At 45.1% G+C, this 288,358-nt stretch overlaps 1 protein-coding gene across 1 annotated transcript; it reads right to left on the reverse strand.

The window, feature by feature from the left end:
* Positions 1 to 82,073: 82,073 nt before the first annotated feature.
* On the reverse strand, positions 82,074 to 226,099 carry LOC126212712 (odorant receptor Or2-like). The gene is made up of 5 exons (XM_049940124.1): positions 225,633 to 226,099; positions 192,237 to 192,336; positions 127,654 to 127,767; positions 103,512 to 103,667; positions 82,074 to 82,133 (listed from the first exon to the last, which is right to left on the reverse strand). Exons 1-5 carry the CDS (start codon positions 226,097 to 226,099, stop codon positions 82,074 to 82,076), a joined length of 897 nt encoding a protein of 298 aa, XP_049796081.1.
* Positions 226,100 to 288,358: the final 62,259 nt, after the last annotated feature.

The raw sequence follows: 288,358 nt of genomic DNA on the forward strand, positions 1-288,358 counted from the left end.
ATCATTTGGTTCTGTAAGACATTGAAATAAAAATACTGCAGACCTAAAAATCGCCTGAAAATGGTAAGGAATGTCAGATATAAGTAAATATTTTTGCTCAGTAGGATTGGATTTTAAAAATGCTGTTGTCTGGTTGTTACCACAAGAGCACTGTTGGCCACAGCAGAGTTATCTGCTGAGACCATCAGCACCTTCTTGCCAACCAATGGTTAATACACAACACAGGGCAGTGCAAGACTTGCTCTCTAGTTCTCATTGGTTGAAGCAACTAAAATTAAATTTCTGAGGTATGCTGGAACTGTGTTATCGGTATATTCCCCAGGATGATTTAAAATGTTTTCAGTGAAATGGCACTGACAGTGCACAATATATTTTGCAACTGAGAATAGATACTTCAAAATGGACATGGGGAATATATTTCAAGAAACACTCTAGAACCAAACCTGACAATTGTATTAACACACAAGTAAACCCATCTGAATGGCACACTGGGTTACGCCACATAAGCTGTACGTATAGAATAGGTAATTTACTCAGAAAACTATCCATATAAATTTTATTGTAAAGCACACTAAAGTTAAGGGAAAGATGCAGTACACAGATGAGATACACTTGGACAGGAAAGAACTGGTATTGCTCAGATATATGGAAAATGAACTGTAGTATAATATTGACATATTGGGTGCAGTTTTCTGTGATCCCAACATGTCTGAGGTGCAAATTTGTGGACAAGAGACATTACGTTAAACCTGTTGTGTACGGTGCACTTGCAGCGCTGCGATGATGTCATCCAGATTTCAAAATTAGGGGCCTCGAAATGAAACTCTCATAAATTTTAATATTTAAAAATAAACGCACCTGAAAAAGAAAGCCGTATCAGAATATTCAAATAAACTGCAAAAATTTTCTTGTTTTGCACATTAACTGCAGCTGACACGTAGAAGCACAGGTTAGTGGCTTGTATTGACATTTATTAATGTCGGCAGCAGTGAACATGTTGAATACTCTAAAGTAACAAAGTAGTTGTTGATATTCTGATATTAATGGATGACAGTAGGAACCACAGCAATGAAATAAAGTAAATCACTTGAACCAGGAATTAAACAAATGTACATAGTTTTGAACACAGTCATAACACACAATTCTTTTCACTGTATATTTGTGTGCTACTTCTAATACAGTAACTTTTTGTTTTCTGATGTTTGTTGTGGGACACATGTCTCATCTCACTTGTTTTGCTAGATCAACTCTAGGTTTACAAGACCCACATTTCAGAATTCTGGTAACTGGTAGTCCTACCTCCTGTGGAAAGTGTGGGCTGATAGGTGTCTCTTCAGATATGGTCTCATCAACTGCTATTTTGGGAGCTTGAAGCAAAAATGCATTTCTTTAATTTTCTGTCAGTGATGACTATATCACCAATGGCATAGTGTAGCGCCTCAAATATTTCAGGGTCAGTTCTGGAGACACTCCTGTTTCCAGCATCTCTAACACATTTTATTTTAAAGATGAGTGTGTGGAAGTGGATCTGTGTCTACTGCGCCACGATCGTATGTGTGTGTGTGTGTGTGTGTGTGTGTGTGTGTGTGTGTGTGTGTGTGTGTGTGCGTGTGTGTGTGTGTGTATAAGACATAAAGAAAAGACACCTATCTTACTTATTCACTCACTTCTTGAGGTCTGGATGGTGGACTAGCTAGAATTTTGAGAGATTTCTAGACCATATTTATGGTAAAAAGTATGTAAGAGTATCTGTCAGACCGGTGATTGTTGGGCTTATGAAAGATGAATCATTTATGTGGTGTCTTGTTTGTGTTTGTGGAAGTGAAAATATAGTGAGATTGATTTAAAAGTATCTTGAATGTACAGAGTTATTTTAAAAGTAGGATAAATTCCTCCAAAACTGCATCATATCTTCAGAGAAGAAATTGGGCAGACCATCGCAGCCGGCTATCCTGAAAAGAAGATCGGCGAAGCAACTCCACGTAAGCTCAGTAATAAAGTGGGAGTGTGAGTCTGACACACCAACACCACACTGCTTCCCCTAGTCACTGGAAACCGCCAGAACGTGGCGACTGAAGTGATCAAGACTCGAAAAGGAGGAATTTTTTGAACAAAATTGAGACAAGAAAAAGTTGAGAGTTGCCATAGCAACCCATAATAAGAAGACAGAGAAATTGGTCCACAGAATTCAAATAAGAACATTTGGGTGTGGGAAGGAAGCAATCCTCACAAACGCAGTAACAAGCCGACGCAGTAACCAGCTGCCGACGCCTACGCAGTAACCAGCTGCCTACGTCGACGCAGTAAACAGCCTCCGATGTCGACGCAGTAACCAGCCGATGCGGACACAATGGCTGCCGGTCACCACTGCTGACTTTGTGTATGCTCACCATTGTCAATGCTGCAACTGACATCCAATGCTGCTGGCATGTGTGTTATTCACTGGTGCGGATTCTACATTTGTGACATTGTTCAAAGACTGTAGTACTGTAGCTGGTACATTTAGAGGTAAAGTAGGTTAGATGATTACTTGGTTGAAACAAATTGAAAAATAGATAATATTCTGAAAGTTGGAGAAATTGCAGAGCCAGCCATGGCCATGACGGTGAATAAAGACACGTCAGATTTGTCTGAAGTAATAAACTTAATCAAAGCTCAGAGTGTTAAATTAAATACTATAAATACTAGATTAGATGAACACATCTGATTCAGCTTCTTTAAGGGAAAAAATAGAGACAAAGTGCAACTGCTCAAATTGCCTCTTCGAGGAATAAACTAAGTGATCAAAATGCTTTGCTAAGACAGGAACTGAGAGATTCTTCAAGAAAGGAGTTAAATGATCAGAATGTTGCTCTGAAAAGTGAAATAAGTGCAACTTTAGGTGCTCAGAGTCTTAAGTTAGATTCAGTAAATACGCAATTGAACATCAAATTAGATTTTAAGAGTGAAGTGTTAACTAGCCACAGTGAACAGCCAAGCAACAAATATAAGTCTGCTAAAGACTGAGTTTGACACTTTGAGCAATAAAGTTGAGAAGCTGAAGGTAGATTTAAAGCGTGAACTATCCAGTTCTTTAAATACTCATGTTAATCAACTATTTACTGAATTTAACCAAAGACAGGAGGTGCAATTTCAAGAATTAACTAAGAAATTAGAATTTGACATTGAAGACAAGTGTAGTACTGCAGAGTCGAAGTTTAAGGAAAAATTACGATCATTTAAAAATGTGTATAATGTTACGTTCGATGCAGTGAGACAAAGACTACACATCTTAAAAGGTAGCATCGAAAGGCAGGACAAGCTGATCCCTATATTCCCTTCGCAAATTGCAGGAGTCAACACTCGGGTAGATGATGTGAAGAGAAATTTTAAGTAAAAGCTAGCAACCTCTGACACCATAATTACAAGCAGTCTGGAGGAACAGGTAGAGAATTAATCGACTGGAAAGTTGCTGAGAGGGTAAACCCAGACAATGTTCAGTCATGTTTGGTTTCAGAACTTAACGATACTAAGAGAGGCATAGAAGATTTGTGGAGAGAGTTTAAACTTATCCAGGATAAGGTAGAGAAAAGGTTGGCTTCACAAAATGTAGTGCTGGCTAGCAAGGTGGTGACAGATTTACAATGGGGAGCAAATTCTGGACTCTCCAGACAATTTCCCAAATTTAAACCAGATGGAGATGTGCACCCAACTCATTTCTTGAAACAATTTAATCAAGCCTTGCCGAAAAACTGGGAAGGTGCAAAAAAGATAGAATTCACTGTAGGTTACTTTCTAGGAGAGGCTTCAGAATGGGGCACAGTGAATACAGAAAATTTCTTGTCTTGGGCAGATTTTCGGAAAATGTTTAAGGAGAAGTATTGGTCAACAAGTGTCCAAGAAAAGTTAATAACCAATTTGTCTGATCCAACGTACTATAATAATACATGGGGTATGATGAGAAAATATTCTGACTGGCATTCAACAAGAGCAAAATATTTAGATAAACCATTAGAGGAAGAGGGATTGGTAAGGATTTTGATAAGGCGCTTACCCACTTACACTAGGAAAGACATATTATGTAGCGGGTGGAAAACAGTAGAAGAATTGTTATCTTTTGTAGACACACTTGATGCAATAAATAAGGATCGAAATAAGAATGTGCTTTAAAATGAGTGTCAAAACTACAGAAGGAATAATAATGATAGTAATGATAGTAATTTCAAAAGACATGAGACGAATGTGGATAGAGAACACTGGAATAATCGGAATAGGGGTAATGAAAGTTATCAAAAAAAGACATCCACCTTCAAATATATGCCCAGTGACTACACAGGAATTTGTACCTGGTAACAATAGAGTACAAAATGTAAATGTCGTACCTAGGTTGGGTAACCAGCCAGTGATTACAAATAACTAGGAACACGTAGTGCAATCTGGATCAAGGGCTGGGGCCAAGGTTGTGGAAATACATTAGGAGACCTAAATCATAATAAATATGTTACCTTTATGCATTACTTACCCACCAGAGAATGGTTGTCACTAGAAGAACATACCGTTAACAGCATTAATCCACAACCAATTATAATTGGAAGGGTAGAAGTTCTTGACGTTAACATATTTACAGATTTGGGTAGTGAAGTGTCACTTATTTCTCGGCGTTTCTTTAACACATTAAGACCTAAGTGTGACTTACCTGTATTACAAGTAACAGGGCTATATATATTCGGTATAACTGGAACTAAAAGTAAAGTTGTCAAATACGAAACCCAAGTAAATTGTAGCATTGGTGATATTATGTTTCATCAAACACTGCTGGTAGTAGAAAATATTAATGGGGATGTGTTATTTGGCTTAGACTGGCTGTAAGAATTTAATGTCATGTTAAATTTTGAGGAAAATTTGCTTTACTGTGGAAGAGGAGACTACAAATGTTGTGTACAGTTTGTAACAGACAATGAGATGGATAAACAAACAACTGACGACCAGCATGTATGATTAACAGCAACAGCACAGTTGTCACCAGAGATGATAAACGTAAGTCATGTAGCACATCAAGCTGACATAAAAAATAAAGTAAATGAATCCCCAGTATTAACCAACGACCAAAAATCAGATCTAGCCAAAATTCTATTGGAGTATGAAATGGTATTTTCTGATAATCCAGGTAATATTATTGACTACCTAAGTAAATTTAAGATCAAAGATAATACTCTGTTCTTCTATAAACTGTATCGAATGCCGGTGAGATTAAAGGAACTGGTTAAGGAGTAGGTAAATAAAATGGTAGATAATAAAATATTAGAACGCAGTACGAGCATTATAAACAATCCCTTGGTAGTGGTGAAAAAGGCTATTTGACGGGAGATCTTATCATTTTAATGTGTTACCATTTGGGCTAAATATCTTGGTAGAAGGCTATAGAACCTCAGTATAAGGTCGATGACCTAGTTCTAGTAAAACAGCATCTTCAGAGCTCTGCCCTGAAGAAAGAAACACATAAATTTTGCCAGAAGTATGTGGGGTCTTGCTGAGTGCGATCAGTAATCCATTCAAAAACCTTGTTTTTAGTGGATCCTACAACAGGAGAACAAAAACGGAAATATAATGTTAAGAATATAAAGTGGTATACTCCCCACAGACGTTAACATTCTCTGTTAATGGGCGGAGCGACGACCACTGGTTCCTGAGTTGGGTTCAGTGTTACTTCCGCATTAGCTTTCCTACACCAAATTCCCTTTAAATTTTAGACTACTCTGTAATCTACTCGTAACCCCTTAAACTATCCTATCATATTAGTATTAAAGTGACTGAACATGACTACATGATTGTGATTAATTTAGGGAGTCACGGGTAAACAGTGACCTCTAAGCATGAAGTAAAACAAATAGAATAATTATCTAGTGGAAAAAGAATATGATGGTACCTTTTAAGCAAAGTGATAACTAGATGACATAAAATGAACACCGTATTTTATGTATGTATAAAATATAGTGTGATGTGATTAACTACATAACTATTGGATTCTTGTTCAAGTACTGTCGAAGTAGCAATCCTGGGGAAGGGGTGTGTGAAGGGTTTCCTGTCTTTGGGGCTACCTTCTTTCACTTCTTCGATCTTAGCAACCATTTCTATTTTTTCCTTTCTTCTCATTTGAGTACCAGTCTATCTTTCACTCTTTCCTTATGCATACACTTCTATCACTGAAGTCCTCCTCAATTTCCATGGTTTCCTATAACCTTCAACTTATTTTACATATGCAGGCCGAAGAATCAAGCTACATGATTACTCATAAGCATACACACAAAGAAATTGTTAGGCTTATGAAAGATGAATCATTTATATGTTGTCTTGTTTGTGTAAGTGAAAATATAGTGAGATGTCTGCTTGTCTCTGTATATGTGTGGATGGATATGTGTGTGTGTTCGAGTGTATACCCGTCCTTTTTTCCCCCTAAGGTAAGTCTTTCCGCTCCCGGGATTGGAATGACTCCTTACCCTCTCCCTTAAAACCCACATCCTTTCGTCTTTCCCTCTCCTTCCCTCTTTCCTGATGAGGCAACAGTTTGTTGCAAAAGCTTGAATTTTGTGTGTGTGTTTGTGTTGTTTGTGTGTCTATTGACCTGCCAGCGCTTTCGTTCGGTAAGTCACATCATCTTTGTTTCTAGACATATTTTTCCCACGTGGAATGTTTCCCTCTATTATATTGAAAATATAGTGAGATTGGTTTAAAAGTATCTTGAGTGTACGGAGTTATTCCTCCAAAACAGTATTATATCTTCAGAGAAGAAGTTGGGCAGACCTTCGCAGCTGGCTATCCTGAAAAGAAGATCGGTGAAGCAACCCCATGTAAGCTCAGTAATAAAGTGGGAGTGGGTCTGGCATGTCAGCACCACACTGCTCCCCTTAGTTACCGGAAACTGCCAGAATAGAACAGTGTGACCAACTTCTAGACACCTGCTGAATTGAGTAAATTGTGCACTTCACATCCAGTGCATCAATTTCTTCTTAGGTAATGTCACAGAACTCTACTATTGTTGTGATGCTCAAAGAAGCAGCATTATGCCTTGAAGACACTAAACTAACAGCCTTCTTACGTTTTTGAGTGAAAGATATAAGTGAGTAATATATCCAAAAACAAATAAGTTTTACATTTAGCTGTCAGGAACTCCTTTTGAATATTCCATTATTATTTTTTACATGCATTGTCTTTTTGGTTTCTCTTCTCAGTTTGACAAGGAAATTTGATTTGTTTAATGATGACATTTATGGCTACAAACAAACAAAAAAGAAAAAATATGTGGTGATAGTGCAACCTGCAAACTTAGTTAATACCCAAGGTGGACTTAAATCTGCAGATATGATCCACCAATTCAAATACAGTTTCAAGATTATTCTCAAAACCCTTACAAACCTAGGAAAGAAGCACAATTATTTGGGCATCATACCATGTATTAATAAACCGTTTCAGTTATTACTGAGCACTGGTATACAAAAAAAAAGAAAGAATCTTATTATGTACCCATTAACAAAGAATCTCTGCTCATCTTTCAGTAGGGAGATTAAGCCTTATGGTGATGTTGCAAAAAGTGGCAATAATTGGTGGCCCAAAAATGTAAGTTCTGTAAGTATTGAAGGTGTCACTGAAGTTTCTGTGATAAACTGTAGATGGGAAAGGACACATATAATTTTAGATATAGACTGACCTCCATCTCCGAGTACAGATATTTTTTAGCTAATCTCTGCCACTTGCTTGCAGAGGGAGGTAGTAAATAATCTGGGAAAATGGCTGGGTAATTATGCTGATAATTGTTCACAGTCTTACGAAATCTTATGAAACAAATAACAGTTTTCACAATTAAGAATGGCTAGTGGCACACACAGATCTGTGTGCAACGACAAGTAATAGAGGGTACCTAAGGCTTTGTACTGGGATGCCTTCTTTCATTGATTTATGTAAATGACAAAATACTACTCCCCAAATTCAAGAATAGTTATGTAAGCTGATGCTACATCCATCGCATGCAAACATAAAGAAAACGAGCAATTACAAATACTATGAAATCGTATTACAAATAAAATAATTCAGTATTTCAATGAAAGTAATCTCATTGTCAGCACAAGATAACAGCAGTAATGGATTTTCATCACACAAGACAGATTTTCAAATTCAGTTGTGCTCAGGAACTTATGTTGCCATCAAAGCAAAATACTTAAAAATCCTGGGAATAACAATACTGAGATATATACGTTCACTCTCTGGCAAGCAAACTGGCTTAAAATATGTTTGTGATAAATATGTAAAGCAAACACTGAAACAATACCCATGTAGTGTGGTCTGCTTATCATATGTCATTGTACTCTGGTCTAAAGTATGGAATAGGAGCATGGGATGCCAAACACAAGCAAATATTCATAAGATATTTAAGTTAAATAAGAAGGGTGTAAGAATAATTTGTGGTGTGGAACTAAGAGACTCATGCTGAGTTCAATTCCCTAAAGTTGGAATATTATCTGTTACAAATTTCTACACTGATGAGCCAGGACATTAAGGCCACCTACCTAATATCCGGTATGTTGAACTATGGCATGGATAACAGCAGTGACGAATCATGGCATGGAAGCAGTAAGGCACTGGCAGGGTGCTGATAGGAACTCGCTACTGTGTTCCTTGAACGACTGCATCACACTCCTTGTGTTGAGGCATCATATTGTATTGAGCATATTATATTGGCATACACACGGAATTTTGGCTGCAGAGTCCCATCATTAGGAGTGTTCTGTGGACTGTGTGTTCAGCCTCACACATTCTTTGCCCAGCATTAAAGTCCGATGTTTGTTCCACCGCAGTTTGCCACCAGTCCATTTTTACCAGTCTGTCCAGCCTACAATGTCAGACATCAGTACTGAGTACTAGGTAGAGGTCATCCACTGCAGTAGTAGCCCTTGGGCGGCCTGAGGGAGGCATGTCGACAGTTCCTGTCTCTCTGTATCTCCTCCATGTCTGAACAACACCGCTTTGGTTCACTCTGAGACACCTGGACACTTCCCTTGTTGAGAGCCCTTCCTGGCACAAATAAAAATGCGACACTATAGAACTAGGCATGGTTCAACTACAAACAACATGAGCCATGTACCTCTTTCCTGGTGAAATGACTGTACCTGTTCAGCTGTCAGACCCCTCCGTCTAATATGCGCTGCTCATGCATGGTTGTTTACATCTTTGTGTGGTTGTAGTGACATCTCTGAACAGTCAAAGGGACTGTGTCTGTGATGCAATCTCCACATTGAAGGTCTATCTTCAGGAGTTCTAGGAACCTGGGCGATGCAAAACTTTTTTTGATGTGCGTATATTGGCACACATCTAGCAATTGTCTTTCGTACTGTGTATCTGTGCATCAAGATGGCATACCTGTTGAATGGCAAATATCATGTCTTCATGTTTTACATGAAAAACGATGTTCTGCTGGGAAATGTCTTATTGGTAATATCCATGGAACGGTGATCCCAATCGTTAAAATTGTAACGTATCTGTATATGAACGGCCGGCTGCTGTGGCCGAGTGTCTCTAAGTGCTTCAGTCTGGAACCGCGCTGCTGCTGCGGTTGCAGGTTCGAATCCTGCCTCGGGCATGGATGTGTGTGATGTCCTTAGGTTAGCTAGGTTTAGGTAGTTCTAAGTCTAGGGGACTGATGACCTCAGATGATAAGTCCCATAGTGCTTAGAGCAACTTTTTTTGTAAATGAACATCATATAAACGAGGGTTGTGCTTCCGATTGGGAATGATGAAGCTATCCTAATCTGGCTGATGTGGGGATTGAGCACATTTTCTCTGTGGTCTCTTCTTTCGATTTGGCCTGCACAACCCAGATTTTGTGGGAGACGATAACTCTACGGACACGGCAGGGCGCTCCTGCGAGGTTTGGGTCACCTCTATATCAATGTGGGTGGGTTTGTTCCACCCACCTTCAGGTATCTGTTGTCCCATCAGTTGCAGTAGCTGGTGATACCGCTGATTCATCATGGGTTAATTGTGGGCTACACCAGGTACTGCACTCTGCGCTCTGGTGGTCTGCTGAGACATTAGCAGAATGGATAGTGGCTGCACCACAGTGGTGTTGTTTACTAGGGCATAAACGGAACACGTGCATGATACAATGGGCTTGTCCCCCTCATACCAGCAGAGATTTCCACCAGTAGCAAAGTGGTGCATTCTAATCCCTGTGTCTGGGGACCACGGTGACAGTGTTTGGTCTCAGCGCCATGTTTCCGCAGCATCTGTAAGACGACCCCACGATCAACTTGTGGTTTCCATCTCCAGTTGGGTGGCAGTAAGGTCTCCTGCTGATAAGCACTTTTTTCTCCTTTCTAGGGAGTCGACACAGCAGTGAATCCGCGACCTGAGTAGAATGTCCATCTCATTGTCTGTTTCAAGATCTGAGTCTGTCTCCGGCTGGGGTGGGGTGACGGCAGGTGGGACCACTGCAAGGAGAATATGCACCAGATGGTGACCTGCCACTCCCTTCCCCTTAGCACCACGAAACACCATGTTCGCCGTCCTGACACGGCAAGGTTCTGAACACAAGAAATTGCTTTGAAAGCGCGAAACAAGTTGCTTTTTCAAAGCACGAAGCTTTGACAAATGAAGTTAGTCACCTAGCAGGTGTGTCTACATTTCCACCATACTGTTGCTGGAGCAAGATGTGCCTGCTGAAAGCTGGTGGTATTTATACCTGCCAGTCCATAGTTCAAGCCTCTGCTCAGTGGTGAGGGGCAGGGGCGTGTGGTTACAGTGGTGGCGGATAGCATGAGAGTCTCAGTTGCCTTCTGCTGACCGTTGCAGTCTCACCGAGCATCCAGAGGTCGTGTTATGGTTTGATGTATACTATGTGATCAAAAGTATCTGGAAACCCACAAAAACACATGGTTTCGATGTTAGGTGCATTGTGCTGCTACCTACTGCCAGGTACTCCATATCAGCAACCTCAGTAGTCATTATACATCGTGAGAGAGCAAAGTGGGGCACTCCACGGAACTCACAGACCTCGAACGTAGTCAGGTGATTGGGTTTCAGTTGTGTCACACGTCTGTATGCAAGATTTCCACACTCCTAAACACTCCTAGGTCCACTGTTTCCGATGTGATAATGAAGTGGATACGTGAAGGGACACATACAGTGCAAAAGCGTACAGGCCGACCTCGTCTGTTGGCTGACAGAAACTGCCATCAGTTGAAGAGGGTTGTGATGTGTAATAGGTAGATATCTATCCACACCATCACACAGGAATTCCAAACTGCACCAGGATCCACTGGAAGAACTATGACAGTTAGGCTGAAGGTGAGAAAACTTGGATTTCATGGTCAAGTGGCTGCTCATAAGCCACCTATCACGCCGGTAAATGGCAAACAATGCCCCGCTTGGTGTAAGGAGCATAAACATTGGACGATCGAAAAGTGGAAAATCGTTGTGTGGAGTGACGAATCACTGTACACAATGTGGCGATCCGATGGCAGGGTATGGGTATGGCGAATACCCGGTGAACGTCATTTGCCAGTGTGTGTAGTGTCAACAGTAAATAATTTTTAACATTTTAATGCAGCAACAGCAACTGATATTGTTGATATAATAATATACAGCCTACAGTTGCAGGTTAACTTTATCGTTTACCTAGGTTTCAACGTTAGTAATAACGTCTTCTTCAGAATGTAAAATATTATTTAAATGTTTGCCTAAAACAAGCCATGTCCTAAGTCAACTTTATAAAACTTGATGCATAACCATAAGGTTTTGTCACTTCTATTAAACAAGCTGTAGCAAATTCACTAAGCCCGTTGTATGGGCCTCGTCGTGTGACTCAAGTTTTATAAAGTTGACTTACAACATGGCTTGTTTTAGGCGAACATTTAAATAATATTTTATGTTCTGAAGAAGACGTTATTACTAATGTTGAAACCTAGGTAAACAATAAAGTTAACCTGCAACTGTAGGCTGTATATTCTTATATGCCAACAGTAAAATTTGGAGGCAGTGGTGTTATGGTGTGGTCGTGTTTTTCATGGAGAGGTTTGCCCCCCTTGTTGTTTTGCGTGTCACTATCACAGTACAGGTCTACATTGATGTTTTAAGTGCCTTCTGGCTTCCCACTGCTGCAGCACAATTCGGGGATGGAATCACATCTTTCAACACTATCGAGCACCTGTTCATAATGCACGACCTGTGGTGGAGTGGTTACACAACAGTAACATTCTTGTTATGGACTGGCCTGCACAAAGGCCTTAGCTGAATCCTATAGAACTCGTTTGGGGTGTTTTGGAACGCCGACTTCGTGCCAGGCCTCACCGACTGACAGCGGTACCTCTCCTCAGTGCAGCACTCCATGAAGAATGCGCTCCCATTCCCCAAGAAAGCTACCAGAACATGATTGAACATATGCTTGCGAGAGTGGAAGCTGTCATCAAGATTAAGGGTGAGCCAACACCATATTGGACTCCAGAATTACCGATTGAGGGCGCCAAGAACTTGTAAGACATTTTCAGCCAGGTGTCCAGATACTTTTGATCACATAGTGTAGCTTAGTACTCACTCCCAAGCCTTGTTTAGTTGCAAGCCAGTGACCTCACATGGGTTTCAATCACTTCACTGAAAAGGGGGAACCAAAAATTATCGCTGGTAGCCAGGACATCCATTTGCTGGTAATTCAGTTTATACCCACTTTCAGTGCAGTGTTCTACTATTGCAGGCTTGTTAGACTGCAATAACCCAGTGTGATGGTCATGTTCTGTACATCGATCTTCAGTCGTGGAGATTGTTCATCCAATATGTTTTTCCCATTCACACGCAGCTTGGTACACCCAATTTTTTGAGACCTAGGTCGTTTTTAAAAGATCGTATTCTGGGCTCGTGGGCAGAAAACTGGCATTGTGTCGTCTTTTTGCTGTAGTCTGACAATTTATGACAATACATTTCCAGATAATGGTGTGAAGGCGGTCATCTTATCGCCTTCATCTGTGTTTTCGGTCTCCGTGTTGCGACGCTCGAATGTGTCGGTTGCTGTATCCATTCTCGTGGAAGATTCCATGTGCCACAACTCTAACGTCGGACTTTGCTCGTCTGAAATGCAGAACGCCCTGTGTACCAGACTGTTGAGCACGCTGTTCTTCATGGCAGTTAGAGGCATGGCAATATAAATATGTATGCGCTGTCTTGCGTTATACACTGTGGGCAAGTGAGCTGTCAGACCTATGAGTACACTGAACTAAGATGCCAAGAAAAGGAAGTTTGCAGCCTTTTCTGTTTCCCTGGTAAACTGGAAGCTTTCGTGGATGGATTTTAAATGTTCCAATAATGTTTTTTCAAATGTTCCAATAGTTTTTTGCTTCCATGTGGCTAGTTGTAAGTGTCATCCACATACAAAGAGAGACAAACTGGTTTTAGTTCAGTGGTTTCCATTTCTTTGTCCTCGAAGAACTTGTAACGTTCTTAAAATTTCTTTAATGAGATACATAAATGAATGCCTGAACTTGGAATGCATCTGAAACTAGAGTCGTCGTGTAGTGTGTCTTAACTGCAAATGGTGCGCTTACTCCGTATTATTGTTAGCAAAACTTTATATGAACTTATTGGGCTATGGAACTCGCAATACCAATACAGAAATACAGTCACTGCTAAATACAGTCGGCCCCTAAGTACTCGATCCTTTGGCCCTGTTCAAAACTGTTAACTTTGGTCCCTGTGAACGTAACAAATTAACAAAATTGTCTTTTGTGTCAAAAAGAACACGTCAGTAGACACTTCTTGTGAGCTTTTCCTCATACTGCTAATAAACTGCACAGTTAGTGTTAGTTTCCCCACATGCACCTTCATAGAAAACCCTCTTCAATTCTAGAAGATGAACAATTTAAATTTTTATTGTTGTAATAAATCAGCATGTGCAATACATCTTGTGCAATGGTAGTGTGAAGAAGGATTTTCACTTTGTTATTTAAGAGCCAGAGAAAATATGATAAGCCTGAATCGTGGACAGCACGTGTACAACATTTTGTTACATGAAACTTCCTGGCAGATTAAAACTGTGTGCCTGACCGAGACTCGAACTCGGGACCTTTGCCTTTTGCGGGCAAGTGGTCTACCGACTGAGCTACCGAAGCACGACTCACGCCCGGTACTCACAGCTTTACTTCTGGCAGAAGTGAAGCTGTGAGTAGTGGGCGTGAGTCATGCTTCGGTAGCTCAGATGGTAGAGCACTTGCCCGCGAAAGGGAAAGGTCCCGAGTTCGAGTCTCGGTTGGGCACACAGTTTTAATCTGCCAGGAAGTTTCATATCAGCGCACACTCCGCTGCAGAGCGAAAATTTCATTCATTTTGTTACATTGTTATTCATCGAAGTTTTGGTTAACGTTGGCACTGTCCAAGCAGGACAGATATGTACTGACATAGCAGTGACAAATGCTAGAAGAGTACAATATTAAAATACGAAACTCCAAGGATGATTTTTACGTAATACTGGAAAGACCGCTAATACAAGTGTGATCGAACAGACCATGGTTGAACTGCCAGTTCAGTGTCTAAAGGGCATGTGACAAAGCAATCTGGTATCTCTTTACTTCCTCTCTTGTTTTGCCATCTGCCTCCTTAAATTCATTTTTGACTAATTGCTATTGACATATATCAGAATAATCTGCATTTTCAGAAAAGAGAAAGGTCGGCCCTTGGTCTTAAGAAATATAGCACCAGATCTAATTTTGTGCTTAGTTTTGAATATGTTATGAATTCCCTAATTTATTTCAACCATTCCTAGTTAATATGTTATAGGGTGAAATCAGTAATTATTCCTTGACTTAATTATGTTGTTGACTTTTAAACAAATATAAATTCTGTACTAATTATAAACATTTGGTCGACAAACCACTGGCATTCCTAAAGTATTTATTTGGCTCCAGTTGAAAACATGTTTTCAAAGCCAGCCCTTATTTATTTCCAAAGTAATTACCAGGTTTTTCAAAAGTATTGTTCGTATAACTTCATCTGCTAATTTCATTATTTAAACAATGAAGTAGTAGAAGAAACTGCTAATAAGAGAGAATTTTGATATACTCAATTAATTGAATGAGTTATGTTTTAATTGTAATATCTCTTACTTAAACATTGAACAATTTGTAGAGTCAGCTCCTATTATTGTGGGGATATATAAAGGCCCAATTTTTAGTCCTGAGACAGTTAGTCCACAGCCGTTCCCACCCCCCTCCCCCCTCCTTTCCCTACACCCCCCCCCCCCCCCAGATGAGATACCTGAATTGGTTAGGTCAACAACAATGCATCATGTAATAGTCTTCACGGGTGTGCTGCTAGATCATGTTGTGCAAATTCCATAATATTTCCTTATAGCAACTGTCCGACATCTTCAGGTGGTTCAACCTTGCTGGTGGCTAGGTACAACTGATGGTATCTGCACGTTTACGCCCCGCTAGTCACAACAATGCATCAACCTAACCATGAAATAAGTGTAACGCAAATAGGCCATGTGTTAAAGTAATGACAGTGTCTATTCAATACTGCCACACGTACTGTATTATTCTGCAAGAACTGTGTGGTTAGATTTTTACTGCTCACAGATATTAAACCGTACACTATTGTAGCAGTATGCTGATGCTTGCCTGCGAACTATTAATGAGGTTTATCAAAAGTTAACCAATAGTGAATCATTTACCTCTAGGTCAGCTGCAAGTAGCAGTGTACAGGGACCGGACAAGGATTCATGAAGTGCCTGTGCAAAAATAAATGCCAGAAATGTTTGTGTGTAAAAGGAGACTATATTTGGAATTCAAAATGTCATCTCAGTTCATAATTTAATTCATAATATTCAATGTTTTGGGAAAGCCTGTAGCTGTCATTCATGATTTAAATTGTGAAAAACACCACCATTTATGGTACTTATTTTTTCATTATTGGCACAATGTGTTTTGAGAATGTGTTCTCATTTTAAAGTTCATTCATTTACATGAATGTTTTTGATGTTTGCGTGTGTGATTTTCTCCCCCTCTCACATTGCAGATGTCTTCAAGGTTATACTACAGTTAGAAAAGTAGACAAAATGACAGAGTATTTTTAGATGCTAATGTTAGAAATGGCATTTTTGTTTGTCTGCCTAGAGGTATTGTGCTGCCTCCATTACACAGACTGTCACTCATGTGCAAATTATCACTTACACTTTTTTAGTGAACAAGACAATCTACAAAGATACTATTGTTCCACAGAGTTGTTAGTGTTTTTGGATTACATTATATAGCCTATACAGAGTTGTCAGTTACAAAATTTTTTTTGGACTACTAACTACAGAATTGTCCATTAAATTTTATACATGTGTGGAAATACATATTTATAAAAATTAGTTGTCATATGAACAAGAAAGAGTGACTCTCCAGTTTGTCATTGAGAATTTTCCTCATTGCTTTCTGTGGTGTAAAAAAATTTTAAGCTGCTCCATTAAATCCATTGTTTTTTTTTTTTTTTTGGCAGCTGTGAAAATATCATCAGATCTATGTTTTCAAATGGGTGTCCAGGGTTTTGCGTGTGTTGCTACATTGCTGATTTTGTAAACTGGTTATGTCTGTTAACAGTTGTGTTCAACATATCTAATTTAAAAAATTCTACCAGTTGGATGTTTTACATGTGCTTTTTTTATATTCCTGAGTCCAAAATTTACCACTTTTATTGTTTAAGGTCCAAACTAATGTCTGTTGTTGTTAATGGAGAAAGCTGCTTTCATTTTCTCTATAACATTCATATTTGGCACTGGAACCATCAGAACAATTCATAAAGGCAAATATAATAAAAAATAATGTAAACGTGAATGGCAGAGCTGACAGGACAATATGTAGCTAGCACAAACAGCAGCTGAAGTACACCACTATTTGGATTTAAGACACACAACAAACCACCCCTTTTTTCCGCTGTAACTGCTAATGCGATGTGCAAGGTAAGCTGATAGGGTTGCTTATCTTTCGTTAATGGACTCATCCTCATTGGTGAGACCTGCAGGATGTAATGAATGAATAAGTTAGTTTTCTTGTGTTCTCTAAATCACACCAAAACTTTTAGGAAAACTGAATGTGTTTTTTACCCATGTGTGGATAACAGCTTTTAGTGCCCTACATGTCAGTGATGTGTGAACTTGCATTTCCATACCAAAAAAAAATCATTAGTTTTCTGGTTGGTTCTCTGAATAGAGGTTGCAGTGTATTCTTAACATATCTCATGTTGGATTTCATGGGGATAAGTGATTCCAGACACTGTAACACTTGTAAGGATTCTCGAATTTATGTGCATATAGACAAAATGGTATTTCATTGTAATTGTTTTCTGAATTTGCTGTATTTTTATCTAAAATTTTAAACCCATGTTTTATAATAGGTAATAAAATAGGTGTTAGCTATCCAGTGTGACAAACAGGTTAGCTGTATGGATGTACCAACAGCAGCAGTGTCAGTTGGACTGATGCTCAGATATGCCAAAGTTATATTGAAATGTGTGATGTAATTATATTGTGTCTACATGACTACCTATAACAGTATGTAATCATGGAACTGAAATTACGTACAATTGAGAGATGGCTTTCATTCAGCGTACTGTTTGGTTCTTGTATCATTCATGTATATATAGCATTGATGTTGCACTGTTAGACAAAATCTAGATCTGCAGTAAAAATGAAGACTGATGCTGACCACCTTTCTGCCCTGTGTCACATGTCAGAAGTAGGTTTAGTTCAGAGCGTTTGGAACACTATTTCCTGTCACACTAATGGCATGTCACATTCGTGTTTCCACATTTCGTAGAGTCTCTCAGTGTAGCTGATGAGAATATTGACAACCCAGATCGACTGTTCTGAGAGTTCAGATAAGCTAATAAATGCAAATGTGCCTCAATGTAGAAAAGGAATGAGCATGTGTGGACCGAAGCATGTGTGAAGAAGCTGCCAGTCAAATAACTGACATCAAGTGACAGTGTGTGAATGGCCAGTTGCTCTGTTATGCTCTATAAGTTTTCAGTGTGAGCTGGTGCAGCCGACCCCAAGCCTGGAACAAATGGCGCTGTGACGTCTTTTCGAGGTCACTCCCAACTCGCATAGTTTGTCGGTTAGAACTGGTACTCATTCCACGGCATACAACCAGTAAGATTGTAATTGGTCTTCAAAAATAAAATACTGTAGTAAAAGATGACTAACTGAAACCCTCAGCTGCCGACAGGTGTTGTTGATATACCTCGATGTGGACAGCTGAAAATGTGTGCCCCGACCGGGACTCAAACCCGGGATCTCCTGCTTACATGGCATACATATGTAGAATTGTGGACAGTTGGGAATGTGAGTCTCACGGGAAGCACACAAGGGATAAGTCCCTGCAGTCGCGCTATTCATCTGTGTCCTCGGTGGCTCAGATGGATAGAGCATCTGCCATGTAAGCAGGAGATCTCGGGTTCGGGTCCCGGTCGGGACACACATTTTTAGCTGTCCACATCGAGGTTTATCAACAACACCTGTCAGCAGCTGAGGGTTTCAGTTAGTCATCATTTATATCAGGGAAAAGCTGCACGGTCATCAACAGTATCTGTTCTTTCGAGAACAGTTACTGTCTTCACATATATTGGAGTAAGTTAATCATTTTAAATGTAAGGTGCTACATCACATAGGAATACTACCACTATGCTTACCAAAAATCTAATTTCTGTATGTGGAACGACTGTAAAAAAATTTCAGAAGAAAACTGGGAAACAGATGCAGCTGCAGATTTACAGAAGGAAACCACTGAATATAGTAAAGTATAGAAAAGGTCAGTAGACTGTCCTTCCTGTTCTAAACCTAAACTGTTTTCAGATCATATCTGTGGTGAAGCTCCTTCCCACATACAAGTGTGTGATTTGAATTACATCCAAGGTGGACACCAGTTTACTTGTAAATAGTTCTCTCCCTAACTCCTATTAAATAAACTTTCATTTCCATTCCTGTTCAACACATTATTATGCTGGCAGTAGTTACCTGTATGATTCTGCTTGACTGGTCCCTATAGTCTTACACATTCACATCAGTGAACACATTTACATCAGTATGTACTAATCCTAAATTCCCATCATAGTGATCTGTGTGCTGGGACTGACATACACAGCAACACTGTTACATTTTGTCAGTCACTTCTTTTCACATTTGAAAACCGTGTTGATCTCAATGATTTCTACTCGTAACTGACAGTTCTGTTTAATCCCTGTTATTGGTGAAACTCTGCTCGTAGTATTCGTTAAAAGTTAATTGGTCAATGAAATGTATGAGTGTGTAATATCACCTAGCCAGTATTAGCAACAGTTCCATAAAGCAATTTTTATTTGCTGTATCAAAATTGTTACAAAACATAATATAATGGTTATATGAAATGCTGTTAATACAGTTTACTGTTGCAAAAATGTTTACACTTGTTCACAACCACCAAAAGAGATAACTGACAAACACTCAGTCTTTTGTGAACAGTCGAATGACACAAAATTGGAAACTTCCAAAATACTGTAATTCATAGATTAATTTAAACTTCACAACATGTTCATTATTTAACAGAGGTGCTCATCAGATCCAACTACACTAATATTAATAGGCTGACCAGAGATCCCGCTGCCCCAAGAAAATCATTTGGGACACAATTGTCATGGTTTTTAACCGAGAAACAAAATGAGTGCAATAATTTGTGTCTCACTTAAGCATTTGTGGAAAGAAATTTCCTAGTTGTAGAACATATAGAAATGTATATTTTCACAATGTATAGGCCTACCACATTTAACTAGTCTTATGCCTGAAGATAGAATAAGGGATGCTCAAAACAAAAGTGGGCACTACCTACCCTGACCTCTAACTTACTGATTGTCCACTTTATGACCTTCAAAACAAGTAAAAGCAAAATCAAAGGAGATCACTTAAACCATTTCTTCTAATGGAACTGCAGCCGTATAGAAGTTAATGTTGAGTGATGCAGTGTGTGTTAGCAGTGCTTTTTGGATATCATTTAGCACGTCCACACACGTGCCTCGACCATCCATAGTTAAATGATATGTTAATCCACACACGTGCCTCGACCATCCACAGTTAAATGATATGTTAAATTTTTGTAAGAAGTATGTAAGGTAAGCATAACTGTAGTAATGAAGTTTTGTATAAACACAACTGTCCCGGTTTTCTCTTAGAAATCTGGTTAGCCTAAGTATTACTGGAGATGGAAAACATACTAAAAGCACCACAACAGTACTGAGCCTTAGTTGTGGAAGTGATCACAAGTGGTGACAACACAGGCGAGACATCATGGGCAGTGCAGGTCCACCTGTATGCAGTCAAGCAACAAATATCCAAAATGAACAAATGAAGCAACATGTGCACCATGTGGGTACACAAAGGTCCCAGTAAATGCTCAAAATTATACATGCACTGTAAGAAGTGTTGGCGGGCCATACCACCCTGAGAACAGTAGAAGGCAATTTGCCTAATACATGAAGCAAACTAGAGCAATCACCACCACCGATACGTCACCTGCCACTGCTGCCCAAGCATCACGCAGCGACCACAGCCAACCTGCGGCGTTGGTGGCTCCCCGCAATCCAAAAGTCAGCACTTGTCATATCAGAAAATACCCCATGCGTAAGCCCATAATGTTTTAACTGAAACCTTTATTCATTAATAAAATAAGTAGTTGATACAATTTGTCTCTCACCAGCTACTTCAGGATTTACTAGACTCCTTCTTCTTAACAATTCATTTCCATTTAATTAACACAACAGAAAGACTATAGCCCAGTTAATAACTCTTCATGACCTATCTCTATTGAGATGATAGAAAACACAAAAACTCCCAGTTCCATACATGGATGTCTCCCAATACTTAATACCAAAGAATAACCAGCACACAGTGTCTGTTATAGTTATGAGTCAATTGTTGCCAACCAGTTGCACACTGCCAATATATATTATTAACCCAGTTAATAGTCTGAAGTAATGGACCTATCAAATCAGGCAAGAAAATGTGTACATACACTGATGTAGGTGTCCAAGATTTTTCTACAATCTACTAGAATCCTACAGGTAACTACTCTGGTCATAGTAATGTGTTGGACAGGGAAATGGAAATAAAACTTTAGTGAAGAGGGGTTACGGAGAGAACTATTTATAAGTTACTGTAGTATACCTTGTAATTCAGAGCATACCCCAAGACCACTCACATGTGGGAATGACACTCTATACAGATAATCTGAAAGCAGCCAAGACTAAAAAGGACAATCCACTGACTATTACTATGATGGAATTTTACTGGTTTCCTTTTCTGCATTGGGTACTAAAAGTGAAAGCAGCCAGAATTTTACCTGATAGTGTTAGTGGAGTACATCGAGAGAGTTCACAGAAGAACAGCACGTTTTGTATTATTACGAAATAGGGGAGTCTCACAGACATTACACAGGATTTGGGATGGACACTGTAAAAACAAGGCTTTTTTTGTTGCAGCAGAATCTTCTCACGAAATTTCAATCACCAGCTTTCTTCTTGCCCAAATGCGAAAATATTTTGTCGTTGACCTACACACGAAGAAACTATCACAATAAAATAAGTGAACTCAGAGCTCACATAGAAAGATAGGTGTTAATCTTTTCTGTGCGCTGTTCGAGAGCGGAGTGATAGAGAATTGCCAGGCAGTTAAGTGTGATTTGTAGAGTATCCACGTAGATACAGATTTGGAGGATACAAGCATTTCATTATTCATGCAGATTAAAGACTCATATTTAACATCCAAATAAATGTTTCTTTTTCAAAACTGAAGTTTGTCATCTTTTAATATTGTACATATATTTCTCCATATGGTGAGGGTTGCAACAGAAATGTAGTGCTCATCAGTTGATAGATGCTCTGCCCATCCAGCACCACCTCATTATCTTGAAAAAAAAAGGTGACTAATTGCTCCAATCAAACAATAATAAAGATATTTAGTGCAGTGCTTCTTGTGCTTAACCTGAAGGCCACTTTCATTTGTAAGACTTATTGTTATGTATGTGCAGCATGTGTTCAACATTCACACCTCTTTCTGAATTGCTACCGAATTAATAAATTTAGAAATTTATGGCTGTAAAGATATCAGACAATTACATTGTTTTGCCATATCTAAATGTGTGGTGCCTATTCTTACCTTGAACATGTTTTATTAGTACTGCTTAGTTTCATGTTTGTTACTGCTCTGTGATAAATCCACAAGGTTTAAACATCAGCAGTTTGTTGTTGGTCTTGTGTCGATATGGCTTATAGAAATAGAACTGTCAGTACTATCTGGCTGTTTAGACTATTCATTCTCATAAAGCCTTTAGTGACAACAGTCTGGAAGCAATAGACATAATGACCCGAGTCAGACAAGTCCCCGCTGCAGTTAGTAAGCAAGTACAGCTTCCAGAAATGAATCTATCCCAATAAATACTCAAGTCCTCAAGGGAAAGAAAATTTTTCCTCCCAAAAGGCTCAGTTGCACAGATTTTCCCATTAGGAAATGAACACACCTGCCCTGCCAGACTGGCAACTGAAGAAACTGCTCCCCTGTGCCATCATATTTCACATCTCAACGGCACGTCGTGCCCGCTCTATCTCTGCTTTGATAACCACCAGCACTGGCTACAAGTATGACACTGCAGTTCATTTTCTAACCTGTACACCGTGCTCTCAGGGCCAGTGTCCTCCTCTTAAACAGAAAGCTGGCTTAACCCTCAAACCGATACGATACATCGATCTCTCATACCCATCACTCATTACGAACACCTATTGTCTTAGCACTGCAAGAAATGAAAATCTTTCAGTGTCTTCATTTTAATGTGTGCCATACGTAAAGTAACATTCAACAATTAGCTTGACTTTGTCATTTTAGTGATAAAGTATATTGTTCGGAAGTCAGTGTGAAATTGGGTGCCTGTTAATGTTTTGCTTTCAGTTCTTTTTTTTTTTCTTATTTTACAGCATTGTATTATGTGCAAGAAACTTATTTTTAGCTATAGCATGGAGTGACTTTCTAAGAGAAATAAGACTTCTTCAGTTTATCCAAATTTTGAAGTTCTGGTGCAAATCAGTTACGATATAGGCGAAATGAAAGACTGGAATTATGACATTTTTTTGATTCCGATTTTGTGGTGGCTGATGGTCACCACAAAACACAGGGATACTAGCAAAGAAAATGTTTTTTTGGTAAAACAGGCTGTTGTAACCTGAAACTTCCTGGCTGATTAACACAGGGTGTCGGTTCAATACTAAACTCGGGACCTTTGCCTTCTGTGGAAAGGGCTCTACTGACTGGACCGCTGCTGCTGCTGGCTGGCTGGCAGGCTGGCTGTCCCTGCAAAAACCCTAACGCTTCGATCAGAGGTGAATGCCGCTATCGAAGGGCGGTACTCATTACGAGGTACTGCCGGAGATCTGTAATATGTAAATCACGTACATATAAATAGCGAATTTCGAAACAAAGTTGCCTTAACAGAGATAATTAATTACAATATTCCAAGTTTATATGATAAAGCCAACAGAACGATGCAGTACCCCACATCGGAACCATAACGAATACATTGCATAAGACATGAAAAACTCACTTAAAAATGGAAATCAAATACCTTAGAGCCTCCTACAGCAGACATGTCAAATTTAGATTTAAATTGGCAGCAAGAAAAAGTTGTTCTGTGAGCTAATACTGTCTCTGCAGTCGCACACTTCCACCAGCCAATTCTGATGGATAAAATACAACCTAAAATTATTATTACCTCCTCTGATGAATTACAGTAGCCTGAAATCTGGCCACCTTCTGAAACTATGAAATGTTTCAGAGTTTCCCGAAAGACGGTTTCACACACTTTGCACGTTTCTGTTTGCTGGCCAACACAACAACAAGCGCAACAAATGGACCATATGGAAGTCAGGTGTGAGGAAGACAGCTCACCTGACCTCCACTTAGCTCCATTCGATCACGAAACACAATACCAGATGACAAGTGTGCTGCGCATTGGTGACACACTCGTATACACCGAGGTGACAAGAAACTCGTGGGACAGTGACGTGCACATGTACATATGGCGGGAGTATCACGTTCACCAACTATAAAAGGGCAGAGCATTGGCAAATGGGTCAAATGGCTCTGAGCATTAGGGGACTTAACTTCTAAGGTCATCAGTCCCCTAGAACTCAGAACTACTTAAACCTAACTAACCTAAAGACATCACACACATCCATGGCCGAGGCAGGATTCGAACCTGCGACCATAGCGGTCGCGCGGTTCCAGACTGTAGCGCCTGTAACCGCTCGTCCACACCGGCCGGCAGAGCATTGGCAGAGGTGTCATTTGTACTCAGGTGATTCGCGTGAAAAAGATTTCCGACGTGATTGCAGTCGCACATTGGGAATTAGCAGACTCTGAATGCAGAATGTTAGTTGGAGCTATGCTCATGGGACATTCCATTTCAGAAATCGGTAGGAATTCAATATTCTGAGATCCACAGTGACAAGAGTGTGCCGAGAATACCAAATTTGAGGCATTACCTCTCAACACGGGCATCACAGCGGCTGAAGGACGTCACTTAACGTCCGAGAGGAGCATTGTTTGTGTAGTGTTGTCAGTGATAACAGACAAGTAACACTGTGAAATAACCGCAGAAGCCTATGTGGGACATACAACCACCCTATCTGTTAGGACAGTGGGGCGGAATTTGGCAGCAGACAAGTGGAGCGAGTGCCTCTGCTAACAGCAAGACAACAGCTGCAGCGCCTCTGCTGGGCTTGTGACCACATAGGTTGGGCCCTAGACAGTTCCAAAGCTGTGACCTGGTCAGTTGGTAAGAGACTGAAACAGCTATATACAACTTTCTAAAACTTGTCCTAAATTCCATTGATAATAATGAAGTACATTGTGGGGTCTTTTTAGATTTATCAAAGGTCTTTGACATTATTGCTCATAAACTACTGTTCGAAAAACTTAGTTGCTATGGAGTCCGTGGTACTGCTCATGCATGGTTTAAGTCATACTTATCTGGCAGATGCCAGAAAGTAGAAATAGTTCATGATGGAAAGTCATACTTTTCTGGTTATAAGGAAGTTAGTTATGGGGTGCCCCAAGGTTCGGTGCTGGGACCCCTGTTGTTCTTGATCTTTATAAATGACTTGCCAAACTATTTAACACAAGCTGATTGTGTACTATTTGCTGATGATATAAGTCTCTTTATTAAAGCTCAGAATGAACTGACCTTAACAGGAAAATTGAAACAACAACAGTTGAAACAAGTAAATGGCTCTGGGACAACCGTTTATTTGTGAATGAGAAAAAAAACATTATGGACGAATTACAGACATGTGTCAAATAATGTGAAGCCCAATATAACTGTGAAGCTAGGCCAACAGAATATACTACAAACGCCAAATACAAAATTCTTAGGAATTTGCTTAGATGGGCATCTAAAGTGGGACAAGCATATAGATGTGCTCAATAAAAAATTAAGTAAGTGTTGCTATGTATTTAGAATGCTCAAAAATTGCTGCAGTGATCAAACAGTATTGTGTACATATTATGCATTTATGCATAGTCTTTTGCGATATGGTGCATATTTTGGGGCAGTTCAAGTCAGGCAAAACGCTCTTTTATTATTCAAAAACGAGCGATAAGGATCATAAAAGGAGTTGCACCTAGAGATCCATGTAGGGAATTTTCCAAGGAATATAAAATAATGACTCTTCCATCCATTTACATCTATGAAAGTATATGCTTTCTGAAGTCTCACCCCCAGTTTTCTCCTTTAAACAGTGAGTTCCATGACTATACAACAAGACAGAGTAATGACTTTCACAGAGCTGTGCATAAGAAAGCCCAGTACAGCAAGAGTGCAATATACCACCCGAAAATTCTTTATAGTGCTCTTCCCTTAAAAATTAAAAGGATTCAGAAGCTGAGCAGTTTTAAAAGTGAACTCAAAATAATGTTAATTAGTAATAGTTTTTACAGCGTTAGTGAATATGTGAACTCTTCAGTAAGATAGCGTGCCTTCGCCTATCTTATAATTCACTCATATACAAACTTGTGTCGTGGGGTAGACTCTTTTATGTACAGACAAAAATTAATTAATTTGTCAATCATTGTTTATTGTTGCTGTCCATTATACACAGAATATATGTAACTTATTTGTGTCCTATATTGTTACAAATTTATATCATGTAAGCTATAATTGTTTTTGCCTATATATTTAATTGAGATTTGTTCACTGATATTTTTTACATAATATGTTGTTATTCATAGTTTTTCTGTATGTAACACATGACAAATCCGATATCATTGTACATGATAAAATGGGTGCTCAATAAATCAAATCAAATCAAATGAAAATGTGGTGCAGACCTCACGAAGCCGTGGATGCAAGTTGTCAAGAAGGCACTGTGCGAGCTGTTGGTGGCTCCATAATGATGTGGTCTGTATATACATTGAAGGGGTTGGGTTCTGGTTACGTTTGGCTACTTGGAGAGCATTTGCAGCCATTCAAGGACTTATTGTTACCAAACAACAATACTGTTGTTATGGGTGAGAATATCTCATGTCACCAAGCCACAAATGTTCGTGATAGGTTTGCAGAATGTTCTGGATAATTCGAGCAAATGAGTTGTCCACCCAGACAATTATGAAAGGTTTTAGGGGGGCACAGCTCAATATTTCTGCAGTGGACCTCCAATGAGTGCATGTCACGTCCATCTGCTGCACCGCACCCTACAAATGGACATGGGACACGATTCTGGGAGGTGTCCCACGACTTTCGTCACACCAGTGTACTGTACATCATTTTGACGTCACTTCCGAGTGGTTCTGGGCCGTGCAGGTGTGGTGTAACACTCGTGCTTGCTCCGCTCAAACGATTTTCGTCGCATTTTCCGTTTGGGATTTTGTGCACACTGGGGCTTCACATGCAGCACTGCAGTGTGTTGTTCAGAAGGGACGTGTTGAGTGACTGTACTTAGTGCAGTTTTTTCATCATATGCAATACGGTTAAGGGATGCAAAGTAAGGAAGCGGTTCTGGGCATAACATTCAATTCAAATCTAAACTCTACATCTACATTTATGTAGATACTCCGAAAGCTACTGTACAGTGTGTTCCAGAGAGTACCCTGTACCACTACTAGCCATGTCGTTTCCTGTTCCACTCACAAATAGATCGAAGGAAAAACGACTGTCTATATGCTTCTGTACGAGCCCTAATGTCTCTAATCTTATCCTTGTGCTCCTTATGCGAAATGTATGTGGGCAGAACTAAAATCTTTCGGCAGTTAGCATCGAGTGCCGGTATTTAAATTTTCTCAATAGTGTTCCTCGAAAGGAACATCGCCTTCCCTCCAGCGATTCTGATTTGATTTCCTGAAGCATCTGCATAACACTTGCAAGTCGTTTGAGCCCACCGGTAACAAATCTAGCAGCCCACCTCTGAGTTGCTTACAAGTCTTCCTTTAATCTGACCTCGGATGGATCCCAAACACTCGAGCAGTACTCGAGAACTGGTCAAACCAGTGTCCTATATGCGGTCTCCTTTACAGGTGAATCACACTTCCCTAAAATTCTCCCAATTAACCAAAGTCGACCATTCGCCTTGCCTACCACAGTTCTCAAATGCTCATCCCATTCCATACCATTTTACGCCCAGACATTTAAGCGACTTGACTGTGTCAAGCACATCACTACTAATTCTGTATCTCAACATTATGGGTTTCTTCTTCCTACCCATTGCATACTCTGCTCAGGGTACGCTAGTGTTTTGCTTTGTGCGGACTTTAACACAGCCCTTTTCTTTAAATTCTTTCTGTGCAGTACTGTTATGTAGTGTAGCAAACTCTCATCAGGTTCAAGTCCATGCAACACTGCAAAAAGCTAGCAAGAAGGAATAGTAAATTCTAGAAAAAATAAAAAAAAATAAAACAGTTGCTCATGTGTACCAGAACTAAGAACAATAAGTTATTACATGACCATTTTAAACTGCATAAAAAATGAACAAGGTTATCTGAGAAGCTGGGAAACTGTAGAACTGACGGTTTGTGTTCTATTCTAGGGATAACAGAGGCCATGTGACAGTTTGGCGGGACGGAAGGGAACTAGACCTTGCCGTATGGAATATTTTTAATATCTTGGAAGATAAATGGTGACTTGCAAGTAGGCATAAAGGTTTCCAGTTACGGTCCTGTTAATAAACCTGCATAATACCGACTTTTAAATCATTTTCTTGGAAGAAGTGCACCTGACTACGCTATTTTTTTATTCTTCCAATGAGAGCTATTGGAGAGGAGAAAGTGGAAGCGGCAAGGTCCTCTCAACGTCTCACCACGAGTATGGATCCCCTTCTGTAGGTATCAATAAAAAGCCAAGTGAGGAGCTACAATGACAAAAAAATGGTATTCTGCCAGTCCGTAATTTGCCAAAGAATAGCATTCTGTAAATTTCGCATCAGCTCTGCGCATGCGCGTGCGGCTGCCGCCAAATGCTTAATTGAACCTAACTGTACAGCGGCAATGCAACTCGCTTTCAGCCAGTCACGAACTGTATACGGCGATAAGAGAGGGGGCTAAAAGCAAAGCCATATCTTCTGAGGTAGCGTCTTAAGCTGACATCTGTTGGCAACACTGCAGTATTCAAGCACTGCTTATTTTACTTCGCATTGACAAGTTTAGCATGAAAATGTTGAAAGTAACATCATCTTTGCAGGTACATCAATTCCTTATTTGTAGTTTGCTAAGAAATTAGCAATAAACGCCCACGTCTTTTTATTATCTGTAAGGATGTAATTCATACCCATAAAGTTTCATGGTAATGTGCTCCTTACATATAGCAACGTCTCACTATTAATCGCATCTCCAGCGGTACCTCGTTACACCTCCCGTAAACTCGATCCTCCTCACCCACTAGTCTCCCCAATCTTCTCCCACCCCCACCCGCTGCCACGCCTGTATTCCCACGTCCCACCCAGTCTCCATCTCTCCACCCTCCTTACCCTCTCCCAAGGTTGCTTCCGTCAGCTCCCCCTCCCTGATGATGTCCTCCTCCCCTCCATCTACCCCTCCTATCAACTTTGACCCTGCCCCCCCCCCAACTTCCGGTGTCCTTTCCTTTAGGCACCCTCCCTCCCTTCTCTTCCCTTCCCTTCTCTTTCCTTTCCCCCGTCCCCTCCCTCCACCCCTCTTCCCCGGGGTCCCCCCTCCTCCCTCCCCCTATCCCCCCTGCTCGTGGCATCTCTGCTCTCCCCTCTCGCTCTCCCACTCCCCTTCCTCCTCCTCCTCTCTTGGCAGGTCCCCAGACTCGCACACGCACAGTGAACATTCGCGCGCCGGAGGTCATCGCCATCAGTGTCTCGTGTGTGTGCCTTCGTTTGTGTTTAGTGTTTGTTCGTCGTCACGCCGCCACTGTTCACGTGTACCGTGGCCATCAACCTTGTTATGTGCGCCGTGTCAACTAATGTCAGTGATGTTTTCTCGTCCAGCGTGAACAGCTCCATGTTTTTTGCTTTTTAGTGTCTACATTGTTTTGCCCACCGTTTTGATTGTATTCTCTGTGCCCCCTCTATGTATTACTTATTGTAAAACTCAAGGCTGAAGAGCGGCGTACTCTGCTGCTGACAGCCCGCCTTGTGTAAGGTGATAAAAATCACAATAAAGAAAAAAAAAAAAAAGTACCTCGCTACGAGTACCGCCCTCCGATTTGTCTTTTCGTGCACTAATCAAAGCGTTAGGGTTGCAGGTGCCAGCCAGCCAGCCAGCCAGCCAGCCAGCCAGCCAGCCAGCCCTCCAGCAGCAGAGGCCCCGGCCCCGTCCGTGGTAGCAGCAGGTGCGGCGTTCCAGCCAGCAGTCGCCAGTGCCAGCAGCGTGGGACTTTGGCGTCCATCTTCGCCCGTCCGTCTTCGTCCGTCCCCGGTTCTCCTCTCTTGTTTTCTGTCCTATAATGTCTTAGTTTCTACCTGTCGTCATGTCAGCCCCCACCACCACTGGCACTACTACCACCACTGCCATAGTTTATACTTCGCCCTCAGCCGCCACCACCACCATTACATGGTGTGCCCAGTCGTCCCCCCCCCCCCTCTTTCCATCCCTCCTCTTCTAATTCTCCCTTCGCCCACACTCTTCGTCGCCCCCTCCCAAGCTTCCTCCTCCCACACCTCTACCTCTGACCCCTTCCCCCCACTCCCCCAGCCTGTCACTGCAGCACCTGCTCAGGTGGTGGCCCGATGGGCCACTGTCCATGCCCAGCTCTCCCCATCGCCTTCGCCATCACCGCCACCGCCATCACCGTCGCCGTCGCCTTCACCATCACCATCTCCAGCGCCGACTGCTGCGTCCACGCCGGGACCTGCCACTTCCCTCCACCTCCCTACAGCTCCCATCCCTCATGTCACCACTCACCCTTCCGCCACCCTTAAACGCCCTAGTGGCGCCACCACCTCCTCCACTCCCAAAAAGGCCCCACACAGTCCTTCTTCGCCCCCCAGGATGCCATGGATGTCTCCCCACCTGGCCCTGCTCCCTCCGCCTCCTCATCCTCCTCCTCCTCGTCCCCTCCCTCTTCCTACAAATACGTCCTCTCTTGTCCCGATCCTTCCCTCCTCGAGGCCCGGAACCAGTCCCTCCTTCTCAGCCAACACTTTCCTGGAGCCCCCATCTCCCTCCTCACTCCCAGACAAGACTCGGTTCTCATCTCCTCCCCCAGCCCCACTCTCCATACTGACATCCTCTCCCGCCTCCCCATCACGTGGTTTAGCCCCAATGCCTCCCTCACCCCTGCTCCTTCCCCGTCTCCTACCCGCCAACTCCAACCCCTGCGTTGCCTGACAACCCTCACCGCCGTGATCACTTGGCTTAGTCCAACGATCACGGAGGAGGAGGTGTTGGCGGAGCTCAAGGTGCATCCCTCGCTGGAGGTGCGGGCGGTCCGCCGCATTTTTAACTCCGCCAGCCCCACCCGCCTTATGTGTGTTTTCTCAGAGGACACCCCCGCCATTGACTGCCTCCTGAAGGAGGGTGCCCTCCTCTTCAACCAGTGCTACAAGGTCGATCCCTCCCGTTCCCCTCCTCAATCCCTCCACTGCCAGAGGTGTCTGTGCTACAACGCACACACGACAGCTGAGTGCCATGAGGCCCCCACCTGCCCGCATTGTAAGCAAGCGCACTTGCTCTGGCAGTGCCCTAACCTTCAGTCCCCTCCCTTCTGTAATACCTGCAATCTCCCGCATCCGACCTACTCCCAAAAATATAAAGCCCGACCCCCTCCGACCACACCTGAACTCACCGTCCCTGTCCGCCCTCTGGACGCCCCCACCCCTCCCGGCAATTCCCTTCGTCCCCCTCCCACCACTGAGGACATCATCAGGTTCCTCACCATTGTTCTGCAAAACGTCCTTCACACCCTCCAACAGATCTCCCTCACCGCCCGTTCTGTCTTCCACCTAAAAATGTATGCCACCTACTCCCACAACCAGGCCCATTTCACCTTCTCCTGTCTCGACATCAACGTCTAAATCCCTGCCATGGCGCGACAGCACCGTATCCTGTTCAACAACATCCATTCCCTTCCCACCAACAAGAACCTCTTCATGCACACCCTCGCCACCCACTGTGTGGATGCCTTCCTTCTTAATGAAATCTTTCTTCAGCCACACCACACCGTTCACACCTCGCCCTACCTCCTTCACTGCTCCGACAATCCCTTCCTGATAGCGTGTGGCGGAGTTGCCATTGGTCACCACCGCCAGATCGCAGTTCGTCTCCAATCTCTCCTTCCCGACCCCACCGAACACCTGATCCTTAGTCTCTTCTTCCCTGGCCTTACTGTCACCTGCTCCACCATCTATGTCCGCCCTAACGCCCCTATTCCTTTCGATTTCCTCTCCCACATTGACCGTACCTTCTCCTCCTACGTGACAGCTGCTGACCTCAACATCCATAGTCGATTCGCCGCGCAGTTACGGCGGTGGCATTGGTTCCTCTCCTCCCTCCAAGGTGAGCTCATCCCCATTCCCCAGCACACCCACCCCGAATCCAACTCTACTCCTGATGTCATCCTCTCCTCCCCTAACCTCCTTGGCTGCATAGCAGTGGATGTCCTGGACCCCATTCGTACCGACCATCTCCCTGTGCTCCTCACCGTTTCAGACAGTCGCCACCCCCGCCCCCGCCCCGACCCCCGTATTGAACCTCCCCCCGAAGTACGTCCATGACTATTCCTGTGCCGACTGGAATGCCTACCGGGATACCCTCTCCACCCAGGTCGATAGCCACCCCTTCACCTACCACCACCCTGACGATGTTACCCATGCCCCCTCCTTTCTCCAGCAGACCTTGTCTGAGGCTGTGGAGGCCCATGTCCCTACTGTTGCCATCCACCCCCACCGTCCTACCTTACCCCCACAGGCCGTTCTCCTCCTCCATGAATCCCGCCATCTCTACCGTGCCTTCCTCCACACGCGTGTCCCGGACACACAACAACGCCACCGGCAACTCCAGCGACCCATCCGAAACTTGCTCATGGCTAAGAAATGCCAGGACTGGCGACAGACATGTACCCGTTTAAATGCTACCCTACCTATAAACTCGTGCAAGTTCTGGTCAGCATTCCGTCGCCTTACTGGAACTAAACCCTCCCCCTACTATCCTCTTCTCCATGATTATAACCCCTTCCCTGACACCCTTAGTAAGGCCAATCACTTTGACTCCTACCTCTCAGATGTCTTTTCCATCCCCGACGATCCCCAGTTCGATTACTCCCTCTTCCCGGATGTCCGCGATCAAACTGACACCTCTGTCCCTCCCCTTGCACCTGGTTTCCAGTACTTGGACAACATTGCACACATGGAACTCAATGCCCCTATCACTATACAGGATATCATTGCTACACTCCGCACGAAACACAACACTCCTGGTCACAATTGTGTCACCTACCGCGACCTTCATAAAGATCCTGTCTCTTTCCTCTCCACCCTCGCCAGGCTCTACAATGTAGTCCTGTCCACCGGCTACTACCCCGACCTGTGGAAAACTTCCTGTATCGTGATGTTCCTTAAACCCGGTAAACCACCACCGTCTCCTCCTACCATCCCATCAGCCTTACCTCGGTCTTCACCAAGGTCCTGGAATCCATCCTCACCCACTGCATCCACCAGCATCTCCACCAGCACCGCCTCCTTCCCGTTACCCAGTGTGGCTTTCGGCCATCCTCTTCCGATGACCTTCTCCTTCACCTCACTCACCTCCTTTCCGAACAGCTTAATTCCCATCGCTCCACAATCTTCCTCTCCCTGGACCTGGAACATGCCTACGACCGCGTATGGCATTCCGGCCTCCTCTTCGGGCTCCAAACCTTCGCCCTTCCCAGTAACTACATCTGCCTTATTGGCTCCTTTCTCTCCCAACGTCCTTCCCACGTCACCATCCATAACATGGATTCCTACACCTTTTTTCCCTCCGCCAGTGTGCCCCAAGGCTCCGCCCTCTCCCCCCTTCTGTACCTTTTGTATACGGCGGACATGCCGCCGCCGTCACCCCCTGTCAACCTTCTCCAGTTTGCCGATGACACTGCCTTCCTTGCCCTTGCCCCCACCCTGCAGTGCTCCCAGCACCAATCCCATCTTGACCGGTTCACCACTTGGTGCAACCAGTGGTTGCTTAAGGTCAATCCCTCCAAACCCCAGACGATCATTGTACGCAAAACCACCCCTTCCTTCCGCCTCCTTGATTTCTATCTAACCATCTATAGCCGTCCTGTCGCCTTCACCCCCACACTTAAGTACTTTGGTGTCACCCTCGACCGTCACCTATCCTGGACCCCCCATCTCCAGACAATCCAAGCCAAGGCACGCTCCCAACTCCATCTCCTCAAGCTTCTTTCTGGCCGTACGTGGGTTCTGGACCCCTCCACCATACTCCACACCTATAAATCCTTCATCCACCCTATCCTCTGTTACGCCCATCCTGCCTGGATATCCGCCCCCCTACCTTTTACAAATCCCTTCAGATCCTTGAACTCCATGCTCTCCACCTCACCTATCGCATCCGTCTCCCCTCCCCCACGCGGATCCTGTATGACCTAATTCCCTTCCCCCACCTCCCCCTTTTCCGAGAACGGATATGGATCCTCTACTCCTCCCTTAAACTTGATCCTTCTCACCCGCTTGTCTCCCCCATCCTCTCCCACCCCCGCCCACTGCCGCGCCTGTATTCCCACGTCCCACCTGCTCTCCATCTCTCCACCCTCCTTACCCTCTCCCAGGGTGGCTTTCGCCAGCTCACCCTCCTTAATGATGTCCTCCTCCCCTCCATCTACCCCTCCTACCAACTTTGATCCTCCCTCCCTCTTCCTGTGTTTGTTCCCTTGGGCACCCTCCCTCCCTTCTCTCCCCCTTCCCTCCCTCCTCCCTTTCTCCCCACTCCTCCCCCAGGCTTCGCCTACCCCCATCCCTCTACTCCTCCTCCCATCTCCTCTGCCATTGGCATCTTTGCTCTCCCCTCTCCCTCCCCCTCTTGGCAGGTCCCCAGACTCGCACACATTACGTGGACATTCATGCGCCGGAGATCATCGCCATCTGTTTCTCGCATGTGCCGTTGTGTTTTGTGCTTAGTGTTCACCGTCACGCTCCATCATTCACATGCGCCATCGCTATCATCAGTGTTTGTGCGTCATGTCAACAGTTTGTTGTGTGGATTATCATCAAGTGTGAATGGCTTCATGTTTTTCTATGTTACTGTGTCTACCGTTTTTTTACTCGCTGATTCCTCAAACTCATGTGTCTTCTCTGTTTTATCATTGTTAACTCTTGGGCTGAAGAGTGGCGTAATGTGCTGCTGCCAGCCTACCTGTTGTTGTATGGGTATGAAAATCACAATAAAGAAAAAAAAACTATTAATCGCATCTCTGGCGGTACCATTCGATGAGTGCATAGGTATCTATCGAAGTGTTAGGTGTTCCAGGATCAGCCAGCCAGCCAGCCAGCAGCAGCAGCAGCAGTAGCTGCCTGGCAGCCCCTGCGGTCGCCCTCCCGTCGGTGACAGCAGAGTGGGTTGGTCTTCAGCCCCAGTCAGCCTAATCATGACTATGCCCACCACCACTGCCACCACCACCACTATCATCCTTACCGCTATCATCCTTACCTCACCGTCTGCCACTGCCACAACGATTACGTGCTGTGACCCGTGGCCCCCCCATTCCATCCCCCAATCCCCCCCCACTTCTCACCTGCCCCTCTCCCGCACTACTCTTGCCCGGTCTCCGGCTCCTTGTCTCCTCCTCTGATCCCTTCCCTCCCCTACCTCACCCTGTTGCCACCATTCCTGTGGCCCACGCCAGGTTGGTGGCCTGGAGGGCCATGGCCCATACACAACTGTCACCATCGCTGTCACCGTTACAGTCGCAGTTGCAGTCGCCATTGGCACGCACACCAGCTCAGGCGCCCACACCGGGACCTGCCACCTCCCACCATCTTCCGGTTACTCCTGTCCCCCATGCCCCTTCTCACCCTTCTGTTGCGGTTAACCGTCCCAGCGGCACTCCTGCCTCCTCTGCTCCCAAAAAATCCCAGCATCTTCCTGCTCCCACACATGTGGATGCCCCATGGATATCTCCCCACCTGTCCCTTCTACCACCTCCTCTTCCTCCTCGCCCTCCTCCTACAAATACCTCCTGTCCTATCCTGATACATCACTCCTCGAGGCCCAGAACCCCACCCTGCTCTTCCGCCAGCACTTTCCTGGAGCTCCCATCTCCCTCCTCACTACCCGCCGCGACTCTGTTCTCATCACCTCCCCTAGCCCCACCCATCACTCCGACATCCTCTCCTGAATCCCCATTACCCGCTTTGGCCCTAATGCCTCCCTCACCCTTGCTCTTACCCCGCCCCACTCCTGTCAACCCCAACCCCACGTCACCCACCGACCCTCATCGCCATGATCACTCGGCTTAGTCCGATGATCACGGAGGAGGAGGTGTTGGCAGAGTTTAAGGCACACCCGTACCTAGAAATATGGGCGGTACGCTGGATTTTCAACCCAGTCAGCACCACCTGCCTTATGCGGGTGTTCTGCGAACATGCCTCTTCTATCGACCTGCTCCTGAAGTCGGGTGCCCTCCTATTCCATCGCCGGTACAAAGTCGACCCCTCCTGCACCCCTCCTCAATCCCTCCACTGCCAGAGGTGCCTGCATTATAATGCACACCCAACATCTGTCTGCCTGTCTGCCCGCACTGCAAACAGGCGCACTTCCTCCATCAGTGTCCCAACCTCCAGTTCCCTCCTTCCTGCAACACCTGCAAACTACTGCACCCTACCTACTCCCAATAGTGCAAGGCCCACCCTCACCCCCCCCCCCCACTCCTGAACTCACAATCCCCGTCCTCCCTCTGGACGCACCCACCCCTCCGGGCAACTCCCTTCATCCACCCCCCCTCACCCCCACTGCCAAGGAAACATCAGTGTTTCCGTGCATCAGTGTTTCTCCATTTTATGCTACATTGGTGTCATCAGTGTCTTCCTACATTCATGTCTCCAACTGGATGTCTTCATCTGTTCTACTGGTGACCACCTTTCTGTATCATGTCTTCTGTCAAATGGCTTCTAATCTATCATGTAATGTTGATCATGTATTACAATGCTTTATATGTTCTCTGTCTTCTCTGTCTGTTTGTTGTATCTATTGGCTGAAGACCAGCATATGTAGGCCACTGCCGGCCCACCTCGTCTGTGGCATGAAATTACAATAAAGGAAAAAAAGGAAGCAGCTTTGTTTGTATGATGTGGGTTGTGTTTGCATGAATTACGAAACCGTCGTTAATTTTGAACGGCTCGGGTTGCCTGATTCAACTTGTATTCCTCCCCTTCCACCAATACTATTTCTGCGACTTAGTGATTTATCACATAAGGTTTTGTACTCTGATTAGTCGCAAGTGAGAAGTGACTTGCGACACAGCAACCAAGAAATGTGTTCTCACCTGTAAAGACGATTAATTGTCAGAACCTGAGGTGAACGCTTCAGTAATCCATCCGACAAAAAGTTATGTGTGATGATATTGTTAATATTTGCAATTCTTCATCACATGTTACATAATATATGAAAGTTACAAAGAGAACATTTCTTTTCAAGAAAAGTCAAAATGTTGGTTTCTTTCTTTGGATTTAATTTTGTGTTAGTAGAACATGTGAAAATATTAATACAGTGCTGTTCAGAATTGTAATGTAAATTGCTGTACAGTACTGTAAGAATTCATGTTTAGAATTCGGATTCTAACCACATTGTTATGCGGACCAGTATCTTGAACCACATTTTCAATAAAACAGTGTGGCGATAATTCTAAATATCACTGACCGCAGAACTGGAGAAGTGATGACAGCGACCTCAGACTGTCTTTGTCAGAAGTGATGTTACTCTCTAAGTTTGTGAATTAACCTAGTGAGATTGTGTATGCCCAGTGTGGAACCTCCCCCACTCAACTGCTTTCAGCTTTCTGCCTTAAGTGAACAGAATTGTCAGCGAGAAAGAGTAAGCATCACACTTGCAAGATAACTTAATATATTTACATTAAAGCACAAATTAGAAACACAGTGAATAAGTGTTAAAACACAGTGAAACAAATCAGTACCGTCTGTGTCCAGTGATTAATGTCACTTGCCGGTACACCAGCCCCAATTTCTGAAGTTCAGTGCGCCAGATATTGGTGGAGCGTCTGTAGGCAGAATGGTGTGTGGTCTGTAACCTGAGGTCTACGTGGTCCCTGGAGGTCGTGGTTTGTAGCAGTCACACTAGAAGTCACGTAACCCTGTGCGTCAAACTGAGCGGGTTTCAGCCGCTCTACATTTTGTGCTTTCCATTCCAATCTATCATGTAGTCTTCTGGAAATTTGCGCAACACTCAGAATGGACCTGTATGTGGTTGATAGAAATCAGACACGTGTTCTTCAGACGATAGTTTCGTTGTTATGTCTGTCAGTAGCTCAGCAGAGTGGGACGGGAAGAGCAGAGAGGAGCTTAAACAGGAGTGTCTAGGCATATGAAGAGAAAGTGGGCCTGGTTGTGAGAGTAAGTGTTGTAGCTATTGAAATGGAAGACGGAGCAGCAGCAAGGGAGATCTGCTGGAGGGTGTGGGGATGTTGCAATGGGTGGATATTCTGCAGAACAATGGACTGGAACCAGATGATGTCTTCAGATGTAGGGGGAGGGTGGAGGGAATTGATGGGGTGAATGGGCTGGTCGATGTGGTGAATGGGAACAGTGAGCTCAGGATTGATGGGAGGGGGTTTCGCTTTGCATTTGGAGGAGCAGGTGGGGTGGAATTCGTTGCAGGTGTTGCGGGAAGGAGGAGATCCGAGGTTATGGCATTGTTTAAATTGGTGGGGGGCTTTACAATAGGGGCAGGTGGGGGGCTCTAGCAGTTTTGAGTGAGGTGGTCATTCTACAAGAGACATCGCTGCAAGCAGTAGGATTGAGGAGGGGAACCGGATGGGTCAACAGGATGGCAGCAGTAAAACTTCAAGGCTCCCTGAGTGAGGAGGTGATCTGTGGTGGATCCAGACTTGGTAAAGACATCCATGATGGAGGTAGGGCCAGAGAAGTTGTAAATACAGCAGGCCAAGAGCATTTCCAGGGTGGGGTGGGCATTCAGTCATGCCAACACTTCTGCTTCTGTGATCACAGGGCTGAGTTTTGTGATCATGGCGGTGCGGGTAGGCAGATGACAAGGGGGTTGGGGCTGATAAGGAGTGGAGAATGTAAGGTAAGGGGTTAGGGATGCATGGGGGCCAAAGATGATGTGAGGAAGTTACTGGAGGAGATCAGTATGGAAAGGGAGAGAGGAGAAAGTCTCTGCAGGGAATAAGTTGGGTAATGGGGGCACTGGAGATGTATCTACAGATGTCAAAGGTGATGGTGCTGTGATCTAGAAATTTAGGAGCAGGGTTGGAGAGGGTCAAGGTATACAGGGTTGAAGCTAGGGAGGTGGGAGGAGGAGTGGTGTCTATTGTGGAATCAGAAGGAAGAGGGCAGGCAGTGGTTCTTCTTGAGGAGGGGGTGGGAGTGAGGTCGCCACTTGGGCATTTGAGAGTTTTTCTTTGCAGGTGTGGTCTGGGAGGAGGGTTAAGGAATGGATTGATTAGGAGGTGGTGGAAAGCAAGCTGCTCTCGTGAGGCAGCAGCACTGGGAATGGAGGTGGGGCACTCTGTGGTGGCAACTCTGGTGTGGCGGGTGGTGACTCTGGTGAGGGAAGCAGTAGTGGCTGTAGCAGGGTGGATGGGGAGGGGGGATGTGTTCTCGTTTGGTGATAGCAGTGGGAGGGGGTAGGGGCAGAGCAGGAACAGAGGCCGGAGCGGGAGCAAGGGGAGGAGACTGTGAGGAGGGGAAGTGGAGTAGAGGGGTTGAGCCCAGACAAGGCACTCGACGAGGTAATGGTGGATGCAAGGGAAGTAGAGGTGTAAATGATGGTGCTAGTGGGGGGTGTCCATGATGGAATGCATTGTCCACTGGCAACAGGAGTCACTGAAATGGGAAAATAGAACAAATACGGAGGGTGACTGTGACAAGGACAGGGCGGCTGGCAGACAGATGGCAAACGCACCTCGAGAGTAGCCCAGGCGGCATAATCCTCTGATATGGAAGTGAGGGGATTCATCCCTCGAGATGTCAATTTTTTCCCCTTGTTGAATGTCAATCCCCCCTGCCGATAGATGAGTTAAGAAAAAAATACATAATAGGAAGATTACAAACGATATAAAAAGGCAATGAAACGGTGACTTTGCTGAAAACAGTAAAGTGGCAGAAAAGTTGCAGAAGTGAAAACAGAGAAAATACGGAGTTGATGACGCTAATGAAGACGTACAGTAAGTACATAGGCAAAATTAAAAAAAAAAAAAAAAACATGATGACAGTATGTTTTCTGTTCGCAACACGGTATTCAGTCTTCCATGATGGTGGAAATATATTTTAAATCACTTGACAGCATCCAGTCACAGAAATCTGTGTCGTTTTTGTTTGACATGAGAGCTGTAAACGAAGAGAAAACAGCAATACCACCAAACACAAACAGGGGTGACGTGGACACCAACCCGGACGACAACTGAGACCACTCCGAGCATGTGCCAACCTGTCTGCACGCTGCCGCTGCTCGCACAGTTGACAGGGGGGAGGCGCTGTTCGTACGCGACCTCAGCTCTGCGCATGCGCGTCAGCCCGCCGGCGACTGTTTCAACAAACCTTATCGTACGTCTCCAATCAACGCTACCTAGGTGGCGTTGCTCCAATGCGACTCGTTTTCGGCCCATGACGAATTGTAGACGGGGCTAAAACGATCGCCATATTTTCTGAGGCGGTCTTTCGCACTGACATCTGTTGGCAGCACCGAGCAACACTGCAGCATTCAAGCGCTGCTTATTTTACTTTACAAGTTTAGCACGGAGATATTAATAGTAACAAACAATTCCATAGTTACATCAACTATTTCCATACTGCTAATAAAATAGCAATAACCACCCACGTCTTTATTTTGTCTGTGAAGAATATATTTCATACCCACAAAATTTCTTGGTAAAGTATTCTTTAGATATTGCAACTTTATTCTTACATCCTGACGAATGAGTAAATTACAGAAAGTAATATTTTTGGAAGGGTTGGATTCTGTATGCCGCCCCCACATCATAAGTCGAAAATCTGTGTCCACATTTTTCCCCTGCTTTCCTTTTCCCCTGCTTTCCTATCGTTAAGTTACAGCGAGAAACTTTCTTCGTCGATTTAACATCCATGTGCTTGGCTACATATATCTGCCACTTCCAACACTCTCCATTCCAGCCAGAATTACGTCTGCTAGGGCGGTCTGGGGCCTGACGCATTTCTATATATCCCCGTCTCCCCCAGTAAGCCCCAACAAGCAACTCCTCAAGCTAAAAGTCAAATCTGGTAGTATTTCCAAACTTCGACTTTCGAAGAAGTCGGAAATTTAGTTTTAAGCCTGTATCGATTTTATAGTAAGGCACGCACCTTACTTTTATTTTCGTGTTTATTTTACTTCTCTGCCCAATCTGTAACTTTTATCGATTTGTTCTTTGCATGATAGTTTAGTTTTTTGTGTGAAATTCCAAGCATACTTGCGCCTTCCCTCGCTCCAGTATTGAAATGACAGTCAGCTTTTCTTTCGTCGCCGGTGCTCAGCTTTGGAAATCCAGACAAGTAAAAGAGGGCATTGGGTGTAATGGCGGGGATCATGTATCCAGCCAGCTGCACGTAGTATGGATGGGTGACGCTAGATAGCAGCAGTTTCCTGCTGTGCCGAGTAGCCGGACTCGTGTAGTACGGACTGCCACCGACAGATGGCAGGCGGGAGCTCTAGAGCACACTGCTTGCCTGGCTCCCACACTGCGCAGCGTGGGTCACAGACGAGTCTGGAGAGAAGCGATGGACCGTGTGTGTGGTTTCCCTTCCCTAGTGCGAGTGTTTCGCTGAAGTTCCTTCTTTTCATTAGCAAACACAACAACCCATGGCAGAGCAGAGCCAACCATAATGGCTTTCGAAAACATCGATCATGCGAAACCGAAGTCGCTCTTTTCTTACATGACATACTGAAAGCTTTGCATCAAAGAAGTCAGGTAGATGCATCATTTCTTTATTTCCTAACAGCATTTCACTCAGTACCATACTGATGCTTATTGTGAAAAGCACGATCATATGAGTTATCAAGTTAAATTTGTGACTAGATTGAGGACTTTTTGGCAGGGGCATGCTGCATGTTATCTTCGATTGATAGTCATCGTCAGAGGTAAATGTAACTTCAGGGGAGTGTGTTGGGGCCATTGCTGTTCGTGTTGTATTTTAATGGCTTTGCAGACAATATTCATAGTAACTACAGGCTTTTTGCGGACGACGCACTTATCGACAATTAAGTACCGTCTGAAAGAAGTTACACAGATATTCAGGCAGATCTTGATAAGATTTCAACGCGGTGCAAAGACTGGCAACTTGCTCCAAATGTAAGCTTCTGCAGTTCAAAAAACGAGAAAGTTAGTCTCCTATGAGTACAATATCAGTGAGTCATTGTTGGAATCGGCCAAGTCATACAAACACGTGGGTGTAACACTCTGTAGCGAAATGAAATGGAATGATCACATAGGGTTAGTCGAGGGTAAAGCAGGTGGTAGAGTTCGGTTTATTGGTAGAATACTGGTGAAACCTGGTAGACAAGGGAAGCCAGGATTCGGTTACGAATGTGGATGGGGCGGTAATCAGTTACTATTGGTTGCCTTTTACAGTTACGCACTATTTATTTTAAACCAGTAATTCCAGATCCAGCAATAAATAAAAATACCACATGTTATTAATGAAGAAATAAACAACTGTGTAGATAATAGTGTTTTCAGTGAGTTAAAATTTAGCAAATCACCATAAAACACAGATACAGCAGATAATGTTTTAAAAGCAAGCCACTGTGATGGAGGCAGAAGGCTTTGCACGCCAGGAACGGCAATAAATTAAGAATTGCTTAAAACTCGCTGCAGCTTACAGATTAATTATTGAAATATTAAAGGCAAGTCGCCACAAACACAGCAGAAGGCATCAAACGCCCGGAATGGCGGTTAATAAGGATTTAAAGGCTTGCTGCGTAAATACAAATACCAAATTATAATTTTAAGGCAAGTGACCACAATCACGGCTGAAGTCCTTATGCGCTAAGAATAATATTAAAAAAATTTAGAAACCTGCTGTAAAACAGCAAATACTGTAGCAAAGGTTAACTAAAGAAACAAGCAACTGGTCACCAAACGGATGAAATAAGATGATGGTGCACTTTGTAACACAACCCTTAACATCCACAGAACACTACACTGCTAAATTTATTCCAGAAGTCGACCAGAATTATTAACTAGACATATATAACTTTTAATGTAGGCATTACAAGGTACTGTAATAAGTAATACAATAATAAAACACAAGGACCAGTACATTAGTTCCTTAAATGGTACTGAGGCAGATTATACCCGCAGAAAGCGTGGACTGAAGGAGCGTTACACTGAACTGCTGGCCATCAGACCTCCTTTTGGGAACACACATGTCTTACGAGAACCAAGGGGCCACAGACAGTGCTCCAGAAATGACCTCTGAGAAGGTCCGGCAATAAACACTTTCGCGGGCGATGAGATGGCAGCCGAGAGTTGCATTTACTTCACAAGGTGGTAACACAGACTAGTGGTCGTCTAACGAAGGACTGATGATATAATCTTGCTGAAGCTACCTGACGTCCGATAAACCAAATGCAACGATGGAACAACACGCCAAAGCCGGAACCGGCGGTCTGCACTACACCCCCACAATACTGTGATTAGAGCGCCCGGAACGAGAAAGGACTCACTACCACCAGCAGCGCCGGCTTTAGGGTGGGGCGACTCGGGCGGTCGCCCAGGGCGCCGGGGCCCAAGGGGCGCCACGTACTAAACGCATGTAAAAAAAAAAATTACAATTTACAATCACCCATTTCGCGAAACTAAAATATTATTCAGTCTCATTCAACATACGTCGCTAATCTCACGAATGCGCGATGAATTCGGGGTAGCAGAAGAGAAATCATGCTGAATGCAATCTTCGTGTTGTCTGCAACCATCCATGTTTGACGCGGGCTAGCACGGGCTCTACCAAAGCTCTACCAGTGACTGTCGCAAGCGGCGAACGCAGTTTTTCCAAACTGAAGTTGATAAAAACGTACTTGCGGTCTACAATGTCTCAAACAAGACTAACAAGTTTGGCCTCACTGTCCATTGAAAATGAAGTTGCAGAAAACCTGGACTTTGCTAATCTGATCAGAGACTTTGCCGACAGAAAAGCGAGAAAAGTAAAATTTTAGTCTTTTATAATTGTTTTTCATTAGGCGTAATATGTTTTGTGTTCAGATGACTGACAGAAAATATAGGTTAATGGCTTACAGTTATATTAAATTCAATAAAAATATGGTACCCAATTCAAAATTAGTGTTTTTTCGTTATACATATTACCTCCTATATGTAAAAATCAATTGTTGTGTGTTAGTCTCACCAAAACAAAGAAATGGCTTGACCAATTTGAATAATTTTTGTTTTGTTTTGTTCGCTTTAGTACAGGGGGTGCTTCAGAAAAGAAAAGAAATATTTGGGATATACGAGCCTGTTTCAACCACATTTTACGCACCTTTTCTTTGTTTGGAACACGCAAAAACAATTTTCTGGAGTTGTTGTAGATGTACAGTGCAGTACTACGCAATATGTTTAGACAATTTCCCAAAACGTGAATGCCCAAACAATATATCACTGCTATACTGACTGTTACGGCAGCGACAGCAGCATGCTGGACTGACGTCACAGGCTACACAAGACTCACATGGAGCGTCTTAGCGGCCTTTCAGATTATTTGGATTTCATTTCCATTTAAAAAAAAATAAAATACTCAAATTTACGATGGAAAAAACCATGTTATGATCATAAGATGACGCCATTAACCACTTAAGACGATTTCTAGAAAACAGTCAAATACCGTGTTGCAAAGCACTGCCAGGTTCGCTATTTATACAATAAAGGGCGCCAACTGGACGACTCGCCCGTGGCACCTGGATGGCTAAGGCCGGCCCTGACCACCAGAGTACAAGAATTACCAACCGGCCTACAATCAAGAAAGCTGTCAAAACTACACGCCTTACCGGACAGCAGCGGCAAGGCGAGGAAACGTACACTGCCGTTACGTACACTTACCCCCAGTGAAATAATACGAAAACACTTAAAAAACAGTATTTATAAAGAAGAGATATTTAAAAATTAAATAATTTACATTTTTCTCATGTACCCGTAAAATAATAATTTCTCTGTGTAAGTTTCGAGGGCAAAGAAATATAACAAAATGATTTAAAGAGACGATAAGATACGCTCTTTTGTTAATTTTTTAGTCATCTTCACTTCTTCTCTTGTCTTGGTTGCGTGTAGAAGGGCATCTTACGAGTGCTGGCAAATGTAAGCATATTTGTACTAATTAAGCAAATAATATATTGATTTAATATTATTGTGCACTTTTAATTTGTAAGAGGTGATCCCGATTTCATGTCCGCCTTTCTTGAATTAACCTGCATTCGAGTAATTTACAGTGCAACAATCGCAGCGGCCGATGCAGCCAACGACGCCATTACGTGGCGATATTAACATATAAAAATTATCGGAAGCGAAAAACTCGCCCGCTATTAACATAATATACATTTTTCTCCACAGCCGCTTTTCTCCACGCTGCTTTTTTTATTTTTTCTTTATTGTTATTTTAACACCTGAACAATCAGGTAGGCTGGCAGCGGCATGCCATAGTGTTGACAATAACAGTACAATAATGGAGAATTAAAATGAACATAGTGACGGGCAAAAAATAGTAGTCACAGATATACAAAAAACACGGAGCCGTTCACACTCGACGATAACGACACTGAAAATATGTTGACATGGCGCAAATAACACTGATGAATCCGACGGCACAAGTGAACGTAGAAGCGTGACGGCGGACACTAAAAACACAAATCGACGTCACACACACGAGACACAGATGGCGATGATCATCGGCGCGCGAAAGTCCACGTAGCGTGTGCGAGTCCGGGGACCTGCCAAGAGGGGAAGAAGGGCGAGGGCGGGTGGAGAGGGTGGAGAGGGGAGAACATAGATGCCAATGGCTGAGGAGATGGGAGGAGGAGTAGAAGGACAGGGGAGGGGAGGCCCAGGGGAGGAGTGGGGAGAAGGGGAGGAGGGATGGAGGGGGCCCAAAGGAACAGATACAGGAAGAGGGAGGGAGGATCAAAGTTGTTAGGAGGGGTAGATGGAGGGGAGGAGGACATCATCAGGGAGGGGGAGCTGGCGGAAGCCACCTTGGGAGAGGGTAAGGAGGGTGGAGAGATGGAGACCGGGTGGGACGTGGGAATACAGGCGCAGCAACAAGTGGGGGTGGGAGAGGACGGGTGAGACAAGCGGATGAGGAGGATCGAGTTTGCGGGAGGTGTACAGGATCCGTATCCTTTCAAGGAAAAGGAGGAGGCGGGGGAACGGAATGAGATCGTACAGGATCCTTGTGGGGGAGGGGAGACGGATGCGATAGGCGAGGCGGACAGCATGGCATTCAAGGATTTGTAGGGATTTATAAAAGGTAGGGGGGGCGGAGATCCAGGCCGGATGGACGTAACAAAGGATAGGGCGGATGAGGGATTTATAGGTGTGGAGGATGGTGGAGCGGTCCAGACCTCACGTACGGCCAGAAAGGAGCTTGAGGAGACGGAGTCGGGAGCATGCCTCGGCTTGGATTGTCCGGAGATGGGCAGTCCAGGAGAGGCGACAGTCGAGGGTGACGGCAAGGTACTTAAGAGTGGGGGTGAGGGCGATAGGACGGCCATAGATGGTGAGATAGAAATCAAGGAGGCGGAAGGAAGGGGTGGTTTTGCCTACAATGATCGCCTGGGTTTTGGAGGGATTGACCTTGAGCAACCACTGGTTGCACCAAGCGGTGAACCAGTCAAGATGGGATTGGAGAAGGTGTTGGGAGCGATGCAGGGTGGGGGCAAGGGCAAGGAAGGCGGTGTCATCGCCAAACTGGAGGAGGTGGACGGGGGTGACGGCAGCGACATGTCCACCGTGTACAAAAGGTACAGAAGGGGGGAGAGGACGGAGCCTTGGGGCACACCGGCGGAGGGGAAAAAGGTGTAGGAATCCGTGTTATGGATGGTGACGTAGGAAGGATGGTGGGAGAGAAAGGAACTGATCAGACGGACGTAGTTAATGGGAAGGGCGAAGGTTTGGAGCTTGAAGAGGAGACCGGAATGCCATACGTTCGAGGTCCAGGGAGAGGAAGATAGCAGAGCTATGGGAATTAAGCTGTTCGGAAAGGAGATGAGTGAGGCGAAGGAGAAGGTCGTCGGAAGAGAAGGACGGCCGAAAGCCACACTGGGTCACGGGAAGGAGGCGGTGCTGGTGGAGATGCTGGTGGATGCGTCGGGTGAGGATAGATTCCAGGACCTTGCTGAAGACCGAGGTAAGGCTGTTGGGACGGAAGGAGGAGATGGCGGACGGCTGTTTGCCAGGTTTAAGGAACATCAGGATATGGGAGGTTTTCCACAGGTCGGGATAGTAACCGGTGGACAGGACTACATTGTAGAGCCTGGCCAGAGTGGAGAGGAAAGCGACAGGAGCTTCACGAAGGTGACGGTAGGTGACACAATCGGGACCAGGAGCGGTGTTGCATTTTGTGCGTAGCAATGAGATCCTGTGTAGTGATAGGGGCATTGAGTTCTGTGTGTGCAATGTTGTCCAAGTACTGGAAACCAGGAGCGAGGGGAGGGACAGAGGTGTCAGTTCGATCGCGGACATCCGGGAAGAGGGAGTAATCGAACTGGGGATCATCGGGTATGGAAAACACATCGGAGGTAGGAGGCAAAGTGATTGACCTTACTAAGGGCGTCAGGGAAGGGGTGATCATCGTGGAGAAGAGGATAGTAGGGGGAGGGTTTAGTTCCGGTAAGGCAACGGAAGGCTGACCAGAACTTGGATGAGTTGATAGGTAGGGTAGCATTTAAACGGGTGCATGTCTGTCGCCAGTCCCGGCGTTTCTTAGCCGTGAGCAAATTACGAATGTGTCGCTGGAGTTGCCGGTGGCCTCGTAGTGTGTCCGGGTCACGTGTGCGGAGGAAGGCATGATAGAGACGGTGGGATTCACGGAGGAGGAGGACGGCCTGTGGGGTTAAGGTAGGACGGTGGGGGTGGATGGCGACAGTAGGGGCGTGTGCCTCCACGGCATCAGACAAGGCCTGCTGGAGAAAGGAGGCGGCATGGGTTACATCGTCAGGGTGGTGGTAGGTGAAGGGGTGGCTATCGACCTGGGTGGAAAGGGTATCCCCGTAGGCATTCCAGTTGCCACGGGAATAGTCATGGACATACTTAGGGGGAGGGTCATTGTGAGGGTCGGGGCGGGGGCGACGACCATCTGAAACAGTGAGGAGGACAGGGAGATGGTCGCTACCAATAGGCTCCAGGACATCCACCGTTATGCGGCCAAGGAGGTTGGGGGAGGAAAGGATAACATTGGGAGTGGAGTTGGATTCGGGACGGGTGTGCTGGGTGATGGGGATGAGGTCGCCTTGAAGGGAGGAGAGGAACCGATGCCACCGCCGTAACTGGGCAGCGGAACGACTATGGATGTTGAGGTCGGCGGCGATCACATAGGAGGAGAAGGTACGGTCAATGTGGGAGAGGAAGTCGAAGGGAATAGGGGCGTTAGGGCGGACATAGATGGTGGTGCAGGTAACGCTAAGGCCGGGGAAGAAGAGACTAAGGATCAGGTGTTCGGTGGGGTCGAGAAGGAGAGGTAGGAGCCGAACGGGGATCTGGCGGTGGTGACCAATGGCAACTCTGCCACGCGTAATTGGTAGGGGATTATCGGAGCGGTGGAGGAGATAGGGCGAAGTGTGGATGGTGTGGTGGGATTGGAGGAAGGTTTCATTGAGGAGGATGGCATCCTTGTGTTGGGTGGCAAGGGTGTGCAGGAAGAGGTTCTTGTTGGTGGGAAGGGAACGGATATTGTTGAAAAGGATACGGTGCTGTTGCACCATGTTAGGGATTTAGACAAGGGTGTCGAGACGGGAGAAGGTGAAATGGGCCTGGTTGTTGGAGTAGGTGGCGTACATTTTGAGTTGGAAAATGGAACGGGCAGTGAGGGATATCTGTTGGAGAGTGTGGGGGCGCTGAAAAGGATGAACATTCTGAAGGACGATGGTGAGGAATCTGATGATGTCCTCAGCGGTAGGGGGTGGGCGAATGGAAGTGCCGGGAGGGGTGGGGGCGTCCAGAGGACGGACAGGGACGGTGAGTTCAGGAGTGTTAGGAGGGGGTCGGGCTTTACACTTTTGGGAGTAGGTGGGATGGGGGAGATTGTAGGTATTGCAGGAGGGAGGGGATTGAAGGTTGGGGCACTGCCGGAGGAAGTGCGCTTGCCTACAATGCTGGCAGATGGGGGCCTCGCGGCACTCGGCTGTTGGGTGTGCGTTACAGCGCAGACACCTCTGGCAGCGCAGGGATTAAGGAGGGGAACGGGAGGGGTCGACCTTGTAGCGCTGGTTGAAGAGGAAGGCACCCTCCTTCAGGAGACGGTCAATGGAGGGGGCGTCCTCGGAGAAAACCCGCATAAGGAGGGTGGGGCCGGCCGAGTTGAAAATGCGGCGGACCGCCCGCACCTCCAGCGTGGGATGCGCCTTGCGCTCCGCCAACACCTCCTCCTCCGTGATGTCGGGCTAAGCCGAGTGATCACAGCGGTGAGGGTCGGCGGACGACGCGTGTGTTGGGGTTGGCGGGTAGGAGATGAAGGAGGAGCAGGGGTGAGGGAGGCGTTGGGGCCAAAACGGGTGATGGGGAGGCGGGAGAGGATGTCAGTATGGAGGGATGGGCTGGGGGAGGAGATGAGAACGGAATCCTGTCTGGGAGTGAGGTATTTGTATAAAGAGGGGGGGAGGAGGAGGAGGAGGTCGGTGGAGGGAGCGGGGCCAGGCGGGGACACATCCATGGCATTCTGGGGGGGGGGAAGGAGGACGAGGCGGGGCCTTTTTGGGAGCGGAGGAGGTGGTGGTGCCACTAGGGCGTTTAACGGCGGCAGAAGGGTGGGTGGTGATATGAGGGACGGGAGCTATAGGGAGGTGGCGGGAAGGGGCAGGTCCTGGTGCGGACGCAGCAGTCGGCGCCGGAGATGGTGAAGGCGACGGCGACGGCGACGGTGGTAGCGGTGACGGCGAAGGTGATGGGGAGAGTTGGGCATGGACAGTGACCCGACGGGCCACCACCCTAGCTGGAGCTGCAGTGACAGGCTGGGGGAGTGGGGGGAACGGATCAGAGGGAGAGGAACGGGAGGAAGAAGTTGGAGAGGGGGCGACAAAGAGCGAGGGCGAAGGGAGAGTGAGAAGAGGCGGGATGGAAAGAGGGGGGTCTGACTGGGCGCACCATGTTATGGTGGTGGTGGCGGCAGAGGGGGAAGTATAAACGATGGCTGTGGTGGTAGTGGTGGTGGGGGCGGACATGACGACAGGGAGAAACAAAAACGCACAGGACGAAAAAGAAAGGACAAAAACTGGGGACAGACGAAAACGAAGACTAAGACGGAGGAAGACGAAGACGGAGGAAGACGAAGACGGAGGAAGACGAAGACGAGGAAGACAAAGACCAGAGTGCCACGCTGCTGGCGCTGACGGCGACGGCGACGGCGGGTGGCAGGAACGCCGCAGCTGCTGCTGCTGCCGCGGACGGGGCCGGGGCTGCTGCTGCTGCTGGCTGGCTGGCTGGCTGGCTGGACCGCCGCCGCCGCTGCAGGAGGACTGGCTGGCTGCTGCCGGCTGGACTGCTGCTGCTGGCTGGGACCGGGACCGCTGCTGCTGCTGCTGCTGCTGCTCGGCTGGACCGCTGCTGCTCTGCTCTGCTCTGCTCGGCTGGCTGGCTGGGTGGCTGGCTGGCTGGCTGGCACCTTGAAAAACCTAGCACTTCGATTAGTGCTGGAATGCACAATCGAAGGGCGGTAACCTTGCAGAGTACCGCCGGAGATGACCGACGTTGCAGAAAAGACGTTGCTTTAAGATTCTTTTTTTTTTCAGTACAACAGCCGAGAGCCACTTCGACTACAATGCAATGGTTAACGGAGGCAAGAGAAAATACTCTCGCGCGTGTGTGGGCCGCAATTGTAATTAATAACTAAAGATTTTTTGCTTTAAAGTGAACTGACTAGCCGAGGAAATTAATATGAAAACTTTATTCCATTGTTCAACTTATATGCTCATGTTTTAAGATTCAGCGAGTCTAACGTTCATTGACGTAACAAATAATTTACACTGAAGATTAATATTGTTAAAAAAGAGAACTTCACAAAAGCATTTAATTGTAAATCAAAATAAAATGAAATATCATTTTTATTAAGGCCCACCACGTAAGTCGGCAACAATCAACATAATAATAATATATTAAATTACGACGGCCGACAGACGCGAGACCTGACGTCCGATAGACCAAATACAACGATGGAACAATACGCCAAAGCCGGAACCGGCGGTCTGCACTACTCCCCAGAATAGTGTGATTAGAGCGCCCGGAACGAGAAAGGACTCACTACCGTCAGAGTACAAGAATTACCAACCGCCCTACAATCAAGAAAGCTGTCAGAACTACACGCTTTACCGGACAGCAGCGGCAAGGCGAGGAAAAGTACACTGCCGTTATGTACACTTACCCCCAGGGAACGTAACTGTGGCGTTAGCGGCCACCAGGCAAGAAAAATTACCGCTGGTTGAACCTAACAAGTTGAACGCAGTAAACAATAATAAGAAGTCGAGGAAAGCTAATCAGAAACGCCTTCCCCAAGCACTCCACTCGCTGCTCTTCACCTTGGCGACACTACGAGCAGCAACACGAACCCAAGTCACCGGAGAATCGCGAGACATCACAATGGTGGAGGTCTCTCTACTTGGATTTAAATGCACTCACCTAAAAGGTTGCTGCATCCGGCTTACGACGAGGTCGTGCACCCTCGTGACCACAGCCGTTCCATCCGGCACTCCACGTGTGCCACCAGCAGTCCCAGCGTGATCTCGCACTGTGCAGACCTGGCTCCTCTTGAGCCCCCAACCGAACTGGCCCACTCACACGACCCGGAAAAACGACGGCGTCGCTCCAAAGATAGGGCAACCGTTAATACCTATCGATAACCGCCGCTGCTGCCACTAGCAGACAGGCAACGCTTGCGAATCCGAGTGGCGCCAGTCAACACGAGGAGAAGACAAACAACCACAACCGTGCCAACTAAACGATACCGTCTGGCCTCCAACAGAGGGCGGAAACTTACAAACAGCGCCAATGCGAGCCCCAGCACGGCTCAGCTGGGGAAGTGCAATCAGTGTACAAAGGAGTGTGCTTACAAATCACTCGAGCGACCAGTTCTAGAATATTGTTCAAGTGTGTGGAAGCTGTAGCAGGCAGGACTAACGGAGGATACTGAACGTATACAGAGAAGGACAGCACGAATGGTCACAGATACTGATTGGTCACGAATGGTCAGAGACACTGACGGAACTGAATTGGAAGACTTTTGAACATAGATGTAAACTATCTGCTAACAAAGTTTCAAGAAACGGCTTTAAATAATGAATCTAGGAATGTATTACAACACCATATGTATCCACCACATATGGCTCCTGAGAATAAGATTAGAATGATTACTGTTCATACAGAGGCATAGAATCATTCTTCCCGCGCTCCATATGTGAAGAAAGCATAATAACTGGTGCAATAGAAAGTACCCTCTGCCGTGCACCTGATCGTGATTTTCAGAGTATAGATCTAGATGTAAATCATACACATATCTTACAAGGGAACCTCCCCATCGCACACCCCTCCGATTTAGTTATAAGTTGGCACAGTGGATAGGGCTTGACAAACTGAACACAGATCAATCGAGAAAATAGGAAGAAGTGTGGAACTATGAAAAAAAATAAGGAAAACATACAAACTGGGTTGTTCATGTAAAAGATAGGCAACATCACCGTGGTCCCGTGGTTAGCGTGAGCTGCTGCGGAACGAGAGGTCCTAGGTTCAAGTCTTCCCTCGAGTGAAAAGTTTAATTTTTTATTTTCAGACAATTATTATCTGTCCGTCCGTCATGTTTTCATCACTTTTTTGGGAGTGTATCACATCCACAAGAAAACCTAAATCGGGCAAGGTAGAAGAATCTGTTTACCCGTTCACCAAGTGTACAAGTTGGGTGGGTCAACAACATATTTCTGTCATGTGACGCACATGCCGTCGCCAGTGTCGATAGAATATATCAGACGTGTTTTCCTGTGGAGGAATCGGTTGACCTATGACCTTGCGATCAAATGTTTTCAGTTCCCATTGGAGTCCTTTCGTCTACTAATCGCACGGTTTTGCGGTGCGGTCGCAAAACACAGACACTAACCTTATTACAGTGAACAGAGACGTCAATGAACGAACGGACAGACCATAACTTTGCGAAAATAAACTTTTCACTTGAGAGAAGACTTGAACCAAGGAACTCTCGTTCCGCAGCTGCTCACGCTAACCACGGGACCACGGCGCTCCTTAGCTCATTTTGTCCTTGATGTTGCTATCTTGCGCATGGACTACTCAGTTTGTATATTTTGCTTATTTTTTTCATAGTTCCACACAACTTCTTCCTGTTTTCTCCATTGATCTGTGTTCCGTTTTTCAAGGCCTATCCACTATGCCAACTAAATCTGAGGGGGGTGCGATGGGGAGGTTCTCTTGTTAGCACCAAGCAACCCACAATTTCTTATTATTAAGTTATTTTAATTTTTCACTGTAAAAAGCTGTTTGTAGATATTTTAGCTGAAGAATGGCAGCCCATCTCCCTGTAACTATGTGTAGAAAAAAAAAAAACAGATGTTCGGTCATGCGGGGTAAGAAACGAGGAGTTCAAGTTAGTAATTTAAGCTCCCGTTACACCGAAACGAACACAAGGGAACGTGCAACAATGAACGAGAATTCTGCCTGGTATATTCGTTTGTCGAATGGTGTTCGGTCGCGTGCGGGTCGCATTGTAACGTAGCAAGTTACGAGGGCTATCCACAAAGTACATTACGTTTTGGATTTAAAAATAAATAAAGTATTGGAAAAATTTTTTATTATATACAGATGAAAGCCACACTTAAATACTACTTTTCTACATAGTTGCCATTTAAATTAAGGCACTTATCGTAGCGATGGACGAGCTTGGAAATTCCTTCGTCGTAAAATTCGGCCGCCTGCGCCTTCAACCACGTGGTTACCTCTTCTTGAAGCTGTGCGACTCATTACGAAACGTGGGTTAAGCAAGTGAACTGAGAGACAAAATTGCAGTCAATGCAGTGGGGGCACACAAATTCCCCCCAAAAACCCAAGAAATGCATGCAGACAATGTCGGCAAGGAAGGTGATGGCGACTGTCTTTTGGGACAGAAAAGGTGTGATTTTTGTGGATTTCCTGGAAAGAGGCACTACAATAAACTCTCAAAGTTATTGCCAAACTCTGCACAACCTCAGAAGAGCAACGCAAAACAAGCGCAGGGGTAAGTTGGGCTCAAAGATCTTGCCGATTCACGACAACGCCCGGGCCCACACGGCAAATGCCACTCGTGAAGTTCTCGAATCTTTTAAGTGGGAGTTGTTTCCTCATCCGCCGTACAGTCCCGACCTGGCACCGAGCGACTTCCACTTATTCTCAGCAATGAAGAAGTGGTTGGCTATGCAGCGTTTTGATGACGACGCACAGCTTCAAGAAGAGGTAACCACGTGGTTGAAGGCGCAGGTGGCCGAATTTTACGACGAAGGAATTTCCAAGCTCGTCCATCGCTACAATAAGTGCCTTAATTTAAATGGCAACTATGTAGAAAAGTAGTATTTAAGTGTGGCTTTCATCTGTATATAATAAAAAAAATTTCCAATACTTTATTTATTTTTAATTCCAAAACGTAATGTACTTTGTGGATAGCCCTCGAACTACGGGATAGTATTTACTGCATTAAGATAAGCAGACGTGGAGCCCGGTCGCTGCGGGGTTGTGTGTTAGCTGTGACTGACGCCGCAGCTGTCGCTAGCTGCCGTGAGGACGATCCCCAGTACCAGCCAGTAGAAGCGTAAACTCATACCTCTTACGAATCTAAATAAACTATAGTAATTATCGTCCGAGTTTGCTCAGACTTGGTATACCATCGTTTGTTAAGCAGAAGAGCCTCTTAAAATTTCAGGTTTTTACCTCTTATAGTTCTGGAGATTGAGAAAATTGCTTAAATATCCCAAAACCGAGACTTGCGTTTCAAAACTCCGTTAGGAACAATAACCAAACGTCTTTTATTATCATCTGAATTCATAACCAGAGTTCTCAGTGTATAAAATTACTTAATTGGAATTTTCATTTCAAAACTTTAATTACTCTACATTACGTAATAGTAAAAATAAAATCCATGGAGAAGAAATAAAAACTTTGAGGTTCGCCGATGACATTGTAATTCTGTCAGAGACAGCAAAGGACTTGGTAGATCAGTTGAACGGAATGGACAGTGTCTTGAAAGGAGGATATAAGATGAACATCAACAAAAGCAAAACGAGGATAATGGGATGTAATCGAATTAAGTCGGGTGATGCTGAGGGAATTAGATTAGGAAATGAGACACTTAAAGAAGTAAAGGAGTTTTGCTATTTGGGGAGCAAAATAATGATGATGGCCGAAGTAGAGAGGATATAAAATGTAGACTGGCAATGGCAAGGAAAGCGTTTCTGAAGAAGAGAAATTTGTTAACATCGAGTATAGATATAAGTGTCAGGACGTCGTTTCTGAAAGTATTTGTATGGAGTGTAGCCATGTATGGATGTGAAACATGGACGATAAGTAGTCTGGACAAGAAGAGAATAGAACCTTTCGAAATGTGGTGCTACAGAAGAATGCTGAAGATTAGATAGGTAGACCACATAACTAATGAGGAGGTATTGAATAGAATTGGGGAGAAGAGGAGTTTGTGGCACAACTTGACAAGAAGAAGTGATCGGTTGGTAGGACATGTTCTGATGCATCAGGGGATCACAAATTAAGCATTGGGGGGCAGCGTGGAGGGTAAAAATCGTAGAGGGAGACACTGAGCAGATTCAGAAGGATGTAGGTTGCAGTAGGTACTGGGAGATGAAGAAGCTAGCACAGCATAGAGTAGCATGGAGAGCTGCATCAAACCAGTCTCAGGACTGAAGACCACAACAACAACAATTAAAATTTATATTTGCCTATTATTTTGTTGTGTGGATACACAGGAATGAATGAGAGAGTGTCTGTGGGGCGTACGTTACAATTTTAAATTATTTTTTGTAAAACCTGATAAATTTGAAGTGTGGGAAAATAGCATTGTTACAACGAAGCTGATGACGTAAGTTGCTGTGTGCTTGCTTTTGTAAGAGAGCAGTCAAAATGGCTCAAATGGCTCTGAGCACTATGCGACTTAACTTCTGAGGTCATCAGTCGCCTAGAACTTAGAACTAATTAAACCTAACTAACCTAAGGACATCACACACATCCATGCCCGAGGCAGGATTCGAACCTGGGACCGTTGCGGTCGCTCGGTTCCAGACTGTAGCGCCCAGAACCGCACGGCCACTCCGGCCGGCAGAGAGCAGTCAGAATAATAGTCTGAAGTGGAATAATTTTCAAAATTAATGTAAAGATTATTTTGCATTTGGGTCTATTTTATTAAACATTATAGTGGAATGAAGTAAGTGATTTTCTGATTAGTACGAGGGCAGTTCAATAAGTAATGCAACACATTTTTTTTCTCGGCCAATTTTGGTTGAAAAAACCGGAATTTTCATGTGGAATATTTTCAAACATTCGCGCTTCGTCTCGTATAGTTTCATTGACTTCCGACAGGTGGCAGCACTGTACGGAGCTGTTAAAATGGCGTCTGTAACGGATGTGCGTTGCAAACAACGGGCAGTGATCGAGTTTCTTTTGGCGGAAAACCAGGGCATCTTAGATATTCATAGGCGCTTGCAGAATGTCTACGGTGATCTGGCAGTGGACAAAAGCACGGTGAGTCGTTGGGCAAAGCGTGTGTCATCATCGCCGCAAGGTCAAGCGAGACTGTCTGATCTCCCGCGTGCGGGCCGGCCGTGCACAGCTGTGACTCCTGCAATGGCGGAGCGTGCGAACACACTCGTTCGAGATGATCGACGGATCACCGTCAAACAACTCAGTGCTCAACTTGACATCTCTGTTGGTAGTGCTGTCACAATTGTTCACCAGTTGGGATATTCAAAGGTTTGTTCCCGCTGGGTCCCTCGTTGTCTAACCGAACACCATAAAGAGCAAAGGAGAACCATCTGTGCGGAATTGCTTGCTCGTCATGTGGCTGAGGGTGACAATTTCTTGTCAAAGATTGTTACAGGCGATGAAACATGGGTTCATCACTTCGAACCTGAAACAAAACGGCAATCAATGGAGTGGCGCCACACCCACTCCCCTACCAAGAAAAAGTTTAAAGCCATACCCTCAGCCGGTAAAGTCACGGTTACAGTCTTCTGGGACGCTGAAGGGGTTATTCTGTTCGATGTCCTTCCCCACGGTCAAACGATCAACTCTGAAGTGTATTGTGCTACTCTTCAGAAATTGAAGAAACGACTTCAGTGTGTTGGTAGGCACAAAAATCAGAACGAACTTCTCCTTCTTCATGACAACGCAAGACCTCACACAAGTTCAAATGGCTCTGAGCACTATGGGACTCAACTGCTGAGGTCATTAGTCCCCTAGAACTTAGAACCAGTTAAACCTAACTAACCTAAGGACATCACAAACATCCATGCCCGAGGCAGGATTCGAACCTGCGACCGTAGCGGTCTTGCGGTTCCAGACTGCAGCGCCTTTAACCGCATGGCCACTTCGGCTGGCCTTCACACAAGTCTTCGCACCCGAGAGGAGCTCACAAAACTTAAGTGGACTGTTCTTCCTCATGCACCCTACAGCCCCGATCTCGCACCGTCGGATTTCCATATGTTTGGCCCAATGAAGGACGCAATCCGTGGGACGCACTACGCGGATGATGAAGAAGTTATTGATGCAGTACGACGTTGGCTCCGACATCGACCAGTGGAATGGTACCGTGCAGGCATACAGGCCCTCATTTCAAGGTGGCGTAAGGCCGTAGCATTGAATGGAGATTACGTTGAAAAATAGTGTTGTGTAGCTAAAAGATTGGGGAATAACCTGGTGTATTTCAATGCTGAATAAAACAACCCCTGTTTCAGAAAATAAATGTGTAGCATTACTTATTGAACTGCCCTCGTATAATCGGGTCGGAAATGTAAATATTCTCGCTACTTTTCCATGTGAAATCTGTGGTATTGACTGTGAACATGGATTGATATAGCAGTTATCTCAGCCAATGTGGACTTGATAGCCATTTCATGAGATTTTTAAGGAATAAAACGTCATTTTATCGAATTTTCGAACACTTAATTAAGTCAACAAGCACTACCCTATCGACCGAAAAATTGTTGTGATGAACTTACAGGAACTGATTTTGCGTCGTGAGCTACGCGGCCTCTGTGTGGTTTCATCAACGCTGCTTTACACTGCCAAGCGTGTACCTACTGCTGCACAGTGAAGGGACGTCGGAAGAAAAAGAAAAATCAGAGGTAGGTGGACATTTAATGAGAGAGAGAACAGAGACGAGAGAAACGCAGACCGACCCCGCCCCGCCGCAGCATTCGCAAGTGTTCACTTGTGATCTGCTGGCTGTCGGGGTTTAGAACGGAGCCCTGTTCGCTTCGTTCATCATAAGAATAAACCTGATATAAACAAACACGAATGCCATGACTGCACGGCAGCTGTATCTCTCGTACATTGGTGTCCGCTGTAGGAAGTAGGTCGAACTTACGTATAAGAAAATGGCTCTGAGCACTATGGGACTCAACTGCTGACGTCATTAGTCCCCTAGAACTTAGAACTAGTTAAACCTAACTAACCTAAGGACATCACAAACATCCATGCCCGAGGCAGGATGCGAACCTGCGACCGTAGCGGTCTTGCGGTTCCAGACTGCAGCGCCTTTAACCGCACGGCCACTTCGGCCGGCAACTTACGTATAAGACATTTTATTACTATGTCACTGTAAATCAGTGGTTCTCAAACTTTTTCTGCTTCAGGCGCATTTAAAAGGTCGCAAATAATTGTGAGCGCAATGTATATACATTTCTGTGGAATATTTTACAACAGTCAATACAGGAAATAAATACTGTGATAAAGTAACAATTAGATCATTTTGTTTTGAATTTCGCGTTCAGACTGCAGAAAATACAACTTATATTAATGAAAATCATACATTATCACAATGTCAACAAATAATTTTTGTATGAAGGATGTGAGAGATTGGTGAAGCACGATTGTCACCCAAATCGACGGCCGAGCGCCGTGTTGCCTCCTACCCTCCAAAGACGAAACCAAAAGAAACTATTAAGTGAAACGTATTGAAATGAAATAATGCAATAAAACTTCGTAATTGTTTATTTCACTTTTTACTAGATATGGGCCGGCCGAAGTGGCCGTGCGGTTAAAGGCGCTGCAGTCTGGAACCGCAAGACCGCTACGGTCGCAGGTTCGAATCCTGCCTCGGGCATGGATGTTTGTGATGTCCTTAGGTTAGTTAGGTTTAACTAGTTCTAAGTTCTAGGGGACTAATAACCTCAGCAGTTGAGTCCCATAGTGCTCAGAGCCATTTGAACCTTTTGAACTAGATATGGTTTACCATACCTACTAAAACATCCGAAATCAAAATCTGTTCAATCCCGTCTCCGGCCATCCTGATTTAGGTTTTCCGTGATTTCCCTAAATCGCTTCAGGCAAATGCCGGGATGTTTCCTTTGAAAGGGCACGGCCGATTTTATTCCCCATCCTTCCCTCACCCGAGCTTGCGCTCCGTCTCTAATGACCTCGTTGTCGACGGGACGTTAAACAATAATATCCTCCTCCTCCTCAAAATCTGTAGAATGCCTGGTTAGATGTAAGAGAGGACCTGATGGCCCCAATCTTGCCAGGTTAAATAAATTAATAAATAAGTAAATAAATTAAATAAAAATATACACTACTGGCCATTAAAATTGCTACACCACGAAGATGACGTGCTACAGACGCGAAATTTAATCGACAGGAAGATGATGCTCTTTTCAGAGCATTCACACAAGGTTGGCGCCGGTGGCGACACCTACAACGTGCTGACACGAGGAAAGTTTCCAACCGATTTCTCATACACAAACAGCAGTTGACTGGTGAAACGTTGTTGCGATGCCTCGTGTAAGGAGGAGAAATGCGTACCATCACGTTTCGGACTTTGATAAAGGTCGGATTGTAGGCTATCGCGATTGCGGTTTATCGTATCGCGACATTGCTGCTCGTGTTGCTCGAGATCCAATGACTGTTGGCAGAATATGGAATCGGTGGGTTCAGGAGGGTAATACGGAACGCCGTCCTGGATCCCAAAGGCCTCGTATCACTAGCAGTCGAGATGACAGGCATCTTATCCGCATGGCTAAAACGGATCGTGCAGCCACGTCTCGATTCCTGAGTCAACAGATGGGGACGTTTGCAAGACAACAACCATCTGCACGAACAGTTCGACGACGTTCGCAGCAGCACGGACTACCAGCTCGGAGACAATCGCTGCGGTTACCCTTGACGCTGCATCACGGAAAGGAGCGCCTGCAATGGTGTACTCGACGACGAACCTGGGTGCACGAATGGCAAAACATCATTTTTTTGGATGACTCCAGGTTCCATTTACAGCATCATGATGGTCGCATCCGTGTTTGGCGACATCATGGTGAACACACATTGGAAGTGTGTAATCGTCATCGCCATACTAGCGTATCACCTGGCGTGGTGGTATGGGGTGCCATTCGTTACACGTCTCGGTCACCTCTTGTTCGTATTGACGGCACTTTGGACAGTGGACGTTACATTTCAGATGTGTTACAACCCGTGGCTCTGCCCTTCATTCGATCCCTGCGAAACCCTACATTTCAGCAGGATAATGCACGACCGCATGTTGCAGGTCCTGTAAGGGCCTTTCTGGATACAGAAAATGTTCTACTGCTGCCCTGGCCAGCACATTCTCCAGATCTCTCACCAACTGAAAACGTCTGGTCAATGGTGGCCGAGTAACTGGCTCGTCAGAATACACCAGTCACTACTGTTGATGAACTGTGGTATCGTGTTGAATCTGCATGGGCAGCTGTACCTGTACACACAATCCAAGCTCTGCTGGACTCAATGCCCAGGCGTATCAAGGCCGTTATTATGGCCAGAGATGGTTGTTCTGGGTACTGGTTTCTCAGGATCTATGCACCCAAATTGCGTGAAAATGTAATCACATCTCAGTTCTAGTATAATATATGTGTCCAATGAATACCCGTTTATCATCTGCATTTCTTTTTGGTGTAGATATTTTAATAGCCAGTAGTGTATATATATACAGGGTAGTCCACTGACAGTGACCAGACCAAATATCTCACGAAATAAGCATGAAACGAAAAAACTACAAAGAACGGAACTCGTCTAGCTTGAAGGGGTAAACCAGATGGCGCTATGGTTGGCCCTCTACATGGCGCTGCCATAGGTCAAACGGAAATCCACTGCGTTTTTCTAAATATGAACCCCCATTTTTATTACATATTCATGTAGTACGTTAAGAAATTTGAATGTTTTAGTTGGACCATTTTTTCGCTGTAATAGTCACACACGTATATGTATGTGATATCACGTAACATGCCGCCAGTGCGGACGGTATTTGCTTCATGATACATTACCCGTGTTAAAATGGACCGTTTACCAACTGCGGAAAAGGTCGATATCGTGTTGATGTATGGCTATTGTGATCAAAATCCCCAACGGGCGTGTGCTATGTATGCTGCTCGGTATCCTGGACGACATCATCCAAGTGTCCGGACCGTTCGCCGGATAGTTACGTTATTTAAGGAAACAGGAAGTGTTCAGCCACATGTGAAACGTCAACCACGACCTGCAACAAATGATGATGCCCAAGTAGGTGTTTTAGCTGCTGTCGCAGCTAATCCGCACATCAGTAGCAGACAAATTGCGCGAGAATCGGGAATCTCAAAAACGTCGGTGTTGAGAACGCTACGTCAACATCGATTGCACCCGTACCATATTTCTATGCACCAGGAATTGCATGGTGACGACTTTGAACGTCGTGTACAGTTTTGTCACTGGGCACAAGAGAAATTACGGGACGATGACAGATTTTTTGCACGCGTTCTATTTAGCGACGAAGCGTCATTCACCAACAGCGTTAACGTAAACCAGCATAATAAACAGTATTGGGCAACGGAAAATCCACGATGGCTGCGACAAGTAGAACATCAGCGACCTTGGCGGGTTAATGTATGGTGCGGTATTATGGGAGGAAGGATAATTGGCCCCCATTTTATCGATGGCAATCTAAATGGTGAAATGTATTCTGATTTCCTACGTAATGTTCTACCGAGGTTACTACAAGATGTTTCATTGCATGAGAGAATGGCGATGTACTTCCATCATGATGGATGTCCGGCACATAGCTCACGTGCGGTTGAAGCGGTATTGAATAGCATGTTTCATGACAGGTGGACTGGTCGTCGAAGCACCATACCGTGGCCCGCACGTTCACCGGATCAGACGTCCCCGGATTTCTTTCTGTGCGGAAAGTTGAAGGACATTTGCTATCGTGATCCACTGACAACGTCTGACAACATGCGTCAGCGCATTGTCAATGGGTGTGCGAACATCACGGAAGGCGAACTACTCGCTGTTGAGAGGAATGTCGTTACACGTATTGCCAAATGCATTGAGGCTGACGGACATCATTTTGAGCATTTATTGCATTAATGTGGTTTTTACAGGTAATCACGCTGTAACAGCATGCGTTCTCAGAAATGATGAGTTTACAAAGGTACATGTAGCCCATTGGAACAACCGAAGTAAAATGTTCAAACGTACCTACATTCTGTATTTTAATTTAAAAAACCTACCTGTTACCAACTGTTCGTCTAAAATTGTGAGCCATATGTTTATGACTATTACAGCGCCATCTATCACAAAGCGAAAAAAGTGGTCCAACTAAAACATTCATATTTATTTATGTACTACACGAATATGTAATAAAAAATGGGGGTTCCTATTTAAAAAAACGCAGTTGATATCCGTTTGACCTATGGCAGCGCCATCTAGCGGTCCAACCGTAGCACCATCTGGTTTCCACCTTCAAGCTAGACAAGTTTCGTTCTTTGAACTTATATATACACTCCTGGAAATGGAAAAAAGAACACATTGACGCTGGTGTGTCAGACCCACCATACTTGCTCCGGACACTGCGAGAGGGCTGTACAAGCAATGATCACACGCACGGCACAGCGGACACACCAGGAACCCACACCAGGAACCGCGGTGTTGGCCGTCGAATGGCGCTAGCTGCGCAGCATTTGTGCACCGCCGCCGTCAGTGTCAGCCAGTTTGCCGTGGCATACGGAGCTCCATCGCAGTCTTTAACACTGGTAGCATGCCGCGACAGCGTGGACGTGAACCGTATGTGCAGTTGGCGGACTTTGAGCGAGGGCGTATAGTGGGCATGCGGGAGGCCGGGTGGACGTACCGCCGAATTGCTCAACACGTGGGGCGTGAGGTCTCCACAGTACATCGATGTTGTCGCCAGTGGTCGGCGGAAGGTGCACGTGCCCGTCGACCTGGGACCGGACCGCAGCGACGCACGGATGCACGCCAAGACCGTAGGATCCTACGCAGTGCCGTAGGGGACCGCACCGCCACTTCCCAGCAAATTAGGGACACTGTTGCTCCTGGGGTATCGGCGAGGACCATTCGCAACCGTCTCCATGAAGCTGGGCTACGGTCCCGCACACTGTTAGGCCGTCTTCCGCTCACGCCCCAACATCGTGCAGCCCGCCTCCAGTGGTGTCGCGACAGGCGTGAATGGAGGGACGAATGGAGACGTGTCGTCTTCAGCGATGAGAGTCGCTTCTGCCTTGGTGCCAGTGATGGTCGTATGCGTGTTTGGCGCCGTGCAGGTGAGCGCCACAATCAGGACTGCATACGACCGAGGCACACAGGGCCAACACCCGGCATCATGGTGTGGGGAGCGATCTCCTACACTGGCCGTACACCACTGGTGATCGTCGAGGGGACACTGAATAGTGCACGGTACATCCAAACCGTCATCGAACCCATCGTTCTACCATTCCTAGACCGGCAAGGGAACTTGCTGTTCCAACAGGACAATGCACGTCCGCATGTATCCCGTGCCACCCAACGTGCTCTAGAAGGTGTAAGTCAACTACCCTGGCCAGCAAGATCTCCGGATCTGTCCCCCATTGAGCATGTTTGGGACTGGATGAAGCGTCGTCTCACGCGGTCTGCACGTCCAGCACGAACGCTGGTCCAACTGAGGCGCCAGGTGGAAATGGCATGGCAAGCCGTTCCACAGGACTACATCCAGCATCTCTACGATCGTCTCCATGGGAGAATAGCAGCCTGCATTGCTGCGAAAGGTGGATATACACTGTACTAGTGCCGACATTGTGCATGCTCTGTTGCCTGTGTCTATGTGCCTGTGGTTCTGTGGATCATGTGATGTATCTGACCCCAGGAATGTGTCAATAAAGTTTCCCCTTCCTGGGACAATGACTTCACGGTGTTCTTATTTCAATTTCCAGGAGTATATATATATATATATATATATATATGATATGTTGTGTGGAAAAAACATATTCTTCTGTTTTCAGGAAGGAAACCATATCAGGAAGCACATGGCTTGGGTGCTGGAGAGCATGAAAGTCTGAGAACGAATGGTTGTGACAGTTTGTTCCAATTGGATATAGTGTCTGAATACAGACGGAATGTAACCTTTTAGCCATCTGTGTACTGTATATGGGTGATATGAGCCTAATAAGATTCCTTACAAATGCAGTACACTCCTTCACCCAGCCCTTGTGCATATCTTACTGTGAACTGTGTGTGGTCTGACTGTGCAGTAACATTGTTGACAGTAGTGCGACATGTTCCAGCACGCAGAAATGACCGTCATGGCGCCTGTGTACTGCAAAATGTATTGCAATGCTGGAAGGCTGTGCAGAACGTTTTTCAAAGAGATGTACCCCACATCATGTTCACGTCCATTGAGAGATATCTCACAGAAGCCAAAAAGTAGCACGTTGGTATTTTCCGCTTGAGGTGTGTCCATTGCACACTAAAGTAGTAGCAGTTTTTGCTTGGTACTTGCGAGTACTATCGCCAGTGTGTTGTTTCTCCTCTGTTTATTTAATCATATGGCTAGGGCCCCCCGTCAGTCAGACCATTTGTCGGGTGCCGGTCTTTTAGTTTGACGCCACTTCGGCGACCTGCAGTCGATGAGGATGACAGGATGATGATGAGAGCAGCACAACACCCAGTCCCTGGGCGGAGAAAATTCCCCGACCCAGCCGGGAATCGAACCCGGGCCCAGAGGATTGCCAATCCGTCACGCTGACCACTCCGCTACTGGGGGCGGACTCTGGTAGGTGTCAATACATCCACACGTGGCTCAAACACTACAGTTGGAGGAAGATGAGCTGACAGTTGTCGGAGAGGACTCAGCCACCAGCATTCGCAGGTGACATAGGTGTTGAAATGGCTAAAAGTGCCATATGACATGTCATCCGTGAACACCGGCTCAATCCTTATCATCTGCAGAAAGTCTAGGAAGTATAGGAGGAGGACTACCCATGATGGGTCCAGTTTCATCAATTGGTATTTACAACAGTGCACACTCCAGCCACAAGTTGGTGCTATTCACGGATCAATGCACGTTTGCAAGAGACAGCATATTAAACTTGCGAAGCAAGCATATTTGGGCAGACAAAAATCCAAGATCGTGGGTGATTCAAAGTCGCGAGGGTTGATATTAACATCTGGGCGAGGATAATTGATTACCATGTTATTGGGCCATATTTACTTCCACATAGACTAACAAGATCCATCTATCTCACATTTATTATAGATGCCTTGCTTGCCCTATTGGACATACTGCCACTAAATCTTCAGATGCACTTATGGCTGCAACACAACAGAGTTCCAGCCCTCTTGATATGTGGAATCACCTCAACATCACATATCCCAGTTGATGGATTGATAGTGGTGGACCAGTTCTATGACCAGCACTGTCACCAGATTTCGATTAATTTCTATGAAGTAGCATGAAGAGTATGGCGTATGTCACACTTGTAAAATCGGCAGAAGGCTTTACTGCTCGAGTCATGGCAGCGATTGAAATACTTCAAGGACAACAGTACATATTGGCTCATGTTCTTCAGGTTCAGTGCTACCCATGTAGGCTCTGCATTACGTAGGAAGTACTCAGTTCAAAGCTCATTTGTTATGTAGACAGCATGATGTGCTGCCCATGTTGGGTTTATTCACATAATGTAGAATGCACACCCATCTCAGATTTCTCTTGCGTTCAAGCTGTGCATTCCCGAGTATGGCTGTTAAAGACTGTAGGTCTGCTCTGTTTTGGAAATTTATATCCTACATCTATTGTATCTGGGTACATGCTATTCCAGTTATTTGCTACTGCCATATGGATCTGTGATGCTTTAATTCGCAGCAGCCAAAGATTCCCTGCTACTACCTCCAGTTGATGCTGTGGCAATTTTTACATCCCGAATATATGTTAATAATGACATGACAAAGACACTCTTTGTGTAATATACCTTCCTATCTACAGTAAATTATGTAACTGTAACAACGGAGCTGATATACGAGATATTCATATTTCTACTTAACGTTGTGATAGAAGGAATATATTCAACCAAAAAGAAGATACTTATATGGAAAGTTTGCTTGTCATCTGAGATCCACGAGAGATCAAGGTTGCAACTCAAATTACGGAACGAAACTTCATTTTTCATGTCATTTACATATACACACGTTCACTGTTTGACAAAACCATCAAAATGTTATATAAAGTGTTGGTGAGCGATGTAAATTTGCCACATTACTGATACAGACTTCATCTCTGTGTAGCTATACACAATCAACAACAATAATATCAATCCATTTTGGCTTACATTGGGGCTTTTATAAATGAATCAAAATTAGCAATAAGTTTTATATTCTTACAATTTTAATTCATCTTGATTTACAAAGTGGAATTAATGATCACAAAGTTTGAAACATGACAACATATAACGCATAAACCAACTTAAAGCTTTATAATATGTCAATTATTTACGTTTATAATGGTTTCCAGAAACTTTTGTTATAAGAATTATATACAAAAAATTAATAGGGAATTGATATGGCTTTCTCTGAAAAGAATGTAAGTTTCTTGTACTGAGATACCATGTTTCCCATTTTATACATGTTATCGTTCACTCAGTGTCCCGAGTGTAGATCTGTTGGAGGTCCCACTTATGTTTTAATTTTTATACTACATTTTTCGAAGTTCTTCCTGAGAAATTACCAAACATTAATTTTCCTTTTGCGTCCCACTTCAATTCTTATACCGTCACATACATTACTGATTGGGATAATAATGTAAGTGATGTTGAAGAACAGTGAAATCGCAAAAGTTAAACTAGACTCCAGAACCTGATCGAATCCTTTCACGTTCTCTATAGAACATGCAGCTAAGGTTTCTTCCATCTTAACTAAATGTACTGCTGATCCCTGTGCCCAATAGCAGGAAGAAAGTGCAGGTTAGACATATGTACAAAAAGTGTAGGAGAATCATCCAAAAAACTACCATCACATTTCATTAACGTCCACTTTTGTAGAATCTTAGAATATGTGGAACATGAAAAGGTATCTCGAGCAGAAGATCTCCTCCATGCCAGTCACCATGGATTCCGAATACATCGATCACACAAAACACAATGTATGCTTTAGTTCTCGACTGTATGGTTTTTTACTGTTTAAATCTTCATTAACATGCTCACCCAGAGACTTTTTTGCTGGAACACTACGTTGCTAGGGAATGGCGCAGTTCTGAAAGCATAAAACTGAGTGAGTTTTGTTTAAAGCTGATCCATTTTGGCAAAAATGCTTAACAAGTTAAACAAAGGCGGCATTTATTATTTTCCATGCCGACAATAAATCACTAACATAAAGCATGGATGGTATTGTGCCAACAACGAAACCTGCTACATACTCATTGGGGCTTCTCCCTATGCAGATGGTGTGGTATTTCTATTTGTATTGCTCGAACATCCTAGGGTAGCATTCTGCAGCCAGGGAACAAATCAGCCACATGTACAGGACTGACAGAAATGTGCTGCACCACAGACACCTTGATCGAACAGTATCTACATGCTTGTCGCATATGTTCATTAAAATATCATCCTTGTGCCTGTTTATTTTCACTACAGAAAAAAATTACATAAATCCTTCCACTGCATGGCCATGGTGCAGCAGCGTAAGTAATACATGAGGGTCAGTCAAATGAAAACCTTTAATTTGTAACAACAAGTCGAAATTTCGCCCTGTTATCCTGTAAGTTTGTAAGCGTGCTACAAACAGCGTGCAGAATGGCCTGTAGGTGGCAGCATAGTGCAGATGCACACATACCGTCGCAGTATCAGTATAAAGATGGCCGCCCCACTTGCAACTTGCACGAGGGAAGAACAGCGTTCTGTTATTCGGTTTTTGCGTAGTGAAGGTGTGAAACCTATTGAAATTCATCGACGAATGAAGGTTCAGTACAGCGATGCATGATGGTCACAGCAGCAAGTCTACGAATGGAGTAGGAAGTTCTCAAATGGTGTGACTTCAGTGGAAGATGCTCCTCGTCCAGATCAGGCACAACGAGTTGTGACTCCACAGAACATTGCAGCAGTTGAAGCCACAGTGAAGGAAAACCGCCGAGTGACACTGAATGACATTGCAGCATGTTTACACATTAGTCATGTGTCAGCACACCACATTGTGCATGATGTGCTCCAGTTTCACAAAGTGTCTGCAAGATGGATGCCACGGCAGCTGACTCCTGAAATGAGAGAACGACGTGTTGATGCTTGTGAAGAACTTGTTCGGCGCTTTGAACGAGAAGGTGATGGCTTTTGCAGGAATCGTTACTGGGTTCACCTTCACCAACTGGAAACGAAGAAAGCGAGCAAGGAATGGCGCCATTCCTCATCACCGAAACCAAAGAAGTTTCGAACAGAACCATCAGCAGGGAAGGTTATGATGGCTCTCTTTTGGAATGAAAAAGGCGTCATTTTGGAGCATTACATGCCTAGAGGGACCACTGTCACCAGTGCATCATACACAGATCTCCTAAAAAATCATCTGCTGCCTACAATCAAATCAAAGCAACGTGGATTGCTGTCAGCAAGTGTCCTTTTGAATCAAGACAATGCAAGGCCCCAAACTGCCCATACAACAGTTGCAACAATCATAGACCTGAATTTTGAGTGTCTTCCTCATCCACCCTATTCACCAGATCTTGCCCCAAGTGATTTCCATATGTTTAGACCACTCAGAGACGCAGTGGGAGGAAAGAAGTTCCGTTCTGATGAAGAGGTACGCCACGCGGTGCATGAGTGGTTGCGCGGACTACCAAAAGAATTTTTTCTAAAGGAATTTATGCACTTTGTAAGCGCTGGAGGACTTGCATTGAGCGTGGTGGAGATTATGTTGAAAAGTGATACAGCTTTGTACCACTTCTGCACGATAAATAATATTTAAAAAAATATTTAAGGTTTTCATTTGACTCACCCTCGTATTTTCAGAAACAAATGCAGCCTCGGTTGGGATGACCCCAGAAGTTTTATTGATGCTTTTCGTCTTTTTCAGGAATTCATAACTAGCCAAAACACACCTTTGGCGAAGGCACACAGCTGCGCTGAGATAGTGCCACACTTATAAACTTGAGAAACATCCAACACTAATATTTCAAGAGTATACAATTTCCCTATTGTAACATAGCTGCTTGCCTTCTCTGAGGTGCATACCTAAGATTTCGGCTTTTTACGACTAATTTGTTACCCACAGTTGCTAGGCAGATTCTGAAGATGCCTGAAAAAGGCAAAACGAGTGAATGAAACTTGTTTGTCCATGACAAAATCCGCTACAGTAACAAAAATTATTTATTTCTTAGAAGGCAAGCACTACCCAGTTTCGGGAAATATGTCCCATCTTCAGGTGCATATTAAAATGTGAGTTCACAAAAGATATATAACTTCTGCTGCCATTGCAACCTAGACCGAAAATCCGTTCACCATAAGAATAAACCTGATGTAAACAAACACAAACGCGATCATTGGTCAGAAGCCGTAACACACTGGTGTTGTTACGCTCTTGGAAGTGGGTCCTACTTACTTATTAGATATCTTATTACTCAGTTACGTTAAATGAAACTTTAAGATATTCAAATGTATTAACAGCCATCAACGTTTTACTAGATCACGCTTTAGCTACGCAGTTTTCATTTCAAAAATCGTGTACAGTCACAGCCTCTGTAGCGTTGTGCTCTGATTGTCGCGCTGTTAATGCGCAGTATCAGAATGACTGAGGCTGGTTTGTGTTCCGTTGTGAAACACGCTCGTGGAACACGGCTAAAAGGAGCCGAGAAATAGGCTGTTCTTAATGGTTTTCATAAATTTACGGAGATAATCGACTTTGAAGTTTTCCCAGCGTTGTATATACTGCAGTTCATGAACTGCAGTATATACAACGCTGGGAAAACTTAAATTGCATGACTGAACTTAAATTGGCCGTGTAGCGCAGTCGATAGTGTACTGGAATGTCGGTCTGATATGATTCTTTGGGTGGCTGTTCATATCACGCCCCCACCATTTTTTCTCGTTCAATTTGAAATACTTACATCTCGAAATTATAAAAGTCATCATCATTTTTTATGAATAATGCACGTCTTCTTGTTTCTAATTACATCATCATCATCAGTTATCTGCTATATTAGCAGGTCCTTTGCCTCTCCATTTTCTGCGGTTCATTGCTTCCTTCTTAAGGCTGCTGTATGTTGTACCGTCCATCATGTCATCCAGTATCTGGAATCTCTTCCTTCCTCGCTTCCTTTTCCCTTCTGCATAACCTTCTAAAACTGTTTTTATCAGTCCGCCAATCTTTCTTAATATATGCCCAATCCAATTTCTTTTTCTTCTCTTTATTACATCTAGTAACTGTCTTTTCTCTCGCACTCTTCTCAGTACTTCTTCATTTCTTACTCTGTCCATCCAACTTATTCTTTCCATCTTCCGCCATGTCCAGATCTCAAAAGCCTCCAGCCTTTCTCTGTCTTTTTTCCTCATAGTCCATGTTTCAGCACCATATAGAAGAACACTCCATACAAGACATTTTATGAGTCTCTTTCTGAGTTCTCTGTCCAGACCGCTGCAGAAGATTCTCCTTTCCTTATAAAACGCCTCTTTTGCCATTGCTATCCTTGTTTTAATTTCTGTGGTGCACTTCCAGTCGGTGTCTATCCTGCTTCCAAGATACTTAAAATTTTGCACCTGTTCTAGTGTTTCTCCATTCAGCACAATTTCTATTTCCTTATTTCCTCCTATTGCCAATACTTTTGTTTTATTTGTGTCAATTTTCATTCCATATTTTTTTCCGTTAGTTGCAATGGTGTCCACCAAATCCTGTAATTCTTTTTCCCCTGTGGCTAGAAGGACCATGTCATCAGCAAATCTCAAGCATCCTACTCTTCTTCCTCCAATTTCTACTCCTTTGTCATCTAATGAGCATTGGTCAATCATATTTTCCAAGCACAGGTTGAAAAGAGTAGGTGATAAACAGCATCCTTGTCTTACTCCTTTCCCTAGTCTGATCCAGTTTGTACTTTCTCCTTTCACTTTAACTGAAACTTTTTGATTAAGGTATAATGAGTTTATAAGTCTTCTGGTTTTCCAGTCCACTCTCTTTTCCCTCATAATAGTCGCCAGCTTGTCCCAAACCACATTGTCAAATGCCTTTTCTAAATCGATGAAGCACATATATAGGTCTCTTCCTTTTTCAATAAACCTTTCTCCCAAGATTCGTAGGAGCCCTATTGCATCTCTGGTGCCCGTATTCCGTCTAAAGCCAAACTGCTCCTCGCCGAGATTCTCCTCCATTACTTTTTCAAGTCTTTTATTAATTATTCTTAACATCACTCTGGCTGCATGTGAAATGAGGCTGATTGTCCTGTGCTCGCTGCATTTCTTGGTTCCTTGTTTTTTCAGTAATGGAATCATTACTGTTGTCAAAAAGTCCTCAGGCCATTCACCACTGTCATATATTTTATTGCGTAACCTGAATATTTCTCTTATTCCATCGTGGTTCAAGCATTTTAGTATTTCTCCCGGTATTGTATCTGTACCTACTGCTTTGCCATTTTTCATTGCAGCAATGGCAGTCTTTACTTCTTCCATTATGATGGTCGGTCCTTTCTCTTCATCACTCACACTGTTGTGTGATTCAAGTTCCAGAGTTTCTGGTTTGCTATTTGTGTCATATAGCTCTTTTATATATTCTTCCCATCTCTGGAGGACATCGTCATGATCTTTGTACACTATCTCTTCGTCTGTACTCAAAATTTCCATAGTAGCACTTCCTGCTCTGTTTTGTTCCCATGTCATAGTCTTCACTCTGTTGTACAGTAAGTCGTATCTTCCCTTCCTGTCCAGTTCTTCAATTTCATCACATTCCTCTTTTAGCCATTTTTTCCTAGCCTGCTCTGTTTCTCTTCGCAGTTCGTTATTTAACCTTCGGTATATCTTTCTCGCATCTTCAGTGTTCTTGTTTTTCAATTTTCTTCTCTCCTCCATCTTGGAAATCATTTCTTGTGTGACCCATGGTTTTTTTGACCTTTTCCCTTTTACATATCCTATATTTTGCTGTCCTGTTTTAATGATTCCTTCTTTCAGCATGTTGAACGCGAAATTCTTGCTTCCATTTCAAACACAAATTCTTAGTCATCGATGTTTTATGAAAGACTGTTCATAAAAGTTGCTTAAATTAAGAAAACATAACAAATTAATTTTTAAGGCAAAAATGAAAAACCAAATCCTCTTTATCTGGACTAAGTCCATCGTTTTATACGACATAGGTAGATATGCATCGTAGAAACATGAAAAACAATCATTTTCACAGCATCGAGCGTATCATACAAATGCTGCATTTTTACATTTGCTACTGCACCATTGCAATATGACCCCAACAGAACTGATGCTGAGCCAAGCTGCGGGATTTGGTCCGAGAAGCAACAAGACTGTTAAGGGGCTCTGGAACGCCCTATACTTGCAATGTTAAAATAACGCTTATAAATTACATCTTTCCCCACAAAGTATTTGAGGTAGGAAGTTGAACTTTTTACAGATTATTTATTGGAATATGGGCTACAACTTAACACAGGGATTTTACAAAATTTTAGTTCAGTTATTAAAGATGATTTTTTTTTCAATTGTAATGAAAATTCACAACATTTTTTTGCAATTTTTTATTTATATATTCAAAAATATACAGTTTTTTGGAAAAAGGCTGTGTTAAATTATGCAGAAGGTACTGTGTAACATTTACTGAAAGTTTGAAACAAATATGTTTGGAAGATCCTTAGAAAACATGTAATTAGTATGAGAAAATAAAAGTTTTGGGAATCGTGCAACAAAGATTGGATTAACTTTTTAGTGCATTCCAGGTCCATAGGATGGATTATCTTCATCCTCTGCAAACTCCTCCTCCAGCTTCCTCTTGTTCCTGCTCCTGTTTACTCTTGCTTGTATTTCTGGACTCTTTACAGCCCTGTCTGCAGCCCGAAGGCGTTCCTTGTCTAAAGCAAGCATCGCTCGTACCATGTTAGAACCTATCTTTATTCCCATATTTCTAAATACCTTGCACCTTACAATGTTGCTATCATTGAAAGTCGCAACAGCATCATACACACGAAAGTGAAGTGTTTCTATTCCAACAAATACAGTCTTGGGGATTCTCGACCATATAACACTATTTACACTTTCATTGGGGTTTTGAGTTTTTCCGTGAATACACTTTTTCAACAGTTCAGGTGCTGCTAAGTCTCTGAAAATAGGTTTTATCACCTCCATTATTGCATGAGGCAGACTATGCTTATGAGTGTACACTTCACCAGTTAGCAAGTATTTTCTTTCCCACTTTGACTGCTATGGGCAGGTGTACTTGAGAGGTTAGGTTCACTCACTTGGTTATCGTCTTTATTGTTTACAGTAATAACACATACCTTTGGCTTTCCAACATTTCTCCTTTTCTTAAAAGCCTTCAGAGGATTTCTAATAACTTTACTTTTACTCATTATTATACTTCAACAAAACAGAGACTCAAGAAACAGAATTAATTGCGAATATTTTCGAGATAACGACAGAGTAAATAAACATGAAACAATCGACAATCACACCAGCGATATATATTGAACCATCACAGGTTAGCCACAACACATACTTTATCTCACATCAATAAAATGTACCTGATGAACACGGACGTTAATAATAGCACCATTTGACAGCAGTTTAACAGCGCCACAGTGGGACACGCCCATGTAGATCACATTTCAAAAAAAAATTAAAAATAGTTGTAGTCTTCGGAATTGAATAAATTATATATCTATTAAAAGGTAATAGTCTGCAGATTCAGAAAACGCAAAAAAGTAAAAATTGAACTTTTCATGATTTTGAGCCTTTCCGGAGCCCCTTAAGGTGCCAGACGTACCGGAACTAAACGCACGCAGCTTTTTCACACGTCACTGCCGAACGCTGGCGGGGTATAGAAAGGCTCGTCATAAAAGAAGAAGAGAAAATGCTGTGCCTGGTTGGTTTCGTGGATTCCTTTGTTGATAGACTCGTTAACAACGTAGCAGGTGACACTTTCAGAACTGAAATGTAGTTCTCGGATTCGGATAAGGAAGGAGCTAAGAGATTACCAGACGACTGATAGTAATTAATACCTCCAGTGGCTTGAATATTTAACTATACGGTGAAATCCTTCAATAGTCTCTCACGTTACACACAGCTTATGCAGAAAAAATTACCCTGTGGTTAAGTCAGGAATTTTCATCACCCTTGTTTATAATTACAATAGTACGTTAGCTAAAACCGGTAACGTGTTGTAGTTTTCGTCTAGTCGTCTAAGGAGCGTATTGTGGGAGATCTTCAGTGTATTATTTGATTCCGCTTAAAAATTAAATGACATTCGAAGCTGTGTTGCTCCTCTGCTCGCCTCTTTCTACGTGTGAGCTGCAGCTGGCCACGCGACTGCAGGCTAGCTGTACCAGCTGACCGCTAAAGCTGTCCAAGTTAAATGCGCCGCTAAAGCTATTGTCCCGTATTGTCGCCAAGTCGATGTGGGTATACCCTTATTATCGTACTTGCCAGTGCTCGAGACGGCTTGGCTGCAGTCCCACGTGAAACGGAAATCCAATGAGGTTCAAAAATTTGTTCAAATGGCTCTGAGCACTATGGGACTTAACATCTGAGGTCATCAGTCCCCTAGAACTTAGAATTACTTAAACCTAATTAACCTAAAGACATCACACACATCTATGCCCGAGGCAGGATTCGAACCTGCGACCGTAGCGGTCGCGCGGTTCCAGACTGTAGCGCCTAGAACCGCTTGGCCACACTGGCCGGCTAATGAGGTTCCAGCGAACACGGAAGAATTCATAGTGCAATGTTTACATCAGGTTTATTCTTACGATGGACGGATTATAGAACTGCTCAACTAGTTTTGACAAATAAGTAACAACAACTGAAATTCCGACAGCCTTTATAGGCAGTGTGTCACCACAAGCTGTTGGGAACAGATTACTGGGAGCTGAGATCTCAAGTTGACATGTATCAGACTACGAGTTGCCTTGTGTTGTTTATCGCTGGTACCACACCACAACAACAGAGACTTGCAGCGTGTAGCTCTAGGGGCAACTGGGACACTGGGTGACATTCTGTGGTGTCCAGTGATGAAAGCCGCTTTTGTCAGTGTGAAACGTCCCCTTAGAAAAATTATAAATGACTGTGCTTAAACTGACACACAATATTCTTTAGTGCAACGCAATCTGACTTTGAAAAATCCCTACAAAAGAATGACCCTGACTAACAATAACCTATACCCTTCATGAATCACTTACCTCACAAAAATCTTCGTTACTCTAACTACTGCAATACAGCGAGCGCCACTACTGCCAGCTAAATAAAAGATTCAAACTACTGAAGGCACTAACTACTGATAGGCATAGTTCGCAAATAAAAGATTTTGATAGAGAACATATATATATATATATATATATATATATATATATATATATATATATATATATATATATATATATATATATGTTCATGTTATCCAGTATTACAAATTTACTCTTTCTGGCGGACACACGTCCAGGTCGTCCTCTCTTAAAATTCTGCCATCTCTCTCCCCACATCCACCACTGCTGGCGGCTCACCTCCAACTGCTCAACACTACAATAGCAACTATTCCAACAATGCCACCCACCCACAGACTGCACACAGCACAGTCAGTGATATTCATACAGAGCGCTGCATGGGGTTACCAACATAAAAACCTAAACAGGCTACTTACAAGTGGTGGACAGATCAGCGCCTGCATGTCTGTAGACGACCTGCGGAAGGTGGGAGGTGGCCATTCTGGAGACCCATGCCTCCGTTATGTTATGTTATGCTATGTTAACCAGGGACCTAGAAACGACGGAGAGGCTCCGTCCCGGCCACAGCCGCAGTGGTCCGCAACCCCACGACGACTACCGCAGTCCACTTCACCCCTCCGCTGCCCCACACTGAACCCAGGGTTACTGTGCGGTTTGACCCCCGGTAGACCCCCCGATGGAACGTCTCACACGAGATGAGTGTAGCCCCTATGTTTGCGTGGTAGAGTAATGGTGGTGTACGCGTATGTGGAGAAATTGTTTGCGCAGCAATCGCCGACATGTTGTAGCTGTGGCGGAATAAGGGGAACCAGCCTGCATTCGCCGAGGCAGATGGAAAACCGCCTAAAAACCATCCACAGACTGGCCAGCTCACCGGACGTCGACACAAATCCGCCGGGCGGATTCGCGCCTGGGACCGGCGCTCCTTCCTGCCCGGAAAGCCGCGCGTTAGACCGCACAGCCAACCGGGTGGGCTCATGCCTCTGTACTCTGTTACTCCTTGAAACCACGGTCTGCCGAGCTGTTGGCTCTGACGGCAGGACTGACTTGGCACTTGATGGAGGAATGCTGAGTGCTGACCAGTATCTGACAGGATTGTCAAACGCTGCTGCCATTCTATTCATGACCGGAGTATCAGATGGGGTATTCAATAAGGATAATGGCGCCACATTGCGGTTCAGACTGCTAATACTTGAGGAATGTAGGGATCCTAGGTTGACAGAGCGTGTGAGGGTTGTGCTGGGATGACATATACTTTCACACCTGAGTGTCAGGCGTGGCTAGAAATCCTCATGATAATATTTAGAAGCTCCTAGCTCCCATGCCACAACGAATGCAAGAGTGCATTCATACCTGTTTACGTCACACCTTATACTAATGTTGATGATTGAAATCAGTTCTGAATCTAATTAAAAATTTAACTACAAAATACCTGTTTTGTTCTGAACCTCCCATCAAAGTTTGATAAAAATCAGACTGTCCCTTTGTAACGAAAAACTTTCTTTTTTTTTTGTCAGTGTATAAAATCTTAATTTCTGTTACAAAGCACGGGATTTTCGATAAGCCGGACAGGAATCCAGCTGATGATACTTTCTCAGATGGTCTGCTCAAAAATGGTTCAAATGGCTGTGAGCACTATGGGACTCAACTGCTGTGGTCATAAGTCCCCTAGAACTTAGAACTACTTAAACCTAACTAACCTAAGGACAGCACACAACACCCAGTCATCACGAGGCAGAGAAAATCCGTGACCCCGCCGGGAATCGAACCCGGGAACCCGGGCGTGGGAAGCGAGAACGCTACCGCACGACCACGAGATGCGGGCTCAGATGGTCTGCCTCATATGCCATGATGTCCATATGGGTTTATAAATGTTAACCCACGTTTCAGATCTGATGATGGCACCTTCAGAGTGCTGAAACCGGTCATCTAGTAAACGACTGAAGCGATCGTGGCTTTTCAATTATTTTAAAAACAGAGTGACCGCCCCACGACACACCATGTGTTCACTGCAATTTGTATTATACAATGAAGAGCCAAAGAAACTGGTACATCTGCCTAATATCGTGTAGGTCCCCCGCGAGCACGCAGGAGTGAAGTGCCGCAACAAGACGTGGCTTGGACTGGACTAATGCGACACTGTGAATCCTGCAGGGCTGTCCATAAATTTGTAAGAGTACAAGGGAGTGGAGCTCTCTTCTGAACAGCACATTGCAAGGCATTCCAGATATGCTCAAATACACTGCTGGCCACCGTAAATGCAACACCTTGAAGGAAGCATCCGAATCGAGTGAAATTTACACCATGAGTTTGCAGCGATGAGATATGCAACTGATTAGAATTTCAGCGCAGACGCACATCACGCGCGCCTGTGGCGCCACCTCATAGCGCCATTTAAGGCTTTGCGATTTCGACGAGTGTACGTTCGGCACGTGTGTTTACCTTGTGGTTGTTTCACAAGACGATCAGTTATGCCTCGTAGACAACAGCGAACATCTTTTGATCAAGTATCCGAGTTCGACAGAGGAAGGATAGTGGCTTACCGAGATTGTGGATTATCATACAGAGAAATCGCTAGTCGTGTTGGACGAAACCGAACAACTGTAATGCGGATATGTGACCGTTGCATGCAGGAGGGCACGACGGACCGACATGGTCGATCGCATTCACCTCGGTGCACCACTGCACGTGCTGGTAGGCAAATTGTGCGCATGGCAGTGACGGATCGCTCAGTGACATCCCGAACCGTAGCACAGCACATTGCGTCTGTAACGCATCATCCAGTGTCTGCGCGTACCATTCGACGCCGTTTACAGCAGAGTGGTCTGTCCGCAAGACGTCCATTGCTTCGTCTACCATTGACGCAGAACCACAGACGTCTCCGTCGCCAATGGTGTGATGACAGACGGATGTGGACGGCAGAATGGAATGACGTTGTCTTTACTGACGAGGCACGCTTCCGTCTGCAGCACCACGATGGTCGGATTCGAGTGTGGAGACACCGTGGAGAGAGGATGCTGGACAGCTGCATTATGCACCGCCACACTGGTCTTGCACCGGGTATTATGGTATGGGGCGGTATTGGATATTACTCTCGCACGCCTCTAGTACGCATTGCCGGTACTTTAAATAGCCGGCGCTACATATCCGAAGTGCTGGAGCCAGTTGTCCTTCCTTACCTTCAGGGCTCGGCCACAGCCATATTTCAACAGGATAATGCGTGACAACACGTGGCACGCATTGTCCAAAGGTTCTTCGTCAATAACCAGATTGAATTGCTTCCCTGGCCGGCTCGCTCTCCGGATCTTTCGCCGATAGAAAACATGTGGTCCACGGTTGCTGAACGAGTGACCCAGATTACATCCCCAGCTGCCACACCAGATGATCTTTGGCAACGTGTGGAAGCTGCTTGGGCTGCTGTACCCCAGGAACACATCCAACGTCTCTTTGACTCAATGCCGAGACGTGTGGCAGCGGTGATCTCCAACAATGGCGGCTACTCTGGCTACTGATTCTGGCAGGAACCACATGTCACAGACGTCTGTAAACGTAATCATTTGATACTTGGTCAACATGTTATCTACAAAATAAATTTTGTTGTGCTACCTCTTGTCTTTCTTGGTGTTTCATTTACGGTGGCCAGCAGTGTATGTTCATGTCTGGAGAGTTTGGTGGCCAGCGGAAGTATTTAAACTCAGAACAGTGTTCCTGCAGCCACTCTGTAGCAATTCTGGACGTATGAGGTGTCGCGTTGTCCTGCTAGAATTGCCCACGACCGTCGGAATGCACAATGGAAACGAATGGATGCAGGTGATCAGACAGGATGCTTACGTATGTGTCGTCTGCCAGAGTCGTACGTAGTCGTGTCAGGCAACCCATATCACTCCAACTGCATAAAAGCCACACCATTACAGAGCCTTGACCAGCTTGAACAGTCCTCTCTGACATGCAGGGTCCACGGTTTCATGAGGTTGTCTCCATACCTGTACACGTCCATCCACTCGATAGAATTTGAAACGAGAGGCGTCCGACCAGGCAACATACTTCCTGTCACCAAAAGTCCAATGGCGGTCATGATGGATCCAGGCGAGACGTAAAGCTTTGCAGTCATCATGGGTACACGAGAGGGCCTTCAGCTCTGGAAGCCCGTTTCGATGATATTTCGTTGAATGGTTGGCATGCTGACACTTGTTGATGGCCCAACAATGAAATCTGTAGCAATTTCCGGAAGGGTCGCACTTCTGTTATATTGAACGATTCTTTTCAGGCGTCGTTGGTTCCATTCATGCAGGACCTTTCTCTGGCCCCAGCGATGTTGGAGATTTGATGTTTTACTAGATTCCTGATATTCGAGGTACACTCGTGAAATGGTCGTACGAGAAAATTCCCACTTAATAGCCACCTCGAATATGCTGTGTCCCATCGCTCGTGCGGCGACTATAACATCACGTTCAAACTCAAATCTTGATAACCTGCCATTGTAGCAGCAGCAACCGATGTACACTACTGGCCATTAAAATTGCTACACCACGAAGATGACGTGCTATAGACGCGAAAGTTAACCGACAGGAAGAAGATGGTGTGATATGCAAATTATTAGCTTTCAGAGCATTCACACAAGGTTGGCGCCGGTGGCGACACCTACAACGTGCTGACATGTGGGAAGTTTCCAACCGATTTCTCATACACAAACAGAAGTTGACCGGTGTTGCCTGGTGAAATGTTGCTGTGATGCCTCGTGTAAGGAGGAGAAATGCGTACCATCACGTTTCCGATAAAAGTCGGATTGTAGCCTATCGCGATTGCGGTTTATCGTATCGCGACACTGCTGCTCGCGTTGGTCGAGATCCAATGACTGTTAGCAGAATATGGAATCGGTGGGTTCAGAAGGGTAATACGGAATGCCGTGCTGGATCCCAACACCCTGGTATCACTAGCAGTCGACATGACGGGCATCTTATTTGCATGGCTGTAACGGATAGTGCAGCCACGTCTCGATTCCTGAGTCAACAGATGGGGACGTTTGCAACACAACAACCATCTGCACGAACAGTTCGACGACGTTCGCAGCAGCACGGACTATCAGCTTGGAGACCATAGCTGCGGTTACCCTTGACGCTGCATCACAGACAGGAGCGCCTGCAATGGTGTACTCGACGACGAACCTGGGTGCACGAATGGCAAAAGGTCATTTTTTCGGATCAATCCAGGTTCTGTTTACGGCATCATGATCGTCGCATCCGTGTTTGGCGACATCGCGGTGAACGCACATTGCAGCCGTGTATTCGTCATCGCCATACTGGCGTATTACCCGGCGTGATGGTACGGGGTGCCATTGGTTACACGTTTCGGTCACCTCTTGTTCGCATTGACGGCACTTTGAACAGTGGACGTTACATTTCAGATGTGTTACGACCCGTGGCTCTACCCTTCATTCGATCCCTGCCAAAGCCTACATTTCAGCAGGATAATGCACGACCGCATGTTGTAGGTCCTGTACGGGCCTTTCTGGATACAGAAAATTTTCGACTGCTGCCCTGGCCAGTACATTCTCCAGATCTCTCAGCAATTGAAAACGTCTGGTCAATGGTGGCCGAGCAACTGGCTCGTCAGAATACGCCAGTCACTACTCTGGATGAACTGTGGTATCGTGTTGAAGCTGCACGGGCAGCTGTACCTGTACACGCAATCCAAGCTCTGTTCAATGCCCAGGCGTATCAAGGCCGTTATTATGGCCAGAGATGGTTGTTCTGGGTACTGATTTCCCAGGATCTATGCACACAAATTGCGTGCAAATGTAATCACATGTCAGTTCCAGTATAATATATTTGTCCAATGAATACCCGTTTATCATCTGCATTTCTTCTTGGTGTTGCAGTTTTAATGGCCAGTAGTGTAACAACTGCACCAGACACTTGTTGTCTTATACAGGCGTTGTCGACCGCAACGCTGTATTCTGCCTATTTACGTATCTCTGTATTTGAATACGCATGCCGATACTAGTTTCTTCGGCGCTTCAGTGTATTCTCAGTGAGAGAAGCTGATGGGTAAAGAAGGTTTTATTTTGTTCATTGCAGCCGCAGCTTTCTTAATTCAGTGAAAACAAACAGGGTGAGGCGAATACGGCGCCATCTGAGCAAGGATGGAACCTGAAACGTGTCTTTTATGAATTAACCTGAAAACCGTGACCGAGCACTATGCTTTTTCAAGCATTCCTGTGTCCTGCATACACTCCGCTCTTCGTGCCATCGTCTCTAGCAGTGCAGCAGCCGTCACCGTCCGGAGCGTGGTGGGCGCGCTGCTCAGTCGGCGCTCTGCAGTTCGAACAGCAGGTTGAACACCGTGTACGACATGTTGAGCAACTGTGAACAAAACATGGAGCTTATTCAGGAAGGTGGAGGAAAGATCAAACGCAATTTTAGATTACACTCCTGGAAATGGAAAAAAGAACACATTGACACCGGTGTGTCAGACCCACCATACTTGCTCCGGACACTGCGAGAGGGCTGTACAAGCAATGATCACACGCACGGCGCAGCGGACACACCAGGAACCGCGGTGTTGGCCGTCGAATGGCGCTAGCTGCGCAGCATTTGTGCACCGCCGCCGTCAGTGTCAGCCAGTTTGCCGTGACATACAGAGCTCCATCGCAGTCTTTAACACTGGTAGCATGCCGCGACAGCGTGGACGTGAACCGTATGTGCAGTTGACGGACTTTGAGCGAGGGCGTATAGTGGGCATGCGGGAGGCCGGGTGGACGCACCGCCGAATTGCTCAACACGTGGGGCGTGAGGTCTCCACAGTACATCGATGTTGTCGCCAGTGGTCGGCGGAAGGTGCACGTGCCCGTCGACCTGGGACCGGACCGCAGCGACGCACGGATGCACGCCAAGACCGTAGGATCCTACGCAGTGCCGTAGGGGACCGCACCGCCACTTCCCAGCAAATTAGGGACACTGTTGCTCCTGGGGTATCGGCGAGGACCATTCGCAACCGTCTCCATGAAGCTGGGCTACGGTCCCGCACACCGTTAGGCCGTCTTCCGCTCACGCCCCAACATCGTGCAGCCCGCCTCCAGTGGTGTCGCGACAGGCGTGAATGGAGGGACGAATGGAGACGTGTCGTCTTCAGCGATGAGAGTCGCTTCTGCCTTGGTGCCAATGATGGTCGTATGCGTGTTTGGCGCCGTGCAGGTGAGCGCCACAATCAGGACTGCATACGACCGAGGCACACAGCGCCAACACCCGGCATCATGGTGTGGGGAGCGATCTCCTACACTGGCCGTACACCACTGGTGATCGTCGAGGGGACACTGAATAGTGCACGGTACATCCAAACCGTCATCGAACCCATCGTTCTACCATTCCTAGACCGGCAAGGGAACTTGCTGTTCCAGCAGGACAATGCACGTCCGCATGTATCCCGTGCCACCCAACGTGCTCTAGAAGGTGTAAGTCAACTACCCTGGCCAGCAAGATCTCCGGATCTGTCTCCCATTGAGCATGTTTGGGACTGGATGAAGCGTCGTCTCACGCGGTCTGCACGTCCAGCACGAACGCTGGTCCAACTGAGGCGCCAGGTGGAAATGGCATGGCAAGCCGTTCCACAGGACTACATCCAGCATCTCTACGATCGTCTCGATGGGAGAATAGCAGCCTGCATTGCTGCGAAAGGTGGATATACACTGTACTAGTGCCGACATTGTGCATGCTCTGTTGCCTGTGTCTATGTGCCTGTGGTTCTGTCAGTGTGATCATGTGATGTATCTGACCCCAGGAATGTGTCAATAAAGTTTCGCCTTCCTGGGACAATGAATTCACGGTGTTCTTATTTCAATTTCCAGGAGTGTAGATTAGTTTTTTGTTCCATTGATCTGTACTGAGGAGATCCTCATTAATATGGAACATGTCGCTTTTTAAGCTGAAATAACAATACCAATAGTATGAGTATATACAATACATCATTTTTTAAAGCTGAAATAACAATACTAATACTATGAGTATATACAATACATCATTTGATAATATTCTTCTCGGGTGTGCAGCCGGATCATAACGTCTTCATGACACAATATTTCCGCGGTCCAACTGGCCGCCATCTTCAGGTGAGAGTGCTGGTGCACGATCTCGCCGGAACTGACTTCCCAGCGGAAGCGGCGGCCCTATATAGGCCGCAGAAGACCCACAACGCGTGCACGAGAAGGTGCCGTAACTGCCCTCTAGCGCAAGTAAACATACCGCGCCGCCAGTGGTGGAAACAGGCGAAATCGAGATATCGCTATCAAAAATCAAAAATTTAAAAAAAAAAAATTTTATTTTATTCCGACGATCTAAACACAGACCGTTGTTTTTTAATGTCAGATAACACCGGGTCCCAAGTCTTACTTAAAAGATAACCCTTGTCTCTATTAATAAGATTGTCAGATAATTGAATCTCTACGGATTCTTGTAAAACACAGTCCCAATAGCGAGATGCAGGGGCAACCATTTGTGTCTCGTCATATAGCATTCTGTGACCCTCGGTGAGACAGTGCTCCGCCACTGCTGATTTCTCAGGCAGAAGCAACGGTGAGTGCCGCTGGTGCTCAACACATCGGTACTGAATGGTCTGGATTGTCTGACCAATATAAGCCTTCCCACAGTGGCAAGGGATCTTGTACACAGTGGGCTTCCTCAAACCCAAGTCATCCTTAACAGAGCCAACAAGCGCTCTAATCTTGGCTGGCGGACGAACAATACTTTTGATATGGTATCGTTTCAGAATTCTTCCTATCTTCGAGGAAATGCTCCCAGCAAAAGGCAGAAAAGCCACCGAATTACAGGTATCTTCTGGTGGTTCACGCGAAGATAGGAAGAATTCTGAAACGATATCATATCAAAAGTATTTTTCGTCCGCCAGCCAAGATTAGAGCGCTTCTTGCCTCTTGGGTTTGAGGAAGCCCGGTGTGTACAAGATCCCTTGCCACTGTGGGAAGGAAACCTTGTAACAAACCATGGCTTACTAAGGGTATAAAAATATCTTGTAACCGGAAAAGGGAAATGTATCTGACAGCAAGAAAGAGTAGTGACCCAGAAACATTATAAAAACTACTGTGTTATATTAAGAAAAGTTATTAAAAATCCAGAAGTATGTGTATCATGTCTGAAATCAGCAACTCTGATAATAAAATTAAAACAATTTGGAATATTATTAAAAGAGAAACAGGTCAACCAAGAGAACAGGAAGACAGTATTACCATCAAATTGAATGAAAACTTTATGAACAAAAAGTCAGAAGTTGAAAATATTTTTAATAATTATTTTCTAAATGTTGTGGTTATAGTAGGATCATATTTTTAATAATTATTTTCTAAATGTTGTGGTTATAGTAGGATCCAGGTGTTCATTAGAAGATGCTAGGCTGTTAATGGAAGAGGCCATACCTATGCAATTTGATACAATTGAAATCTCACCCACTTCTCCCTCCGAAATTAGGAAAATAATAAACTTGCTTAAAAGCAAAAACTCACATGGAATTGATGGCATTTCCAGCAAAATACTAAAAGCTTGTTCTCAACAGATAAGTAAGATTCTCAGCCACCTGTGTAATAGCTCTCTGGAACAGGGCATTTTCACTGATAGACTGAAATATGCTATTGTTATACCTTTGCATAAAAAGGGGGATAGATCTGATGTCAACAATTACCGTCCAATCTCCCTTCTGACAGCTTTATCCAAAATTTTTGAGAAAGTAATGTATTCAAGAGTAGCTTCACATATCTGTAAAAATGAAGTACTAACAAAATGTCAGTTTGGTTTCCAGAAAGGTTTTTCAACAGAAAATGCCATATATGCTTTCACCAATCAAATTTTGAATGATCTGAATAACCGAACACCACCCATTGGGATTTTTTGTGATCTCTCAAAGGCTTTTGATTGTGTAAATCATGAAATTCTGCTAGACAAGCTCAAGTATTGTGGCATGAGTGGGACAGTGCACAAATGGTTTAATTCGTACCTAACTGGAAGAGTGCAGAAAGTTGAAATAAGCAGTTCTCATAATATGCAAAGATCAGCACATTCCTCAAACTGGGGAACTATCAAGAATGGGGTTCCACAAGGGTCAGTCTTGGGTCCTTTGTTGTTCTTAATATATATTAATGACTTGCCATTCTATATTCATGAAGAGGCAAAGTTTGCTGATGATACAAGTATAGTAATCACACCCAACAAACAAGAATTAACTGATGAAATTGTCAATACTGTCTTTCAGAAAATTACTAAGTGGTTCCTTGTAAATGGACTCTCACTGAATTTTGATAAGGCACAGTACATACAGTTCCATACAGTGAATGGTATGACACCATTAATAAATATAGATCTTAATCAGAAGCATATAGCTAAGGTAGAATATTCCAAATTTTTAGGTGTGTCCATTGATGAGAGATTAAATTGGAAGAAACACATTGATGATCTGCTGAAACGTTTGAGTTCAGCTACTTATGCAATAAGGGTCATTGCAAATTTTGGTGATAAACATCTTAGTAAATTAGCTTACTACGCCTATTTTCACTCATTGCTTTCATATGGCATCATTGGGGTAATTCATCACTGAGGAATAAAGTATTTATTGCACAAAAGCGTGTAATCAGAATAATAGCTGGAGTCCACCCAAGATCATCCTGCAGACATTTATTTAAGGATCTAGGGATATTCACAGTAGCTTCTCAGTATATATACTCTCTTATGAACTTTGTTATTAACAACCAAACCCAATTCAAAAGTAATAGCAGTGTGCATAACTACAATACTAGGAGAAAGGATGATCTTCACTATTCAAGATTAAATCTAACTTTGGCACAGAAAGGGGTGAATTATACTGCCACTAAAGTCTTTGGTCACTTACCAAATAGTATCAAAAGTCTGACAGATAACTAACAAGTATTTAAGAAGAAATTAAAAGAATTTCTGAATGACAACTCCTTCTACTCCATAGATTGAATTTTTAGATATAAATTAAGAAAAAAAGAAGAAAAAACAAACAAAAAAATTATAAAAAAATAAAAATTAAAAAATTAAAAAACACAAAAAAATAAAAAGTTGTTATATTAACTTAAGTATGTTGTTAAATTAACTTAATTATGTCATGTATTGGAAAATTTGACTCGTTCCATATCATTACGAAATATCGTATTCATGATCCATGGAACTAGTATTAATCTAATCTAATCTAATCTAATCACACGTATCCATGTCGGAGGCAGGATTCGAACCTGCGACCGTAGCGGTCGCGTGGTTCCAAACTGAAGCGCCTAGAACTGCTCGGCCACACCGGCCGGCGAAGACGAAGTAAATGTTTCATAATTCTAATGAAGAACAGCTCCCAATATGAGTAACTTACATGCAGATATTCTCGGTGTAGCGAATCATCTCAAATCACTTAACACAGGCAAGTCTTCAGCCCAGGTGGTATACCAATCAGATTCCTTTCAGAGTGTGCTGATAAAATGGAACCATATTTAGCACTCATGTACAACCAATCGATCGACAGAAGGTCCATACCAAAAGAAGGAGAAAGTTACACAAGTCATATCATTGATCAAGGAAGGAAATAGGAGTAATCAGCTGAATTACAGACCCATATCACTGACGTCGACTTACAGTGGGATTTTGGAACCTATTCTATGTTCTGACGTCACGAAGTTTCTCGAAGAAAACGATTTACTGACTCATAGTACGGATTCAGAAAATATCGTTGTTGTGAAGCACAAATAGCTCTTTATTCACACAAAGTAATGAGTGCTATCGACATGGACTCTGAAATGGTTCAAATTGCTCTAAGCACTACTGGACTTAACATCTGAGGTCATGAGTCCCTTAGACTTAGAACTACTTAAACATAACCAACCTAAGGACATCACACACAACCATGCTCGAGGCAGTATTCGAACCTGCGACCGTAGCAGCAGCGCAGGTCCGGACTGAAGCGCCTACAACCGCTCGTTCACATCGGCCAGCTAGGGCTCTGAAACTGATTTCCTATTTCTAGATGCCGAGAGGGCTTTTCATGCAGTTCCTTAGGAAAGATTTCCTATTGAACTCCGTGCCTACAGAGTAGCATCTCCGTTGTGCAAATGGATTCATGATTTACTGCCAGTAAAGCCAAAGTCTGTACTAACTGATAGAAAACCATCAAGTAAAACAAAGGCGATAAATGGCATTCTTGTGTACTAAAAGAAATCCGTTAAATTTTGGTACACGATAAATCACACAACTCTTAAAGTGGTCAGGTTCCTAATACCTAGGAGTTACAGTTACAAACAAACTGGAACAATCATATAGCTAATGTTGTGGGGAAAGCTAGCCAAAGACTGCGATTTATTGGTATAACACTTAGAAAATGCCTTCACTACGCTTATTCTTAGTCCCCGGGAGTATTGCGACGTGACATGCGTTCCGCATGAGACAGGATGACGGAGGACGTCGAAAAAGCTGAGTTGGAGTATCAGTAACTGAAATAAAAGCATTTTTCGTTATGGCGAAATTTTCTCACGACATTCCAATCACCAATTTTCTCCTCTGGATGTGAAAACATTTTATCATCACTACCCTGCATTGAGTGAAATTATCATCGTATTACACACATCAAAAAAAAAAGTTTTGCATCACTCCAGTTCCCAGAACTCCTGAAGGTAGACGTTGACTGTGGACATTGCATCACAAACACAGTCCCTTTGGCTGTTCAGAGATGTCACTAAACCCGCCCAAAGGCGTAAACAACCATTCATGAGCAGCGCCTATTAGACAGTGGGGGGGGGGGGGGTTCGACAGCTGATCAGTTCCAATCATTCCACCAGGAAGGAGGTGCACGGCTCGTGTTATTTGTAGTTTAACCATGTCTAGACTGTCAATACTGCAGTTCGATAGCGTCCACAATGTTACTTTGTGCCAGGAAGGGCTCTCAACAATTGAAGTGTTCAGGCGTCTCAGAGTGAACCAAAGCGATGTTTTTTTCAGACATGGAGGATATACAGAGAGACCGTAACTGCCGATGACATTCCTCGCTCAGGCCGCCCAAGAGCTACTACTGCAGTGGATGGCCGCTACCTACTGATTATGGCTCGGAGGAACGCTGACAGAAACGCCACCATGCTGAATGATGCTTTTCGTGCAGCCACAGGACGTTACGTTAAGACTCAAACTGTGCGCAATATGCTGCATGATGCGCAACTTCACTCCCGACGTCTGTGGCAGGGCGCATCTTTGCAACCACGACACCGTGCAGCGCGGTACAGATGGGTCCAACAACATGCCGAATGGACCGCTCAGGATTGGCATCACGTTCTCTTCACTGATGAGTGTTGCATATGCCTTCAACCAGACAATCGTCGGAGACGTGTTAGGAGGCAACCCGGTCAGGCTGAACGCCTTAGCGAGTGCAGCAAGGTTGAGGTTCCCTGCTGTTTTGGGGTGGCTTTATGTGGGGCCGACGTACACTGCTGGTGGTCATCGAAGGCGCCCTAATGGCTGTACGGTGCGTGAATGCCATCCTCCGATCGATAGTGCAACCTTATCGGCAGCATGTTGGCGAGGCATTCGTCTCCACGCCCCCATAGTGCACATCTTGTGAATGACTTCTATCATGATAACGACATCGCTCGACTAGACTGGCCAGCATGTTCTCCGGACATGAATCATATCGAACATGCCTGGGATGGATTCAAAAGGTCTGTTTATGGACGACGTGATCCACCAACCACTCTGAGGGATCTACGCCGAATCGCTGTTGAGGAGTGGGACAATCTGGACCAACAGTGCCGTGATGAACTTGTGGATAGTATGCCATGACGAATACAAGCATGCATCAGTGCAAGGGGATGTGCTATTCGGCGTGTACAGCAATCTGGACCATCACTTCTGAAGGTCTCGCTGTATGGTGGTACAGTATGCAATGTGGAGTTTTCATGAGCCCTAAAAAGGGCGAAAATTGTGTTTATGTTGACCTCTATACCAAATTTCTGTACAGATTCCGAAACTCTCAGAACCGAGGTGATGCAGAACTTTTTTTGATGTGTGTGAAGTAAGAAACATTAGAGCTTGCAAGGAAAGTATAAGTGCTCATTCTCCTCGAGCGCTGTTAGGGAGAGGAACGATAGAGAAATATCGTGTGCGCTAGATGTGGAGGGGGAGAAATGAATCGAAAGGGAAGGAATTATTTATCAGGACTTTATGAGCTAGCCGGCCGAAGTGGCCGTGCGGTTAAAGGCGCTGCAGTCTAGAACCGCAAGACCGCTACGGTCGCAGGTTCGAATCCTGCCTCGGGCATGGATGTTTGTGATGTCCTTAGGTTAGTTAGGTTTAACTAGTTCTAAGTTCTAGGGGACTAATGACCTCAGCAGTTGAGTCCCATAGTGCTCAGAGCCATTTGAACCATTTTGAACTTTATGAGCTGAGTGGAAACGTGTGCCAGAACCGGACTCAAATGTGGGATCTCCTGGTTACTAGGCGACTGTATTAATCACTGCACACTACGGACAGAGTATTTATAGCAACTGCATTGGCTATCTCGGCAAACCTCCCTGTTGACCCACACTGCCACCCATGTCCTCCATGCTCTACTTTGAGATTCCCACAGGGGGTCTAAAGTAACTGTGCATCCACAATTAAGGTGATGGGTGGATTCATGGTCCATTGAGGCGAGTCAGTTATACGAATGTGTGGTGTCTGTTCTTTCAAAAAGATGTATAGCATCTGTGGACTCCACGTGGTGTCTGTGTTTTTGGACATGTCCGAAAGAAGAAGCTCCACACACTGATATGACAGAGAAATAGTCTGAAAATGGTTCAAAAAAGCCTCCGCCAGGCACTTAATTCTGAATTGTAGAGAAGTCGTGTAGATGTAGATGAAGCGCATCATGGCGGAGATACGCCACAAATGTCGATACATGCCTGAGTATGCAAATAATTATCATTTCAACATACACTATGTGATCGAAAGTATCTGGACACCTGGCTGAAGCTGACCTACAAGTTCGAGGCACCCTACATCGGTAATGCTGGAATTCAATATAGTGTTTCCCCACACTTAGTGTAGATGACAGCTTCCACTCTCGCAGACATACACTCCTGGAAATTGAAATAAGAACACCGTGAATTCATTGTCCCAGGAAGGGGAAACTTTATTGACACATTCCTGGGGTCAGATACATCACATGATCACACTGACAGAACCACAGGCACATAGACACAGGCAACAGAGCATGCACAATGTCGGCACTAGTACAGTGTATATCCACCTTTCGCAGCAATGCAGGCTGCTATTCTCCCATGGAGACGATCGTAGAGATGCTGGATGTAGTCCTGTGGAACGGCTTGCCATGCCATTTCCACCTGGCGCCTCAGTTGGACCAGCGTTCGTGCTGGACGTGCAGACCGCGTGAGACGACGCTTCATCAAGTCCCAAACATGCTCAATGGGGGACAGATCCGGAGATCTTGCCAGGGTAGTTGACTTACACCTTCTAGAGCACGTTGGGTGGCACAGGATACATGCGGACGTGCATTGTCCTGTTGGAACAGCAAGTTCCCTTGCCGGTCTAGGAATGGTAGAACGATGGGTTCGATGACGGTTTGGATGTACCGTGCACTATTCAGTGTCCCCTCGACGATCACCAGTGGTGTACGGCCAGTGTAGGAGATCGCTCCCCACACCATGATGCCGGGTGTTGGCCCTGTGTGCCTCGGTCGTATGCAGTCCTGATTGTGGCGCTCACCTGCACGGCGCCAAACACGCATACGACCATCATTGGCACCAAGGCAGAAGCGACTCTCATCGCTGAAGACGACACGTCTCCATTCGTCCCTCCATTCACGCCTGTCGCGACACCACTGGAGGCGGGCTGCACGATGTTGGGGCGTGAGCGGAAGACGGCCTAACGGTGTGCGGGACCGTAGCCCAGCTTCATGGAGACGGTTGCGAATGGTCCTCGCCGATACCCCAGGAGCAACAGTGTCCCTAATTTGCTGGGAAGTGGCGGTGCGGTCCCCTACGGCACTGCGTAGGATCCTACGGTCTTGGCGTGCATCCGTGCGTCGCTGCGGTCCGGTCCCAGGTCGACGGGCACGTGCACCTTCCGCCGACCACTGGCGACAACATCGATGTACTGTGGAGACCTCACGCCCCACGTGTTGAGCAATTCGACGGTACGTCCACCTGGCCTCCCGCATGCCCACTATACGCCCTCGCTCAAAGTCCGTCAACTGCACATACGGTTCACGTCCACGCTGTCGCGGCATGCTACCAGTGTTAAAGACTGCGATGGAGCTCCGTATGCCACGGCAAACTGGCTGACACTGACGGCGGCGGTGCACAAATGCTGCGCAGCTAGCGCCATTCGACGGCCAACACCGCGGGTCCTGGTGTGTCCGCTGTGCCGTGCGTGTGATCATTGCTTGTACAGCCCTCTCGCAGTGTCCGGAGCAAGTATGGTGGGTCTGACACACCGGTGTCAATGTGTTATTTTTTCCATTTTCAGGAGTGTATGTTCAGTCAGGAGCTGGAAGGTTTCTTGGGGAATGGAAGCCCATTCTTCACGGAGTGCTGCACCAATGAGAGGTATCAATGTCGGTTGGTGTGACCTGGCACGAAGTCGGCAATCCAAAAATCCCAAAGGTGTTCTATAGGACTTAGGGCAGGACTCTGTGCAGACCAGTCCATTGCAGGGATGTCATTGTCGTGTAACCACTCCGCCACAGGGCGTGCATTATGAACAGGTGCTCGATCGTGTTGAAAGATAAAATCGCCATCCCCGAAGTATCTTCAGCAGTGGGAGTCAAGAAGGTGATTAAAACATCAATGTAGGACTGTGCTGTGATAGTGGCACGAAAACAACAAGGGATGCAAGGCCCCTCCATGAAAAACACGACCATACCCTGCCTCCGAATTTTACTGTTGGCCCTATACACGCTGTCAGATGACGTTCACTGGGCATTTGCCATACCCACACCCTGCCATCGGATCGCCACACTGTGTACCGTGATTCGTCACTCCACACGACGTTTTCCCACTGTCCAGTCGTCCAATGTTTACGCTCCTTATACCAAGTGAGGTGTCGTTTGGCATTTACCGGCGTGATATTCGATTACAAGCAGCCGCTCGATCATCAAGTTTTCTCCCGTCACCCCTAACTGTCATAGTACTTGCAGTTTGGAATTCCTGTGTGATGTTCTGGATAGATGCCTGCCTATTACACATTACGACCCTCTTCATCTGTCGGCAGGCTCTGTCAGTCATTAGACGAGGTCGGCCTGTACGCTAGAGTGCTGTAGGTGTCCGTTCAGGAACTTCATTATCACATCAGAAACAGTGGACGTAGGAATATTTAGGAGTGTGGAAATCTCGCGTTTAGAGGTATGACACAAGTGACACCCAATCACATTCGAAGTCTGTGAGTTTTGCAGAGCGCCCCATTCTCCTCTCTCAGGAAGTCTAATGACTACTGAAGTCCCTGATATGTAATACCTGGCAGTAGGTGGCAGCACAATACACCTAATATGAAAAACCTATGTTTTTGGGGGTGTCTGGATACTTTTGATCCCATAGTGCAACCGTACAAAGTAAAGTGGGTGTAATGTCATCTAGATTCTGTATCTTAGGAAACATTACACAGGCAGTTTACCTTTCGAAAATCGCCTTTGAATGTTGTTCCTTTGTAAAAAGATTGCATTAAACATCAAGCAAAAACGAGTAATTTCTACCAGCACATATCAAAATTCGATAGTGAAATGATCATCAGCTATCAAGATTGTATTGTTCGATTATACTGCTGTTCATGTCCTTTGGGATCCAACACTGTCGTGCGAATGTAGAACTGATGGATTCAGAAGAGCTTTACTCAACGCCAAGCAAGATGTTGGTGGCCCCACATGACTAGCACCAGAGAGGACAGAGACAACTCTTAGTTCGGCCTCACAGTCTTACACAGTTATGTTACGTGCCTTGAGTCAGCAAAACAAGTATACACTTCGACAGGGCAACGCCTTCTGAAACAACGTGCTTTGCCAGCACAGCGACTATTGTTGTGGCTTCCATTAACGTTGCAACAGAGAGATGTGCACTGACAGTGATGCACATAATCTTACGTGACACAGGAGTGGCATCATGTCGAATTTTATACGTGATTCCTACAGCATTGCAATAAATGTATCTGTGTGTGGAGTCTCCAAGGAGAATGTACATCGCTTTATTGCGTATGTCAGCATCATATGGTAGGATAAAGACCCGCAGGGTTGACAACACCATTGCATCTGGTTCCCAGAGCCGACAATTTGGATAGTAGCTGATACATTTCTGGCATGCTGAGGCTGGTGACTGCCTTACATTTAAGGTCTCTGTGACGTTATGCTTCAACAAGGTAACACAAGACCACATGTTGCACGTGCTGTGCTGACCTACCTCAATGCAGCAGCGGTTAGACTGTCGCCACGGCCAGCATTTTCTCGAGACCACTCACCCTCTGAAAAGATCTGGCCACGGGTTGCTGAGAAACTGGCATGGCAGTGCTGGCCAGCCACTATGACATAAACTCTGGCACAGGGGTAACACAGCACACTGAGCCTGCCACCCACGCTCAGTTTGATTCGATCTCCATCTGAATTAAGACCATAACTTCTGTCAGAGGTTGCAGCTCTGTGTACTAAATTTCACACCATGTGTACCCTGGAACACCTACAAATTTAATCATGTCTTCTTCACAGTTAAAATTTCGTTCTTTGCTATGCTTCCTTCAGTGGCCAGCAGTGTATTAAAAATAGGATGGAAAAGCAATTCTGTTGTGCATTATCTGTATTTGAAACTGATGACGCTAGTAATAACTAAACTGAAGTTCATTTGCTTTAACTGTAGCGTGAGTGAAAGTAATTATTATGAAGTCGCAATGGGGAAGTGGGTGTTTAAAGAACTGCAAACAGAAAACATTCGAGCAATCAGTCACAATTGCAGACAGTGTTGATGAGTATATGTCACAGTGAATTAAAAATCGCACCAACATTATTAGACAAAGGCTAAAGGTCTTGACACAGTGGTAACACAGGTTCCCATCCTATCACCGTACTCAATCAGTGCTGGGCTTGGCTAGCATTTTAATGGGTCACCATCCAGTCTGCCGAGAGGTGTTGGCAAGTGGGCTGCACTCAGCCCTCGTGAGGCAAACTGAGGAGCTACTTGGTTGAGAAGTGGCGGCTCCGGTCATGAAAACTGACAACAGCCGGGAGCGCGGTGTGCTGACCACGTGCCCTCTGTATCTGCACCTGGTGACCCCTAATGGCTGAGGATGACTCGGCGGTCCATCAGTACCATTAGGGCCTTCCGAGACCTGCTCACACTGACATTAGTTCAGCTTTTATTACTAGACAAAAGCCCCAATGAAACTTCCTGGCAGATTAAAACTGTGTGCCAGACCGAGACTCGAACTCGGGACCTTTGCCTTTCGTGGGCAAGTGCTCTACCAACTGAGCTACCGAAGCACGACTCACGCCCGGCACTCACAGCTTTACTTCTGCCAGTACCTCGTCTCCTACCTTCCAACCTTTACAAAAGCTCTCCTGCGAACCTTGCAGAAATAGCACTCCTGAAAGAAAGGATATTGTGGAGACATGGCTTAGCCACAGCCTGGAGGATGTTTCCAGAATGAAATTTTCACTCTGCAGCGGAGTGTGCGCTGATATGAAACTTCCTGGCAGATTAAAACTGTGTGCCGGACCGAGACTCGAACTCGGGACCTTTGCCTTTTGCGGGCAAGTGCTCTACCAACTGAGCTACTCAAGCACGACTCACACGCCCCGTCCTCACAGCTTTACTTCTGCCAGTACCTCGTCTCCTACCTTCCAAACTTTACAGAAGCTCTCCTGCGAACCTTGCAGAAATAGCACTCCTGTAAGAAAGGATATTGTGGAGACATGGCTTAGCCACAGCCTGGAGGATGTTTCCAGAATGAAATTTTCACTCTGCAGTGGAGTGTGCGCTGATATGAAACTTCCTGGCAGATTAAAACTGTGTGCCGGACTGAGACTCGAACTCCGCAATATCCTTTCTGCCAGGAAGTTTCATATCAGCGGAGTGAAAATTTCATTCTAAAATCCCCAATGTGTGCAATTTTGTGTTCTGATTTACACACGTCTCACTGTATCTATCGGTTACAAGTAATACCAGTGAAGCGTGGTCTTTTAATGCGAAAACCAATCAACAGATGGAAGTTGCTCAACGAGTAACGCTAAGTTGCGACATGAACTACCAAAAGGGGCAGCGAGGCAGTGGTCCAAGGGGACAGACTGGTGTGGAGCCATAACTGTGACCTCGGTGGAAATTAAATCGAAGTGGATGAGACTGTAGACAGGTGCGTGGGAGTTCTCGGTTCGACTCTGAGAGATGAGACAGGACTGGGTCAGCGACCCAATGAGGGGTGGATTGGTGATGTCAGAAAATATTCAGGGCGGATACCATGATGTATGGAGAGGGCCTTTTATACAGCATTCGACGTTATACAGCGTGGATGACGATGGCCTGAATAGGAAGGGAGTCAGGACTGGCGTCCCTTCAACAAAGAAGCCTTTGGAGATAGAACACTAGCTAGAATTTGAGGGGGCTGATGAGAGAAAGTAACAATTCATCCAAGGGTGCATTCCAAACTTGTCAATGGCAGTTTAAGGAAATGATGCAAATTCGATACCACTGCCCTACCATACTTAACACTGCCCTACCATACTTAGTTACGATTTGATGGTGAGATAATAAATGTCGTGTGACTAGGGCCTCCCGTCGGGTAGACTGTTCGCCGGACGCAAGTCTTTCGATTTGACGCCACTTCGGCGACTTGCGCGTCGATGGGGATGAAATCATGACGATTAGGACAACATAACACCTAGTCCCTGAGCGGAGAAAATCTCCGACCCAGCCGGGAATCGAACCCGGGCCCTGAGGATTGACATTCTGTCGCACTGACCACTCAGCTACTGGGGGCGGACGATGGTGAGATGAGGATGATGTTAACATGTTGTTTACATTATGATAACGATATGAGATGAAAATATGATGGCAATGGTGAAGTCATGGTGATGATTTGATGTGAGGGTGGTAATGACTTGATGTGGGGGAGATGATGATTTGATAATGACCTCAAGTTGATATCCAGTCTCCTACCACTGCGCAACCTTGCCTGTTGGTGATATTTTGACATGACGATGTAAGTAGATGAGAAGCTGATGAGATTGTGATGATATGCAGAAATGATAAGGATGTGATGATAATGATTTTTACAATGATTTTTTTATAATGAACGATCAAAACTGTTCGGTTTGAGGGCATTGCTACAGCTTATATGCAACATAGTCCAACTCCAGTGCAGGTATATACAGAATGTTCGAAAATTCCTGTTACAAACTTCTAGAGCTTGTAGAGGGGAGTAAGTAGATAATATTTAGAATAGGGACCCATGTCCGCATATGTACCATACCCATGCTGCTGTCGTTTGAAAACATATTTCCTACATAAGCATGCAGCGTGGTAGTCCAATGCATGCTCTTTTCGCCACAATAACGCAACAGTTCGAGAAATGGTGCCTTTAGTGTGGCAAGCTTGAGTATGGTGCCCCAAGGAGATGCTGCCCACTCAGACTGGAAGAGGCCATACTGTATCCTGTTGAAGAGAATTTGTCAACGAGAATACGGGCAATTTCTTTTGATATTAGTGGGTGGGATCGTAAAACAAACTAAGTCACGCCTAATCAGTTATTTGTAAGAGTGGTCACGCTACCAATATGTTTTCAAATGGTTGTAGTGTGGAGATGGTAGGTTTTCGGATATGGGTTCCCATTCAAAATACAGGGTGTACATAAAGTCCAGGAACACTTTCAAATATTTATTGCACAAAAACCAAACACTGTACAGATATCATACATGTGTCATTTTGAACAGAAACGCTGAAAGTTTTTTTTATGTATAACGCCACAGCGTAATTTGATAATCATCCGATAGCGCTAGTCGCAAACATGGCGAGTTCAGGTGTGGAGTGAACTTTCTGTGTGCTACAGCTTTCGACGGCTGTTTAGAACCAAATACAGTAAGAAGCCACCAACAAGGAAGGCCATTTACCACTGGCACAACAGATTCGTTACGGTGGGTTGCTTGTGCCCGGCAAAGAGAAGCGGATGTCCCAGTGCGAGTGAAGTGGATGTGCACCGCGTACGAGAGACATTCGTAAGGAGTCCAAAGAAATCGGTGTGTCATGCATCCCGTGAACTCAAAATGGCTCCAATGACAGTGTGGAAAGTCCTGCGACAGAAGCTGTCTATGAAACCATTCAAATTGGAGCTAGTGCAGAAGCTCAATGACGACGACAGAGACAAGCGTTTTGAGTTTTGTTCGCAGTTGCAACAATTGAATGAGGATGGGGACGGCATTGTTGATTGCTTAATTTTTAGCGATGAAGCCACTTTTCACACTAATGGGGAAGTGAGGAGGCATAATTGTCAAATCTGGGATAGAAAGTAGCCAAACAAATGCATTGAATTTGAGCGTGATTCACCAAAGGTAAATGATTTTTGTGGCTTGTCACATCGAAAACTATACGGGCCATTCTTCTTCGTCAAGAGCTCTGTGACTAGATATTCCTACTTGGAGATGTTGCAGGAATGGCTGATGCCTCAAATGCAGTAGACTCTCCGTTCACCTTTCAGCAGGATGGGGCTCCACCCCATTTTCACCGTGAAGTTCGTGGGTACCTGAACACGGAGCTGCTGCATCGGTGGGTCGGCCATGCTACAGAAGGGGACAGCTGTTTCACGAAATGGCCTCCCCGATCACCAGATCTCACTCCGTGTGACTTTTTTCTGTGGTGACACATTAAAGATCTGGTGTGTGCACCGCCTCTACCACGTGATGTAGCAGAGCTCCGGGAGAGAAAACGGGAGGCAACTGCCACAGTCGATGATGCCGTGCTGGGACGGGTGTGACAAGGATTCGATTACCGTATAGACTTCAGCCACGTCACTCATGGTTCGCATATCAAATGTTTGTAAAAAGACTTTCAGATTTTCTCTTCAAAATGCAGAATGCATGACATCAGTACAATGTTTAGTTCATGTGCAATAAATAACTGAAAGTATTCCCGGATTTTATGTGCACCCAGTACTACCTACTCACTCCCCTCCAAATTTTGTAGAAATCTGTAACGAGAATTTACTAAAACCCTCTATAGGCACCAATACGTAGACAAGTGATTAGTGCAGCATTTGTGTCTCTCCAACATGTGTCCGGTAAATGCGGAAACGTGAACTATGGCGACGTTATTAAGAAATGTGTCGAAACAGGCCTATAATGCTGTTATTCTTTTCATGGCTACCAAAACACAAACAGTGGTAGACATCCATCTCAGAATGCAGAATGTGTATGGGGCAGCATGTCTGTCGGAAACCACCTCTGTGGAATAATACACCAAGTGGTGCTACTGCTTCATGATAACACAGATCCCCATGCTGCAAATGTTCTAACGCAGAAGCTATGCTAACCCAAGTGGGAGACACTCTAGCACCCGCACTATACTCCTTAACCCTCCCCATGTCATTATGAGGCCCTCAATCTCTTAAAAAAAGCTTTGAAGTGTCGACTCTTCCTGTCGGGCGGGGATGTGCACCAGACAGTTACGAACTTCTTCATGCAGCAGGATACGGGTTTTTACCAAATGGGTATCTTCAACCTGGTGCGTCGGTGGGATAATTGCCTCAATGCTCACGGCAATTTTACCTGATTGGCATACCAATTCTGGACTGTACAGTCTTCGAAAGGAAAATTTTTGGTCACCCTTTACATGTCAAGTTGTTTGACTGCTGATAAGATGATGATACGATTATGAATCGTCACTCTCACAAATACGAATACTCTCACAAATCCAGTCTCTTTCCACTGTCACCTTACTTGTTGATGACATGATAATACTGAAATGTCGTGAGATGATAAGATGATGATATGATTATGGTATATTGTTATAATAATGATGGTGATGATATGATGTTGAATTATCACACTTCCAAACGTGTATCCACACTCTTACCAATCTGCTTGGCGACGATATGCGTATAGCGATAAAACAATGATGTGATAACGATGATGTGATCACGATAATATGATGGTGATAATACACACATCAAAAAAAGTTTTGCATCACCTCGGTTCCGAGAGTTCCAGAACCTGCACAGAAAATTTGAATAGAGATGAACATAAACATCATGTCCACCCTTTTTATTGCTCATGAAAACCACATATTGCATGTTGTACCACCATATAGCGAGACCTTCAGAGGTGCTGGTCCAGATTGCTTCACATACCTGTACCCCTAATGCCCAGTAGCGTGTCCTCTTGCATTGATGCGTGCATGTATTCGTCGTGGCATACTGTCCACAAGTTCATCAATGCACTATTGGTCCAGATTGTCCATTCCTCAATGGTGATTCGGTGTAGATCCATCAGAGTCGTTGGTGGGTCACATTGTCCATAAAGAGCCCTTTTCAATCTATCCCAGGAATGTTCGGCAACGGAATTTCACAGTGGATACAGCAGTTCCCGTCAGATCACCGAAGTTACGTGCTGTCAGGCGTGGCCGACACTTGGATGGGTGACCATCCAAGCTGCCATGCACTGTTGCCATTTTTCGGGGTGCAATCAGCCTCGTGATGCCAATTGAGGAGGTACTCGACCGAATAGCAGCAGCTCTAGTCAAAGACAACCATCGTAACAACCGCGAGAGTGGTGTGCTGACCATATGCCCCTCCTATCCGCATCCACAATGACACGGCGGTCGGATGTTTCCGATAGGCCACTTGTGGCCTAACGACGGAGTGCAGTGCCAGGCATGTTCGATAGGGTTCATGTCTGGAGAACATGCTGGCCACTATAGTCGAGCGATGTTGTTATCCTGAAGGAAGTCATTCACAAGATGTGCACAATGGGACGCGAATTGTTGTCTCTGAAGACGAATGCCTCGCCAATATGCTGCCGATATGGTTGCACTATCGGTCGAAGGATGGCATTCACATATTGTACAGCCATTATGGCACCTTCCATGACCACCAGCGGCGTATATCACCTCCATATAATGCCTAAGGCGTTCAGCCTGACCGGGTTGCCTCCAAACACGTCTCTGATGATTGTCTGGTTGAATGCATATGTGACACTCATTGGTGAAGAGAACGTGATGGCAATCCTCAGCAGTTGATGCTGCATGTTGTTGGGCCCATCGGTATCGCGCTGCATGGTGTCGTGGTTGCAAAGATGGACCTCGTCATGGACTCTGGGAGTGAAGTTGCGCAACATGCAGCCTACTGCACACAGTTTGAGTCGTAACACGACATCCTGTGGTTGCACGAAAAGCGCCATTCAGCTTGGTGGCGTTGCTGTCAGGATTCCTCTGAGCTACACTCCTGGAAATTGAAATAAGAACACCGTGAATTCATTGTCCCAGGAAGGGGAAACTTTATTGACACATTCCTGGGGTCACATACATCACATGATCACACTGACAGAACCACAGGCACATAGACACAGGTAACAGAGCATGCACAATGTCGGCACTAGTACAGTGTATATCCACCTTTCGCAGCAATGCAGGCTGCTATTCTCCCATGGAGACGATCGTAGAGATGCTGGATGTAGTCCTGTGGAACGGCTTGCCATGCCATTTCCACCTGGCGCCTCAGTTGGACCAGCGTTCGTGCTGGACGTGCAGACCGCGTGAGACGACGCTTCATCCAGTCCCAAACATGCTCAATGGGGGACAGATCCGGATATCTTGCTGGCCAGGGTAGTTGACTTACACCTTCTAGAGCACGTTGGGTGGCACGGGATACATGCGGACGAGCATTGTCCTGTTGGAACAGCAAGTTCCCTTGCCGGTCTAGGAATGGTAGAACGATGGGTTCGATGACGGTTTGGATGTACCGTGCACTATTCAGTGTCCCCTCGACGATCACCAGTGGTGTACGGCCAGTGTAGGAGATCGCTCCCCACACCATGATGCCGGGTGTTGGCCCTGTGTGCTTCGGTCGTATGCAGTCCTGATTGTGGCGCTCACCTGCACGGCGCCAAATACGCATACGACCATCATTGGCACCAAGGCAGAAGCGACTCTCATCGCTGAAGACGACACGTCTCCATTCGTCCCTCCATTCACGCCTGTCGCGACACCACTGGAGGCGGGCTGCACGATGTTGGGGCGTGAGCGGAAGACGGCCTAACGGTGTGCGGGACCGTAGCCCAGCTTCATGGAGACGGTTGCGAATGGTCCTCGCCGATACCCCAGGAGCAACAGTGTCCCTAATTTGCTGGGAAGTGGCGGTGCGGTCCCCTACGGCACTGCGTAGGATCCTACGGTCTTGGCGCGCATCCGTGCGTCGCTGCGGTCCGGTCCCAGGTCGACGGGCACGTGCACTTTCCGCCGACCACTGGCGACAACATCGATGTACTGTGGAGACCTCACGCTCCACGTGTTGAGCAATTCGGCGGTACGTCCACCCGGCCTCCTGCATGCCCACGATACGCCCTCGCTCAAAGTCCGTCAACTGCACATACGGTTCACGTCCACGCTGTCGCGGCATGCTACCAGTGTTAAAGACTGCGATGGAGCTCCGAATGCCACGGCAAACTGGCTGACACTGACGGCGGCGGTGCACAAATGCTGCGCAGCTAGCGCCATTCGACGGCCAACACCGCGGTTCCTGGTGTGTCTGCTGTGCCGTGCGTGTGATCATTGCTTGTACAGCCCTCTCGCAGTGTCCGGAGCACGTATGGTGGGTCTGACACACCGGTGTCAATGTGTTCTTTTTTCCATTTCCAGGAGTGTATAATCCTTAGGTAGCGTTCGTCCAGTGCGGTAGTAGCCCTTGGGTGGCTTGGGCAAAGCATGTCATCCAGAGTTCCTGTCTCTCTGTATCTTCTCCATGACTGAACAACATCACTTTGGTGCACTCCGAGACTCCTGGACACTTTCGTTGTTGAGATCCCTTCCTAGCACAACGTAACAATGCAGATGCGATCGAACCGAGGTATTGACTGTCTAGGCATGGTTGATCTACAGTCAACACGAGGTGTGTACGTCCTTCCTGGAGGAATGACTGGAACTGATCGGCTGTTGGGTCCCCTCTGTCTAATAGGCACTGCTCATGCATGGTTGTTCACATCTTTGGGCGGGTATAGTGACATCCCTCAATAGTTAAAGATACTGTGATACAGTATCCACAGTCAACATCAATCTTCAGGAGTTCTGGCAAGTGGGGTGATGCAATACTTTTTTGATGTGTATATTATCATGACAATAGGAAGTAATATGAAAATGACATGATAATCTCAGAATAGCGATAAGATGGTAAAGATGTGATTATGAAGTAAGCTACTCCCTAATGTGAATCCAGACCCCTTCCACAGCGTGATGATCTTGCTGATGTTATGTTGCTAATGATTATGATGTGATGAGGATATGTCGGGATTACGAGATGATGATTGTGTGAGATAGGTATAATGGTAAGATGGTGATAATACAGTTACAAATTGCCATCCTCTCAAATATGTGTAGACTCGTATGACAGTGTGACCCAGATTACTGATGATATGAGAATGATTGTAAGACTGACAGTATTATAATGGCGACCACAAGAGGAGGGCGCGATATGGGGATGATAGCACGATGCTGACTTGGTGTACTGGTGGAGCGGAGCTGTCACCTGCAGGAAGGAGCTCCTGGAGAGTGCGGCCACTTTGCCCACGTGGACGGTGAGCGGCCTGGAGGCCTGCGTCAGCATCACGAGCAGCGCGCGCCGCACCCCAGCCTCGGCCTCCAGCCAGCCGCATCCTCCGACAGACTCCACGAGGCGCTCGCTCTGCAACATTTTCAACTTCGTCAGTCTTATTACTCAAGTACTGAGTGATCAAAAAGTCAGTATAAATTGAAAACTTAATAAACCACGGAATAATCTACACTCCTGGAAATGGAAAAAAGAACACATTGACACCGGTGTGTCAGACCCACCATACTTGCTCCGGACACTGCGAGAGGGCTGTACAAGCAATGATCACACGCACGGCACAGCGGACACACCAGGAACCGCGGTGTTGGCCGTCGAATGGCGCTAGCTGCGCAGCATTTGTGCACCGCCGCCGTCTGTGTCAGCCAGTTTGCCGTGGCATACGGAGCTCCATCGCAGTCTTTAACACTGGTAGCATGCCGCGACAGCGTGGACGTGAACCGTATGTGCAGTTGACGGACTTTGAGCGAGGGCGTATAGTGGGCATGCGGGAGGCCGGGTGGACGTACCGCCGAATTGCTCAACACGTGGGGCGTGAGGTCTCCACAGTACATCGATGTTGTCGCCAGTGGTCGGCGGAAGGTGCACGTGCCCGTCGACCTGGGACCGGACCGCAGCGACGCACGGATGCACGCCAAGACCGTAGGATCCTACGCAGTGCCGTAGGGGACCGCAGCGCCACTTCCCAGCAAATTAGGGACACCGTTGCTCCTGGGGTATCGGCGGGGACCATTCGCAACCGTCTCCGTGAAGCTGGGCTACGGTCCCGCACACCGTTAGGCCGTCTTCCGCTCACGCCCCAACATCGTGCAGCCCGCCTCCAGTGGTGTCGCGACAGGCGTGAATGGAGGGACGAATGGAGACGTGTCGTCTTCAGCGATGAGAGTCGCTTCTGCCTTGGTGCCAATGATGGTCGTATGCGTGTTTGGCGCCGTGCAGGTGAGCGCCACAATCAGGACTGCATACGACCGAGGCACACAGGGCCAACACCCGGCATCATGGTGTGGGGAGCGATCTCCTACACTGGCCGTACACCACTGGTGATCGTCGAGGGGACACTGAATAGTGCACGGTACATCCAAACCGTCATCGAACCCATCGTTCTACCATTCCTAGACCGGCAAGGGAACTTGCTGTTCCAACAGGACAATGCACGTCCGCATGTATCCCGTGCCACCCAACGTGCTCTAGAAGGTGTAAGTCAACTACCCTGGCCAGCAAGATCTCCGGATCTGTCCCCCATTGAGCATGTTTGGGACCGGATGAAGCGTCGTCTCACGCGGTCTGCACGTCCGGCACGAACGCTGGTCCAACTGAGGCGCCAGGTGGAAATGGCATGGCAAGCCGTTCCACAGGACTACATCCAGCATCTCTACGATCGTCTCCATGGGAGAATAGCAGCCTGCATTGCTGCGAAAGGTGGATATACACTGTACTAGTGCCGACATTGTGCATGCTCTGTTGCCTGTGTCTATGTGCCTGTGGTTCTGTCAGTGTGATCATGTGATGTATCTGACCCCAGGAATGTGTCAATAAAGTTTCCCCTTCCTGGGACAATGAATTCACGGTGTTCTTATTTCAATTTCCAGGAGTGTAGAGACAGAGTTAAAAATTGACACACATTGTAAGAGGTCCGAGCAGATGTAATTTCGATGTATTGCTCATGCGCTGCCTGCGATATGTAAGGTATAAGAGAATCTTTGACCAGAGAGCAGTGTTGACTGCAGTAGGAACTGTGGAGCTGTAGCAGTAAGTTAGTGTAACCTACCCACAAATTTTTCATTCACATTTAGTGTAACCTCAACAGAAAATATTTGACCGTAACCACCCAACAGTAAAAATTATAATTATGTCGTTCACATTCAGTGTAACGTCCCAACAAAAAAATAAATTCACTAACCTGGTAATAATACAATGTAACTAACCTCTCAATTAAATTGTCGCTCACTTATAACTTTTCAATAATTGACTGTGAATTGAACCTGATAAATTTTGGACGTCAGCAGTGCTGCGTCATGGCCCTGAAAGATCATTCTGCATAAAAGAGAAAAATTCTTACCTCAATGAAGTCGCCGGATAACGCATATATATCTGCTCTTACAATAAATTTTCCTGGCACAGCCCTGTGCAATGCTGGCCGATAGATTAGTCATTTATGAAAGGAAGCAACTGATTTTTCTTTTGCAATAATCGGGATGATCATGGATTGGAGAAACTAGTAAATTCTTTAAATTGACATGAATGGTTGTTAAAAATTACTTTTTATGAGAAAGATTATTATTACGAGAGTTTTAAAACATTTACATGGGACTTGAAATAACATTACTACATATGCGCGAGGCTGCTTTTTACCTTGTACAATAATACTCAGGCTCCGGCATCGCTGCACCGCGACCGGCCCAGCCAACACAATACACTATTCCAGACCAGAGCAGACTCCAGACTAGCAACAACTTACTGCTACAGCTACACAGTTCCTACTGCAGTCAACACTGCTCTCTGGTCAGAGATTCTCTTATACCTTACATATCGCAGGCAGCGCATGAGCAATACATCGAAATTACATCTGCTCGGACCTCTTACAAGCTGTGGCGAGAATGATTTGGAAGTTCGAAGCCACGGGTTGTTTAGACGATAGACCCCGTAGTGGCCGACCGAGCACGAGGCGTAATGCTGCTGAGACAGTTCAGGAAGAAATGGAGACTAGCGGATTCGTCTATGCACGGGGAAGTCAGCGTTCGTGCAGTCGCACGTCGCACCGGCATTCCATACATTACCGTTTGGTTGGCACTGAGGCGTACCCTCCGATGCTATCCGTACAAAATCCATCATGAACTGTTACCTGGCGATTTAGTGGAGCGGAGGGCATTTGCAGTGTGAGCGTTTCAAAAGATGGCGGAAGATGACGATTGGTTGAGTTACGTGTTATGGACCGATGAAGCTCATTTCACGCTCCAAGGGTCTGTCAACGCCCACAACTGCAGAATCTGGGCTATCGAAAATCCTAGAACTGTCGTGGAAACTACAGTGCACGACGAGAAAGTCACGGTATGGGTTGGATTTACCACATCTACCGTTATCGGGCCTTTTTTCTTCGAGGAAATGCGTGATTCTGGTTTTGTAACTGCTACCGTGACGGGTGAGAGATACGCCGAAATGTTACAGAATCGCATCATCCCCAGCCTGGCTAATAACCACCTGCTGGAACGTACGATGTTTATGCAGGATGGCTCTTCACCGCATATTGATAGACGCGTGAAAGATCTCTTGCGCGCGTCGTTTGGTGATGATCGTGTGCTTAGCCGCCACTTTCGGCATGCTTGGCCTCCCAGACCCCCAGACCTCAGTCCATGCGATTATTGGCTTTGGGGTTACCTGAAGTCGCAAGTGTATCGTGATCGACCGACATCTCTAGGGATGCTGAAACACAATATCCGACGCCAATACCTCACCATAACTCTGGACATGCTTTACAGGGCTGTTCACAACATTATTCCTCGACTACAGCTATTGTTGAGGAATGATGGTGGACATATTGAGCATTTCCTGTAAAGAACATCATCTTTGCTTTGTCTTACTTTATTATGCTAATTATTGCTATTCTGATCATATGAAGCGTCATCTGTCGGACATTTTTTGAACGTTTGTATTTTTTTGGTTCTAATAAAACCCCATGTCATTCCAAGCATGTGTGTCAATTTGTACCTCTCTATCTACGTTATTCCGTGATTTATTCAGTTATCAAATTTATACCGACTTTTTGATCACCCGCTACATCTACATCTACATCTAAATGGATACTCTGCAAATTACATTTAAGTGCCTGGCAGAGGGTTCATCGAACCACCTTCACAATTCTCTGTTATTCCAATCTCGTACAGCGCGCGGAAAGAATGAACACCTATATCTTTCCGTACGAACTCTGATTTCCCTTATTTTATCGTGGTGATCGTTCCTCCCTATCTAGATCGGTGTCAACAAAATATTTTCGCATTCGTAGGAGAAAGTTGGTGTTTGGAATTTCGTGATAAGATTCCGTCGCAACGAAGAGCGCCTTTGTTTTAATGATGCCCACCGCAAATCCTGTATCATTTCAGTGACACTCTCTCCCATATTTCGCGATAATACAAAACGTGCTGCCTTTCTTTGAACTTTTTCGATGTTCTCCATCAGTCCTATCTGATAAAGATCCCACACCGCGCTGCAGTGTTCTAAAAGAGGACGGACAAGCGTAGTGTACGCAGTCTCCTTAGTAGGTCTGTTACATTTTCTAAGTGTCCTGCCAATGAAACGCAGCCTTTGGTTAGCCTTCCCCACAACATTTTCTATGGGTTCTTTCCCATTTAAGTTGTTAGTAATTGTTATACCTAAATATTTAGTTGAATTTGCGGCTTTTAGATCAGACTGATTTATCGTGTAACCGAAGTTTAACGAGTTCCTTTTAGCACTCATGTGGATGACCTCATACTATTCATTATTCAGGGTCAACTGCCACTTTTCGCACCAGATATTTTTTCTACATTGTTCTGCAGTTTGTTTTGATCTTCTGATGATTTTGTAAGTCGATAAACGACAGCGTCATCTGCAAACAACCGAAGACGGCTGCTCAGATTTTCTCCCAAATCGTTTACATAGATAAGGAACGCCTGAAATCACTTCTGTTTCACTCGATGACTTTCCGTCCATTACTACGAACTGTGACCTCTCTGACAGCAAATCACAAATTCAGTCACAGAAGTGAGGCGATATTCCACAAGCACGAAGTTTCACGACGAGCCGCTTGTATGGGACAGTGTCAAAAGCCTTCCGGAAATCCAGAAATAAGGAATCGATCTGAAATCCCTTGTCAATAGCACTCAACACTTCATGTGAATAAAGAGCTAGTTGTGTTCCAAATGAACGATGTTTTATAAACCCATATTGACTGTGTGTCAGTAGACCGTTTTCTTCGAGGTAATTCATGATGTTCGAACACAATATATGTTCTAAAATCCTTCTGCATATCGACGTTAACGATATGGGCCTATAATTTAGTAAATTACTACTTCTCTTGAATATTGGTGTGACCTGTGCAACTTTCCAGTCTTTGGGTACGGATCTTTCGTCGAGCGAACGGTTGTATATGATTGTTAAGTATGGAGATAATGCATCAGCATACACCGAAAGGAACCTAATTGTTATACAGTCTGGACCAGAAGACTTGCTTTTATTAAGTGGTTTAAGTTGCTTCACTACTCCGAGGATATTTACTTCTACGTTACTCATATTCGCAGCTGTTCTCGATTCGAATTCTGGAATATTTACTTCGTCTTCTTTTGTGAAGGCATTTCGGAAGGCTGTGTTTAGTAACTCAGATTTGGCAGCACTGTCTTCGATAGTATCTCCATTGTTATCACGCAGAGAAGGCATTGATTCTTTCTTGCCGCTAACATACTTCACATACGACCAGAATCGTTTTGGATTTTGTGCCAGATTTCGAGACAAAGTTTCGTTGTGGAAACTGTTATAAGCATCTCGCATTGAAGTCCGCGCTAATTTCGAACTCCTGTGAAAGATCGCCAGTCTTGGGGATTTTGCGTCTGTTTAAATTTGGCATGTTTGTTTCGTTGTTTCTGCAACAGTGTTCTAACCCGTTTCGTGTACCAAGGAGGATCAGCTGCGTCTTTTGTTAATTTATTTGGTATAAGTCTCTCAATTGGTGCCGATACTATTTCTTTGAATTTAAGCCACATCTGGTCTACACTTATATTATTAATTTGGAATAAGTGGAAATTGTCTCTGAGGAAGGAGTCAAGTGAATTTTTATCTGCTTTTTTGAATAGGTATATTTTTCGCTTATTTTTCGAGGATTTGGGGATTACGATATTCATTCTCGCTAAGACAGACCTGTATTCACTAATCCCTGTATCGGTTTTGATGCTCGTTATTAAGTCAGGATTATTTGTTGCTAAGAGGTTTTTTCTTTCGTAATTTCCTATCACTGGCTCAGAATTGTTACAGCAATGAAAGTGAAAGACCCAGATCATGCTCAAACTCCTAGCAAACTCCTATTAACCGATTTCCTCCTTTAGTGAAGTTGTGCAACAAATTCCGTTTTTCCGCTGTTGGATTCAGTGTCTGACAGGTAGAAAAACATGTTTAAACCTAACCTAAAATGATTTCTCCTTTTTTTAAGTGTAATTGTACCTAGTGTAGAATACAAAACGATCATTAATGTTAACATTAATCACATATACACATCCTCTAAACTGATATCATTTTGACAAAAGAATCGTTCAGAAGGTCTATGGAACATTAAACTAAGTAACTAACCAACTAACTCATCATCAGTTACTCGATCTACCCATCTAATCTTCAGGTCACTTCTGTAAAACAACTTTTCAAGAGCTTATATTTTCTTGTCCTATCTGCTTATGGTTAACATTTAATTTCTGTACAAGGTCACATTTTGGACGAATAGCTTCAGAAAATTCCTAGCACTTGAATATACAGAGTGTTTCAAAATGAATATACGGGTTTTATGGCATTTTAGCATTTATTACATTCACCTTCCAATTATAAATAATGCATCAAATGAAAGGGCAACTCAAACGGTTTTGTTTGTACCTGTACGCAGAGGGAAGAGAATGGAACGAGCTAAGAGTGACTGAACAACGTGTTGAACGAGTGAGAGACTTTCACGCGTAGCCTCAAGAAATCAGTTCGGAAGGCTAGTCGTGAATTAGGAGTTCCAGTGACACCTGTGTGGAGACTTAAGTAGACGACTACAACTACGTCCTTATCGTTTGCAGTTGTTACAAGCTCTGAAGCCTACAGAGTACGGTTTACGTGCCAACTTTGCAACCGAAACGTTGCAGCATGGCGATGAAGATTTTCTGGATCGTGCCGTCTTCAGTGATGAACCGACATTTCACTTAAGGGGCTCCGGAACGCCCTATACTTGCAATGTTAAAATAACGCTTATAAATTACATCTTTCCTCACAAAGTATTTGAGGTAGGAAGTTGAACTTTTTACAGATTATTTATTGGAATATGGGCTACAACTTAACACAGGGATTTTACAAAATTTTTGTTCAGTTATTAAAGATGATTTTTTTTCAATTGTAATGAAAATTCACAACATTTTTTTGCAATTTTTTATTTATATATTCAAAAATATACAGTTTTTTGGAAAAAGGCTGTGTTAAATTATGCAGAAGGTACTGTGTAACATTTACTGAAAGTTTCAAACAAATATGTTTGGAAGATCCTTAGAAAACATGTAATTAGTATGAGAAAATAAAAGTTTTGGGAATCGAGCGACAAAGATTGGATTAACTTTTTAGTGCATTCCAGGTCCATAGGATGGATTATCTTCATCCTCTGCAAACTCCTCCTCCAGCTTCCTCTTGTTCCTCCTCCTGTTTACTCTTGCTTGTATTTCTAGACTCTTTACAGCCCTGTCTGCAGCGCGAAGGCGTTCCTTGTCTAAAGCAAGCATCGCTCGTACCGTGTTAGAACCTATCTTCACTCCCATATTTCTAAATACCTTGCACCTTACAATGTTGCCATCATTGAAAGTCGCAACAGCATCATACACACCAAAGTGAAGTGTTTCTATTCCAACAAATACAGTCTTGGGGATTCTCGACCATATAACAACACTGTTTACACTTTCATTGGGGTTTTGAGTTTTTCCGTGAATACACTTTTTCAACAGTTCAGGTGCTGCTAAGTCTCTGAAAACAAGGTTAGCCACAACACATACTTTATCTCACATCACTAAAATGTAGCCGGCCGGTGTGGCCGTGCGGTTAAAGGCGCTTCAGTCTGGAACCGCGTGACCGCTACGGTCGCAGGTTCGAATCCTGCCTCGGGCATGGATGTGTGTGATGTCCTTAGGTTAGTTAGGTTTAATTAGTTCTAAGTTCTAGGCGACTAATGACCTCAGAAGTTAAGTCGCATAGTGCTCAGAGCCATTTTTGAACCTAAAATGTACTTGATGAACACGGACGTTAATAATAACACCATTTGACAGCAGTTTAACAGCGCCACAGTGGGTCACGCCCATGTGGAACACATTTCAAATTAATTTAAAAATAGTTGTAGTCTTCGGAATTGAATAAATTATATATCTATTAAAAGGTAATAGTCTGCAGATTCAGAAAACGCAAAAAAGTAAAAATTGAACTTTTCATGATTTCGAGCCTTTCTGGAAGTGGAAATCTGAACACAAGTAATACGCACATCTGGGGGTCAACAAATCCCCATGAGACAGTATAGTTGGAAAGAGGGTAAGCTGAGTTTCTCTCTGCCATATCCCGTCAGAAAGTTTATGAACCACTGATGGGATGGCAATTCCATAGTCTGGCTGGTGCTAATCCCTCATCGACGTTGAGGGATTACACACATTGTTCGAGGAAGTCTATTACTTGTTCTCAGATTTAAAGAGATTTAGTCCGCTTGTTCCAGAACATGGCAGTCCTGCCTTGTGGTGATCAGAACTGGCCAACTGGAACGTTGACGATGAGTATGCCTGCCCTTTTCTTCCTATGTCTGTTCCGACACTGACAATGATGAGTGTTTCTGGAAGTTCAAGGCAATCGTAAAATGCGTTTTAGACAGGTACGTGCCGAGTAAAACTACGAGGGACGGGAAAAAGCCCACCGTGGTTCAACAACAAAGTTAGGAAACTACTGCGAAAGCAAAGAGAGCTTCGCTGCAAATTTAAACGCAGCCAAAACCTCTCAGACAGAAGCTAAACGATGTAAAGAGGGCTATGCGTGAAGCGTTCAGTGAATTCGAAAGTAAAGTTCTATGTACCGATTTGACAGAAAATACTAGGAAGTTCTGGTCTTATGTTAAATCAGTAATTGGGCCGAAACAGCATATCCAGATACTCTAGGATGATAACGGCATTGAAACAGAGGATGACACGCGTAAAGCTGAAATACTAAACACCTTTTTCCAAAGCTGTTTCACAGAGGAAGACCGCACTGCAGTTCCTTCTCTAAATCCTCGCACGAATGAAAAAATGGCTCACATCGAAATAAGTGTCCAAGGAATAGAAAAGCAACTGGAATCACTCAACAGAGGAAAGTCCACTGGACCTGACGGGATACCAATTCGATTCTACACAGAGTACGCGAAAGAACTTGCCCCTCTTCTAGCAGCCGTGTACCGCAAGTCTCTAGAGGAACGGAAGGTTCCAAATGATTGGAAAAGAGCACAGGTAGTCCCAGTCTTCAAGAAGGGTCGTCGAGCAGATGTGCAAAAATATAGGTCTATATCTCTGACATCGATCTGTTGTAGAATTTTAGAACATGTATTTTGCTCGAGTATCATGTCATTTCCGGAAACCCAGAATCTACTCTGTAGGAATCAACATGGATTCCGGAAACAGCGATCGTGTGAGACCCAACTCGCTTTATTTGTTCATGAGACCCAGAAAATATTAGATACAGGCTCCCAGGTAGATGCCATTTTCCTTGACTTCCGCCCGCATCTCGTGGTCGTGCGGTAGCGTTCTCGCTTCCCACGCCCGGGTTCCCGAGTTCGATTCCCGGCGGGGTCAGGGATTTTCTCTGCCTCGTGATGGCTGGGTGTTGTGTGCTGTCCTTAGGTTAGTTAGGTTTAAGTAGTTCTAAGTTCTAGGGGACTTATGACCACAGCAGTTGAGTCCCATAGTGCTCAGAGCCATTTGAACCTTGACTTCCGGAAGGCGGTCGATACAGTTCCGCACTGTCGCCTGATAAACAAAGTAAGAGCCTACGGAATATCAGACCAGCTGTGTGGCTGGATTGAAGAGTTTTTAGCAAACAGAACACAGCATGTTGTTCTCAATGGAGAGACGTCTACAGACGTTAGAGTAACCTCTGGTGTGCCACATGGGAGTGTTATGGGACCATTGCTTTTCACAATATATGTAAATGACCTAGTAGATAGTGACGCAAGTTCCACGCGGCCTTTCGTGGATGATGCTGTAGTATACAGAGAAGTTGCAGTATTATAAAATTGCAGCGAAATGCAGGAAGATCTGCAGCGGATAGGCACTTGGTGCAGGGACTGGCAACTGACCTTTAACATAGAAAAACGTAATGTATTGCGAATACATAGAAAGATGGATCCTTTATTGTATGATTATATGATAGCGGAACAAACATTGGTAGCAGTTACTTCTGTAAAATATCTGGGAGTATGCGTGCGGAACGATTTGAAGTGGAATGATCATATAAAATTATTTGTTGGTAAGGCGGGTGCCAGGTTGAGATTCATTGGGAGAGTCCTTAGAAAATGTAGTCCATCAACAAAGGAGGTGGCTTACAAAACACTCGTTCGACCTACACTCTAGTATTGCTCATCACTGTGGGATCCGTACCAGATAGGGTTGACGGAGGAGATAGAGAAGATCCAAAGAAGAGCGGCGCGTTTCGTCACAGGGTTATCTGGTAACCGTGATAGCGTTACGGAGATGTTTAGCAAACTCAAGTGGCAGACTCTGCAAGAGAGGCGCTCTGCATCGCGGTGTAGCTTGCTGTCCAGGTTTCGAGAGGGTGCGTTTCTGGATGAGGTATCGAATATATTGCTTCCCCCTACTTATACCTCCCGAGGAGATCACGAATGTAAAATCAGAGAGATTCGAGCGCGCACGGAGGCTTTCCGGCAGTCGTTCTTCCCGCGAACCATACGCGACAGGAACAGGAAAGGGAGGTAATGGCAGTGGCACGTAAAGTGCCCTCCGCCACACACCGTTGGGTGGCTTGCGGAGTGTAAATGTAGATGTAGAAACATCCGGTCACTGTCACATGTGGATGCCCCACAAATGTGGATATTGCACGATTCGTCCAGTCAGCCAAATGGGGACCCAAAATGAGATACATTTCGAATTCTGTCAGATGCTTATAACGCCATCTCAGACAAGTACGCAGTATCCCATGTCCTTCACAGTGAGCAGTCATTTACTGCTCCTTATACAAGGTGTTACAAAAAGGTACGGCCAAACTTTCAGGAAAAATTCATCACACACAAAGAAAGAAAATAAATGGAATGGGAACACACAGCAACAGAACGTACCAGCGTGACTTCAAACACTTTGTTACAGGAAATGTTCAAAATGTCCTCCGTTAGCGAGGATACATGCATCCACCCTCCATCGCATGAAATCCCTGATGCACTGATGCATCCCTGGAGAATGGCGTATTGTATCACAGCCGTCCACAATACGAGCATGAAGAGTCTCTACATTTGGTACCGGGGATGCGTAGACAAGAGCTTTCAAATGCCCCCATAAATGAAAGTCAAGAGGGTTGAGGTCAGGAGAGCGTGGAGGCCATGGAATTTGTCCGCCTCTACCAATCCACCGGTCACCGAATCTGTGTTGAGAAGCGTACAAACACTTCGAGTGAAATGTGCAGGAGCTCCATCGTGCATGAACCACATGTTGTGTCGTACTTGTAAAGGCACATGTTCTAGCAGCACAGATAGAGTATCCTGTATGAAATCATGATAACGTGTTCCATTGAGCGTAGGTGGAAGAACATGGGGCCCAATCAAGACATCACCAACAATGCCTGCCAAAACATTCACAGAAAATCTGTGTTGATGACGTGATTGAACAATTGCGTGCGGATTCTCGTCAGCCCACACATGTTGATTGTGAAAATTTACAGTTTGATCACGTTGGAATGAAGCCTCATCGGTAAAGAGAACATTTGCACTGAAATGAGGATTGACACATTTTCGGATGAACCATTCGCAGAAGTGTACCCGTGGAGGCCAATCAGCTGCTGATAGTGCCCGCACACGCTGTACACTGTACGGAAACAACTGGTTCTCCCGTATCACTCTCCATACAGTGACGTGGTCAACGTTACCTTGTACAGCAGCAACTTCTCTGACGCTGACAGTAGGGTTATCGTCAACTGCACGAAGAATTGCGTCATCCATTGCAGGTGTCCTCGTCGTTCTAGGTCTTCCCCAGTCGAGAGTCACAGGCTGGAATGTTCCGTGCTCCCTAAGACGCCGATCAATTGCTTCGAACGTCTTCCTGTCGGGACACCTTCGTTCTGGAAATCTGTCTCGATACAAACGTACCGCGCCACGGCTATTGCCCCGTGCTAATCCATACATCAAATGGGCATCTGCCAACTCCGCATTTGTAAACATTGCACTGACTGCAAAACCAGGTTCGTGATGAACACTAACCTGTTGATGCTACGTACTGATGTGCTTGATGCTAGTACTGTAGAGCAATGAGTCGCATGTCAACACAAGCACCGAAGTCAACATTACCTTCCTTCAATTGGGCCAACTGGCGGTGAATCGAGAAAGTACAGTACATACTGACGAACCTAAAATGAGCTGAACACGGAAATTAAGCGTTTCCTAACGCATGTCCACAAAACATCTTTTCTTTATTTGTGTGTGAGGAATGTTTCCTGAAAGTTTGGCCGTACCTTTTTGTAACACCCTGTATACCATACCAGACCTGGTAACAACATTAAATATTAACAACAATATACTCTGGTGCGTGTTCTATGTGTCATAGAGAACTTTATCTTCTGAGTGCTTTACTTTCTTTTGTCAGGCAGTGCATTTATTTATTTATTTATTTATTTATTATAAATTGCTAATATCCTACATGCCATAAGTCCAAGTTCTGTATGTTTCAGGACACTTTCATTTTGGCGTTTAGGAAGCCTTTTTCAATGTCGGTGCAGCCCAGTTCAGTAAAACAACAGGCTTCGCAATACGATCAAGTGTAGTAAAAAGCCTAAAATATATCAGTGGCTGTCCCTTCCTTTGTTGAAGCGAAATAATTTGCGTCATTTGAGGCCTTTTTACTTCTAGAAAACAAGGAAGATGCCTTTGAGACGCGTGAACTAAATCCAGTGGCGTAGCGTGAGGGGAGACTAAGTCTCAGTCCCCCCTGTATTCGTGCTTAAAAAAGATGCTATAGTAATTCATAACAAAAATATAAACAACTTTCTAGTAAGAGCACTAAATGTGCGAAGACATCAGCTTTGTAGCCCGTGCCGCCGCACCCTGAGTATTGGTGTATCTGCCTGCTTGAGACTCGACTGCTCCGTCTCTGCCTCCCGTCCCTTACCTGGCTGTGTTAGTGCCATTCTCGGCTCCCCTCCACATCCCCTCTTCCACGAAGGCCGGTGCGCTGCCCTTGCTAGTAGAGATGGGCAAAACTGTTCTTTTCAGAGATTGGATCAGAACTGTTCGCTCCCTGAAATGAATTAGCTCTTTTTCATGACTCACCACTCACTTACAATAGAAAATAAATGGAAGGCACATTGCCCTTTACACTTGGTTTATTCCAGTACTATACCTGTATTTTGATCTTATTTGATCCTATTTTGAAGTAACACAGATAATGAGTAAGAATTTTGTATTGTTTCTTGAAATTTCCACGATATAACAAAGTTTTTGATTATTGATTTATTTTGCACTATCGTGGTTTTTTGGGTGATCGGAAAATGTTGTAACTTGAGATTTACATTAACAATATATTTGGCTATAATGTATTAAAATTTCATTAACCTCATACAAATACATCGCAAGCCATATATTTTTAAAGTGAACGTTTCCTTCCGAAGACGCCTAAAATCGCAAAATCCGTACCAGAATAAGAAAAAAAAATATAAATTTGACTGTAAAACGAAAGTGCTGCATATAGCAGAATAAAACAAGGAAAATATTGGTGTATCACATTTCGCGATACGTTTATCGGTTCGCTCGTAATTAAGGCGTAAATTCGAGTATCCATAATAAAAATCCTATGGTAAGAGGAGTCATCAGGAACCTAATCTAATCAGTTTAAACAAATAAAAATAAAATAAAAACGATTGATGTATCCATAACATAATAATGTAATATACATAGCGGTATTACTACGAAGAACAATATCCAGTAGAGAGGAACTCCGATGCAGAGGCGCTGAGTCGAGCAGGTCGAGCCGCGAGCTGTATTACTGCATGAGCTGAGACCGCAGAGACCAGAGTGACACCTGAGTCGCTTTGCTCAACGCTCTGGCTAGAGTCGAGACGGTGGGGTGAGCGTTGAGCGGGCGAGTTCCGAGGGTGGGGGGAGCTCACCCGCTCCGAGCCAAATCGTCGGTTCCCTTGCGAGCAGGTTTTTGCAAGTAGTTCCTATGTTATCCGCTAGGTGGCTCTCTGTCCTGTTGCTCGCATCAACTGCCCAGAGGGCAGGACGTGCGACTGAAACGATCGCCGACAGAGTGCGATGCGAAGTTAAGCTGCGCCAGACACTGCACACGGCAGACGACGCACAGAGACGGCACGGCATATGTGAAACACAAAATCCAATGGGGCACTGCACAATGCAGGCAGCCAAGGTAGAAGCAGGGCAGAGGCCGGCGCTGGCTGTGTTGTGTGGCGTGCACTGTGCTCTGACCAGCAGAGGCGCTGCTGATATGCTCCGTCTCTCTCTCTCTCTCTCTCTCTCTCTCTCTCTCTCTCTCTCTCACTGCCGTGGGAAACGTTTGGAGCTACCGTTCTTTTTTTCTGAATCACTGATTGTTCACTCCTTTGACCGAGCGAGGTGGCGCAGTGGTTAGCACACTGGACTCGCATTCGGGAGGACGACGGTTCAATCCCGTCTCCGGCCATCCTGATTTAGGTTTTCCGTGATTTCCCTAAATCGTTTCAGGCAAATGCCGGGATGGTTCCTTTGAAAGGGCACGGCCGATTTCCTTCCCAATCCTTCCCTAACCCGAGCTTGCGCTCCGTCTCTAATGACCTCGTTGTCGACGGGACGTTAAACATTAACCACCACCACCATCACTCCTTTGAAAGATTCAACTCTATGAATTAGTTCAAGAGCGGATCCCCCATCTCTACTTGCTAGCAGGTATCGAGGCTAGTCTCTGCCGCTTCTATGCTGGCTTTTAACACGGAAGTAATCAGTCACACGGTTTGTGTTCATAGTCATTCTTGTGTGATTTTAGTGCACATTTTCGTTGTGTCGCCAACATGAGTGAGCCAGCAACTGAACACCTCATAGAATCTTTATTAAAAACGCCTTAACGCCTTTTTATACATTAACTTACGAAAAAAGTGCGAATTGAAGGACAAACGACCTACTCCTCAGTGTAGTTTTAAGTGAAGCCAAACAAAAACGCACTTTCCAGACAGCCTGGTACGAAAAGTGTGCTTGGCTGACTGCGAGTGCAGTTAATAAGAGATTATATTGTTATATATGTCTTCTGTTTGGTGGTGAAAAGGAATCATGCAATGAGGGCATTTGTACAATAAAGGACTTTGACAGGAAAGCACAAAAGCATCAGATATCAAAACGTCACCTGGAGAGCAAAGAATCATTTCAGTTATTGGACAAAAGTAGAAATGAGTACGCCCTTTCTGAAGCCACTCGTCTGACAGCAATAAAATACAAAAACAAGTTGCATCCAGCAGGAGAGTATTGGCCCGTCTTATTCAGGCAGTTGTATTTCTTTGTTAAACAAGAACTAGCCTTTCGCGGCCATAAAGAACACGAATCCTGCAGCAAGAAAGGTATCTGGAACTGTTGGCTTTACTAGCTCAAGGAGATCAGTTAATCCGAGACCATCTGTCATCATCTTCAACCTTTAAAGGAACTTCTCCAGATATACAGAATGATGTAATAGAAAAGATAACTCTGGCAGTTAATGAGAAAATAAAATCAGAAATTCAGAACTGCAATTTCATTTCGATCCAGGCTGATGAAACATTAGGCGTCTCATGCAAGAGTCAAATGAGTATTATATTCAGGTAGTGTATTGCAGACAAAATTGGGGAAAGATTCGTTGGATTTTACGATGTTTCTGGAGATAAAACTGCTGAAGATTTGTCAAACATTGTTCATGCAGTATTGAAAGAATGGACTGTGGAAGAAAAAGTGGTTAATCAAACATATGATGGCGCTTCAGTAATGGCGGGCAGAGAACGAGGACTACAACAATTGGTGAAGCAGTTCTGTCCCTATACGCTGTTTATTCATTGTTACGCACACCAACTGAGTTTGGTACAGTTACATGCCTCCAAAATCATACGACAAGTACGCGTGTTTGTAAGTGATCTCACTGCATTCCATTCGTTTTTCAGCAAATCATCAAAATGAACTGTATTGCTGAGAAAGGATTTAAACTGCCACATGTAAGCAACACTCGCTGGAACTTTCGTTCCAGGGCAGTTTCAAGAACATCCAGTCATATCTCACGGCAGTGGGACCCAGAATCTTTGAGCTGTGCTGTGGAAATTAAACGACGGATGGATGATCCTAAGTTTGTCTACTTGCTTTGCTTCTACCGAGGGTGCTTTGTTTATGTTGATCATCTCTTTAATGTTCTTCAGTCAAAATCTGTCAGCATAACTGCTTGCCACGACGAAACAAGAAATGTTTTGAGAAACTTACAACAATTAAGAACGGAAACATTCGTTGATGAATGCATTAAATGCAGCTAGTGTTTGAATGGCAACTTATTATTCTGTGACAGTCAAAAGACATCTCTCTGGGCACTAACTTATGAGATACTGGATTTGCAAATTGTTCAGATGGAAAGAAGGTTTCAAGACTTTCCCCAAATTTAGTTTGTTGGACTTTTGAACGAAAAGTGTTTCCTGAACTATCAAAAAGAATTCCCAAAGTTGAAACTGTTTCAATTATTAGAACAGTACCTTTTTTTCAAACAAGAACAAATTGAAAATGAACTCTGTAACATAAGCGCTGATGAGAAAAAACACATCTCCAAGAATCCTCTTAAAGTACATAGACACCAGTCTGTACTGGCGATGCAGCGACACTCAAACACAGCAGGGCACTTATGGACAGCCTCACGTTAACCATTGTCACCTGAATGTTAGATTCAAGTTTACATTCGTGACAAAAAAATTCCGTCGGTATTCCCACTTTATGGTTTACGATGGAAAGTCGCGAGTTTTGTATATGTCTGCAACAGAATGGCCGAGTTCAGTTGACGCTCTTTTCCTAGTGTGTGACCGTACGGCCCAGTTAGTAACAGGAAGAACTGTTAAATCTCTTTCACGATAAAAAGGGACGTGATAATACACTAAATATATGGCCTGACAGAAAAAGTGAAGCACACAGATAAAGTGGTGCAGTAGTGGATCAACGTTTAACGTCCCGTCGACATCGAGGTCATCAGAGTCGGGGCACTAGCGCGGAAATCAGCCGTGCCCTTTCAAAGAGGCATCCTGGAATTTGCCTTAAGCCATTTAGAGAAATCACGGAAGACCTAAATCAGCATGGCTGGACGCGGGTTTGAACTATCGTCCTCCCGAATGCGAAACCAGTGTGCTAACCACTTCACTACCTCCGTCGGTAAAGATATGGTCATATGTCAATATGAATCCATGCAAAAACACAATTTCACTTCAGCAGGTATGTAAATAATTGGACATGCAATGCTCTGAGACAGACGGAATGGCGTCCTGAGTGCATTTGTGTTGTTCGCGTGTAGTGCTGTCGCCAGGCCGTGTAGATGTGGCCGAGCGGTTCTATGAGCTTCAATCCGGAACCGCGCTGCTGCTGCGGTCGCAGGTTCGAATCCTGCCTTGCGCATGGATGTGTGTGATGTCCTTAGGTTAGTTAGATGTAAGTAGTTTTAAGTCTAGGGAACTGATGACCACAGATGTTAAAACCAATAGTGCTCAGAGCCAAACACAGCAGGTCGTAGCACGGGCCCTCGATGTGCCACAAAGTGTGATCTCAAGATAATGGCAACGACGTCAGACCAGAATCGTGTCCAGCCGCTACAATACGGGACGTCCACAGTGTACAACACCACAAGAAGACCGATATCTCACCATCAGTGTCCGCAGACGGCCACGGAGTAGCCTCGCTCAGGAACTTACCGCAGCCACTGGAACAGTTGTCTCCAGACGCACAGTCTACAGACGACTGAACAGACACGGTTTATTCGCCCGAAGACCTGCAAGGTGCATTCCACTGACCCCTGTTCACAGGAGAGCCCGTAAAGCCTGGTGTCAAGAACACAGTGCATGGATATTGGAACGGTGGTCCCAGGCTATGTTCACAGACGAGTCCAGGTGTAGTCTGAACAGTGATTCTCGCCGGGTTTGCCGGTCAAAGTGGCCGTGCGGTTAAAGGCGCTGCAGTCTGGAACCGCAAGACCGCTACGGTCGCAGGTTCGAAACCTGCCTCGGGCATGGATGTTTGTGATGTCCTTGGGTTAGTTAGGTTTAACTAGTTCTAAGTTCCAGGGGACTAATGACCTCAGCAGTTGAGTCCCATAGTGCTCAGAGCCATTTGAACCATTTTCTCGCCGGGTTTTCATCTGGCGTGAACCAGGAACCAGATATGAACGCCTTAATGTCCTTGAAAGGGACCTGTATGGAGTCCTTGTTTGATGGTGTGGGGTAGGATTATGATTGCTGCACATACACCCCTGGCATGTCTTTGACAGACGAATTGTAACAATTTTCACTCTGCAGCGGAGTGTGCGCTGATATGAAACTTCCTGGCAGATTAAAACTGTGTGCCCGACCGAGACTCGAACTCGGGACCTTTGCCTCTCGCGGGCAAGTGCTCTACCATCTGAACTACCGAAGCACGACTCACGCCCGGTACTCACAGCTTTACTTCTGCCAGTATCTCGTCTCCTACCTTCCAAACTTTACAGAATCTCTCCTGCGAACCTTGCAGAACTAGCACTCCTGAAACAAAGGATACTGCGGAGACATGGCTTAGCCACAGCCTGGGGGATGTTTCCAGAATGAGATTTTCACTCTGCAGCGGAGTGTGCGCTGATATGAAACTTCCTGGCGGATCAAAACTGTGTGCCCGACCGAGACTCGAACTCGGGACCTTTGCCTCTCGCGGGCAAGTGCTCTACCATCTGAACTACCGAAGCACGACTCACGCCCGGTACTCACAGCTTTACTTCTGCCAGTATCTCGTCTCCTACCTTCAAAACTTGACAGAAGCTCTCCTGCGAACCTTGCAGAACTAGCACTCCTGAAACAAAGGATACTGCGGAGACATGGCTTAGCCACAGCCTGGGGGATGTTTCCAGAATGAGATTTTCACTCTGCAGCGGAGTGTGCGCTGATATGAAACTTCCTGGCGGATCAAAACTGTGTGCCCGACCGAGACTCGAACTCGGGACCTTTGCCTCTCGCGGGCAAGTGCTCTACCATCTGAACTACCGAAGCACGACTCACGCCCGGTACTCACAGCTTTACTTCTGCCAGTATCTCGACTCCTACCTTCCAAACTTTACAGAAGCTCTCCTGCAAACCTTGCAGAACTAGCACTCCTGAAAGAAAGTTCGAGTCTCGGTCGGGCACACAGTTTTAATCTGCCAGGAAGTTTCAAACTGTAACAGGTCAGGTGTATAGGGACGTCATTTTGCACCAGTATGTCCGTCTTTTCAGGGGTGCGGTGCGTCCGACCTTCCTCCTGATGGATGATAACGCATGGCCCCACTGAGCTTTCATCGTGGAGTTCCTCGAAACATATCAGGCGAATGGAGTGGCCTGCCTGTTCTCCAGACCTAAACCCCATCGAGCACGTCTGGGATGCTCTCGGTCGACGTATCGCTGCACGTCTTCAAACCCCTACGACACTTCAGGAGCTCTGACAGGCACTGATGCAAGAATGGTTCTTCAGTTCTTCATGGCACAATAGGTCGAATTATAGAACATGGTAGTACATGCACGTGGACCATCGAGCCACTATTAACAACACTAACAAGGTGAAACCACGACTTTGCGATCACAGATTTACTGCAAACTGTAACAGCTTTAGTAGGTCATTAAAACAACATAGTCGCAGGTTCGAATCCTGCCTTGGACATGGATGTGTGTGATGTCCTTAGGTTAGTTAGGTTTAAGTAGTTTTAAGTCAAAGGAACTGATGACCTAAGATGTCCCATAGTGCTCACAGCCATTTGAACCAGGCCGTGCAGGGCACATGAGGGACGTTCACAGTATCAGATGTTGGGTGATCACTGTGAAGAACACAGGGGTGTCACGTACTCCTGCGAGACAGCGTTATCAGCACCTGACTGAGTTTGAAAGGAGCCTCATTGTGTGTCTCCACATGGCCAGCTGGTCAAATCGTGCGATATCCAGATTTGTGGGGTATTCAAGTGTGACAGTGGGCCAATGTTGCACTACACTGGACGCGACAACAGCCATACTGATCGTCAAGATTCCTGTCGATCACGCCTGACCGACGACAGCATACGCCCTTCACATCTGTACTTGTCACCTGAGAACAAGTAATTTACTCCCTGTGACATTACACTATGTGATCACCAAGTATCCGGACACCTGACTGAAAATGACTTACAAGTTCGTCGCAGCCTCCATCGGTAATGCTGGAATTCAGTATGGTGTTGGCCCATCCTTAGCCTTGATGACAGCTTCCACTCTCGTAGGCATACGTTCAGTGAGCTGCTGGAAGGTTTCTTGGGGAATGGCAGCCCATTCCTCACGGAGTGCTGCACTGAGGAGGCCTGGCACGAAGTCGGCGTTCCAAAACATCCCAAAGGTGTTCTATAGGATCAGGTCAGGACTCTGTGCAGGCCAGTCCATTACAGGGATGTTATTGTCGTGTAACCACTCCACCGCACCCGTGCATTATGAACAGGTGCTCGATCGTGTTGAAAGACGCAATCGCCATCCCCGAATTGCTCTTCAACAGTGGAAAGCAAGAATGTGCTTAAAACATCAATGTAGGCCTGTGCTGTGATAGCGCCACGCAAAACAACAAGGGGTGCAAGACCCCTCCATGAAAAACACGACCACACCATAACAGCACCGTCTCCGAATTTTACTGTTGGCACTACACACGCTGGCAGATGACGTTCACTAGGCATTCGCCATACCCACACCCTTACTTCGGATCGCCGCATTGTGTGCCGTGATTCGTCACTCCAAACAACGTTTTTCCTCCAATCGTACAATGTTTAAGCTCCTTACACCAAGCGTGGATTCGTTTGGCTTTTACGGCATGATGTGTCGATTATGAACATCTGCTCGACCATGGAATCCAAGTTTTCTCGTCTCCTGCCTAACTGTCATAGTACTTGCAGTGGACCCTGATGCCGTTTGGAATTCCCATGTGAAGGTCTAGATAGATGTCTGCCTATTACACATTACGACCCTGTTCAACTATTGGCAGGCACCGTCAGTCAGCAGATGAGGTTCCTGTATGTTTTAGTGCTGTACGTGCCCCTTCACGTTTCCACTTCACTATCATATCGGAAACAGTGGACCTAGGGATGATTGGAAGTGTGGAAATATCGCGTACAGACTTATGACTTAAGTCATACCCAATCACCTGACCACGTTTGGGGCGCCCCATTGTGCTCTTTCAAGATGTCTAATGACTACTGCGTTCGCTGAGATGGAGTATCTGGCAGAAGGTGGCAGCACAATGCGCCTAATGTCACAAAAGATATGTTTTTAGGGATGTCCGGATACTTTTGATCACATAGTGTATTGTCATCCTGGTCCATTCGTTGGAAACTATCTGCATCCACACTACAGAATTATCATGTGATGTGTAGGGTTCTGTTAGGGCCACAGCACAAAAGGGAGTGTTTGGAGTGATGCCATAACCAGGAACCATGAAATGTTCATCAATGGCGTCATATTGTGTGCAGCAATGAATCGCATTTGTGCACTACCTTGGATGACTATAGCCAACGAGTATGGCGGAACATGGAAAGATGTCCCATCCTCCCAATGTTTTCGAGCCGCACAGTGGTGTTACCCCTTTGGTCGTGGTGTGGGGAACCATCAGATACGACTTCAGGTCTTGACCAATAGCGACTGAGACGACTGACAGCACAATGGTACTTCAAGATCATCGTGCGTCCTTATATGCTACCTCAGATGTAACAGTATCGTGGTGCTACTTTCCAACATGGCAATGCTCAACTACACTTGGCACATCATTCTACGAACTGTCTTTGTGATGTTGAGGTACTCTCGTGGCTAGCAAGACACCCTGACAGAACGTGAATGGGACTGGCTAGGATTTCAACTCTGTCCCAGTGGAAGTATCCAGGGTATCAAAGGCCAATCACAACTGTTCAAATGGTTCAAATGGCTCTGAGCACTATGGGACTCAACTGCTGAGGTCATTAGTCCCCTAGAACTTAGAACTAGTTAAACCTAACTAACCTAAGGACATCACAAACATCCATGCCCGAGGCAGGATTCGAACCTGCGACCGTAGCGGTCCTGCGGTTCCAGACTGCAGCGCCTTTAACCGCACAGCCACTTCAGCCGGCAATCACAACTGTCTCTGTTGGTCCATCATGTACAGGCGACGTCGGCTGCGTAAGTAATTGTCAGTATCAATCAAATTCACCAGCAGCCGTGTACTGTAAGGTATTACTTTTTTTTATTGTGGAGGAAACAGTTTCCGCATTTCATTATGTCATCTTCAGGCCCCATTCGCATCTGTCCAAATAAACGTACTTGTCATATAGCACCATAAACTACTGGATATCGTCAATTCAATCTATAAACATGCACCACACATGGATTCCATGTTCGTTTTAAACTTTAGGCTTGACTGCTTTGTGTTTTTCGATTGAATTCACGATATCTAGTGATTTGTGGCGCTATGCGACAGGTTCGTTTATTTGGATTGATGTGCATGGGGCCTGAAGATGGGATAATGAAATGACAAAACTGGTTGCCTTCACAACAAAATAAAGTAATATCTTAAAATACATGGCTGTTGGTTTTGGGCCAGCTTGGCTCAGGAGAGGATACAATGGCTTTGTGAAACCCTTCTCAGCCAAATCAGTGCGTTCATTCAGGCCAAAGAGGGGCAAAGTGAGTGTTCATCGGAGGTGAGGGTATCATCTGGAATGCCCCAGGGAAGTGTGATAGGTCCACTGTTGTTTTCTATATAAATGATCTTTTGGATAGGGTGGATAGCAATGTGCGGCTGTTTGCTGATGATGCTGTGGTGTACGGGAAGGTGTCGTCGTTGAGTGACTGTAGGAGGATACAAGATGACTTGGACAGGATTTGTGATTGGTGTAAAGAATGGCAGCTAACTCTATAGATAAATGTAAATTAATGCAGATGAGTAGGAAAAAGAATCCTGTAATGTTTGAATACTCTCTTAGCAGGGTAGCGCTTGACACAGAGCGATAAGAAGTGGGACAAGCATGTAATGGCAGTTGTGGGGAAGGCGGATAGTCGTCTTCGGTTCATTGGTAGAATTTTGGGAAGATGTGGTTCATCTGTAAAGGAGACCGCTTATAAAACACTAATACGACCTATTCTTGAGTACTGCTCGAGCGTTTGGGATCCCTATCAGGTCGGATTGAGGGAGGACATAGAAGCAATTCAGAGGCGGGCTGCTACATTTGTTACTGGTAGGTTTGATCATCACGCGAGTGTTACAGAAATGCTTCAGGAACTCGGGTGGGAGTCTCTGGAGGAAAGGAGGCGTTATTTTCGTGAATCGCTACTGAGGAAATTTAGAGAACCAGCATTTGAGGCTGACTGCAGTACAATTTTACTGCCGCCAACTTATATTTCGCGGAAATACGACAAAGATAAGAGAGATCAAGGCTCGTACAGAGGCATATAGGCAGTCATTTTTCCCTCGTTCTGTTTGGGAGTGGAACAGGGAGAGAAGATGCTAGTTGTGGTACGAGGTACCCTCCGCCACGCACCGTATGGTGGATTGCGGAGTATGTATGTAGATGTAGATGAAAGTTATTCTGATAAGTGGACTCATATGCCAAGTTGTTTATGAATCTGACTTAATTTTCTAATACATCACATACTCTATAAAGTAGCGGAGATTCGTTTCGTTCCCTCGTCTCCTTCTGTGTGCTCAATTTTTTTTTTTTTTTTTTTTTTTTTTTTTTTTTTTTTTTTTTTTTTTGCCAGATAGTGATGCACCAGTATCCAAGCGCCTTTCTGTACCTCAGATGTCCTACGTAAGCCCTTCCCCACATGTGACATGTTACTTTACTTTCTAAGCCACCCTCCTACGTCTCCAGCATGGGGCTGACAAACTGCTCACCGTGAAGGCATGACGCGCACTCACCTGGTCCGTGATGGCCTGCCCGAACATGCAGAACATGCCCGTCTCGAACATGTAGGCGACGAACGTGAAGAGCATCTTGGTCACCAGGCCCCAGTCGATGCCACTGCGGAAGAGCTGACACACACAAGACAACATTACAGGGGAGTTAGGGGCTCCGGAACGCCCTATACTTGCAGTGTTAAAATAACGCTTATAAATTACATCTTTCCTCACAAAGTATTTGAGGTAGGAAGTTGAACTTTTTACAGAGTATTTATTGGAATATGGGCTACAACTTAACACAGGGATTTTACAAAATTTTAGTTCAGTTATTAAAGATGATTTTTTTTCAATTGTAATGAAAATTCACAACATTTTTTAGCAATTTTTTATTTATATATTCAAAAATATACAGTTTTTTGGAAAAAGGCTGTGTTAAATTATGCAGAAGGTACTGTGTAACATTTACTGAAAGTTTGAAACAAATATGTTTGGAAGATCCTTAGAAAACATGTAATTAGTATGAGAAAATAAAAGTTTTGGGAATCGAGCGACAAAGATTGGATTAACTTTTTAGTGCATTCCAGGTCCATAGGATGGATTATCTTCATCCTCCGCAAACTCCTCCTCCAGCTTCCTCTTGTTCCTCCTCCTGTTTACTCTTGCTTGTATTTCTAGACTCTTTACAGCCCTGTCTGCAGCCTGAAGGCGTTCCTTGTCTAAAGCAAGCATCGCTCGTACCATGTTAGAACCTATCTTCATTCCCATATTTCTAAATACCTTGCACCTTACAATGTTGCCATCATTGAAAGTCGCAACAGCATCATACACACCAAAGTGAAGTGTTTCTTTCCAACAAATACAGTCTTGGGGATTCTCGACCATATAACACTATTTACACTTTCATTGGGGTTTTGAGTTTTTCCGTGAATACACTTTTTCAACAGTTCAGGTGCTGCTAAGTCTCTGAAAATAGGTTTTATCACCTCCATTATTGCATGAGGCAGACTATGCTTATGAGTGTACACTTCACCAGTTAGCAATCCTTTGTTATATTTACACCAACTGTCTTCTTCTTTGGGACACAAGCTATGTTGGGGATTTTCATCGTCTTTATTGTTTACAGTAATAACACATACCTTTGGCTTTCCAACATTTCTCCTTTTCTTAAAAGCCTTCAGAGGATTTCTAATAATTTTACTTTCACTCATTATTATACTTCAACAAAACAGAGACTCAAGAAACAGAATTAATTACGAATATGTTCGAGATAACGACAGAGTAAATAAACATGAAACAATCGACAATCACACCAGCGATATATATTAAACCATCACAGGTTAGCCACAACACATACTTTACCTCACATCACTAAAATGTACCTGATGAACACGGACGTTAATAATAACACCATTTGACAGCAGTTTAACAGCGCCACAGTGGGTCACGCCCATGTAGAACACATTTCAAAAAAAATTTAAAAATAGTTGTAGTCTTCGGAATTGAATAAATTATATATCTATTAAAAGGTAATAGTCTGCAGATTCAGAAAACGCAAAAAAGTAAAAATTGAACTTTTCATGATTTTGAGCCTTTCCGGAGCCCCTTAACTGCACGCGAGGTGCATCCAAAAACGAGAATCTTCCTCTTATGTTTACATATGGGACAATAGCATTGAATCTGAGCTCATTTGTCACATAAAACAAAATTCGCGCGATTTCTCATAACACCATCAAAACCTATGGATCAAAGCAGTCAGATAGACACAGTATGAGTCCTCAAAACCGTTTAACTCGATACGACATCAATGTTTACTATCCTATAGGGTATCAAGTGCAGATTGTTACAGGATTGAGGATTTCATGGTAGACAGGACACAGCACGTTATCTGGAATGGAGGACGGTCGACTGGTGTAGAAGTAACTTCAAAATGGTTCAAATGGCTCTGAGCACTATGGGACTCAACCGCTGAGGTCATTAGTCCCCTAGAACTTAGAACTAGTTAAACCTAACTAACCTAAGGACATCACAAACAGCCATGCCCGAGGCAGCATTCGAACCTGCGACCGTAGCGGTCTTGTGGTTACAGACTGCAGCGCCTTTAACCGCACGGCCACTTCGGCCGGCAAGTAACTTCAGTTGTGCCCCAGGCAAGTATGTTGCGTTATTTGCGGTTCATGTTGTGTGTTAACGGCCTTGATAGTAACCTCATACTCCTCACAGAAGATGCACTTACCTATAATGAAGTACGAGGTGCATTCAAGTTCTAAGGCCTCCAATTTTTTTTCCAATTAACTACTCACCCGAAATCGATGAAACTGGCGTTACTTCTCGACGTAATCGCCCTGCAGACGTACACATTTTTCACAACGCTGACGCCACGATTCCATGGCAGCGGCGAAGGCTTCCTTAGGAGTCTGTTTCGACCACTGGAAAATCGCTGAGGCAATAGCAGCACGGCTGGTGAATGTGCGGCCACGGAGAGTGTCTTTCATTGTTGGAAAAAGCCAAAAGTGACTAGGAGCCAGGTCAGGTGCACGAGGAATCACTTCAAAGTTGTTATCACGAAGAAACTGTTGCGTAACGTTAGCTCGATGTGCGGATGCGTTGTCTCGGTGAAACAGCACACGCGCAGCCCTTCCCGGACGTTTTTGTTGCAGTGCAGGAAGGAATTTGTTCTTCAAAACATTTTCGTAGGATGCACCTGTTACCGTAGTGCCCTTTGGAACGCAATGGGTAAGGATTACGCCCTCGCTGTCCCAGAACATGGACACCATCATTTTTTCAGCACTGGCGGTTACCTGAAATTTTTTTTTGGTGGCGGTGAATCTGTGTGCTTTCATTGAGCTGACTGGCGCTTTGTTTCTGGATTGAAAAATGGCATCCACGTCTCATCCATTGTCATAACCGACGAAAAGAAGTCCCATTCGTGCTGTCGTTACGCGTCAACATTGCTCGGCAACGTGCCACACGGGCAGCCGTTTGGTCGTCCGTCAGCATTCGTGGCACCCACCTGGATGACACTTTTCGCATTTTCAGGCCGTCATGCAGGATTGTGTGCACAGAACCCACAGAAATGCCAACTCTGGAGGCGATCTGTTCGACAGTCATTCGGCGATCCCCCAAAACAATTCTCTCCACTTTCTCGATCGTGTCGTCAGACCGGCTTGTGCGAGCCCGAGGTTGTTTCGGTTTGTTGTCACACGATGTTCTGCCTTCATTAAACTGTTGCACCCACGGACGCACTTTCGACACATCCATAACTCCATCACCACATGTCTCCTTCAACTGTTGATGAATTTCAATTGGTTTCACACCACGCAAATTCAGAAAACGAATGATTGCACGCTGTTCAAGTAAGGAAAACGTCGCCATTTTAAGTATTTAAAACAGTTCTCGTTCTCGCCGCTGGCGGTAAAATTCCATCTGCCGTACGGTGCTGCCATCTCTGGGACGTATTGACAATGAATGCGGCCTCATTTTAAAACAATGCGCATGTTTCTACCTCTTTTCAGTCCGGAGAAAAACAGTCGGAGGCCTTAGAACTTGAATGCACCTCGTACTGTCCTAAAAAAACCGCACAAATTTTCAGTCAGGTCTTGATAAGATTGTCAAGTGGTACAAAGATTGCAAACATGTTTTACAAGGCAGCGATGAAAAGCAATGCCTCCGAATTTTTTCGTGAGAACACTCTTAAAGCTTTTGAAATAAAATAAACTTCATTAACATTCCGCGTCATTGTTCTTCATGTCAACACACACTGAAGCGCCAAAGAATCTGGTATAGGCACGCGTATTCAAATACAGATATGTAAACAGGCAGAATACGGCGCTGTGGTAGACAACCCCTATATAAGACAACAAGTGTCTGCCGCAGTTGTTAGATCGGTTACTGCTGCTGCAACAGCAGGTTACGAAGATTTAAGTGACTTTGAACGTGGTGTTATAGTCGCCGCACAGACGATGGGACAAAGCACTTCCGAGACAGTGATGAAGTCGGGATTTTCCCGTACGACCATTTCACGAGTGTACAGTGAATATCAAGAATCTGTAAAACATTCATCTCTGACATCGCTGCAGCCGGAAAAAGATCCTGCAAGAAAGGGACCAATGACGACTGAAGAGAATCGTTCAGCGTGACAGAAGTGCAACGCTTCCACAAATTGCTACAGATTTCAGTGCTGGGCCACCAACAAGTGTCAGTGTGCGAACCATTCAAAATGGTTCAAATGGCTCTGGGCACTATGGGACTTAACTTCTGAACTTAGGACTACTTAAACCTAACTAACCTTATGACATCACACACATCCATGCCCGAGGCAGGATTCGAACTTGCGACCGTAGAAGCAGCGTGGTTTCGGACTGAAGCGCCTAGAACCGCTAGGCCACTGCGAACTATTCAACCGAACATCATTGATATGGGCTTTTGGAGCCAAAGACCACTCATTTACCCTTGATGACTGCACGACACAAAGCTTTACACGTTGCCTGGGCACGTCAACACCTACACTGGACTGTTGATGACTGGAAACATGTTGCCTGGTCGGACGAGTCTCATTTTAAATTATATTGGGTGGATGGACATGCACGGGTATGGAGACAACCTCATGAATCCGTGGACCCTGCATCTCAGCAGAGGACTGTTCAAGCTGGTGGAGGCTCTGTAATGGTGTGGGGCGTGTGCAGTTGGAGTGATATGGGACCCCTGATAGTCTAGATATGACTCTGTCACGTGACACATACATAAGCATCCTGTCTGATCACCGGCATCCATTCATATCCATTGTGCATTCCGACGGATTTGGGCAATTCCAGCTGGACAATTCGACACTCCACACGTCCAGTATTGCTACAGTGCTCCGGGAACACTCTCCTGAGCTTAAACTCCCCAGACACGAACATCGTTGAGCATATCTGGGATACCTTGCAATGTGCTGTTCGGAAGAAATCTCCACCCCCCGCCCCTCCCGTACTCTTACAGATTAATGGACAGCCCTGCTGTATTCATTCATTAATTCAATTCCGTTCAACACTACTTCAGACATCAGTCCAATACATGTCACGTCGTATTGCGGCATTTCTGCTCGTAGAGGCCCTACACAATATTTGGCAAGTATAACAGTTTCTTTGGCTCTTCAGCGTCTTTATTTCTCAACATGTTCACCCTGGCGACGAACATATTTCTCCCAGCAAGAGACCAGTTTGTTGATTCACTGTAGCATGTTTGACTTTGTTAAAGGAACCACAATCTCACCTCTGCTTGCACCGCTTTATCAATATCAAAGTGAAGTCCTTGGAGAGCGTCCTTGAATTTTAGAACCAGATGAAAATCGGTTGCAGCCAAGTCGGAAGGGTGATCGATGACAGTGAACCCAAGCTGTCAGATTGTAACAGATGTGTCAGCACTCGTGCAGGATCTGGCACTATCATGCTTCCCACCCTTTAGAAGACACCCAGTGCTATTGTAATGTGGGAAATACCTCTGATTCATTTCTGCCCCAGAATGACCCTCAACACAGAACTGCCCATCGCCGGCCGCGGTGGTCTAGCGGTTCTGGCGCTGCAGTCCGGAGCCGCGGGACTGCTACGGTCGCAGGTTCGAATCCTGCCTCGGGCATGGGTGTGTGTGATGTCCTTAGGTTAGTTAGGTTTAAGTCTAAGTTCTAGGGGACTTATGACCTAAGATGTTGAGTCCCATAGTGCTCAGAGCCATTTGAACCATTTTTGAGAACTGCCCATCAGAAAAGCTACTGAATTCTCTGCACAGTGGAGTACCTGAATGATCATCAATATTGTCTAGTGCTAATAGTCAACCCTGCCAATGGCCTTGCCACAGTGGTAACACCGGTTCCCAAGGACTGTCGGGTTGGGCTAGCACTTGGATGGGTGACCATCCAGTCTGCCGAGTGCTTTTGGCTCTTGTGAGGCAAACTGAGGAGCTACTCGATTGAGAAGTAGCGGCTCCGGTCTCGTAGAATGACATACAGCCAGGAGAGTGCTGTGCTGACCACATGCCCCTCCATATCAGCGTCCAGTGACACCGTTGGGTCTTCATGGTCTGTTCAGGTGGGGCTAAGTTTAATTTTTTAAAGTCAGTCCTAAGTTGGCAACTTGTAATAATACAGGAAAGGCTATACACTGAAACGATTGGTTTACTGAACAGAAATGTGTGTGGAATATGATGTTCAAGATAACAATACAGGAAAACAAACCCAATGAAACACGTATAAATCACAAGTATGTCAGTAATAACGGTCGGCTGGCAAAGTTGCCTGAAGGGATGGGATTTTCTATGTTATGCCTCGCTCTTTATGGGTCACCAGTAACGCTATCTGACTGACTCTATCTTACAGGGTGACAATTATCAAACTACAGAGTCCGCCAGAAAAAATGTATGCTCTCTTTGCCAGGCTCTATCTAGATATTGATATTGTCGTTCGATTTGAGTTATGAGTGTGGTGTAGTATGATCTTTGGCTCAGTGGATGTTAGTACTTTCTGTTATATCGTAGCCAGTAATGCCAACCGAGCCCGCTGCCAAAAAGGTTGGCAGCATCAAGTCCAGACGCCGTCCGCATAAGCAGCGCCAGCGATACAGGAAATCGCCGCAAGTCTGCGCGCGCCACCGCTGGCTTCTGGCTTCTTAAGCGCTGGAGTCGCGAGCGCTAGGACAGTTCTGGATTCGCCGCTCAGTTGTAGACTCGCCACCGAATTGTGTACCTGCTAGTCAGTTGTGTGTTCATCGCAGCAGAGTTGTTGTTTGTCGTCAGCCGACGCTGACCTAGCCGCACCGACTCGAACTAGACAGTTTCTGTAGACCATGTTCACCACTGTGTTCTGTATCGTCGTTAATAAAGATAAGTACCGACTTTCATTTAATCCGAGTGTTTGGGTTTTCATCTTTCTGTTCACTGTTCCAGCGGACCGGTCGGCCCGCTATTAAAAGTGTGGCGGTGACTTCGTAAGCCGTTTCTACAGCGAAGTGTTGTCGCTACGAATGCCGTCACAAAACTTTCACCTTCGTATTGAGAAAACAAGATGGCTGGAGCACGCTTGACGCTCGAGCAACGAAACTGTATCATGCCGTTGTTTTTCATATGTGATAATGCCGTTGAAGTGCAACGTCAGTGAAGGCGTGAATCTGAAACAGAACTGCCAACCCGCCTAGCAATCAAACGCATCACTGACAAGTTTGAATCGCATGGGACGATTTGTGATGTCCACAAACGAAGATCACGAAGACAGCGCACAGCTACAATTCCTGCTTCGTCAGCTCTCGTGTTGGAAACGTTTGTTAATTCTCCACAGAAGTCCGCTACGCAATGTGCACGTGAAGTGGGGGTTAGCAGCACAAGTGAACGAAGAATTCTGAAAGCTGCAAAGTGGAAATTTTACATTGCTCGATTACTGCAGGCGATTAATGATGACGATCCTGATCGCCGGATGCAATTTTGCGAATGGTATCAGCAAATGGTAGCTGGTGACGAACAATTTGTGACGAAGGTAATGTGGAGTGATGAGCACAATTTGAACTTAATGGAACTGTCAATTGGCATAACAGTGTGTGTTCGGCACCGGAAAATCCGCATGTTTATGTGGATAAAGCGGTCAATCTACCAGGGGTTCATGTGTGGTGTGGACTATCATCTAGGGGCTTAGTAGGACACTTTTTCTTTCATGCTACTGTCACTGGAGAAGTGTACCTGGAAATGTTACACGCATCAGTTTTGTCAGGTATACGTGCGCTTCATGAAGCTGACGAAGAGCTCTTCTACCAATAGGACGGGGCGCCACCATACTACCACCTAGCCGTACGAGCTTTCCTGGACGACAGTCTTCCAGGGCATTGGACGGGACGAAGAGGGCTCATAGAGTTCCCTCCACGGCCGCCAGATCTAACACCTATGGACTTTTAGTTATGGGGAAATGTGGAAGATAACGTCTATCGACGTAAGCCACGCACGCTGGAGGAACTTCGCCAGGAGATTACAGCGACATGTGCAGCGATCTCCACTGTGACTGACGTAGTTGCGGCGACCTCTCGGCGTTCCGTTATGTGTATAGCCGCCAACGGTGAACATTTTGAACATATAAAGTAACAATGCGCTAAACGGAAGGTTGTACAACATCTGTGATCAATTATCAAATGTCAAATAAACACATAAGTAATACACTCCTGGAAATGGAAAAAAGAACACATTGACACCAGTGTGTCAGACCCACCATACTTGCTCCGGACACTGCGAGAGGGCTGTACAAGCAATGATCACACGCACGGCACAGCGGACACACCAGGAACCGCGGTGTTGGCCGTCGAATGGCGCTAGCTGCGCAGCATTTGTGCACCGCCGCCGTCAGTGTCAGCCAGTTTGCCGTGGCATACGGAGCTCCATCGCAGTCTTTAACACTGGTAGCATGCCGCGACAGCGTGGACGTGAACCGTATGTGCAGTTGACGGACTTTGAGCGAGGGCGTATAGTGGGCATGTGGGAGGCCGGGTGGACGTACCGCCGAATTGCTCAACACGTGGGGCGTGAGGTCTCCACAGTACATCGATGTTGTCGCCAGTGGTCGGCGGAAGGTGCACGTGCCCGTCGACCTGGGACCGGACCGCAGCGACGCACGGATGCACGCCAAGACCGTTGGATCCTACGCAGTGCCGTAGGGGACCGCACCGCCACTTCCCAGCAAATTAGGGACACTGTTGCTCCTGGGGTAACGGCGAGGACCATTCGCAACCGTCTCCATGAAGCTGGGCTACGGTCCCGCACACCGTTAGGCCGTCTTCCGCTCACGCCCCAACATCGTGCAGCCCGCCTCCAGTGGTGTCGCGACAGGCGTGAATGGAGGGACGAATGGAGACGTGTCGTCTTCAGCGATGAGAGTCGCTTCTGCCTTGGTGCCAATGATGGTCGTATGCGTGTTTGGCGCCGTGCAGGTGAGCGCCACAATCAGGACTGCATACGACTGAGGCACACAGGGCCAACACCCGGCATCATGGTGTGGGGAGCGATCTGCTACACTGGCCGTACACCACTGGTGATCGCCGAGGGGACACTGAATAGTGCACGGTACATCCAAACCGTCATCGAACCCATCGTTCTACCATACCTAGACCGGCAAGGGAACTTGCTGTTCCAACAGGACAATGCACGTCCGCATGTATCCCGTGCCACCCAACGTGCTCTAGAAGGTGTAAGTCAACTACCCTGGCCAGCAAGATCTCCGGATCTGTCCCCGATTGAGCATGTTTGGGACTGGATGAAGCGTCGTCTCACGCGGTCTGCACGTCCAGCACGAACGCTGGTCCAACTGAGGCGCCAGGTGGAAATGGCATGGCAAGCCGTTCCACAGGACTACATCCAGCATCTCTACGATCGTCTCCATGGGAGAATAGCAGCCTGCATTGCTGCGAAAGGTGGATATACACTGTACTAGTGCCGACATTGTGCATGCTCTGTTGCCTGTGTCTATGTGCCTGTGGTTCTGTCAGTGTGATCATGTGATGTATCTGACCCCAGGAATGTGTCAATAAAGTTTCCCCTTCCTGGGACAATGAATTCACGGTGTTCTTATTTCAATTTCCAGGAGTGTACTTTTCGTTCCTTAAAGTGTGTATGCATTTTTCTGGCGGACTCTGTGTATGAAAAAAAAAACTTAGATTAGTTACAAACTACAGCGTGCAAATACTTTATTCAACATGTAAACTTCAGTACTGATACTCGGATTTAGGTTATGACATGTTAGATTTGCCTGTCGTCATTGGCGATGATGTGGCATAGACGACTAGCGAAATTCTGCATGACCCGCTGAAGTTTCAGTACATTGATGCTGTCCATAACCTCCTGATTGGCTGTTTTCATCTGTGCAACGATTTTGGCGTTATTGCTATACCCCTTGTCTTTAATATAGCCTCACAAACAGGAGTCGAATGCGTTCAGATCCGGAGAAAATGGCGGCCAATCGAGGCCCATGCCGGTAGCCCCTGGGTACCCCAGAGCCAGAATGCGGTTACCAGAGTGGTCCTCCAGGACATCAAACACTCTCCTGCTTCGATGGGGTCCAGCTCCGTCTTGCATGAATCACACCTTGTCGTAATCGTGGTCACTTGTTGTTGTTCTTGTGGTCTTCAGTCCTGAGACTGGTTGGATGCACCTCTCTATGCTGCTCTATCCTGTGCAAGTTTCTTCATCTCCCAGTACCTACTGCAACCTACATCCTTCTGAACCTGCATAGTGTATTCATCTCTTGGTCTCACTCTACGATTTTTACCCTCCACGCTGCCCTCCAGTACTAAATTGGTGATCCCTTGATGTCTCAGAACATGTCCTACCAACCGATCCCTTCTTCTAATCAAGTTGTGCCAAAACTCCTCTTCTCCCCAATACTATTCAATACCTCCTCATTAGCTATGTGATCTACCCATCTAATCTTCAGCATTCTTCTGTAGCACCACATTTCGAAAGCTTCTATTCTCTTCTTGTCCAAACTGGTTATCGTCCATGTTTCACTTCCATACATGGCTACTCCATACAAATACTTTCAGAAACGACTTCCTGACACCTAAATCTATACTCGATGTTAACAAATTTCTCTTCTTCAGAAACACTTTCCTTGCCATTGCCAATCTTCATTTTATATCCTCTGTACTTCGACCATCATCCGTTATTTTGCTCCCCAAATACCAAAACTCCTTTACTACTTTAAGTGTCTCATTTCCTAATCTAATACCCTCAGCATCACCCGATTTAATTTGACTACATTCCATTATCATCGTTTTGCTTTTGTTGATGTTCATCTTATATCCTTCTTTCAAGACACTATCCATTCCGTTCAACTGCTCTTCCAAGTCCTTTGCTGTCTCTGACAGAATTACAATGTCATCGGCGAACCTCAGCGTTTTTATTTCTTCTCCATGGATTTTAATACCTACTCCGAATTTTTCTTTTGTATCCTTCACTGCTTGGTCAATATACAGATTGAATAGCATCGGGGAGTGGCTACAACCCAGTTTCACTCCATTCCCAACCACTGCATCCCTTTCGTGCTCCTCGACTCTTAGAACTGCCATCTGGTTTCTGTACAAATTGTAAATAGCCTTTCGCTCCCTGTATTTTACCCCTGCCACCTTCAGAATTTGAAAGACAGTATTCCAATCAACATTGTCAAAAGCTTTCTCTAAGTCTACAAATGTTACAAACGTAGGTTTGCCTTTCCTTAATGTCTCTTATAAGTCGTAGGGCCAGTATTGCCTCACGTGTTGCAATATTTCTACGGAATCGAAATTGATCTTCCCCGAGGTCGGCTTCTATCAGTTTTTCCATTCGTCTGTAAAGAATTCGCGTTAGTATTTTGCAGCTGTGACTTATTAAACTGATAGTTCGGTAATTTTCACATATGTCAACACCTGCTTTCTTTGGTATTGGAATTATTATATTCTTCTTGAATTCTGAGGGTATTTCGCCTGTCTCATACATCTTGCTCACCAGATGGTGAGGACTGGCTCTTCCAAGGCCATCAGTAGTTCTAATGGAATGTTGTCTACTCCTGGGGCCTTGTTTCGACTCAGGTCTTTCATTGCTCTGTCAAACTCTTCACGCAGTATCGTATCTCCACTTTGGATAAAGGGGATGAAATCATCTTCACATTTTCACATATGTCAACACCTGGTTTCTTTGGGATTGGAATTATTATATTCTTCTTGAAGTCTGAGGGTATTTCGCCTGTCTCATACATCTTGCTCACCAGATGGTAAGGACTGGCTCTTCCAAGGCCATCAGTAGTTCTAATGGAATGTTGTCTACTCCTGGGGCCTTGTTTCGAGTCAGGTCTTGCATTGCTCTGTCAAACTCTTCACGCAGTATCGTATCTCCACTTTGGATAAAGGGGATGAAATCATCTTCACATTTTCACATATGTCAACACCTGGTTTCTTTGGTATTGGAATTATTATATTCTTCTTGAAGTCTGAGGGTATTTCGCCTGTCTCATACATCTTGCTCACCAGATGGTGAGGACTGGCTCTTCCAAGGCCATCAGTAGTTCTAATGGAATGTTGTCTACTCCGGGGGCTTGTTTCGACTCAGGTCTTTCATTTCTCTGTCAAACTCTTCACGCAGTATCGTATCTCCACTTTGGATAAAGGGGATGAAATCATCTTCCAAAACCTACATGTACCACTCGGTAACAACCGTGCCATCTAGGAATATCGCACCGATTATTCCGTGACTGGACACTGCACACCGCACAGTCCCTCGTTCAGGATGAAGAGAATTCTCGATCGCGAAATGTGGATCCTCAGTCCCCCAAATGTGCCAATTTTGCTTACTGACGAACCCATCCAAATGGAACCGGCCTGCGTCGCTAAACCAGACCATACTAACCAACCGCGGCCAACCGTGCAGTGTGAACGTCCTAAAGCAAACCGTTCAGAAGTTACGACGATTTTATTTCATATTGCTCAATAATTGTCTACCTGTATGTCAAAAACTATTTTATATTCCTGGCAAACGTAGCTGTTGACAGGCATGATGTTAGTGAGAACTCCGCTTACAGCGACATAACTGGTTATTAAACTGTAAGCGGTTTCGTGGTCCGTGGCTCGTGGTCTGGCGGTAGCGTTCTCGCTTCCCGCGCACGGGGTCCCCGGATCGATTCTAGACGCGGTCAGGGATTTTCACCGCCTCGAGATGACTGGGTGTTGTGTGTCTTTCATCATCATTCTATCCTCATTCACTCGCAAGTCGCCGTAGTGGCGTTAAAGAACCTGTGGAGCGGCGGCCGAACCGTCCCGCGTGGGGTCTCCCGGCCGCCAATGCCATACGCTCATTATTATTATCATTAATACCGGTTTCGTGGCTTAAAGCCGCATCATCAGATACAATCTACATACACTCCTGGAAATTGAAATAAGAACACCGTGAATTCATTGTCCCAGGAAGGGGAAACTTTATTGACACATTCCTGGGGTCAGATACATCACATGATCACACTGACAGAACCACAGGCACATAGACACAGGCAACAGAGCATGCACAATGTCGGCACTAGTACAGTGTATATCCACCTTTCGCAGCAATGCAGGCTGCTATTCTCCCATGGAGACGATCGTAGAGATGCTGGATGTAGTCCTGTGGAACGGCTTGCCATGCCATTTCCACCTGGCGCCTCAGTTGGACCAGCGTTCGTGCTGGACGTGCAGACCGCGTGAGACGACGCTTCATCCAGTCCCAAACATGCTCAATGGGGGACAGATCCGGAGATCTTGCTGGCCAGGGTAGTTGACTTACACTTTCTAGAGCACGTTGGGTGGCACGGGATACATGCAGACGTGCATTGTCCTGTTGGAACAGCAAGTTCCCTTGCCGGTCTAGGAATGGTAGAACGATGGGTTCGATGACGGTTTGGATGTACCGTGCACTATTCAGTGTCCCCTCGACGATCACCAATGGTGTACGGCCAGTGTAGGAGATCGCTCCCCACACCATGATGCCGGGTGTTGGCCCTGTGTGCCTCAGTCGTATGCAATCCTGATTGTGGCGCTCACCTGCACGGCGCCAAACACGCATACGACCATCATTGGCACCGAGGCAGAAGCGACTCTCATCGCTGAAGACGACACGTCTCCATTCGTCCCTCCATTCACGCCTGTCGCGACACCACTGGAGGCGGGCTGCACGATGTTGGGGCGTGAGCGGAAGACGGCCTAACGGTGTGCGGGACCGTAGCCCAGCTTCATGGAGACGGTTGCGAATGGTCCTCGCCGATACCCCAGGAGCAACAGTGTCCCTAATTTGCTGGGAAGTGGCGGTGCGGTCCCCTACGGCACTGCGTAGGATCCTACGGTCTTGGCGTGCATCAGTGCGTCGCTGCGGTCCGGTCCCAGGTCGACGGGCACGTGCACCTTCCGCCGACCACTGGCGACAACATCGATGTACTGTGGAGACCTCACGCCCCACGTGTTGAGCAATTTGGCGGTACGTCCACCCGGCCTCCCGCATGCCCACTATACGCCCTCGCTCAAAGTCCGTCAACTACACATACGGTTCACGTCCACGCTGTCGCGGCATGCTACCAGTGTTAAAGACTGCGATGGAGCTCCGTATGCCACGGCAAACTGGCTGACACTGACGGCGGCGGTGCACAAATGCTGCGCAGCTAGCGCCATTCGACGGCCAACACCGCGGTTCCTGGTGTGTCCGCTGTGCCGTGCGTGTGATCATTGCTTGTACAGCCCTCTCGCAGTGTCCGGAGCAAGTATGGTGGGTCTGACACACCGGTGTCAATGTGTTCTTTTTCCATTTCCAGGAGTGTAGTAAAAAGGAAAGTACAGTGTCACGACGTTTTTTGGATATTAAAACCAATAAAGGAGTATCTAAAATATACTGACGACGTTAAAAGATCATCGGCATACACGTCGATTCTAGTCAAAATATACTGTTCGTAGAATATTATCGATACTATGGCGAGCGAAAGGTAAACAAGACTTGCTCCGTTCTTTAAAATTTGCCTGCATATAAAATGAACCCCCCCCCATGAACCATGGACCTTGCCGTTGGTGGGGAGGCTTGCGTGCCTCAGCGATACAGATAGCCGTCCGTAGGTGCAACCACAACGGAGGGGTATCTGTTCAGAGGCCAGACAAACGTGTGGTTCCTGAAGAGGGGCAGCAGCCCTTTCAGTAGTTGCAGGGGCAATAGTCTCGATGATTGACTGATCTAGCCTTGTAACACTAACCAAACCAGCGTCGTTGTGCTGGTACTGCGAACGGTTGAAAGCAAGGGGAAACTACAGCCGTTATTTTTCCCGAGGGCATGCAGCTTTACTGTATGGTTAATGATGATGGCGTCTTCTTGGGTAAAATATTCTGGAGGTAAAATAGTCCCCCATTCGGATCTCCGGGCGGGGACTACTCAAGAGGACGTCGTTATCAGGAGAAAGAAAACTGGCGTTCTATGGATCGGACGTTAGATAATTTAACAAGGGAAATGGATAGATTAATGTTAGATATAGTGGGAATTAGTCAAGTTCGGTGGCATGAGGAACAGGACTTTTGGTCAGGTGAATACAGGCTATAAATACAAATTAAAATGGGGGTAATGCAGGAGTAGGTGTAATAATGAATAAAAAAATAGGAGTACGGGTAAGCTACTACAAACAGCATAGTGAACGCATTATTGTGTCCAAGATAGACACGAAGCCCACACCTACTACAGTAGTAGAAGTTTATATGCCAACTAGCTCTGCAGATGATGAAGAAATTAATGAAATGTATGATGAGATAAAAGAAATTATTCAGGTAGTGAAGGGAGACGAAAATTTAATCGTCATGGGTGACAGGAATTCGAGAGTAGGAAAAGGGAGAGAAGGAAACATAGTGGGTGAATATGGATTGGGGGAGATAAATGAAGGAGGAAGCCATCTGGTTGAAATTTGCACAGAGCATAACTTAATCATAGCTAACACATGGTTCAAGAATCATAAAAGAAGGTTGTATACATGGAAGAATCCTGAAGATACTAGAAGGTATCAGATAGATTATATAATGGTAAGACAGAGGTTTAGGAACCAGGTTTTAAATTGTAAGACATTTCCAGGGGCAGATGTGGACTATGACCACAATCTATTGGTTATGAACTGTAGATTAAAACTGAAGAAACTGCAAAAAGGTGGGAATTTAAGGAGATGGGACCTGGATAAACTGAAAGTACCAGAGGTTGTGCAGGATTTTAGGGAGAGCATAAGGGAACAATTGATAGGAATGGGGGAAAGAAATACAGTAGAAGAAGAATGGGTAGCTTTGAGGGATGAAATAGTGAAGGCAGCAGAGGACCAAATAAGTAAAAAGATGAGGGCTAGTAGAAACCCTTGGGTAACAGAAGAAATATTGAATTTAATTGATGAAAGGAGATAATATAAAAATGCAGTAAATGAAGCAGGCAAAAAGGAATATAAACGTATCAAAAATGAGATCGACAGGAAGTGCAAAATGGCTAAGCAGGGATGGCTAGAGGACAAATATAAGGATGTAGAGGCTTACTAGGGGTAAGATAGATACTGCCTACAGGAAAATTAAAGAGACCTTTGGAGAAAGGAGAACCACTTGCATGAATATCAAGGGCCAGATGGAAACCCAGTTCTAAGCAAAGAAGGGAAAGCAGAAAGGTGGAAGGAGTATATAGTCTATACAAGGGCGATGTACTTGAAGACAGTATTATGGAAATGGAAGATGATGTAGATGAAGATGAAATGGGAGATATGATATTGCGTGAAGAGTTTGACAGTGTTGTGGATTGGCAGGAGAGCCAACCCGTATGAATAGAGGAAGCCGAAAGGCATGCGTTTTAGCTCACGCAGGCAGGCGTGAGGTCTGGAACAGGACAAGGAAATTAGAACTTATAAAAACGGACGCAGGTGGTGGAATACTTAACTTTAATCCATTAATGTTGAACGTAGCTCTTGTCTGTACATTATTTACAATATCAATAGCAACTGATAATGGCGCCTTGCTAGGTCGTAGCGAAAGACGTAGCTGAAGGCTATGCTATCGTCTCGGCAAATGAGAGCGTATTTTGTCAGGGAACCATCGCTAGCAAAGTCGGCTGTACAACTGGGGCGAGTGCTAGGAAGTCTCTCTAGACCTGCCGTGTGGCGGCGCTCGGTCTGCAATCACTGACAGTGGCGACACGCGGGTCCGACGTATACTAACGGACTGCGGCCGATTTAAAGGCTACCACCTAGCAAGTGTGGTGTCTGGCGGCGACACCACAGACAGAGCACTGAAAGACCTGAGTCGAAACAAGGCCCCATTAGAACTACTGACAGCCTTGGGAGAGCCAATCCAGACAAAACTCTACCGTCTGGTGAGCAAGATGTATGAGACAGGCGAAATACCCACAGACTTCAAGAAGAATATAATAATTCCAATCCCAAAGAAACCAGGTGTTGACATATGTGAAAATTACCGAACTATCATTTTAATAACTCACAGCTGCAAAATACTAACGCGAATTCTTTACAGACGAATGGAAAAACTGATAGAAGCCGACCTCGGGGAAGATCAGTTTGGATTCTGTAGAAATGTTGGAACACGTGAGGGAATACTGACCCTACGACTTATCTTAGAAGAAAGATAAAGGAAAGGCAAACTTACGTTTCTAACATTTGTAGGCTTAGAGAAATCTTTTTACAATGATGATTGGAATACTCTCTTTCAAATTCTGAAGGTAGCAGGGGTAAAATACAGGGAGCGAAAGGCTATTTACAATTTGTACAGAAACCAGATGGCAGTTATAGGAGTCGAGGGGCATGAAAGGGAAGCAGTGGTTGGGAAGGGAGTGAGACAGGGTTGTAGCCTCTCCCCGATGTTATTCAATCTGTATATTGTGCAAGCAGTGAAGGAAACAAAAGAAAAGTTCAGAGTAGGAATTAAAAACCATAGAGAAGAAATAAAAACGTTGAGGTTCGCCGATGACATTGTAATTCTGTCAGAGACAGCAAAGGACTTGGAAGAGCAGTTGAACGGAATGGACAGTGTCTTGAAAGGAGGATATAAGATGAACATCAAGAAAAGCAAAACGAGGATAATGGAATGTAGTCGAATTAAGTCGGGTGATGCTGAGGGAATTAGGAAGTGAGACACTTAAAGTAGTATAGGCGTTTTGCTATTTGGGGAGCAAAATAACTGACGATGGTCGAAATAGAGAGGATATTAAATGGCAATGGCAAGGAAAGCGTTTCTGAAGAAGAAAAATTTGTTAACATCGAGTATAGATTTAAATGTCAGGAAGTCGTTTCTGAAAGTATTTGTATGGAGTGTAGCCATGTATGGATGTGAAATGTGGACGATAAATAGCTTAGACAAGAAGCTTTCGAAATGTGGTGCTACAGAAGAATGCTGAAGATTAAATGGGTAGATCATATAACGAATGAGGAAGTATTGAATAGTATTGGGGAGAAGAGAAGTTTGTGGCAGAACTTGACTAAAAGAAGGGATCGGTTGGTAGGACATGTTCTGAGACATCGAGGGATCGCCAATTTAGTGTTGGAGGGCAGCGTGGAGGGTAAAAATCGTAGAGGGAGACCAAGGGATGAATACACTAAGCAGATTCAGAAGGGTGTAGGCTGCAGTTGGTACTGGGAGATGAAGAAGCTTGCACAGGATAGAGTAGCATGGAGAGCTGCATCAAATCAGTCTCAGGACTGAAGACCACCACAACAACAACAACATGGAATATTGTCTCAGTTATGTGGCTGGAATTGTGATTCCCTGTCAGAAAGGCCACAGTTATGCATCAGGCGGCAGTGTCTTACCAGTGTGACCGTAGGGCAGCTCTGCGCAGGGTGAGACAAAAGCGGGCCGCACGAACGACAAAGAGACTGGCTGGCTGGCGGAACGGAAGCTATCCGTGTGGACAGCGTGACGTCATATACCCATGACTAGGAGCGTTGGGTCGCTAACATTGCGAGCGAGAATAATACAGAATTTTATTTTGTACTATAGTTCAATTCTTTTATCTTGGCGGTTCGCGCATACCCGCCCAGACGCGGGAAATTGCTGCGTTGCCAGTTGCAAACGACGCGCGCGCCAAGAGAAGCAGCGCCACAGTATAGTATAGTTCGCAAACTTACGTTTAGGGGAGAGCGCGCAGTTTGTGAAGTAAAGCCACCACGGCCGCATTAACCCTTTCGCTGCTACAGAGACGTGCTCCCCGCATTTTGTCATCACTGCACTGCTCGCCTGCGCAGACACATACATGGTGTTTCGACTGCTTTGACACACTTTATCATTCGATTTCACAAAACCTATTTGGCCCAAAAATTTCATTTTTACACTTCTTCTTGACTGATACCTTCCCCCCATAAATGACTTAATTTTGTTTCGATGTTCAACGCAGTTATTGTGCAGCATTAGATGCAGTAAACCACTGCACGAAATTTTGAAGAGTTTGCAGAGGTAAAAGTTCATAGCGTATACTTTCTATATGGTCGATTTTAGTTGCCACTAGAAATTTCAGAAAATTACATTCAAACGAGTAAAATTCATGAAGTAAGACACTTTGATATTGTTTTTAAATAAATAAAACATTCAGCACCGAACAATGTTTTTCTTTCACTTCACTACCAAACACTTTAACCTCACGCTAATGCAGCTCGTCACTGGTTAGAACTCACGAAGCACTTTAAAATATCACGCACAATACCATCAAACACTGTTGGTATGACTATGAATTACTCACGTTTCATCGAAGTACAATAGGAAATAAACAATTACCGCTGTTCTTTATTCCAAAAAAAGCAGTTCGTGAGAGTAATGAGTATGATGGGCAAACATCTATTAGGCGCACTACGAATGTAGTGGTGTGGACATGTTGGGAATGTGGATCTCACGGGGAGCGTGCAAGGGATAAGTCCCTGCAGACGCACTATCCTCTGTGCCCGCAGTGGCTCAGATTGGATAGAGCGTCTGCCATGTAAGCAGGAGATCCCGGGTTCGAGTCCTGGTCGGGGCACACATTTTCAACATGTCCCCAATGAAGTACATCAACGCCTGTTTGCAGCTAGGGTGTCCATTTAATTATCATTTCGTTTCTAGCAAAGCTGCATGGTCATCCACGGTAACTGTTCTTTCGGGAACAGATACTACCGTCATGTATAGAACGATAAAAACTCCTTTCCTTGCTATCGCCTGAATTAGGAGGCTTATTGCTTGTTTGGTTTAATTAAATACTAGAATATGAAGCAATTGGTATAAAGAATGCTTTTTCCACACTTTCTATCGAAGCAAGTCTGCTATCAAAACATTGCTTTCGTTCAGTAACTTTATTTATGACTGAACGTTTCTAAAACTGAAGACACTCGTCCGTGCTCTGCACTGCAGTCGAGCTCTGGCAACATCATTCTCTGTTCATTGGCTGACTGTGTTTTGTGACGTCAGATGCGCAGAACGAACCTAAACTCGGCCGCCGTCATAAATGACGCGCACTTTAACACCTAATCATACAAAAAATCAAAATTAGTCAGAATGCTTTGGTGGTTTCAATCCAAATGGATGCGCGTTTCCCTTTTTATGTCTAAAAATTTCCAAATCCCCTACTACATTCAATATATGGCTTCTTTCTTTTTATGAAGTATTTTTAAATTTTCTGAACGGAGAGCCATGTTGTGCCCCTCCACATGTAAGTGCCCTGATAATGCAGATTGCGGGCTATTGAAGTAAAGGTGTTCCTGAAATCTTATTGCAAATGACCAACCAGTAGTTTGTCCTATGTACTTGTTTAAGCAATCATTGCGTGTGGTGCAGTATGCACCCGCTTCATTATACACTACTGGCCATTAAAACTGCTACACCAAGAAGAAATACAGATGATAAACGGGTATTCATTGGACAAACATATTGTAATAGAACTGACATGTGATTACATTTTCACGCAATTTCGGTGCATACATCCTGAGAAATCAGTACCCAGAACAACCACCTCTGGCCGTAATAACGGCCTTGATACGCCTGGGCACTGAGTCAAACAGACCTTGGATGGCGTGTACAGGTACAGCTGCCCATGCAGCTTCAACACGATACCACAGTTCTTCAAGAGTAGTGACTGGCATATTGTGACGAGCCAGTTGCTCGGCCACCGTTGGCCAGACGTTTCCAGTTGGTGAGAGATCTGGAGAATGTGTTGGCCAGGGCAGCAGTCGAAGATTTTCCGTATCCAGAAAGGCCCGTACAGGATCTGCAACATGCGGTCGTGCATTATCCTGCTGAAATGTAGGGTTTCGCAGGGATCGAATGGAGGGTAGAGCCAAGGGTCGTTACACATCTGAAATGTAACGTCCACTGTTCAAAATGCCGTCAAAGCGAAGAAGAGGTGATCGAGACGTGTAACCAATGGCACCCCATACCATCACGCGGGGTGATACGCCAGTTCGCCGCGATGTTGCAAACACGGATGCGACCATCGTGATGCTGTAAACAGAACCTGGATTCATCCGAAAAAATGACGTTTTGCCATTCGTGCACCCAGGTTCGTCGTTGAATGGACCAACGCAGGCGCTCGTGTCTGTGATGCAGCGTCGAGGGTAACCGCAGCGACTGACTCCGAGCTGATAGTCCATGCTGCTGCGAACGTCGTCGAACTGTTCATGCAGATGGTTGTTGTTTTGCAAACGTCCCCAACTGTTGACTCAGGGATCGAGACGTGGCTGCACAATCCGTTAAGCCGTGCGGATAAGATGCCTGTCTTCTTGTCTGCCAGTGATACGAGGCCGTTGGGATCCAGCACTGCGTTCCGTATTACACTCCTGAACCGACCGGTTCCATATTCTGCTAACAGTCATCGGATCTCGACGAACGCGAGAAACAATGTCGCGATACGATAAACCTCAATCGCGATAGGCTACAATCCGACCTTTATCGAAGTCGGAAACGTGATGGTACGCATTTCTCCTCCTTACACGAGGCATCACAACGTTTCACCAGGTAACGCCGGTCAACTGCTGTTCGTGTATGAGAAATCGGTTGGAAACTTTCCTCATGTCAGCCAGCGGCGCCAACCTTGTGTGAATGCTCTGAAAAGCTAATCATTTGCATATCACAGCATCTTCTTCCTGTCGGTTAAATTTCGCGTCTGTAGCACGTCATCTTCGTGGTGTAGCAATTTTAATGGCCAGTAGTGTATTTATTTGCCAAAGCATTTTCTTTCTGCGTGAGGTTTCTGCCTAGATCTGAAAACACAAAATATGCTGGAATAATGTATTAGGTCTCATACGTCTGCCAGTTTTTTCGAATATTGCGCGAAAAAAAAGAAGTCCCTTCGTCTGCTCGGCTGGTCTAAGGTTTACAAAATCTTCCTCTTAACCGCTATGGAAAGGAAAATTTTTATTTTTCAACGTACTTCTGTTAATTGCGTTAAAAATTCTGGATGGAAACCATCTTGATACGCTATATATTGTATAACCTCATATTCAGCCACTTGAGCTTCGTTTATGAGGGACAGTTCACACAGACGGTTTAACATAGCTCAGGATGCTGCAGCTTTATACACTCCTGGAAATTGAAATAAGAACACCGTGAATTCATTGTCCCAGGAAGGGGAAACTTTATTGACACATTCCTGGGGTCAGATACATCACATGATCACACTGACAGAACCACAGGCACATAGACACAGGCAACAGAGCATGCACAATGTCGGCACTAGTACAGTGTATATCCACCTTTCGCAGCAATGCAGGCTGCTATTCTCCCATGGAGACGATCGTAGAGATGCTGGATGTAGTCCTGTGGAACGGCTTGCCATGCCATTTCCACCTGGCGCCTCAGTTGGACCAGCGTTCGTGCTGGACGTGCAGACCGCGTGAGACGACGCTTCATCCAGTCCCAAACATGCTCAATGGGGGACAGATCCGGAGATCTTGCTGGCCAGGGTAGTTGACTTACACCTTCTAGAGCACGTTGGGTGGCACGGGATACATGCGGACGTGCATTGTCCTGTTGGAACAGCAAGTTCCCTTGCCGGTCTAGGAATGGTAGAACGATGGGTTCGATGACGGTTTGGATGGACCGTGCACTATTCAGTGTCCCCTCGACGATCACCAGTGGTGTACGGCCAGTGTAGGAGATCGCTCCCCACACCATGATGCCGGGTGTTGGCCCTGTGTGCCTCGGTCGTATGCAGTCCTGATTGTGGCGCTCACCTGCACGGCGCCAAACACGCATACGACCATCATTGGCACCAAGGCAGAAGCGACTCTCATCGCTGAAGACGACACGTCTCCATTCGTCCCTCCATTCACGCCTGTCGCGACACCACTGGAGGCGGGCTGCACGATGTTGGGGCGTGAGCGGAAGACGGCCTAAAGGTGTGCGGGACCGTAGCCCAGCTTCATGGAGACGGTTGCGAATGGTCCTCGCCGATACCCCAGGAGCAACAGTGTCCCTAATTTGCTGGGAAGTGGCGGTGCGGTCCCCTACGGCACTGCGTAGGATCCTACGGTCTTGGCGTGCATCCGTGCGTCGCTGCGGTCCGGTCCCAGGTCGACGGGCACGTGCACCTTCCGCCGACCACTGGCGACAACATCGATGTACTGTGGAGGCCTCACGCCCCACGTGTTGAGCAATTCGGCGGTACGTCCACCCGGCCTCCCGCATGCCCACTATACGCCCTCGCTCAAAGTCCGTCAACTGCACATACGGTTCACGTCCACGCTGTCGCGGCATGCTACCAGTGTTAAAGACTGCGATGGAGCTCCGTATGCCACGGCAAACTGGCTGACACTGACGGCGGCGGTGCACAAATGCTGCGCAGCTAGCGCCACTCGACGGCCAACACCGCGGTTCCTGGTGTGTCCGCTGTGCCGTGCGTGTGATCATTGCTTGTACAGCCCTCTCGCAGTGTCCGGAGCAAGTATGGTGGGTCTGACACACCGGTGTCAATGTGTTCTTTTTTCCATTTCCAGGAGTGTATTTCACTGGGCGACATGACTGCCTGTGTGCAAAAAGATCCGTCGTGGTTTGCTTTCGATAAATATCGAAGCTTGTATTTCCATTTTTTTAAGGTCACATGGAGGCCCAAAATCGGTAAAGTATCATTCTAAGCGTACAGCGGAGTGAACTGTATCTTTTGGTTAAAACTATTTACATCCCAAAGGAACTGGTCGCTTTCAGCATTATTACGATCATATAATGTGAAAACATTGTCAACATATCTATTCCATAAAATTAATGTTCTAGTATGTTCAGGAAATTCTGTGGTAAATTCTTGCACAAAGTTGGTCATAAAAATATTTGCAATGCAATAGGCAAGTGGAGAGCCCTTGGCTAAGCCTCCTTGTCGTGCATAAAAATCATTCCCACATTTAAAATAATTAAATGGTAAATGTTTTTAATGAAGCCAGCACTTCCTCCACCTCCTTACGAGGTTAATACTTTGCATCTGAGCAGTAAGTATATTAGCGAACATCTTACTGACGTCACATGTCACCATACGTGTGGTTGCCGGTATGAATACACCCTGAAAATTGTTTATAAGCTGTTTCCTATTTTTGTACCGAAATAGTAGGATATCGGAAATGTTTATTCAGATACTCAGCAAGCAGCTTTTCTGCTTCATGCTTAATAACCTGCCCCCCCCCTCCCCCCCACACTTCTAGCATTCACAATCGGGTTTACCTGTTTTGTGAAGCTTTAAAGTTCCATGAAATTTTGATGCAGTTGGATGCATAGGTAAAAGTCATTTCTTTTGATTCTTATTAGGAAACATTTCCGATTTACTAAAAAACTTTTTTAGGTTCGCTACATATTTTGCAGTTAAATCAAATCTAATTTTCATTATATTATTACGCTCAAAAAATTTGGAAATTTACTATGTCACCTTGTGCTATGGGTGCTTGATGTGCTGATAACTTACTATTAATTGACATTAAATAATACTGTCCGAATTTTCAATCTCTGCTTTTCTTTGTTCTTCCTTTTCCTGCGTAGATATAAGCTTGGTAACTTTGACCGAAACTCCATTACGCTCTGCAGTAGATAGTCGAGCAGAATCCAAAGCGACAGCTTTTATGCTGTCCATTTGCCCCCGAGAGTACACTTTTTTGTAACAACACCTCCTCTTTCTCATCGAATATAATGTTACTCAGATTACGTAATCTAGGTGTAAAATGAAAGTGACATTTTTGGGTTCCCGCTTCTACATCTACATCCATACTCTGCCAGCCACCTGACGGTGTGTGGCGGAGGGTACCTTCTGTACCTCTATCGGTTCTCCCTTCTATTCCAGCCCGCATCTCGTGGTCGTGCGGTAGCGTTCTCGCTTCCCACGCCCGGGTTCCCGGGTTCGATTCCCGGCGGGGTCAGGGATTTTCTCTGCCTCGTGATGGCTGGGTGTTGTGTGATGTCCTTAGGTTAGTTAGGTTTAAGTAGTTCTAGGTTCTAGGGGACTGATGACCACAGCAGTTGAGTCCCATAGTGCTCAGAGCCATTCTATTCCAGTCTCGTATTGTTCGTGGAAAGAAAGATTGTCGGTATGCCTCTGTGTGGGCTCTAATCTCTCTGATTTTATCATCACGGTCTCTTCGCGAGATATACGTAGGAGGGAGCAATATACTGCTCGACTCTTCGGTGAAGGTATGTTCTCGAAACTTCAACAAAAGCTCGTACCGAACTACTGAGCGTCTCTCCTGCAGAGTCTTCCACTGGAGTTTATCTATCATCTCCGTAATGCTCTCGCGATTACTAAATGATCCTGTAACGAAGTGCGCTGCTCTCTGTTGGATCTTCTCTATCTCTTCTATCAACCGTATCTGGTACGGATCAGTGGGCGAACAAGTGTATTGTAACCTACTTCCTTTGTTTTCGGATTGCATTTCCTTAGGATTCTTCCAATGAATCTCAGTCTGGCATCTGCTTTACCGACGATCAACTTTATATGATCATTCCATTTTAAATCACTCCTAATGCGTACTCCCAGATAATTTATGGAATTCACTGCTTCCAGTTACCTGCTATATTGTAGCTAAATGTTAAAGGATCTTTCTTTCTATGTCTTCGCAGCACATTGCACTTGTCTACATTGAGATTCATTTGTCATGCCCTGCACCATGCGTCAATTCGTTGCAGATCCTCCTGCATTTCAGTACAATTTTCCATTGTTTCAATCTCTTCATACTACAGCATCATCCGCAAATAGCCTCAGTGAACTTCCGATGTTATCCACAAGGTCATTTATATATATTGTGAATAGCAACGGTCCTACGACATTCCCCTGTGGCACACCTGAAATCACTCTTATTTCGGAAGAATTCCCTCCATTGAGAATGACTTGCTGCGTTCCCTTATCTAGGAACTCTTCGATCCAATCACACAATTGGTCTGATAGTCCATATGCTCTTACTTTGTTCATTAAACGACTGTGGAAAACTGTATCGAACGCCTTGCGGAAGTGAAGAAACACAGCATCTACCTGGGAACCCGTGTCTATGGCCCTCTGAGTCTCGTGTACGAATAGCACGAGCTGGGTTTCACACGATCGTCTTTTTCGAAACCCGTGCTGATTCCTACAGAGTAGATTTCTAGTCTCCAGAAAAGTCACTATACTCGAACATAATACATGTTCCAAAATTCTACAGCTAACCTATCTTACGTGACAGTAATTGTGAACCACTAAACTGAAAGGCTGTGCAGCATACATTAACTGAATTGATTAATGCTGCACATCGTGGTTGAACCTCGCACTAGCTGCTGTGAGGAATCTGTGGCCAGGATGCCCAAGCTGAGGCTTGAACTTTGTATGTCGCCCCTCCCATGGACGAAACTCTTCTGCCGGCCAGTGTGGGCGAGCGGTTCTAGGCGCTACAGTCTGGAACCGTGTGACCGCTACGGTCGCAGGTTCGATTCCTGCCTCGGGCATGGATGTGTGTGCTGTGCTTAGGTTAGTTAGGTTTAAGCAGTTCTAAGTTCTAGGGGACTGATGACCTCAGATGTTAAGTCCTATAGTGCCCAGAGTTATTTGGTCCATTTTTTAAACTCTTTTGCTCAGCGCCGCCAAATGTACTCTTCACATTGCTGTCCCAGAGTCAACTGTACAATATGTATGCCACGCATCCCTGAACGAAATCTTTTTCAAAATCCCCTCTTCCAAAAAACAAAAAAAGAAGAAAAGAAATACTCCATACTCCTCATGGAGCACTTCTAAAAACTCAACCAGCCAACTGCACACAGTAAGATTACTCCACCACAATCATGTAACTAAATTTGTCACACAGTCTCCCTCCAGGAGACGGGGAAAAGTCACTCCTCAAATAGAATGATTTGCCGCCGAAAGTCACTGAAGCCACCAGTACATCTCTGACGTCATCGTCGCATTCACATCGTGATGTTCATTTTTAGCACATGCAGGGAATCACTCGGGGTGGGGACAAGGCTTTCCAAAAATGCACAAGCTGTATCAGTGACAAACTCTTGGGCATTCAGCAGTGTGTACCTGTCTTAGATTCAGACATGAAACGTTTTACAATGTTAGCTGATACACTTTCCTCAAAAGAAGGTCCTCGGCCATCCAGCCCCCAGATACCAACAGATTCCGGAAAAGTTACTCTCCCAACCAGAAATAATTTCGAGGGCGCCAGCCAATCACGTGAGAGGGCCTGAAAGTCACAAGAAGCACTGCAGCCATCATTGGGAAGAGTACGCCAAGTTGAGTTAGCAGCAGGCCATTGCTTGGCGAGACCCCCCACCCCCGTGGCATGCCCTGGCTCTCGTGATGTGAAAGCAGCCACTAGCCCCCATGCTCTCTGGCATTCCACCTGCTGCTGACTGCTTCCGCCTTCCCAGAATTTGGCTCATTAAAGCAACCCTCGGGTAGCACTCCGAGCAGGACGTCTGTCCCCACGAAACGGCAGCACACACAGATCACAAAATCTCAGTCAACGGAAGGAAAGACCGTTCCCCTCTAATCACCCAGAAAAACTACAGTGAAGAGCCAAAGAAACCGGCACACTTGTCTAATATCGTGTAGGGCCTCCACAAGCACGCAGAAGTGCCGCAACACGACATGGCATGGACTCAACTAATGACTGAAGTAGTGTTGGAGGTAACTGACCCCATAAATCCGTAAGATTACGAGAGGGTGGAGGTCTCTTCTGAGCAGCACGTTGCAAGGCATCCCAGATATGCTCAATAATGTTCACGTCTGGGGAGTTTGGTGGCCAGTGGAAGTGCTTAAACTCAGAAGAGTGTTCCTGGAGACTCTGTAGCAATTCTGGACGTGTTGGGATGTCGCATTGTCCTCCTGGAATTGCCCAAGTCCGTCGGAATGCACAATTGACATGAATGGATTCATGTGATCAGAGAGGATGCTTACGTACGTATCTAGACATATCAGGGTTCCTATATCACTCCAACTACACACGCCCCACACCATTACAGAGCCTAAACCAGCTTGAACAGTCTCCTGCTGACATGCACGATCCACGGATTCATGGTGCTGTCTCCATACCCGTACACGTCCATCTGCTCGATACAATTTGAAACTGGACTCGTCTCACAAGGCGACATGTTTCTCGTCATCAACAGCCCAATGTCAGAGTCATCCAGCCCAGGTGAGACCTAAAGCTTTGTGCTGTGCAGTCATCAAGGGTACACGAGTGGTCCTTTGGCTCCGGAAGCCCATATCGATAATGTTTCATTGAATGGTTTCCACATTGACACTAGTTGATGGCCGGCCGGAGTGGCCGTGCGGTTCTAGGCGCTACAGTCTGGAACCGACCGACCGCTACGGTCGCAGGTTCGAATCCTGCCTCAGGCATGGATGTGTGTGATGTCCTTAGGTTAGTTAGGTTTAATTAGTTCTAAGTTCTAGGCGACTGATGACCTCAGAAGTTAAGTCGCATACTGGTCAGAGCCATTTGAACCAACTAGTTGATGGCCCAGCATTGAAATCTGCACCATTTGCGGAATGTCTGCCCTTCTGTCAATTGAAAACATTCTCCTCAGTCGTCATTGCTCCCGTTCCTGCAGGATCTTTTTCCGGCCGCAGCAATGTCGGAAATTTGATGTTTTACCAGATTCCTTATATTTGTGAAATGATCGTACGGGAAAATCCCCACTACATCGCTACCTCGGAGATGATGTGACCCATCACTACGTTCAAACTCACCTAAATCTTGATAACCTGCCATGGTAGCAGCAGTAACCGATCTAACGAATGCGCCAGACACTTATATAGGGGTTGCCGACTGCAGCGCCGTATTCTGCCAGTTTACGTATCTCTGTATTTGAATACGCATGCCTATACCAGTTTAATTGGCGCTTCAGTGTATATTGTGAGAAACTTATTGCCCCTGAGTAAATTAAAAATAGTCCTAACCCCTGGTTCTGACCAAGGTTTTTGGGAGGTAGCTTGGTTGAAAGGCAAATGGCAGAACTAGTAATGCCCTTAAGGGGCTCCGGAACGCCCTATACTTGCAATGTTAAAATAACGCTTATAAATTACATCTTTCCTCACAAAGTATTTGAGGTAGGAAGTTGAACTTTTTACAGATTATTTATTGGAATATGGGCTACAACTTAACACAGGGATTTTACAAAATTTTAGTTCAGATATTAAAGATGATTTTTTTTTCAATTGTAATGAAAATTCACAACATTTTTTTGCAATTTTTTATTTATATATTCAAAAATATACAGTTTTTTGGAAAAAGGCTGTGTTAAATTATGCATAAGGTACTGTGTAACATTTACTGAAAGTTTGAAACAAATATGTTTGGAAGATCCTTAGAAAACATGTAATAAGTATGAGAAAATAAAAGTTTTGGGAATCGAGCGACAAAGATTGGATTAACTTTTTAGTGCATTCCAGTTCCATAGGATGGATTATCTTCATCCTCTGCAAACTCCTCCTCCAGCTTCCTCTTTTTCCTCCTCCTGTTTACTCTTGCTTGTATTTCTAGACTCTTTACAGCCCTGTCTGCAGCCCGAAGGCGTTCCTTGTCTAAAGCAAGCATCGCTCGTACCATGTTAGAACCTATCTTCATTCCCATATTTCTAAATACCTTGCACCTTACAATGTTGCCATCATTGAAAGTCGCAACAGCATCATACACACCAAAGTGAAGTGTTTCTTTCCAACAAATACAGTCTTGGGGATTCTCGACCATATAACACTATTTACACTTTCATTGGGGTTTTGAGTTTTTCCGTGAATACACTTTTTCAACAGTTCAGGTGCTGCTAAGTCTCTGAAAATAGGTTTTATACTTTATCTCACATCACTAAAATGTACCTGATGAACACGGACGTTAATAAAAACACCATTTGACAGCAGTTTAACAGCGCCACAGTGGGTCACGCCCATGTAGAACACATTTCAAAAAAAATTTAAAAATAGTTGTAGTCTTCGGAATTGAATAAATTATATATCTATTAAAAGGTAATAGTCTGCAGATTCAGAAAACGCAAAAAAGTAAAAATTGAACTTTTCATGATTTTGAGCCTTTCTGGAGCCCCTTAAAAAATATTCGCAACTGGGATTGTACCTACCTTATCGTACCTTGTTTTCGGTTAATATGACCCTGACACTTCAGCAGGTCATTACCTGGACAGGCAGCCCTATCTTTATTTGCAGGGAATGATAAATATAACTTCGATTGGTCGCTACTCGAAAAGCCTGCCATAAAAAGAGGTCCCAAGTGTAGGATTGACTTTTTAAAGTCATATATACGGTGGTGTACGTTAGGGCTCCAGGAGGTATCAAATCCTGCACCATTTTCGTCTTGTGGGAACTTGTTTGCAAAGAATCTGTGAAAAAATATTTTGGAATTTCGCCTGATATTGTAAAGCCTTGCAGAAAGTTTTGGGCTCGAAACATGTCAGGTGTTGCAATGTTTTTCATTTTTTAATCTTTGTCTAAATGAGTTTCATGATTATTTTTATTCAGTTAATTGGTTTAAATGTAATTCTTTTAAATTTATAATCCTTTGTCACGTCATTTTAATTATCGTATTAACTATTTCATTTTCTATTTTTTTAAGTGAAAACTTTTAATGCCTAGACCAAAATTTTCCTATCAAAATTAATGTTCAATAACTAGTTTCGGTTGCTGTTTCCAACCACCTTCACGTCGTTGAAAGTAAGAAAAGGCAGTGAAAAAGTATTGGAAGGTATCGTTTGATGTAGTCATGCAACAACATGCACCTGTGTTCCAGTCATTCTTTTTTCATATGGTATCTTGGTCGATAATGATTTGAAGATGCGATAGTACAAAGTGTGGGCATTATGAGTTTAAAATGCTGCTATTGTGACAGGCTTGCGCTTGTGGGTTCCGCAACACGTGGAATCCAACAGAACGATATCTACTTTGTACTGTTCACTCATAACTGGTGCTGAAAATATCTTCACTTCGTTACTCTTTCGTGAATTGGATACACCCAATATACTGCATACAACATGTGCAACAACATCAGCAGGTACTAATAAAAAGACCAAAGCCTCCATTGCGTTCCCAACCCAAAATAAACAGATGTACACTACCTGAAGCTATACAGATATCCGTACTGTGGGTGTAAGCACAACGGAGGGGTATCTGTTGAGAGGCCAGACAAACGTGTGGTTCCTGATGAGGGGCAGCAGCCTTTTCAGTAGTTTCAGGGGCAACAGTCTGGATGATTGACTGATCTGGCCTTGTAACACTAATCTAAACGGCCTTGCTCTGCTGGTACAGTGAACGGCTGAAAGCAAGGGGAAACTACAGCCGTAATTTTCCCGAGGGCATGCAGCTTTACTGTATGATTAAATGATGATGGCGTCCTCTTCGGTAAAATATTCTGGAGGTAAAATAGTCCCCCATTTGGATCTCCGGGAGGGGACTACTCAAGAGGACGTTGTTATCAGGAGAAAGAAAACTGCCGTTCTACGAATCGGAGTGTGGAATGTCAGATCCCTTAATCGGGCAGGTAGGTTAGAAAATTTAAAAAAAGGAAATGGATAGATTAAAGTTAGATATAGCGAAAATTAGTGAAGTTCAGAGGCAGGAGGCACAAGACTTCTGATCAAGTGAATAAAGAGTTATAAATACAAAATCAAATAGGGGTAATGCTGGAGTAGGTTTAATAATGAATAAAATAATAGAAGTGCGGGTAAGCTACTACAAATAGCATAGTGAACGCATTACTGTAGCCAAGATAGATATGAAGACCGCGCCTACCGCAGTAGTACGAGTTTATATGGCAACTAGCTCTGCAGATGACGAAAAGATTGATGACATGTATGATGAGATAAAAGAAATTATTCAGATAGTGAAGGGAGTCGAAAATTTAATAGTCATGGGTGACTGGAATTCGACAGTAGGAAAAGGAAGAGAAGGAAATGTAGTAGGTGAATATGGAATGGGAGTAAGAAATGAAAGAGGAAGCCGCCTGGAAGAATTTTCCACAAAGAGAATAACTTAACCATAGCTAACACTTGGTTAAAGAATCTTGAAAGAAGGTTGTATACATGGAAGAACCTGGAGATACTGACAGGTTTCAGATAGATTATATAATGGTAAGACAGAGATTTAGAAACCAGGTTTTAAATTGTAAGACATTTCCGGGGGCAGATGTGGACTCTGACCACAATCTATTGGTTAAGAACTGTAGATTAAAACTGAAGAAACTGCAAAAAGGTGAGAATTTAAGAAGATGGGACCTGGATAAAATGACAGAACCAGAGGTTGTAGAGAGTTTCAGGCAGAGCATAAGGGAACAATTGACAAGAATGAGCGAAAGAAATACAGTAAAAGAAGAATGGGTAGCTTTGAGGGATGAAATAGTGAAGGCAACAAAGGACCAAGTAGGTAAAAAGACGAGGGCTAGTAACAAAAGAAATATTGAATTTAATTAATGAAAGGAGAAAATATAAAAATGCAGTAAATGAAGCAGGCAAAAAGGAATTCAATAGTCTTAAAAATGAGATCGACAGGAAGTGCAAAATGGCTAAGCAGGGATGGCTAGAGGACAAATGTACGTATGTAGAGGTATATCTCACTTGGGGTAAGCTAGATACTGCCTACAGGAATATTAAAGAGACAGTTGGAAAAAAGAGAATCACTTGTTTGAATATCAAGAGCTCAGAGGGAAACCCAGTTCTAAGCAAAGAAAGGAAAGCAGAAAGGTGGAAGGAGTATATAGAGGGTCTATACAAGGGCGATGTACTTGAGGACAATATTATGGAAATGGAAGAGGATGCAGATGAAGATGAAATGGGAGATACGATACTACGTGAAGAGTTTGACAGAGCACTGAAAGACCTGAGTCGAAACAAGGCCCTGAGAGTAGACAACATTCCATTAGAACTACTGACAGCCTTGGGAGAGCCAGTCCTGACAAAACTCTATCATCTGGTGAGTAATATGTATGAGACAGGCGAAACACCCTCAGACTTCAAGAAGAATATAATAATTCCAATCCCAAAGAAAGCAGCTGTTGACAGATGTGAAGATTACCTAACTATCAGTTTAGTAAGTCACGGCAACAAAATACTAACGCAAATTCTTTACAGACGAATGGAAAAACTGGTAGCAGCTGATCTCAGGGAAAATCAGTTTGGATTTCGTAGAAATACTGGAACACATAAGGCAATACAGACCCTATGACGTACCTTAGACGATAGATTAAGGAAGGGAAAACCTACGATTCTATCATTTGTAGAGAAAGCTTTTGACAATTCTGAAGGTGGCAGGGGTAAAATACAGGGAGCGAAAGGCTATTTACAATTTGTACAGAAACCAAATAGCAGTTATAAGAGTGGAGGGGCATGAAAGGGAAGCAGTGTTTGGGAAGGGAGTGCGACAGGGTTGTAGCCTCTCCCCGATGTTATTCAATCTGTATATTGAGCAAGCAGTAAAGGAAACATAAGAAAAATTCGGAGTAGGTATTAAAATCCATGGAGAAGAAATAAAAACTTTGAGGTTCTCCGATGACATTGTAATTTTGTCAGAGACAGCAAAGGACTTGGAAGAGCAGTTGAACGGAATGGACAGTGTCTTGAAAGGAGGATATAAGATCAACATCAACAAAAGCAAAACGAGGATAATGGAATGTGGTCGAATTAAGTCGAGTGATGCTGAGGGAATTAGATTATGAAATGAGACACTTAAAGTAGTAAATGAGTTTTGCTATTTGCGGAGAAAAGTAACTGATGATGGTCGAAGTAGAGAGGATATAAAATGTAGACTGGCAATGGCAAGGAAATCTTTTCTGAAGAAGAGAAATTTGTTAACATCGAGTATAGATTTAAGTGTCAGGAAGTCGTTTCTGAAAGTATTTGTATGGAGTGTAGCCATGTACAGAAGTGAAACCTGGACGATAAATAGTTTGGACAAGAAGAGAATAGAAGCTTTCGAAATGTGGTGCGACAAAATAATGCTGAAGATTAGATGGGTAGATCACATAACTAATGAGGAGGTTATTGAATGGAATTGGGGAGAAGAGAAATTTGCGGCACAACTTGACTAGAAGAAGGGTTTGGTTGGTAGGACACATTTTGAGGCTTCAAGGGACCACCAATTTAGTATTGGGGGTAGCGTGAAGGGTAAAAATCGTAGAGGGAGACCAAGAGGTGAATACACTAAGCAGATTCAGAAGGATGTAGGTTGCAGAAAGTACTGGGAGATGAAGAAGCTTGCACAGGATAGAGTAGCATGGAGAGCTGCATCAAAGCAGTCTCTGGACTGAAGCCCATAACAACAACATACTACCCGATTCAAATATTCAGAGAACCCTGTGTAATGCGAAATTGACCACTAGATGTCACAAGAGGTGTACCTGATAGTATAAAAGGAGTCAGTAAATATGACTGTGTGTAGGGATTATAGAGAATGGGGTCAGTAATCGAGCAGCTCCTAAAAAGAACCACATATTTCTGCAGTGCACGCCAAGGGACGCCATCTGACAATAGATGACATAAAAAAGTGATTTGGAGTGATGAATGGCGCTATACCCCATGGCAATTCGATGGAAGGTTTGGATTGGTTAATGCCTGGAAAACGTCACGTGCCATTAAGTGTAGTGCCAATAGTGAAGAAGTATGCTGGAACTAGTCTTACAGCATGCAGGATGTTTTTCATGGCGACCGCGTGGTCCCTTTATTGCACTTATGAAAATGCTAAAGGTAGAGGAATATGAATGCACTTTACGACATTGTGTATTGCAGTCAGTAGAGGAAAGCAGCCTCTGTGAGGCAGTTGTTTGCCTCAAAAACGTTTCTGAACTGGTCTGGTCAACCTGTATCCCGACCTGATCCCAGTGGAACACCTTTGGGATGAGATTGTTTGTATCTGCATAACAATGCACCTCGTCATAAAGCAGCATCCATGGGGCAGTCGTTTGTGCCAATAACATTACTGAAATAGAGTGCTCTCAACTGAGTCCCAACCTAATGGAATTTGAATTTTATCCATAGTGGATGCTGCTGAACACTGTGACTGTTCCTGTATAGGGTATAGAAAAACTTCCGCTACCAGTCACAATACTGTGTCCAGTAGCGGAAGTTTTTCTACACCCAATGGAACGTCTTTAGGATGAGACCACAGCATCCAACATCATTACCTTCCCTGGTTTCGACAATTGAGGAAGAACCGGCTGCCATTCCGCTACTGACATTCAGGCACGTCGTTCAAAGTATCCCCAGCAGATTTCAAGCCGTCATAAAGGCAAAGGATGGACATACTCCATATTAATGTCCACTAACAGGTCTCCCAGCCCCCATGAACCATGGACCTTGTCGTTGGTGGGGAGGCTTGAGTGCCTCAGTGATACAGTTCGCCGTACCGTAGGTGCAACCACAACGGAGGGGTTTCTGTTGAGAGGCCGGACAAATGTGTGGTTCCTGAAGAGGGGCAGCAGCCTTTTCAGTAGTTGCAGGGGCAACAGTCTGGATGATTGACTGATCTGGCCTTGTAACACTAACCAAAACGGCCTTGCTGTGCTGGTACTGCGAATGGCTGAAAGCAAGGGGAAACTACAGCCATAATTTTTCCCGAGGACATGCAGCTTTACTGTATGATTAAATGATGATGGCGTCCTCTTGGGTACAATATTCCGGAGGTAAAATAGTCCCCCATTCGGATCTCCGGGCGGGGACTACTCAAGAGGACGTCGTTATCAGGAGAAAGAAAACTGGCGTTCTACGGATCGGAGCGTGGAATGTCAGATCCCTTAATCGGGCAGGTAGGTTAGAAAATATAAAAAGGGAAATGGATAGGTTAAAGTTAGATATAGTGGGAATTAGTGAAGTTCGGTGGCAGGAGGCACCAGACTTCTGATCAAGTGAATACACAGTTATACATACAAAATCAAATAGGGGTAATGCAGGAGTAGGTTTAATAATGAATAAAAAAAATAGGAGTGCGGGTAAGCTACTACAAACAGCATAGTGAACGCATTATTGTGGCCAAGATAGACACAAAGCCCACGCCTACTACAGTAGTACAAGTTTATATGCCAACTAGCTCTGCAGATGATGAAGAAATTGATGAAATGTATGATGAGATAAAAGAAATTATTCAGATATTGAAGGTAGATCAAAATTTAATAGTCATGGGTGACTGGAATTCGAGTGTAGGAAAAGAGAGAGAAGAAAACAGTAGGTGAATATGGATTGCGGCTAAGAAATGAAAGAGGAAGCCGCCTGGTGGAATTTTGCACAGAGCATAACTTAATCATAGCTAGCACTTGGTTCAAGAATCATAAAAGAAGGTTGTATACATGGAAGTATCCCGGAGATACTAAAAGGTATCAGACAGATTATATAACGGTAAGACAGAGATTTAGGAACCAGGTTTTAAATTGTAAGACTTTTCCAGGGGCAGATGTGGCTCTGACCACAATCTATTGGTTATGAACTGTAGATTAAAACTTAAGAAACTGCAAAAGGGTGGGAATTTAAGGAGATGGGACCTGGATAAGCTGACTAAACCAGAGGTTGTACAGAGTTTCAGGGAGAGCATAAGGGAACAATTGACAGGAATGGGGGAAAGAAATACAGTATATGAAGAATGGGTAGCTCTGAGGGATGAAGTAGTGAAGGCAGCAGAGGATCAAGTAGGTAAAAAGACGAGGGCTAGTAGAAATCCTTGGGTAACAGAAGAAATATTGAATTTAATTGATGAAAGGAGAAAATATAAAAAGGCAGTAAATGAAGCAGGCAAAAAGGAATACAAACGTCTCAAAAATGAGATCGACAGGAAGTGCAAAATGGCTAAGCAGGGATGGCTAGAGGACAAATGTAAGGATGTAGAGGCTTATCTCACTAGGGGTAAGATAGATACTGCCTACAGGAAAATTAAAGAGACCTTTGGAGAAAAGAGAGCCACATGTATGAATATCAAGAGCTCAGATGGAAACCCAGTTCTAAGCAAAGAAGGGAAAGGAGAAAGATGGACGGAGTATATAGAGGGTCTATACAAGGGCGATGTACTTGAGGACAATATTATTGAAATGGAAGATGATGTAGATGATGAAATGTGAGACACGATACTGCGTGAAGAGTTTGACAGAGCACTGAAAGACCTAAGTCGAAACAAGGCCCTGGGAGTAGACAACATTCCATTGAAACTACTGACGGCCTTGGGAGAGCCAGTCTTGACAAAACTCTACCATCTGGTGAGCAAGATGTATGAGACAGGCGAAATACCCTCAGACTTCAAGAAGAATATAATAAGAATATAATATAGTAGCCGACCTCGGTGAAGATCAGTTTGGATTCCGCAGAAATGTTGGAACACGTGAGGCAACACTGACCCTACGACTTATCTTAAAAAATAGAGTAAGGAAAGGCAAACCTACGTTTCTAGCATTTGTAGACTTAGAGAAAGCTTTTGACAATGTTGATTGGAATACTCTCTTTCAAATTCTAAAGGTGGCAGGGGTAAAATACCGGGAGCGAAAGGCTGTTTACAATTTGTACAGAAACCAGATGGCAGTTATAAGAGTCGAGGGACATGAAAGGGAAGCAGCGGTTGGGAAGGGAGTGAGACAGGGTTGTAGCCTGTCCCTGATGTTATTTAATCTGTATATTGAGCAAGCAGTAAAGGAAATAAAAGAAAAATTCGGCGTAGGTATTAAAGTCCATGGAAAAGAAACAAAAACGTTGAGGTTCGCCGATGACATTGTAATTCTGTCAGACAGCAAAGGACTTGGAAGAGCAGTTGAACGGAATGGACAGTGTCTTGAGGGTATAAGATGTACATCAACAAAAGGAAAACAAGGATAATGGAATGTTCTCGAATTAAGTCGGGTGATGCTGCGGGAATTAGATTAGGAAATGAGACACCTAAAGTAGTAAAGGAGTTTTGCTATTTGGGGAGCAAAATAACAGCTGATGGTCGAAGTAGAGAGGATATAAAATGTAGAATGGCAATGGCAAGGAAAGTGTGTCTGAAGAAGAGAAATTTGTTAACATCGAGTATTGATTTAAGTGTCAGGAAGTCGTTTCTGAAAATATTTTTATGGAGTGTAGCCATGTATGGAAGTGAAACATGGACGATAAACAGTTTGGACAAGAAGAGAATAAAAGTTTTCGAAATGTGGTGCTACAGAAGAATGCCGAAGATTAGATGGGTAGATCACTTAACTAATGAGGAGGTATTGAATAGAATTGGGGAGAAGAGGAGTTTGTGGCACAACTTGACAAGAAGAAGGGACCGTTTGGTAGGACATGTTCTGAGGCATCAAGGGATCACCAATTTGGTACTGGAGGGCAGCGTGGAGGGTAAAAATCGTAGAGGGTGACCAAGAGATGAATACACTAAGCAGATTCAGAAGGATGTAGGTTGCAGGAAGTACTGGGAGATGCAGACGCTTGCACAGGATAGAGTAGCATGGAGAGCTGCATCAAACCAGTCTCAGGACTGAAGACCACAACAACAACAAGAACAGGTCCCTAGATACTTTTGCTCAGATAAGCCATATTTTGAATTTAGAAATCAGCTTCTATGTTAAGTAGGACACATACAATTTAAATTCATGGCTGTAATTTGTCAGCTCACTTTTTTAGTGGATTTTGGTCTTTTTTTTTAGGCAGACGAGCCCTTGGCTGGCTTGTCAGCTTCCTCCCTATGGCGATCAATGGTTTTACTCGGTGTCAGCTCGTCCTCGGCCTTCCACTGGGCAATATTCCTCTGGGCCAGCCACGAACAAGGAGCCATTCTGGCTGTCCAGACCTTTTTGTCGGCACGTATCTGCCTGCCTGCTGCTCTCCATTCCTGCACCAACTCACGCACCACTTTCTGAGCGTAACCACATTACCAATCACCCTACATGTTGCCTGCATAGATGTGTGTTCTGTTCCACTATAAATGCAATGAGGAACTCGAGTCCACCAGTATCAACTTCAGTGTCCAGGACACAACTTCCATCCAGAGACGCTGAAGAAGCTAGTCAAATATTACGAAAAGTGCTCAGAGCTGAACGGCTATCAGGTGGGACCGAGAAGCAGGTGTATAGAGAAGAAAAGCCAACAATAAAACCTTTTCAAAAAAATGGCTCTGAGCACTATAGGACTTAACTGCTGTGGTCATCAGTCCCCTAGAACTTAGAACTACTTAAACCTAACTAACCTAAGGACATCACACACATCCATGCCCGAGGCAGGATTCGAACCTGCGACCGTAGCGGTCGCGCGGTTCCAGACTGTAGCGCCTAGAAACGCTCGCCCACTCCGGCCGGCATAAAACCTTTTCCTTACTGTTTCTTTTTATGACTATCTAGCCCTTACTTCTCGAATGCCTCTCATATTTTTGTGCTGCACCTGCAGCCTCATAACAGTCGAGTAACAAAACAAAATGGCGCAGCTCACTAGTAAAGTGACATGGGGGTTTGTTATTTTTTTCTGCTCCTCCAGGAGGAGGAGGAGATGTGGAGAAAGTGGGGGGGGGGGCAGAGGGATATGGTCAGAGAGAGATGGGAGTAGGAAAGGAAGGAAACAGAGGGGGAGGGTGCGATGCAGCCGGCCAGTGGAAGGTGTAGATGGTTAGTGCACAGTTGGGGATTGAAGAAGGAGGAGGAGAAAAGGGAGAGAGGGAGGTGGAAGCGGATATGTACATCTACATCTACATCTACATTTATACTCCGCAAGCCACCCAACGGTGTGTGACGGAGGGCACTTTACGTGCCACTGTCATTACCTCCCTTTCCTCTTCCAGTCGCGTAAGATTTGCGGGAAGAACGACTGCCGGAAAGCCTCCGTGCGCGCTCGAATCTCTCTGATTTTACATTCGTGATCTCCTCGTGAGGTATAAGTAGGCGGAAGCAATATATTCGATACCTCATCCAGAAACGCACCCTCTCGAAACCTGGACAGCAAGCTACACCGCGATGCAGAGCGCCTCTCTTGCAGAGTCTGCCACTCGAGTTTGCTAAACATCTCCGTAACGCTATCACGCTTACCAAATAACCCTGTGACGAAACGCGCCGCTCTTCTTTGGATCTTCTCTACCTTCTCTGTCCACCCGACCTGGTATGGATCCCACACTGATGAGCAATACTCAAGTATAGGTCGAACGAATGTTTTGTAAGCCACCTCCTTTGTTGATGGACTACATTTTCTAAGGACTCTCCCAATGAATCTCAACCTGGCACCCGCCTTACCAACAATTAATTTTATATAGTCACTAGCTGACCCGGTGAACTTCGTACCGCCTAACAGTCAATGAATGTCGTGTTACCTTTTAGCTGAACTAATTTAGGCTTTGATGAACGTAATACAATGATACAAAATAATATTAATATACCTGTAGATAGAAATATAAAAGTATTTTATTTTGATGAATGATGATGAATACATACAGAATGAGAATAAAAATTAAAAAAATAATAATAATTAAGTATTTCAAACACATGTCAGAAAAAAATTATTGAAAGCTATGTTGTGCAGGTTGGGATACACTCTGTTTAATTCATTAATCGGATTTTCATTCAAGCACCTTGTGGTAAACGACATTCTTTGTTTTTTGGTCAGGCGCAAGAACAAATAATGCGGATGGTTTGCCGACACATGAGCATGCCACGTACAATTGACCATGAGAAAAACACGCATTTTCTAGATTGAGGCCACAAATAGTCAAGGATTGGCCCTGTGATTTGTTGATCGTCATGGCGAAGGCAAGACGAATCGGGAATTGAATTCGTTTAAACTCAAAGGGCATATCTGTTGGGATCATCGGAATCCTTGGAATAAGAACTTCCTCATCTTTAAATTTTCCTTTAAGTATCGACGCGTGAATCACATTGCTCTTCAGTTTTCTTATCACCAAACGCGTTCCATTGCACAGTTTTGGTTGGTTTAAATTTCTAAGCATGATGACTACCGAGCCAACCTTCAGTTGTAAATTGTGCGGTGCTAAACCAGGCACATCCAAGGAGTTCAAAAATTCAGTTGGGTAATTACTGGCTTCTTCTTCGTTTGTTACACAGTCGATAGATTTGAATGAATACAGAGTACCTACGATTTGATTTTGAATTATAAAATTGAGGTCATCTACATCTTTATTTTTAGCCGCCAAAATTGCTCGCTCACTTAACCATTTAGTATTTTTGTGGTTAGCAATGATATCCGGAAATACTTTGTTGATAAGCTCGTCTTTTGATGAGACGAAATTGCAAAAATTTGGAGGAAATGAAATCAAACCGCTCGATTCGTCAACAGGAACACGGCCATTACCGATAGTCAGCAATTGCTTCGAGAAATCATCAGCAGATAGATCGTTCAACAATGCAACTCTCATATTTACAGACAGTTGAAGTTTGTTTACATATCGCCACAGATTTGATGCTTTGAGGCAAGCGTTTATTTCGTCGGCAGCAGTAGATCTTGGAATTACTGGTAGTGTTTGTCGGAAATCGCCAGATAATAAAATCATTGAACCACCAAAACATCTCGAGTCGGGAATGAGAATATACGCCAAATTGCTTCATTGCAGTTCACATATCTACCAACTTGATAGCGCGTGATTTGATCGTTGATATTGGATGTTTGGATACCAAAAACCGCCATGTCGCTCCCTTTCGTGACATATTTGCAAATGTATTTAATAGATTTGACCGAATTGCAATACTCAACATTACAATGTACCTTGAATGTTTTGGAAAGATACAATGGATAACCATCGTTGCCTGTAATGGTCTCTGCCGTGAATTTTCGCGGATACCGTTTGGAACACTTGCCGTCGACCATGCACGGTGATTGGCGGTTGATAGTGCCACATGGTCCATGAATAATATTCGTGATTACAACATCATGTAGGTCTGGATCGGTTTCAGGAGCAGGAATCTCCGCACATATGATGTCATCTATTTGATCTGGCCGAATTCTGTCTACTAATCAAATTAGAATGTGAGCATGCGGAAGGCCTCGTTTTTGCCATTCGACTGAATACATCCAGCATCGAGTAATCCCAAAGACGTGTTGCTTAACAATGTAATTTATTAGTGACCGAATTTTTTGCTTGAAAACCCGTGCGGTGATGTCGTGTCGATCACTTGATGTTTGTCCGGGAAGCAGCAAATGAATAATTTCCATCTATTTCGGATTACATGTAAATATAATGAATAGATCTGGCCGACCATAATGACGAACATATGTCATTGCATCTTGCGCATATTCATGCATATGACGCGGGCTACCTGTGTATGTCGCTGGTAAAATAGTCAATCGACCAACATTTTCTGAATCTCCTTCTGTGCTTATTGCATCGCGTAAATGAATATACTCTTCCGAATGCAATTTAGCTTGATTCAACCGGATGAAAGTCAGGCGCTCCGTTTCGATTTTAACGTACATGTCAACGCAGTATTGTTGAAGCAGTCGACGAAATCGCAACAAATAATTGTCAGAATTTTCACGAATCATCAAACGAAATGCGTAATAATTCATCGAACTAACCTTCTTGGTAGTTTCCTCACCTGAAACAAATACAGTAAAAATTGTATTTTAGAACCCCTAATAGGTTAACGACTCTTACAGCTACTCTCTACTAAATTAGGAGTGACAACTTTTTTTGTGTACCAAAAGCAAACAGAATAAAATGTATATCAAGTTAAAATGAAAACAATGATATTGGTCTTATCATTCAATGGATTAATCATTTTGATATTAAAGTGATATCCATCGTCTCCTTGCCAAAACATCAGCGGGTATTGTAACGCGTCATATGAACGGTGTGTTTCATATATTCTTTGTAGTTGCCCAGTATTGCGTCGTGTAAGCACAATATCACGTGTTTCCAAGTTTTCACCAACAATCAGGATTGCCACTTCATCGATTGTTGGAGCATTAAATGTGCGTTCATGTGTTCCAGCTGGTCTTTTATCTTCTCTGATTACAACTTTATAGTCATCACTTGGCATGCGCTCTAAAGCAGTCTTGAACAGCCTGACCAATGCATGATGTTCATGAAGCATTTGCTGCAAATCTTGGAGAATTGCTCTTTTCGTAGCTGTGTTGATCCCTTGACGCCGGTCAAGTTGTTCTTCCATATTGCCCATGAAGTATATTTGCAAGAATTTGTGCTGTGCACCTTCAATAGGTTGCAATGATCCAATGCGATGGCAAATCTGGCCTTGAATCTGTAAATTCAAAGCCATAGTTATAGTTAGATTTACAAACACTTTTTTTTTTCAAATAATAACATACCATTTTTATTTTAGAGACAAATACAGAAATCTAACAAACTACATTCCAAATTTTTTTTACAATCATAGAAAATAAAGTTTTTAACGTAAATTACCTTAAATGTCGGATTATATCCGTGTTCTTCGATAATTTCCGCCCCAAATGAAGTCATTTGGAAACAGACATTGTATTTTTGAGTGTTCGCTAGAAAATGTCGTGATTCTAGTGTTTCGCCATAAAGCAGGGAACGCAATGGCTCTGGTGGCGGGACCACTAATGGCAATGTCACTTTACCACTAAGGCAGCACAAACCAGGCGTTTCACCAGCAAACTTCAATGCGCCACAATGCTGGCAAACAACGTCCATTGGACCAATGCAAACTAAACGATGCAAGCCGTAGTCGATGGTGCAATCATATCGAAACGCTGCTCGATTCAAATCAATACTTGAACCATTTCTTCTTGCACTTCGAAGATTATTCCTCTGTTCATCTGTACGATAAGCTCGACGATTTCTCGTTTCTAATCTAGCCGTTTCACGGGCTGCCTCTCTTTGCTCTTGTGTTTGAGAAGCACGAATTAAGGCCCTTCTTTGCTCCATCCTAACGCGGCGCTCTCCTCGGGCAATTTCTCGTTCTTCGTCAGATAATTGACTCGCGATATTCCGTTGCCTAATTGCATTACGGCTCCGCTGGGAAAGATTAGATCTTCTAGGACGCGGCATTTTTATTAATAGTAATACTGAATATGCACTCGTACAAAACCACATAAAACAATCGAGACATAGACAATAGCTTATCAAGAAAAATCATAGACAACCTATGAAAAGACATTTACACTTTTGTTAACCTGTAGAATAAATCTTTAATTAATTTAATAAATAATTTACACAAATTAATGTCTAAAACAAACAAACATAACAGTACCTACCTGAACTTTCGAGACATTTTACACAAAATAAATTTCTGAACGCACACATAAATAGTTGTTACAGTATTTTACAGGATTGGACAACAAATGTTTGACATGTAATAAACAAATGAGCATTGATTGAAATGATTAAGTATTCATTACACATTTCTGAACGCACGCGTAATATTTTTCAATCTTTTTTTTTTAAAAAAATACGCATAATAGTTTATTCATCCATTTTAAATAGTTTATGAACGCATGCATAAATGTCAATCATTACCTACAGATTTTGACAAAAAAATTTGACAGCTCCGAAACTAAAGAACTTTTAGGGAAAATAACGCATTTTTCAAGTATTCGTCAATTTTTCATTATTTTTAAGATGTATTCTGCTATTCGGGGCGGAGACAAATCCAACAAATCAAAAACCATGAAAATTTTTATTCTTCAATTTTTCATTATTTTTAAGATGTATTCTGCTATTCGGGGCGGAGACAAATCCAACAAATCAAAAACCATGAAAATTGGTCCAGCAGATCTCGAGTTATAAGTGTTGTAACAAACACGACTTTGTTTTATATATATAGATTCCACTTCAAATTGTTCCGTACGCATACTCCCAGATATTTTACAGAAGTAACTGCTACCAGTGTTTGTTCCGCTATCATATAATCATACAATAAAGGATCTTTCTTTCTATGTATTCGCAATACACAACATTTGTCTATGTTAAGGGTCAGTTGCCACACCCTGCACCAAGTGCCTATCCGCTGCAGATCTTCCTGCATTTCGCTGCAATTTTCTAATGCTGCAACTTCTCTGTATACTACAGCATCATCCTCGAAAAGCCGCATGGAACTTCCGACACTATCTACTAGGTCATTTATATATATTGTGAAAAGCAATGGTCCCATAACACTCCCCTGTGGCACGCCAGAGGTTACTTTAACGTCTGTAGACGTCTCTCCATTGAGAACAACATGCTGTGTTCTGTTTGCTAAAAACTCTTCAATCCAGCCACACAGCTAGTCTGATATTTCGTAGGCTCTTACTTTGTTTATCAGGCGACAGTGCGGAACTGTATCGACCGCCTTCCGGAAGTCGAGGAAAATGGCATCTACCTGGGAGTCTGTATCTAATATTTTCTGGGTCTCATGAACAAATAAAGCGAGTTGGGTCTCATGCCATCGCTGTTTCCGGAATCCATGTTGATCTCTACAGAGTAGATTCTGGGTTTTCCAGAAATGACATGATACACGAGCAAAAAACATGTTCTAAAATTCTACAACAGATCGACGTCAGAGATATAGGCCTATAGTTTTGCGCATCTGCTCGACGACCCTTCTTGAAGACTGGGACTACCTGAGGTCTTTTCCAATCATTTGGGACCTTCCGTTCCTCTAGAGGCTTGCGGTACACGGCTGTTAGAAGGGGGGGGGGGGGGCAAGTTCTTTCTCGTACTCTGCGTACAGAGGGAGGGGGAGCAGACGAAAATATGGTCGGAGGGAAGGGGTGGAGGAGTTGGACAAACGGCGGAGGGAAGAGGAGAGGGAGAGGCAGAGAGAGAAGGGACGAGGAGATAGACAGAGGTGGAAAGATGAAGTGGACAGAGATATGGGAGGAGGAAGAGATGGATATTGAGGGATGGGGGAGGTGGAGATGTGTAGAGAATAGGTTTTAAACGAATATATGAGCAAACCCATGGGGAAAATACCAGTTAAATAAATAAAATTAGCCTAAATTTTATTTGCAGAAACAATTGTGTGCCATAAACTGACTGAGATTAGAGGAAAATTTTAGGAAAATATCACTGTACTAATTATCATTTAAACAAACAATCCGTCATAAGATGTAAAATAAATCTGCAGTAGCTTCTGGTGATCTGCTAAGACCTCTAAAGCTGCCAAAATGGTAATACGCTGGCAAAGTTCAGCAGAATATACAGAGTGCATTATAAATACTTTTCGGGGATGAATGCCACGAACTAAGGGAAAAAGTCTTCTGTAAATATATGTTAGAAAGTCTATCAGTTCTTGAATTATTAACACCAGCAGATTTTCAAGGATCTCCCGTCAGGAACCCATGTCAAACATACAAAAAATTTTCCATTTGTTTCTAGATACCACATGCTATTGTCGACTCATGGACACATTGAAGTGAAATTTCCTTCGTAAACAGCCTTAGCCACGATTTTTTTGCCATCGCTATTCATTTAACTGGTTCCATGCTGCCAGACAAAAAAAGTGAAGCAGTTGGAAGACTTGGATGAATGTGTATGTAGCTTTGTATACACACACACCATCAGCAGGTATGTAGAAGGTTTAAGTTCTCTGTGACAGGCACAACAGCCGACAGAGTGCTGACTGTTGCGAAAGAAACCATGTTTCTGTGTTGCATTGAAATGTCTCGAACGCAGCAGTGTTCTAGGCATGGGTGTGTTGTCATTTGGAAGGAGATCGACACAGAAGCGGGTGAACAGTGAAGGATTGCAGCACTGGCTGGTTGCTAGCTGTGGCTGCTGGTGCAGCAATAGCCTGGTTATAGTTCTGGAATGGACTGTATTACGTGGCTACAGTGTGTACGTGTAAGTCGGCTGTATAAAGTCGGTCAACATGCATACACGACAGAATGTCAGAAAGGAACTGTGCACCACCGGCAATGGAGGGTGAAGCGTTGACAATGCCAGCCACTCGTGCTGGTGAAAGGTAAGAACCCGAGACAGAAGCCAATAGGCAGTCAACAAGTGGCCACGAAAGCCTTAACAATTTTGTGCTACAAAGACTCTTCAAGAGATTTTCTATGTCCATCCTTCTAGCAGGAGGTCTCTGGGACGACGGCCGTTCACTATCGTGACAAAAAATAAAAACATCTACAGCCGTCCTTATGATTTTATTTTATTTTGACGCTACCAGTTTCGACGCTTCATTGTGTCATCTTCAGGCTGTTTTGATGTTGTACAGGTTGATACGATCCCCATGCATAATCCATCAGTTGCCACATTACTGGATTCGCAGATAATCTGAAACGTGGTTGCACGATCCTTTACAGCCATGCGGATAAGATGCCTGTCATCTCGACTGCTAGTGATACGAGGCCGTTGGGATCCAGCATGGCGTTCCGTATTACCATCCTGAAGCCACCGATTCCATATTCTGCTAACAGTCATTGGATCTCGACCAACGCGAGCAGCAATGTCGCGATACGTTCAACCGCAATCGTCATAGTCTACAATCCGACTTTTATCGACGTCGGAAACGTGATGGTACGCATTTCTCCTCCCTACACGAGGCGTGTGGTGCTACAGAAGAATGCTGAAGATAAGGTGGGTAGATCACGTAACTAATGAGGAGGTATTGAATAGGATTGGGGAGAAGAGAAGTTTGTGGCACAACTTGACTAGAAGAAGGGATCAGTTGGTAGGACATGTTTTGAGGCATCAAGGGATCACAAATTTAGCATTGGAGGGCAGCGTGGAGGGTAAAAATCGTAGAGGGAGACCAAGAAATCAATACACTAAGCAGATTCATAAGGATGTAGGTTGCAGTAGGTACTGGGAGATGAAGAAGCTTGCACAGGATTAGAGTAGCATGGAGAGCTGCATCAAACCAGTCTCAGGACTGAAGACCACAACAACAACAACAACACGAGGCATCACAACAACGTTTCACCAGGCACCGCCGGTCAACTGCTGTTTGTGTATGAGAAATCGGTTGGAAACTTTCCTCATGTCAACACGTTGTTGGTGTCGCCACCGGCGCCAACCTTGTGTGATGCTCTGAAAAGCTAATTATTTGCATATCACAGCATCTTCTTGCTGTCGGTTAAATTTCGCGTCTGTAGCAGGTCATCATAGTGGTGTAGCAATTTTAATGGCCAGTAGTGTATTATCATTAGGAATATTATTATGTGCGTGTGAACTTTTACTAACTATACAGGGTTATTCTAAATGATGGACCCATTTTCAAAAATTCGTATGTATTTAAGTACAAATCCAACATGAACAAGCTTTATACCAGTGAAAAGAGGAAGTTTCAAAGTTTCTGGCGGGCTGCGGCGGGCGGGCGGCGATGGTTTCAGAAGCGGCCGGTAGAGTTCGCTCAGCAATAGGACAGCCATTCGGTTTCACTGTCAGTTGTCAGCGAGACGGTGACTGTGGAGCATAACGTATTTTGCGTTCTTCAGTTCGCGAAAAGTGAGTCGCAAACTGCAGTGGAGCGGGCATTTCGTACCAAAGTTGGTATTCAACCACCAACTCCCAAAAGCATTAGCCGTTGATTTAAGCAATTTAAACAGGCTGGGAGTGTATGCAAAGGAAAAAGCACAGGCCGACCGCGTGTGCCAGGGGATGATGTCCGACGGATTCGAGAAAGTTTTGTGCCTAGTCGCAGTAACTCTACGAATAAAGCCAGTTGAGAACTTGGAATACCCCAACCACCTGTATGGAAAGTTATGAGACGGCGTTTGGCCTACCAATTACAACTTGTGCAGACCATCAACCCCGATGACAAAGAGAAGCTTCTCGCGTTTTGTGGTTATGTCCTAGCAAAGGTGGAAGATGACGCATTTCTGCAGCGTGTAAGTTTTAGCGATGAAGCGACGTTCCAACTTAGAGGAAAACTCAACAGACAGAATGTTCGTATATGGCGTTTGGAAAATCCACATTCACCATTGCAAGACACGAAAGAGACACACAAAAGATCATCGTCTTCTGTGCCGTATTCCGTACAAAGGTTTACGGACCATTTTCCTTAGCGGAAAGAACTGTAATGGGTATCAGGTACCTAGACATGTTCCAACAACGGCTGTTACCTGAAGTTACCGAAGATCCCCAGGAATTCATTTTCCAACCAGATGGAGGTCCACCCCATTGGCACCGTGATATACGAGACTTTTTGAGTGACTCCGCCTGCCGCTGTGGCAAAGCGGTTCTAGGCGCTTGCCGGCCGGAGTGGCCGAGCGGTTCTAGCCGCTTCAGTCCGGAATCGCGCGATTGCTATGGTCGCAGGTTCGAATCCTGCCTCAGGCATGGATGTGCGTGATGTTCTTAGGTTAGTTAGGTTTAAGTAGTTCTAAGTTCTAGGGGACTGATGACCTCAGAAGTTAAGTCCCATAGTGCTCAGAGTCATTTGAACCATTTTTTCCAGGCGCTTCAGTCCGGAATCGCGCGACTGCTACGGTCGTAGATTCGAATCCTGCCTCAGGCATGGATGTGCGTGATGTTCTTAGCTTAGTTAGGTTTAAGTAGTTCCAAGTTCTAGGGGACTGATAACCTCAGAAGTTAAGTCCCATAGTGCTCAGAGCCATTTGAACCATTTTTTCTAGGCGCTTCAGTCCGGAATCGCGCGACTGCTACGGTCGCAGATTCGAATCCTGCCTCGGGCATGGATGTGCGTGATGTTCTTAGGTTAGTTAGGTTTAAGTAGTTCTAAGTTCTAGGGGACTGATAACCTCAGAAGTTAAGTCCCATAGTGCTCAGAGCCATTTGAACCATTTTTTCCAGGCGCTTCAGTCCGGAATCGCGCGACTGCTACGGTCGCAGATTCGAATCCTGCCTCGGGCATGGATGTGCGTGATGTTCTTAGGTTAGTTAGGTTTAAGTAGTGCTAAGTTCTAGGGGACTGATGACCTCAGAAGTTAAGTCCCATAGTGCTCAGAGTCATTTGAACCATTTTTTCTAGGCGCTTCAGTCCGGAATCGCGCGACTGCTACGGTCGCAGATTCGAATCCTGCCTCGGGCATGGATGTGCGTGATGTTCTTAGGTTAGTTAGGTTTAAGTAGTTCTATGTTCTAGGGGACTGATGACCTCAGAAGTTAAGTCCCATAGTGTTCAGAGCCATTTGAACCATTTTTTCTATGCGCTTCAGTCCGGAATCGTGCGACTGCTACGGACGCAGATTCAAATCCTGCCTCAGGCATGGATGTGTGTGTTGTTCTTAGGTTAGTTAGGTTTAAGTAGTTCTAAGTTCTAGGGGACTGATGACCTCAGAAGTTAAGTCCCATAGTGCTCAGAGCCATTTGAACCATTTTTTCCAGGCGCTTCAGTCCGGAATCGCGCGACTGCTACGGTCGCAGATTCGAATCCTGCCTCGGGCATGGATGTGCGTTATGTTCTTAGGTTAGTTAGGTTTAAGTAGTTCTAAGTTCTAGGGGACTGATAACCTCAGAAGTTAAGTCCCATAGTGCTCAGAGCCATTTGAACCATTTTTTCTAGGCGCTTCAGTCCGGAATCGCGCGACTGCTACGGTCGCAGATTCGGATCCTGCCTCGGGCATGGATGTGCGTGATGTTCTTAGGTTAGTTAGGTTTAAGTAGTTCTAAGTTCTAGGGGACTGATAACCTCAGAAGTTAAGTCCCATAGTGCTCAGAGCCACTTGAACCATTTTTTCCAGGCGCTTCAGTCCGGAATCGCGCGACTGCTACGGTCGCAGATTCAAATCCTGCCTCAGGCATGGATGTGTGTGATGTTCTTAGGTTAGTTAGGTTTAAGTAGTTCTAAGTTCTAGGGGACTGATGACCTCAGAAGTTAAGTCCCATATTGCTCAGAGTCATTTGAACCATTTTTTCTAGGCGCTTCAGTCCGGAATCGCGCACCTGCTACGGTCGCAGATTCGAATCCTGCCTCGGGCATGGATGTGCGTGATGTTGTTAGGTTAGTTAGGTTTAAGTAGTTCTAAGTTCTAGGGGACTGATGACGTCAGAAGTTAAGTGCCATAGTGTTCAGAGCCATTTGAACCATTTTTTCTAGGCGCTTCAGTCCGGAATCGCGCGACTGCTATGGCCGCAGATTCGAATCCTGCCTCAGGCATGGATGTGCGTGATGTCCTTAGGTTAGTTAGGTTTAAGTAGTTCTAAGTTCTAGGGGACTGATGACCTCAGAAGTTAAGTCCCATAGTGCTCAGACCGATTTGAACCATTTTTTCTAGGCGCTTCAGTCCGGAAGCGCGCGACTGCTACGGTCGCAGGTTCGAATCCTGCCTCGGGCATGGATGTGCGTGATGTCCATAGGTTAGTTAGGTTTAAGTAGTTCTAAGTTCTAGGGGACTGATGACCTCAGAAGTTAAGTCCCATAGTGCTCAGACCCATTTGAACCATTTTTTCTAGGCGCTTCAGTCCGGAATCGCGAGACTGCTACGGCCGCTGGTTCGAATCCTGCCTCGGGCATGGAAGTGCGTGATGTTCTTAGGTTAGTTAGGTTTAAGTAGTTCTAAGTTCTAGGGGACTGATGACCTCAGAAGTTCCATAGTGCTCAGAGCCATTTGAACCATTTTTTCTAGGCGCTTCAGTCCGGAATAGCGCGACTGCTACGGTCGCAGATTCGAATCCTGCCTCGGGCATGGATGTGCGTGATGTTCTTAGGTTAGTTAGGTTTAAGTAGTTCTAAGTTCTAGGGGACTGATAACCTCAGAAGTTAAGTCCCATAGTGCTCAGAGCCATTTGAACCATTTTTTCCAGGCGCTTCAGTCCGGAATCGCGCGACTGCTACGGTCGCAGATTCAAATCCTGCCTCAGGCATGGATGTGTGTGATGTTCTTAGGTTAGTTAGGTTTAAGTAGTTCTAAGTTCTAGGGGACTGATGACCTCAGAAGTTAAGTCCCATACTGCTTAGAGTCATTTGAACCATTTTTTCTAGGCGCTTCAGTCCGGAATCGCGCGCCTGCTACGGTCGCAGATTCGAATCCTGCCTCGGGCATGGATGTGCGTGATGTTGTTAGGTTAGTTAGGTTTAAGTAGTTCTAAGTTCTAGGGGACTGATGACGTCAGAAGTTAAGTGCCATAGTGTTCAGAGCCATTTGAACCATTTTTTCTAGGCGCTTCAGTCCGGAATCGCGCGACTGCTACGGCCGCAGATTCGAATCCTGCCTCAGGCATGGATGTGCGTGATGTCCTTAGGTTAGTTAGGTTTAAGTAGTTCTACGTTCTAGGGGACTGATGACCTCAGAAGTTAAGTCCCATAGTGCTCAGACCGATTTGAACCATTTTTTCTAGGCGCTTCAGTCCGGAAGCGCGCGACTGCTACGGTCGCAGGTTCGAATCCTGCCTCGGGCATGGATGTGCGTGATGTCCATAGGTTAGTTAGGTTTAAGTAGTTCTAAGTTCTAGGGGACTGATGACCTCAGAAGTTAAGTCCCATAGTGCTCAGACCCATTTGAACCATTTTTTCTAGGCGCTTCAGTCCGGAATCGCGAGACTGCTACGGCCGCTGTCTCGAATCCTGCCTCGGGCATGGAAGTGCGTGATGTTCTTAGGTTAGTTAGGTTTAAGTAGTTCTAAGTTCTAGGGGACTGATGACCTCAGAAGTTAAGTCCCATAGTGCTCAGAGCCATTTGAACCATTTTTTCTAGGCGCTTCAGTCCGGAATAGCGCGACTGCTACGATAGCAGATTCGAATCCTGCCTCAGGCATGGATGTGCGTGAAGTCCTTAGGTTAGTTAGGTTTAAGTAGTTCTAAGTTTTAGGGTTCTGATGACCTCAGAAGTTAAGTCCCATAGTGCTCAGAGCCATTTGAACCATTTTTTCTAGGCGCTTCAGTCCGGAATCGCGCGACTGCTACGGTCGCACATTCGGATCCTGCCTCAGGCATGGATGTGCGTGATGTCCTTAGGTTAGTTAGGTTTAAGTAGTTCTAAGTTCTAGGGGACTGATGACCTCAGAAGTTAAATCCCATAGTGCTCAGACCGATTTGAACCATTTTTTCTAGGCGCTTCAGTCCGGAATCGCGCGACTGCTACGGTCGCAGGTTCGAATCCTGCCTCAGGCATGGATGTGCGTGATGTTCTTAGGTTAGTTAGGTTTAAGTAGTTCTAAGTTCTAGGGGACTGATGACCTCAGAAGTTAAGTCCCATAGTGCTCAGAGCCATTTGAACCATTTTTTCTAGCCGTTTCAGTCCGGAATCGCGCGACTGCTACGGCAGCAGATTCGAATCCTGCCTCCGGCATGGATGCGTGTGATGTCCTTAGGTTAGTTAGGTTTAAGTAGTTCTAAGTTCTAGGGGACTGATGACCTCAGAAGTTAAGTCCCATAGTGCTCAGAGCCATTTGAACCATTTTTTCTAGGCGCTTCGGTCCGGAATCGCGCGACTGCTACGGTCGCAGATTCGAATCCTGCCTCAGGCATGGATGTGCGTGATGTTCTTAGGTTAGTTAGGTTTAAGTAGTTCTAAGTTCTAGGGGACTGAAGACCTCAGAAGTTAAGTCCCATAGTGCTCAGAGCCATTTGAACCATTTTTTCTAGGCGCTTCAGTCCGGAATCGCGCGACTGCTACGGTCGCAGATTCGAAACCTGCCTCAGGCATGGATGTGCGTGATGTCCATAGGTTAGTTAGGTTTAAGTAGTTCTAAGTTCTAGGGGACTGATGACCCCAGAAGTTAAGTCCCATATTGCTCAGAGCCATTTGAACCATTTTTTCTAGGCGCTTCAGTCCGGAATAGCGCGACTGCTACGGTAGCAGATTCGAATCCTGCCTCAGGCATGGATGTGTGTGATGTTCTTAGGTTAGTTAGGTTTAAGTAGTTCTAAGTTTTAGGGAACTGATGACCTCAGAAGTTATGTCCCATAGTGCTCAGAGCCATTTGAACCATTTTTTCTAGGCGCTTCAGTCCGGAATCGCGCGACTGCTACGGTCGCAGATTCGAATCCTGCCTCGGGCATGGATGTGCGTGATGTCCTTAGGTTAGTTAGGTTTAAGTAGTTCTAAGTTCTAGGGGACTGATGACCTCAGAAGTTAAGTCCCATAGTGCTCAGACCGATTTGAACCATTTTTTCTAGGCGCTTCAGTCCGGAATCGCGCGACTGCTACGGTCGCAGATTCGAATCCTGCCTCAGGCATGGATGTGCGTGATGTCCATAGGTTAGTTAGGTTTAAGTAGTTCTAAGTTCTAGGGGACTGATGACCTCAGAAGTTCCATAGTGCTCAGAGCCATTTGAACCATTTTTTCTAGGCGCTTCAGTCCGGAACCGCGCGACTGCTACGGTCGCAGATTCGAATCCTGCCTCAGGCATGGATGTGCGTGATGTTCTTAGGTTAGTTAGGTTTAAGTAGTTCTAAGTTCTAGGGGACTGATGACCTCAGAAGTTAAGTCCCATAGTGCTCAGAGCCATTTGAACCATTTTTTCTAGGCGCTTCAGTCCGGAATCGCGCGACTGCTACGGTCGCAGGTTCGAATCCTGCCTCGGGCATGGATGTGCGTGATGTTCTTAGGTTAGTTAGGTTTAAGTAGTTCTATGTCTAGGGGACTGATGACCTCAGAAGTTAAGTCACATAGTGCTTAGAGCCATTTGAACCATTTGGACATTTGAATGACTCCCTTCCCCAGTGCTGGATCGGCCGCAGTGGACTTGAGGATGTGGCTCTGCACTTCTGGCCACCGAGATCTCCTCACGCCCTGCGACTATTTCTTATGGGGTTATGTGAAGGAAGCTGTTTCCGTCCCGCCTCTGTCGACCATCCTGGATGGTCTGCAGAATCGGATCGCTGCTCCCGTGCACTCAGTAACAGCTGATTCGCTTTCGCATGTGTGCAATGAGTTTTGCTTCCGCACCTATGTTTGCTGTGCAGCAATTGGTGCCCACATTGAACATTTATAACATTTATCACAAGTCTAAGTATTAAATAATTATTAAAAACTAAAATAATTACAAATTATTAAAGTTATAAATTGATGTCAAACATTATTATTTAATTTAATCGTAAGTCTAGGGCCCCCCGTCGGGCACGCCATTCGCAGGGTGCCGGTCTTTCAATTCGACGCCACATCTGCGACCTGCAGTCGATGAGGATGATAGGATGATGATGATGAGGAGGACAGGACAACACCCAGCCGCTGGGCGGAGAAAATTCCACGACCCAGCCGGGAATCGAACCCGGGCGCAGAGGATTGACAATCTGTCACACTGACCATATTTTTCTTTCTTTTCTTTTTAAATCTCATTTTCTTCTTTATAGTTCGTTTTCATTTGTTCGTGGCGGACGTCCCCTGACGCCCTTTGAAGTTCGTTATTGATCCATCAACTCAGGTGTTTTTTTTTTTTTTTTTTTTTTTTTTTTACAGAGGGCAGCTAACCCTCTGACCGAACACGCTGAGCTACCGTGCCGGCTGTGAGAACTAAGTATTGGACGTCAGCATTCCGTGGAGACTGCCGCTCTTTTCATTGGTCATTGGTATAAAACTTGTTCATTTTTTATTTGTGTTTGAAAAAATACGAAGTTCTGAAATTGGGTCCATCATTTAGAATAACCCTGTATTAATCAGTTAGAACTAAAAACTGTTATTTTTAGTCATAGTCCCCGATTCCGCTAAGTAAGTTGTAAGAAGGAACACCTTCTTTCAGTAAGCACAAGAAGAATGTGGACTTGCAGACTGGAAATTATGGTGAGTATGTTCTCCATCGCTTTCTGGCAGACCGCAAAAGTAGTTTTCAGGCTCTTGTGAATACAGCGACGAATATTTAAAATCCACCTGCCGCCCTACATGATGTGTTAAACTGAAGTAAAACAACAAGCTACTTCGTTTTATGGAAATCCCTAGATGCAGCTTGTCATTCACAACGTTTACAAGGTATCCTTTTGTCTGAGAAACCTGCCCCCAGATAATGACAAAGTACTTCTGGTGGAATCTGTACATTCGCCTGAACTTCGTTAAGACCTCTGTAAACAATAAAGCTTGTCTGTCAAATTCACAGTATTTTATCCACGGGTGTGTCAAACAAAAACGGAGACATTCTAACCCAGTATTTCAAATTTAACCTCACTTCTAAAGAAACTCTCACACTTTGGGTACGGTTTCACGAAGTATTTTAACACTATTGTGAGTAGTGAACACCGCAGACAACATGTTTCTCGCATTGACGTTACCTGTCTGTATAAAGATGATGAGAACAAGACGCAGCTCCAGTGAATGGTTGAAACTGTGAGAGATAACTGGAACCAAGAAAACCTGCTAAATGAAATTACCACCTTCGAATCGATAGTCCAACTTTTAATGATTTGTTCAAATTATTTCCCACTCACAATGAAAACAATGCACCGTTCTGCGAAAATTTAGTTCAGTTTCTCAAAGGTTCTCTACAGCTGTCATAAATCTGGCAGCTGGTGCAGATTTCGAACTTTGAGCTACATTACTATCGGAACACGTGAAGCAATAAATGAAAAATTAAAAGGCAAATGTGATTTTGGTCCAAGTAGTTATTTGATTTTAGTTTCAAATGGTTCAAATGGCTCTGAGCACTATGGGACTCAACTGCTGAGGTCATAAGTCCCCTAGAACTTAGAACTACTTAAACCTAACTAACCTAAGGACAACACACAGATCCATGCCCGAGGCAGGATTCGAACCTGCGACCGTAGCGGTCGCGCGGTTCCAGACTGTAGCGCCAGAACCGCTAGACCACCATCGGCCGGCTTTTAGTTTCACCAGGCGAGTTGTCGCAGTGGTTAGCTCACTGGTCTCACATTCGGGAGGATGACGTTTCAAATACACGTCCGGCCATCCAGATTTAGTTTTTCTGCGAATTCCCTAAATCGCGCCAGGCAAATGCCGGGATGGTTCCCTTGACAGGACACGGCCGATTTTCTTCCTCGTCCTTGACCCAAGCCAGGCTCGTGCTCCGTCTCTAATGACCTCGATGTCGACCGGACGTTGTGACATCCCCTTCTCTCTTTGCTCCGTTTCCTTCGCTGATCTTTCCTCTTCTTTCTTCCTTCTTCGTACCGCGGCTACATCTCAGGTTTTTCAATGCAGAAATGTAGTGAGTAGGGGGCACGTGTGTTTGTTAGTTCACGATATTGTAGTGCTGTGAGGGAGCATCACTCGTGCCTCTGATTTCAGAAGACTGACTACTGAAGTACGAACATTTCTCAAAAGAAAAAAAAAAAAACAGGTATGTGCTCTCTTTTCTCTTAAAACTGTAAATAGTAGCGTAGCTAGTACACTCCTGGAAATTGAAATAAGAACACCGTGAATTCATTGTCCCAGGAAGGGGAAACTTTATTGACACATTCCTGGGGTCAGATACATCACATGATCACACTGACAGAACCACAGGCACATAGACACAGGCAACAGAGCATGCACAATGTCGGCACTAGTACAGTGTATATCCACCTTTCACAGCAATGCAGGCTGCTATTCTCCCATGGAGACGATCGTAGAGATGCTGGATGTAGTCCTGTGGAACGGCTTGCCATGCCATTTCCACCTGGCGCCTCAGTTGGACCAGCGTTCGTGCTGGACGTGCAGACCGCGTGAGACGACGCTTCATCCAGTCCCAAACATGCTCAATGGGGGACAGATCCGGAGATCGTGCTGGCCAGGGTAGTTGACTTACACCTTCTAGAGCACGTTGGGTGGCACGGGATACATGCGGACGTGCATTGTCCTGTCGGAACAGCAAGTTCCCTTGCCGGTCTAAGAATGGTAGAACGATGGGTTCGATGACGGTTTGGATGTACCGTGCACTATTCAGTGTCCCCTCGACGATCACCAGTGGTGTACGGCCAGTGTAGGAGATCGCTCCCCACACCATGATGCCGGGTGTTGGCCCTGTGTGCCTCGGTCGTATGCAGTCCTGATTGTGGCGCTCACCTGCACGGCGCCAAACACGCATACGACCATCATTGGCACCAAGGCAGAAGCGACTCTCATCGCTGAAGACGACACGTCTCCATTCGTCCCTCCATTCACGCCTGCCGCGACACCACTGGAGGCGGGCTGCACGATGTTGGGGCGTGAGCGGAAGACGGCCTAACGGTGTGCGGGACCGTAGCCCAGCTTCATGGAGACGGTTGCGAATGGTCCTCGCCGATACTCCAGGAGCAACAGTGTCCCTAATTTGCTGGGAAGTGGCGGTGCGGTCTCCTACGGCACTGCGTAGGATCCTACGGTCTTGGCGTGCATCCGTGCGTCGCTGCGGTCCGGTCCCAGGTCGACGGGCACGTGCACCTTCCGCCGACCACTGGCGACAACATCGATGTACTGTGGAGACCTCACGCCCCACGTGTTGAGCAATTAGGCGGTACGTCCACCCGGCCTCCCGCATGCCCACTATACGACCTCGCTCAAAGTCCGTCAACTGCACATACGGTTCACGTCCACGCTGTCGCGGCATGCTACCAGTGTTAAAGACTGCGACGGAGCTCCGTATGCCACGGCAAACTGGCTGACACTGACGGCGGCGGTGCACAAATGCTGCGCAGCTAGCGCCATTCGACGGCCAACACCGCGGTTCCTGGTGTGTCCGCTGTGCCGTGCGTGTGATCATTACTTGTCAGCCCTCTCGCAGTGTTCGGAGCAAGTATGGTGGGTCTGACACACCGGTGTCAATGTGTTCTTTTTTCCATTTCCAGGAGTGTATTATCTATCGTTCTACTAAACTGAATGAGCGTGACACCATTGATGAAGTTTCAACCTCGAAAGACGTTTATTAATACCAATTAGCTGAAAAACACTCATCCAATCCAGAAGTCACTCACAGTTAGAGTAATTATTTTCTGATGTGTGTGTAGTGGTCGCTAATACTTAAAAGATCGTTTCAATAATTCTATCACTGTCCGTTTATGAGTTGCTAAGCAACGTATCAACATGCTGACTATGCAATGATTAATATTTGTCGTATCCCGACAGTAAATCGCTTCTCGCTTGCTTTAAGCATCAAGACGATTACTATGCCGCTCATATAAGTCTTTGATAGTTATTATCAAGCTAATTTCCGTAAACGCCCAATATCCAGCCGCGTATCTTAAATTCCGCGCCGATATTTGAGAATTCGCGCGTGATTTGTTTGCGCCAAAGTCGGGCCGTGGTTCGCTAGAATATTTTTAAAGCAACTGTGGGTTGTAAATTAATAAATCTATGCCCATTCATGAAAGTTACAGCAGATCCACACTCGACGACCACTTGATCGCGAACACGAGCAACACGGAAGTTTTTTTTTTTTTTCCTTACAAAGAGAAAACATATCATGCGTAATGCAACAAGGTTATTTGCTATTTCAAAATATATTTATATCTATCTGATTAAAACTCATTACCTATTAAATGTTGCACATATTTAAATTCTTTACTCTGTAAATAATCAATAAAATTTAGAAATGAATGATATGTATAAAATACTCATGTTGATATGACGTCGTGGGTCACTACGGGTTTCGTCTGCCCTACTCTCACGTGACGCAAAGTAGATCCGACTATATAGGGCATATTCATGTAATGTTACAACGTTAAACACTAATCTTCCTTATTTACTTCGATTTTCCGCAACTGTGGAAACTAACGATACGAAAAGTAGACATCGTCAAAAGTCATTGTCGCTCAAAATATGGGACGAAACTTCTACATTATGCTGCCTGTCATATCGAAGTATGGCATGATAACGACCTTTGTTTGTCAAACGCAAGGGCACCACGACAAATTTGTTTGCCAAATCGGTCGTCAATCAAAGTTTCGTCCAGACATCAAACAAGATGTATGTTTGAAAAAGACGTATATAAAGCAGCTCTGCCAAAGAATTTGGCAAACATGTGAAGTTTGACAAATGGGGATCTTAATTGTGTCAGTTTTTGGCGGCTTTGTAGTGTTTAGATGGCCGAAAATTACTGCAGAGTTATATTACACCCTATGACGGTTGGCTTCATTAACTTAGGTGTAATACAGTCAAAACATCATGACATTTTGGTTCAGTCTAAATTAGCTTACGATGTGCGACTGAGCTCTGGAAAAAATTTAGATCTGTCACATATCAAGATAAACATCTCACAAAATAGAGATAAGGTTGAAATGAGGTAGGTTGCCAAAGTTTGATGCCGTCAGCAGAGCATCTGGCTGAGCTACTTACCACGGCAGAGGTATAAAACTTGTTCATTTTTTATTTGTGTTTGAAAAAATACGAAGTTCTGAAATTGGGTCCATCATTTAGAATAACCCTGTATTAATCAGTTAGAACTCAAAACTGTTATTTTTAGTCATAGTCCCCGATCCCGCTAAGTAAGTTTTATGTAGGAACATCTTCTTTCAGTAAGCACAAGCAGAATGTGGACTTGCAGACTGGAAATTATGGTCAGTATGTTCTCCATCGCTTTCTGGCAGACCGCAAAAGTAGTTTCCAGGCTCTTGTGAATACAGCGACGAATATTTAAAATCCACTTGCCACCCTACATGATGTGTTAAACTGAAGTAAAACAACAAGTTACTTCGTTTTATGGAAATCCCTAGATGTAGCTTGTCATTGACAACGTTTACAAGGTTTCCTTTTGTCTGAGAAACCTGCCCCCAGATAATGACAAAGTACTTCTGGTGGAATCTGTACATTCGCCTGAACTTCGTTAAGACCTCTGTAAACAATAAAGCTTGTCTGTCAAATTCACAGTATTTTATCCACGGGTTTGTCAAACAAAAACGGAGACATTCTAACCCAGTATTTCAAATTTAACCTCACTTCTAAAGAAACTCTCACACTTTGGGTATGGTTTCACGAAGTATTTTAACACTATTGTGAGTAGTGAACACCGCAGACAACATGTTTCTCGCATTGACGTAACCAGTCTGTATAAAGATGATGAGAACTAGACGCAGCTCCAGTGAATGGTTGAAACTGTGAGAGATAACTGGAACCAAGAAAACCTGCTAAATGAAATTACTACCTTCGAATCGATAGTCCAACTTTTAATGATTTGTTCAAATTATTTCCCACTCACAATGAAAACAATGCACCGTTCTGCGAAAATTTAGTTCAGTTTCTCAAAGGTTCTCTACAGCTGTCATAAATCTGGCAGCTGGTGCAGATTTCGAACTTTGAGCTACATTACTATCGAAACACGTGAAGCAATAAATGAAAAATTAAAAGGCAAATGTGGTTTTGGTCCAAGTAGTTATTTGATTTTAGTTTCAAATGGTTCAAATGGCTCTGAGCACTATGGGACTCAACTGCTGAGGTCATAAGTCCCCTAGAACTTAGAACTACTTAAACCTAACTAACCTAAGGACAACACACAGATCCATGCCCGAGGCAGGATTCGAACCTGCGACCGTAGCGGTCGCGCGGTTCCAGACTGTAGCGCCAGAACCGCTAGACCACCATCGGCCGGCTTTTAGTTTCACCAGGCGAGTTGTCGCAGTGGTTAGCTCACTGGTCTCACATTCGGGAGGATGACGTTTCAAATACACGTCCGGCCATCCAGATTTAGTTTTTCTGCGAATTCCCTAAATCGCGCCAGGCAAATGCCGGGATGGTTCCCTTGACAGGACACGGCCGATTTTCTTCCTCATCCTTGACCCAAGCCAAGCTCGTGCTCCGTCTCTAATGACCTCGATATCGACCGGACGTTGTGACATCCCCTTCTCTCTTTGCTCCGTTTCCTTCGCTGATCTTTCCTCTTCTTTCTTCCTTCTTCGTACCGCGGCTACATCTCAGGTTTTTCAATGCAGAAATGTAGTGAGTAGGGGGCACGTGTGTTTGTTAGTTCACGATATTGTAGTGCTGTGAGGGAGCATCACTCGTGCCTCTGATTTCAGAAGACTGACTACTGAAGTACGAACATTTCTCAAAAGAAAAAAAAAAAAACAGGTATGTGCTCTCTTTTCTCTTAAAACTGTAAATAGTAGCGTAGCTAGTACACTCCTGGAAATTGAAATAAGAACACCGTGAATTCATTGTCCCAGGAAGGGGAAACTTTATTGACACATTCCTGGGGTCAGATACATCACATGATCACACTGACAGAACCACAGGCACATAGACACAGGCAACAGAGCATGCACAATGTCGGCACTAGTACAGTGTATATCCACCTTTCACAGCAATGCAGGCTGCTATTCTCCCATGGAGACGATCGTAGAGATGCTGGATGTAGTCCTGTGGAACGGCTTGCCATGCCATTTCCACCTGGCGCCTCAGTTGGACCAGCGTTCGTGCTGGACGTGCAGACCGCGTGAGACGACGCTTCATCCAGTCCCAAACATGCTCAATGGGGGACAGATCCGGAGATCGTGCTGGCGAGGGTAGTTGACTTACACCTTCTAGAGCACGTTGGGTGGCACGGGATACATGCGGACGTGCATTGTCCTGTTGGAACAGCAAGTTCCCTTGCCGGTCTAAGAATGGTAGAACGATGGGTTCGATGACGGTTTGGATGTACCGTGCACTATTCAGTGTCCCCTCGACGATCACCAGTGGTGTACGGCCAGTGTAGGAGATCGCTCCCCACACCATGATGCCGGGTGTTGGCCCTGTGTGCCTCGGTCGTATGCAGTCCTGATTGTGGCGCTCACCTGCACGGCGCCAAACACGCATACGACCATCATTGGCACCGAGGCAGAAGCGACTCTCATCGCTGAAGACGACACGTCTCCATTCGTCCCTCCATTCACGCCTGCCGCGACACCACTGGAGGCGGGCTGCACGATGTTGGGGCGTGAGCGGAAGACGGCCTAACGGTGTGCGGGACCGTAGCCCAGCTGCATGGAGACGGTTGCGAATGGTCCTCGCCGATACTCCAGGAGCAACAGTGTCCCTAATTTGCTGGGAAGTGGCGGTGCGGTCTCCTACGGCACTGCGTAGGATCCTACGGTCTTGGCGTGCATCCGTGCGTCGCTGCGGTCCGGTCCCAGGTCGACGGGCACGTGCACCTTCCGCCGACCACTGGCGACAACATAGATGTACTGTGGAGACCTCACGCCCCACGTGTTGAGCAATTAGGCGGTACGTCCACCCGGCCTCCCGCATGCCCACTATACGACCTCGCTCAAAGTCCGTCAACTGCACATACGGTTCACGTCCACGCTGTCGCGGCATGCTACCAGTGTTAAAGACTGCGATGGAGCTCCGTATGCCACGGCAAACTGGCTGACACTGACGGCGGCGGTGCACAAATGCTGCGCAGCTAGCGCCATTCGACGGCCAACACCGCGGTTCCTGGTGTGTCCGCTGTGCCGTGCGTGTGATCATTGCTTGTACAGCCCTCTCGCAGTGTCCGGAGCAAGTATGGTGGGTCTGACACACCGGTGTCAATGTGTTCTTTTTTCCATTTCCAGGAGTGTATTATCTATCGTTCTACTAAACTGAATGAGCGCGACACCATTGATGAAGTTTCAACCTCGAAAGACGTTTATTAATACCAATTAGCTGAAAAACACTCATCCAATCCAGAAGTCACTCACAGTTAGAGTAATTATTTTCTGATGTGTGTGTAGTGGTCGTTAATACTTAAAAGATCGTTTCAATAATTCTATCACTGTCCGTTTATGAGTTGCTAAGCAACGTATCAACATGCTGACTATGCAATGATTAATATTTGTCGTATCCCGACAGTAAATCGCTTCTCGCTTGCTTTAAGTATCAAGACGATTACTATGCCGGTCATATAAGTCTTTGATAGTTATTATCAAGCTAATGTCCGTAAATTGCGGTTAATGCTACTGAATCACACACACGACGATAACGCCCCATATCCTGCCGCGTATCTTAAATTCCGCGCCGATATTTGAGAATTCGCGCGCGATTTGTTTGCACCAAGTCGGGCCGTGGTTCGCTAGGATAATTTTTAAATCAACTGTGGGTTGTAGATTAACAATTGCCGATTCATGAAAGTTACAGCAGATCCACACTCGACGACTACTTGATCGCGCACACGACCAACACGAAAGTTTTTTTTTTTTTCTTACAAAGAGAAAACATATCATGTGTAATGCAACAAGGTTATTTGCTATGTCGAAACATATTTATATCTATCTCATTAAAACTCATTACCTATTAGATGTTGCACATAATGAAATTCTTTACTCTGTAAATAATCAATAAAATTTAGAAATGAATAACATGTATAAAAAAACTCATGTTGATATGACGTCATGGGACACTACGGGTTTCGACTCCCCTACACTCACGTGACGCAAAGTAGATCCGACTATATACCGCATATTCATGTAATGTTACAACGTTAAACACTAATCTTCCTTCCTTCCTTCGACTTTAGTTTCCGCAACTGTGGAAACTAACGATACGAAAAGTAGACATCATCAAAAGTCATTGTCGCTCAAAATATTGGACGAAACTTCTACATTATGCTGCCTGTCATATCGAAGTATGGCATGATAATGACCTTAGTTTGTCAAACGCAAGTGCACCAAGTCAAATTTGTTTGTCAAATCCGTCGTCAATCAATGTTTCGTCCAGACATCAAACAAGATGTATGTTTGAAAAAGACGTATATAAAGCAGCTCTGCCAGAGAATTTGACAAACATGTGAAGTTTGACAAATTTATCATCTATGCGGATCTTAAATGTGTCACTTTTTGGCGGCTTTGGAGTGTTAGCAGATGACCGAAAATTACTTCAGACTTATATTACACGCTATGACGGATGGCTTCATTAATAAAGTCAAAACATCATGACATTTTCGTTCAGTCTAAATTAGCTTAGGATGTGCGCCTGAGCTCCGGAAAAAAATTTAGATCTGTCACGTATCAAGATAAACATCTCACAAAACAAAGACAAGGTTGAAATGAGGTAGGTTGCGAAAGTTTGATGCCGTCAGCAGAGCATCTGGCTGAGCTACTTACAACGGCAGAGGCGAAGGCCTGCGAGCAGATGTTGATGACGTTGGTGAGCAGGATGACGAAGATGGACTGGCCCATCACCCTCTCCAGGTCGTCCACACACCTGCAACGACACTGAACAGAATAATACCCAAAACACTTCCGGCTATGGGCTTAATTAAACGCCATTGGGTTCAAATGGTTCAAATGGCTCTGAGCACTATGGGACTCAACATCGGAGGTCATCAGTCGCCTAGAACTTAGAACTACTTAAACCTAACTAACCTAAAGACATCACCCGCATCCATGCCCGAGGAAGGATTCGGACCTGCTACCGTAGCGGTCACGCGTTTCCGGACTGAAGTGCCTAGAACCGCTCGGCCACTGCTAACCGCCATTGGGAAATTGAAGAAATTATCGCGACAGTTCCCCAGTTAGTTCCAAAATAAACAAATTGCGCTGCACAAATGTAGCAGGGTTACCAGATTTTCCGTTCTTTTCCGGATTTATATGTTTTATTCGTCTAATTTTCGTTCTCCCTTTTTTTTCTTTCCCCAGGGCCCCCAATAATCCGTTTTCTTTTTTTTAAGTTCGTTTTCACACAGGTATTTTCCTAAATTTCACAATCACTTTAAACGCTATGGAACGATAACGTGATTGTTTGCTTGGATAGACATACACTGAAGAGCCAAAGAAACTGGCACACCTGGCTAATATCGTGTAGGGCCCCCATGAGCACGCAGAAGTGCCGCAACACGACGTGGCATGGACTCGACTAATGTCTGAAGTAGTGCTGGAGGGAACTGACACCACGAATACTGCAGGGCTGTCTGTAAATCCGTAAGAGTACGATGGGGTGGAGATCTCTTCTGAACGGTATGTTGCAAGGCATCCCAGGTATGCTCAATAATGTTCTTGTCTGGGGAGTTTGGTGGCCAGCGACAGCGTTTAAACTCAGAAGAGTGTTCCTGGAACAATTATGTAGCTATTCCGGACGTGTGGGGTGTCGCATTGTCCTGCTGTAATTGCCTAAGTCCGCCGGAATGCACAATGGACATGAATGGATGCAAATGATCACAACAGGATGCTTACGTGCGTGTCACCTGTCAGAGTCGTATCTAGACGTATCAGGGGTCCCATATCACTCCAACGGCCCCACACCATTACACAACCTCCATTAGCTTCAGCAGTCCCTTGTTGATAAGCAGTGTCCATGAATTCGTGAGGTTGTCTCCATACCTGTACCACGTCCATCTGCTCGATACAATTTGAAACGAGACTGGTCCGACCAGGCAAATGGTTCAAATGGCTCTGACCACTATGGGACTTAACATCTGAGGTCATCAGTCCCCTAGAACATACAACTACTTAAACCTAACTAACCTAAGGACATCACACACATGCCCAAGGCAGGATTCGAACCCGCGACCTTAGCGGTCGCGCGGTTCCAGACTGGTGCCCCTAGAACCACTCGTCCACCCCGGCCGACCCGACCAGGCAACATGTTTCCAGTCATCAACAGTCCAATGTAGGTGTTGATGGGTTCAGGCGAGGTGTAAAGCTTTGTGTCATGTAGTCATCATGGGTACACGAATGGACCTTCGGCTCCAAAAGCCTATGTCGGTGATGTTTCGTTCAATGGTTCGCACGCTGACACTTGTTGATGGCCCAGCATTGAAATCGGCAGCAGTTTGCGGAAGGGTTGCACTTCTGTCAGGTTGAACGATTCTCTTCATTCGTCGTTGGTCCCGTTCTTGCAGTGTCTTCTTCCGGCCGCAGCAATGTCGGAGATTCGATGGTTTACCGCATTCCCGAAATTCACGATACACTCGTGAAATGGTCGCACGGGAAAATCCCCACTTCACCGCTACATCAGAGATGCTGAGTCCCATCGCTCGTCCCCCGACTATAACACCGCGTTCAAACTCACTTAAATCTTGATAACTTGCCATTGTAGCAGCAGTAACTGATCTAACAACTGCGCCAGACGCTTGTCTTATACAGGCGTTGCCTATCGCAGACCCCCATTCTGCCTGTTTACATATCTCTGTATTTGACTAGGCATGACTATACCAGTTTCTTTGGCGTTTCAGTGTATAAGAAATGTTCATGATTGTTACAGAGATGAGTTGGTAACACTTACAGCCACTCACTTCTTGAGAATAAATGCATTGACACTAGCATCAGACTTCAGTCTGTGCGCTCAGAGCAGGCGTTTCGCCCTTATTCTGCTTGAGACTTATCGGCACAATTTGGTAGAGAGCGTATTGTTTTCCACTGCTGATAGCCACAGTGATCTAAGTTATTGTATTGCAACAGGTTTTATTTAATCATATTCCTTACTAACCATACGAAGATAAATGCCCCTTTAATGCACTTTCGGAAACCGTTCTTACGTCTGTGTGTGATTTCTACCGAAAAAGGTGATCGGTTGTGCGGGTAAGAGTTGGGAGCAGTGTAGAAGAGAGAGAAATAGCGGGTGATCAAAAAAGCCAGTATAAATTTGAAAACTTAATAAAACACTGAATACTGTAGATAGAGAGGTAAAAATTGACACACATGCTTGGAATGACATGGGGTTTTATTAGAACCAAAAAAAGCAACAAAGTATTGCTAGACGCGTGAAAGATCTCTTACGCGCTTCGTTTGGTGATGATCGTGTGCTCAGCCGCCACTTTCGTCATGCTTGGCCTCCCAGGTCCCCAGACCTCAGTCCGTGCGATTATTGGCTTTGGGGTTACCTGAAGTCGCAAGTCTATCGTGATCGACCGACGTCTCTAGGGATGCTGAAAGACAACCTCCGACGCCAATGACTCAACGTAACTCCGGACATACTTTACAGTGCTGTTCACAACATTATTCCTCGACTACAGCTATTGTTCAGGAATGATGGTGGACATATTGAGCATTTCATGTAAAGAACATCATCTTTGCTTTGTCGTACTTTGTTATGCTAATTATTGCTATTCTGATCAGATGAAGCGCCATCTGTCGGACATTATTTGAACGTTTGTATTTTTTTTTTGTTCTAATAAAACCCCATGTCATTACAAGCATGTGTGTCAGTTTGTACCTCTCTATCTACATTATTCCGTGATTTATTCAGTTTTCATATTTATACTGACTTTTTGATCACCTGGTACTTCCTTCTTTCTGTTCTCGTCGCCTCGCAGCAACAATCACTACCCCTTGCTTTCCTCACTTTATGGGTATAGGCTGCATCAGCGGCAAACCATTGTTGCGTTGCCTATTATGATTATTAAGCGTTATTGTCATCGTTACCAGTTTCTGTTCAGCTGTAGACAGAGTGGGACGCATTTCCGATTCACTGATTTTTCTTGCGAGACCAGGAGGGAAGTAGGGGAAGTCCGGCTAAAATGAGATGCCATTTTGTTTTAGGGCGTTTTTACTTCATAAACCATTATGTTAAAGAAAATTTGTATCAGGACCAAGGCCGTATAGGGGGAGAGGAAATAGAGCATGTGAATAACTTCAATTACTTGGGAAGTGTAATAATGGATGATATGTATTGTTCAACAGAAATTAGGAAAAGAATTGCAGAGGCAAAAGAAGGATTCAAGAGGAAACAGAAATTACTTTGCGGACCACTAAACAAACACCTGAGGAAAAGACTTGCCAAGTGTTGCATCTGGAGTGTTGCAGTGAACGGTGCGGAGACCTGGACATTGAGGAAGGAAGATGAAAGAAAATTGTGGAGGCACTAGAGATGTGGATATGGAGAAGAATGGAAAAAGTGGAATCGGAAGACCGAGTAAGGAATGAAGAAGTTTTAAGATGAGTGGGAGAAGAAAGAAACATGCTGAAACTCATCAGTAAGAGAAAACGGAACTGGGTTGGACATTGTTTGAGGAGGGACTGTTTATTGAAGGAAGGAATAGAAGGAGTGGTGGAGGGGAAAAAGGGGAAAAGGAAAAAGACAATATCAAGTGCTGGACAATATAAAAGGAGACAGATTTTCAGAAATGAGAAGGCTGGCGATGGACAGACAAAAGTGGAAGAGGCTTTCGTAGAGAACGTATTGTTTTCAACTGCTGATACCATACTGCAGGATACCATACTAGGCCGGCCGCGGTGGTCTCGTGGTTCTAGGCGCGCAGTCAGGATCCGTGCGACTGCTACGGTCGCAGATTCGAATCCTGCCTCGGGCATGGTTGTGTGTGATGTCCTTAGGTTCGTTAGGTTTAGGTAGTTCTAAGTTCTAGGGGACTGATGACCAAAGCAGTTGAGTCCCATAGTGCTCAGAGCCATTTGAAGCCATACCATACTACTACCACTACTACTACTCATTGACTTCCAGGTTTCGCTATCTTCGTGCCACGTTTTTAAATTAATATAAAGCATAGGTGTTTACATTCTTGTAAAAAGTTCATAACATGCTACACTCCTGGAAATGGAAAATAAACACATTGACACCGGTGTGTCAGTCCCACCATACTTGCTCCGGACACTGCGAGAGGGCTGTACAAGCAATGATCACACGCACGGCACAGCGGACACACCAGGAACCGCGGTGTTGGCCGTCGAATGGCGCTAGCTGCGCAGCATTTGTGCACCGCCGCCGTCAGTGTCAGCCAGTTTGCCGTGGCATACGGAGCTCCATCGCAGTCTTTAACACTGGTAGCATGCCGCGACAGCGTGGACGTGAACCGTATGTGCAGTTGACGGACTTTGAGCGAGGGCGTATAGTGGGCATGCGGGAGGCCGGGTGGACGTACCGCCGAATTGCTCAACACGTGGGGCGTGAGGTCTCCACAGTACATCGATGTTGTCGCCAGTGGTCGGCGGAAGGTGCACGTGCCCGTCGACCTGGGACCGGACCGCAGCGACGCACGGATGCACGCCAAGACCGTAGGATCCTACGCAGTGCCGTAGGGGACCGCACCGCCACTTCCCAGCAAATTAGGGACACTGTTGCTCCTGGGGTATCGGCGAGGACCATTCGCAACCGTCTCCATGAAGCTGGGCTACGGTCCCGCACACCGTTAGGCCGTCTTCCGCTCACGCCCCAACATCGTGCAGCCCGCCTCCAGTGGTGTCGCGACAGGCGTGAATGGAGGGACGAATGGAGACGTGTCGTCTTCAGCGATGAGAGTCGCTTCTGCCTTGGTGCCAGTGATGGTCGTATGCGTGTTTGGCGCCGTACAGGTGAGCGCCACAATCAGGACTGCATACGACCGAGGCACACAGGGCCAACACCCGGCATCATGGTGTGGGGAGCGATCTCCTACACTGGCCGTACACCACTGGTGATCGACGAGGGGACACTGAATAGTGCACGGTACATCCAAACCGTCATCGAACCCATCGTTCTACCATTCCTAGACCGGCAAGGGAACTTGCTGTTCCAACAGGACAATGCACGTCCGCATGTATCCCGTGCCACCCAACGTGCTCTAGAAGGTGTAAGTCAACCACCCTGGCCAGCAAGATCTCCGGATCTGTCCCCCATTGAGCATGTTTGGGACTGGATGAAGCGTCGTCTCACGCGGTCTGCGCGTCCAGCACGAACGCTGGTCCAACTGAGGCGCCAGGTGGAAATGGCATGGCAAGCCGTTCCACAGGACTACATCCAGCATCTCTACGATCGTCTCCATGGGAGAATAGCAGCCTGCATTGCTGCGAAAGGTGGATATACACTGTACTAGTGCCGACATTGTGCATGCTCTGTTGCCTGTGTCTATGTGCCTGTGGTTCTGTCAGTGTGATCATGTGATGTATCTGACCCCAGGAATGTGTCAATAAAGTTTCCCCTTCCTGGGACAATGAATTCACGGTGTTCTTATTACAATTTCCAGGAGTGTATTTCAGACCGATGTCAGGGTAAAATGACACAGAAGTAAGAAAAAGCAAGAAATTCAGATAAGCATTAGATATCTGATATATTTAACAGATTTGTACTTAAGAACAAATAAAAACTATTCCTGAAACAGTTCTTCGATAATATCAATAAAGGTTTCTCAGGCCAGTCGCAAAAAAACGTGGAGAATCACTAATCACGATGAAACAATAAAAATAGTTCCTTTCTGAAAAATTGTTTCTCACCAATCCTGTCTATTTTCAGACATAACGGATAAAGTTTTTTTTTTTGTTCTGTGGCTTACTTCAGCCCATTCAGTTTGTGCCCAAAAATTACTCTATTGACACCTTAACCAGTGCTCTCCAGGTTTTCAATGCGAGTAAAGTTCCAAGCAGTACAGACAAGTGACAGCATCACTGCTGTGGCCAAAAAGGTCTTTCTTCGTAAAATACGTCTTTTATAAAAATAAGTTTCCTCTTTGATTTTCTCGGCTATTTGGAATGCAAGTTGTCTCGCCTTCTTCATAATCGTACAAAATATGCGCGACTCCAATTGCTCCAGGCTGTAACGGGACATTTTTCTCTAGCATTGCTTTTCCTCAACATTAGTTGTCGATACCAGTATTATTTTTCGAATTGTAGGCAGGTCAATACAAACAGCTGTTTTGTGAAATCTTTCATATAATTTCATACACAATATGTTATATTTCAAGCTAAAATTTATGAAAAGGAATTACTTTATTTTCGGTGTTACATTCGATGAGTACAGTTAAGGGGGCCACACCCTGCCTATCTAACCCATGTTAATTTAGGCAAGTATTTGACCCATTTTTGAAAAAACTATTTGATGCACGACCTTAATATTTTTACCGTATGTTACATGATGCTAATAGAGTCAACTGTACTAAAATCTACTTTATCCATATCATAGTTTTTAAGAAATACATTTTTAAAATAGTTAACAAAAATATTAAGTTTTTTCTGCAGAAAATTTCTTTTGTGGACTTCCTAATGGAGGAATATAAATAATGTAGTGCCAGAGGTGGCTTTTTATGTTATGCAGTGTCTCTGAAAATTTCATTCCTTTATCTATGATAGTTTCTCATATAATGGGACATATGTACTGAAAATTTTAGTTTGTGGGTTATTGATTAAAAGGAAAAGCTTTTGAAATTTGTTACTTACAGTTAATTAAAACTGTCCTGCTGCATATGATGGCTCTTCTTTGGCCTCTAGCAGGTCTTCCAGCTTCTTTTTCACCTTGCTGGATGTTTGCCTTGCTTTCTTGGCCATATTAGATGCAGACCGTCTGCATCGGCTATCCTCATTTTATCGCAATGTTGCAGCCCAGTGATCACATTTTCACCTGGATTAACTCCCAGCTTTTTCAGTACCCAACACTTTCCGATATTGCCACAATCGAATGTAATAACAGCATCATGAACTCCTAGTTTCATTGTATGTGTGCCTACAAATACCATTTTAGGCAGGCGGTTCCAAATTATGCTGTTGAAACATTCATTTGTGTTCTGTGTCTACCCTTGAAGACATTTCCTTAGAAGGTCAGGATGAGCCAAGTCTCTGAAAATAGGTTTACTTGCTGTAATAACAGCACCAGGAAGAGAATGCTGGTGAGAATAAGATTCTCCAGTTGCCTGCGCCCTATTGTATTTGCACCACGAATTTTCTCCTGATGGACACAATCCATGACATGGCTTATCATCAACAGAGGACTTATGGAAGAATATGGCCCAAACATCTCTCTTCATTGCCTCCAGACTTTCTTTATTTCTCCTAATTGCCTGCCCATAGTATACCTGCAAGTTTTCTATAACAACTACTCGCAATCACACTTGAACAAAACAAACCACATGTTTGAAAGCGTGTTGTTTACAAATAACAGAAACAAAAGAGTACCGACTGTTGCATTCCAAGGATAGTCAACACACTCGGGAGTAAAAAAAAATCCCTAACGTACAATTTAGGGGACATAAAGATCTAAAATATATGCAGAAAAGTGGGTGACAGAAAAGTGGGAGTGGCACATAAACACACGGGGTAGGAAAATGCTCTTTAAATGCTCGAAAAAAAAATTTTTCAGCAAAATCCTATTCACAGTACTTAAATAAAACCTTAATCTATCGAATTATGATGAAAACCGAAAATCGATTTTTTTCCACCTTAACCACGGTGTGGTCCCCTTAAAACTATTTTTAGAAACAATGGAAATTATGAATTATCTGGCACATTTAAAATTTCCATTACGCAATCTAGAACTGTTTATTATGTTTATTTCTGGATTCATTTATGAAATAATAATCGAAATTAATATAAATTCATTTGTCAAGGAAAATTGTAAACCTTTTGAAATATTGTTATTACCGCAGAGTTAAGTAGCAGTAAGCATGCCTCTGATGTGATGTGATGTGTCTTCGTATTTTGGGCGAACAATGTAATTTCGGCTTTGTTAACGTGAAAATTCAAAAGACTGTATGACATGCTGAAATGCGACAAAATATATTAATGTAACAACAAAAATTCTGCAGCAACGATCAGCAAATTTTTTTTAGATCAATTCAGCCACGTGGACCTACAATGTGACAATTTCAGGTTCAAGAATCAGACCCCTAGACAAGAGTAAGTGGAGCCAACTCTACACCAAAAGACTTTGCTTATTGTGGACGATAACTGGAATTAGGAAACGGGAGGGGGGGGGGGGGCGAGACTGCAAGGTGTTGTACCAGTTCATGCTCCACTGCCGTGTTGAAAGTTACCTGGAATGTACCCAATCACTTCTGAACACCACTGAAGATTTTGTTCGTATTTCTAGTTCGTCTTCTAAATCATAGCCTGGGGAACTTCGAATGCTTTCAACGCCCGAAGCTGTTACATCCCATCTCGCCTCTGGTAACAGCATCTATAGCCTGCTGCATCTGCACCGCATCCCAAGACTTTGACGATTTACTTACGTTATTGTCTACCATATGAAAGGGGAACTTCACGCAAAATCACAAAGATTGCCACAGTTTTACCGAAGTTCGAAATACAGTGAGTACTTCAATGAGATATGCTTTTAATAATTTCCACAACGAAATTCTGTCTCGAAATCTGGCAGAAAACCCAAAGAGGGATACATAAAGCACGCCAGTGGCAAGACGCAATCAATACCTTCACTACGCAATAACAACGGTGAAGTCACTGATGGCAGTGCCACTTAAGCAGAGTTATTAAACACGGTTTTCCGAAACTCCTTCACCGAAGAAGACGAAATAATATTCCTGAATGCCAATCGGGAACAACTGCCAAGATGAGAAACATAGAAGTAGATATCCTCCGTGTAACAAAGCAGCTTAATAAAGGCAAAACCTCCGGTCCAGATTGTATACCAGTCGGGTTCCTCTCAGAGTATGCTGATACAATAGCTCCATATTTAGCAGTTATATACAACCACTCGCTCACCGAAAGATCCGTACCTAAAGACTGGAAAATTGATCAAGTTACACCAATATCCAAAAAGGGAAGTTGGAGTAATCCGCTGAATTGCAGATCTATATCACTAACGTCGATTTGAAGTAGGGTTTTAGAACATATACTGTATTCGAACATTATGAAGTACCTCGAAGAAAACAATTTATTGACATATAGTCAGCATAGAAAAAATATCGTTCTTGTGGAACACATCTACCTCTTTATACTCACGAAGTAATAAGTGCTATCGATAGGGCATGTCAAATTGATTCCATATTTTTAGACTTCCAGAAGGCTTTCGATATCGTTCCTCACAAGCGTCTTCTAACCAAACTGCGTGCCTACGAAGTATCGCCTCAGTTGTGCGACTGGATTCGTGATTTCCTGTCAGAAAGGTCACAGTTCGTAGTAATAGACGGAAAGCCATCGAGTAAAACAGAAGTAATATCCGGCGTTCCCCAAGGAGGTGTTATAGGCCCTCTGTTGTTCCTGATCTATCGGATGATCAAAAAGTCAGTATAAATTTGAAAACTGAATAGCTCACGGAGTAATGTAGATAGAGAGGTAAAAATTGACACACATGCTTGGAATGACATGGGGTTTTACTAGAACCAAAAAAATACAAACGTTCAAAAAATGTCCGACAGATGGCGCTTCATCTGATCAGAATAGCAATAATTAGCATAACAAAGTAAGACATAGCAAAGATGATGTTCTTTACAGGAAATGCTCAATATGTCTACCATCATTCTTCAACAACAGCTGTAGTCGAGGAATAATGTTGTGAACAGCACTGTAAAGCATGTCCGGAGTTATGTTGAGGCATGTTGTGTTTCAGCATCCCTAGAGATGTCGGTCGATCACGATACACTTGCGACTTCAGGTAACCCCAAAGCCAATAATCGCACGGACTGAGGTCTGGGGACCTGGGAGGCCGAGCATGACGAAAGTGGCGGCTGAGCACACGATCGTCACCAAACGACGCGCGCAAGAGATCTGTCGGACATTTTGTGAACTTTGTTTTTTTTTCGGTTCTAAGCATGTGTGTCATTCTAAGCATGTGTGTCAATTTTTACCTCTCTATCTACATTATTCCGTGGTTTATTAAGTTTTCAAATTTATACTGACTTTTTGATCGCCCGGTAAATTAACGACATAGGAGACAATCTGAGTAGGCCTATTCGATTGTTTGCAGATGACGCTGTCATTTACCGTATTGTAAAGTCATCAGATGATTAGAACGACTTGCAAAATGATTTAGATGAGATATCTGTATAGTGCAAAAAGTGGCAATTGACCCTGAATAAAGAAAAGTGTGAAGTTATTTACATGAGTACTAAAAGAAATCAGCTAAATTTCGATTATGCGGTAAGTCTCACAAATCTGAAGACTGTTAATTCAGCTAAATACTTAGGCGTTACAATTACAAATAACCTGAACTGAACGATCACATGTGAGTCTGCGATTCAGTGGCAGAACACTTAGAAGGTGCAACAGGTCTACCAAAGAGACTGCTTACACCACGCTTTACCGCTCTATTCTGGAGTATTGCTGTGCGGTTTGGGATCCGCATCAGGTGGGTCTGACGGATGACATAGAAAAAGTATAAAGAAGGACAGCTCGTTTTGTATTATCGCAAGGGAAATAGTGTCAGAGACACGATACGTGGATTGGAGTGGCAATCATTAAAACAAAGGCATTTTTCGTTGCGACGGGATCTGCTCATGAAATTTCAATCACCAGTTTTCTTCTCTGATTGCGAAATCATTCTGTTGGCACGCACCTACATAGGGAAAAATGATTATCACGATAAAATAAGAGAAATCAGGGCTATCACAGAAAACTTTAAGTGCTCGTTTTTCCCGCGTTCGAGAGTGGAACGGTAGAGAGACGGGTTGAAGGTGGTTCACTGAACCCTCTGCCAGGCACTTTATTGTGAATAGCAGAGTAATCACGTAGATGTAGATGCATAGATGTACTTATATTGGACCTATGTAAATTCATTCCATTTGTGTATCGTCGCACCTTTGTCAAGTCGTCTTTAGTGTTTCGATTAATTAACTTTATTACAGAGTAATCTACTGTTATTGTTGTTAAATTTGAACAGATATGTGAGATAAATAGCTTAATTAATATCAAAGATCACAGAGAATAGAACTAGAGTCCACATACTGTGTCATTTGACCCTGACAGATAATGCGTCATCGTAGCCTGAAAGGCCTTGTTTGATTTATTCGAGAAACGTTCAACTACTGGGAGCTCTAGCACAAATTTCTACCTCTCGAAACGTAGCTAAAAGTATGCTTTGTAAAGTAACATACATTTCTCAAACATGTAATTACCTACTACACTAATCAATGAATATACACTCCTGGAAATGGAAAAAAGAACACATTGACACCGGTGTGTCAGACCCACCATACTTGCTCCGGACACTGCGAGAGGGCTGTACAAGCAATGATCACACGCACGGCACAGCGGACACACCAGGAACCGCGGTGTTGGCCGTCGAATGGCGCTAGCTGCGCAGCATTTGTGCACCGCCGCCGTCAGTGTCAGCCAGTTTGCCGTGGCATACGGAGCTCCATCGCAGTCTTTAACACTGGTAGCATGCCGCGACAGCGTGGACGTGAACCGTATGTGCAGTTGACGGACTTTGAGCGAGGGCGTATAGTGGGCATGCGGGAGGCCGGGTGGACGTACCGCCGAATTGCTCAACACGTGGGGCGTGAGGTCTCCACAGTACATCGATGTTGTCGCCAGTGGTCGGCGGAAGGTGCACGTGCCCGTCGACCTGGGACCGGACCGCAGCGACGCACGGATGCACGCCAAGACCGTAGGTTCCTACGCAGTGCCGTAGGGGACCGCACCGCCACTTCCCAGCAAATTAGGGACACTGTTGCTCCTGGGGTATCGGCGAGGACCATTCGCAACCGTCTCCATGAAGCTGGGCTACGGTCCCGCACACCGTTAGGCCGTCTTCCGCTCACGCCCCAACATCGTGCAGCCCGCCTCCAGTGGTGTCGCGACAGGCGTGAATGGGGGGACGAATAGAGACGTGTCGTCTTCAGCGATGAGAGTCGCTTCTGCCTTGGTGCCAATGATGGTCGTATGCGTGTTTGGCGCCGTGCAGGTGAGCGCCACAATCAGGACTGCATACGACCGAGGCACACAGGGCCAACACCCGGCATCATGGTGTGGGGAGCGATCTCCTACACTGGCCGTACACCACTGGTGATCGTCGAGGGGACACTGAATAGTGCACGGTACATCCAAACCGTCATCGAACCCATCGTTCTACCATTCCTAGACCGGCAAGGGAACTTGCTGTTCCAACAGGACAATGCACGTCCGCATGTATCCCGTGCCACCCAACGTGCTCTAGAAGGTGTAAGTCAACTACCCTGGCCAGCAAGATCTCCGGATCTGTCCCCCATTGAGCATGTTTGGGACTGGATGAAGCGTCGTCTCACGCGGTCTGCACGTCCAGCACGAACGCTGGTCCAACTGAGGCGCCAGGTGGAAATGGCATGGGAAGCCGTTCCACAGGACTACATCCAGCATCTCTACGATCGTCTCCACGGGAGAATAGCAGCCTGCATTGCTGCGAAAGGTGGATATACACTGTACTAGTGCCGACATTGTGCATGCTCTGTTGCCTGTGTCCATGTGCCTGTGGTTCTGTCAGTGTGACCATGTGATGTATCTGACCCCAGGAATGTGTCAATAAAGTTTCCCCTTTCTGGGACAATGAATTCACGGTGTTCTTATTTCAATTTCCAGGAGTGTATGTGAATAAAAGTAAAAGTGTTGTGTTCGTGGCACCTCTCTTCTACAGTGCAGACTTTCTCCCCAATGTATGATTTTCCGCACTGATAGTGCCGAATTACGCCAGGCCACTAAATCAGCCGTAGCTGACCACTGTATATAGACTGGCCATACTATGGACTATAAAAAACAAAAATACTCTGTGAATCCTCCTACTTCTGGGACTGTGTTACTAAAGAGTCCATCGCAATCCGGCTACAGGACGATCTAATTAATAAAGACAGCGGGCTTCAACTTAGTCGGGCTTGGAACTCTGCACTCAGCCTGGAGAGAAAGATGCGGTCCCAGAGATCGAGGACCGCACCCGACGACGGCAGCAGGCAGACTGGAGACCCCAGTTCAGACCCAGGCGCCGCTTCCCCCACCACCTCGAATAGCCGCCGCGCCGAAGACACCAGGAGAGGAACGGTGGAGAGGGTAACGGCCAGTATATATAGGGCGCCGAGAGGAACGGCACGGCATCGGCCCATCACCCTTCTGAGCTCGCTCAGAAAGATTGTTGAGAAGGTGATTCTTAAACGCATCACTAGGCACTGCATAACAAATGACATCCTGAGACCGGAGCAATTCGGCTTCAGGAATCACCTCTCCACAACACAACTCTTATAGGTTGTTGAACATATAACATATGGCTTCAACATAAAAAAAAAGCTACAGGGGCGGTGTTCCTGGACATCGAAAAGGCTTTCGACCGTCTATGGCACAATGGCCTTATTCGCAAACTCAGGGACGTGGAATTCCCCGACGGGCTGGTGCGTCTCATACACTCATACCTCACAGAAAGGAGTTTCAACACTGACGTGCAGGGAAAACAATCAACACGACACGGTATACAGGTGGGAGTACCCCAGGGAAGCATCCTAGGGTCCCTACTGTTTAACCTCTACATAAACGATCTCCCAACCATACACAACGATGGCAATCTACGCGCATGACACAGCCATCCTCGCGCAAGACTGGAAAACATCAAACATTACGTCACGCTTACAGACTGCACACAGAACGGCGGAGCGTTGGCTGGTGAAATGGCGTGTTAGAGTAAACGTCGACAAGTGCGAAGCCGTTCTGTTCACTAGAAGACCGAAGCAACTGCGCAAACACCGATACTGCCGACCAATAACTCTACATGCACGCCCAATACGTTTCCGCAACAAAGTCAAATACCTCGGTGTCTGGCTGGACCGGAAATTACTCTGGGGGAACCACATACAACACATGACCAACCGAGCAAGCGCGAGCCTCAAAAAGCTCTACCCTATGCTCAACAGGCGTAGCACACTGAACAGAAGGGTGTCGAGGTCCATGTTGTTGTTGTTGTGGTCTTCAGTCCTGAGACTGGTTTGATGCAGCTCTCCATGCTACCCTATCCTGTGCAAGCTTCTTCATCTCCCAGTACTTACTGCAACCTACATCCTTCTATGCATCCCGGACCTTCACCGAGAATATCGACGAGACTCTCACGGAGGTAATCCATAAACTCACCACAAGACTATGCAGAAACTGCAGACATTCGCAGAACCCGTTTATTCTGAATCTGGGGAACTACGACCACAATCATGGATGGAAACATACCAGACCAAAAGACATACTTGCAAGGACCTAACATCTATGGCGAAGTATACGCAAACACAACGGTACAGGTGAGCCCCTGTTAATCAGACGCCATTACTGGATATCCAGCTGGAATACACTGTCAAATAACTGGCACCACGCAGGGAAGCCGTACCGTACACTGCATGCAAACAAGCTCCACACACCCCCCACACAGTCAGATGATCTATGGCCGATCTCCCACTACTGTATAACAATCTTGATTGTTCCAGGAATGTAGCAACTGCAGCAACTGGGACACATCGCCGTCGCTTGTCATGGTAATGATGCATGATACCTATACTAACAAATCCAACCTTGCATGAGCTATCGCAACTAGTACGCCACTACTGCTCTTACTACCCTTCCCACTGTCGCAGAGGTTTTTTTCCCACGGCACGAGCCATGGCACTTTTTTCCCTCTGCTCTTCAAATCGCTACACTCACTCGCGTTTCGTCCACTATCTATCACCTGATGGACCGTGTTAATGCGTAGCCTTACCCAGACACACGGACAACATCACAGCCCAGCATCCTGTGATCCACTTACTAGATAACTAACATGTTTACGGAGGTGACAGTAGAACGTTTGGCTTGGTCCCCACGTTGGTGCGGGCGTGGAGGGGCCCCATCCCTTTTTTTTTATTTTTTAAAAAAAAGCACAGCATTCGTCAGGAATCACCTGAAGATGGCAGCGTGTACGTCTGCCGAAATATTGTGGAGAAATTACGACGCTACCCGGTCGGATACACGAGAACTGTTCAAAAAAGCATGGTAGTGATGTATCGAACTGGTTCCGTTTCTTTTCAGCTATACCAGAAACTTAAACTACCAAACATTTATAAGATAGTGGGATTCTTCTTCAGTACACCAGGAGCTAATGCTTTTGTGGAAAGAATGTTGCCAGCTGGTGTGGCCGAGCGGTTCTAGGCGCTACAGTCTGGAACCGCGCAACCGCTACGGTCGCAGGTTCGAATCCTGCCTCGGGCATGGATGTGTGTGATGTCTTTAGGTTAGTTAGGTTTAAGTAATTCTTCTAGGGGACTGATGACCTCAGAAGTTAAGTCCCATAGTCCTCAGAGCCATTTGAACCATTTTTGAAAGAGTGTTCCCATTAATGAATAACAAATGGAATGTAGCAAGAGACGCAGCACAGAATTGATTTAGGCAAGACTCCAAATTATGGTGAACTGTTATCAGTCATATAAAGAATTATTTTACTGTGTAAAGCAAGATCTTATATTATCGAAAGATGCGAAAACATCTACAAAATATCAGCAAACGTCAGGTGAATTGTATAAATGTTTTTCGTATTTTTAAATAAATCTCATTATTATATTGTAATACAGGTTACAATTATTGAACTATATGAAATAAAACAGTTATAAGTTCTGAACGATTTGCGTTAGAACGTTCAAGTTGCACAGTTGGCCGCGTGGCTTGATGGGAATTAGCATGTGCATGCGCACGCGCCTTTTTGCTGTCGGCCATTTGCACGTGAAAATGTCACGGTACAGCGTGCTTGAGCGTACTATGCGAGCAAGAACAGCCCAACTGCGACTCGGAGGAAGTCTGCGACCGAGTTCAAGCTGAAGACAACTGGTCCAAGCGTGCTAACAACCAAGAATTTTATTTGCAATTTTGAGAGAACGGGTAATGTTCGTGATGACAGTGTTGGCAATGACAGTCTTCCAAAAAGGGTGAAAACGCCTGAAAACCAACCCCAGTTTATCGATCAGACGAGCTGCACAACAAGTGGGAATCATCCGGGAGATACTGCGACAAATTGTGGTTGAAGACCTGCTTGTCTTCCCGTACGCTGCCTTGCCGCAGTGCTAACACCGGTTCCCGTCAGATCACCGCAGTTAAGCGCTGTCGGGCTGGGCTAGCGCTCGGATGGGTGACCATCCGGTCTGCCGAGTGCTGTTGGCAAGTGGGGTGCACTCAGCCCTTGTGAGCCAAACTGAGGAGCTACTCGATTGAGAAGTAGCAGCTCTGGTCTCGAAAGCTGACATACGGCTGTGAGTGCGGTGTGCAGACCACATGCTCCTCCATCTCCGCATCCAGTGATGCCTGTGGGTTTGAGAGGTTCCATGCATGTCTCCTCTCATTTTCATCAATTTTATTAGTGTTCTATGTCATTGCACGGTAGTAACAGACCGAAGAAGATTATTGTAATGAGAGCATTTGTACTGAGAGCTCAAAAACGACTTTTCACTTGATTCCCATGCATGTTGGTTTAGTTCAGGGCTTAACAGCTGGCCGGTTTTGAGCGCGAGTACTAGAGTCTGCTTAGGCACGTGCTCGCGAGCAGGTGCAAGGTCGAGGAGTAGGGAGGGAGGGGAGGGAGGGGAAATGCGCGTGCACGTTTGGATAGGGCCGCAACATGCCTATTGAATTCGCGCCGACTGTGTAACGTTTAAAATAGTACGATCAGCTCTAACTGTCACTTCGCTGGTTAAGAATCGTGTCAAGTCGCCATTGTGTAACCCCAACCGTGCTTTCGCAGTTCAACCCCCATTGGGAGGAATTGTATCTGTTTACAGAAAAAGTTGGTGTTGCAAAATGTTTAGTATGTCACTAAACGCTGAATTCTTTTAGGAAATTTAATTTGCAGCGACATTATATGTCGTACCACGCGAAAGACTACGGAAGTGGAAAATGTGATGGACCAGATCGTGCACAGGAAGTTATTAAACCTAAAAGGAAGCTATTCGTAGAAGATCTGGACGACGAAGAAAAATCAACTGAGGCAGCTCTCAGAGTGAGTTACAAAATTGCTTTCCTTTTAGCAAAATCCCTGCGGCCCTTCACTGATGGCGATTTAATAAAAGAATGTTTGGTAGTTGCAGAGGAACATTTGTGTCCATCTCAAGTCGAACAGTTTCGGACTGTGCCATTATCTGACATGACCATTATGCGTCGCATACAGCACATGGCAGACAACGTCCAGAGCCAGCTTGCAAACATCTGTAAAGATTTTATGGCGTATTCTCTAGCTCTGGACGAAAGTGTTGATATCACTGGAACAGCGCAGCTTGCCATATTTATTAGAGGTGTTAATAGAGATCTTCAGGTGAGGGAGGAGCTCCTCGATGTAGTAGCCATGAAGAACGCTACAACCGGAGATGATATTTTAAGTAGTGTTGAAGAAAGTGTTGAAAATATAGGATTGTCGTGGAATTCTTTAGTTTCAGTGTCTACAGACGGTGCACTAGCGATGACGGAAAAAAATCGGGTTTAGTTGCGCTGTTGAAGGAGAAAATGCAAAAACTGACCGTGCCGAATGAAATAAGGGGCGTTCACTGTGTGATCCACCAGGAAAACTTATGAGCAAAGAGTATCACTCTAAAAAATTTGATGAGTGTTGTTGTTCATACAACCAATTATATAACGAAGCATGGTCTACAACACAGGCAATTTAAAAGCTTTCTTGAGGATGTAGAAAGCCAGTACGGTAGCCTGCCTTATTACAGCGAGGTCCGCTGGCTTAGTCGTGGCGAATTATTAAATCGATTTTTTTGCCTATTAGATGAGATAAATATATTCATGGAAATAAATAACATGTGTGTTCCTGAATTGAAAGAGCCTTCATGGAAATGTGATCTGGCGTTCTTAGCAGATTTAATTAGCTATCTGAATGCTTTGAACATTTCACTACAAGGTAAAGATCTGCTAATTACTCATTTCATAGATCGAGTACGAGCTTTTAAAATGAAATTGACACTTTGGGTGAGTCAGCTGGAAACAGGAAATCTAGCTCATTTTCCTAAATTATCATGATTTTCACAAAGACTGTGAACGTTATTCAAATAGTTTAGTTGCCCTTAAGGAAGAATTTGATCAACGCTTTCAAGATCTGACAGCACTAGACAGTGATTTTGATCTGTTCTCCTCTCCATATTCAGCGAATATTGAAGAGATTCGTCCTGAGCTGCAACTAGAAATTATTGACCTGCAGTGTGACAGAGAATACAGAGACAAATTTCAGAACAAGAAAAACATTTTGGAATTCTACAGACACTTCCCTCAGGATAGATTTCCTCGTTTGCACAAACTGGCGGCTACAATAATATCAATATTCGGTTCTACGTATGTTTGTGAACAACTGTTCTCTGCAATGAAATGTAACAAGACGCGCCTGAGAAACGCATTGTCTGATCGAAATTTAAACTGCACGCTGCGTCTAAAATGCACAAGAACAATTACTCCGAACATAGACACAATTGTAAAGTGCAAAGAGTACAAGATAACCGAGAATCCCACACTTCAGTGACACCTTTTATTGTGTAACAGTTCACAAATTAATGCGAATGTAGAGGCATACACTAAGCTAATAAAACTATGTGGCATGTGTACATTCTCCTTTATTTGTTTCATTTGTCGCAGTAATAATTCGTGAGTGATATCCCTGCAGGTGGCCGTGGATTTACATTGACTGGCGGCAGCTGTTGTGTGCCGCACGTCACTCTCCCCACTCCCCGCTCTGGTCCGGTAGTGGGGGTAGCGTGCTCGCGCTGCTCCGTGCTCGCGCCTTGCTGCTCACAGCTTGCTCCGCGAGCACGTATGCTGTGAAGCCCTGGTTTAGTTCCATGGGCAGCCTGTGCGAGGCAACTATCGGAGGACGCGGCACACGGCATTTCTGGTTGGGGGCTGCACAATTCTGAGGGGTTCACACAATAGGCTTAAGGGCCTGGCGGAACGACTGACATCGTCGAGTTTCGCCTATTGTATGCAGGGGCGAAATGACCTGCGAGACGTCCGAGTGTCGCCGCAGTTTATGTGTTTACCATTCTGGCGCGTCCGGAACGAAGATTCCTGGCACCGACTGACTGCATTGTCCTCTTGATTCTGAGAATACTTGTCGACTGTTCCCTGCTGGGAGCGACTGGCGCCGGATGGCCGGTGGTCTAGGCAGGTTGATTTTGTAGCCGGTCAAACGGCAAGTACAGTGCCGTCAGCTGAATAGTACAGGCATGATAAGTCAGCTTAAACTGAGGATAGTTGATGTCATAAAACCCTGCTCGAAACTGGAGGGAAAGGCCACTATTGGCGTGAATGATGTTCCGAGACCGTGTGGGGGAATTTTGGAATTAGCACTGAATGCTGATTCGCGGTTTTCGAGGAGAGTAGCGAGTTGAGAAATGCTGGCTTCGTTGCTTGCATCGCATCACAGAGGGGGATTCGAGATCTGATCTTCCCCAGAGTCGGTCGGTCTTGCGACTCGGTCGCTCGTTTTCGGAAGAACTTAGAATTCTCGGACAGCCTTCGAGGTCAGGGGTTGACACAGAGTTGCTGCACTGCAGAAGTCGGCCCCTACATCACCAAGACGCCGCATACCGACGGCGTGCTGCAGATTTCAGTACTGGTACAGTATTTTGCGGCTCCGGCATTGTAGGACCTTATCAATTTTATACTGAATCCCTCAGCAGCACGCGCGCTCGCTTTGCTACAAGTCCACCTTGCTTGTTTCTCAATGTGATCCCATTTAAGCTCTCACTACTAATTGCGATACTGCTATATAGTCTGAAGATTAATATTTCATTCATTAGGACCTCCAGTCATTATCGTCAATCGTTTGCATCACAGAGAGTAGGATCCTCTTGCTCTTGTGCCTACCCTTATTCTCATAATATTTGAGTATACCCTGTCCTTTAACCCACTGTTTGTGTCGATAATCATATACATTTTTATGTTCTGATGTATAGTAAATCTCATTGTAATATTTAATCTGCATATCATTTCGTAGGTATATGCAGAATCCCATTTCCTGTTGTTTATTATGATAAAGTTCTCTTTTTTTCTGAGTAGATTACGATTTTTATTAAATTATTGTGAGTGTGGACTCCTTATTTTACCAACTAGCAGGGTCCACCATCATTTTCTTCCGTAATCAATTAGGTGGTATGTAAGGAGGGAGTCGAGAGCATGTCCAGTTCTCATGCAAAATTCGTCCGAATTAAAGAGGTACAAACTCTTCTCCACCCCGGCACCTTTCAGGCTAAGGATGACACGGCGGCCGGTCGATACCATGGGGGCCAGCAAGGCCTGTTCGGAAGCAGTTTAGTTTTAGTTTATGTATTCCCATATAAAATTCACACTTATCAGCCACTAAGCTCCAGGGCCATGGAACAGCGATCGTGTTTCGCCAGCACTATTGTCCACAGGATTTTTGTTGGCTCTGAGCACTATGGGACTTAACGTCTGAGGTCATCAGTCCCCCACCCCCCAGAACTACTTAAACCTAACTAACCTAAGGACATCAGACACATCCATGCCCGAGGCAGGATTCGAACCTGCGACCGTAGCGGTCGCGCGGCTCCAGAGTGTAGCGCCTAGAACTGCTCAGCCACTCCGGCCGGCTCCACAGAATTGACAAATATGACTTTAATGTGAATATGGTTTGTTTTAGCGATGAAGATCACTTTTGTTCGGTTGTGTTCGTCAATAAGCAAAATAGGCGCATTTGGAGGTCTGAGAACCCGCATTTCGCGATCTAGAAGTCTCTTCACCCTTAACATAGATAAATGTAATGTATTGCGAATACATAGAAAGAAGGATCCTTTATTGTATGATTATATGATAGCGGAACAAACACTGGTAGCAGTTACTTCTGTAAAATATCTGGGAGTATGCGTGCGCAACGATTTGAAGTGGAATGATCACATAAAATTAATTGTCGGTAAGGCGGGTACCAGGTTGAGATTCATTGGGAGAGTCCATAGAAAATGTAGTCCATCAACAAAGGAGGTGGCTTACAAAACACTCGTTCGACCTATACTTGAGTATTGCTCATCAGTGTGGGATCCGTACCAGATCGGGTTGACGGAGGAGATAGAGAAGATCCAAAGAAGAGCGGCGCGTTTCGTCACAGAGTTATTTGGTAAGCGTGAGCGTTACGGAGATGTTTAGCAAACTCGAGTGGCAGACTGTGCAAGAGAGGCGCTCTGCATCGCGGTGTAACTTGCTGTCCAGGTTTCGAGAGGGTGCGTTTCTGGATGAGGTATCGAATATATTGCTTCCCCCTACTTATACCTCCCGAGGAGATCACGAATGTAAAATCAGAGAGATTAGAGCGCGCACGGAGGCTTTCAGACAGTCGTTCTTCCCGCGAACCGTACGCGACTGGAACAGAAAAGGGAGGTAATGACAGTGGCACGTAAAGTGCCCTCCGCCACACACCGTTGGGTGGCTTGCGGAGTATAAATGTAGATGTAGATGTAGATAGGTTACTGTGTGGTGTGCAGTGTCCAGTCACAGAATAATCGGTGCGATTTTCGTCGATGGCACAGTGACTACCGAACGGTACATGAAGGTTTTGGAAGATGATTTAATCCAGATTATCCAGAGTGACCCCGATTTCGACACGATGCAAGACGGAGCTCGACCCCCATCGAAGCAGGAGAGTGTTTGATGTCCTGGAGGAGCACTTTGGGGACCGCATTCTGGCTCTGGGGTACCCAGAGGCCACTGGCATGGGCCTCGATTGGTCGCCATATTCTCTAGATCCGAACACATGCGACTCATTTTCGTGGGGCTATATTAAAGACAAGGTGCACAGAAATTACACAAAACTATTGCTGAGCAGAAGACAGTCAGGAGGTTAACAACTCCATCGAGGTTCGGACACTACTTCGGCTCATGCAGAATTTCACTATTCGTTTGCGCCACACCATCGCCAATGATGGCAGGCATATCGAACGTGTCATAACCTAAATCCGAATATCTATAGTGACGTTTACATGTTCCATAAAGTGAGTGCACGCCGTCTTTTTAACTAATTTACGCCGTCCGGTGTGGGCGACCGGTTCTAGGCGCTACAGTCTGGAACCGCGTGACCGCTACCGTCGCAGGTTCGAATCCTGCCTCGGGCATGGATGTGTGTGACGTCCTTAGGTTAGTTAGGTTTAAGTAGTTCTAAGTTCTAGGCGACTGATGACCACAGAAGTTAAGTCGCATAGTGCTCAGAGCCATTTAACTAATTTACGTTTTTTCCATATAGTGCAATAACTGTTACCCTTTATGTGGAAACTTTTACTATGTACTCACTGTTATCTCTCAAAAAATCTAGAAAATGCGGAAATACTCTGGCACTCTTCCTGAAGCATTCCACGACGAAAAATCTGGCAGCCCTAACATATAGTAACTCTTTGACTCTACTCTGTGTACGCTCAGACGTATCCAACGACACGTCCATTAAGCTGTCATATGCAGACACGAGACATAAATTATGCGCCCGTGGGAGACATCTTTCTAACAGAGAGTAATACTGCCTCTAGCTTTGACCAACCCACATACCTGCAAGTGAAAACGAGACCACTTTTTGCAGGGGGAGTATGCCGGCCTCAGATTGAACCACCTGAAGCAAAGGAGACGAATTCGCTTCCAAATCTGGGCGTAACAGAAAAATGAATATAAAATCCTGCAAAACTGTGTTTTTTTACATTCCTTGGGTCACCGATTACGAATCGGAATGACAAAATTCAAAATAGCGGATCCAATTTGGCGGGCAAAAAATTATACATTTAGAGGATGCGAGTAAAACTTCCGGGTATAAAGTACTGATAACGAATTAGAACTCCGAAATTGCTCTACTGAAATGTTTTAGTCGATATTTTACATTTTTCAATCGAAATCGTAAGTCACATTCGCTAGAGTCATTATTGCTTTCAGAAAGGTGGCTGTCGGGTTCTACACTGGGAGATGGTTCGAAAAGCAGGTGGCACCTGTCTACGTTCTTCAATTGCTATTTTCTCGACTCTCGAGATGAATTGACCCGAAGATGCTAGAAGCCGATGGCTTACGACATGCATCGTTTTCTCGAGTGAATGTTTGCGTAGTGAGCCGCTAGTCATCTCGGCAACAAGATCGACCAAACCCGTCGAATGTGCCGGCCTCCCGCCTACAACTGTGACTCCTCAATGTTGGAACGTGCGGACACTCTCACTAGAGGTGATCAACGGATCACCACCAAACACCTCACCGCTCAAATGGACGTCTGTGTTGGTAGTGCTGCCACACCCGTCCACCAGCTGCAGTCCTCACAGGCGTGTCTTTGCTGGCTTCCTCGCCGCCTAACAGAGGACCATAATGATCAACAACGGACTATCTGTGCGGAATTGCTCGCACATTGCTGATAGTGAAAATTTTTGGTCGTACATCATCAGAGGTGATAAAACATGGTTTCATCACTTCGAACCAGAAACAAGATGGCAATCCTTGGAGTGGTGCCACACAGTCTCTTCCCCAACGAAAAAGTTCAAAGCTGCACCATGAGCTGGTAAATTCATTGCTACAGCCATCTGGGCGATTCTGTTTGATGTCCTCTTTTTTTTTTCCATCAGTCTGCTGACTGGTTTGATGCGGCCCGCCACGAATTCCTTTCCTGCGCTAACCTCTTCATCTCAGAGTAGCACTTGCAACCTACGTCCTCAATTATTTGCTTGACGTATTCCAATCTTTGTCTTCCTCTACAGTTTTTGCCCTCTACAGCTCCCTCTAGTACCATGGAAGTCAGTCCCTCATGTCTTAGCAGATGTCCTATCATCCTGTCCCTTCTCCTTATCAGTGTTTTCCACATATTCCTTTCCTCTCCGATTCTGCGTAGAACCTCCTCATTCCTTACCTTATCAGTCCACCTAATTTTCAACATTCGTCTATAGCACCACATCTCAAATGCTTCGATTCTCTTCTGTTGCGGTTTTCCCACAGTCCATGTTTCACTAGCATACAATGCTGTACTCCAGACGTACATCCTCAGAAATTTCTTCCTCAAATTACGGCCGGTATTTATATTAGTAGACTTCTCTTGGCCAGAAATGCCTTTTTTGCCATAGCGAGTCTGCTTTTGATGTCCTCCTTGCTCCGTCCGTCATTGGTTATTTTACTGCCTAGGTAGCAGAATTCCTTAACTTCATTGACTTCGTGACCATCAATCCATATGTCAAGTTTCTCGCAGTTCTCATTTCTACTACTTCTCATTACCTTCGTCTTTCTCCGATTTACTCTCAAACCATACTGTGTACTCATTAGACTGTTCATTCCGTTCAGCAGATCATTTAATTCTTCTTCACTTTTACTCAGGATACCAACCCTTATGGTGCAAGATCAACACTGAAGTGTATTGCACTACACTAAGGAAATACAAGAAACGATGCCCCAATAATGCAAACGAACTTTTCATTCACCATGCCAACGCAAAGCCTCATACAAGTCTGCATACTCTGGTGGAGCTCACATAACTTCATTGGACTGTTTTTCCCCATAGCCTGGATCCCGCACCTTCCAACTTCCAACTGTTTGGCGCAGTGAAGGATTCAAAAAAATGGTTCAGATGGCTCTGAGCACTATGCGACTTAACTTCTGAGGTCATCAGTCCCCTAGACTTAGAACTACTTAAACGTAACTAAGGATATCACACACGTCCATGCCCGAGACAGGATTCCAACCTGCAACCGTAGCAGCAACACGGTTCTGGACTGAAGCGCCTAGAACTGCTTGGCCACAACAGCCGGCTAGTGAAGGATTCACTCTACAGGAAGTGGTATGTGGATGATAGGGAGGTTACTGATGCAGCAAGACGTTGCCCCTGACGTCGACCGGTGGGGTGGTACCAAGTGGTCATACAGGAGATCCCAGTAAGCTGGTGAAGGGCCGTCACTTTGGACGGAGATTAGGTTGAAAAATAGGTTCCGTATCCGAAAGAGTCGGGAATGATACGGTTTATTGAAATCCTGAATAAATCCAAACTTTCAGGAAAAAAGTCTTCCAATACTCACTGAAGGCCCCTTGTACATCCTCTACAATACTTCAAAGTGACCAGTGTGAGCTTCTTATAGCCAGGTTTCCACCGTCGCGAATGGAAGTCACTGAGAATGACAGGCAATTCTCCAGTGTTCACTACCGCTCACCTCTGTTTGTGAGTAAGCGTTTACACTGGACAGAACGGAAGATAACAGGGCATAACGAGTGTGGCCTATGAATGCTGAATTATTGTTTTTTGGCGCTAATAATCCGCATAATGTTGGCTAGGAAATCGGTTGAGGTGAACCAGCATTTACCCACATCGGTAATTCCTGTTGGGTTCGAAACTGATCGCCATTGACAAAACATGACACTCGTCTCTGTTGGCTTAGATCTTTTTTCGACCACTGTTCTTACGCTCCTGATCTTTCTTTTTTTTTTTTTTTTTTTTTTTTTTCTTCCAGAGTTTTCTGGCTGGTTTGATGCGGGCCGCCACAAATTCCTCTCCTCTGCCAACACCATCATCTCAGAGTAACACTTGCAATGTACATCCTCAATTATATACTGGATGTATCCCAGTTTATGCCATCCTCTATAGTTTTTGCCCTCTATAGCTCCCTCTAGTACCATGGAAGTCATTCCATGATGTCTTAACAGATTCCCTATCATACTTCCCTTTGTCTATGTTTTCCACTCCGATCCTGCGCAGTACCTTCTCATTCCTTAGCTTATCAGTCAACCTAATTTTCAACATTCGTCTGTAGCTCCACATCTCAAATGCTTCAATTCTATTCCGGTTTTCCCGGAATCCACATTCCACTACCATACAAAGCTGTGCTCCAAACGTACAATCTCACAAATTACTTTCTCAAATTTACGCACATCTTTGATACAAATAGATTTCTCTTGGCCAGGAATGGCCTCTTTGCCCGTGTTAGTCTGTTTTTGATGTCCTACTTTCTCCGTCTATCGGTTATCTTACTGGCTAGGTAGCAGAATTCTGTAACTACATCTACTTTGTGACTATCAATCCTGATGTTAAGTTCCCCAGCTGTTCTCATTTCTGCTACTTCTCATTACTTTCGCCTTTCTTCGATTTTCTATCAATCCAAATTCTGTACTCATCACACTGTTCATTTCATTCAATAGGTCATGTAATTCTTCTTCACTTTCACTCAGGATAGCAATGTCATCAGCGAATCGTATCATTGATATCCTTTCACCTTGTATTTTGATTCCGCTCCTGAACCTTTCTTCTATTTTCGTCATTCCTTCTTGGATGCACAAATTGAGCAGTAGTGGCGAAGGACTGCATCCCTGTCTTACACCCTTTTTAATCCGAGCACATCGTTCTTGGTTGTCCACTCTTATTATTCTCTCTTGGCTCTTGCACATATTGTGTATTACCCCTCTCTCCCTATAGCTTACACCTATTTTTCTCAAAATTTCGAACATCTTGCACCATTTTACATTTACATTACAGGTCGATAAATCCTATGAACGTGTCTTCGCTTTTCTTTAGTCGTGCGTCCACTATCAACTGCAACTGAAAATGGCCTCTTTGGTGTCGTGTTACAGAGCAGCAAACAGTACATAATTTCCTTTAGACCAGTTGGTCAGTTCGCGTTGATCAGGCAACAACGTCACGATGTAACAGGCACGTCCTGACACAATAGCCCCTGAAACTTCCTGGCAGATTAAAACTGTGTGCCCGACCGAGACTCGAAATCGGGACCTTTGCCTTTCGCGGGCAAGTGCTCCACCAACTGAGCTACCCAAGCACACCCCGTCCTCACAGCTTTACTTCTGCCAGTACCTCGTCTCCTACCTCCCGAGTTCGAGTCTTGGTCGGGCACACAGTTTTAATCTGCCAGGAAGTTTCGTATCAGCGCACACTCCGGTGCAGAGTGAAAATCTCATTCTGGACGATAGCTCCTTTCTACCACTGTGCGCATGTCCATGTCGATCTACCGTATTGTAGTAATTCCACACAACTCACTGGTGCGTACCCGTCACTTGACTTCAGTAACTTCACATCAGTGATGGAGTGTGACATGGCTTTCCGGTAGTGGTCCTAGACCATCTGCAGGGCCCCAAAACAACCAGTGTGCTCTGTTAAGGGCGTGGCTGATACAGGCAGATCCTGTTATACGCGGATTCGGTACCCCCTTTTTCGCGTTTACGCGGTGGTGCCATCTGTTAACAGTACACGGGAGCAGTAATGCATCAGCGCATCTTAACGAGCATCTTCTTCGGTGTAATTTTTCAAGCTTTCCCGGCGAGGCGTTCTCATGTTGATTAATCGGGTTTCTGCCGGTTATTCGCGTCATTCAAAATGGTTCAAATGTCTCTGAGCACTATGGGACTTAACATCTATGGTCATCAGTCCCCTAGAACTTAGAACTACTTAAACCTAACCAACCTATCACACAATATCCAGTCATCACGAGGCTATTCGCGTCATTCCTGCACGATATTTCAACTGCGTGACTCGCAGTCTTCTTTAGGTGCTGTCTGATACTACAGACAGCAGTGTGTACTACAGATACTGATACTACAGACAGCAGTGCGTACTACAGATACTGATACTACAGACAGCAGTGTGTACTACAGATACTGATACTACAGACAGCAGTGTGTACTACAGTTACTGATACTACAGACAGCAGTGTGTACTACAGATACTGATACTACAGACAGCAGTGTGTACTAAAGATACTGATACTACAGACAGCAGTGTGTACTACAGATACTGATACTACAGACAGCAGTGTGTACTACAGTTACTGATACTACAGACAGCAGTGTGTACTAGATACTGATACTACAGACAGCAGTGTGTACTAAAGATACTGATACTACAGACAGCAGTGTGTACTACAGATACTGATACTACAGACAGCAGTGTGTACTACAGATACTGATGCTACAGACAGCAGTGTGTACTACAGATACTGATACTACAGACAGCAGTGTGTACTACATACTGATACTACAGACAGCAGTGTGTACTACAGATACTGATACTACAGACAGCAGTGTGTACTACAGATACTGATACTACAGACAGCAGTGTGTACTACAGATACTGATACTACAGACAGCAGTGTGTACTACAGATACTGATACTACAGACAGCAGTGTGTACTACAGATACTGATACTACAGACGCACCTGAAGAAGACTGAGAGTCACTTTTGTGTCCGTCAAGACGAGAATCGTATGTTGAGGTCAGTACAGCTGTGAAGTTGCGCTTGACACGGTCAGCATTCTAAATGTCTGGTAAAAGGAAAGGGAGTATGGCTGTTGAGGGAAAGAAGTGTAGCCGGTCTGATGGCCGAGCGGTTCTAGGCGCTTCAGTCTGGAACCGCGCGACTGCTACGGTCGCAGGTTCGAATCCTGCCTAGGGCATGGATGTGTGTTATATCCTTAGGTAAGTTAGGTTTAACTAGTTCTAAGTTCTAGGGGTCTGATGACCTCAGATGTTGAGTCCCATAGTGCTCCGAGCCGTTTGAAAGAAGTGTGTACGAAGGTCGTGTGCAATAGAAACAAAATTAGAAGTTTTGGATCGCCATGAGAAGGGTGAGGGTATTGTTGACATTCAGTCTGCCTAGGGACTTAGTAAATCCACTGAGAGAGCAGTTCGTGACAACGCGAAATCAGTCCGAAAAACTTCTCACTGTTCAACTGACTTAAGCGTGAGCAGAGTGACCAAATGTTGCCTGAGGGCGATAGAAAGAATAGAAAAAATGCTAAGCCACTGAACAGCACCTTAATTTACAGCTGCCAAGGACCGATTCACCCTTATTTTCCGAGGAAATACTGCAAGGAATTGAATTAAAATTCGTTTCAGGTACACAATAACGGTTATTAGTGGTAAAAATACTATGAAACTCTGCTACTTTAAACTTAATACACTCCTGGAAATGGAAAAAAGAACACATTGACACCGGTGTGTCAGACCCACCATACTTGCTCCGGACACTGCGAGAGGGCTGTACAAGAAATGATCACACGCACGGCACAGCGGACACACCAGGAACCGCGGTGTTGGCCGTCGAATGGCGCTAGCTGCGCAGCATTTGTGCACCGCCGCCGTCAGTGTCAGTTTGCCGTGGCATACGGAGCTCCATCGCAGTCTTTAACACTGGTAGCATGCCGCAACAGCGTGGACGTGAACCGTATGTGCAGTTGACGGACTTTGAGCGAGGGCGTATAGTGGGCATGCGGGAGGCCGGGTGGACGTACCGCCGAATTGCTCAACACGTGGGGCGTGAGGTCTCCACAGTACATCGATGTTGTCGCCAGTGGTCGGCGGAAGGTGCACGTGCCCGTCGACCTGGGACCGGACCGCAGCGACGCACGGATGCACGCCAAGACCGTAGGATCCTACGCAGTGCCGTAGGGGACCGCACCGCCACTTCCCAGCAAATTAGGGACACTGTTGCTCCTGGGGTATCGGCGAGGACCATTCGCAACCGTCTCCATGAAGCTGGGTTACGGTCCCGCACACCGTTAGGCCGTCTTCCGCTCACGCCCCAACATCGTGCAGCCCGCCTCCAGTGGTGTCGCGACAGGCGTGAATGGAGGGACGAATGGAGACGTGTCGTCTTCAGCGATGAGAGTCGCTTCTGCCTTGGTGCTAATGATGGTCGTATGCGTGTTTGGCGCCGTGCAGGTGACCGAGGCACACAGGGCCAACACCCGGCATCATGGTGTGGGGAGCGATCTCCTACACTGGCCGTACACCACTGGTGATCGTCGAGGGGACACTGAATAGTGCACGGTACATCCAAACCGTCATCGAACCCATCGTTCTACCATTCCTAGACCGGCAAGGGAACTTGCTGTTCCAACAGGACAATGCACGTCCGCATGTATCCCGTGCCACCCAACGTGCTCCAGAAGGTGTAAGTCAACTACCCTGGCCAGCAATATCTCCGGATCTGTCCCCCATTGAGCATGTTTGGGACTGGATGAAGCGTCGTCTCACGCGGTCTGCACGTCCAGCACGAACGCTGGTCCAACTGAGGCGCCAGGTGGAAATGGCAAGCCGTTCCACAGGACTACATCCAGCATCTCTACGATCGTCTCCATGGGAGAATAGCAGCCTGCATTGCTGCGAAAGGTGTATATCCACTGTACTAGTGCCGACATTGTGCATGCTCTGTTGCCTGTGTCTATGTGCCTGTGGTTCTGTCAGTGTGATCATGTGATGTATCTGACCCCAGGAATGTGTCAATAAAGTTTCCCCTTCCTGGGACAATGAATTCACGGTGTTCTTATTTCAATTTCCAGGAGTGTATGTGGGTAAAGGTGAGCCGAACCCCATATTTTACAGACAAAATGACTCTCGATTTACGGTAATCCAGCATGCGTGGTTATTACGCGGAACGTAACTATCGCATGAAACGAGATTTACCTGCACGAAATTGGGTGAACTTATTCGTCTACGAAATACAGTTCGAAAATTAAATCAAAAATAGCTCTCGTCCCTGCTGGGCACGTTTCCCTTATTTGTAAGCGGAAACCGCTGCCAGATATTCGCAGTTTGGGTGTCCTCTGCGCCGTTGTCAGCTCACATGGTATTTGGCTGGAAAGTCCCTGACTGTACAGTAAGTCAGAACTTGAACATTTCTCTCTGTCTTTAAGGGTTGAGGATGGAAAAAAATGTATATTCAATGTATTTTGCCTGCTACATCTTAATTTTGGATCAGATGGGATCAATTAATGTATTTCCACTTAGTTATAATTTTGGTTGAGATGGGACAATTTAATGTTTTTCCTTAATAATTATAATTTTGATGCACATGCGATAAATTAATGTTTTTCCATGCTAGTTACAGAAGTGCCAGTTATTTCTGCTGGTTTTTATTAACTGACAACTGCGTGTGTTGTAATAAGTTGATGGAGGACAGAGTCAACAGACGCTGAACCTAATTTCACCTCCCTAAAGGTAACGTACTGTATTTGGTTTATTTTTTGTTAGAACTTGCATGCAACAAAAAGTTGTTGTTTATAGTGTCTGGTGCATTCAGTATCGATCACCATTCCCCCTTATCAAGGCTATAGGCAGTGTTGCAGAGTATTGCGTGATGTCACCTGGGGGTCACTAATTTTTTGTCTGGTGTGCTTAAGTGAATTAGGCATTATCATTGCAGCTCTCATAAGAAAATAATAACTCTAATAAAGAATTTAATACTCAAAAGAAAGGAATTAACTCGCAAATTGCTGTTTTGATTCCGCATCAACCTCTAGAACGTTTCAGAAGAAATGAAGATTTGTGCCAGACCAGGACTCGCATCCAGATTTCCCACTTGCCCCGACCGCTCATCTTAACCACTTTGGCTATTTGAGCACGTGTCCAGGAGCAGCTCTAGTCTCCAGTAGTCCTGGTGCCTGCTCTGCCTTGTGCTCTCACCCACGCAGGGTGACAAAACTTTTCTCCTGTCACCGCCTTGCTATGGGATGGAGAGTGTAATGGAGCATCTGAGACGAACGACAGGTGCATTGAATCAAACAGAGCTTGGATGGCATGTACAGGTACAGCTGCCCATGCAGCTTCAACACGATACCACAGTTCATCAAGAGTAGTGACGGCCGTATTCTGACGAGCAAGTTGCTCGGCCACTATTGACCAGACGTTTTCAATTGGTGACAGATCTGGAGAATGTGCTGGCCAGGTCAGGAGTCAAACATTTTCTGTATCCAAAAGGGCCCATACAGGACCTGCAGCATGCGGTCGTGCATTATCCTGTTGAAATGTAGGGTTTCACAGGAATCGAATGAAGGGTAGAGCCACGGGTCATAACACATCTGAAATGTAACGTCCACTGTTCAAAGTGCCGTCAATGCGAACAAGAGGTGACCGAGACGTGTAACCAATGGCACCCCATACCACCACGCCGGGTGGTACGGCAGTATGGCGATGACGAATACACGCTTCCAATGTGCGTTCACCGCGATGTCGGCAAACACGGATGCGACCATCGTGATGCTGTAAACAGAACCTGGATTCATCCGAAAAAATGACGTTTTGCCATTTTGCCAGGTTAGTCGTCGAGTACACCATCGCAGGCGCTCCTGTCTGTGATGCAGCGTCAAGGGTAACCGCAGCCACGGTCTCCGAGCTGATAGTCCGTGATGGTACAAACGTCGTCGAACTGTTGGTGCAGATGGTTGTTGTCTTGCAAACGTTCCCATCTGTTGACTCAGGGATCGAAAGGTGGCTGCACGATCCGTTACAGCCGTGCGGATAAGATGCCTGTCATCTCGACTGCTAGTGATACGAGGCCGTTGGGATCCAGCACGGCGTTCCGTATTACCCTCCTGAACCCACCGATTCCCATATTCTGCTAACAGTCATTGGATCTCGACCAACGCGAGCAGCAATGTCGCGATACGATAAACCGCAATCGCGATAGGGTGCAATAAGACCTTTATGAAAGTCGGAAAAGTGATGGTACGCATTTCTCCTCCTTACACGAGGCATCACAACAACATTTCACCAGGCAACGCCGGTCAACTGCTGTTTGTGTATGAGAAATCGGTTGGAAACTTTCGTCATGTCAGCACGTTGTAGGTGTCGCCACCGGCGCCAAGCTTGTGTGAATGCTCTGAAATGCTAATCATTTGCATATCTCAGCATCTTCTTCCTGTCAGTTAAATTTCGCGTCTGTAGCAAGTCATCTTCGTGGTGTAGCAATTTTATTGGCCAGTAGTGTAGAGATTTGAGCCCCTCTTGGAAGTATGCTCGGATTACCGAAATGGTTAGAGCGACTGCTCACGAGGAGCGCGACATTCGGGTTCGAGTCCTGGTCTGGCATTTGTTCTGAAATATCCAATAACTGACATGGAACCATAATTGCAGTTTGCGAGTTAATTCTTAATTGAATGTGGCTGTTGAAAGTCAACACAATGTTTGAGATATTCCATTACAGTACAATGTTAAAGCAAAGGGTTTAGTGAGCTTACATGATTATCATCTGATGATGCTGGATATTCTTCACGAGGAGTCGGTACATGTGAGATCTGGACGTGCTTGTGCGGACACGGAACGAGTCTCCCCGTGCAGTGTAGACGGCGTCTGTGGAGGTCTGTTCGGCGAGAGAGTCACCGTCCCGGCTTTCTAGACTGGCGGCAGGAGCTACGGGAGACGGTTGCAGGGAGGCCACGTTGAGGTTGAGGACGTCGAGTTCGGCGGTGAGGTGCAGCATGAGCGTGACGAAGAAGATGTCGAGGAAGAGGCCCGTCAGGTTCATGACCACGTTGGTGACGGCCTGCACCGCGTAGACCAGCTCGTAGTTGGGGGAGCGCTGCAGGTCGAAGGGCGCCCACACGGGTAGGGGGGTTCCCCTGGTCGCTGCCGTGCAATTGGCTGCCGGGGCAGACATGGCGTCCACGAGTGCCGGCGTCAGCACCCACAGCAGCGCCGGCACCATCACCGACACCTGGACAGCACAGGCGTTGCTCTGTGGGAACCAGCTAGGCAAGTAGCACGTTATATACAGGGTGTCCACAATGAGACTCCAACATTTGAACTCATAAAATCTGACAGGAAACACAATTTATTGACGAACAAATACAGGGAAATCACACAGCAGCTCATCAAGTTTTCATACACAGGTGGACGGTTCAGTACACTTGAACATTGGGGCCACGGGTAGCGTGAAGAATGTTGTTGTTGTGGTCTTCAGTCCTGAGACTGGTTAGATGCAGCTCTCCATGCTACTCTATCCTGTGCAAGCTTCTTCATCTCCCAGTACCTACTGCAACCTACATCCTTCTGAATCTGCTTAGTGTATTCATCTCTTGGTCTCCCTCTACGATTTTTACCCTCCACGCTGCCCTCCAATACTAAATTGGTGATCCCTTGATGCCTCAGAACATGACCTACCAACCGATCCCTTCTTTTAGTCAAGTTGTGCCACAAACTCCTCTTCTCCCCAATCCTATTCAGTACCTCCTCATTAGTTATGTGATCTACCCATCTAATCTTCAGCATTCTTCTGTAGCACCACATTTCGAAAGCTTCTATTCTCTTCTTGTCCAAACTATTTACCGTCCATGTTTCACTTCCATACATGGCTACACTCCATACAAATACTTTCAGAAATGACTTCCTGACACTTAAATCTATACTCGATGTTAACAAATTTCTCTTCTTCAGAAACGCTTTCCTTGCCATTGCCAGTCTACATTTTATATCCTCTCTACTTCGACCATCATCAGTTATTTTGCTCCACAAATAGCAAAACTCCTTTACTACTTTAAGTGTCTCATTTCCTAGTCTAATACCCTCAGAATCACCCGACTTAATTAGACTACGTTCCATTATCCTCGTTTTGCTTTTGTTGATGTTCATCTTATATCCTCCCTTCAAGACACCATCCATTCCGTTCAACTGCTCTTCCAAGTCCTTTGCTGTCTCTGACAGAATTACAATGTCATCGGCGAACCTCAAAGTTTTTATTTCTTCTCCATGGATTTTAATACCGACTCCGAATTTTTCTTTTGTTTCCTTTACTGCTTGCTCAATATACAGATTGAATAACATCGGGGAGAGGCTACAACCCTGTCTTACTCCCTTCTCAACCACTGATTCCCTTTCATGTCCCTCGACTCTTATAACTGCCATCTGGTTTCTGTACAAATTGTAAATAGCCTTTCGCTCCCTGTATTTTACCCCTGCCACCTTTAGAATTTGAAAGAGAGTATTCCAGTCAACATTGTCAAAAGCTTTCTCTAAGTCTACAAATGATAGAAACGTAGCTTTGCCTTTCCTTAATCTTTCTTCTAAGATAAGTCGTAAGGTCAGTATTGCCTCATGTGTTCCAGTATTTCTACGGAATCCAAACTGATCTTCCCCGAGGTCGGCTTCTACTAGTTTTTCCATTCGTCTGTAAAGAATTCGTGTTAGTATTTTGCAGCTGTGGCTTATTAAACTGATTGTTCGGTAATTCTCACAGCTGTCAACACCTGCTTTCTTTGGGATTGGAATTATCAAGTCTATAATCGATTTCGTGCTGTGTGTTGCGGAGCATCTGTTGTGTGACAGAGTTGATGACCATTCTTATGCGCTGTTTCAAGTCTTGCAGGTCCTTTACTGGTGCAGCGTATACCCGATCTTTCACATAACCCCACAAGAAAAAATTGAGGGGGGTTATGTCGGGCGAACGTGGCGGCCAAGGAATTGGCCTCCACGCTCAATCCATTGTTGCGGGAATGTGTCATTTAAAAATTTTCGGACATGAAGGCCCCAATGGGGTGGTGCACCGTCCTGTTGAAACATCACATTTGACTGCAGGTCTGTTATCTGTGGCACGGCAAATTGTTCCGACATGTCCAGGTAGATAGCTCCATCCACAGTCGGCTCCTGAAAGAAAAACAGCCCAACAATGCGATTTATCATTAAACCACACCACACATTAACTTTCTGACTGTCGCGCATGTGTTCCCTAGGTGCATGTGGGTTTTCGGACCCCCAGATGTGCACATTATGACGATTGACAGCCGCTGATGAGTGAAAGGTTGCCTCGTCAGTAAACATCACGTGTGATAAAAATGTCTCGTCCGTGGTAATGCGATCTAACATGACACGTGCAAATTCTTCTCGCTATGGTCGATCATCAGGCTTGATTTCAGGCACAACCTGCACTTTACATGCGTACAAACGTAATCGCTGATGAAGCACTTTGTGCACTGTTGAAAGTTTCATACGAAGTTCTCGTGCTGCCTGTCGCACTGACTTCTGTGGACTTGTTCCACATGATGTTCGCTGATCCCAGGCTTACCACCACCGTGCCCTCTCGCAACACTCCCAGTATCCAAAAACTCTTCACACCACTTCTTTATAGTCTTGAACGACAGAGGCGCTTTGTTGTAAACTCGAAGAAAGTTGAAACTTCCTGGCAGATTAAAACTGTGTGCCCGACCGAGACTCGAACTCGGGACCTTTGCCTTTTGCGAACAAGTGCTCTACCAACTGAGCTACCGAAGCACGACTCACGCCCGGTACTCACAGCTTTACTTCTGCCAGTACCTCGTCTCCTACCTTCCAAACTTTACAGAAGCTCTCCTGCGAACTTTGCAGAACTAGCACTCCTGAAAGAAAGGATATTGCGGAGACATGGCTTAGCCACAGCCTGGGGGATGTTTCCAGAATGAGATTTTCACTCTGCAGCGGAGTGTGCGCTGATATGAAACTTCCTGGCAGATTAAAACTGTGTGCCCGACCGAGACTCGAACTCGGGACCCTTGCCTTTCGCGGGCAAGTGCTCTACCACTGAGCTACCGAAGCACGACTCACGCCCGGTACCCACAGCATTACTTCTGCCAGTACCTCGTCTCCTACCTTCCAAACTTTACAGAAGCTCTCCTGCGAACCTTGCACTGAGGGGTCGCCGATTTTGTCTCTGCATACCACTAGACCACTTGTGCACGCTCCTTCATATCCTCCATTTTGCTAAAACAATTGATTGCAGCTCCGCTACCGCCACCTGGAGTATCAAATTTGCACACTACAAACTTGTTGAGTTGCTCTGTCTGCCCCTTCAGGATTCACAGGTCCACCATCTCAAATGAGAAAGATATAGCATATTAAAATGTTGGAGTCTCATTGTGGACACCCTGTATTTAAACTGACAGACTCTGGGAGGTTGTAGGGGACATAAAAAAAAATATTTTTCCCCAATGTCATTTTTTCCTATGGCGAGTATTTAAACCAGTAGAGGAAGATTTCTCTGGCGGCAAACTAATTAAACCTACAAACACTTTTCCATTTTTTATGACCAAGAGACAACACATTGACACAACCCAATTTCAATTACAGTAGATTTTCAAAAATGCCTCCATTGACACTTAAACAAAGGTTACACCGTTGGATCATGTTCTGTCTGACACAGGCAAAAACCTCAGGAGTATCCTGAATTGTTCCTGCTGCTGCTACTATCCGGGCAACTAGATCCTCTTCTGATGCAACAGGGGCTGCGTAAACAAGGTTGCGCATCTCTCCCCACACAAAAAAGTCCAGAGGGGACATATCTGGGGATCGAGCATGCCATGGTACAGGATACTAAAATGTAGACTTTCACGGCCGGAAATGTCATGTCCATTATGATTATCCGGGCTGTTGTGCCGTGGTAGGTTGATAAATTTCGTCTCAATTCCCAACGTTTCGTTCCCGTCTTCGGGAGATATCTTCAAGGGGGTCTGTAGCTCGATGGAAGGTCCAACACAGCCACTGGCTCGCTACGTTTGGAAGAGCACAAGGGCAATTGTAGAAGAGGAGAAACGGAACGATCAGCTGTTGTGTAGCATGCTTTCCAGCCAAGGAACCACCATATTCCTTTCGAGGAGACGCAAGTACTAGCGGCCACAAGCGGATATTACGAAAGGCTCTACAGGGAGGCAATCGAAATCGCTAAACTAATAATTTCAGTCGAGAGAGGAGGCCGTGTCATTTGACGGTATATGGATGCCGGTGTTGAAGAAGATGTGTACCACCCGCCCACTACTGGGTGATGGCAACGGCGATGGGCGGCAGCGGACAGCGGCCAATTGCACTGACGTGTTCAAAACACGTGACGTCACGCCGCGGCGCGGGAGCGCGCGGACACGGAATTTAGCGGCAGTCAGTAGCGAACCAGCGGGTGTGTTGGACTTACATCGAGCTACAGACGCCCTTGAAGATGTCTCCCGCAGACGGGGACGAAACGTTGGGAATTGAGACAAAACGCATCAACAGACCACGGCATAACAGCCCGGATAATCATAATGGACAGGACCAACTCTGCCAATCCACGTTTCTGGGAACCGTCGGTCCAGGAATCGACGCACACGACGACTGAAACGTGCCGGTGTCCCGTCATGTTGGAACCACATACGTTGTCTTGTAGGAAGCGGGACGTCTTCCAGCAATTCCGGCAATGCTGTGGCTAGAAAATTGCAATATTGCCTGCCATTTGATGGCCTAGGTAGCAGATACGGCCCAATTAAACAGTCCCCAACAACACCGACCCACACATTAACGAAGAACCTCACTTGATGAGCGCTAGTAACTGTGCAATTTGGGTTATCCTCACTCCAAACATGCGAATTGTGCATGTTGAAGACTCCATCACGCCCGAACGTTGCCTCATCGGTAAACAACACAGAGGATGGAAATGTAGGATGCATTTCACACTGTTCCAGGTACCACTGCGAAAACTGTGCTCTGGGTTGGATAATCAACTCGTTCCAGTTTGTGGACACGCTGTAAGTGAAATGGACGTAACAACTGCTCTCCAAGGACTGATTCGTCCCCATGTTACGTACAATCGCAAGAGTGCAGATTGCATGATCCCGTTCCACATGCTGCAAGACAGCTTCCTCAAATTGCAGCGTTCTTACCTTGCGACGGCGTCCCTGTCCAAGTAATCTGCTAAATGACCCGGTCTCACGCAGACGTTGGAACACAGCAGCAAAGGTCGCATGATGCGGGATACGGCGATTAGGATATTGTTGTTGACAAACCCACTGTGCAGCCCGTCCATTGTGGTGCACTACATAGTACGCACCAACCAAATCACTATACTCACTCCAGGTCTATCGATCCATTACCAAACAGAGAAAATGCACTACTACACTGGGGGACAGCAATTGCCTACAACTGAAGAGCGTAATACGGCCTTTAACAACCGAAGAGCGTAATCCGGCCTCCACCGGTTTAAATAGTCCTCATAGGAAAAAATGACATTAGAGAAAAATATTTGGTTTGATGTCCCCTACGACCTCCCAGTGATTGTCGGTTTAAATACTCTTTATCATAAAAAAAATGGAAAAGTGTTTGTTGGTTTAATAAAGTTGACGACATAGAAATCTTCCTCTACCGGTTTAAATACTCCTCATAGCAAAAAAAGACATTAGGGAAAAATGTTTGTTTTGATGTCCCTTACAACCTCCTAGAGTTTGTCGGTTTAAGTACTTTTCACCCTGCATATATGCACTCAAAACAGTGGTGATGCAGTGGTTAACACGTCAGGCGACAGACTTTTATGAGGAGGGTATTCAAAATCTGGTACAACGTTATGACAAGTGCCTCAATATTGACGGAAATTATGTAGAAAGTAGATTAAGGTACAGGCTTTCATGTAAAACTAAAATTATTGAGATATCTTAGAAGGTCTTTTCTAAATTTCAAAACGGTACTTAAAAAACACGCCTCGTATCTTGATTTATATCTACAGAAATGGGGTCATGGAGGTTTGTGCTCATCAAATCAGTCGTATATTAACACCATCATACAGGGTGACAATTACTGAACTACACTCATGCTCATAAATTAAGGATAATGCTGATACATTGTGAAACAACGCCCTGGTGGGCGGTTTGCGGGTTTAAATCACCTCAGAGTGTGACCATGCGGTGCATTTGACTTCCGGTCGTCGCACGGTGGCGCTGGCAGCAGTCCACATACGCAGAGGTGTGTTGGTGCACGTCAGAGTACGGTGCAGCGATTAAGTGTGCAGACGTTTTCAGACGTGCTAGTGGTGACTGTGTGTTGAAAATGGCTCAAAGAACACAAATTGATGACGTTATGAGGGGTAGCATACTAGGGCGACTGGAGGCTGGTCAAACACAGCAGGTCGTAGCACGGGTCCTCCGTGTGCCACAAAGTGTGATCTCAAGATTACGGCAGCGATTCCAGCAGACAGGAAACGAGTCCAGGTGCTGCAGTACGGGACGTCCACAGTGTAGAACACCACAAGAAGACCGATATCTCACCATCAGTGCCTGCAGACGGCCACGGAATACTACAGGTAGCCTTCCTTGGGACCTTACTGCAGCCACTGGAACAGTTGTCTCCAGACAAACAGTTTACAGACAACAGAACAGACATGCTTTATTCGCCCAGAGACTTGCAAGGTGCATTTCCCTGACCCATGGTCACAGGAGAACCCGTAAGGCCTGGTGTCAAGAACACAGTACATGGTCATTGGAACAGTGGTCCCAGGTTATGTTCACGGACGAGTCCAGGTATAGTCTCAACAGTGATTCTCCGCCGGGTTTTCATCTAGCGTGAACCGGGAACCAGATACCATCCCCTTAACGTCCTTGAAAGGGACCTGTATGAAGGTCGTGGTTTGATGCTGTGGGGTGGGATTATGATTGGTGCACGTACACCCCTGCATGTCTTTGACAGAGGAACTGTAACAGGTCAGGTGTATCGGGACGTCATTTTGCACCAGTATGTCCGCCTTTTCAGGGGTGCAGTGGGTCCCACCTTCCTCCTGATGGATGATAACGCACGGCTCCACTGAGCTGCCATCGTGGAGGAGTACCTTGAAAGAGAAGATATCAGGTGAATGGAAGGGCCTGCCTGTTCTCCAGACCTGAACCCCATCGAGCACGTCTAGGGTGCTCTTGGTGGACGTCTCGCTGCACGTCTTCAAACCCCTACGACACTTCATGAGCCCCGACAGGCACCGGTGCAAGAATGGGAGGCTATACCCCAGCAGCTGCTCGACCACCTGATCCAGAGAATGCCAACCCGTTGTGCGGCCTGTGTAGGTGTGCATGGCGATCATATCCCATACTGATATCGGGGTACATGTGCAGGAAACGGTGGCGTTTTGCGGCACACGTTTCGTGGCAGTTTTCTCAACTTATCACCAATACCGTGGACTTGCAGATCTGTGTCGTGTGTGTTCCCTATGTGCCTATGCTATTAGCGCCAGTTTTGTGTAGTGCCACGTTGTGTGGCACCACATTCTGCAATTATCCTTAATTTATGAGCATGAGTGTATATGCACTGACAGGAAGTATTTAAATAAGAATGGAAAGACTGGTAAAATCTGGCTCCAAGACAGATCAGTTTGGGTTCGAAGGGAATGCGAAAACGTGTGAGGGTAACACTGGTACTACACCTGGTCTTAGAACATAGGCAAAAGAGACACAAAACTACATTTATAGTATTTGCACGTTTATGGAATACTGTTCACAACGTAGACTGGAATACACTCATTGAAATTCTGAAGGCAGGTCCGATATAATACAAAGAGTGGGAGGTTATCTTCAACCTGTGCATAAACTGTACCTCAGTTATACAAATCAAAGGTTGTGAAAAGGAAGCAGTAGTTCGGAAGGGCGTGAAACAGTTAGTTAGTTAGTTAAATGTTCCACGGATCATTTTGCATGAGACATCGCAATGATGCGAAAAAAGTCATTTTAGATTCACATAGCATATTAATTTGTACATTCAACAGAAACAAGCGTAACTTCAGGTGTGCCCCAGGGCAGCGTAATAGGTCCTCTGCTTTTTACGATTTACATAAACGATCTGGTTGATGGCATTGACAGCCATATTAGACTGTTTTTCGATGGTGCTGTAGTCTACAGGAAAGTAGTATCACACGAAAGTTGTGAACAAATCAATGAGGATTTGCAGAAAATAAATGCGTGGTGTAATGACTGGCAGTTATCTCTCAATATTAACCTACTGCGTATTACAAGGCGAAAATCCCCATTAATGTATGAGTACAAAATAAATGATCAGTCTTTGGAAGCGGTAACATCAGTCAAGTATCTGGGTGTGACTATTCGAAATGATTTCAAATGGAATGATCAGATTACACAAGTAATGGGTAAGGCGAACTCTAGATTGAGGTTTATTAGTAGAATCCTGAAGCGATGCAGTCCTTCAACAAAGGAAATAGCTTACAATACGTTAGTTCGTCCAGTCTTGGAGTATTGTTCGTCTGTATGGGACCCTTACCAGTTGGGTCTGATTCAAGAGACTGAGAAGGTCCAAAGAAGAGCAGCAAGATTCGTGACCGATACATTTAGCCATCGCGACAGCGTTACAAATCTCATAGAAAGTTTGAAGTGGGACACACTTGCAGATAGGCGACGCGCTAAACAGGAGGGGCTGCTCTCTAAATTCCGAAATCCGATCTTCACCGAGGATGTAGAGCATATATTATTACCACCAACTTTCAAATCGCGTAATGATCATCGTTCAAAGATAAGGGAAATTAAGAGTTCGTACTGAGGCGTTCAAACAGTCGTTTTTCCCTCGTGCGGTCCGCGAGTGGAAGAGGGGGGGGGGGGGGGGGGGGAAATATGACTTTGGCGCGAATTGTGCCCTCCGCCACACACTGCTTGGTGGCTAGCGGAGTATATACAGGGTATTTCAAAAATGACCGGTATATTTGAAACGGCAATAAAAACTAAACGAGCAGCGATAGAAATACACCGTTTGTTGCAATATGCTTGGGACAACAGTAAATTTTCAGGCGGACAAACTTTCGAAATTACAGTAGTTACAATTTTCAACAACAGATGGCGCTGCAAGTGATGTGAAAGATATAGAAGACAACGCAGTCTGTGGGTGCGCCATTCTGTACGTCGTCTTTCTGCTGTAAGCGTGTGCTGTTCACAACGTGCAAGTGTGCTGTAGACAACATGGTTTATTCCTTAGAACAGAGGATTTTTCTGGTGTTGGAATTCCACCGCCTAGAACACAGTGTTGTTGCAACAAGACGAAGTTTTCAACGGAGGTTTAATGTAACCAAAGGACCGAAAAGCGATACAATAAAGGATCTGTTTGAAAAATTTTAACGGACTGGGAACGTGACGGATGAACGTGCTGGAAGGTAGGGCGACCGCGTACGGCAACCACAGAGGGCAACGCGCAGCTAGTGCAGCAGGTGATCCGACAGCGGCCTCGGGATTCCATTCGCCGTGTTGCAGCTGCGGTCCAAATGACGCCAACGTCCACGTATCGTCTCATGCGCCAGAGTTTACACCTCTATCCCTACAAAATTCAAATGCGGCAACCCCTCAGCGCCGCTACCGTTGCTCCACGAGAGACATTCGCTAACGATATAGTGCACAGGATTGATGACGGCGATATGCATGTGGGCAGCATTTGGTTTACTGACGAAGCTTATTTTTACCTGGACGGCTTCGTCAATAAACAGAACTGGCGCATATGGGGAACCGAAAAGCCCCATGTTGCAGTCCCATCGTCCCTGTATCCTCAAAAAGTACTGGTCTGGGCCGCCATTTCTTCCAAAGGAATCATTGGCCCATTTTTCAGATCCGAGACGATTACTGCATCACGCTATCTGGACATTCTTCGTGAATTTGTGGCGGTACAAACTGCCTTAGACGACACTGCGAACACCTCGTGGTTTATGCAAGACGGTGCCCGGCCACATCGCACGGCCGACGTCTTTAATTTCCTGAATGAATATTTCGATGATCGTGTGATTGCTTTGGGCTATCCGAAACATACAGGAGGCGGCGTGGATTGGCCTCCCTATTCGCCAGACACGAACCCCTGTGACTTCTTTCTGTGGGGACACTTGAAAGACCAGGTGTACCGCCAGAATCCAGAAACAATTGAACAGCTGAAGCAGTACATCTCATCTGCATGTGAAGCCATTCCGCCAGACACGTTGTCAAAGGTTTCGGGTAATTTCATTCAGAGACTACGCCATATTATTGCTACGCATGGTGGATATGTGGAAAATATCGTACTATAGAGTTTCCCAGACCGCAGTGCCATCTGTTGTTGAAAATTGTAACTACTGTAATTTCGAAAGTTTGTCTGCCTGAAAATGTACTGTTGTCCCAAGCATATTGCAACAAACGGTGTATTTCTATCGCTGCTCGTTTAGTTTTTATTGCCGTTTCAAATATACCGGTCATGTAGATGTAGATGTAGATGTACAACATTCTGAACATTTCGAAGGCATTTCTTTTATCACTGGGTAAGTGATCAAAAATGTTTGTTACAGTATTGTGTGCACTCCTTTTCGATTCCAAGCGAACGCAAAAACATGTTTGGCACTGAGGATTGTCTCACAATGGAAACTCTCCATCGCACACGCCTCAGATTTAGTGATAAAATGGCCCAGTGGACAGCCCGTCAAAACATGAACACTGATCAGGCATGAAAACAGGAAGGAGGCTTACTGAACTGTGAAGAAAAAAGAAGCAAAATAGAAACAGTGAACGGTAAAAGCTTAACAAGAAGTGCAATATAGAGCAGCTCTGAAAGAGCGACGGCGTCGGCGGAATGGGCGGATCGTATTCAAACCTCCCTCGCGCTAACTTGTTTTCCATCATTTTCTTCCACTGCTTCCTTAGCAGCCAGTTTCATGCTTACCTCACTGACCTCACATACAGCTTTCTCTAATATTGCAGTCAGTTTTTCAAATGTATTTGGTGGTTGATGTAAGTTCATCACTGAACAAAATGTTCTCCCTGCAGCCATGCCCTTGCCAATGGATCGTAAGGCATAAACTAATCTAGTATTGAGTTCATAAGGGCCATTTGCATCTGGTTTTGAAGAACTCATAAATGGAATCACAGCTGACCATTTAGTACAAATTAAATCCAGAGGAACTGCTAGGCCTTTTCTCCCACTGGCACTCTCACAAATTTCCACACTCTGTGACTCACCACACTGTCTACCTTGTACAAATTTAGAAATTACATCTGATAATATTCTCAAATTTATAATAATGTCAGTGCACCCTTTGCCACTTACAGTAAATTCGTTGTAACTCTCTCGAAATGGTCAGATATTGTTTGATGATGCACTTGCTGAAGAATTACAATTAGAAACATCGATGCCAGGCGGCATAACCTCTTGTACAGAAAGCTTTCTAAACCTGTTTCCTCTAAATTGTCGTTTCTTGAAAATGCCTTTACGTTTCGTCATCTTCAATAAACACAACAAAACACACGTACACAAGCACTGCAAACGTAAGTATAACAACTACTCGCAATCACAGTTGAACGAAACTAATCGCGTGTTTGAAAATGTGTTGTTTACAAACAGCAGAAACAAAAGAATACCGACCGTTGCATTCCAAGGATAGCCGACACACTCTGGAGCAAAAATAAAGAAACCCCTAACGTGCAGTGTAGGGGATATAAAGATCTAAAATATAAGCAGAAAAGTGGGTAATAGAAAAATCCTTTTCAGGGTACTTAAATAAAACCTTAATCTATCGAAATATGATGAAAACCGAAAATCGATTTTTTTCGACCTGAACGACAGTGTGGTCCCCGTAAGTATCCAGTTCATGTAAATAAAGAATCATATTAATCCACGTGTGTATTCGTGTTGTAGAAAGGGTATACCGGCCACCCATAACAACATCCTCTCCCTTCCTCGCTACAAGACTCTACATTGCCATCGTTAGCAAAGTGGTTATCGCCAAGTGTGAACGTACATCGTTTCCCTTCGAATTCTTGCTGTAAGGGGGATAGTCAGGCTGATGTATGGAATATCTAACAATAAAAGAATACTTGAATATACAGCTACAAAAGCGGCAGAGTATTTACAATCTGCAGCCCATACTTTTAAGCATGGAGGTAAGAATAGAGGGAGACGCCGTGACGTCACAGCTGTGAAGCTATGTGAAACCGAGGGTAGCCATCTCAATCCGACCAAAACATTGCTGCTGTAAGCTTGTGTGCATAGGCTTGTCGCTCGCTTTTGGAAGGATTTTGCGCTATTATGGTGACTTGTGTGGTGTTCGGATGTACGAATCGTTCTGATTGTGATGCGAAATCGAAGGGAATAACATTTCATGTGTAAGTTGTCTCGTTAAGTGTGATTTTACAACTTCATTGTGAATGAACGTGTGCTACATCGGTACTTGTACTACAGCGTGTTGTATGATTTTAGATTTCCTAAAAATGAAAGCCGGAAAGCTCTGTGGGAGAATGCCGTGAGGAGGAAGAATTGGCGTGCGTCTAAATGGAGCATTATATGTTCTCAGCATTTCCGAGAAGAGGACATAGACCGAACTTCCCTTTCAACAGTAAGGCTCCGAGAAAATGCTGTACTATCAGTTTTCCCTACACACCCAAAACATTTGCAAAAGGTATGTTAATTCAAATAATTAAATTCTTAGTTTTCAAGTTCACGTTTCAGTATAATACGTACGTATCGTCGATAATCGAAGTGTTGAGTAACTCACTTTGTCTTCATCATGTACCAAATTAAAAGCTAACACTACATTAACTGGCGTAAAGCATAGGCCTAAACAGGACACTGTGTAGATTTGCCATTCTATGTACCGTATTTCAGTAAATATTGGTGGTAATGAACAGTGTTTCCCAGTAGTTTAACGTAAGTGAAATGTCCCAGTACGTATTACAAACAAGATGTATTTATGGGGCTTTGGAGGGAGGGTATAGCTAACTTAGTTTTCAGTTTCTATTATTTAGTTTGTGATACACGTTTGTTACTGAATTAACAAAATTGTATCGTTTACATTGAAGGCTAGCTATTCGTAATATTACATTAAAAACTATTTTTAATCAGAAGAAACGCGGAATTTCGCCTTTACGAGATTTTATTTTAAACAAAAACTTTGAAACAACCAATGTGATGACGTTACATGCGTATGTGGTGCAATTAGCGACTGTAATACACGCAGCGCTCTAGCACACTGGCAATGTTTTGGTCAGAGTGTCATGGCAGCGAGCCACGCCCCCATGGCTTCAAAACGTAGTACGGCTGGGATACGTAGCGCCAGCTCCCCTTATTCTTACCTCCATGGTTTTAAGGCCAGTGTGTCGATATATTTCACGTTGATATATCGACATATGGATGCTTTTTCTCGATGTATCGATGGCCGACATGTTATAGAGATCAGTACATCGGATACCTGGTCTTTAAAAAAAATGTATCAACAATCCTAGTGAGCAGTACTAGCAGTTCCGTCCAGCCGCATCAGCAGTTCAGTTCCAGCGCTATCAGTTGTCAGTACCGGCAGTTTCTCGTCGAGGCTCCACTCCGGCAGACCCGGCCAGTAACGTTCCCACTTGTTCACACTGCCGCCTACCACGACCCTGTAGTTGTAGGTAGTTGTGTGGATGTCCATACAAGGACACTATAATTGCCTCGCGGGATTAGCCGAGCGGTCTCAGGCGCTGCAGTCATGGGCTGTGCGGCTGATGCCGGTGGAGGTTCGAGCCCTCCCTCGGGCATGGGTGTGTGTGTTTGTCCTTAGGATAATTTAAGTTAATTAGTGTGTAAGCTTCCAAGAGTGCAACGTGAATTCCACTGTTAAATGCAGAGGAGAGAGCAGATAGGTGGAAAGAATACATTGAAAGCCTCTATTAGGGTGAAGATTTGTCTGATGTGATAGAAGAAGAAACAGGAGTCGATTTAGAAGAGATAGGGGATCCAGTATTAGAATCGGAATTTAAAAGAGCTTTGGTCGACTTACGGTCAAATAAGGCAGAAGGGATAGATAACATTCCATCAGAATTTCTAAAATCATTGGGGAAAGTGGCAACAGAACGACTATTAACGTTGGTGTGTAGAATATATGAGTCTGGCGATATACCATCTGACTTCTGGAAAAGCATCATCCACACAATTCCGAAGACGGCAAGAGTTGACAAGTGCCAGAATTATCGCACAATCAGCTTAACAGCTCATGCATCGAAGCTGCTTACGAGAATAATATACAGAAGAATGGAAAAGAAAATTGAGAATGCACTAGGTGACGATCAGTTTGGCTTTAGGAAAAGTAAAGGGACGAGAGAGGCAATTCTGACGTTACGGCTAATAATGGAAGCAAGGCTAAAGAAAAATCAAGACACTTTCATAGGATTTGTCGATCTGGAAAAATCGTTCGACAATATAAAATGGTGCAAGCTGTTCGAGATTCTGAAAAAAAGTAGGCGTAAGCTATAGGGAGAGACGGGTCATATACAATATGTACAACAACCAAGAGGGAATAATAAGAGTGGACGATCAAGAACGAAGTGCTCGTATTAAGAAGGGTGGAAGACAAGGCTGTAGCCTTTCGCCCCTACTCTTCAATCTCTACATCGAGGAAGCAATGATGGAAATAAAAGAAAGGTTCAGGAGTGGAATTAAAATACAAGGTGAAAGGATATCTATGATACGATTCGCTGATGACATTGCTATCCTGAGTGAAAGTGAAGTAGAATTAAATGATCTGCTGAACGGAATGAACAGTCTAATGAGTACACAGTATGGTTTGAGAGTAAATCGGGGAAAGACGAAGGTAATGAGAAGTAGTAGAAATGAGAACAGCGAGAAACTTAACTTCAGGATTGATGGTCACGAAGTCAATGAAGTTAAGGAATTCTGCTACCTAGGCAGTAAAATAACCAATGACGGACGGAGCAAGGAGGACATCAAAATCAGACTCGCTATGGCAAAAAAGGCATTTCTGGCCAAGAGAAGTCTACTAATATCAAATACCGGCCTTAATTTGAGGAAGAAATTTCTGAGGATGTACGTCTGGAGTACAGCATTGTATGGTAGTGAAACATGGACTGTGGGAAAACCGGAACAGAAGAGAATCGAAGCATTTGAGATATGGTGCTATAGACGAATGTTGAAAATTAGGTGGACTGATAAGGTAAGGAATGAGGAGGTTCTACGCAGAATCGGAGAGGAAAGGAATATGTGGAAAACACTGATAAGGAGAAGGGACAGGATGATAGGACATCTGCTAAGACACGAGGGAATGACTTCCATGGTACTAGAGGGAGCTGTAGAGGGCAAAAACTGTAGAGGAAGACAGAGATTGGAATACGTCAAGCAAATAATTGAGGACGTAGGTTGCAAGTGCTACTCTGAGATGAAGAGGTTAGCACAGGAAAGGAATTCGTGGCGGGCCGCATCAAACCAGTCAGTAGACTGATGACCAAAAAGAAAAAAAAAAAGCTTAGCGACTGATGACCTCTTAGCAGTTAAGTCCCATAAGATTTCACACACATTTGAGCATTTTTGTAGTTAAGTGTTGCCTACATCATGTTTTACAACAAGTAATTACTTTTCAGCATGCCTTTCTTGACCATTCAAGACGCTCAGAATGGAGGAAAAGGACTGTATTGACTTCCAAAGTGTTGTTGATTCAACAGAACGAAACCACACATCAGTTTTTCTGCACAAAATAAAATCTCCTCGCCTGGAATAGTGTTCTTCAAAAAGACACTGAGTGACGCTGAACAGAGGGTAAATGCATGCATCCTAAAAAAAGGAAAAACTGTTGGCGATTTCATTTATACACAACTTTCACAACTGTCAGTTGAAAGAAAGGACTTGCTTCTTATGATACGACTGCACCATCGGAAGCCTTTTACTAATTTGTTTAATGATACTGCAGATTGATGATTTGTGTTAAATCTTTTAAGATATTTATATTCAGGTGCATTTTGTCGACCATTATAGCACGAAACTCTCTGTTGGACTTAGTCCATTTAGTCTGAATAAGGTAATGTGTATGACACTTTCTGGTCTCATGTTTTTAATTTTCTTTTTCTGAACAATTAAATTCAATTCTCTCTCATCTTGCAGTATCCTTTATATTTTCTAGTTGATAATAAATATACAAATACACCTAAACTAGCATTTCAGTATGTCATTAAATATTGTTTTCTTATTACAATTAATTTTGGTCCTTAGAGCCTTTAGAATGTAGGTCTTCAATTAAGGAACTTCGCGTTTCTTTAAAATTTTTAACTAACCCCCCCCCCCCCCGCCCCCCCCATTGGGACTACAAGATAATATGTGTTAATATTACTAAGAGTGTCCTCAAAGATATTTTCATGTTCTGGACATTACTACGACATCAGCATCTCTTTCAAAAGTAAGTGAACAACAGAATTTGTATTAGCAAAACACGATTGAAATTGTGTACCAGACCAGGATGCAAATCCAGGATCTACTACGAGGGCAGTTCAATAAGTAATGCAACACATTTTTTTTCTCGGCCAATTTTGGTTGAAAAAACCGGAAATTTCTTGTGGAATATTTTCAAACATTCCCGCTTCGTCTCGTATAGTTTCATTGACTTCCGACAGGTGGCAGCGCTGTACGGAGCTGTTAAAATGGCGTCTGTAACGGATGTGCGTTGCAAACAACGGGCAGTGATCGAGTTTCTTTTGGCGGAAAACCAGGGCATCTCAGATATTCCTAGGCGCTTGCAGAATGTCTACGGTGACCTGGCAGTGGACAAAAGCACGGTGAGTCATTGGGCAAAGCGTGTGTCATCATCGCCGCAAGGTCAAGCGAGACTGTCTGATCTCCCGCGTGCGGGCCGGCCGTGCACAGCTGTGACTCCTGCAATGGCGGAGCGTGCGAACACACTCGTTCGAGATGATCGACGGATCACCGTCAAACAACTCAGTGCTCAACTTGACATCTCTGTTGGTAGTGCTGTCACAATTGTTCACCAGTTGGGATATTCAAAGGTTTGTTCCCGCTGGGTCCCTCGTTGTCTAACCGAACACCGTAAAGAGCAAAGGAGAACCATCTGTGCGGAATTGCTTGCTCGTCATGTGGCTGAGGGTGACAATTTCTTGTCAAAGATTGTTACAGGCGATGAAACGTGGGTTCATCACTTCGAACCTGAAACAAAACGGCAATCAATGGAGTGGCGCCACACCCACTCCCCTACCAAGAAAAAGTTTAAAGCCATACCCTCAGGCGGTAAAGTCACGGTTACAGTCTTCTGGGACGCTGAAGGGGTTATTCTGTTCGATGTCCTTCCCCACGGTCAAACGATCAACTCTGAAGTGTATTGTGCTACTCTTCAGAAATTGAAGAAACGACTTCAGCGTGTTCGTAGGCACAAAAATCTGAACGAACTTCTCCTTCTTCGTGACAACGCAAGACCTCACACAAGTCTTCGCACCCGAGAGGAGCTCACAAAACTTCAGTGGACTGTTCTTCCTCATGCACCCTACAGCCCCGATCTCGCACCGTCGGATTTCCATATGTTCGGCCCAATGAAGGACGCAATCCGTGGGAGGCACTACGCGGATGATGAAGAAGTTATTGATGCAGTACGACGTTGGCTCCGACATCGACCAGTGGAATGGTACCGTGCAGGCATACAGGCCCTCATTTCGAGGTGGCGTAAGGCCGTAGCATTGAATGGAGATTACGTTGAAAAATAGTGTTGTGTAGCTAAAAGATTGGGGAATAACCTGGTGTATTTCAATGCTGAATAAAACAACCCCTGTTTCAGAAAAAAAATGTGTTGCATTACTTATTGAACTGCCCTCATACTTACTGGGCAGGTGTGTTAACCACTGCAACATCCGGGACACAGCGTCACTCCAAGTGCGCAGACTACCTCGGGATGCCTCACAGCCGATCCACATTCCCATCGAGCACCACCTATCTACAGTTCCTGCCCGCTTCCTCCATGTTCACTACTCTGAGCATCCACAGGTGGCTGCACGTATTTGTGCATCCACAGTGAAGAAGCTTCATCCATTGCCCAGCTAGGCTTATCAAATTAAATGACTGCACGGCGTCTGCCCAAAAGAATGGACACTGCGCATTCATATAATTTGACAAGCTTTGTGTTCCTCAACTGAAAGCCTAAGGCCTAAGCAGGTACTTTGGACAGACGGCCGGGAGGTGTGGCCGAGCGGTTCTAGGCGCTTCAGTCTGGAACCGCGTGACCGCTACAATCACAGGTTCGAATCCTGCCTCGGGCATGGATGTGTGTGATGTCCTTAGGTTAGTTAGGTTTAAGTAGTTCTAACAAGGGAACCTCCCCATCGCACCCCCCTCAGATTTAGTTATAAGTTGGCACAGTGGATAGGCCTTGAAAAACTGAACACAGATCAATCGAGAAAACAGGAAGAAGTTGTGTGGAACTATGAAAAAAATTAGTAAAATATACAAACTGAGTAGTCCATGCGAAGATAAGCAACATCAAGGACGCTGGCAGTCAAGGAGCGCCGTGGTCCCGTTGTTAGCGAGAGCAGCTACGGAACGAGACGTCCTAGGTTGAAGTCTTCCGTCGAGTGAAAAGTTTAATTTTTATTTTTAGTTTATGTGACAAACTCTTATGTTTTCATCACTTTTTTGGGAGTGATTACCACAGCCACAAGAAAACCTAAATCGGGCAAGGTAGAAGAATCTTTTTACCCATTCGCCAAGTGTACAAGTTAGGTGGGTCGACAACATATTCCTGTCATGTGACGCACATGCCGTCACCAGTGTCGTATAGAATATATCAGACGTGTTTTCCCGTGGAGGAATCGGTTGACCTATGACCTTGCGATCAACTGTTCTCGGTTCCTATTGGAGAGGCACGTCCTTTCGTCTACTAATCGCACGGTTTTGCGGTGCGGTCGCAAAACACAGACACTAAACTTATTGAAGTGAACAGAGACGTCAATGGACGAACGGACTGATCATAACTTTGCGAAAATAAAGATAGTAAAATATTCAGTCGAGGGAAGACTTGAACCAAGGACCTCTCGTTCTGCAGCTACTCACGGGACCATGGCGCTCCTGAGTTCATATTCTCCTTGATGTTGCCTATCTTGCTCATGGACTACTTACTTTGAATATTTTACTAATTTTTTTCATAGTTCCACACAACTTCTTCCTGTTTTCTCGATTGATCTGTGTTCAATTTTTCAAGGCCTATCCACTGTGCCAACTTATAACTAAATCTGAGACAGGTGCGATGAGGAGGTTCCCTTGTAAGTTCCAGGGGAGTGATGACCACAGATGTTAAGTCCCATAATGCTCAGAGCCATTTGAACCATTTGGACAGACGGGCAACGTGAGAAATAGCATCTCAGATTCCAATGAGAGCCTCGCAGAGGCAGAAGGTTTTCAGCGGGCTGTAAACTTCCCTCATGGGGAACAGTGTTGGTTGATTTTGGGGGAGGGGACCAAGCAGCGAGGTCATTGGTCCCATCAGATTATTGAAGGACGGGGAAGGACGTCGGCCATGCCCTTTTAAGGGAACCATCCCAGCATACCTGAAGCGACTTAGGGAAATCACAGAAAACCTAAATCACGACGGCCGGACGCGGATTTGAACCGACGTCCTCCCGAAAGTGAGTCCAGTGTGGTCCACCTCGCTCGGCTGTGCACAGCCACCTGGCCCGCCTTACAGACTGGGGAGGCCTCTGACCTCCTTCTATGGTGAGAGCACCTTGCGGTCCAATCGTGATTTCACTGCACTGCGGTCTCTTTCTATAGGTCTCACGGCAGTAGCACGCCAACAGCTGACAAGCTTCGCCTTTTCCAGATACTCGCTCCCAGACGTCGGGCAGTAACTGCATTTTTTCAAAGTCAGTAACTTCAGTGGATTTTTCACATTTGCGCCCCATATTGTCCCTAGAACGACTCCTCATCGTCTCCGCTTCGTTTATTCCTTTCCTTACCACGTCACGTGGCCACAGCTATACCGGGTGACAATTTATCTAGCGATGGGTGGCGATTAAAAGATTCTGCATCATCTATATCTACATACATACGGTGCATGGCGGGGGGTACCGTGCACCACTACTATACTCTGTTGATACTAAAATGTAGACTTTCACGGCCGGAAATGTCATGTCCATTATAATTATCCGGGCTGTTATGCCGTGGTCGGTTGATAAATTCTGTGTCAACTCCCAGCGTTTCGTCCCCGTCTGCGGGAGACATCTTCAAGGGGGTCTGTAGCTCGATGGAAGGTGCAACACACCCACTGCCTCGCTACTGACTGCCGCTAAATTCCGTGTCCGCGCGCTCCCGCGCTGCGGCGTGACGTCATGTGTTTTGAAAACGTCAGTGCAATTGGCCGCTGTCCGCCGAAATAAAATGTGCGTTGAGGCAGCCACGCAGAAATCATAGTGACGTACAGGCTACTGCAAAATCTAAGGTTTTCCTGCCGTTTGTTAAAAATGTAACGGAAAGAATAGGGAGGATCTTGACGGAGCGGAATATTACCGTAATTTACAAGGCCACCAGGAACACACAGGAATACCTTAAGCCTACCAAGGAAGCTCGCAAACCATTGGAAAAGCTGAAGTGTATAGGATCTCTTGCAGCTGTGGAGATGTTTAGGTGGGTATCACTAAAAGAACTGTTTCAAAACGTTAGGAAGAGCACAAGGGAAATTGTAGAAGAGGAGAAACGGAACGATCAGCTGTTGCGTAGCATGCTTTCCAGCCAGGGAACCACAATATTCGTTTCGAGGAGACGCAAGTACTAGCGGCCACGAGCGGATATTACGAAAGGCTCTACAGGGAGGCAATCGAAATCGCTTAACACCCAAATAATTTCAGCTGAAAGGAGGAGGGCGTGAATTTAAACGGTATATGGATGCCGGTGTTAAAGAAGATGTGTACCACCCGTCCACTACTGGGTGATAGCAACGGCGAACGACGGCGACGGACAGCGGCCAATTGCACTGACGTTTTCAAAACACGTGACGTCACGCCTCTGCGCGGGAGCGCGCGGACACGGAATTTAGCGGCAGTCAGTAGCGAGTAGTGATGGGCTAAACTGCGATTTTCCGATATCAGTGATTTCTGTGAATGCTACTTTTCAGTATCTGTTATTCTTAACTGCGATTTGTCGCAGTTAAGAGTCGCAGTTAAGGAACATAGGTCGCGTATCCCTCCGCCACTGCTATTTCTGCGATTTCTGCTACTTCCGCGATTTCTGCTACTTCTGCGATTTCTGCTACTTCTGTGACTTCTGCGATTTCTGCTACTTCTGCGATTTCTGTGACTTCTGCTACTTCTGCGATTTCTGTGACTCCTGCGATTTCTGCGACTTACTTCTGTATGAAAAAGTTACATCTGTCAACACGGAAAATTGCATCGCAACAAACCTGTCATTGGCAAGTATGTTTTACGTTTTTTCTTCCGTTGGCTTTAATTTTGTATTAAAGAAACAACTGTGAAAATATTAATAGTGTAATTAATATGTAAGTAGCCGTACAGTACCGTAATAGTTCGTCTTTAGAAAATGAATTCTAACATATTGTTATGTTCACAGGTACCTGAACTACATTTCAGTCACTCAGTAAAGTGATAACTCAAAATATCATTGTCAACAGATCTGAAGAAATTGCCACTGCGTCTTTAGACCGTTTTCGTCAGACGAGAGGTTAGTTTCTAAGCGTTTCGATGGACTTAATTACTTCAGTGAGATCGTTCTTGCAAATGTGATATTCATTATAGCAAATATTAGCAATCTACTCTGTCAATTATATTTCTAGTAATTAATGACAGCAAAAATTGTTTAATAATCCTTGTGTTTTTGCAGACACAGTTCTGACTCTGATTACTGGTTGCTGTACGTATCTATCCACATCAAGGCTGTTGGGAGAGACTCGTGAAGATTCAAGACAGCTCTTAGAGGATTTGCAGTTTAAAAGTGAAACAATTGTGAAATAAGTGTGTGAATGATTAAGCTGTGTTTTATTGAAGTTGTTGTGCGATTTTAAAGGAATAATAAATGTCAAATACAGTGAGTGAATAATAAAAATCTCATTTTCCACATGTTAAGCCGTCCTATACCCATAATTTTCCGCCACTTACTTATTGGTAAACACTTGTTGGATGCCGCCCCCCCGCCCCACCCCCTTTCTCCCCAATCTTGGTGTGACACTGACCTGTAACATATCCCGAAGTCTACAATATGCATTTTGAGGCTGTTGATATGAAAGTGAGAAGTACAGATCTTCCAGTTAAATCAGGAATAGCTTAAGTGCATTACTTGAAAGTAACACAGGAAAAGCTTACTTATGTAGGTGGTAGTAGTGTCGGCAAAAAGTTCTTGTGTGTGAAGTTGCCATGTAGAACACCAGGTGTAAAACTTTTCTCCCGAGTCTTGAACTGTGTCGGAACAAAAGTGAGGCATTCATATGACTGTTTTCATTTCTCTACACTTATACAGATGTCTGAGTTCTGCTGTGTTAACATTGCAAAGTCCTGTAGGCATGTGGAGTATTAACCAAAACTGTCATATTGGAAGCAGAATCAAACACATTTGTTACGTTACTTGATATTTTCAGGAGAAAATGGCAATGTTGCTTCTTATTAATGTAATACATTCAGAGTCACAGCAGTATTTGACCAACCATAACTGATGCTGAATGTGCATGTCGTCATATAATATGAAAGGCTTATTTCAATAGTGGTACAAGTCCATTACCTCCACTTTTCTGTCTATAATGCTTCTGAAATTAGTGATCCAAACAAACATAAATAAAGGTTCATCTCTAGCAAGAAGCCATATGCTTGAATATTTCTGGTATCTCAACTGCAGATTTTTCAGCGCTCATTTAACTTTACGACTCTATATCTCAAAATTAACAAAAATGGACTTGTACCACTATTGAAATAAGCCCTTCATATGCACACACAGCACATCGATCTCGTGAGGCACAAGGCTCTCATAACGAAGTACGTACGTCGGTCAACAGATGACACTAGGAAAAGTATGTTAACTGCGCTTTTTAGTTGCTACTTGCGACTCTTAGTTGCGATTTGTCACAGAAATCGCAGTTTGACTCGGTAGCGAATAGCGTAGTATGAACTTTGCTCAACAGATGGCAGTGCTAACTGCGCTTTTTAGTTGCTACTTGCGACTCTTAGTTGCGACTTGTCACGGAAATCGCAGTTAGACTCCATAGCGTACCGCAGAGATGGGCGTAGTACGAACTTTGACCCACAGATGGCACTGTTAACCGCGCTTTCTAGTTGCTACTTGCGACTCTTAGTTGCGACTTGTCACGGAAATCGCAGTTAGACTCCATAGCGTACCGCAGAGATGGACGTAGTACGAACTTTGGCCTACAGATGGCACTGTTAACCGCGCTTTTTAGTTGCTACTTGCGACTCTTAGTTGCGACTTGTCACGGAAATCGCAGTTAGACTCCATAGCGTACCGCAGAGATGGACGTAGTACGAACTTCGGCCAACAGATGCCACTGTTAACCGCGCTTTTTAGTTGCTACTTGCGACTCTTAGTTGCGACTTGTCACTGAAATCGCAGAAAGCAGTGCTAAATTCGACCAATAGATGGCTCACGTCTTTGAATGTGAAATACTACTTGCGACTGCTAACTGTGACTGAAATCGCAGTTAGATTCTGTAAAGTTGCTACTGTGATATCTGTGACTTCTCAGTCACTGCGATTTCTAACAGATACGCGATTTCCTGCCCACCACTAGTAGCGAGCCAGTGGGTGTGTTGGACCTTCCATAGAGCTACAGAACCCCTTGAAGATGTCCTTCGCAGACGGGGACGAAACGTTGGGAATTGACGCAGAATTCATCAACCGACCACGGCATAACAGCCCGGATAATTATAATCGACATACACTCTGTTGATCAAAAGAATAAACCTGATGTAAACATTACGCCATGTACTCTTCCGCGTTTGCTCGAATCTCATTGGATTTCGATTCGTGTGGAGCGAAAGTCAAGCCCTGAGCAGTACAGTCAACTACGATCATAAGGATACGGTTTTATGCTGTGTTGCACGCACATAGACTGAGGGATAATTCGAGACAACAGCTGTACCGGCGCATTAAACTTGGGACAGCACTGCCCAGCCAGCGGTCCAACTAACCTGTAATGATGTGAGCTGCTGCAGTTCAGACGTAGAAAGAGACGAGCAGAGAAACGATATAACTTCGACTATCATTTAATTTTTAAAGAGACTGAAACTACAGGGTGGCGCACGAAATGTGTTACCAATTGTTTCTTTCACAATTTACGATTCACATTAGATATCCCGCTGGGATCTCTACAGCAGTACCACCAGAGCTTGGAAAAACAAATGAGTTACGAAATGACGTGTAATTCACGATACTGCCGCCAGGAGACTAGTAAGCAGCAATGGCTGACAATGGAAGACTGACGACGCAGCAACGAACGGGCAACTGTGTTACTTTTTCATGAAACGAAAAGCCTTGTAGTGACTCAGAGGTGTTTTCGACAACAGTTTAACACACGATTGGTCCCTTGCAAGAAGACCATCAACAGGTTGGACGATAAATTTGTACAGGAAGGAACAGTATTGGAAGCGAAGCGACCTCGGCCTAAGCCCGTTTGTTCGCCGGAGAATATTGAAGCGGTACGAGTTGCTGTACAGAGAAGTCCCGGGAAATCGTGTAGAAAGGCAGCAGTGCAACTGGGAATATCCAGACTCTCCGTTCAACGCATTCTTAAAAGTGACCTCCATATGTACCCATACAAGATGACCTGTGCACAGAAGGTCACTGAAGAACACAAGCAGCAGAGACTACTGTTTGCTCAGTGGGCGGAGGATAGGGAAGAAACTCTCAACAACGTTTGGTTTTCAGACGGGAAGCGTTTTCATTTAGACGGTGTGATTAACGAACAAAATGTACGCTTTTGGGCCACTGAAAACCCACAAGTGCTTCATGAACGTCAACATTATGCTCCGAGGATTACAGCGTGGGCAGCAATTTCCAGTCACGGACTCATTGGACCCTTTTTCTTTGAAGAAACTGTGAACAGCGAGCGTTATTTGAGCCTGCTTCGCAATAGCTTCATTCCACGCTTCTTGCTACTGCCTTGCCCTTCAACACGCAGTGGTTCATGCAAGATGGAGCAAGGCCACATACTGCAAACACTGTGTTGGAGTTTTTACACGAGTATTTCGACATGCGGATCGTTTCACTCAGGTTTCCAGGTCGCTTCAATGACGGACAAAATTGGCCCCCCAGAGTCCAGACCTCAACTCATGTCACTTTTTTCTTTGGGGGTACCTAAAGGAAAAAATTTTCCCGAAGCGTCCATGTGATTTAATGGAGCTCAGAAGCTTATTCTTCAAGCTTGCAGTGAAATTAAGGAAGACATGGGCCGTAAGGTAGTCACTAACTTCAGTGTTCATTTGAAAGAAGTTAGGAAACAAAATGGTGGACATACTGAGCATGTGCTGAGTTAGAACAAATCTCCTTGACCGGCTCTTCATTGTAGTATATTTTCCTTTCAGATTGTAGTGACAATAAAGTTTATATTCAAAAACAAAATGGTAACCCATTTCGTGCGCCTCCCTGTATATTTAGAGAAACTCTGGCACTAGTGCGCGCATCTCAGGTGACCGGACGGAAAGCATAAAATGCACTTGTTCACACCCGACACAGTATTCCAATTACGAACAAGAGTGATGAAAATTCCTAACTAAAACACAGGATAATTTTTCTGAGTGAGCTGTGTGTGATGTAAAAGCATACTGCAGGGATTTCACCGTCCTGTTGAATACTGAAGCCACTGAAGGTATTAATTACAGTCAGTTGTCTGGTAATCTCCTACCTTATCCGAAACGGATAAATACATGTCGATTCTGGAAGTGTCACCTGCTACGTTGACAACCAGCCTATCAACAACAGAATCCACGAAGCCAACCAGGCACCGCATTTTCTGCCCTTCTTTTATGACGAGCCGTTCTATATCCCGGTTCAATTGGCTCTGAGCTCTATGGGTCAACTTCTGAGGTCATCACTCCCCTAGAACTTAGAGCCACTTAAACCTAACCAACTGAAGGATATCACACAGATCCATGCCCGAGGCAGGATTCGAACCTGCTACCGTAGCGGTTGCGCGGCTCCAGACTGTAGCGCCTAGAACCGCTCGGGCACTCCGGCCGGCTCTATACCCCGCCAGCGTTCGGCAGCGACGTGTGAAAAAGCCGCGTGCGTTAGTTCCGGTACGTCTGGCAGCTTAACAGTCTTGTCACTTCTCGGGCCAAATCCGGTAACTTGGCTCCCAATTGTTGTTGTTGTTGTTGTTGTGGTCTTCAGTCCTGAGACTGGTTTGATGCAGCTCTCCATGCTACTCTATCCTGTGCAAGCTTCTTCATCTCCCAGTACCTACTGCAGCCTACATCCTTCTGAGTCTGCTTAGTGTATTCATCTCTTGGTCTCCCTCTACAATTTTTACCCTCCACGCTGCCCTCCAATGCTAAATTTGTGATCCCTTGATGCCTCAGAACATGTCCTACCAACCGGTCCCTTCTTCTTGTCAAGTTGTGCCACAAACTCCTCTTCTCCCCAATTCTATTCAATACCTCCCCATTAGTTATGTGATCTACCCATCTAATCTTCAGCATTCTTCTGTAGCACCACATTTCGAAAGCTTCTATTCTCTTCTTGTCCAAACTATTTATTGTCCACGTTTCACTTCCATACATGGCTGCACTCCATACAAATACTTTCAGAAACGACTTCCTGACACTTAAATCTATACTCGATGTTATTTTATATCCTCTCTACTTCGACCATCATCAGTTATTTTGCTCCCCAAATAGCAAAACTCCTTTACTACTTTAAGTGTCTCATTTCCTAATCTAATTCCCTCAGCATCACCCGACTTAATTCGACTACATTCCATTATCATCGTTTTGCTTTTGTTGATGTTCATCTTATATCCTCCTTTCAAGACACTGTCCATTCCGTTCAACTGCTCTTCCAAGTCCTTTGCTGTCTCTGACAGAATTACAATTAGTTCTGCTCATATTGTAATGGTACAGTGGTAAATGTAAAAATGCAGCACTTGTATGAAATAAAGAGTATATGGTTTTCTATGTTTGCCTTAAAAAATTAAATTATTATGTTTTCTTAATTTAAGCAACCTTTATTAACAGTCTTTCATAAAATGTTGATAATTATGAATTTATATTTAAAATGAAAACAGGAATTTCGCGTGCAATATGTAATTAGTGTAATGCCGCAAGAACAGAAAACCCCAATTAACAAACTTTGTGGAAACTTAAAGTAGGGAAGTGAGTCATCTTGACAGTGAGGGCAATAAAATCTACACTGGCAATAATTTGATTAACACCTATATCATAAAAAAAAATACGTGCGACGAGGGCCTCCCGTGGGGTAGACCGCTCGCCTGGTGCAAGTCTTTCGATATGACGCCACTTCGGCGACTTGCGCGTCGATGGGGATGAAAATGACTATGATTAGGACAACACAACACCCAGTCCCCGAGGGGAGAAAATCTCTGACCCAGCCGGGAACCGAACCCGGGCCCTTAGGATTGACAGCCTGTCGCGCTGACCACTCAGCTACCAGGGGCGAACACCTACAACATTCAAATACTGAGAATACCATAGAAAAAGGGGAGATAAAAGGAAAGGATTATCATAGATTCTTTATCAAACATCTATAGAATAAATTCAAAATCATATGAACGAAGGTTACATCCAAGAAAGTAATTCAGTCGAAGAGAACATTTTCCATGGAAGAGAGCTGCAGCCGCATCGAAAAGGAAATTCAGTGCAACTTCAATGCAACTCGGATATGGAAGTGTTCAGTTAGTTAGTTGCTCTTGAGTCGCTCTAGAGTACATTTGCGATAGTTGTCTGGACGCAAACGCTATTAGATTGTTTCAGTTTTGGAAGTTTGATAATTCGTGAGGTAGAGACTTAAGTATTGCTCAGTCATTGGACTGATGAAAGTTAATCTTTACCGTTCTCAGCGCGACGGTATAGTAAGACGAGTGTTGGACTTCAGTTGAGTGATATTGGTTTATCGGACTTAGCCTTCATATTGATGAACAGTTACAAACCTTGGGAGCAATGGGCCAACAACAGAAAAACAATTCGTAGTCTTGAATAGGACAGAATAAAACGAAGACAGGAAAAAAAAAAGTACGCCGATTAGTCAAAAGTTGTCAGCGTCACGATTACTGAACTGAACAGAAGTTAATCTTGAATGACATATCGGTGTGCGTGTGTTGTGGGGACAAACAATTAATTACAGAAAGAACAATAAAATCTGAGTCAAAAGGTAGATCTTACGTATCGCCTAGCTCTTTAAACATTTTAAGTGACTGAGTACATGAGTAATGGACAGTAGAGATGGGCAAAACTGTTCTTTTCAGAGATCGGATCAGAACTGTTCACTCCCTGAAATGAACTAGCTCTTTTTCATGACTCACCACTCATTCACAATAGAAAATAAATGGAAGGCACATTGCCCTTTAAACTTGGTTTATTCCAGTACTATACCTGTATTTTGATCTTATTTGATCCTATTTTGAAGTAACACAGATAATGAGTAAGAATTTTGTATTGTTTATTGAAATTTCCACGATATAACAAAGTTTTTGATTATTGATTTATTTTGCACTAGCGTGGTTTTTTGGGTGATCGGAAAATGTTGTAACTTGAGATTTAAATTAACAATATATTTGGCTATAATGTATTAAAATTTCATTAACCTCGTACAAATACATCGCAAGCCATATATTTTTAAAGTGAACGTTTCCTTCTGAAGACGCCTAAAATCGCAAAATCCGTACCAGAATAAGAAAAATATATATATATATATATATATATATATATATATATATATATATATATATATATATATATATATATATATAAATTTGACTGTAAGACTAAAGTGCTGCATATAGTCTTATGCAGAATAAAACAAGGAATATATTGGTGTATCACATTTTGCGATACGTTTATCGGTTCGCTCGTAATTAAAGCGTAAATTCGAGTGTCCGTAATAAAAATCCTATAGTAAGAGGAGTCGTCAGGAACCTAATCTGATCAGTTTAAACAAATAAAAATAAAATAAAAACAAATGATGTATACATAACATAATAATGTAATATACATAGCAGTATTACTACGAAGAACAATATCCAGTAGAGACGAACTCCGATGCAGAGACGCTGAGTCAAGCAGGTCGAGCCGCGAGCTGTATTACTGCATGAGCTAAGACCGCAGAGACCAGAGTGACACCTGAGTTGCTTTGCTCAACGCTCTGGCTAGAGTCGAGAACGGTGGGGTGAGCGTTGAGCGGGCGAATTCCGAGGGTGGGGGGAGCGGTGAACGGCCACCAGTCACCCGCTCCGAGACAAATCGTCCGTTCTCTTGCGAGCAGGCTGTTGCAAGTAGTTCTTAAGTTCTCCGCTAGGAGGCTCTCTGTCTTGTTGCTCGCATCAACCGCCCAGAGGGCAGGACGTGCGACTGAAACGATCGCCGACGGAGTGCGATGCTAAGCTGCTCCAGACACTGCACGCGGCAGAGGAAGCACAGAGACGGCACGACATATGTGAAACACAAAATCCAATGGGGCACTGCACAATGCAGGCAGCCAAGGCAGAAGCAGGGCAGAGGCCGGCGCTGGCTGTGTTGTGTGGCGTGCAGTGTGCTCTGACCAGCAGAGGGGCTGATATGCTCCGTCTCTCTCTCTCTCTCTCTCTCTCTCTCTCTCTCTGCTGTGGGAAACGTTTGGAGCTACCGTTCTTTTTTTCTGAATCACTGATTGTTCACTCCTTTGAAAGATTCAACTCTATGAATCAGTTCAGGAGCGGATCCCCCATCTCTAATGGACAGTGAAGAGTGATTAGTTTAAAACAGTATTACGGCGTATTAAAATTAAAACATTTACTCCAGCATAAGTTATCTGTGGACTTACGTCAGACCGTTGTTAATAACTGGACGTAGCAATGGCATAGCAACGGAATAGTAGACAGCAAATTTGCATCCTCGCTATGTATGATGTGAAAAACGACCGTAATTATGAAATCAAGAATCAAGATTTTACTTCATCACAGAACTAACCGACATAAAAAAAAATAAACGATTGCAGTTTACCAGTTGGCGCAAACTGAGGAGACTGTTGCGGACAGATAACAGAATATTTCTAAACCACGCGAGGAGTTGTGTTGTTACAGGAGTTGTAGGTGGTGTTCCACGTCACACCGACTGGGACGAACATCGTTACGAGTCGCATCTCTTGCCGGTGAGTGGAGAACGAGGGAAGGGACGTCACATTAGAAACAAGAAGATGTGCATTATTCAAAAAATGATGATGAATTTTACAATTAAGAGATGTAGGTATCTCGAATTGAACGAGAAAAAACAATGAGTAATACGAGATTTGAATCAGCAAACGATGAACAGTAGTACATTTGTAGTCAATTACGCTACCGATTACCGTACACGTCCAGAATGTATTTGTGTCTCAACTAAATCTAATACAGTGCCTCAGAAAACTTCGAATCCAACTATATCTGTAAGTTTATGAAAAACATTGAGAACAACCTACTTCTCGGAACTTTTTAGCCGTGTTCCACACGCGTGTTTCATTACGGAACAGGAAGCAGCCTCAGACATCTTCATACTGCGCGCCAGCAGAGCGACAATCAGAGCACAACAATGCAGAGGCTGTGACTGTACACGATTTTTGAAATGAAAACTACGTAGCTGAAGCGTGATTAAGAAAAACGTTGATGGCTGTTAATAAATCTGAATATCTTAAAGATTCATTTAATGTAACTTACAAGGGAACCTACCCATCGCACCCCCATCAGATTTAGTTATAAGTTGGCACAGTGGATAGGCCTTGATAAACTGAACGCAGATCAATCGAGAAAACAGGAAGAAGTTGTGTGGAACTGTGAAAAAAATAAGCAAAAATATACAAACTGAGTAGTCCATGGGCCACATACGCAACATCATGGACCATATGAGCTTAGGAGCGCCGTGGTCCCGTGGTAACGTGAGCAGCTGCAGGATGAGAGGTTCTTGGTTCAAGGCTTCCCTCGAGTGAAAATTTTACTATCTTTATTTTTGCATAGTTATTATCTGTCCGTTCGTTCATTGACGTCTCTGTTCACTGTAATAAGTTTAGTGTCTGTGTTTTGCGACCGCATCGCAAAACCGTGCGATTAGTAGACGAAAGGACGTGCCTCTCCAATGGGAACCGAAAACATTTGATCGCAAGGTCATAGGTCAACCGATTCCTCCACAGGAAAGCACATCTGATATATTCTATACGACACTGGTGACGGCATGTGCGTCACATGACAGGAATATGTTGTCGACCCACCTAACTTGTATACTTGGCGAATGGGTAAAAAGATTCTTCTACCTTGCCTGATTTAGGTTCTCTTGTGGATGTGATAATCACTCCCAAAAAAGTGATGAAAAGATAAGAGTTTGTCACGTAAACTGAAAACAATAAGTAAACTTTTCACTCGATGGAAGATTTGAACCAAGGACCTTTCGTTCCGCAGCTGCTCAGGCTACCACGAGACCACGGCGCTCCTGCGTTCTCAGTGTCCTTGACGTTGCTTATCTTCCCGTGAACTACTCAGTTTGTATATTTTGCTTATTTTTTCACAGTCCCACACAACTTCTTCCTGTTTTCTCAACTGATCTGTGTTCAGTTTATCAAGGCCTATCCACTGTGCCAACTTATAACTAAATCTGAGGGGGGTGCGATGGGGAGGTTCCCTTGTTAGTATCTTGCTGAGAGTGTTGAATAGAAGGTTATATGGCAAGCTGGATAGAGGAATTGCACAGGAGCAGTTCGGATTTAGAAGAGGAAAAGGAACAAGAGATGCTATTGGCCTGCTAAGAACTATAGGGGAAAGATATATGGAAAAGGGTAGAGAAATCTTTGCTGTTTTTATAGATTTAGAAAAGGCTTTTGACAGAGTTCAGTGGAACAAGCTGATGGATATCTTGAAGAGGAAAATAGATTGGAAAGAGAGACGACTGATACAGAATCTGTATTTACACCAGAAAGTAAGGATAAGGATTGGAAATGAAATGTCAGAAGGAAGCAGCATTGGACGAGGCGTTAGACAAGGTTGTTGCCTTTCCCCACTGTTGTTTAACGTATACCTTGAAGAGATTATTGCGAAAAGTTTAGATGGGAAAAGAGGAATATGTATTGGTGGAAAGAGAATAGAATGTATAAGATTTGCTGATGACATGGTATTAGTGGCAGAAAGGGGTACACGAAAGGAGCCTCCCCGAAGATCATGACAACGATCAGGCGTACCCTGGGCAACGTTAGGCCTGTGCCTAACGGCCAATCCTTTCAACACCAAGACACCACAAAAAGGCTTTTATCAAAGCCAGCGCTAAATATGTCTAAAACATTGAAGGGCTCTCTCATGAGAAAGAAGTGCTACTTGCTGTAGCATGTAAAACTCACAACTGTGATCTCTTACTAATCCAAGAGACCCACATTGGCCCCACAAATAGAAGACCAAAGATCCACGGAATGAAATTAGTAATTGAAAGACCACACGAACAATATGGCAGCGCAATCTTCGCCAAAATGGGCTTAGGTATTATACCTGCAGAACTGACATCTCAAGAAGACATCGAAATCTTGACTGTAGGGTTACAGTCCTGCACTGTGACGTCTATATATAAGCCACCGAGCAGGGAGTTCAGATTCAGTGAGCCAACCAACTTCAACTCACAACCAACGAAAATAGTAATGGGCGACTTCAACTGTCATGGATCAGCCTGGGGGTACAGGCACACAGACAAAAGTGGGGACGACCTAGAAACCTGGGCAGACTCAACTGGCCTTAAATTAATACACGACCCCAAACTTCCATATTCCTTCAACAGCAGCAGGTGGAACCGTGGATACAATCCAGACAACATCTTTGTCAGCGAAAACGTAGCACATCAAACCAGGAAGGATGTGGGAGAACCCCTCCCACATACACAGCACCGAGCTATATTATGTCTGGTTGAAGCAGCTGTTAAACCAGCAACCACCCATTTCCAAAGACGTTTTAATTTTAAACGTGCCCTATGAGACAAATTCTCTGAAGAACTTGACAAAGAGGTGCAGAACCTTGATGCTAGCCCGGAAAAATATGACACTTTCATTGAATTAGTTAAAACTGTCTCCCGAAGAAATATCCCCCGAGGCTGCAGAACTAGTTATATCCCTGGACTTGACGGAAACTCAAAGGTTCTTCTGGAACATTACCAACAGCTCTTCGAGGAAAACCCTTTTTCAGAGGAAACAACTATGGCGGCAGAAGAACTCCTCCAGGCCATATCATCCTCAAGAACAATGGAATGGTGTAGTCTAATCACAAACTTAGACATGAAACAGAATAGCCGAAAGGCCTGGCAACCTCTTAAAAACATCGATAATAACCCCTCATCTAATACACAAAATTTGTGTAAGGTCACACCAAATCAAATAGCAAATCAACTTCTACTTAATGGTAAAACCAATAGGAAGCACCCAAGAAAGAAACTACAGAGAGGCACTCAAGAAAAAGACCACCTAGGCACCCCCTTTACTCTGAAAGAATTAGAAGATTCCATCTCCATAATGAAAATCAATAAAGCCGCTGGCCCAGATGATCTACGCCCAGAACAAATTAAAATGTTCGGACCTGTTACCAGACGGTGGTTACTAGATATGATGGACAAATGTGTTCTTGAAATGAAAATCCCCAAGACTTGGCGGAAGGCAAATATAGTAGCTACACCAAAACCTGGAAAAAACCCCACAGACCCTAAAAATTTTCGGCCTATCTCCCTGCTTTGTCAGCTCTATAAAGTCTTAGAAAGAATGATCCTTAACCGCATCTCAGAACATGTAGACAAGAATATAATTAAAGAGCAAGCAGGATTCCGCCCAGGAAGGTCATGCTGTGGACAAATCCTCAACCTTACACAGTACATAGAAGATGGATACGAGCGGAAACAAATTACAGGTGCAGCCTTTATCGACCTTACAGCAGCTTACGACACCATAAACCACAGTAAGTTAATATCAAAAATATATAACACCGCAAAAGACTACCGACTGGCGCAATTCATCCAGTGCCTGTTGCAGAATAGACGGTATTATGTCACGCTGCAGTCGAAGAAGAGCCGATGGCGGACCCAGAGAAACGGCCTACCTCAAGGTAGCGTCCTCGCCCCATTGCTGCATAATATTTATACCAATGACCAACCGATCAGCATGGACGCTCGCTCCTTCATCTATGCAGACGATACAGTCGTTGCCACCCAGGGAAAAACCTTTGAAGAGGTAGAAAGTAAATTAACTTTAGCGATTGAAAAGCTGGGTGACTATTATGATGATAACCACCTCAAGCCAAACCCAGCAAAAACCCAGGTCTGTGCTTTTCACCCACGTAATAAGGAAGCAAGGAGGAAACTCAACATAAGCTGGAAGGGACAACATCTATCTCACTGCGACACACCAAAATATCTTGGGATTAAACTTAACCGTGCTCTCACCTACAAGGAACACTGTTTGGCCACAAAGATGAAAGTGAGTGCCAGGAACAACATCATCCGCAAGCTAACAAATAGCAGATGGGGAGCGCAACCTACAGTTCTCCGCACGTCAGCTTTAGCTTTATGTTTCTCCACTGCGGAGTACTCGGCACCCGTTTGGCAAAATTCCACCCACGCTGAACAAGTAAATATAGCATTGAATGAGACTGGACGCATCGTGACAGGATGCCTCCGCCCAACTCCCACAAAGCAGCTGTACCTCCTCACGGGCATAGCCCCGCCAGACATCAGAAGAAGGACTGCCGCAGAAATCGAGAAACATAAACAGGAGACAGATCCCAGGCATCCAATGTTCGGATACAATCTTCAACCTCGCCGACTTAAATCGAGGAATAGTTTCCTACGAACAACTGAAGCAACTCTTTTATCGCCTAGAGCACGACGAGAAGAGCTGTGGTACAATGTGGACCCAGGAAGACCAGGGAATAGCCCCAGGGAAGAACCCACAGCTGGCTCTGAACTCCCATATACGACCTGGAAAGCCCTGAATAGACTACGAACAGGCGTATCGAGATGCAGAGCAAACTTGGAAAAATGGGGCTACATCAGTGCAGACGAGCCCTGCGAGTGTGGAGAACAGCAAGACCCACAACACCTACTGGTCTGCAGGAAACTAAACAACCCGTGTTCGACTCGAGACCTATTTGAAGCAAATGACAAGGCTATTCAAGCTGCAGTGTATTGGGCTTCACGTGGGATATGAAAATCGCTCTGTTTCGCATCCTTAGCGCTTATCATTATATGTTACATACTTTTCTATATTATTGTAGTTAATTTACCTTATAACCATGTATTATTGTATTATAACTGCTTCTCTTGCATTGTAATATAATTTTTTTTTGTAAAATGGTGATGTCTTGAATACGATAAATAAACAAATAAGTGGCAGAAAGTGAGCGGACAGTGAATAACATGCTCAAAGATCTGAATGAAGCTTGTGTGGAATATGGGATGCAAATAAACACAGCAAAAACAAAGAGTATGGTCATCAGTACAAGACGCAGACTGTCCAATATTAAAATAGGACAATCTACCATTAGCCAAGTAAGTGAATTTAAATATCTCGGAAGCACAGTAACTGAAGACTTGAGATGTCACTAGGAGGTGAAAACTCGAATTGCCATAGCGAAGGAGGCATTCAACAGACAGAGGAGACTCTTATGTGGCAAATTAGATGAAGGACTAAGGAAAAGACTTGGCAAATGTTTTCTCTGGAGTGTGGCACTATATAGGGCAGAAACATGGACACTAAGACGAGAGGATGAAAAAAGGTTAGAAGCATTTGAAATGTGGATGTGGAGGAGAATGGAGAGAATAAGCTGGATGGAAAGAGTGAGTAATGAAAGAGTATTGGAAAGGGTTGGTGGGAGATGTCTGCTGAAGGTTGTAGGAGAAAGGAAAAGAACTGGTTGGGACATTCATTGAGAAGGGAGTGCTTGCTAGTAGATGCTTTGGAAGGATTGGTTTGTGGGGGAAGACTGAGAGGAAGAAGGAGATACACGGTGATAGACGACATAAAGGGAAGAGGAAATTATGCAGACCTGAAGAGGATGGCAGAAGACCGGACAGCCTGGACAACTACCATGTGAAAATCTGCCTTTAGGCAGGACACTGATGAGGATGAGTATCGTAAAATGGGGTGAAGTGATACAGTTTGCAAATTAAAAACGTATTAACACACATCTATGTTTGGAGTATCTGTACATATAATCCTTTTTAATTTTCTTATTTTCTTTTTTTAAAAAAACCCTTGTATCACTTCACCCCAGGTAAGGGGGTGAAGTGATACAACATATGAAATGGCTGCTGTATCATGTTCTTAAAGTGCTGGGGTGAACTGAAACACATAGTATGTTTTTAAAAAAACTATTTATTCACAAAAAATTAGACCACAGCTAAGAATCGCTGGCTTTGGAAGACATGCGGTAACTTCATGAGGGTATACAATACTTGATTTCTGGCCATACAAAAGTGTCTATATGGCATCCATACTGTTTTAGAAAACTTACTTCTATAACCCTATTACTACCACTGCTGGTTTCTGACACACCTGAGACTTGCAAACAATATAACTTATCCTTTTTGTTATTTGGTCTTTTAGTTTTACAAGCAAAAAGTTTCCTGTAGTCAGCGTCATGTAATCAACTTCTGTGGTTGACTCAACTACTTCACAGTTTCTTTCTCACTTTCTTCTGGGACAGCCATATAGTATTCCTCGTCATTGCTGTCATGAGACGTCTTCATTTCTTCTTTTGATTCTGGTTCATCTTTTCCAGCGTTCTTACCACTTCTTCCTGGTTCAACGTGGAGCTTTTCCGTCCGCTGGGCTCTGGCTCTCGGTTTTTCTTTCCCATAGTGTAGCTCCCGAAGCAGATTTTCTACAGATTCATCCAGGTTTTCTTCATTGCCAACAGGATTTGCATCCACACGTTTGTTGGGCAGCAGATTCAGTATTTCCTGGCGATCTAATGGAACAATGCCCGTTTTTTCTGAAACCACTCCTAATGTTGTCTCCACAACTTTCATTCAGCTCTTCAAAGAGTTTCTTCAACATAGGTGGAGAATGTATCTTAGTCAGATAGCCTCGGTTACCCTGATTTCTCCACATTTGCAGGAGTGACCTCCACTTACTTTTCAAAGACTTAAAAAAGGTCACATCTAGAGGCCGAGTAAGATGAGTTGAGTGTTTGGAGAGCATTGTACTGATTCAAAGGATTTGTCCCAGGGGGCCTCTTGTAAAACCTAAGCATCTTTTTCTATCCAAAAGATGAAAAAATGGAATTTCATAGAATTTAGATTCAATGGGGTGAAGTGATACATGTACCACTTCATTCAAGCCAAGAAATTTTTTAAAAAAATTTTTATTTTTTAGAAAACCTTTATTAATATGTAATAACAATAGCAAGTTAATGATCATAGATACATTCCTTACCTTTTACAAGAAATACAGCTTTATTCAAATGTAGGGTGTGTGTTAGCTGAATAAAGTTTCCAGTACCTTAAAAAAATCACAACGTAACTTGTCAAAGTAAACAATTCAAATGACCGGAAAAATTGACAGGAAAATAAGTTGACTGTCACAGGCTTTAGAACAGACCCAGATGGTCAGAGAAACATCATTGTTACCAACATTTACTTTGAGTTTGCTAATACAGAGATATGTTATAACAAACGTTGCATTTTGTCTCAGTTCACCAAATCGTATCACTTCACCCCAGATTACGGTAATAATATATCTACACTACTGGCCACTAAAATTGCTAGACCAAGAAAAAAATGCAGGTGATAAACGGGTATTCACTGGACAAATATATTATACTGGAACTGACATGCGATTACATTTTCACGCAGTTTGGGTGCATAGATCCTGAGTAATCAGTACCCAGAACAACCACCTCTGGCCGCAATAACGGCCTCGATACGCCTGGGCATTGAGTAAAACAGAGCTCTGAAGGCATGTACAGGTACAGCTGCCCGTGCAGCTTCAACACGATACCACAGTTCATCAAGAGTAGTGACTGGCGTATTGTGACGAGCCAGTTGCTAGGCCACCATTGACCAGACGTTTTCAGTTGGTGAGGGATCTGGAGAATGCGCTGGCCAGGGCAGCAGTCGAACATTTTCTGTATCCAGAAAAGCCTGTACAAGACCTGCAACATGCGGTCGTGCATTATCCTGCTGGAATGTAGGGTTTCGCAGGGATCGATTGAAGGGTAGAGGCAGGGTCGTAACACATGTGAAATGTAACGTCCACTGTTCAAAGTGCCGTCAATGCGAACAATAGGTGACCGAGACGTGTAACCAATGGGACCTCATACCATCACGCTGGGTGATACGCCAGTATGGCGATGACGAATACACGCTTCCAATGTGCGTTCCCTGCGATGTCGCCACACACGGATGCGACCATCATGATGCTGTAAACAGAACCTGGATTCACCCGAAACAATTACGTTTCGCCATTCGCGCAACCAGATTCGTCGTCGAGTACACCATCGCAGGCGCTCCTGTCTGTGATGCAGCGTCAAGGGTAACCGCAGCCATGGTCTCCGAGCTGATAGTCCATGCTGCTGCAAACGTCGTCGAACTGTTCGTGCAGGTGTTTGTTGTCTCGCAAACGTCCCCATCTGTTGACTCAGGGATCGAGACGTGGACGCACGATCCGTTACAGCCATCCGGATAAGTTGCCTGTCATCTCGACTGCTAGTGATACGAGGCCATTGGGATCCAGCACGGCGTTCCGTATTACCTTCCTGAACCCACCGATTCCATATTCTGTTAACAGTCAACGGATCTCGACCAACGCGAGCAGCAATGTCGCGATACGATAAACCGCAATCGCGATGGAGTACAATCCGACCTTTATCAAAGTCGGAAACGTGATGGTACGCATTTCTCCTCCTTACACGAGGCATCACAACAACGTTTCACCAGGCAACGCCGGTGAACTGCTGTTTGTGTATGAGAAATCGGTTGGAAACTTTCCTCATGTCAGCACGTTGTAGGTGTCGCCACCGGCGCCAAGCTTGTGTGAATGCTCTGAAAAGCTAATCATTTGCATATCACAGCATCTTCTTCCTGTCGGTTAAATTTCGCGTCTGTAGCACGTCATCTTCGTGGTATAGCAATTTTAATGGCCAGTAGTGTAATACAAGAGTAGAGTCTGCTTCCAAGAGTGTAACAACATCAGTGTACGTGTGCTACGGCTTCTGACCCATCATCGCGTTTGTGTTTGATTAGATCGGGTTTATTCTTAAGATGAACGGACTATAGTCACTCCATTTCCTGTTGCACTCGCAAATGGAAAGAAGGAACAACGACTGTCTGTATCCCTCCGCACAAGCCCTAATTCTTCTTGCCTCTGCATTGCCGGCGGTAGAACCATCCTGCTGGCAACTGAAAACGCCGCTTCTCTAAATTTTCTCAGTAGTGTTTCGTGAAACCAATCTCGTCTTCCCTCCAGAGATCCCGATTTGATTTCACGAAGCCAGGCTGTCTGTGAATTGCTTCGATATCTTCCTTTAATCCGACCTGGTGGGCATCCCAAACATTCGAGCAGTACTCGAGCTTGGTTCACACTAGTGTTCCCCAGGCGGTCTGCTTTACACATGAGACACACTTCCCTAGAACTCACCAAATAAATCGGACTATTCGCCTCCCTATTACAGATTTATGCGCTTGTTCCATTTCATACCGCTTTGCAGCGTTGCGCCTAGATATTCAGACAACGTGAATGTGTCAAGAAGCACTTCACTAATACTGTATTCGAACATGACAGGATTGTTTCTCCTACTCGCCTGCATTAACTTACATTTTTTTACATTTAGATCAAGCTGCCATTCGACACATCATGTAGAAATTCTGTCCCATATACTACACTCCCTGAACAAAAACACTCTCCCCTACAGTAAAGCATCATCGACAAGTCTGCATCTACGTGATTACTCTGCTATTCAGAATAAAGTGCCTGGCAGAGGGTTCAATGAACCACCTTCAAGCTGTCTCTCTCTACCGTTCCACTCTCGAACGGCGCGCGAGAAAAACGAGCACTAAATTTTTTTTTCGCTTCGAGCTCTGATTCCTCTTATTTTATCGTGTTGATCATTTCTCCCTATGTAGGTGGGTGCCAACAGAACTTTTTCGCAACAAGAGAAGAAAACTGGTGATTGAAATTTCATCAGAAGATCCCGTCGCAACGAAAAACGCCTTTGTTTTAATGACTGCCACTCCAATTCACGTATCACGTCTGTGGCACTATCTCCCCTACGCGATAATGCAAAACGAGCTGCCCTTCATTGTACTTTTTCGATGTCATTCGTCAGAAATACACCAGAATATGGCGCACAAGCGTGATGTAAGCAGTCTCTTTAGTAGACCTGTTGCACCTTCTAAGTGTTCTGCCAATGAGCCGCAGTCTTTGGTTTGCTTTAGCCACAACATTATCTATGTGATCGTTCCAGTATAGGTTATTTATAATTGTAATTGGTTCAAATGGCTCTGAGCACTATGGGACTTAACATCTATGGTCATCAGTCCCCTAGAACTTAGAACTACTTAAACCTAACTAACCTAAGGACAGCACACAACACCCAGCCATCACGAGGCAGAGAAAATCCCTGACCCCGCCGGGAATCGAACCCGGGAACCCGGGCGTGGGAAGCGAGAACGCAACCGCACGACCACGAGATGCGGGCTATAATTGTAATTCACCAAAAGGCTATATGGAAAGCTGAATTGCGTAATAGGAGATGAACAATTTGGTTTCAGGTGAGGAGTGGGAACTAGAGATGCCATTGGGCTACTGAGAGTGATAGGGGAGAGGTACATGGAGAGGAAAAGGAAGGTGTATGTTGTGTTCATTGATCTTCAGAAGGCTTTTGACTGTTGTCACATGGGACAAACTGATGGAAACCCTAAGAAAACATTGAGTTGACTGGAGGGATAGATGGCTAATTAAAAAATTATATTTGAGCCAGAGAGCAAGCAGGTGTGATGAGTGAAGAAATTAAGCTGGGAAGAGGTGTAAGACAAGGTTGTTGTTAGCAGACGACATGGTTGTGATGGCAGAGAGTGCAGGGGAGATGGAACAAATGTTATATGATCTAAACACAAAGTTAGAACAATATGGAATGAAGATTAACAAGAAGAAAACGAAAAGCATGGTAATTGGAGGAAACGGGAGGAAATGCCGTATTAAAACAGGGGGATGAGAAATAGGGCAAGTGAATAACTTCAATTACTTGGGAACTGTAATAATGGATGATATGTATTGTTCAACAGAAATTGGGAAAAGAATCGCAATGGCAAAAGAAGGATTCAAGAGGAAACAGAAATTACTTTGCGGACCACTAAACAAAGACCTGAGGAAAGATTTGCCAAATGTTACATCTGGAGTGTTGCACTATATGGTGCGGAGATCTGGACATTGAGGAAGGAAGATGAAAGAACATTGGAGGCACCAGAGATGTGGATATGGAGAAGAATAGAAAAAGTGAAATGGGAAGACCGAGTGAGGAATGAAGATGTATTAAGAAGAGTTGGAGAAGAAAGAAACATGCCGAAAGTCATCAGAAAGAGAAAACGAATCTGAATTGGACATTGATTGAGAAGGGACTGTTTACTGAAAGAAGGAATAGAAGGAATGGTGGAGGGAGAAAGGGGAAGCGGAAAAAAAAGATATCAAACGCTGGACAATATCAAAGGAGACAAATATTCAAAAATGAAAAGACTAGCTACAGACAGACAAAATTGGACCATGACAAGACATACCGTAAGGCAGAATACCACACCACTACTACATAATTGTAGTCCCTAAGTATTTAGTTGAATTTAACAGCCTTCAGATTTGTGTGACTTATCGCGTAATCGAAATTTAGTGGATTTCTTTTAGTACTCACGTGAATAACTTCACACTTTTCTTTATTCAGGGTCAATTGCCACTTTTCGCACCATATACATGTCTTATCTAAATCATTTTTCAATTCGTTTTGATCATCGGATAACTTTACAAGACGGTAAATGAGAGCATCATCTGCAAACAGTCTAATAGGGCTACTCAGATTGTCTCCTACGTCGTTAATATAGAGCAGGAACAACAGAGGGCCTGTAACACTTCCTTGGGGAACGCCGGATGTTACTTCTGTTTTACTCGATGACTTTCCGCCTATTACTACGTACTGTGACCTTTGTGACAGGAAAACACGAATCCAGTCGCACAACTTGGGCGATACTCCATAGGCACGCAGTTTGCTTAAAAGACGCTTGTGAGGAACGGTGTCGAAAGCCTTCTGGAAATCTAAAAATATGGAATAAGTTTGACATCCCCTGTCGATAGCACTCATTACTTCATGAGTATAAAGAGGTGGTTGTGTTTTTCTCTTCGAGGTACTTCATAATGTTCGAACACAGTATATGTTCTAAAATTCTACTGCAAATCGACGTTAGTGATATGGGCCTGTAATTCAGCAGATTACTGCTACACCCCTTTTTGAGTATTTGTGTGACTTGAGCAATTTTCCAGTCTTTAGGTACGGATCTTTCTATGAGCGAGCGGGTATATGTAATTGATAAATATGGAGCTACTGTATCAGCATACTCTGAGAGGAACCTGATTGGTATAAAATCTGGACTGGACGCCTTGCCTTTGATAAATACACTCCTGGAAATTGAAATAAGAACACCGTGAATTCATTGTCCCAGGAAGGGGAAACTTTATTGACACATTCATGGGGTCAGATACATCACATGATCACACTGACAGAACCACAGGCACATAGACACAGGCAACAGAGCATGCACAATGTCGGCACTAGTACAGTGTATATCCACCTTTCGCAGCAATGCAGGCTGCTATTCTCCCATGGAGACGATCGTAGAGATTCTGGATGTAGTCCTGTGGAACGGCTTGCCATGCCATTTCCACCTGGCGCCTCAGTTGGACCAGCGTTCGTGCTGGACGTGCAGACCGCGTGAGACGACGCTTCATCCAGTCCCAAACATGCTCAATGGGGGACAGATCCGGAGATCTTGCTGGCCAGGGTAGTTGACTTACACCTTCTAGAGCACGTTGGGTGGCACGGGATACATGCGGATGTGCATTGTCCTGTTGGAACAGCAAGTTCCCTTGCCGGTCTAGGAATGGTAGAACGATGGGTTCGATGACGGTTTGGATGTACCGTGCACTATTCAGTGTCCCTTCGACGATCACCAGTGGTGTACAGCCAGTGTAGGAGATCGCTCCCCACACCATGATGCCGGGTGTTGGCCCTGTGTGCCTCGGTCGTATGCAGTCCTGATTGTGGCGCTCACCTGCACGGCGCCAAACACGCATACGACCATCATTGGCACCAAGGCAGAAGCGACTCTCATCGCTGAAGACGACACGTGTCCATTCGTCCCTCCATTCACGCCTGTCGCGACACCACTGGAGGCGGGCTGCACGATGTTGGGGCGTGAGCGGAAGACGGCCTAACGGTGTGCGGGACCGTAGCCCAGCTTCATGGAGACGGTTGCGAATGGTCCTCGCCGATACCCCAGGAGCAACAGTGTCCCTAATTTGCTGGGAAGTGGCGGTGCGGTCCCCTACGGCACTGCGTAGGATCCTACGGTCTTGGCGTGCATCCGTGCGTCGCTGCGGTCCGGTCCCAGGTCGACGGGCACGTGCACCTTCCGCCGACCACTGGCGACAACATCGATGTACTGTGGAGACCTCACGCCCCACGTGTTGAGCAATTCGGCGGTACGTCCACCCGGCCTCCCGCATGCCCACTATACGCCCTCGCTCAAAGTCCGTCAACTGCACATACGGTTCACGTCCACGCTGTCGCGGCATGCTACCAGTGTTAAAGACTGCGATGGAGCTCCGTATGCCACGGCAAACTGGCTGACACTGACGGCGGCGGTGCACAAATGCTGCGCAGCTAGCGCCATTCGACGGCCAACACCGCGGTTCCTGGTGTGTCCGCTGTGCCGTGCGTGTGATCATTGCTTATACAGCCCTCTCGCAGTGTCCGGAGCAAGTATGGTGGGTCTGACACACCGGTGTCAATGTGTTCTTTTTTCCATTTCCAGGAGTGTAATTTAAGCTGCTTTGCTACACCGAGGATATCTACTTTTATGTTTCTCATCTTGACTGTTGTTCTTGATTGGAACATTTACTTCCTCTTCTTTCGTGAAGGAGTTTCGGAAAACCGTGTTTAATAACTCTGCTTTAGTGGCACTGTCATCAGTGACTTCACCGTTGTTATCGCGCACTGAAGGCATTGATTGCGTCTTGCGACTGGTGTGCTTTATGTATGACAATAATTTCTTTGGGTTTTCTGCCAGACCCCGAGACAGAGTTTCGTTGTGGAAATTATTAAAAGCATCTGGTATTGAAAAATGATTCAAATTGCTCTGAGCACTATGGGACTTAACATCTGAGGTCAGCAGTCCCCTGAACTTAGAACTACTTAAACCTAACTAACCTAAGGACATCACACACATCCATGCCCGAGGCAGGATTCGAACCTGCGACCGTAGCAGGCGCGCGGTTCCGAACTGAAGCGCCTAGAACCGCTCGGCCACCGTGGCCGGTATCTTGTACTGAAGTACGCGCTATATTTCGAACTTGTGCAAAACTTTCTCAATCATAGGGAGCCGGCCGCTGTGGCCGAGCGCTTCTAGGCGCTTCAGTCCGGAACCGCGCTGCAACTACGGTCGCAGGTTCGAATCCTGCCTCGGGCAAGGATGTGTGTGATGTCCTTAGCCTAGTTAGGTTTAAGAAGTTCTAAGTCTTACGGGACTGATGACCTCAGATGTTAAGTCCCATAGTGTTTACAGCCATTTGAAACATTCTGAATCTTGCGGATTTTGCGTTCTTTGAAATTTGACATGCTTTTTTCGTTGCTTCTGTCAGTCACCCTATCCATTAGATTGATTATAAAGTGCCGTAAAACTGTAGTGCGACACCCTCAAAGATGTGTTCAGTGACACTAGGGTTTGATGAGTGCATACTGAGGGGTCATAGTGTTAGTGAGTCATCTGTCACGGTCATCGATGATAAGATGACGCTCAGGAGGCCTGGCTGTGCAGGCAGTAACTGTGCTGAGCTTACAAGTCTAACAGCTGCAACCACGCCCCACCAGAGAATGTGTACGCCTGTCGAACACCAACAGTCTCACTGTAAGCCTGTTGGGAGGCTGGACGGACGTATCGGCGAATCGCTTCAGAGGTCGGGCACAGGGCGCCACTGGTGAGTCATTGCTGCAAGCAGTGGGTTGCGGGACTTTCTCAGACCCGTAGAGCAGGTTTTCGACGTCCGCACAGTACACACGCACGTCAAGATACACTGAAGCGCCAGGGAAACTGGCACAGGCGTGCGTATTCAAGTACACAGATATGTAAACAGGCAGAATACGGCGCTGCGGTCGGCAACACCTATACAGGGTGTTACAAAAAGGCACGGCCAAACTTTCAGGAAACATTCCTCACACACAAATAAAGAAAATATGTTATGTGGACATGTGTCCGGAAACGCTCAATTTCCATGTTAGAGCTCATTTTAGATTCGTCAGTATGTACTGTACTTCCTCGATTCACCGACAGTTGGCCCAATTGAAGGAAGGTAATGTTGACTTCGGTGCTCGTGTTGACATGCGACTCATTGCTCTACAGTACTAGCACCAAGCACATCAGTACGTAGCGTCAACAGGTTAGTACTCATCACGAACGTGGTTTTGCAGTCAGTGCAATGTTTACAAATGCGGAGTTGGCAGATGCCCATTTGATGTACGGATTAGCACGGGGCAATAGCCGTGGCGCGGTACGTTTCTATCGAGACAGATTTCCAGAACGGAGGTGTCCCGACAGGAAGACTTTCGAAGCAATTGATCGGCGTCTTAGGGAGCACGGAACATTCCAGCCTATGACTCGCGACTGGGGAAAACACCTGCAATGGACGAGGCAATTCTTCGTGCTGTTGACCGTAACCCTAATGTCAGCGTCAGACAAGTTGCTGCTGCACAAGGTAACGTTGACCACGTCACTGTATGGAGAGTGCTACGAGAGAACCAGTTCTTTCCGTACCATGTACAGCGTGTGCAGGCACTATCAGCAGCTGATTGGTCTTCACGGGTACACTTCTGCGAATGGTTCATCCGACAATGTGTCAATCCTCATTTCAGTGCAAATGTTCTCTTTACGGATGAGGCTTCATTCCAACGTGATCAAATTGTAAATTTTCACAATCGACATGTGTGGGCTGACGAGAATCCGCCAGCAATTGTGCAATCAGGTCATCAACACAGATTTTCTGTGAGCGTTTGGGTAGGCATTGTTGGTGATGTCTTCAGTGGGCCCCATGTTCTTCCACCTACGCTCAGTGGAGCACGTTATCATGATTTCATACAGGATACTCTACCTGTGTTGCTAGAACATGTGCCTTTACAAGTACGACACAACATGTGGTTCATGCACGATGGAGCTCCTGCACATTTCAGTCGAAGTGTTCTTACGCTTCTCAACAACAGATTCGGTGACCGATGGATTGGTAGAGGCGGACCAATTCCGTGGCCTCCACGCTCTCCTGACCTCAACCCTCATGACTTTCATTTATGGGGGCATTTGAAAGCTCTTGTCTACGCAACCCCGGTACCAAATGAAGAGACTCTTCGTGCTCGTATTGTGGACGGCTGTGATACAATACGCCATTCTCCAGGGCTGCATCAGCGCATCAGGGATTCCATGCGACGGAGGGTGGATGCATGTATCCTCGCTAACGGAGGACATTTTGAACATTTCCTGTAACAAAGTGTTTGAAGTCACGCTGGTACGTTCTGTTGCTTTGTGTTTCCATTCCATGAATAATTTGATTTGAAGAGAAGTAGTAAAATGAGCTCTAACATGGAAAGCAAGTGTTTCCCGACACATGTCCACATAACATATTTTCTTTTTTTGTGTGTGAGGAATGTTTCCTGAAAGTTTGGCCGTACCTTTTTGTAACACCCTGTATAAGGCAACAAGTGTCTAGCGCAGTTGTTAGATCGGTTACTGCTGCTACAATGACAGCTCATCAAGGTTTAAGGAGAGGTTTACTATCTTTTGGTTTAAAAACCGTTTTTTTAAATTGCATTTTTGGATCCATAAAAGTGCTTAGAATCCACCACTGAAACGGTTTTTCCGAATACGAAACGGAAATGTTTGTTATTCGAGGTTGAACAAAAAAATCCACCTGCCTGAAATCGGCCTTTTTTACGCACCAGTTTTTTTTTTTTTTTCTTTCGGAGGACGAGTTACTGTACCGGTGCTTGGGAGGAAACATACAAAATTGATATGAAAGTTTGAACACGTGTGTTTGGAAGTTAGCCGCAAAGCATTTGCATTCTGGTGTGAAGACTGTGGAGATTGCCACTTTACTGGCAGTGAGCAGCTTCAACAAATGGTATTCAGCAATTCTGAGCCGCGCGGGATTAGCCGAGCGGTCTAAGGCGCTGCAGTCATGGACTGTGCGGCTGGTCCCAGGCGGAGGTTCGAGTCCTCCCTCGGGCACGTGTGTGTGTGTGTGTGTGTGTGTCCTTAGGATAATTTAGCTTAAGTAGTGTGTAAGCTTAGGGACTGATGACCTTAGCAGTTAAGTCCCATAAGATTTCACACACACACAGCAATTCTGAAGACCATGACAACTATGGACGTCACCCTGGGACTCTATTCGACGCAGTTCGCCAAGCATTCGGACGACCACCGGATTCGAGCGGCCGAGAACCGCTTGTCACCGGCCGTACGAGCGGCTCTGGAGCAGCGCAGGATGGCCCAGATCGAGCAGAACGCCCTCTGTGAGGAAGAGGAAGGACTAGTTTATGGACCCGGAATAGCAGATTGAACGTACGTTGCATAACATTGCATTTATATGTAGTCAAAGCTCCAAACGCCTTTTTCTGGAAATGTTTTTTTTTTTTTATTGCGCAGTATGGTAACTTCAAATCTACTGAAGCGATTGGCATGATTCTTTGTTTCCGAAGAATCTAACTAAATTGTCTAGGAGTTGCACCACTTTTATTCAGATCCATCAACTATAAATATTTTTACTTAGCCGACGAAATCGAAAATCGATGAAAAAAACCCTATTTTCTTCAAATGGCCGCCATTTTGTTTCCTATGGTCCAAAAAACTTAAGCGAGGTACAACTGCTAAAGAATCTTATATGCTTCTCTAAAGTCAATTCAATTTTGACTTCAGACGAGCCGACTGACCGCGTGGAGGTCTACATTGAAATTTCGTTTCGTTCCGACAGCACTCCCGCCTTTGCTTTTCAACATTTCCGGTCGAAAAAAAATACAGTTTGTAGAGAAAATATCAATAAACATGTTGATCAAATTTGACATTGGTATCTATAACACATCCCGAGAAAAAAATTCTCAAAGAACATGCTTTTTTTCGGGCCAAAGATACGAGTAGAAAACCTCCCCTTAAGTGAATATGAATGTGGTGTTACAGTCGGCGCACGAGCGGTGGGCGCAGCATCCGCAAGGTAGCGATGAACTGGGAATTTTCCCGTACGACCATTTCACGAGTGTAGCGTTAATATCAGGAATCGGGTAAAACATCAAATCAGTGACATCGCAAATTGCTGTGGATTTCAATGCTGCTCCATTAACAAATGTCAGCATACGAACCATCCTACGAAACGTTATCGATATGGGCCTTCCGAGCCGAAGGCTGGTCGGACGAATCTCGTTTCGAACTGTTTCGAGTGGATGGACGTGTACAGGTATGGAGACAACCTCATGCATCCATGGATCCTGTATATCGGCACGGAACTGTTCAACCTGGTGGCAGCTCTGTAATGGTGTGGGGCGTGCACAGTTGGAGTTATATGGGACCCTGTTGAGTCTAGATACGACTCTGACAGGTGACACGTACGTAAGCATCCTGTCTGATCACCTGCACCATTCATGTCCAGTGTACATTCCGAAGGACTTGAGTAATTCGAGCAGGACACTGCGACACTCCACACGCCCAGAATTGTTACAGAGTGGCCCCAGGAACACTCTTCTGACCACCAAACTCCCCAGGCATTAACATTATTTAGCATATGTGGGATGCCTTGCAACTTGTTGTTCAGAACAGATCTCCACCTCTCGTACTCTTGCGGATTTATGGACAGCTCTGCAGGATTCTTGGTGTCAGTTCCCTCCAGCACTACTTCAGACACTAGTCGAGTCCATGCCACGTCGTGTTGCGGACTTCTGCGGTGCTTGCGGGTGTCGTACACGATATTGGGCTGGAGCACCAGTTTCTTTGGCTCTTCAGTGTAGATTCATTGGAAGAGCAGCGGTGGCCAATCAGGCATCATCGCCGGCCGTTGTGGCCGAGCGGTTCTAGGCGCTTCAGTCTCGAACTGTGCTGCTGCTATGGTCGCAGATTCGAATCCTGCCTCAGGCATTGATGTGTGTGATGTCCGTAGGGTAGTTAGGTTTAAGCAGTTCTAAGTTCTAGTGGACTGATGACCTCAGATGTTAAGTCCCATAGTGCTCAGAGCCATTTGAACCATTCATCTTGGGGCAAAATATGGGCAAAAATTGCTCCCGCTCTCTCGTCGCAGACCGTTCGCAGCTGTCTGCCTGCAGCAGGACTAAGAACACATGAACCTCTGGCCAGGCTACCACTGATCCCACGACACCATCAACTATCGATAATCCAGCGTCAGGAAAGAATTAACTGGTGAGCGGAATGGCGCTCTTTTCTCTTGAGACTAGGTTATGTCTGTATAGGAGGGTTGGATGTACACAGGACCTGGTGAACTGACTATTCCATAGTACATTTGTTCACGACACACAGGTCGCATCCCAAACTTCATGATGGGATGGGGGGGGGGGGAGGGTGGTGGGTATAAGTTACAGTTCGCAGTCACATTTGGAGTTCCTGCAGGGTAAAGTAACCAGTGCCTGCTACAGTGCAGAGGGTGATAACCCCGTGGTAGTGTCATTTCTTCGAAAAGAAGGTGATGTGCTTTTTCAGCAAGACAACACATGTCCACAAAAGGCTGCTGTGACACAACGTGCTCTTCGTCTTTTTTACAGTAACTGCTGTGGCCAGCTAGACCACCAGGTCTCTCGCCAATTCAAAACGTAACACGATGAAGCGCGAACGTACTCGTTGTCCAGGACATGCAAGAAACATTGCCGAAATGCAACAAAAGGCGCAAGATGCTTGGCACAATCTATTGCAGGATGTTACTCGACATCTTTACGATTATTTACCTGCAAGAACACGTGCCTGCGTTGCAGCTGTGAGGAGGGGTGGGGGGTGGGGGATATACTGTGTATTGATGTGACTGTTGGACACTCCGTCACATGTGTGTTTCATTTGGTCTGACTCCCTTGTGAGCGTGCGGTTGATCTGTTATTCTGCGCAACGGATTAATCTGAGATGTACCCTTTATCCTAGGGCTCCTGCAAGATGCAATTTCCACCCCCATACTACTACAGAAGTCAGACAGACGCTCCTAACGTTCTGAAGAGAAATGCCTGAAAAACTTTCAGTGATAAATATTTTCTGGAGTCGTCCGCTGTAAGGAAATGACACAAAAATTCACAAACTATCTTACATAACTAGTGGGATGCTTGGGTACTGGAGTAGTGCTAGTTAGTGTAAGAAAAACATGAAACTGACGAAAGTTATTATTTATTTTGCAAAAATTCTGAGAAATCACAATGGCACTTTTAGTTATGAATTGAACACGTTATATCCTGGGTCTTTTTGGAATGTGAAGTTACCTCTCAAGGATAGGATTCGCTAATGAAATTTCTATACAAAGTTTAAGATGGTTGTTGACTTGGCAGAATGGCTGAGAGGTGCGCCTACTCAACTTGAATAATTATCCTTCAGAATGTTGCTACGTACAGTCGAGGCTGTCCCATGTGAAATGCAGTGAAATGTACTGTTATGGAGGAAATGTGGGGCTCGCAAGAGCTGTAGCCCACAATACCGTAAGCTGCGATGACTGCTGTCTGCGCCACTCGCTGCTGACAAATAACTCTCGTTCTATCTGGATTTACCTTCGCCAATCAAACTCTCCCTATGCCTTGATGAAGGACCCTTATTCGCCCCTACCCTAACCATTGGCGTGGTACACCGGTCAGATAACCAGTCCACCATGATGCCACTCAAAAATTCGCTCGCAGGCGTTTAACTATAACTCTGTCCGTTCACACCGCACAATAAGTGTGTCGACCAACACAGTGAACAACGCTTAATCGCAAGGACTCAATATAGAGTCGCACTTCGATTCGCTCTTGACAGAGGTGCTCTCCCAGTGAAGTACTGAGGAGAGACTTGTTCCTCGCTCCAAGAGCGACAATGGAATGGCGCCTCTCCACGCCAGACATGAAGGGGAATATCTTTCGATCTCTTCCATTACTCCTTCAGCTCAAGGAGTCAGGAATATCGTCTGCCAATCAGCATTGCTCTTCTAAAACGGGAGAATAACGTTTCGTTTAAGGCGACCAATTCAGAAATCTGTAGTATCGGCGTTTGGCGTTTGCTGTCTCCCTGTGAAAATCTCTGAAACTGCGTGCTATGTGTAAAGAATGCGTAGGCTGGCCGCTCCCACACAATGTAGCGGAGTTTGCTTTTAAGCCAAAGACAGGGTCGTTCCTCCTTTCCCTTGGGCGAAGGCTGTCTGCTCTACAGGCGATCACCGGCCGACGTAGATGGGTTGGGACTGGTCTCCTAGTGTGCGGTTGCCTCTCCCGAACTAAAAGCTCCTGTGACCGTTGTGTCTGGAATGTATGTGTGTACGCCAGCCTCGAGTATTTCAACCATAGCACGCACTTGCAATTTATTAGTTATTTGCATATCGTTTACATGAATTCATACAACACTGACTTTATCTTATCGAGTCTGGATTAGAGTAAAGCGTCTTGATGTGCGGAATATGATTGTGAGGGCGGAATATGTAAGCAATGAAGATCAGGAGACCATGATGTCTTACACCGTCTCTTTCTCAACAGCTCCCTGTAGCACCATGGGAAGTTTTTCCCTGATGTCTTAGCAGGTCTCCTACCATCCTGATCCTTCTTCTTGTCAGAGAATCTCCTCATTCCTTACTTTATCTGTCCACCTAATTTTCAATATTCTTCTGTAGCATCACATATCAAACTATTCTATTCTGTTGTGTTCCGGTTTGCCCACAGCTGATATTTCGCTATGGTATTTAACATCTGAGGTCATCAGTCCCCTAGAACTTTGAACTATATAAACCTAACTAACCTAAGGACTTCATACACATCCATGACCGAGGCAGGATTCGAACCTGACACCGTAGCGGTCGCCCGGTTCCAGACTGAAGCGCCTACAACCCCTCGGTCACACAGGCCGGCGACTATTCATTGTGCAAGTGTTTGCTAACAGCTGTTTATCTACACTTTCCAGCAAAAAAAAAAAATCTCCTCGCTTCTTGAAGGATTTATTAAGTAAGCATCGTTGCTGTGGTATCATGGTCACTGAGGACAAGGTGAATAAGATCAGGTCTCTTTGTGACTGCAAGATCTAAAATATTGCCATTGAGTATGGGTTGTCCAACTAGTTGCTCAAGACAGTTTTCTGAAAATTTATTCTCAACTGTTTCACAATACTCTCCGTCTGTACCAATTGTAATGGCTCCCTAGACCTTCCAGCCTGTACCTGGTAGGCTGAAGTCGCATCCAACGAATACTGCATGCTCGTTTAATTTCGCACTACTGAGCACATACTTTCTTTTAATGATTATACCTCTGTTACGATGAAATCGGGAGGCCGGTAAAAACATCAGATGATCAACTGGAGTTCACATGGGTTGGTTATTCATGTCCTGGTAACTCCGCAGTCAGACTCAATTTCGACCTTGGCAGACAGAATATTTTGACTACTGCAACCAACACTACCCTTCCTACGGCCTCTAACTTGTTTTTCGATATATGTCCCATTCCTCGTTATATATTTCGGAGCTTTCTACTTCAGGTTTCATCCAGCTCTCTGTTCCAGGTATAATTTGAGACTGACAGCTTTGCTGGAGGGTGGTAAATTCAGGAACTTTATTATGAATGCTTCGGCGACTTACTGTTAAAATTTTGACATTCGAAGAGTTTTACTTTATACACGATCTGATTTCGCTGTCTCTGTATAAACTGACTAGTGTTTATCAGAGGATCTCAGACTACCACCTGGCTGCAAAACATCCATGTGTTCTGCTACCCAAGTAGGTGCTTCCTCCGTGTACGTTGCAGGTCCTGTACGGGCCTTTCTGGACACAGAAAAAGGTTCGACTGTTGGCCTGGCCAGCCCATTCTCCAGATCTCTCACCAATTGAAAGCGTCTGGTCAATGGTGGCCGAGCAATTGGCTCGTCATAATACACCAGTCACTACTCTTGATGAGCTGTGGTATGGTGTTGAAGCTGCATGGGCAGCTGTACCTGTACGCACCATCCAAGCTCTGTTTGACTCAATGCCCAGGCGTATTAAGGCCGTTATTACGGCCAGAGGTGGTTGTTCTGGGTACTGATTTCTCATGATCTATGCACCCAAATTGCGTGAAAACGTAATCACATCTCAGTTCTAGTATAATATAGTTGTCTAATGAATACCCGTTTATCATCTGCATTTCTTCTTGGTGTAGCAATTTTAATGGCCAGTAGTGTATCTGTGAATGCAGGAAGAGTTGGCAGCAGTTAATGGACAGCTGAAGTCGATGTTGCTCATGGTCAGCTATCTACAGGCTGCTGCATTGGGTGCAGCGGTTGCAGAGAAACCGACACAAGCATGGTACACTTCAGGTGTCGCTTCTTTCGCCCTCAGGCTCTGTTGCGGGCCCCTACCAGCATACTGGACACAGGGGAACTGCACTCACCACAGAGTCAGTGGCAGGTTGTAAAGTGTTCACACTGGTCGACGTGGACGGACACTGTGGGGACTGGCCGTTCTCAGTGTGGAGGATGGCCTTGGGGCTTTGCTCATTCACCCTGTGAGTGGACAAGTGGCTACTCCTTCAGCAGGATCCTAGCAGGCACAGGAGGAGGAGGGGGTCAATAGTTATCAGTAACCCCAAAGATAGGTGAATTATGGACCTTCTCAGGAAAATAGTGTCCAGAGCTGGAAAGAAGTCCAATGTTTACACAAAAAGTCAGTCAGGAAGAGATGTGGCGACCGTCGAGGGTCTAGGGTGCAGTCATCTACAAGTTGCAGCTCATGTCGGCACCAACTATGCCTGTTGCTAGGGTTCTGAGGCCATTCTCTGTTCTTACAGGCAGCTAGCAGAAGTTGTAAGTAGACTGCTTAGGTTTTTTGTTGGTAACGCCACGTAGCGCTCTGTATGAAAATCACTGACTGTGCTGTGTGCAGTCTGTGGCTTGTTGGTATTGTTGGAATATTCGCTATTGTAGTGTTGGGCAGTTGGATGGGAACAGCACGTAGTGTTGCACAGTTGGAGGTGAGCCGCTAGCAGTGGTGGATGTGGAGAGACAGATGCAAGAGTTTTGAGAACGGATAATCTGGACATGTGTCCGCAAGAAAAAGGAAATTTGTAAAGATGGATGTCATGAATTGACATAGACATATATATATATATATATATATATATATATATATATATATATATATATATATATATATATATATATAATGATTTACATTGTTTGTTCTCCATCAAAATCTTGTTTCAAAGTGGTGAAGGCTGTTGGTTTCACTCAGCAGAGCTCAGAATTTGCAGTATTGTACCCGGAGCTGATCAGGGTCCTTTGGTTTGGAGCTGGATGGAGCGTCTCAACCAGAAGCTCCATCGATTCTGCAAAAGTCTTCGCTGTAGACTTCTAGATCTTTGTTATGGGATGGAGGATTATAGGACTCCTCTTGACAGGTGAGGGGTCGTGCATTATCCTGCTGAAATGTAGGGTTTCGCAGGGATCAAATGAAGGGAGAGCCACGGGTCGTAACACATCTGAAATGCAACGTCCACTGTTCAAAGTGCCATCGATGCGAACAAGAGGTGAGCGAGACGTGTAACCGATGGCACCCCATACCATCACGCTGGGTGATACGCCAGTATGGCGACGACGAATACACGCTTCCAATGTGCGTTCACCGCGATGTCGCCAAACACGGATGCGACCATCATCATGCTGTAAACAGAACCTGGATTCATCCGAAAATATGACGTTTTGCCATTCGTGCACCCAGGTTCGTAGTCGAGTACACCATCGCAGGCGCTCCTGTCTCTGATGCAGCGTCAAGGGTAACCGCAGCCACGGTCTCCGAGCTGATAGTCCATGCTACTGCAAACGTCATCGAACTGTTCGTGCAGATGGTTGTTGTCTTGCAAACGTTCCCATCTGTTGACTCAGGGATCGAGACGTGGCTGCACGATCCGTTACAGCCGTGCGGATAAGATGCCTGTCATATCGACTGCTAGTGATACGAGGCCATTGGGATCCAGCACGGCGTTTCGTATTACCCTCCTGAACCCACCGATTCCGTATTCTGCTAGCAGTCATTGGATCTCTACCAACGCGAGCAGCAATGTCGCGATACGATACACCGCAATCGCGATAGGCTACAATCCGACCTTTATCAAACTCGGAAACGTGATGGTACGCATTTCTCCTCCCTACACGAGGCATCACAACAACGTTTCACCGGGCTACGCCGGTCAACTGCTGTTTGTGTATGAGAAATCGGCTGGAAACTTTCCTCATGTCAGCACGTTGTAGGTGTCGCCACCGGCGCCAACCTTGTGTGAATGCTCTGAAAAGCTAATCATTTGCATATCACAGCATCTTCTTCGTGTCGGTTAATTTCGCGTCTGTAGCATGTCATCTTCGTGGTGTAGCAATTTTAATGGCCAGTAGAGTAGCATGAATGAAAGCAATTGGTAAAAGAAGATTAAAAATGAGAACTGTTTTCTTTTAAACAAGGATTGGCTTATCAGTCTGGTTAAAAACAAAACGTATATGTAATATTATAGGTCCCCACCCCGTTGAATCAGCCCCCGCTGAGAGGGAGACTGTAAATCAGTCTGGAGCTAACCTGATACCCAAGGCCGAGACGCTCTGCTGTTCGCTGGTGCCGAGTTCGAGACCCAGTGCGGTCCTCCGGGAAGAGCCTCCGTGCCTCCAGGAGCCGCAGGACCAGCTGCTGAGTCCTGCCTCGGTGTGTCACGAAGAGGATCACCTGTAACACCGTGAAGAGGACTACCTGCAACACCATGAATAAGACCACCCAAATGGTTCAAATGGCTCTGATCACTATGGGACTTAACAGCTGAGATCATCAATCCCGTAGAACTTAGAACTACTTAAACCTAACTAACCCAACACATCCATGCCCGAGGTAAGATTCGAACCTGCAACCGTAGCGGTTGCGCGGTTCCAGACTGAAGCGCCTAGAACCGCCCGGCCACTCCGGACAGCTAAGACCACCCACCTGACAACACATGAAGAATGCTTGTAATACAACGAAGAGGAGCGCTCGCAACATCACGCAGAGGACAGCCTGCAAGAGCTGCCGAGGACTGATTGCAACGTCATGAACAGGACTGCCTGTATTATCATGCTTGCAAAGGCGTAAGTGGGCTACTAACTCTCTCCTTCAGATCATTAAAACTTACAGCAGCGGTGTAGCACAGTGACTCACCCAAAATTAGTGCAACAGGCAATCATAAACTGAAGCCTTGGCAAATTTCTGTAAGAAAAATGCAGTATGTGATCTGTGAGCCTGCCTTGCAGTTTGGCTATTGTCTGCAAATTAAACTGCACATAAAAGAGATTTAACCATCCTCCTGACTTGCCTAGTTCGTATTTTTTGATCAGAAACCGTCCACCCAAATTATGTGATTAGGTCTATTTTGTGACCAGAAACTTCTTTCTCGATGCTGTTTTGACCACAGGAAATCTATGTGCAGCCACCTACGTAAATGGATGTAAAAGCAAACCTGCATTCTCAGTGCATTGTAGTAGAGCACGTTGTGTGTCCAGTTGCGTGCAGGTCAACTGTCAGCTTAGCACAATTATAAGCACGGTGAGTGGCCCAACGATATGAGGTACACCACCACTAAGTCGTTATTCAAACACTCTCACCGAGCGAGGTGGCGCAGTGGTTAGACACTGGACTCGCATTCGGGAGGACGACGGTTCAATCCCGCGTCCGGCCATCCTGATTTAGGTTTTCCGTGATTTCCCTAAATCGCTCCAGGCAAATGCCGGGATGGTTCCTTTCAAAGGGCACGGCCGACTTCCTTCCCCGTCCTTCCCTAATCCGATGAGACCGATGACCTCGCTGTCTGGTCTCCTTCCCCAAAACAACCAACCAACCAAACACTCTCGGGCGATTCATATCATCCACTTAGTTGTCACTGTGGTCATGAACACAATCTGATGATAGCCAGATACAAATCATGACCTGTAGGTACCCCACCCCTAAGTAGAATTTAACAGAAGAGCACAATACCCTTTGATATGTCTGCGTAAGCAGGAGCAACTAACGATCAAAGTCCGAAACAATTTATTGGACTGTTCAATTAACCAAAACAAATTCTCCAAGTATAACACCAACACAAAACAGTGATCCGTCTTCGAATCATAACTACATACAAGAATAAGATAGAAAACAACTGAAATAATTTCCTACTAGTCTCCGCCACAGACTTCTCCGACATACCACTCCTAATGCAGAGATTTGCGAGAAGATCCAAGCCGGGCTGCCGGGGCGGCAGCCATCCACGTCTGCTGGCGGTCGATGAACTGCCGATGTGCGGCCGAGCGCCGGCCTTTATAGCGCTTCTGCGGATGAGTACCTCGTAACTATTTTCCCTCACGTCGTTGACGTGTGAAAATGGTTCCGGGATCTGCGGCGACCTCTTCCTTATGTTTATGTGGGCCGGTAGTGGCCCCTGATGGCCGCTGGTGTCTTTGCTGTGGTGTTGTTGTTGTGGTTGTTGCTGCGGCCGTTCATCAATATTGCCTGTCGGTCGTGTAGTACTTCGGTGTGCCTGCGAGGCGGGCAACCCGCGGCTGCAGGCTGTCAGTTTGGTTGCTGATACTCTAGGCGCCGTGATGTGTGGTGAAGGCCACAGCACCCTTTATGGAGGCAACCTGACAGTTGTGTGGAGACAGACTATGTGCAATCGTCTCTATATGATCAACTTGTCTTTATTGATGCCACTTATGAGCTATAGTTCAACCCACCCACCTCAAGTACTGCTTCAATGGTGCCAGTTTCTCTTCACTCAAAAGTACAGAGTTAATCAGACGCCTGATGACTGTCGAAGAAGAACATGAAGACAGCCAGCCAGCTGTCAATGCACACCTCAGTCATGTGGTCCCGTAGGATTCGCAGAGAGGTGGTTCAATCAAGTTCTGTGCAGGAATGATAAACGGATTGCAACCGCTTCCCAGCACTACCAGGAGTAATTTGAGGGATGTATAGTATCAGGACTTGATTATCCAACAAACTGCATAGCCCTACTGTCAGCATGTCAGTGATGGGCTTGTCTTTCGAGGCAGTGAAACACGAGTGTATGGTGTCCACCAAGTGACCAAATTCCTTTAGGGACACTACTGAACGGAGTGACCTGTGCTACCTGCTGAGATGGGCACAATTAGGGCGTGCTTGAGACCAGTTCTGACTTGTAGTGGGTCATCTCATGGATGACCTCAGGAGAGCTGATGATGGAAGGTGGGACAGGCTTTAGCAGCAACGTCTCAGTCACCTTGTGGACAGCATGCCAATTACGGCCTGAGCATGGTAAAATGCACGTGGAGAGATAACAGAGCGCTGAAAATTTCTGCTGCTTTCAAACTTCCCAAAATGCTCACAACCTGACAAAAAAATGAAACATGCAAGAGGGTAGAAGGTAACAAATTGATGGGGTATCTGATGTTCCAGTGACACAAAATAGAGCCCCCTTTACAAAGATTTAGCAATATGAGCCAAGTTATCAGTATGATGTTACACCCCCACTGACCTGGATGCTTGCTCTGGTTCGGTTGGGAAAGGTGGCAAAAGGATATTGTATCCTCTCCCGAGGCCAACGGGCCCACAAATGTTGTAACTGGTCCCTCATATCTTGAATAATGGCACTGGAACAGAGCTGCCTTCCGAGCAGATCTCACACATGTTCCACCAGTGTCATGTTTAGGCATCTTGCTGGCCATAGGGATACCTCAGCATCATGTAGTAGAAACTTCCTGGCAGATTAAAACTGTGTGCTCGACCGAGACTCGAACTCGGGACCTTTGCCTTTCGTGGGCAAGTGCTCTACCATCTGAGCTACCGAAGCACGACTCACGCCCGGTACTCACAGCTTTACTTCTGCCAGTATCTCGTCTCCTACCTTCCAAACTTTACAGAAGCTCTCCTGCGAACCTTGCAGAACTAGCACTCCTGAAAGAAAGGATACTGCGGAGACATGGCTTAGCCACAGCCTGGGGGATGTTTCCAGAATGAGATTTTCACTCTACAGCGGAGTGTGCGCTGATATGAAACTTCCTGGCAGATTAAAACTGTGTGCCCGACCGAGACTCGAACTCGGGACCTTTGCCTTTCGCGGGCAAGTTGGTTGGTTGGTTTGGGGAAGGAGACCAGACAGCGTGGTCATCGGTCTCATTGGATTAGGGAAGGATGGGGAAGGAAGTCGGCCGTGCCCTTTCAGAGGAACCATCCCGGCATTTGCCTGGAGTGATTTAGGGAAATCACGGAAAACCTAAATCAGGATGGCCGGACGCGGGATTGAACAGTCGTCCTCGCGGGCAAGTGCTCTACCATCTGAGCTACCGAAGCACGACTCACGCCCGGTACTCACAGCTTTACTTCTGCCAGTATCTCGCCTCCTACCTTCCAAACTTTACAGAAGCTCTCCTGCGAACCTTGCAGAACTAGCACTCCTGAAAGAAAGGATATTGCGGAGACATGGCTTAGCCACAGCCTGGGGGATGTTTCCAGAATGAGATTTTCACTCTACAGCGGAGTGTGCGCTGATATGAAACTTCCTGGCAGATTAAAACTGTGTGCCCGACCGAGACTCGAACTCGGGACCTTTGCCTTTCGCGGGCAAGTTGGTTGGTTGGTTTGGGGAAGGAGACCAGACAGCGTGGTCATCGGTCTCATTGGATTAGGGAAGGATGGGGAAGGAAGTCGGCCGTGCCCTTTCAGAGGAACCATCCCGGCATTTGCCTGGAGTGATTTAGGGAAATCACGGAAAACCTAAATCAGGATGGCCGGACGCGGGATTGAACAGTCGTCCTCGCGGGCAAGTGCTCTACCATCTGAGCTACCGAAGCACGACTCACGCCCGGTACTCACAGCTTTACTTCTGCCAGTATCTCGCCTCCTACCTTCCAAACTTTACAGAAGCTCTCCTGCGAACCTTGCAGAACTAGCACTCCTGAAAGAAAGGATATTGCGGAGACATGGCTTAGCCACAGCCTGGGGGATGTTTCCAGAATGAGATTTTCACTCTACAGCGGAGTGTGCGCTGATATGAAACTTCCTGGCAGATTAAAACTGTGTGCCCGACCGAGACTCGAACTCGGGACCTTTGCCTTTCGCGGGCAAGTGCTCTACCAACTGAGCTACCCAAGCACGACTCACGCCCCGTCCCCACAGCTTCCTGGAAACATTCCCCAGGCTGTGGCTAAGCCATGTCTCCGCAATATACTTTCTTTCAGGAGTGCTAGTTCTGCAAGGTTCGCAGGAGAGCTTCTGTAAAGTTTGGAAGGTAGGAGACGAGATACTGGCAGAAGTAAAGCTGTGAGTACCGGGCGTGAGTCGTGCTTCGGTAGCTCAGATGGTAGAGCACTTGCCCGCGAAAGGCAAAGGTCCCGAGTTCGAGTCTCGGTCGGGCACACAGTTTTAATCTGCCGGGAAGTTTCATATCAGCGCAGACTCCGCTGAAGAGTGAAAATCTCATTCTGGAATCATGTAGTAGGTTCATAAAAACACGTGTGGATGAACATTAGCCGGCCGGAGTGGCCTTGCGGTTCTAGGCGCTACAGTCTGGAGCCGAGCGACCGCTGTTGTCGCAGGTTCGAATCCTGCCTCGGGCATGGATGTGTGTGATGTCCTTAGGTTGGTTAGGTTTAATTAGTTCTAAGTTCTAGGCGACTGATGACCTCGGAAGTTAAGCCACATAGTGCTCAGTGCCATTTGAACCAATTGATGAACATTATCTTGTTGAAAATGGCGCCACAGTACTATCTCAAGAGAGGTGGCACACAAGGATGCGTCACGCAGGGTAGCTGCGCTGTCTGCAGCACCTTGCTGCAGTTCGCGCGATTCCCCCTGTCGGAGATTCGAGTCCTCCCTCGGGTATGGGTGTGTGTGGTCCTTAACGTAAGTTCGTTTAATTTAGATTAAGTAGTATGTAAGCCTAGGGACCGATGACCTCAGCAGTTTGGTCCCACAGGAACTTACCACCACCACCAACACCACCACACGAGGATGCAGGATGTCTGTGACATACCGTTGGGCCATCAGAGTTCCCTCAATCACTACCAGCCATGACACGAAGTCAACTTGTTGGCTCCCATTACCATGACACTAGGAATAACACCCCTCTACCTCTCAAAACATTGAGAAAAGGTGACTTCTCCCAACACCATACTCGCCGACTGTGATCATCCAGGGTAGTTCAGAACCGTGTTTTATCACTGGACACACTGTGATGCCATTCGTCAGCAGTCCATACTTCCTGGGAACGACACAAACTCCAAAAGCAGTTGTTTGTGTTATGGTGTTAGCTGCAGCCTGCACAGGGGACAGTAATCCCCTAGTTCTGATGCCGCAAGTCTTCCACCAACACTGCAGGACGACACAGAGTGTTGCACAGAGTTCAGTACTTATTGTCGGATGGCAGGCACAGTCGTGAATGGGTTACGACGTGCTTGGTGTACATTTCCGCGATCCTTTCTTGCGGTGGTCAGATGTGATCAACCAGAACCTTGACAACAAGTATGCCTGCCGCTACATACCCATGCAGTCAACAATGCGGCAACTGTCACATCTACATTCCCCATATATGTGGATACAGCACATCTCGAGCAGCCAGCGAAATGGTCACTCGAAATGAGGCCCCTATCAAACTACGTTAGGTGCTATTAACGCTGTCTCTCACGAATACAGGACATTTGCATGTCCTTCACAGTGATCACCCAACATCTGACACTGTGCGCTCCGCTTACGTACCCTACCAGGCCTGGTAACAATATTAAATACAACAAGACTAATGCACTTTGCTGGCCATCCCCTTTGTCATAGAGAATTGCAACTCTATAATTATTTACACACCTACCGATGGTGTACAAAGTTAC

The sequence above is a fragment of the Schistocerca nitens genome, chromosome 11, assembly GCF_023898315.1.
Source record: "Schistocerca nitens isolate TAMUIC-IGC-003100 chromosome 11, iqSchNite1.1, whole genome shotgun sequence".
Lineage (NCBI taxonomy): Eukaryota > Metazoa > Arthropoda > Insecta > Orthoptera > Acrididae > Schistocerca > Schistocerca nitens.

Excerpts from the sequence above, each read along its gene's own strand:
- LOC126212712 (XM_049940124.1), bottom strand. The coding sequence starts at position 226,099 with ATGGTGCCGGCGCTGCTGTGGGTGCTGACGCCGGCACTCGTGGACGCC. Across the intron at positions 127,768-192,236 it reads AGGCCTTCGCCTCTGCCGTT|CTCTTCCGCAGTGGCATCGA; the intron begins GTAAGTAGCTCA and ends TGTGTGTGTCAG. Across the intron at positions 82,134-103,511 it reads CCAGGAGCTCCTTCCTGCAG|TTGCTCAACATGTCGTACAC; the intron begins GTGACAGCTCCG and ends TTTTGTTCACAG.